The 288358-nt window shown below is 42.2% G+C and overlaps 3 protein-coding genes and 1 pseudogene across 10 annotated transcripts in view; all 4 read right to left on the reverse strand.

Annotated features, from left to right (window-relative positions):
* Positions 1-60065: 60065 nt before the first annotated feature.
* Positions 60066-68151, reverse strand: LOC148030487 (uncharacterized). Of its 8 annotated transcripts, XM_087686822.1 has the most exons (8): positions 68013-68149; positions 67670-67928; positions 67454-67509; positions 67074-67247; positions 61279-61303; positions 61142-61166; positions 60889-60914; positions 60066-60438 (listed from the first exon to the last, which is right to left on the reverse strand). In XM_087686822.1, exons 1-8 carry the CDS (start codon positions 68013-68015, stop codon positions 60428-60430), a joined length of 579 nt encoding a protein of 192 aa, XP_087542948.1. In that variant the 5' UTR covers positions 68016-68149; the 3' UTR covers positions 60066-60427. The 8 variants fall into 8 exon arrangements, with proteins under 8 accessions (XP_087542948.1, XP_087542946.1, XP_087542950.1 ...); XM_087686820.1 differs by having other exon boundaries at positions 60066-60914; positions 67670-67919; positions 68013-68138; XM_087686824.1 differs by lacking the exons at positions 61142-61166; positions 61279-61303.
* A 43567-nt stretch (positions 68152-111718) lies between these two features.
* LOC148030488 (uncharacterized) lies at positions 111719-112230 on the reverse strand (annotated as a pseudogene).
* Positions 112231-120825: 8595 nt separating this feature from the next.
* LOC148030489 (sugar transporter ERD6-like 4) lies at positions 120826-233591 on the reverse strand. The gene is made up of 18 exons (XM_087686828.1): positions 233263-233591; positions 178983-179045; positions 178794-178883; positions 178655-178714; positions 178372-178437; positions 178209-178274; positions 178011-178086; positions 154334-154398; positions 154095-154187; positions 128101-128181; positions 127937-128021; positions 127797-127843; positions 127647-127709; positions 127503-127562; positions 121762-121824; positions 121595-121654; positions 121373-121487; positions 120826-121271 (listed from the first exon to the last, which is right to left on the reverse strand). Exons 1-18 carry the CDS (start codon positions 233449-233451, stop codon positions 121159-121161), a joined length of 1455 nt encoding a protein of 484 aa, XP_087542954.1. The 5' UTR covers positions 233452-233591; the 3' UTR covers positions 120826-121158.
* Positions 233592-286807: 53216 nt separating this feature from the next.
* The window catches only part of LOC148030490 (vesicle-associated protein 4-1-like), a 3135-nt gene continuing 1584 nt past the window's right edge, over positions 286808-288358 (reverse strand). Inside the window, exons 3-7 of the mRNA XM_087686829.1 lie at positions 288274-288355; positions 288002-288111; positions 287837-287914; positions 287622-287741; positions 286808-287507 (exon numbers count right to left, since the gene is read on the reverse strand). Of these exons, the coding sequence (XP_087542955.1) occupies positions 287445-287507; positions 287622-287741; positions 287837-287914; positions 288002-288111; positions 288274-288355 (453 nt within the window). The 3' untranslated portion in view covers positions 286808-287444. The remainder of the gene's footprint in view (positions 287508-287621; positions 287742-287836; positions 287915-288001; positions 288112-288273; positions 288356-288358) is intronic.

A 288358-nucleotide genomic window follows, 5' to 3' on the forward strand; every position in this document is an offset into this window, starting at 1 on the left:
CTAGCTACAATATGCACAACTTGAATAGCAAGAGGTTGGATTGGTCCATACAACTCGCGATGATTTATGAGAAACTATTATAATAAAATAAAGACATATACATTGAAGGATGCATTGTAGTCTAGTATTGGGAAGATTATAGCTTCTGGTGATTCAAGAATCTCCCTTAATCTTTCAGCCCCAAAGTACATGACAAGACGCTGCTAGAAGAAAATCTTCCTACTAATGCATACATTAACTCGGATGTTTTGTACAGAGTGGAAAGTGTAGAAATTCGGGCCATTATTATTATTCATAAGTGGAGACTACTTAAGGGAGTAGAGGAAATGCACTTTCTTGAATTATAAAGGATTTTTCCCAGAGTGTTTCTTTCTGGAACCCACCAACTTTGCTATACAGAGAATTTTCTCACCAGTGATTGTTCTTGCCTTAGTGTGTCCATCCTCGGCGACATATATTTCATAAGATGTGATGGCCACCTTTTCAACCACATCTAGCCTTTGAGCTAGCAACAGTTAAAGGTAGTCTCCATAATTTTCACCGTTACAAAACTCCACACCATTCATGCATAGTTGTTCTCCTTTGATGTGGATTAGGCCAGAGAGAGAGGGATTTGATGATTTGGAGACGAGGACCTTGCGAAAGAGCCTTCACTTTGTTTGTAAAACACTCACCACAATTATGAGAACCTAGCAATTGATGGCAACATGATTTTTTCCGTTGTGAGAGAATGGAATTTCTAAGGTCAACACCTTTTACCCACATACGTGCCGTCATCTAGTAGACGTACTTCCTTTCTTGGGCTTCCTTGGGAGACCATTGTGGGAGTTGTGGACTTCGACCAACTTCAAAAAGAGTTGGTGAAGGCGTTGGAGAAGAGCCGCTTGGAACACTTGTTGTAGAAGATGCACCACCCGCATAAGGAGGTAGAGAATTGTGGATGAGAATGTCCTCAGCGGGGGAACCAATTTATGACGAAGGAAATTCGATATGGCAGCCTCTATACTATGCCAAACTTTCTCCATTGATAAACCAGTCATGCAAAGTGTTAGACAAATATTTTTTTGTGATTTTCTTAGATCAGGGGGAAGCCAAGAAATCAAGTTGTGAAAATGAGAAGAAGAATGAACTTTTAACCCATTTAAATCCCAAAACCGGGTTAATGCAGCTTCATAACGCACTATCCATCGTTTGATCGTAAATCCATAACCTTGTATCAGAATGCGACAAAGCTTCACATGCGCACTTGTTAGGTGGCTAAGAGTCCAAATTATTTTTTTTTGAAAAAAAAAGTGACTCTAGACCCCTCGTCTGAAGTCTGGTGTCTGAAGCCACTCTTTGGTTCGAAGTCAGGCATCTAGAGCCACTTTCCTACCATTGCATGCACTTTTTTCCCTAAAAAAAAATAATTTGGACTCTTGGTCACTTAACGAGTGCGCATATGAAATTTCGTTGCATTCCGATACAGTTTAGTATTTTAAAAATTATCCCACATCAAAATTATGGATGGATTGATAATTGAGAAATCAACATTGTGACTACTGGCCCTTAGAAACTTCGCACCACATAGACTATACAGAGGCATTAGGAGTAAAGTCTACAACAAGAAATGGAAAATTTTTGCATGTTATTCTTATTGAAATTGATAGTGCTAACAAAAACTGCAAGTAAGAATTGAAAATACAGCTAAGATGCACAGTCAAAGTTGAGAGCGAAGGACACGTGTAAAATTTTAATTCATATTTCAAGGACGCATACAATAGTTTTGCACTAGGACATAGTCATATGTCCAATGCACAAGGATAACACTATGCCAAAAAAGATAACATTGCAAATTGTGTTCATTCCTATGGAACGAATGCATCCTTCATTACTTGAAGATTTCTTACAAGTTGGAAGTCCTTGGGAGTTACACTGATGTGCTTCGCATGTATTGCGCAATGGTGAGTATCAGTCATCAAGTCAACTAAAAAGGTCTCTGCAGCACACTATAGAGCATGAAGACATTCTTCCGTGAAGCGATTAGGTCTATCCTGACCTTGTGCCAAAAACCACCTCCTTCTTTCTGTGTGGTAGAGATCTTGCACAATCTCGTGAACAAGTCTCGAGAAGCTCGCCTTCGGAATGATGAGATCAAAAGAGCGTTGATACCTTCTAATTTCTCTCAAGGCCACTGGGATTCTGAAGAGGACCCTTGTGATGAGGGCGACTTGAGGAAGGTGGATTGGGTTAAGAAGGGGTGCATTTGAGCTAGTAGATGCTCCAAGGGGCTGAACACGATATGGGCTCTGAGCGACAGCTTATTTGCAACTACCTTAGATCTAGCCATCTTTCCTACACAAGAGATGTGAGAACTCAATGAATAAGATAGAAAGTGAAACCCTCTTTTATATAACCCTAAACTGTGAGACTCATTCACATAGATGCACACTCTCTCTTTCTCTCTTAAACTATGAATTGCATTCACACTGACTCACATTGTTCATCTTACTATCTTAGCTCTTTTTTGCTGCCTTGTCGAAGCCTTGTTTCTAGCCACTTAGCATGGTTTTCTTTGGTACTTGAGGCTTCATAACGCACTTTTAGTGACATGACGTGATTCCATCATATCTGTAGCGGATTCATCAATACTTTTATTTGCTCTCTTTTGCGAGAGTTTAGCTTCATTCGCTACTATAATCCTATACTACCAAGATAGCAATTGGATCATTGGATTGCTACCATTCACCCCTCCACCATGATCAGTTTTTCTTTGGTATGTACCACACGCTATTCAATGTGAATTTTGCATCTGTTGTGTGGACCAAATTCCGATGCTTCCCTTTTCTGCAAAGTATGGCCCATGTGTCTCAAGGATATGCTACAAAGACACATATCACACATGAGTAAAACTATGCTCAATAGTTTATACAATTCATACAATTTTAAAATATTAACTTAGTACGCACCATGTAATGTGTGATAGAGCTTTTGCCCCATGCTTCCACCATGTTTTCGTAGAATCTATGCACAACATTGATAAATTCGTTAAACACTATCTTGCGAAGTAAAGGAGCCAATTTGTTAAGACTTATCCAAACCTTAGCTTTAGCCAATCTTGTTTTTCCTCCATTACTTCGATCAGGAACTACAAAATGTAACTTTTTCCACCCATCATAGTCCTGCGACCTACAAACCATGACATTCCCTTCCTCATTGATGGACACTGAGAGAAACTTCCTAGCCTTTGCTCCTCCAAAGCAAGGCTTTTTTGGCAAGTTACAAAATTTTCATGATCTCTTCTCATATTTTTCAATCGTCACTTGATGCTTTTGTAGCCCAATTTCTGAAAGCACTCACTCCACATTCCTACACGTTGCAATGGCTTCTTTTTCTGGTTGCATCCTATAAGCAAAGCAAATGTATTCATATACAAGTTTCTGCATGATTTTGATAAAATTATACAATGAACAAATGTGAATACGATCCAAGGGAATGTTGAAGATGGGCTTCTAAGTGGGATCTTCTCTATTGCGCATCGGTGCAGCACTTGTCACCTTTCACTAGTTCTTCTTTCTGTCCTTTCCTTCCACCCTCTCTGTCAAGCAATATTCTTTCTGTCCTTTCCTTCCACCCTCTTTGTCAAGAAATATAGGCATGGATTCTTTGTATTTGCACCATTGGAGATTTCACACATGCATTTTAAAGTTTTCAAGTCTCCTGCAAGATGCCATTCAATCAAGTATTGACCATACCCTTCAACCAAGAGTATCTCACCATGTTCTTGACGATTGATGATGCTTGGAATGCTTGTGTGAATAAAGAATAGCTGCAACACCTCAAATGTTTCCTTAGGAACTTCAAATGCAACGAGCCACCACACATGGCGCTCAGATTGAACACTAAAGTTTCCTAGGGTGTTCTTGTCGAATTGTAAAGCTCTATTCATTAGAGTTACACTAACTCTTTCAATCTTTACTCCTTTGATGACCTCACCTTCATCTAATTTTATAGCAAACTGCAATTTACCATTACATTCCTCAATAGACATATTGTAGCACATTACCATTACCAACTGCACCTTGTTCAAATCTAAATAGTAATTATTGAGTTCGGTGAACTTCACCTCATATGCATTTTTGGTCCCAACCTTTAGTGTTTCCACACATTGAACATGCATGGGATCTCCTATCAACTCCAAAACCTTTATATTAATTTGCCCTCGAGCCTCTATTAACTTTGAAGGTTGAGGAAGAGGCACGATTCTATTTCTCTTCAGCACACAACCAAACCCAGCCTTCATACCTTTGAATATCTTTGAGTAAGTCGTTGTACTAATGTCGGCCTTGTCACAAATAGATTGTGCATCCATAGCTGAGAACTCATTTGACAATCTTTTAATGTGCACTCAATCACCTTTTCCTTCACAGCCTTAAACTTACGATTGCTCAAAGCGTTTTTCAATATACTTGTCTTCAACAATCTACTAATACACGATTCAACCTCACCCTCACCTAGGTTCTCTTTCAGAGCTACCTTACATGCTTTGATACGTCGCTTTCATTGGACACTATTCACAATTAACTCATTGATTGGCTTCTTCTTTCGTTTGCGCTCCTGTGTTAGCTTGTTGTTGATCTTTCTCAAGTCTTCCAATTGTGCCTTTGTCTCCTTATATGAGATAACAATGTCATGGATAGTGACTTGCATTGAAATAATTTGATTGTTTTGTTGAATTACAGTGTCATTCAGCTATACCACTTGTCCTATGAGCTGTTGTATATGAAGTTGATGTGCAACGATCACATCATTGCAATTTTTTATGGTTGCTTGGCAAGTTGTAAATACTTTGAACGCTTGATCATTCCATTTTCACTCTCGCACACATACTTCAACAAATTTGTGATTCCTAAGAAAGTTGGAGGTCTATTGAAGGGGTTAATTGGGTACATTCCCCCATCAACCCACAAATCCACATGTTTCAATCCCATTTGCTTGTAACTCTGCAAAACCTGAGGGTTGACATTGGTACGTTGGGCTCTTTTGAATAATGGGGCATATTCAATCTCTACCTCAATATGCAGCTCCTTTTTTGTATTCATTTTACTATTAATAGAAACGGGGAGCCTACTTGGTTGTCACAAGAGATATAGTGGAGATGCACAGAGAGACACACAAAGGTGCCAAGGGAAAGGAGGGTGTAAGTAATTCACTTTGTTAATGAAGATTGCATAAACACAGAGAAGAGCTCACAATAGAGCCATGAGAGAGTATAGATATGGGGGAAAATAGCTGAGAGTGTAGGAATGTCCAAGACTTTTCGTATTTTAGATATTTCTATTTTGCCTCCAAAAACCTCTCCAAAAAACACGAAATTTGACCAATTGGTTTGTTTTTTTACCAAAAGATAGGATATAAAAAATCCCCCAAATATCTTAAAAGGAACTTTTGAAATTTCATTTTCCTTATTCTCGATTAAAAAATCAATTATCTCATATCTACTAATCATTTTGCATTGAGAACGAAGCACCACACTTCTATAACTAACTCCTTTTTTAATATATAATTTGGTTGAAAAAGACTTCTTGAATGAGAAGAGAGAAGGAATCTGAGTATATCTTTGTAGATAATATAAAAAAGGAAAAATGAGATTGCAAAAGTAGAGAGAGAGGACCTATTCTTCTCTCCTCTTTTCCTTGTTTTAAGAAGAAGAGAGGGGGGGAATAAAAGGCCCATTTGTGAGTTCATTTTTTAACTAATGACAGCCATAAATATCAAGTAGGATGATTTGTATTTGTAGAGGGAGCTCACGCTCAATCGCCAAGATCCATAGACTATTTGTTGCTTCAAGCATTTCAAGCGAGTGCAAATGGCTATCTCTCACCTAGCAGACATGCCTTCCATCCTACCAGGGTGTAGTGAGCTTACCTTGATGCCCAAATGAGTGGCCTCCTCCCTCAAGCAAGTCGATAGCTCCATGATTTGTGATGCGAGCTCAAGTATCCTCAAGCCTCCACCTCTAAGCTCCATCCTCCTCACTCTCACACACTCACTCCCTCACACTCTCACATTCCCTCTCTCAAGCACACACAAAAGAAGGGAAGAAGAAGAGTCCACTTTAGCTACACACAAAAGAATGATCTTCTCATTCACTTTTGAGTTTATATACAAAACCCTTATCCCTTTGGACACCCATCTCTTTTATATGATTGGCCATTGTGGCAAGGTCTCCTTTTTTCCATTCCCTTCTAGTTGTCCTTTCTCTTTACAGATACCCGTCTACCCTTTACAATTTGCATAGGAGGGAGCCTGATGCTCTTTTACAAAATTTTTAAGGACACCTTGCATTTAAAGATGCACTTTTGCCTTTGACTTAGTTTTTGAGGCCGCCCTTACGCTTTTGGCTATTTTCCTTCCTACTTCTTCCTTTGTGTCCGCATTTGGAGTTTTGTTGGACTTTATTGGACTTCTTTTTCTCCATCTCAAATTGGGGTTAACATTATCTGCCCTAGATGAGTGCCAATCCCATGGCACTTGTGACTCTGTGTTGTGACGAGGGTTTAGTGATTTGAAGGGTGGTAGAACTGTGGATGATGATGGGGCCTCTTGGGGATTGGTTGTTGGAAAGACACTGATCAAAATGTTGAGGGGTGGAGGTGGAGAATGGCTGGAGTCGATGACGTGGACTTCGAAGTTGGTGGTTTGCAGTCTTTGTTTGTATCTGAAAAGAAAAGAAGTGCGCTACCTAGGGGGAGTGTCTACCTTATTGTGTGGTGCATTGTGCTTGTGCTAGTGGAACTAGGAGCTAGGTCTTCTGCCTAGGTGTTGTCCCACACTTGAGGACCTAGTTCGTGCATAAGGAAGGTATGGTGGGTGTGGCTTAGGGAGATATGTCTAACGCGTGTGACCTCCCTAGGTATGTCCTGCCCTTGATATGCCCTAAGCATGACGTGGGGAATAAAACTAGGATAGGGGGTTAGGGATGGAGCCGGCCGATTGAAGCCACCGGACACACCTAACTTGAGAACCCCTAGGTGCAGTGGCTATGACCTACGTGCAGTGAGGTGATTTGATTGCTTTTTCTTGTGATTTTCCTCTTTTATTTTGTTTTTTCCTTTTTTTTTTCTTTTCTTTTTCTACTTTTTCTTATTCTCTCTTTTTTTAAAAATTATATAAATATGACTAGAAACTAGTCTTTGTTATCTGAGTCATGAGAGGTGGTTTTGGGGGCTTAAGAGTTTTTTCAAGGAATTTCCAACTCTACATGTACCCTTGAGGTTCAGATGTACTTGGAGAGTGGTGATGGAAAGAAATGGATGATTGCAATGGGCGAAGTTGCTATCATTCATATCTTGTAAGAGGGCTAGGCAAAATGAGGGGAATAGAGTAGCTCACATCATTAATCTAGCCATAGCGCAGCTATCTATGCTATTGGGATTAAAAAAAAAGTGATGGGAGGTGGTGCTCTTGTAGTATCAAATCTTGCCTTAGTAGTATCCTAAGCAATCTAAGATAGTTACACATGGTGATGAAGGCAGGATTGGGGCAAGAAGAGAATTCATCAATGAAGCGGGCTATTGAGTTGTATAGGTCCTCTAACATGAAGACCATGGCTTCTTTGGGTTTAGTAGCATTTGCATTATAAATCCATGGAAAGTCATATCTATCGTGGATTCTTGGATTAAAATCCACTCCTACCCTTCTTGGATATGGTATGAAAGTCGGGTTATTCCTTTCGAAGGATAGGGTGTTACAAAATGCCGTGCATGTATCCATGTTTACATAAAAAATGCACCTTCTTCGCACTCGTTAGCATTCATAGACCTTCACTGCTCTGGGTACTTCAAAAACTTTATTCTACCAAAAATCTGTGTTCTCTGTTCCCCATAAGGTAGGGTTCTGTGCCCTCTTTGATATCCATTTGTCTCCTAGCCTGCTTCTGATATTAATTACCTCTTCCACCACCTTAACTGGTAGTACTCTGCGCAAGTTGGCAGGAAATCGAAAACTGAAGTCCAAGGGCTCACGAGCAGTCTCTTGTTGCTCCCACATTATAAGTTGAGCATTAAAGCTTGCTGGGAAGTCATCTTTGCTTGGTGGGATAGGTGTTTTTGGCACTATTGCTAGTTGGATATTCAGTCTTCTCCATGCTTGCTCTGTTGTCTCTTCTTCTTAAGCTCTGCATTTCTTTCTACAGAGGTGTCCACCTCTTGCTATACTTTGAATCGAGGGGAAGGGGATTATGGGATGAGTTCTTCCTCTCTTGAGGTTCCATCTCAAAACTTGTTCATGCCTCTTCCTCTTGTGCCCCCTCAAACAACGAACCCTAGGGCATCTACTTCTTGTGGAGTCAAGCCTACCCTTAGTAGATAACTCCTATGTTTTTCAAGGCTAAGGCTGACACCCATTGCGTGTGCTGACATATGCAAACCTGCTCTCAGGGCCCTATGGGCAATACCCAGCTTCCTCTTTAATGGTTCAATGGCCCCCCTTCTTCTGTTTGGGTGATATCTAGGATTGTGTTAAGGAAGGCACGTTGTTGGATCCCTAGGCTCACTTGAGTGGCCTCTACCTTACTCTCTGCGGTTTAAAACTTAAGGATCTTAAGGTAGAACTAGTTTAGTTCTTGTTTCATTGTTTCATTTCACACTTTCTCTCTTCATCTCTTTATATCCACCACATCCCTTCTACCTACTACGATGGATGCTCACACACACTTTGATGAGTGGAGCCACGAGACTATCTTTGCCAACTAGGGTGATGAGATATTCCAGGTTTTCTCTAAGAACTTCAACCTTGAAAGCATGCTGTCATCGCTAGATCCCCCCCTTCAGGTTTTGGAAGACTTTGTGAGCACCATAGCTACATGCACATACTCCATCAAGAGATCTGACATGACTTGGGTGCCTCTAGAATAACTCATGGTATTTTAGGCAGGGAAGAATCACCAGAAAGTGGTGAATAGGTGTCTAGCCTATGTGGATCCTTTGCATAGAGTATGCACTGTTCCCATGGGAAGTGAACCAAGTACATCACCTTTGGATCTCGTGGAGTGTGATTGCATTGGATACACCCCTAGAGGAGGAGAGCGATGAAGATACAACTCCACAGGTGGTTTCCATCACATACACGAGATAAGAACCGATTGAAGAGCTCATAAATGTTAAAGAGGAACATCAAGTGGTGACAGAGCAAGGGTTGGCTCTCATGGTGCCATCTTGTTTAGAATAGCTACAAGTCGACAAAACCAACCTTGCTTCCTTGACACCCATTGAAGTAGATGGTGTACAATACTTGCTTCTATCAGATGTACTGCAATACTTGGAAATGAAGGAAGAAGAGTTGTTTTCTATCCTAGTTAAGGATTCAATGGAAGACTTAATCGATTATGATTACATGGATGTGCATCCAACAATGGCAGAGTTTGGAAGATATGATGGCACAAGCTTAGATACTGTGAGTGTGATCATAGCAACACAGGAGTATATTACCTCGGTTGAAGAAGATTACCTTGTGCCCGATGCTAAATTTGAACTACTACATCATGATTTGTTCGGACCAAGGCCCCAGCTTTCTACCAAGGAGTTTGTAGATCCCTCTGCCCAAAGAGGTGCCTCCCTGATACACGAGAAAATGAAGATACAAGATGATCTAGAGAAGGTGAGATTTCTGGCCACAGACGCCAGACTTCAGACAGGTCAACTACAGGCATCATTTTTTGCCAAGATTTCACCGATGGACTTGGAGGGACCCGACACACCCTACCATCAAGTTTCATCGCTTTCTGATAACTCTAGGTTAGTTGCTAAATATATTGTTTGATTTGACTTTGTCATTTAGAACGACATACTGTATATAAATGAGTTTGCATCAAGGCAAGGAGGAGCTCGACATGCAGATCGACACAAGGATTCAACTCTTAAGGAGTATATTGGTGACCTTGTTGCAGATTTGGTAGTCTTCCATAAGAAGTGCTCACCAGAAGGGCAAGAAATAATCATGAGAATTCGAGCTTTGACTAAGTTTGGGGACCTTTTCGAGCGATACCTATGACATCTAGCTTGGAGAAGGTGGTGCTAATCAAGCAGTCAAAGCTTCTTTACTTGTTTGACCAAACACGTGGTGGAGCAATGTGTGTGCTTGCGACATTAGGCGACCTCGCTAAAGTGTCAGATCCGCTTCTCCTGAAGAAAGAGCTGATGGGGGAGTGCATCATTTTTGAAGCAGAGAAAGAACTTATATTTTCATCAGAAGCTGGCCCCTCCTCTCCATCGATAAAAAAGCCAAGGAACAATTGAGAGTTCTTGTTGACTATCGGCTTTTTGTATCTACTATCACTAACAACCATCACATGTATTTTTCTTGATGAATATAAGATACTTTACTTTGTCTCTACAAATAAACATTTATTAAATAAATGTGTGATTCATATAAGTATGACGATAATGTGTGGTACGTGAATGATGCATTCGTATACTTTAGTATAATTCAACAGATAGTACTGCACTTGCGATTGTGTAAGTATGACGATAATTGATATGTGAATGACGCATCTGCATATATTAACATAATTCAATGCGTAGTATTTTACTTTGTGATTGTGCATAAGCAATAACGTAACTTGTATCCATACGTAGTACTACTTTTGATGTGTTCGTACGTTAAACAAAAATTAAGAGTCGTGCGTTTCAAGAAACAAAACAAAAAAACTTTACTTAATTATTTGAATTCAATATACATCACATGAGATATTATATATATATAAATAAATATTCCAATGTGGTAGAGTATACAAATTTTTTTGGGCTTTCAAGATGTTATGGAGCTATAACACTCATTACAAACCTTACGTCATTAATCTAGTAAGCTATGATGGAATCCCCTTGCCGTGTCGAAGCCGAATGCTAAAGTTCATGTCTTTATCTATGATTGTGACATGCTTTGCATGGATGGCTGTAAGTTGTGTATCATCGAATAAGTCGATGAGAAACCCCTCTACAGCTGTTTGTAGGGCCTCCATGGCTGCAGACAGCAGGACACCTTCCTACTGGTAGGCCATCCCATACTTGTGCCCAAAATCTTCACATCCCTTTCAGCTGTAAGTCTTTGCATGAATTCTCGAACAACTATATGAAAAGGACTTTTCGGGATGAGAAGCTCGTATCCGCGTTGGAGGCGACAGTGCCCGGATTTCATCTCCTCTTTTTCTGTGGTGGTCCTTGTCCTCTACGGGGAGCACCTATTGCTGCACTAGAGGAGGCTCCACCTTGTGCTCCAGGTGGTGGGCCTTGGCGTGATATCTTTCCGGGGCCAAAACGGCAACATGCTTGCTTGGTGCGTGCCATACAAGCTCAAGGAGGGTAAGACAGAGAAGAGACAGAGGTTGGAGATGTGAAAATGGAGGAAGTTAAGAAATCAAGTTGTGAAAATGAGAAGAAGAATGAACTTTTAACCCATTTAAACCCCAAAACCGGGTTAATGCAACTTCATACGCACTATCCATCGTTTGATCGTAAATCCATAACCTTGTATCAGAATGCGACGAAACTTCACATGCGCACTTGTTAGGTGGGTAAGAGCCCAAATTAATTTTTTTTGAAAAAAAAAGTGACTATAGACCCCTCGTCTGAAGTCTGGTGTCTAAAGCCACTCTTTGATTCCAAGTCAGGTGTCTAGAGCCACTTTCCTACCATTGCATGCACTTTTTTCTCAAAAAATTTTTTTTTTGGGCTCTTGGTCACCTAACGAGTGCGCATGTGAAGTTTCGTCTCATTTCAATACAGTTTAGTATTTTAAAAATTATCCCACATCAAAATTATGGATGGATTGATAATTGAGAAATCAACATCGCAACTCTTGGCCCTTATAAACTTCGCACCACATAGACTATACAGAGGCATTAGGAGTAAAGTCTACAATAAGAAATGGCAAATTTTGCATGTTATTCTTATTGAAATTGATAGTGCTAACAAAAACTGTAAGTAAGAATTGAAAATACAGCTAAGATGCACAGTCAAAGTTGAGAGCGAAGGACAAGTGTAAAATTTTAATTCATATTTTAAGGGTGCATACAATAGTTTTGCACTGGGACATAGTCATATGTCCAATGCACAAGGATAACACTATGCCAAAAAAGATAACATTGTAAATTGTGTTCATTCCTATGGAACGAATGCATCCTTCATTACTTGAAGATTTCTTACAAGTTGGAAGTCCTTGGGAGTTACACTGATACGCTTCGCATATATTGCACAATGTTGAGCATTAGTCATCAAGTCAAGTAAAAAGGTCTCTACAGTACACTGTAGAGCATGAAGACATTCTTCCGTGAAGTGATCATGTCTATCCTGACCTTATGCCAAAAACCACCTCATTCTTTCTGTGCGGTAGAGGTCTTGCACAATCTCACGAACAAGTGTCAAGAAGCTCGCCTTCGGAATGATGAGATCAAAAGAGCGTTGATACCTTCTAATTTCTCTCAAGGCCATTATACCTAGCTTCCACTTGTGTTTCTTGTGGGGATGCTGAAGAGGACCCTTATGATTAGGGCGACTTGAGGAAGGTAGATTAGGTTGAGAAGGGGGTGCATTTGAGCTAGTAGATGCTCCAAGGGACTGAACATGATATAGGGCTCTGAGTGGAAGCTTATTTGCAACTACCTTAGACCTAGCCATCTTTCCTGCACAAGAGATGTGAGAACTCAATGAATAAGATAGAAAGTGAAACCCTCTTTTATATAACCCTAAACTATGAGACTCATTCACATAGATGCACACTCTCTCTTTCTCTCTTAAACTATGAATTGCATTCACATTGACTCACATTGTTCATCTTACTATCTTAGCTCTTTTCGAACCCATTTGCTGCCTTATCGAAGCCTTGTTTCTAGCCACTTGGCATGGTTTTCTTTGGCACTTAAGGCTTCATAACGCACTCTTTTAGTGACACGACGTAATTCCATCATGTCTGCAGCCGATTCATTAACACTTTTATTTGCTCTCTTTTGCGAGAGTTTAGCTTTATCCGCTACTATAATCCTATACCACCAAGATAGCAATTGGATCATTGGATTGCTACCATTCACCACTCCACCATGATCAATTTTTCTTTGGTATGCACCACATGCTATCCAATGTGAATTTTCCATCCCTTGTGTGGATCAAATTCCAATGCTTCCCTTTTCTGCAAAGTATGGTCCATGTGCCTCAAGGATATGCTACAAAGACACATATCACACATGAGTAAAACTATGCTCAATAGTTTATACAATTCATACAATTTTAAAATATTAACTTAGTACGCACCATGTAATGTGTGATAAAGCTTTTGCCCCATGCTTCCACCATGTTTTCGTAGAAGCTATGCACATCATTGATAAATTCTTGCTTATCTTCATTATTAAACACCATCTTGCGAAGTAAGGGAGCCAATTTGTTAAGACTTATCCAAACCTTAGCTTTGGCCAATCTTGTTTTTCCTCCATTACTTCGATCAGGAACTGCAAAATGTAACTTTTTCCACCCATCATAGTCATGCGGCCTACAAACCATGACATTCCCTTCCTCATTGATAGGCACTAAGAGAAAATTCCTAGCCTTTGCTCCTCCAAAGCAAGGCTTTTTTGGCAGTTACAAAATTTTCATGATCTCTTCTCATCTTTTTCAATCGTCACATGATGCTTTTGTAGCCCAATTTCTGAAAGCACTCACTCCACATTCCTACATGTTGCAATGGCTTCTTTTTTTGGTTGCATCCTATAAGCAAAGCAAATGTATTTATATACAAGTTTCTCCATGATTCTGACAAAAGCATGCAATGAACAAATGTAAATATGATCCAAGGGAATGTTGAAGATGGGCTTCCAAGTGGGATCTTCTCTATTACGCGTTGGTGTAGCACTTGTCACCTTTTGCCAGTTCTTCTTTCCGTCCTTTCCTTCCACCCTCTTTGTTAAGCAATATAGACATAGATTATTTATATTTGCACCATTGGAGATTCCACACATACATTTTAAAGTTTTCAAGTCTCCACATATACAATCTATGTCTCCACACATACAATCTCCAATGGTGCAAATATAATGAGCCACATAAATTTTAAAGTTTTCAAGTCTTCAAGTCTCCACACATACAATCTATGTCTCCACACATACAATCTCCAATGGTGCAAACTTGAAAACATATATTTGCACCATTGAAGATTCCACACATACAGTGAGCCACCACACATGGCACTCAGATTGAACACTAAAGTTCCCTGAGCTGTTCTTGTCGAATTGTAAAGCTCTATTCATCAGAGTTACACTAACTCTTTCAAGCTTTACTCCTTTGATGATCTCACTTTCATCTAATTTTATAACAAATTGTAATTTACCATTATATTCCTCAACAGACATATTGTAGTACATTACCATTGCCGACTGCACCTTGTTCAAATCTAAATAGTAATTATTGATTTCAGTGAACTTCACCTCATATGCATTTTTAGTCCCAACCTTTAGTGTTTCCACACGTTGAACAAGCATGGGATCTCCTATCAACTCCAAGACCTTTGTATTAAAGTGTCGTCGCGGGCCTCTATTAACTTTAAAGGTTGAGGAAGAGGCACGATTCTATTTCTCTTTAGCACACGACCAAACCCAACCTTCACACCTTTGAATATCTTTGAGTAAGTCATTGTACCAATGCTGGCGTTGTCACAAATAGATTGTGCATTCACAACTGAGAACTCATTTGACACATCTTTTAATGTGCACTCAATCACCTTTTTTTTCACAGCCTTAAACTTATGATTGTTCAAAGTGTTTTCCAAAATACTTGCCTTTAGCAATCTACTAATATATGATCCAACCTCACCCTCACCTATGTTCTCTTTCTAAGCTACCTTACATGCTTAGATACGTCGCTTCCATTGGCCACTATTCACAATTAACTCATTGATTGGCTTCTTCTTTCATTTGCGCTCCTATGTTAGCTTGCTGTTGATCTTTCTCAAGTCTTCCAATTGTGCCTTTGCCTTCTCATATGAGATACCAATGTCATGGATAGTGTCTTGTATTGAAATAATTTGATTGTTTTGTTGAATTACAGTGTCATTCAATTGTACCACTTGTCCTATGAGCTGTTGTATATGAAGTTGATGTGCAGTGATCACATGGCAATTTTGTATGGTTGCTTGGCAAGTTGTAAATACTTTGAACGCCTGATCATTGAGCCGCCTAGTATAACCAAGTAACCCATTTTCACCCTTGCACACATACTTCAGCAAATTTGTGATTCCTGAGAAAGTTGGAGGTCTATTGTTTAAGGGTCAATTGGGTAGATTTCCCCATCAACCCACAAATCCCCATGTTTCAATCCCATTTGCTTGTAACTTTGCAAAACCTGAGGATTGACACTGGTACGCTGGGTTCTTTTGAATAATGGGACATATTCAATCTCTACCTCAATATGTAGCTCCTTCTTTCTTATATTCATTTTACTATTAATAGAAATGGAGAGCCTACTTGGTTGTCACAAGAGGTAGAGTGGAGATGCACAGAGAGACACACAAAGGTGCTAAGGGAAAGGAGGGTGTAAGTAATTCACTCTGTTAATGAAGGTTGCATAAACACAAAGAAGAGCTCACAATAGAGCCATGAGAAAGTATAGATATGGGGAGAAATAGCTCAGAGCATAGGGATGTCCAAGACTTTTCGTATTTTAGATATTTCTATTTTGCCTCCAAAAACATCTCCAAAAAACACGAAATTTGACCAGTTGGTTTGTTTTTTTACGAAAATCTAGAATATAAAAAATCCCCCAAATATCTTAAAAGAAACTTTCGAAATTTTATTTTCCTTGTTCTCGATTAAAAAATTAATTACTTCGTATCTACTAATCATTTTGCATTGAAAATGAAGCACCATACTCCCATAACAAACTCCTTTTTTAGGAATTTGAGTATATCTTTGTAGATAATATAAAAAAGGCAAAATGAGATTGAAAAAGTGGAGAGAGAGGAGGATTATTTTACTATTCTTCTCTCCTCTTTTCCTTGTTTTAAGGAGGAGAGAGGGGGGGCTAAAAGGCCCATTTGTGAGTTTATTTTTTTACTAATGATAGCCATAGATATCAAGTAGGATGATTTGTATTTGTAGAGGGAGCTCACGCTCAATCGCCAAGATCCACAGACTATTTATTGCTTTAAGCATTTCAAGCAAGTACAAATGGCTATCTATCACCTAGCAGACGCGCCTTCGATCCTACCAGGGTATAGTGAGCTTACCTTGATGCCCGAATGAGTGGCCTCCTCCCTCAAGCAAGTCGATAGCTCCATGACTTGTGATGTGAGCTCAAGTATCCTCAAGCCTCCATCTCTAAGCTCCATCCTCCATAGTTGCGCATGAGATAAGAGAAGAGAAGAGAAGAAGAAGAGAGGAGATGATGGAGAGCTTCTTCTCCAAGATCCCTCACTCTCACACACTCACTCCCTCATACTCTCACATTCCCTCTCTCAAGCACACACAAGCAAGCAAGAAGGAGAGAAGAAGGGAAGAAGAAGAGTCCACTTTAGCCACACACAAAAGAATGATCTTCTCATTCACTTTTGAGTTTATATACAAAACCCTTATCCCTTTGGACACCCATCCCTTTTACATGACTGGCCATTGTGGCAAGGTCCCCTTTTTCCCATTCCCTTCTAGTTACCCTTTCTCTTTACCTACACCCGTCTACCATTTACAATTTTCATAGGAGGGAGCTTGGCGCTCTTTTACAAAATGTTTAGGAACACCTTGCATTAAAAAATGCGCTTTTGCCTTTGACTTAGCTTTTGAGGCCGCCCTTGCGCTTTTGGCCACTTTGCTTCCTACTTCTTCCTTTGTGTCCACATCTGGAGTTTTCTTCGACTTTATTGGACTTCTTTTTCTCCATCTCAAACTGGGGTTAACATTATCTACCCTAGACAAGTGGCAGTCCCATGGCACTTGCGACTCTGTGTTGTTATGAGGGTTCAGTGATTTGAAGGGTGGTAGGAGTGTGGATGATGATGGGGCCTCTTGGGGATTGGTTGTTGTGGAGAGAAGCTGATCAAAATTTTGAGGTGTGGAGGTGGAGAATGGTTGGAGTGGATGACAGGGACTTCGAAGTTGGTGGTTTGCAGCCTTTGTTTGTACCTGAAAAGAAAAGAAGTGCTCTACCTAGGGGGAGTGTCTACCTTACTGTGTAGTGCATTGTGCTTGTGCTAGTGGAACTAGGAGCTAGGTCTTCTGCCTGGGTGTTATCCCATACTTGAGGACCTAGTTCGTGCATAAGGAAGGTATGGTGGGTGTGGCTTAGGGAGACATGTCTAACGAGTGTGGCCTCCCTAATTATGTCCTGCCTTTGATGTGCCCTAAGCATGATGTGGGGAATAAAATTGGGATAGGAGGTTAGGGATGGAGCCAGCCAATAGAAGTCACCGGACGCACCTAACTTGAGAATCCCTAGGTGCAATGGCTGTGGCCTACGTGCAGTGAGGTGATTTGATTGCTTTTTCTTGTGATTTTCCTCTTTTCTTTTCTTTTTTCCTTTGTTTTTTCTTTTCTTTTTCATCATTTTCTTCTTCTCTCTTTTTTTTTGAATTATATAAATATGACTAGAAACTAGTCTTTGTTATTTGAGTCATGATAGGGTGGTTCTGGGGGCTTAAGAGTTTTTTCAAGGAATTTCCAACTCTGCATGTACCCTTGAGGTTCAGATGTACTTGGAGAGTGGTGGTGGAAAGAAATGGATGATTGCAACCGGTGAAGCGGCTATCATTCATGTCTTGTAAGAGGGCTAAGCAAAATGAGGAGAGTAGAGCAGCTCACATCATTAATCTAGCCATAGCGCAGCTATCTATGCCATTGGGATCAAAAAAGAGTACTGGGAGGTGGTGCTCTTATAGTGTTGGATCTTGCCTTAGTAGTATCCTAAGATATCTAAGATAGTTGCACGTGGTGATGAAGGCGGGATTGGGGCAAGAAGAGAATTCATCAATGAAGCGGGCTATTGAGTCGTACAGGTCATCTAACATGAAGACCATGGCTTCTTTGGGTTTAGTAGCATTTGCATTATAAATCCATGGAAAGTCATATCTATCGTGGATGCTTGGATTAAAATCCACTCCTACCCTTCTTGGATATGGCATGAAAGTCGGGTTATTCCTTTTGAAGGATAGGGTGTTACAAAATGCCATGCATGTATTCATGTTTACATAAAAAATGCACCTTCTCTATGCTGGTTAGCATTCATAGACCTTCACTGCTCTGGGTACTTCAAAAACTTTATTCTGCCAAAAATCTGTGTTCTCTGTTCCCCATAAGGTAGGGTTCTGTGCCCTCTTTGATATCCATTTGTCTCCTAGCCTGATTTCGACATTAATTACCTCTTCCACCACCTTGACTGGTAGTACTCTGCGCAAGTTGGCGGGAAATAAAAAACTGAAGTCCAAGGGCTCACGAGCAGTCTCTTGTTGCTCCCACATTATGAGTTTAGCATTAAAGCTTGCTGGGAAGTCATCTTTGCTTGGTGGGATAGGTGTTTTTGACACTGCTGCTAATTGGGTATTCAGTCTTCTCCATGCTTGCTCTATTGTCTCTTCTTCTTAAGCTCTGCATTTCTTTCTACAGAGGTGTCCACCTCTTGCTATACTTTGAATCGAGGGGAAGGGGATTGTGGGATGAGTTCTTCCTCTCTTGAGGTTCCATCTCAAAACTTGTTCATGCCTCTTCCTCTTGTGCCCCCTCAAACAACGAACCCTAGGGCATCTACTTCTTGTGGAGTCAAGCCTACCCTTGGTAGATAACTCCTATGTTTTTCAAGGCTAAGGCTGACACCCACTGCGTGCGCTGACATATGCAATCCTGCTCTCAGGGCCCTTTGGGCAATACCCAGCTTCCTCTTTAATGGTTCAATGGCCCCCCTTCTTCTGTTTGGGTGATATCCAGGATTGTGTTAAGGAAGGCACGTTGTTGGATCTCTAGGCTCACTTGAATGGCCTCTACCTTACTCTCTGCTAACACTTTATCTCCTTCCACATGGGTCAGACGACACGCCAAGTCCTTGAATCTTCTTTCATTATGATTAGCCCAAGCTTCTACTCTCTTTTTCATTTCTTCAAGGCTCTTCCCTTGCCTTTGTGCTAGGATTATGAGCCGTCGTTGCTCTTGCTCTTCAATCTCTCTCTCCAATCTCTTTTTCCCCTCCTGCCCCAAGACTCCCTCCTTTTTCAAAATTTCTATCTCCTTCTGACACATGCATGCACTTTCCTCTTTTGTTGCTTCTAGCATTTCTGTAGCATCTTGGACATTCTTCATTTCTTCTTGTAGCTCTTCATACGACCCTGCTAGGTCCTTGATGCATTGTTGCATTCTCACTAGGCCCAGTTTCTCCTCAGTTAGCCTTGCCTCCCACTTTCCTTCTTCTCCTTCATTAGCTTCGAGATTTACCTTCAACTCATATATTTCCTTTTGGTACATAGCTACTTGGCAAGTCTTCTCTAATTGGAATGCTACCATGGACTCCTTTTTGGCTTCTAACTCAGCCACCACTACCACCTTATTATCCTCCTTTGCTTTCTCTAACTACAAGAGAAACTCTTGGATGTACTCATCATAGTTTGCAAGTGGCGTCATCGTTGTGGAAATGGAGATCATGAAGGTTTCCACCCTATGCCTCTTAGGGTCCTGTCTCGAATCGACATCTGACTACTGTCAATCTCTTAGTTCTTGCTACATGGATACCTTCACCTGTCCCTTTGGCCATTTCTTTATTAACCAAGAATTGCACCTAGGCCAAGATGTTGCTAGCATTAACTTTAGGTGTGGAGCCTTGAGTGGTTCTGGTTGTAGGGGTGGTGGTGGGCACTAGGAGAGTAGGAATGGAATCAATTAGACCCTTTCCCTTGCCTTCTTTCACCGAAGGTGGCATGATCTCTGGAACTTAGGCACTCAAAACTTGGCCTTCATCTCATGGTGGGCTCATAGCACCCAGCTAGTCCTATCTCCATTGATGTTCTATTAACATGTGTATTGCTAGCACGATGTCCTCTTCTTCCCTCTTCAATTCTTCCTCTTTTTCAACTGCTTCCCTCCTTTCTTCTTCGGCTCTTCTTGATTCTTCATTTAAACTCTTAAACTCTTTTTTTTCTATTTTCTTCATTTCTTCCTCGTCTTTCTTAAACTCTCTCTTCAAGCCTTTTGCAAATAAGCTTTCTCCTTTCTTCTTCTTGCTTCTCCTGTGTAGTCTTTTTCTTTGCTTTCTTAGCCCCTCCACAGCTAGATTAGGTTTCTTTTTCTTCCTCTTTGTCACTTACAATTATTTCTCTAGATTGCTCTTGTTCATGGTGGGGAGGCAACCTGTGCAGCATTTCATTGACTCCTTCTCCTTCTTCATTCTACGCCTCTTTCACTATCTCTTGGATAAGAGCAGTCAGCACACCACCGTATCTAATGAATGAGGCTTTTGATGATGGTTTCTTTCTTTCAACTCCTACCTTTGATGCTAGGGATTCCCCACCAGCCAATTTGCTCCCTAGGGCTAGTGCCTTGGCAAATTGATTGATCATCTTTCTCACATACCCATTCCAATCAATTGCATCCAATGAACGGGCTACCAAGCTCTCTAACATGGGTGCATTGATTTTGTGCATAAGCGAATTATACATTTTGCTAGAGAATAGGGAGTGGATGACTTTTGCTTGAAGCCTTACTTCTGGATCCGGAATATCTTGGATGTTGATGCTATCATTGGTCAAAACTTGGTCCTTCTTCATGTTCAACATGGCATAAACATCCCTTTTGGGCCTTCATTCCACTTTATGCTCCAGCCCTAGTGCCTTCTCCACCAAGGCTTTACTCAATTGGACTTGCACCTGCTTGGCTTCTTCTCCTCTTCCAACTATCAAAGTGCCACATTCTCTGTTGGCATCATAGGTTCTCAAGAACTCTATGCACTTAGTGTGGTCGGCGGTCTCGTGCCAAAATTTCTTGACATATTTAGCAACATTGCACTGTTCCACAACTCTAAGATCCATCCTCCATAGCCACACGACGCGAGAGAAGAGAAGAGAAGAGAAGAGAAGAGAAGAGAAGAGAAGAGAAGAGAAGAGAAGAGAAGAGAAGAGAAGAGAAGAGAAGAGAAGAGAAGAGAAGAGAAGAGAATAGAAGAGAAGAGAAGAGAAGAGAAGAGAAGGAGAAGGAGAAGGAGAAGGAGAAGGAGAAGGAGAAGGAGAAGGAGAAGGAGAAGGAGAAGGAGAAGGAGAAGGAGAAGGAGAAGAGAGGAGATGATGGAGAGCTTCTTCTCCAAGATCCCTCACCCTCACACACTCATTCCCTCACACTCCCTCTCTCAAGCACACATAAGCAAGCAAGAAGGAGAGAAGAAAGGAAGAAGAAGAGTCCACTTTAGCCACACATCAAAGAACGAGCTTCTCATTCGCTTTTTGAGTTTATATACAAAACCCTTATCCCTTTGGGCACCCATCTCCTTTTTTACATGGCGGGCCATTGTGGCAAGATCCTCTTTTCCCATTCCCTTCTAGTTGTCCTTTCTCTATATCTATGCCCGTCTACCCTTTACAATTTGCACAGGAGAATTTGCACAGGAGGGAGTGTGACACTTTTTTACCAAAGTTTTAGGGGTGCCTTGCATTTAAAAATGGGTTTTTGTCTTTGACTTAGCTTTTGAGGCCACCCTTGCACTTTTGGTGGTTTTCCTTCCTCCTTCCTTTGTGTTTGCATTTGGAGTTTCCTTGGACTTCTTTTTCTCCGTCTTGAGCTCGGGTTAACACTTTGGAAAGATCTATATCAATGTAGTGCAGACTTAGAAAGAAATCCTAACATTAAGAATGCTTGAGCCAAACTTTGACATTTCTTTGATAAGCTTGTGTCCATCATTTTAAAACCCTTAACAAATCCTTCAACATGATCAAAATTCCATCAAGTAGATGATTTCACAAAATCTATTTGTCAATGCATGGTACCAAATTGACTTTCCTCGACGTACTTTATTTTGTGAGTATAATTTGGTATTGTAAATCTAATATTAATAGCCCATATTTTTGTAGCACATATTGTATGTCCATGGATCATACTATTTAGACAAGTATGGGTCCTTGGAACTGTGGAGCACAAAAGGAATAGAGAAGTCACATTACCGTGCTTGTGTCACCTATTTTAAGAATACTTGCTATGGAGGAGGTCATTAATAAGCTAGCTAGCTTATTGAAATGTTCAACACGTTCTATAAATACACATTTGGTCATTCTATTACATTAGAAAAATGCAAGGGTCATTGCTCTAGCCAAATCTATAAAAAATCAAATACTCGCTCGTAATAGCAAAAGATAGTAGACTAGTAATGCAACAAATATACATGACACATGTTGTAGTAGAAGACGATGTGATGGCTCTAGATGGCCTTGTCCCTAGACCCCATGTATTACTATCATCACCTCCCCCCCACACACTGCATGTGGAATGCCATCCCCCCAACTAACTTCCCCTTTAAATGGAAAGTACAAAGTTCATTCTTATACTTCACTCTTGTTCACTTGTAGGCCTTCGAACTTTCTTTCTATGTAGGAATGGCTCGAACAAAACAAACCACATGATGCCATCCACTTCTTGGGCAAAATCAAAAGTGCCCATCGTGGCATGAATGAGAGTTTCCAAACTTCTTGTGCTAAGAAGGCTCATTATCAACCTATGGGCCAGGTCACACATCAATTGCAAGGAAAATTGTACCTGAAAAGTACAAGGGAAAAAGGCCGTGGAAGGACAATGACAATGACACCTCCATCGAGGATGAAACATACAAGCCATCTAGCGAGAGTGGAGATGACAAGCATGAACATGACTAGCAATGAGATCAAGAGGAGGGTTTCATGAGCGAGGAGACAAAAACTGATCAAGGAGATGAAGAGCCACACCATGGCCACCACAATAGCAACATCCTTAACAACAACTAGCCCTAGTGGTTGTACCAAGGCCACCACAACCTCCACAAGGATTCCAAAGAAGATCTTATGCAATCCGAATGTAAGGGAAATGGAGGAGGAGAAGAAGAAACTACAACCTGAAGGCACTTAGAGAGAGAAGAAAATATTAGAAGAGTATAGACCTTGTAATACACAAAGCAGTGTTTGGTAAATGAAATTTTATGGAGCCATGGAAATGACAAGTAGATGCAAGATACAATGTTTCAAGAGACAACAAAGGCTTACTTAGTAAGCTTGTTGATGATGCATATCTATGCGTGATACATGCAAAATGTGTGACCCTCATGCATAGAGATATGCAATTAGTTAAGAGGATTAGAGGGGAACAAGACTAGAGTTCTTACAATTGTAAGTTTTTTGTGGATGAACCTAGCTTGTAATCCATTTGCGGAGCCTTTTATTTTTATTTCAATGAGATATAATTCTTTGTTATTGTACATATTATTTCACATTTGTTGCGGCGAGTTTTTAGTAATGCAAGTTTTTTCTAATGTCGATTGAATGTACTTATTAATGCTTGTTATACTGCTCCCATGATAATAGTTGCAAAGGTGTATACTAGTAAATGTTTTTTCTTTCTTGATTAACCAATATATTCATGTCACAAAGATCAAATATAGCACTGTCAAAGGGGGGTTCTAGGTGTGCTAGACAAAAACCCCCACCACAACACATGATTTGGCCAGACAACTATTCGAACTTTCTGATGTGAAAGTAGTGCTAAAAAATAAGTTCAACAACAAATTTCTACTAGATTATTACATGACTTAGCCTAAATTCAAGCATCAGTTCAATATTATACATCCATGACTACGATCTAGTTGACAACATTACATAATTTCAAACATGTATATGATTGAATTGGGAGAAGACCTGGGCACCATGCTTTTGACACAAGTCATATGAAAATGAAAATATATTAATCTGTAACTTGTTTTTACAATGAGTGGCTTTTGAGCTAGGCATCTATGTATAACTAGGAAGTACAAGATAATAAGTTTTGAAATGCATTAGTTGCTCCAAAGAGGCAACTTTTTGATGGCTTCAATTGCTTATTTGCAATGTCTCCTCTTAGCTACAAGTAGTCGCCACTCCACCACACCAACCACCATCTCCACTTTTGGAGCCTTGAATGCATTTTCCAATAAGATCAAGCTGACCATCCTCCCATGTAAGTGTGTGCATGTCTCACCAACTCCTCCACATGGATGATTTTGTTTGCATTCACAATGAAATTGGAGACACATAGCACCTTCAAAAGCACATTGAGGATGGTAAGCTAGGCATGAGCAATAGGGGTAAAGTTAGCATGCACAACAAAAATATGATGAGGGGGGATGCACCCTATGTCCTGAGCTAGGGTGGCATCTCTTCCAAAAGCCCCTCAGTCCCCTTGTTTACTAGTGAACTCATCAATATCCAACACAACCTTGAACCATAAGAAAATTCATTAGATAAATATACAACTTAATAAAGACACACGTGAGCTATTAAATTTACCTCATGGGCATCATTAGCCTCAACCTCAATCTCCTTCATTAGGTCCAAGCTATATTTTGCTTCATTGATTGTTTGAGGGGGACTAACACCTCACGTGCAAGGGTCGAGTGTTTCATGGCATCCACCTTAGCATGGGTGGCCTCAAATTCTTCAGTGCTAGTAGTGGCTTGCTCAAAGATATCAATTGTAGCCACAAGGATATCAATTGCACCCTCGATCTCTTCAAGCTTGGGGGATGAGACAAAAGACGACAAGTATGGCATGGTGTCCAAAGGGAAGTCATATATTATCGCAAGGATATCAATTTCACCCTCAATCTCTTCAAGCTTGGGGGATGAGACAAAAGCTGACAAGTATGGCATGGCATCCAAAGGGAATTCACATACTATCGCAAGCATGGAGAGTGCCTCATTCACCCGCAAACCAAACATCTTCTCCACATTGTGGAGGAGGACACCTTTGTGGGACACTTTTGTGTTTGCATCCTTAGTCTCACCCACCTCCTCCTACACTTTGGAATGGCACTCTTACAAGGGCGGATCCCCCAAAGGCTCCCTCTCCATCACCACCACTACCTTTGCAGATGTGTCATCAATGGGAAAACCACAAGTGCAAGTTCTTCGACTATGGCTTGTGCTATGGTGAGTGGCTCGCACGCAGGGTCCTTGGCATCTTTCAACAACCCATTGGTTTTACCCACTTTGATTTGCATAGTAGGGGGATTGTCTTGCTCATTTATTAGAAGGAAAAATGTAGTAGTCTAGGAGAGGAACTACTAATCAAATGGCACAATCCCAAGTGCCTTAGCCTCTTGGCTAGTAATCTTTCTATAAAAGGTAGAGGCTAAGTTCTTCAGAAACCTAGCAAGATACTTTTTGAAGACATTGTCTACATTGATGTACTTCAAAAGATTAATGGGAACCCAATCCTCTTGGAATCCCTCTAATGATACCATGAACTCACAAAAGTGGGTTTTCATGTATTTGGTGGGCCCTTTGAGATTAGACACATGCCAAAGTAATGTGTCATATAAGAGATGAAGGTTGATAATTTGAAAGAGATCTTCACAACGTCTAAATTCTTTCTCAAAAAAGGTCATGAAGTTGCTTAGTTGGGAGTCCATGTATGTACACAATGGATGGGAAGGGATTTAGGATAGGAGTGCTTGGGTGAGAGGGAGGTAAAAGGCAAGCTATGAAAAGTGAGAATGAGAGCCCAACAAACTCATATATATAGGGTTAGAGATAAGATAGAGATAAGACCATTCAAAATTTGGAAAAAATAAAATTTTAAAACACAAGAATTAAAAACCAAAATCTAGAGAAGAGCAAGATTTACAACGAAAGCAAAACCAATGTAACGAACAAGCATTATATATCGTTTTTGGTTGTCATTTCCATCATCAAATTATACATGGATCTCAACTCCATTCAAAGCTATAAATAACATGAAAATTGTTTCTATTCTCTTTTCCACTTGTAAAAAAAATAAAACTCTTATGCACACATCAAAACATAGAAGATTATTGATAAACTCAAACAAACATACCTTTCTACATCCAACTCAAAAGCTAAAATGATCAGTATCCACACTCCCCCATCAAAGTTAAATGTTCACAGATATAAAATAATCTCTAATACTTGTTCAACAAGGCTTTCTCAACCAACCCATTTGGCATAAGGATTTTAATATCAAAGGTTGGTCCACCATGTTTGTTGGACTCTAAAGGGATCCATTTGTCTGCTTTTTTCATCCATAGTTGATAATAGAAGTGTATATACACAGGGAAGAATGTGCAATTAGATACCAAAATGTAATGCTACTTCTAGGCACTCAACATGAGTATATATCACCACTATCCACATCGTCCATTTGATCCCAACCTGCTTCAAAAATAGATGCAATGAATGTTTACATTTGCTAATGTACATAGAAGGACAACAATTCAAATTAGTAGCCTTGAAAATATATATGAAAACATGAATTGGCACAAATTGAGAGAGTGCCACATATCTTGAAGATTTAGAGAACTTCATGGAGCTGTGAATATCACTTAACCTTTTTGTTGCTAGTAGTTTTATGGACCATTGATCAGGGATTGGCCACTTGATTGAGACAAATAACATGCAAGGAAGAAAATTCAAGAGAACCATACAGATTCAAAGATGTAGGCACCAAATATTTATACTCATAAATGAAATTTGTTTAGCAAAGAAGGCTCTGTGAAGACTTCCTAGTCATCAAGTTTTTGGCTACATCAATATGCAAAGCTTCATAGGTTCTAGTTAGGCTCTTCAAAGGTTATTCCTCTATTAAATTTGATGAAAACATATGTGCAAGAAGAGAGTATATATGTAAGTAGATAAAATTCGTGAATAGAAAGTAACTAAACCAATAAAAAGGGTATTACCATGGAGACTTACAATTAGATAAGAAGATATGACCTGAATTAGGGAGGCCAAGTTTCAAATCCTTTGTAGTATAGAGATGTTATACTATTGCAAATAAACCTCCCTCTCGAACCTCCTTAAACCAAAGAAATCTACTTTTCTAATGATTCTTTAATAAATCACGATGTCTTACTCGATGAGGACATGTTGCTCTTGGTTGCATGTACACCTATGATTTTTTCTTGAACGTTACTCCTATCCATTGTCCATGCCTGTCCTTTGTATTATGAACCTACAAAAGAACCAATAGTTCTTAGAGAGACACCAAAAAAGCTTTTTTTGGGCTATATACAATATGAAACGAGTTTTTTGAGAGAAAACGGGTATTTTGGGAGAGGAGGGAAATTTTTCAAAATTTTCCCTCCACTTTTGGATGCCTCGTGGGTTCCACCTAGGATGGGGGGGCAAGGTTGTCTGTTGAGAGTTGTTTTTGAGGTCTGAATGATTGTTTTTGATGGATTTAGAGTGATGTATGATTGATCATGGAAGTGTTTGAAAGTGTTTTGGATGATATTGATTATGTTTTAGAATTTCATGATGATTCTTAGTAGAAATATGAAGCTCTGTGATGTTCTGATAGGTTCTGTTGAGGTTCTGATTGGTTCTATATACCTTCTGTATAGCTTCTGTTTTGTTCTGATTTTCTTTTGTATGAAGCATAGATTGATAATCGATGAAGGTTGAGATCTTTTGGAAGCTTATTAAATAGTTTTTGATAGTTTGAAATATTTTTAGTATGAGTTATGAGGTTCTGATGACCTTCTATAACCCTCTGTAAACATTCTATAGAGCCTTTGTCTCTGCTCTGTAATTGTTCTGTAACTGCTCTGGTACTGTACTATACTGTTCTATAGATCTTCTGTAAGTGTTCTATAGAAAGTATGTGTGACTTTGGAAAAGTTTTCTAACTTTTGGAAAGGATGACTCTAAGTTCAAAAGAGCTAAAACGAATGGAAGAAGCAGCTACTGAAGACTGAAGAGAAGACTGAGTAACAGTGACAGTAGTGAGCTATGAAGAGATACTATAGTGGCTCTAGTGCCTCTTTATATCAGGCATACCTCTTGGGATGTGCATCCATGACCTAAGAATGATTATTGATAGTTATTATGAGATTATTGTAGTGAGGAGATGATGTACTATTGAGAGAGTGAGAAAGAGAGAGTCAGAGATAGCCAATTTTATCAAAACAGTGTAACTATATATGAGAGATTGAGAGAGAAACTATGAAGACATTGAAGATGAATATTATGTGATTGATTTTCATTCAAAGATGGTATATTCTTTTGTATTCTTTGTTCTATTGATGATTTCTATGAAGATATTGAAGATTATTGTTGATTCTATCAAATCTGTGGGAGATATCTACTATGATGCTGCGTGAAGAATTGTTGTTTTCTTTGTTTTGGTCATCAAAAGAATGAAATAAAAGCTTGTTAATATTACAAGATAGATTTTCTTACAGTAGAATCCCCTTTTCCTTGGTGTTTGTCTTGGGGCAACATGTTTTTGGTATGGAGCCGGGGAAACTTGCCATCAAGAAGCATCAAAAGAGGCTGAAAATGAAAGAAATGGCATTGCCAAGAAGAGAAAAATTCAATGGGTGTTTGCAAAGTTCGTTTTTCCACTGAAGAGTTAGAGATTCTCATTATCAAAGCCACTTTCCACAAGAAGTTCATCCCACAATGGTGGAAATATATCACCATCACGATGCATGCTCTATGTGGTGGACTATTTCCTCTTCCTGTTGAAGCAGGAGAAACTTGCATCTTGGTGGCAAACTGTTTGGGAACAAACTGAAGAGCAAAAACAGAGAGAATGACCACCCATGGAAGATTTGGCATTCATTGAGAAGTTTCTAGACATCATCAAGTGGGAGATTGTGAAGAAGCTTCAGGAGTCGTGGTCTATGGAGGTTCAAGAGTTAGAATTTGTTCGTGGATGCTCAACAGCAAGATACATGGGATGCTTGGTGCACTGATAATCTTCTGTTTGTCCAATTAGCAACCCATTGGAAGTTGGTAGAAAGAGTTTTTTTCACAACATACATTGTTGAAACCCTCAAAAGCTGGCATTATTATAATGACACAACAACGATCCTAAGAAGAAAGAGTTTTGATAATTTCAGAATGGAATATCTCCCCCTCTGTAGTGGTTTGAAAGCCAAATTCAAAGGTGTGAAAAGAAGAAAGTAGAGGAGATGTTGGCTAGAGAATCCCTCAAAGATTGAAGTCCTCTCTGATACTATCCAGTTGAGTACAGACCAACTGGTTGAAGCCAACCCCCTAATGAATGACGCAATCAAGAGGCAAGTGTTAGAACGAGTCCAGAGGTACGTGAGAAGAGAGAATGCAAACATCAAAGCTGAGAACGAGCTCGCAGCAGAAGCCTCCTTTGATGCCCTAAAAGCACTCTTTACAGAAGTCCCCATGGCGACTCAAGGTTCCCTTCCTAGTTAGATTCGTCCTGGAAATATTGATGACATGCCAGCAAATGTAGTCCCATTGCCAATTTTTAAGGGAGAGTACAATGAAGACCTTGATCTTCATGTAGCAGAGTTCATGGTAGCATGTGTTGCTAACAATGCAAAAACCCCTGAGCATTGGTTAGCGATATTCTCCGATGCTTTCAAGGGTGCGGTGTTTCAGTGGTATGAGAGACAAGCAACAAGAAATTTTGGCACATGAGACAACTTGAAGTTGGCCTTCCTCACTAAATTCAGGCGTGAAGGTTTTGAAGAGCAGATGCGAGAGGAGTTCATGAACCTAAGTCAATCCTCTGGAGAAAGAGTAGAAGCTTATGTCTCCCGAATGGAATCCATCCTAAAGAGATGGACTAACCATCATTTGGACGAATGTATCCAGAAATGAGTGTTTCTCAGAGGTCTACAACTAGAAGTTCACAAGTTCATGGAATTGAGAAGACCAGTCAATCTGCAAGCTGCGTTGGAAGGTGTAAGATTGTATGACGAAGTTGAAGCAAGGCTGTCAATGACTCAAGGAAGAGGAGTCTTGCCTCCTCCCATGCCAGGAATGGTATACTCACCAAATGCAATCCTAGGGACAGTTCCCTACCCCTATCCCCAGATGCAAACAGTGCCGCAATATAATGCACCTAATCCATTGTGGTCACCACAGACGATAGTGCCTCAAATGATGGTTCAACCACAACAACAATGGCCTCAAACAGTTCCTTCAATGGCAACTCAAACAACATTGGAATCCTACCAACTGGAATCAACAACCTGAAGTCTCAGCAGGAGCTCTGAATCAGAGCCAGAATAGAGGACCTTCTAGATCGACCCAATAGTGTATGCAGTAATTACAGAAGCTTTCCAAAACCCTACTACAAGCACTTCAGGAGGTGAAAATCTGAAGAACTACTTATCCAACTCAGTTGCAAGTATCAAGAAAGAGCTTATGGATGTGATTACAGAGCAGCTACAAACGCTGAAGGTGAATACTGCCAATATATCCACTCCTGCGGGGGTTGGAAGAGATGTGATGCGCTCTAATACATGGTGTGGAAAGTGTCATCAAGCGGAACATTTAGCCACTGAATGTACTCGAAAACCAACCATTCGTGGATCCTTCTGTTCCTATTGTTTGCAGAAGAACCATATAGAGGATATTTGCTCTTTGAAAGAGATGCATGAACAAAGACAGAAGGATGAAAATGCAAGATTCAACTTGTTAGAATCCAAAATGACAACACAGGATATTGGACCAAAGCCTAGGGAATTTGGTCCTAATTTCGGTCCAAGGAATTTTCCCTCTCAAAGTTACAGAGGACGAAAGTTTGGCGGTGGTCAGTGATCAGAGGTGGAATATTATAGGTGTGGAGAAAATGGACATATCTTCCCGAATTGTCCAAACCCTAGATGATCTATGGATTACAAGCCCTTATGCAGCCGATGCAAAGGAGAAGGCCACACTACAAAGGACTGTCCAAGCCCAGCCCCTGTAAAGGCCAATGGCACTGATAGCCAACAGAAGGTATAAGAGCTTGCCTCCAATTTGGTAGAGTTAGAAGTTACCGTTGTCACGCGCACTAAGAAGAAGGAACCAGTTGTTCAGAACGAAAATAACTCTCCGGCTAAGAATGTGAAGTTCAACCTACCAATAGAGGGACAGAGCAATACATAACAGAACAGTGCAATACAGAGCACTGTAGTGCCACAAAGAGTTACAGAGACAGTCCCAGAAACAGGACTAAAGGTTAGGAGATAGATGATACAGAAGCACCTCCAGAAACAGAGGAAGTACCGATGCTGCAATTATTAGAAGAAAAAGGAAAGATGAAAATGGGTGTAGCCCCATTCCCTATCCGGCTGGAGAAGCCTGTGGATCCTATCAAAGATTATGACTTGGTCAAAGACCTAGACACTTTTAAACCAAACTTAATATTCCAGTAGTTGCTGATGCTATCTCCCAACTACCAAAAGAAATTCAAAAGCATCTTGACAAGAAGACATGGACTAAGGATCGCTCCTTCAACAGTGACCAAGACCAATAAGGTCATGGAGCTTGTAAAGGAAGTCGATGTGGCTAACGCCTTCCTAGATACTGAAACCCCAAAGATAAGTATATGGATAAAATGATGCTTTATTTCAGATGCATTGATTGATGGAGGCTCATTAGTAAACATAATGACAGATGTGACAATGAAGGACTTAGGGTTGCAAGGAATTCAACCTACACAATGGCTTATTAGATTGGCATACCAAAGCTGAATTAAACTGTTGGGCATCCTCCCATACATAAAAACAACCCTTTCAAGAAGAGACTATTGACTGACATATCTCGTGGTCAAACCAAATTCTTATGGGACCTCATACCCTCTACTATTGGGAAGACCTTGGCTTTTTGAAGAAAGAGCCAAGACGAACTAGTTCAAAGGAACCCTAACCCTAGGCAGAGGACCCAACAAAGTGGTGTTGAAGTTGTATGGATCCAAAAAGGCAATGGATCCACATCCATTGAAGTTATAACTGACTTCTCCAACGAGGTAACAAATGGTACATCAGGAGACAAAGAGGCTGTTAAGCAGATCTTTCTTAAGAAAACAGACTAGACTTGGTTCAATGAGAGTGAGAGATGAGGGGGAGGTGGGATCAAACCCTTTTCTCATATGGAAAAATCTTAGGTCCTGACCCCTAAAACAATGCATAGTTAAGATCTAGGACCTACTAATCCTAAGAAGTCATAGTTTAGATCTATTCATATTTCCATATTTTGAAAAGCATCCGACTTATCAAATCCACCCATCCATCGATCGACATTGTTGTGACAACCATCCACCTACTTTCAATGCACACACCTAGTATGTTTAGTTGTTTCATTATGCCCTACCACAATGTGAGACATATATAAATAACTTCCTTAATTAATAAGTTAGAGATGATTCATTGAGTACATTTATAAATTCATGTACACAAAAGTAATGAAAACAATAGTTTTCAAATGGGTTTAAAGAAAATTTTAATTAACTAGTCTCCAATTAGGTCTATCAAGACAGTTCGTTAGTCGACAAAGTCAAAATTGTAGTATATCCTAAAACTACTATCTACAATGTTGTGGGTCTAAAACTGGGCTCAAAATGGTCTTAGATGGCCAAAAAAGTAGTGGCTAGCCCTAAAAGGCTAATTTGCAAAATATATAATGCTTTGTTCACACACCAAATCTCACAACAATCTGAGATTTTTGCTCTGGTTCCTCTTGGTAGCCCAACATTGGGTAACTTGACCCCAAACTGGGTTGAACACACCCTATGACCCCTCTTTTCTAAATTTGAGTCTCCTTGGTATTTATCATCATGCACAGTGCTTGCTGATGATTTCTTTTCCTATCAAATGAATAGCCATGAATACTACCTAAATGAACAAATCCTTCTAGTTCTTGTGCCATCATTAGGGCAAGCCTTTCTCACACATTTGACCTATCGTCTAAGTGGTGGCCTATACACTAGATGGTAATATTTGGTTGGGTGGAAGTCATGATGGGAAAACTTAGGGATGAGTACATATCAACATCAATAACCTCATTACATCCATTTCTATGATACACCTCTTGTTCATATCACAACTAGCCATATTTAGACAAACATTGTTACTAAATAAGCAATTCTATCTCAATATCCTCATTCAATCATGGGATTTTGACAATACTTTTATGTCCATAAAGAATGCACTTTATACCATTGCAATATCCATGTCTTCACATTGATGCATCCATGTACTTACAAGGCCAATATCTACCATTTTAGGATCCCTTACATCCATACAAAGTACCATTGTGTGTAATTCTTGCTACAACAACATGATAGCCATGAAGATATAAGAAACATTACTAGGAAAATCAATGGCTCACTAACTAGATACCACAGGGAAAACTAGGGGATTCATTGGTCTTGGGAACAACTCAAAGGCTATGGTCCACCAAAACCTGTAATGGACTTGAGATTCAAACATGGTATCCACAATTTTATCTAACTTGGGTCAAAAGCAGCTATTGTCTATAGCAATGATAGTTTGAAAACTACTTATAACTTCTCATGTGTAAGTTGAACTTTAAAAAATTTTCCAATAAATTTGGAGCTGTGAAGGTAACCTACGACTCTCCAGAAGAAACCTTGGTCTAATTAAGAGCATGTATCTCAAATTCCACTCTACTCAAACAATTGTCCTAAAATCCAATGTGCTCTTTTATACAGCATATAATCTTTTAACCATCCTAACTTGCACATACATGATCCAAATAAAATTAAATGCCTCACAAGGTATCAATGATTGTTGGGATACCATCTAACATACTCATATCTAGAAACACGAATACTAGCAACATGTTTTATGTTAGATTTCCCATCTTTTTACATTCCCCTTAAGGAAGGAAATGATTTTGGAGATAGTAGAACATAAGTATGCAAGACAAAAATGTTCTAGAAAAACCAATTGAAAGCTTAAATTATTTAAAGAATTAACTAGTCCAATATAGAGTGCAACTTATGTGATTATCAACTACAAAAAAACATGACTTTTTTTTCCCTAGAATACACTAAGCTAAACTTTAGTGGATGAGTTATTGGATTTGAAAATACCTAGTCATTATTTGAAGCATTTGCAAATGATTTGCATCATTTTAATGGTTTATGAAAGTCCCTCCATATTTCAAAGTGCCACCGTATTAATTCATTTGCATGGAGACATGACAAAAGGGAGTGAAGTATTAGAAATAGAAGGGAAGGGTCTCCTCATTATGTGATGGTTCACCTTGACTTGCCTTGGTCTTTTCCTTGATTTTCTTCTTTCTACCACTCTTTTTTTCCCTCTTTCTTCACTATCTCAATCTCTTTGTCTCTAACTCTTGAGATTGCAAGAATCTCTCGACTTGGATTGATTTCTTCCTCCTTCACTCCATGGAGGCATATTTATAGGACTATTGGTGGGGGGGAGGGATACCAATTACATTATTGGTATTTGGGATTAAATTGGGAACGAGGAAGTATACCTTGCAACTTTAATGGAGGGAGATTTGTTTTAAAAAAATTGGAACCAGGATAGGGCGGTTATTTATCCCCTATTGATGGTGAAGGGAGATCTTAATGATTATGGAGGGGTCGTATGCAAGGGGAGGAGGTGCCATTAGTTTGTTATCCCAATCATTGCACGAAGTAGAGACTACTTTGGTCGACGTTTACTAGAATCTTGTTTGTGGACTCGGCTTGGCTATTTGCTTGAGGGTAATACGGTGAGGAATTTTGATGGATGATCAAAAAGGTGAACAAGAGGTGAGCGATCACTTCATTGATGAAATGCATTCCTTGATCACTAACCAGTTCAATGGGGCAACCAAATCATGAGATCACTTGCTCCCATAGGAACTTAGTTATGGTCCTAGCATTGTTTTTACTCATGGCCCATGCTTCCACCCATTTTGTGAGATAATCGATGTGGTAACAATGATGTACTTGGCTTGCGAGTATTATGCTACGGGACTAATAGGCCCAATGAAGTCAACCCCCCACTTCTCGAATGGTTGTCTTGTAATGATTGGACTTAACTCCATTTTGTCCTTGTGAATAGGTACCTTGGTCCATTGGCACTCGTCACAATGCTTGACAAATCATGATGTGTCTCGAAAAAGAGTAAGCCACCACAGTTGAGACTACAACACCTTATGAATTGTCGTGTCTTTGCTGAAATGTCCTCTTGTAATCCCGCCATGTGACTCTACAAGTATGTCATGCATTTCATGCTCGCATACACATCTTCGTAGGAACCCATCTTGCCCTAGCCTAATAGAGTTGCTCTACTATCAGATAGAGTTGTATTTTAAGGATGAGTCACCTAAGTCAGGCCTTTTCGATGGGTCTTTCAAGAAATCCATGTTCAAGCACTTGGACTATGTCAGCTACCCAATATGGCATCGTCACCTTTAAATAAATCTCATTTTTTACTAGATAGGTTAAACATATGTGCATTTGGCAATTCGTCCATAATGCCTTGTTCAACAGCTTCTCCTATGGAAATGCGAGACATATGGTTAGCCATGTAATGTTGCTTCCCTTTGCATGCAACCACAGAGAAGTCAAATTCTAAGAGCAAAAGTAACGATCGAGCAACGTGTCCTGTAGTGCAAGGTTTATTCATGAGATAAAGCAAGGCTTGACAATCATCAACAAAGAAGGCAAAAGGTGTATCCAAAAGATAATGCCAAAATTTATTTGCAGCAAACACCATGGCTAAACCCTCTCTCTCTATCATTGAGTGGTTCATTTCCATATCCATGAGGTGTCTGCTAGCAAAGCTCACTGGATAGTCGAGATTGTGTTCACCAGGCTGGCACAACATAGCTTCCACGATAAACTTCGAGGTGTCAATGTGAACGTGGAAGGTTATGGTCTAGTCAAGGGCTCTTAGAATCAGTGTGGTGGTTAGAGCCTTTTTCAACTCTTCATATGCGCATTGACATTCCTCAATCCATTCGAATATGATCAACAATTTGTATACGGGTCTAGCAATTAATACATAGTTCAACACAAATTGTTGATAGTACCTCGTATGGCCTACGAAGCACTAATTAGCTAGTGGTGGTAGATCAACAATAACATTGACTGTTAACCCTAAGTCGAGATGGTAGAAAAAGGAAGGAAAAAGCAAAAAAAACATGGAAAAAGAGCAAAGACATGCAGGCGACCTCCAAAGCTAAGCCGGGGCAAAAAGCGCAATTTTAAATGAAGGACACCTCAAAAAACTCGAAAAACTCTTGTAAAAGAACACCAGGCTCCCTCCTGTGCCAATTGTAAAATACTAGACGGGTGTAGGCTAGAGGCATAAGGCTAGAAGAGGGAAATGGAAAAAAGACCTTGCCACAAGGGCCGGTCATGTAAAAAAGGGATGGGTGCCCATGGGATTTTAGGGTTTGTATATATAAAGTTCAAAAAGTGAATGAGAACTCATTCTTTGGTGTGTGGCTAACAAGAGTCTTCTTCTTCTTCTCTTCTCCTCATCTTCTTGCTTGTGTGTGCTCTTGAGAGAGGGAGTGTGAGAGTGTGAGGGAGTGAGTGTGTGAGGGTGAGGGATCAAGAGGGTGAAGCTCTTCACCATCTCCTCTTCTCTTCTTCTCTTCTCTTCTCTTTCCTTGCACGCGCGGCTATGGAGGATGGAGCTTGGAGATCGAGGAGGCTTGAGGATGCTTGAGCTCGCATCTAGGATCGCGGAGCTACCGGGGTGTGAGAGAGAAAAGGCAACTCGTATCGGCATCAAGGTAAGCTCACTACACTCATAGGATCGACGGCGCATCGGCTAGGTGAGAGATAGCCATGAGAGCTCGCTTGGAACGCTTGAAACAATAAGCTGTCTGTGGGTCTTGGCAATTGAGCAAAAGCTCCCATATTTTGGTTCCATTGCTGGGACCAATGGATTCAATCTTGAGCACTTGTGCGCTTCATATTGAGCATTGAAGTAAGGGAATCGTCTCCGAAACGGAGCTTGAGATACGTAGAAAGTTGGGTGTTTTTTAACTTCAAAACAAGTAAGTATTTTGAGATATTTTGTTTGTTTGATGATTGGGAAACATGGATAAATTATTTCCGTTTTTTGCTTTCTATTCTTGTTGCATTTAGAGTAGATTAGGATTAGAAAATCACACCGGAGAAGGGTAGGGTTTACTGTTGCAAAGCAGGGCGAAACAGGGCAAAAATTGTGCAAAACTTGGCAAAAAGCTCTCTTGTGATGCCTAAGATTGGCAAGTGAGTGATTGGGGCCATCAACACTATACCCGAAAAGGGGCATAAGAGCCAAGAGACCAAGGTAGAGCTCATTTGTGACCATTTCAGTGAGAGAGAGAGAGAGAGAGAGAGAGAGAGAGAGAGAGAGAGCCACACACGATTCGATCTGATCGCACCATCGACGAGCCTACTGCTCTATTCAGATACATGAACCCCTTCCCCTACCCCCCTAGATAGGATCTGGAGGTTGGTGCTTACTACGATTGAGTAAACCGCAAGAAACGAGCGAAATCAAACTCTTGTTGTCGACATTACACCGCGTTCAGCCCGTCTGAGTGGTCGCTTCAGGGACGAGTCCCAGGATCGGCCCTCGACCCTTTTGTATTCAGCCCACTTAGCCTAGACCCACTCGGCTCGTTCGAGTCGACCATTCGGCCCTCGGCCGTCTGAGCCAAACCGTCCGAGTGACCCCGTGCGAGTGACCTTGTCCGAGCGACTTTGTCCAAGTGACCTCGTCTGATTCTTCACCTCGGCCCATTCAAAAATACCATGTCCGAGTCCCGAATTCGGCCCTCGGCCCATGCGCCTCGGCCCATCCGAGTGACCCACTCGGACCCTGCAATTTGGAACAGCTGGGCTGAGTGAAAATTTTTATCAAATTCTCAGAAATTTGACTTGACACGGCTGGAGCTCAGCAGCGCAAACTGTCAAAGGTCCTTCTGACGCTCAGAACTTGATTCTGGCACATGGAATAGACGGAATCGTAGGGAGTAGCTGCTTGGCAGCTTGAAGTAGGCAGCAGCGAGACCCAAAGACCTAGACGCAAAGCATTGATCAGTTAAAACCTGATTGGGCAAGAACAAACGAGGCAACATACTAGAAAGACCTTGAACCCTGTCAAGGCGGCCAGAAAATTGACCAACAAGCCTATCAAGCCCGAAACAAAGCGAGAGTGCATAAGATGCTTCGAGTTTGTTTGCTGCACTCACCTTGAATTTCTGCACTTAAATGCATTTAAAGAAATTGAAAGCCTGGTTGAGCACAAGTGCACTAGGAGCGACACGCATGCTGAGTGACCATAAATTGAGGATTGTATTCAATAATTGAAGGAACTCACTCAGATAAACCACTCAAGGAACCCACCAGTAGGAGAGGACCCAAGACATAGACAAACCATCAACGTGCGATGTAGGACCAAGCAGGTGGCGTCAAACGACGCGGATCTGACAAATCCACTCAACCCGATCGACATCTTGGTGGAGCACGACAACATGACTATGGCAGAAGAAGACTCAGACCATAGGTCTAATGAGGAACTCGACTTAAACATCTTCCCGGAGGCTATTCAACAGCAGCTGGTCGGCGGCTATGATGCACTCCCCCGATACGAGCACCGTGGCAGGACGGCAGACGCTATCATCGCAGACCTAGAAGAAGAGAGGAAACTAGCCCGCAAGGCTTTGCAATGCATAGTCAGATACAATAGGGACCAACAAGCTAGGAGCCAAAGGCAAAGCACGGAGTTGCATGAGGTATAGCGAGTACTGAACTTAGCAGGAAGAAATCAAACAGATCACGAGAGAGCCCTAGAAGGAGACTTGACGTTGAGCGGACGTTAAGCGAGCTTCTCATGAAGCGGCTGCTAGATAACATGGCAGTAGAGCAAAGTGTTGCGGCACTAGCGACATCTCTGCTCGCAGGATTAGGAGTGAACCAAGGCTCAAAGAGCAAGTCTAAAATCCCTATCGTTGCCAAGCAACTCGACAAATACCAACCCCACGACTATCCATATAGTTTTGTAGAGCAGTTTGAGCAAGTGTGCGAAGCCAATGGCCTCAACGACCTGACTCAATGCTCTCAAGCGTTTGGGCTCTACTTAGGTGACAAGGGAAGGACTTGGTATACAAGCCTAGATGCCGCAGAACGAGCCAACTTCAGTGGCCTCAAGGATCTCTTCATTAAGAGATTTGCCGAGCCTGGATACTCTGACAATCTGCTAGTATGCTTGATAAATGTCAAGCAGAAAGAGGAGGACATTCGCAACTACGTAACCCACGTGAAGAGTCTCTTCAAGAGAATCCCTATGGGTGAGTGACCGATTGAAAGAGCAGTTTCGACTGTATTCATCAGCGGAATTCGAGATGAGGAGTTATATAAGGCTTTGGTAGGCAATTCGAGCTTGCAGCGAGACGCGCTAGCTAGAGTGTTCGAGGAAGCCATCAGAGTCGATGGATCAGTTGAAGGAGCGTAGCTCCAGGAGCTCAAACCTAGAAGAGGCCAACTCGCGAAGCTCAGAGAGAGCATTAGCCTCTAGTGAGCGATCGGTCCCATCATCCCAAGATAAGGGGGGGCCACCGAGATGAACCAAGACTTGGCTAATGTAAAGATGGAGTTAGCCAGGTTGCAAGACATGTTGAGACGACTAACACGCCCACACGTCCAATGCATGTACTATGGTGGAAACCACTTACCAGCCGAGTGTCAAGGCCCTAGGTCAAGACCTTGTGCTAACTACGGTAGGTTCGGTCATGACATCGCACATTGTAGATTACCAAGAAGACTTCCATACTCGCAACCTTACGGCCAACCCTACCTAGCAAACAAGCCGCAGCCATTCTTCGAAAGGGAAGCCCCATTAGCCCTTCCTGCGCCTAACAACATTAAGCTAGCTATTCCTAGGATGTACATAAACCCTACTAGCATACCCAGACCACCTGGTCCTTATGTGACCCATCCACCGACCAATGCTCCAGTCCACTACGTGGAAGAACCAAATGAGGAAGAAACTTACATATGCCCTTACGTCTCACATGATGATGAGGGCAACACTGTCCTCATGGATTATCGCCACGTGTTGGTGATGGCGTTAGGGAGAGGACAAGGTAGAGGTCTAGGAGGGCAGACGTAGGAGCCAATTACCTACTAGACTTGTGGTCACTCAGGTCATGTCTCATCACGCTGCCCTGAAAGGAAGCAACAAAATAGAGACAAGGTCGACCAAAGGTGTGCTGAGTGCAGAATCACTCATCTCTTCGTCGATTGCCCAAAGTGAAAGCCGTCTTCTAGCTCAGCCAATGTACCATCTATCCCATTGGGGCTGTTTGGAGTCGAGAACCTCGATGGGGAGGTGACACCTATTCCATTATGGGTCATGACCCAGGTCATGACCTGTGCCCAGACAAAGCAGGCGCCACATATCATTGCCAAGACCTAGAAACCTTAACACAGCTTCAATAGGGAAGAAAAGTCGCAGGCGAAAGAAGAAGAGATCAGAAGCTAAAATCACACTAAAAACGGAGAGTGCTACAACTCTTCCTGCTGGAAGGAAGGTCTCTGACGCAGAGGTAGAGACTTCAACCCCTAAGGTGGTCGAAAAGGGAAGTGCTAAGGTAGGGAAATACCCGCATCCTAAGTGACAGTTAGAGGCCATGGAAAAAGTGAAGGAATGGGTGAAGGAGGCTCAAGAGCATCTAAAAGACACTAAGCCCATCATAGAAGACGAGATCGATGATCTCTCCAGGATAAGCACGCCAATCTCACCTCCTCAACCAAAGTCAGGAGAAGCAACCGCACCACAAGCAGTGCCGCTAAGGCCAAGCCTTGGTGCTACAGGGCCGCCGATCAATCACAGACATTGGTTAGGACAATCCAGGTTAGGAGAGAGATGAGCACCCCTGACCACGTTGGTGACTACCCCTGTAACACTTAGCCTGGGAGATCTGCTTAGGCAACATCCCACCCTATGGCAAGATCTTAAGCAGTGGGTTGAAGGGTCGTGAGAGCAGGTCACAGCAGACCCTCATGACCATGATGCAGAGACGCAAATACCGAGTTTAACACTACATTCTATGCCTAAATCCTTACACGCCAATGCCTTCTGGGAAGGTTCCGAGATGCATGTGGTCTTACCAATTTTAGCCCTAGGTGATACAACGAGAAACGGAATCATGGGCACGGGAGCTGGGGTTAGTGTGCTTAGCCATGCTGTGCTTCAGACTTGGGGAAACCCGCCTGTCGAAACTGCTAGGTTTAATGTCACATTAGCAAACTGTATGAGAGTCAAGCCATTCAGGGTGCTTAAGAATTGGCCAATGAAGATCGCATGTGTCCAATTCTCTGCGGACTTTATAGTCATGAAGGGAGTGGACTATGATATCCTATTAGGCCGACCCTGGATGCGCAACGCTAGAGTCATCGAAGATTGGGGTAACGGCTTGATCTTCCTTGGCAATAGAACGGATGCCGTGAGAATAGAGATGGACACTTGGGAGACCTCGCCGGTCGACTTAGATGCCATCTCTGCTATGCTTAAGGATAACACCTAGGTCAAGAAGTCCTATGGACCCTTGACCAAGTATATCCCATGCCCAGAGGACGAGCGGGATTGGATGCACGTTCTCGCTACAATCAACCTGCCGTTCTCTGATCACAAGGTGTATGAGCAAGCCATCAAAACAATCAGTAAGTCTAATGACACACCCTCCGCACCAATCTGCATGATGGCAAGAACCCTTCGGGGGAAACCTAAACCCGTCAATTTCCAAGTCCCAACCAACAAAAGGGAACTCTAGGAGATACTAGAATACTTAACGGATAAGCTAGCTGGCAATCCAGCTGCAAACTTGAAACCACTCTAGGATCTCCTAGATGAATCCAAGTGGCAATGGACTAGAGTGCATGACTTAAACCTCATGTATAACTGGGCCCTAGTTCCTGACCAACGACAAGAGATATGCCAAGCCCTAGGAGACAACGAGCAGTCTGACGGAGGGGATTCTAACAACGAATACAAAGACAGCCAATTCTTCAGTGACAAAAGTGAGGGTGAGGTAGACACAGTGGAGTACGACACTGAAGGGCAAGAAATAGAGCAAATACGAGCAGACTCCAAGCCGTAGAAAAAGAGTATCTTCAGGATAGAGCGGGGAGTCATGCGCATGGAATGTGATCGTGCCTGGTTGGAACACGTAGAGGCCATAGATATTGAGCAAGCAGGCCTAGCCTAGCCAGGAACGACATCAGTGCTTAGGACAGAGTCGCCATCTGAACTGTGCCCACCAGGGGAGACCACCTCTTCTAGTGATGGCAGGGAGTTCAACTCTAACTTGGAGATTAGTTCGGATAGTGATCCAGAAATCCCTAGGCCACCTATGGCTAGATGCACCAAGGGGGATCTACCCGTCCACCTGAGGCACAGACAATTAAGGCGGAAAAAAGCAAAACAACCCAGGGATACACAAACGAAAGAACAGCGAAAACCGCAGGACCTCCCTAAATGATTTACAAAATTCAAAAAAGGGGATAGGGTGGTAGTTCTATTAGGTGTCAAGCGTCAAGGGCAAACGAGCGAACCGATCGAGGGAGCAGCCAAGGTCAAGGAGATGAACCTAGCCCAGGAAGGGACCTAGCCCAGGAAGGGGAAACACCCCGACCAGTCTTCATTGCCGATGACTTGACTGAGGAAGAAGAAACTAGTCTTGTCACTCTCTTATGAGAGTACATAGACGTGCTCGCCTGGTCCTTAGAAGAGCTTAAGGGGATAGATCCGAGTATCTGACTCACAACATACCCATGATGCCAGACGCAATGCCGGTCAAGCAGTGACCGTACCCTATGAATCCAAAACATGCTCATGCTGTCAAAGAGAAGATTGATAAGCTGATGAGAGCGGGATTCATTTACGAAATTGAACACATAGACTGGGTGTCACCCATAGTCATCGTGATGAAGAAGAATGGAAAAATCCGAGTGTGCGTCAATTACAAGAAGGTGAATGCTGCTACTAAGAGGGACAACTATCCATTGCCGTACACCGAGCATATGCTTGAGAGAGTGGCAGGCAAGGAAGCCTACAGTTTTCTGGACAGCTTCTTAGGGTACAACCAGGTGCAAGTGCATCCTGCAGACAAGCACAAGACCACCTTCGCCACTGAGTGGGGCGTCTTTGCTTACATAGTCATGCCCTTCGGGTTGACTAATGCCCCTGCCACCTTCCAACGCCTCATGTGCACCATCTTTAAAGACATGCTTTGCAAGGAGTTGGAAGTCTTTGTCGATGACCTTTGTGTCCACTTGACCTGGATCGAACACTTAGACAAACTCCGTGCAATCTTTGAGAGATGTCGCTTGTATCGTCTCTCCTTGAACCCCTTATAGTGCCAATTTTGGGTAAAGCATGGATGCATCTTAGGGCATGTGGTGTCAAAGAATGGCATTGCCACTGACTTCTCGAAAGTCAGAGTTATTGTTGACCTTCCACCCCCAATCAGCTACAAGGGAGTTCAATGCTTCCTAGGCCATAGGGGGTACTATCGGCGGTTTGTACTGAACTATGCATTGATCGCCAGACCCTTATATAAGCTATTGATCGTCTTCGAATGGACCGAGGCATGCCAATGAGCATATGAAGAGTTGAAAAAGGCTCTAACCACAGCACCAATTCTACGAGCCCCAAATCAGACCATTACTTTCCACGTGCATATCGATGCTTCTAAGTTTGCCGTGGGGGCCGTGTTGTGCCAACCTGGCGAACACAACTGAGACTATCTAGTGAGCTTTGCTTAACAGACAACTCACTGAGACGGAAATGAACTACTCGACAACAGAAAGAGAAGAGTTAGCCATGGTGTTTGCTATGAAGAAATTTCGGCACTATCTATTGGCCACACCTTTTACCTTTTTTGTGGACCATCAAGCCCTGCTCTATCTAGTAAACAAACCTTGCGCTACAGGACGCATAGCTCAGTGGCTCCTTCTGCTCTTGGAATTTGACTTCTCCTTGGTTGTACGAAAAGAAAAACAGCACTACATGGCTGACCATATGTCATGCATCCCCATGAGAGAAGCCATTGGACAAGGTATTGTTGATGAATTACCCAACGCCCATCTCTTTAACCTGTACATCGAGGGAGATTTATTCAAGACTGATCTAACGCCATATTGGGCGGATGACATAGTCCGAGTGCTTGAACACGGACTGCCTGATCGATCGATAGAAAAAGCCCGACTTAGGCGGTTAATCCTTAAGATCCAACCCTATCAGCTGATCGGAAGGCCAACTCTATAGGCTGGGGCAAGACAGATTGCTGCGCAAGTGTGTATGTAAACATGAGATGCACGATGTGCTCTCGAAGGCGCACAGCGGCATTGCTGGAGGGCATTTTAGCGAAGACACGATATCACGAAAAGTGTTGCAGTCTCAACTGTGGTGGCCCACGCTTTTCCGCGATGCAGCCTGATTCGTCAAGCATTTGTGACGAGTGCCAACGGACAAAAGTCCTGATTCGCAAGGATCAGATGGAGTTGGCCCCTGTTATCGCATGACAACCCTTCGAAAAATGGAAAATTGACTTCATAGGACCCATCAGTACTGTGACCCAGTATTCACAGGCCAAGTACATCACTGTGGCCACGGACTACCTCACGAAATGGGCAGAGGCAAGAGCGACATGAAAAAACGACGCTAGGACAACTGCCAAGTTCTTATGGGAGCAGGTGATCTCATGATTTGGCTGCCCCATCAAACTGGTCAATGATCAAGGCACGCACTTTATCAATGAAGTGATAGCGCATCTCCTATCCACCTTTCTCATCATCCATCGCAAATCCTCGCCATACCACCCTCAGGCAAATGGTCAAGCAGAATCCACGAATAAGATTCTTATCAATGTCCTGACCAAGGTGGTCTCAGCCTCACACAGGGATTGGGACAACAAGCTGATGGCAACTCTGTGGGCTTACCACACAGCTTATAAAACGGCTGTCGGCGATCAATCCCCCTTCAGGCTGACCTATGGAACTGAAGCAGTTCTACCATTAGAATTCTTCATTCCTAGCCTGAGAATAGCACTTCAAGAACGATGGGAAGGGAAGGAGGCATGGACGCAATGCCTAGTCGAACTTGAGCACCTCTCAGAGACTCGCCTTCTAGCCATCCATGCGTTTATATGTGAGAAGGCCCGATGCAAGACTTGGTTTGATAAGCATGTCAAGCAGCACGACTTTGAACAGGGCTACTTAGTGCTCCTCTACTCAGTTAAGGGGCACAAGCAAAAAATGAAATTTAGAGGTCTTGGACCTTTCAAGGTTCGTGCGATCAGCCGCACAGGCAATGTCGAGCTTGAGACCTTAGACGGTGAGGGCATAGGCTTCTTCAATGGTAGTCGTGTCAAGAAGTACTACCCTCCCACCCATCCTTTGAACGAGCCCCCAATGTTAGAATGGCCTATCAAGATACGAGTGGCCACAATCACAGAGATTGATGATGAGGATGAGGAAGCCGTAGAGTCGCATACCTCCATATCACGGTCACTGCAAAACAAACATGCACTTTCAACACCTTGATTGACGAGGGAGCAGACTTCAATGTCTTAACCCATGATCATTGGACTCAACTTGGAGACCGCCACTTCAACCCACTAATGCGAAATTAAGCCTATATGGGACCCATTCCTACGCACTTCTTGGCAAGTGCAGAGCCACCATTTCTATCGAGTCTGAGATTGTCCCAATGGTTTTTTATGTGTTGTAAAATGCTAAACACGCAGGCACAGAGTCACTGCTGGGGCAAACTTTCAAAAAGCAGACTCACTACAATGTTAATTATGAGTCGTAGTGCATCCACCTTGCAATAGGCAACGTTCGCATTGTCACAACCTTCAGCAAGGGCTGCGCAGCCTCATCACTCTCTGCAACACCACCGGTAGAAATATCCGTAACCAAATCCAAGGAGGGGGTAGTGCGCGACCGCCACCGCCCAGATTTCATGAATCATAGCCCACAACAGCAAAACCTAAAGCCCAACAGCCTAGATCTCAATGGCAGCCTAAGCAGCCGCAACCGCCGCCTAGGAATTGTCGCTCCTATCCTCATAAAATCAAAAACACTAAATCTAAGAGGCCAGGACGCAGTCACAACAAGTGCTGCATGATTAAGCAAAGATGGGTCCCTAAAACCCTCTTGCATGTGCAAGGCTACTACATAGGAAACACCTGGCTGTGGATCCCTAAGGCCTACACGGCCAAAGGCACTACTCATACGCCGCCTCAAGCTTGATCAACCCAAGTCCCATAAACCCTCCAAACCATTTGCCGCAGTGCCCTCAAAACCATAGCCATCCGACTCATCCACGTCTAAACCCAAGAAAGTCACATAAGCCTATCGGCCCAAACCACATACTCCGTCACATGAGTCATCACCCGACCAAGTCAACCCGACTCCCCAAATCCACCCTGAATGCAGCAACTCGTCCATCGTGGCTGCTCCTAATCCACCCATAATCCAAGTAGCTCAATCATAGACTCAAGCACACACCCAATCACAACTCTTCGTTTCCAGCAGTGCTAGTTCTAGCAAACCGCGACCACCCGTCGGCCTTACGCCCTCCTATGAATGAAATCCTTTTTAGCGCTAGCCGTCGATCTCGTTGAGGACACCGGGGATGATGTGGCGGAATGCATTAAACGACTAGACACCACCTTCATGTCGTTAGCACTAAGCTACGACCGCTTGGACTTAGGATTATTGAAGGAACCCTTTGCAACTGAAGTTCAAACCATGCCCTGCTCCTGGGAGACCTTTGAATTCGCATTCACAAACACTTCTCACTCCGCTGCTGAATTGCTCAACAGCGAGATCTCCACTGAGCAAGCCATCAAACAACGCCTCATCACGTCATACGATCAGCGAACCACTTCTGCTATCACTGATCAAGAAATCACAATGTTATCCAAGCTCGCTGATATTGATTCCCCATTCTTGAGGCATTGGTAGACTCTTAGGCTGTGATGGAAAGTCGAAGGGTGCCGCATAATGACCAATGCTGAGCAGCGCCGCGCTATCAAAACAGCAGAATACGACTCCACATATGTCGCGCCAACCTCGTATCGAGTGTTAAGCACTCTTTAGGGCTGCCCCATGGAAGAGCACATCAAAGGACACCCCTACCTTGACCGCTTGTTGACTGAGGAAGAGTTACACATTGCTAGTCGTATCAACTCTGGTGACTTCCTAACAGATGTTCTCACATACATCACACAAGTGGGGATTCAACCCTCTGATCTGGACCATGAAGCTCACTTAGAGTACAACCCCCAGTTCTATGATTGGCTCATTCACAAGTAACTCCTACGCCACCATGCCAAACGCCCTTGCCCTTCTGACCCTAAATCCTAGGAAGGATTCTTCTCGAGCTGGAAGGGGAGGGGGTGAGTGAGGTGAATCAAATCAGGCCAACCAAATCAAAATTAGTGAAACACATAAACATATATTATGAAAAACGGGCAAAAAGTCAAAGGCTGAAAAGGAAAATCTATAGTGGTTCTTAATGAATTCATTCAAAAACATAGAGTTCTCTTTTTCAACAATCAGCAAATTACTATGTGGAAAGCACTAATAAAAATTTCGGTTTCTGATAGAAACAAAAAATGTCGCAACAAGACCATGCCCATCGGCTCCCATTTATGAAAGAGGAGAGAGTGCAGTACAGCATCACCCTAGAGAGCCGCACCTATAACCAATTAAAATTCCAAACTATTCATAATATAGAAGGACTAGTGGCCAAGGAAGAGGCGGCCAGGAGAGTCGTTGAAAGCTGCAACTTCAACAAGTACATGGAAAGATTCGCACAAGAACCCAACCACACAAGCTGTGTGGAATTTCTCAAGTCTTACAACCCCGACAACGAATGCGGCACCATCACAATAGGAAGGGACAAAATGCCAAGCAAGTGTTGGTTCGCTTAACCCCCGCCTTGGTGGAAAAGGCACTTGGACTAGAACCATGTTAACCCTCAAACGAACGAAGGTGGAAAATCCAAAAAAGCTAAAGCAGAAGACAAAGACAAAGGCCAAGGCAAAGAGAAACGGAAGATAAAGATGCACAAGGAGAAGAGTCCTAAATAAGGGAGAAAGGCGCACAAGGAAAAGCGCAACTTTTGTAAAAGAGCGCAAGCGCATCATGGTTTAATTCAAGGAGCGTCGGGCTCTCACTCGTGCAATTTGTAAATGTAGATGGGCGGTGGAAAGAAAGCTAGGAAGATAGAAGGACAATGGGAAAAAGGGCCTAGGCTACGGCCGGCCATGTAAAAAAGGGAAAAGGGGATGACCGCCCAAAAGGGATTTAGGGTTTTGTATATAAAGTTGAAAAGTGAATGAGAAGCTCATTCTTATGTGTGGCAAAAAGTAGCTCTCCTCTTCTTCTTCTTCTTCTTCTTATTCTTGCTTGCTTGAGCTTGTGCTTGAGAGAGAGAGAGTGAGAGTGTGAGGGAGTGAGTGTGTGAGAGTGAGGGACCGAGGAGGAGAAGCTCTCCATCTTCTCCTCTCTTCTTCTATTCTCTTCTCTTCTCTTGTCTTGCTCGCGGCAATGGAGCTTGGAGCTTGGATCGGGATGATGGAGCTTGCTTGAAGCTTGCACTTGGATCGTGGAGCTACCGGAGTGCGCGGGAGAGGAGGTAACTCGAACGGCACGGAGGTAAGCTCACTACACCCGTAGATATGGATGGCGTGTCGGTTATGTGAGAGGTAGCCATTAGTGCTCGGCTTGGAATGCTTGAAACAATAAGCGGTCCGTGGGTCTTGGCGGTTGAGTGAAAGCTCCCACATTTTGATTCCGTTGCTGGGACCAATGGATTCAAGCCTTGAGTTCTTGCACGCTTCGAATCGAGCATTGGAGTAGGGTTTTCCCCGAACCGGTGCTTGAGATAGGTAGGATCTCCTTGGCAACTAGGTTTTTTGATTTTTTGAGATTTATGTTGTGAGATGGAGTAGTGTAGGTATTTATTTTGTGATTTGGATGCATTTAGGATAGGAAAAAACAAAGAAAAAGAAGCAAACAGTAGGGTTTTTTGTTGCTGTATAACAGGCTAAAACAGGAAAATAGGGGCACAGATCCTTGGAGTGCCATTTGATTCGAATACCATAGTGATTCCAAGCATGTGTGGCACTTCCTAGTAGTGTTTTGTACCTATCTGGAAGGCGTTGGACGATTCGGTGTAGTAGACGTCAGTCTAGAGGCATCGCGTGCAACTTGCGGGCCGTCGGCCGCGTCGTCAGACCAGGCCGTTCGAGCCCCAGAATCGGACCAGTTCAGAATCGGACCATCCGACTGCTAGAGTCGAACCAGCCCTGTCCAATTCCTAGAATCGGACGTGCCACGTGGCACTCGGACCAACCAAAATCGGACCACCCAGAATCGGACCAGGCCATCCGAACCCTAGAATCGGACCACTTTGAAAATCGGACCACTTTTTGATCCGACTCCTAGAATCGGACGTGACCAAAATTGGACCACTGGTCCGATTCGACCAACCCAAAATCGGACGTCCGATTCTGATAATCAGACTCCTGAAAATCGGACATTTGAGAATCGGGCAGAAAACTGTCAAAATCGGACAGGTATCTAGAACACAAATTCTGATGTATCTAAACCCCAAAATTGACCCCAAAGACCACGTAGAGCTAAAGGCACATCACAGATTCATCACTGGGCTGAAATTTAGAGCAAGTAGTTCAAAATTTGGCTATAAACGGTTCTCCAAATTGTGCATGGCTTTTACCATAACGGCCTTGCGGGCCAGGGGGGACTGCCCCCCCCCCCCCCCCCCCCTCCCCCCCCCCCCGGACCCCCACAGAGGGGGCTCTACCCCCTCCATACCTCCCCCAAGTAGGTTGGAGGGAAAACACGCGCTGTGACAGGTCCTCCAAATTAGACCCTAGTGTAGTAATGGCTCTACACGAGCATGGATCCTCACTTGTAAAAGAGCAACCAAAAGCCCATACCCGAACAGAGAGAAACAGAGACCCTAGAACCTCAACGGGCCAATCTAGCCATCCAGGGCAAAAAGGCCACACCACAAGAATACATGTACATTGTGTTCAACCTACGTCTAGTCGAAGCAGAATGTAGCATCATCGAGCTATCACTGCAAGGATGACTAGACATGACACTCTTGAGGAGAGATGTATCTTGAGCAACACTGCACAGACAACCCAAGACATTGGTGGAGAATTCATGTCTAGTCATGCAAGTGGAAACTCAAGGGCATTTGTCAGAAGGCTTAAATTTACAAGCCAAGACCCCGAAGATGAAGACATAGTACCACCTGCTTATCTTAGGGTCAAACTCACCGCAGAAAGAGAGCATAGTATTGATGCTCTCATTGATGAAGGAGCATATTTCAATATCTTGACTTACGAAGCATGGACCCTACTAGGCCAACCAGAGCTCACACCGACTGATGCAACTCTTAATCCTTACGGGGAATACCCACAAGCACTTCTAGGGAAGTGCAGAATCCTTGTAACTATTGAAACAGAAAGCTTGCCACTCCTATTTTATGTTCCTCCCAATAGCAAGAATGGTGGAAAGGAAATCCTCCTAGGAAGGCCCTTCAAAAAGGCTACCAACTGTGAGGCTGACTACGTAGCTCAGAGGATACACTTGACACTACCGGGTGTGAGGATAGTCATGACCTTTAGCAAGGGTGACCTCAGCAAACCTTGAGGGAAAGGCAAGGAAGGTGCTGACGTAGCAGTCAAGCCCATTAACAAGAGCAAGAACTTGTTGGAAGAGTTGATACAAGCACAGGTCGAGCAACGAGAACCAGTGAGTGAGGCCATGCTTGAAACAAAAAGGTTAGGAGACAAGGCCAAGGATAGGGTTTGGACTCATAAATATCGTAGAAGACCACGAAAGAAGCCCAAGCCTTATAGGCGAAGGCATTGATGGAGAGCTAGCACAACGCCACAATGGATATCCAAGGCGTTGCTTCGTGCTCAAGGGTATTATGCAGGCAACTGATGGATTTGGGTACCAAAACCCCCTGCTAAACCACCTCTGTCAGACACCCAAATTATGTCAAAAGCAAGGAGGCGTAGGAGGAAACCTAAACGAAAATCCAAGTCTCGAACCAAAAATATGGGAGTGATTGAGCCCCACACGATTGAAGTCAAGAAACCAAACATGACCTATCAAAAAGTAGATCCTCGACCTAGCATGCTTGACAAGCAGATGCTAGATGTAATCGTTGAGGATACGCAGAAGCCGCTAGTGCCCAAGGAGCGTTTGATTCCCCAAGAGGATAGCAAGCATCATAGGCACAACATTGCTCAGGGCAAGGTTAAATGCTCAACAAAGCAAATAGCACAATCATCTAACAGCCACGAGCAAATCTCCTAGCCAGTGTCAAAGCCACTTAGGAGTTCCAAGCCTCCTACACCCTCTTCCCCTAAATAGACACACGAAGCACAACAAAGATTGAGAAGACTGGGATTTGTGCAACAGGATGCACTGTTGACAGAGATGAAGAGACTCTTGAATGCAAGATTCATATACCCAGTGGGAGATTCAGAATGGGTCTCCCCAGTAGTAGTGAGGCCAAAGAAAAATGGTAAGTGGCGAGTATGCATAGATTACAAGCCACTAAATGCTACAACAAAGAGGGACCACTTCCCTCTCCCATTTCAGGATGAAATCTTGAATGAAGTAACGGGACATGAGCAGTATACAGTTTGTGATGGCTACTCTGGCTACTTCCAGATTCGCATTGCATTGGAGGATAAAAAAAAGACCACTTTCATCACACCATGGGACTGTTTTGCCTTTCAAGTCATGCCCTTTGGTCTCACAAATGCCCCAGCAACCTTTCAACGATTCATGAATATGGTCTTCCATGGTAAGTCCATAAGGGTTTTCATAGATGACTTTTGTATTTACAACTCAAGGAACATACATTTACGCAAGGTTGATGAAGGATTTACTCACTTAGCTAGGTAGGGTAGACAACTAAATAAGGATAAATGTCACATTGGGGAAAGCAAGGTTACACTACTAGGGCATGTAGTGTTAATTGAAGGAATTGAGGTAGATCCAAAAAAGGTAGAAACATTGTTAGCTCTACCTTCCCCAACCTCCATCAAACAATTAGTCTCCTTCTTACAAAAGCTAAGATATTTGGGTAGATTTATACACCTACTCTCTTAGGCCATATATCCCCTGCAGCAAACTGACATGCCAAGAAATACTTGTATGGAGTGAACAAAGTGAAGGACATTTTAAGGAGATAAAGAAAATGTTGGGGTCACTTCCTATAATCCTCTAGCCTTGTTGGGAAGAAACATTCTTTGTAAACCCTAGCGTGGGAGAAGAGGCCATTGGTGCTGCTCTCCTACAAAAAGATCCAAAAACATTCTTCATGAGGCCTGTGTATTTTGCCAGCCGCCTCATGAAAGCCTCAGAGAAGGTTTACACCTCCATGGAACAACTAGTATTGACCCTCATGTTTGCAGTAACCAAATTTCGGCCATATTTACTTCCAAAGAGGTTTGTGATCATCACTGTGGAGGATATGTTTCCCTATGCACTACAACATATGAAAATCTCTGACAAAATATCAAAGTGGGTGGGTTTGACTTCAAGAGTTTAATTATACAGTATAGGTTGAAAAAATAACTCGAGTATGCCTGGCTGATATTTTGACAAACAAGTGCTATGAGAAAAATCTCAGGGTGAAAAGAAAGGAACTTCCACCACCCCCATCCATAAAGACTCTTGTAGATGCTTATAGCCTCTACTTTGATAGTGCATACAAGAGAACTAAGGATAAGGCAGTCGCAGGCATTGAAAATCTATGGTGAAGGAATCATCTTGGAAGGTATCCATTCTAACAATGAGACAGAATATCAAGCTTTAATTCATGGTCTTTGTTAGTGTCTTAGTAATTCAATCGAGAGGTTGAATGCTTTTGGAGACTCCATGCTATTGGTAAGGTAGATGCAAGGTACATGAGAATGCAAAAATACAAATCTCTCTAGTAAAATGAGAGAGGCCAAATCTCTTATGAGAAGATTTAGGGAGGCACAAGTACATCATGTGCCAAGAGACCAAAACAAGGATACCGACCATCTAGCATCATCAAAGCTGAATGAGTCAATGGTGGAAGCAGTGGCTATCAAACCCCCACTTCAGCAAGGCAAGGAAGATTTAGAAGATATTCTACACCTCTTAGAGCAAGGAGAAGCTCCCAAGCACTTGACTAAGGGAGAAAGACAGTAGCTAGCTCAGAAGGCTACAAGATATCGCATGGTAAATGATAGTTTGTATTATCTTGGTAAGGATGGTGTGCTTAGGAAAGTGCCTTCAAAGTGAAAAATTGAAGAAATATTAAAAGCTTGCCATGATGATGTGTGTGGAGGCCACTTTGCACACGACATCACAAGTAGAAAGGTTCTACAAGCCGGCTTTACTTGGCCCAGTCTACACCGAGATGTCAAATATTGGTGTCAAACATGTGAAGAATGTCAGAAATCAGGACCACAACGGCTCATAGCAGAACCCCAAACCCCAATCAAGGTCTATGGACCCTTTGAGAAGTGGAGAATTGATGCCATAGAGCCTCTACCACACACTCCATCAGGAAAAGAGTATATTATCATGGGGATAGATTACATGACTAGATGGGTTGAGGCTATGCCAACTAGAAGAATCACTACTAAGGAAGTGAGTAAATTTATCTTTGACCACATTTGTTGTAGGTTTGGTACCCCTCTTGAAATACTATCAGATAGAGGACCAGGGTTTAGAGCTAATGTGGTAGGTGAACTCATGCAAATTCTAAATATTCAATGACGACACTCTACCCCTTACTACCCTCAATGTAATGGATTGGTGGAAAAGGTAAATGGAATGATTTGTAAAATCATCAGCAAACAGATACATTCAAGGCCTCGGGATTGGGACAAGCACCTTAGTGGAGCTCTATGGGCTTACAGAACCTCCTTCAAAACCATATTAGGGTTCACACCTTTTCATCTAGTTTATGGACAAGAGGCTCTTTTGCCTATTGAGGTGAAATTAGCTAGCCTTTGGGTATTAGGTGGCACAATAGGCTCTCAAAAGGGGAAGTTACATCAAAGATTACTGGACCTAGAGAGGCTACAATTTGGTCATGAAGAAGCCATCAACCACTACTCCCAGGAAGCTGAGAAGTATAGAGAAAAGTTCAACAAGAAGCTAACAGATAAAAACATCAAGGAGGGATCTTTAGTGCTTCGATATGACAATCGCTTTGATAAAAGAAAGGATGGCAAGTTTCTCTACCGGTGGAAGGGACCGTTTTGGGTCACAAAAAAATTCAACAATGGCTCCTACAAACTTCAAGACATTGAGGGAAAAGTGCACAAGACCAAGGTAAATGGATGGTGCTTAAAACCCTATCACATCAGGGTGGGGTCAGCTCAAGATACCAAAGAGTGTCTAGAGGCATAAATACCTCTAGCCAGGTTTGGGGGGGCTATATGATTCAAGAAAATCACAAAAAAATATTTTTCCAACACTTTGTTGATTTTTTGTACATTTGGAGGTTTGAAATAAAGAAGAGGGTGGGAACAACCTCTTGGAAAATCTAAGAAATCATTGGATAGAAATATTTCATGGACTAGTTTACCAAGGAAGGGCGAAGAGTAAAGACCATGGAGGAAGGCGAAGGAAAAACGTGTAATGTGAAAAGAAAAAACATGAAATGGATTTGAATCCATCCAAAGGGAGGTGAGGCTCATAATGTCATGGCTTTGGAGCCTTATGATAATTCAAACAAATGGGACCCTTCTTGGAAGCATTGGTGGAAGAAAAATTAGGCACATGATTTTGTAAGATTTTTTGAAAATACTTCCACTCCGATCCAAAAAAACTTTTTAACATAAAAGTTGTAGCGCGTGAGCTGAAGTTTGGCTGGTATTTTTTTATAATTTTTTGGAGCTACGAGTCGGGAGATAATGGCCAAAATAGTGGACGCCAACTTTTTTCAATTGCGGTGGAGACCACCTCCCAATTTTATACACACCCACACTTTATTCCCTACACTTAACACTTCCATAAAACATCATTCATTAGACTCCTAACCCTTTCCCCTCTCTTCTTCTCTCTCTCAAGCTAATAAATCATTAGAATTTTCCTCCTAAATCACCCTCAAATCATCCTTAATTGCAATAGTAATGTATGAATACTCACTACTCTCTCTCCATTATTACTAGATATGTTCTTATTTTATGAAGATTCTCTATATTTTTTTTATAGAAGAGCTCTTGGACTCAAGCTATGGGAGGGAGAATGGAGAAAAATCACCTATGATGGAGCTTGATTAAGTACAAAATTGGTCAACAAAACATCTAGATGGAGCTTTCACATTGGTGGAACCACCTTAATGCAGCTTTGGTGGTGTTAATTCCTATTCTATCTTAACCCCCTCCCTAAACACCCTCAAGGCCTATATAAAGAGGCCTTTTCCTTTGTAATTTGCAAGAGAGAGCCAAGAGGCCTTCTTCAGCCCTATTGAGCCTTCCCCATTCTCTCTCATGAGCTTATGCAGTTCATTCCCTTACTATAGCTTATGCATGCTCTAGTGTGTAGAGCAACAGGTGCTCCTCGTAGAGCACAAGGACCACCACAAAAAAATAGGAGATGGAAATCGGGCATTGTCGCCCTTCGAGAGATAAGGAGAATCCAACGCGGATACGAGCTTCTCATTCCGAAAAGTTCTTTTCATAAAGTTGTTCGAGAAGTCATGCAAAGACTTGGAGCTAAAAGGGATGGAAAGATTTTGGACATGAGTACGGGATGGCCCACCAGTAGGAAGGTGTCCTGCTGCCATGGAGACCCTACAAACAGCTGCAGAGGGGCTTCTCATCGACTTATTCGATGATACATAGCTTGCGGCCATCCATGCAAAGCATGTCACAATCACAGATAAAGACATGAACTTTATCATTTGGCTTCGACACGGCAAGGGGACTCCTCCATAGTTTACTAGATTAATGATGCAAGGTTTGTACAGCGCTATAACATCTTGAAAGCCCAAAAAATTTTGTATACTCTGCTACATTGAAATATTTATTTATATATACATAATATCTCATGCGATGTGTACTGAATTCAAATAATTGAGTAAAGTTGTTTTGTTTTGTTTCTTGAAACGCATGACTCTTAATTTTTGTTTAATATACAAACGTATGAAAGTAGTAATACGTATGGATACAAGTTACGTTGTTGCTTATGCACAATCGCAAAGTGTAGTACTACATGTTGAATTATGTTAATATATGTGGATGCGTCATTCACGTACCACACATTATCGTCACACTTACACAATTGCAAGTGCAGTACTACCCGTTGAATTATGTTAACGTATGTGAATGTATCATTCACATACCACACATTATCGTCACACTTATATGAACCACACATTTATTTAATAATATTTATTTGTAGAGACAAAGTAAAGTATCTTATATTCATCAAGAAAAATACATGTGATGGCTGTTAGTGATGGTACATACAAAAAGCCGATAGCCAATAAGAACTCTCAATTGTTCCTTGGCTTTTTCATCAATGGAGAGGAGGGACCAGCTTCCGATGAAAATAAAAGTTCCTTCTTTGCTTCAAAAATGATGCACTCCCCTTTCAGCTCTTTCTCCAAGAGAAGCGGATCTCTAACACTTTAGCGAGGTCACCTAATGTTGCAAGCACACACATTGCTCCACCATGTGTTTGGTCAAACAAGTAAAGAATCTTTGACCGCTTTATTAGCACCACCTTCTCCAAGCTAGATGTCACAGGTATTGCTCGCAAAGGTCCAAACTTGGTCAAAGCTCGAATTTTCATGATTATTTCTTGCTCTCCTGGTGAGCACTTCTTATGGAAGACCACGAAATCTGCAACAAGGTTACCAATATACTCCTTAAGAGTTGAATCATTGCGTCGATCCGTATGTCGAGCTCCTCCTTGCCTTGATGCAAACTCATGTATATACAATATGTCTTGAATGACAAAGTCAAATCAAACAATATATTTAGCGACTAACCTAGAGTTATTAGAAAACGATGAAACTTGATGGTAGGGTGCGTTGGGTCCCCGGGAGTCCACAAGTGAAATCTTGACAAAAAATGATGCCTGCAACTGCCCTGTCGGAAGTCTGGCGTCTGGGGCCAAAAATCTCACCTTCTCGAGATCATCTTGTATCTTCATTTCCTCGTGTGTCAAGGAGACCTCTTTGGGCAGAGGGATCTAAAAACTCCTTGGTAAGAAGCTAGGGCCTTGGTCAGAACAAATCATGCTATAGTGCTTCAAATTCAACATCGGGCACAAGGTAATCTTCTTCAACCAAGATAATATGCTCCTGTGTTGCTATGATCGCACTCATAGTATCTAAGCTTGTGCCATCATATCTTGCAATCTCTACCATTGTTGGATGTACATCCATGTAATCATAATCGATCAAGTCTTCCATTGAATCCTTGACTAGGATAGAAAATAACTCTTCTTCCTTCATTTTCAAAAATTGCAGTACATCTGATAGAAGCAAGTATTGTACACCATCTACTTCAATGGGTATTAAGGAGGCAAGGTTGGGTTTATCGACTTGTGGCTATTCTAAAGAAGATGGCACCATGAGAGCCAACCCTTGCTCTGTCACCACTCGATGTTCCTCTTCAACATTTATGAGCTCTTCAATCGGTTCTTGTCTCGTGTATGTGATAGAAACAACCTGTGGAGTTGTATCTTCATCGCTCTCCTCCTCTAGGGGTATATCCAATGCAAGAGGTAAATTGCCAATGCGCAATCACACTCCACGAGATCCAAAGGTGATGTACCTCGTGCACTTCCCATGGGAACAGTGCATACTCTATGCGAAGGATCCACATGGGCCAGACCCCTATTCACCACTTTTTGGTGATTCTTCCTTGCCTGAAATACCATGAGCTGTTTCAAAGGCACCCAAGTCATGTCGGATCCCTCGATGGAGTATGCGCATGTAGCAATGGTGCTCACAAAGTCTTCCAAAACCTGAAGGGGGGGATCCAGCGATGAGAGCACGCTTTCAAGGTTGAAGTTCTTAGAGAAAACCTGGAATATCTCGTCATCTAGATTGGCAAAGATAGTCTCGTGGATCCACTCATCAAAGTGTATGCGCGCATCCATCGTAGTAGGTAGGACGGATATGGTGGATATAAAGAGATGAAGAGAGAAAGTGTGAAATAAAACAATGAAACAAAAAATAAACTAGTTCTACCTTAAAAACCTTAAGTTTTAAACCATTAAGGGTTGTTCGCATATGATATTTAGTTATGGCTTTACTTACATCTTTGTAAAGTTTACAAACTGTATATGTAAATGTGTTAATGTGAAAAATGTATAACAAGTGTATAATTTTACATAAATACCATAATTTTTAAATATTACAAGTTTGTAAGCGACAATATTCTATTGGCCAAAAAAATTTACAGGTGTTGGATATTACAACTTGTGGTATTGGGATTTTTAGGGAGACTCTACAATTTCTAAAATATGTGGAGCCACACACTTTCCGCTAGTAACAGTATCATCAGCTCGGCTTCAAATTTTCCTACCATCTAGTTTAAAATAGAAGCTAACAGGTGGATTCTGCATTAACATTGTAATTTCCTGGCGCATTATATTCAAGGGCCAATCATCCTCCATTTGCAACACTTGGGGCTCGCGGCCCTCACAAATGACAGTATTATCCATAGCTGCACTTTCACGCATGTCTTGATCAAGGCACAACCATTTACCCTTGAGCATCATCCATCTGCGATACTTGAACACTAGGCATAAAGTTTATCATGCGACAAAGTACCTGTAATTGGAAAGGAAAGTTAGCGGATTCATCCCAAAGTAAGATAATAGTCAACTAAGAGAGAGAATTTTTACCTGAAAACCATGTCTCTTGTTATGACTCGACACTCCACTGTGTCAGGACTGTGAGTTATTTTTTATGTCCAAGTTTTGCCTAGAATTCTTGTTACATAATCCTCAGATGTATTTTTTATGATGTACGTGCTTTTGGTACGTCTCAAACCCTTACATTCCTTGAACATGTGTGCAAAAATTGCAATCTGTATGAACCAGCTTAGATGTACATTCTTTGAGCCGGTGCTTGGCTTCATAGAATTCAATATGTCTGCTAAAATTTTTGTGCTACACATATGCAAAATGTCGCTACTACACAATGACTATTCTATGCTATTGAGATTCAATATGTCCATAGACTCAAGGGTTCCATATTCTCGACTCCCCTCGGGTAATATGTACTTGGAGTCATAGAAAAAAACAAGGCCCTCTGCGAGTTGCTTAGTTATACACCCCTCAAAGAGCAATCTACCAATTTTGAGGTGATAACACTTTAAAGAACCAGTGAAACTCTTAACATTTTGCTACTCACAACAATCCGAAGGGTATATTTCTGTAAATACAATATAAGTTGTTACATAGATATCATGAACTTTCTCATTCTCAATGAATTGCAAATATTTATTGTTTGCAATGTTTCGTTGAAAGGGCATAGTGAACGCAATATGTACTTGTTTTTGCATGAATATATGTTATAGAAACACCTTTGTTACAAGGTGAGAATCAACATTCCTTTGTCTGAGAGCTAAAATTTTACCCTTCCAGTGCTTTGATACATCTGCAATTGCATATGCTTTCACCCTGAAAGCTCCCTTCATACTTGGACGCATATATACCCAAGACGAGCAATGATACGTATCAGTGATCAAATTCCCTTCTTTATCTTTTTTGTTACGTACTTCTATCGAGAGAATGCTTGTTCTTCTCTTAGGCATTATAACCTACGCATTAGATATAAAGAAGTATGTATTAACCCCTAAATAATAAGCATTTTAAGTCTGTCCAGTAATCACCAATATGCCATAAAAATCGACATGGTGTTAAGAGATATTTACACTTTTGTAAATAGACATAAACATCGATATCGAAACGCATGTGGATATATACATCAACACAACGTATAGATTTAATTTCAAGACATCACTTTAATCATACCATTTACATGAAATATAATGAAAAGAATAGCATAAGAATACTCAGAGAATTTCGCCAAAATAAATTTTATTATAATGAAGAGGAGTTTGATTTGACTCAATACATTGTATGAAATGTGGGTATTATAGAGTAGTTGTTACAAGGATAGCAGTCACATGACATACAAATCTTAATAGGTACATTGGATTGATACTTGAGATATTCTAAGACTCAACACATTGTGTGTTATATGGATGATATGATACAAGAGTTTTATAGATCATTGCCAATTAACATGGAGATCCAAATGGACACATAGGACCAATAAAGTAGAGGATTTTTGAACCATCGACTTTTAGCAGATCCATATCATCCAACACAAAGGAATCACTCACTACATCAAAATAGTTAATCGAGAATTATATGCTTCACCTAAACCTTATACAATACCTGCATGTACAAAAAAACACTTAAATAAATTCATTTTAACAAAAATACTTGCATGAATCTCTTTTAACAAAAAATATCTAGATAATTGCATGAATAGAAGTAATACAAAACAAGGCCAATTTACCTATAAGTTGATCTGTTGAAGATAAGATTAAATCATTGCTAATCAAAACCCATTGCAAATGATGGACATAAGAAAACATCAATCCCATCAAACATAAAAGTCACTAATTAAATGAATAAACTTTAGCACCATAAAATATGACAGATTTACTTGTAAATTGAGTTACAGAATCTCTTCTCTACCTTGTATTAAGTGCTACAACAACAATTGATCATTAAGTTAGAACTAGCATCAAACCCTATTGTAAAGATAGTAGAAAATGGATAATGCAGAGAGAAAGAAAGAGAGAATATGTGAATACACAGGAGAGAGAAAGAAATGAGCACCTATCCAAGCTTGCCCAAATTGATCTCTGCAAAAGATAATCTTGCAAGAGTTAGTATTTACATGAAGGTATACTGAAAAAACAGTAGAAAAGAGGAAACATAGAGAGAGAAAGAGAGAGGAAGAGAGATAAGCACTTATGCAATGTCACCCAAAATGATCTTTGCAATAAAACAACAAGGGTTAGAACTAACATTGTGTTATATTAAAAAGATATCAGCAAAAAAAAAAAACCAAATAAAGAGAGATTAACACCTTTGCCTCTTGCTCCAAATAAACTCTGCAAGAAAACAACAATTATAACCAACATCAAATTCTATTGAAAACACAACATAAAAGAGAAACAACACATAGAGAGAGGGGGAAAAGAAAGGAGAGAGAGAGATAAGCACCTCTGTCTCCCGCCCCAAACAACCTCTGCAGTAAAACAACAGTAAGAAACGACATGAAACCCTATTGAAAAAATAGCAAACAAGAGAAAATGCAAAGATAGATGGGCACCTGTATTTTGTCCAAAATCTGGAGCTACATAGAGAAGAAAGTGCAGAGGTAAGCAGAACGCTCAAAACCATAATTACTCTCAGCAGGGAGCTTCAATGGAGACGAAAATTCACGAGTATAAAAAAGAGAGGAAAAGTAGTATGTTGCTCAACTTTTGGGTCAAATTGATTTTTGAGAGGGAAAAAAATCGAAATTGAAATTTTTCTTTAAAAAATGAGAAAATACGAGGTGAGAGAAACTCAAATTTTGTGTACTATTCATTCTTCCTTTTTTTAATCCCCCACTACCTCTTTTTTTAATAGAAAATCGAAAATTTGGAGAGAAGATTCACCCTCCATGGATGTCAGCATCTAGCCTTCCTATTGGACAATCCAAAAGGCCCACATCTTAAACTATATTATTTTTCAAGGCCCATTTGTGAGTTCAATTTTTTCCTAATGCTTCTCTAACTCCCATTGTTCAGGTAGCATTATTCCCACCTCTTGCTCTAGTTCATCTTATTGTTTTAGATAAAGATGTCCAAGATGTTGAGGACTAATCCTTTTCTTTTCTTGTAGAACCAATGTGAGTTTCCCTAATAGATGCCACTAGAACAAGGTGCTAGCCTCCAAGTAGTTAAATCATTTAAAGGATATTAAGCAATTGCATTTAGACATGTACTAGATCTTGCTATTTATTGGTGGTTTCTTGACCCTAAAGAATGCACATGTTAGTTTCTTTATATCCCTTATACCCAACACAACCCTCGCTCAAGGATAGTTTAATATATATTGATATATATAACCCTCCAAAAGAAAGAGCAGGTTAAAAAATCTAGTTTATTAACCCTTAGTGGTAGCAAGTTAAAAGCTAGACATGAAAAGCAAAAAGGTGAATCAAGGGTGTTGAAATTAAGTTTTGCAAAGCTACATATATTTTGAGGTTTCAAAGTACTATTTTAGGCACCACTCATCTATCGATTGCACCCAAATTTTTCCATATATTACTTATGAGTGAAGAGACTTTGTATTTTTGTAAAAATTAAGTGAGTTAGACTCACTAATGTGCAAATGTAATATTATCTGAGGTTAAATTAGAAGATTTGCATAGATGTCGAGGTTGTGGGCAACTCTATTTGCTTTTATCCAAATTGTGTCCACAATGCCCAAAATGAAATGCACAAATGAGGATGACCATGAGAGAAAGAGGATAAAGCATACGTCAACCTTTTAAAAACCCAAATTTATATAATATGCAAAAGGAATAGAAAGCTTATTCTTTTGTGTGCACATTTTGAGTCTAGCACTTCTCCATCTTCTTGTCAACATACTTATTGCTTCCAATGGCTTGAAAGGAAGGGAATGAGTAAGCAGTGTGTTAGGGAGAGAGTGAGGGACTTGTTGAGGAGAAGCTCTTATCCATCCTCTTTTTCTCCTTCTTCTTTTCTATCTTTGAAGTGGAGATAATTGTGATTTGGGAAAAGGTGAGTAGTGACTTGTAGTGCATCATTGGATCATGAGCTACCACCAAATCACTCTATCTTTTCAAATGGAGTACAACATGGGAGGAAGATACATAGGTGACTCTACTATTTGAAGTCTTGAAAGAATTAGAGTTCCATCACCAAAGGGTCTTCTTGAGTACATCATTAGTGGCCTTCCCCAGCTACACAAGCATAGCAAAGGGGGTCAATATAGAGAATAATAACAACAAAGACTTTCATCTCAATTTGAACATAGTACCAAGAGTTTGTGATGCACTTCTTTGACAACAACAATAGGGCATGGGTGTGATGAGACTCCAATAGCAAAAATCACCAATTGATAATTCTAACTTGCATTAATGTGTACAAGAGGGTTAGACTCCTTGCTTGATTTAGTTAAGGAGAGAGGAATTATGTGTGGAGGTAGAATGCCTATAGGTTGTAAACTATTATTCTTATTAGGATACTAAAAGAAAAATGGGAACATTACATTGTGGAGGATGCTACCTCAAGAGCCATCCCTTAGATAGGTTATCAAGAGTGTGGTGCTTATTGGCTCCATTCACCTTGTTTAGTGTAGGGTCCTCCTCAAAATCTACCATTTTCTCACTATTTAGGCTACCATCCATCCCATAGGTTGCATGCCATTCCCGCAAAACCCCTATCTCTTTTAGTGGGGGATATTGATGTTGGTGATACAGATGTGAATTACTTGACCCTTCTATCAAATTTAGAGAGGGATTCCCATGATTTTGTGAGGGGCTCTTTTAGGGATTTTAATTTTCACATACCTAAGAGATAGTCTTAGTAGGCATATTTTTATTTATTTCTTAGTGTTCATCTCCTTCTTGTGAGCCTTAGTCATAGTCAGATGAGGACATTTGGAGCTTTAACAATGTCTAAGCTCATCATTCTTCTTTTGGTGATAGCAGCATTCATCACAAGCACATCTTGTGTAGACTATGGTTCTCTATATCGTCCAAGGATTTCCCTACACTCTTAGATATGTTGTGTAGCCATCTTGGCACTCTCCTATAACAAAAATCATCTCCTTTTTTTCTTTTTGTGGACTTTGCTGCATGCACAGCACATTTATGTTGGGTGGACAATTCGATACCACTTTTCATGGGCAACTAGGATACTTTTGTGGTAGACATGCATGGTGATCACTTTAGTAGATCAATTGGCTACTTCTATAATTTTTAAAAGATATTGGACCTTATGTACAAACTCTCCATCTCTTGCCCCAAATATAGTGTTTAGCTAATCCTCCCCTTCTTCCCTCTATCACCATCGCTCAACCATCAATTATCTTTTATCTATTGTCTCTTGTGTCTCATCTTTTCTCTTCTTAATTAGATTTCTCCATCTCATGCCTTTGGATTTTGGCACTCCCACTTTGCACATAAGTAGGGGTTGTTGTAGTAGCATTATTTCCTATTCATTCGAGTCATACTGGAGTTGTTTCCATCATCATATTTTGTGTTTTCTTCTCTCCATGTTCTTTTAATTACTTCTATATCATACACTCACAAGATCGTGCAAGTAATGGGCCTTTGATTGGACATATTATGTATGACCTTGAATGATCCCTTAAATTGATTTCAATAGGGATAACTCCAAGTCTCATAGCTCCTTTTCATATAGGAGAAGGGGATTGATAAAGAAATCTTAGATTATTTATAAAGGACATTGAAAAACTGTCTAACAAAATTATTTTATATTTGGCCAAGGAGTCTAGTGTCTCTAATCTCAAGCCCAATATTGTCACAATCAAGGATTATTAGCAAGGGATTTTGGAACTACCTCCTTTCTCAACCTACCTACTAGGACTCTCTAGCACTACTATTGTCAAAATTGGTGGTAGAGAAAGCTAAAGATGCTAGCAAATTTGGCTTGGAGCCATCCTCTTTGCAAAGATGAGGGATAAGGCCTCTTTCATTGTTCTTCGTAAGTAAAGAATATATCTCTTAGTGGGATTTTCCACTTTCCTAGTCCATCATGTATTGGTATAAAGGTTATTGGACCAGTAGTTAACATTAACCTTCATACCAGTACATGATGGACTAGGAGAGTGGAAAACCCCACTAGCTATTAAAGAGACCCAAAGCTTTCTAAGAAATGTTAAAAAGGCATTTCTTAGAAGAGAATGGAGGCTTTGGTCTCTTTAATAGCTCGGAACCAAGGTTGAACAATTCTTGGAAGAAGTCCATTAGACCATGGAATATATTTTTCTTTTTCACTACCTAAGAGGTGAAAACCCTTGCCAAAAATATGTTTTGTATATCCTCAACCATGTTTAAATCACTAGCCAAACCAATAGGACATTGAGAGCTGAGAAAAGTCCACAAAGCATGTATTTTATTAGCAAAACATGCATCATGTGCACATATCTCTTAGCAAATAAAGGGAAAGAACAATTTCCCCAACCCCCCAAAGAGATATTCCACTGATAGCAAGAGTGAAATGATCCTCTTTAATCAAAATAAGGTTGGTTAGAAGAAATTTAAGTGTATCAAAAGAACTTAATACCATTAAAATCCCTTGATATAATCTCCTACAATACCAAGGCTATGAGGGATCCTAATAGACACAAACTATAAAGGGACTCCCAATAAACCCTAGATGTGCTTTTTGTATAGGAAAGTAAAGCAACTCAAGATGTCCTTGGAAAAATACTTAGGCTCTTTACTAATCATATTAATAAGAGTGGAAGGCTACTCTCGTGTCAACTATAGAATGTTTTCCCTCATCTCCAATATCTCCAAGAACCTCTCTAATAAAATCATGGCAACTCGCTTCAAAGTAGATGAGGAGTTTGTTGTTTTTGCTTTGACAATCGAGGGAGGATATAGAGAACAGTAGTAGAAAGATTTTTGCTCCACAGAGTCTAGTGAAGATGGGACATTTTGCACTTTGCACATCCGAGAGATTTCCGTTATGCCAAAGTTTCCTTATGTCCACTCAATCGATATTTCAATTACCAAAATGGTAATCCCACTTCTTACTACGATTACCACTTCTTACTACTACAGGATTGCTACTAAATGTGTGGTGATGGAGACTCTCCATAGGTGAAGGAACTTGAAGGGCATACTTTTAGAGCCCCATCTCGCCCATTATTGTAAGAGCGACAAGACTTTGAGACTTGCATTTATAAGGTAAATAAGCCCTTTTCTAGGTTTTTCTCCTCGCCCTATTGAACATGTGGAAACATAGGCTGTAGTACCAATGGCTTAGTCAACAAGACAATTACCTAGGGGAGGGCTCCAACTTTATCTGCCCCTTAACCTAACATTGGCAAGATCTTCTCACCGCTCACCTTGATTTTTGTAGAGTGGTACTAGCTAATTCTTGTGATAGTGCCCACATACTCCACATTAAAGGTGCCCAACCATTGACATCCCATACACATACAAGATGACCACAACCTCCTTACCCTCTACAACAGATTGTTATTATACTTTCCCATCTTTAGCATCCTCTCAAAAGTGGTGCAATATTATGCAAACCAATAAGAATTACTATGAGAAGGTTCTTAGATGCACGTCACCATCTTTAACCGCCCACATCGAACTACCTTGTGCCCTACACTTACTACCGAATAGTAGCAAAAAATCAAGACACAAATGGTCATAGTCTTTTTTGTGCTTGTGAAAAGGCACCATTGATTCATGGGACCATAGTCTTCTTGCATGTGTAAGAGGCACCATTGTCCATGAATCGATGGGTTCAAAAGCATCGTTTTGGGAAAAGATACAAATCTTCCCCTAAAACCTTAAGATCATCTTTATGTCCAAGCAACGAAAAGGATGAACACTTAGGAAGAAACGCGTAGAGAAGCCTAAGCACAAGAGAGACAATTTAAAACCAAATTAAATGAAGCATCAAAACAGAAATCTGAAAATACATTGGAAAGGCACAATAGGGAGTGTTCAAGGTTTTAAACCTTATGTAAATTATGATCATTTCTCCTTTGAGATTGCATGAAACCTTGATTTTTCCGTTACCATTGGGCGAGAAGCCACAATAGCACAGTAGACTTTTGCAGGAATCGATAGAAAGGAATGCAATGGAAGCAGTCAAGTTGCGCATTCTGCAGGAATCTCAGAGCCCATCGACAAAAGAAATCTGACGGAAACAGTCAAGTTGTGCGACCAAGGACACTTGCATTGGAAATATGATCAAGGCATCTCACAATTCATGAGTGGTATCGTTGCTAACCAGAACTGGAGCGCTTGACAGTAAATTGGGTAGCCATTCGAGAAGCCATTTGAGCGTCGAACCCAGCACTAGCATGAACAGGAAACACAGCACAATCTTGCCCACATATTCCCAGGTGAACTGCGCTCTCCCGCCGCGTGGCAATTTGCCTCCAGGAAACAGAGAAGCTAGATCCTGCACCCCAGCAAAATGCCCCTCTGACATTAGTTTGCAAACTGTTTATGATTTCTAGCAGGAAGCTGTAAGATTAGCTCTGCAGATTGTATGATTTTCAGCAGATTGCATGATGTTTTGCAATAAGCTACAAGATTAATCTGCAAATTGTAGAAATGTCAGCAAGGAAGGGCAAATAATGGACACAGAGAGAAAGAGAGTCACACCACATGCTGTGAAATTGACTGTTGCTTGGGAGGTGGTTCCAGTCCAGATTGGAGAACTGTACCAAAAATTTTGCAAATTGAAAACTCATGGCTGGAAAAAGGAAGAAAATTAGGACCCACAGTACAGAATTTGGGAGGGGGGGAAACCCTAAAACTTCAGGGGGCAGACACGGCATTCTCCCAAAAGGGGAAGACACGGTGATCCAATACACAGACCTGCTATGGCGTGCAGCGTCCAGCCGTCACCGTAATGCACGAGCAGTGCATCGGGGCCAAAATCGACAGGCTCCTCGCCGTCGTTTCGAGCCTGGATGCAGGCGACTCGCGGGAGGCGGTGATGGGGCGCTGCTGCAGGCTTGCAGTTGATCCTATCCACAGCAAATCCAGCCCTGCTCCCACTCGCAAATCGATGGGTTTTGCCATCGAGCCCCAGCACTTCCACGAAACGATGCTGCTGCTGCTGCTGCTGCTGCTCCTGCCGAGGGAACCCACGGCCAAAACAAGCTCAGAAGCATAATCCTAATCAGAGTACAAGGGGCTTGTGTTTGTGTGAACGTACCATAATGGTATCTTCTTCCCCATCTTCTTATCGTGCCTTGAAACGCCCCTCTACATAAGCAGAGATAGCTATGCCTTGGGGGACTTATTTTTTGCAAATTGCCACGTCCTCACCAGCCCAGTTGCTTGGGCCGGTGCATGCATTGTGACATTGTGTCTTCACATCAAATCCCACATCTGGGCTGCTCTGAGGTGCTTACACTTATAAGTAAGAATCAACGAAGTGATTTCGTAGCTGTCAATAGGGCAAAAACACTTGCTACACACCTCCAAGGGGAATTTGTGATAGTGCCATCACACTTGCTACACACCTCCAAGGGGAATTTGTGACAGTGCCATCGTAAGTAAGAAAGAAGTAAAAAGATAAATAAAGATTTTTGTTCTTAAACCGCACGCATAAAAAGGGCACACCACACCACGTAGCCTCCACTTATTTGACATCTAAAACATTTGACATGTGTATGCATCACCCCCCCTCTTACCTTGTTTAGGGGAAATAATATCATGTTTGCTTTTGAAAGGCAAAATGAAGAATTTGCCCTTCTTAAATAAAGGTAAAGAAATAGTAGCCTTGCATACCAAAGGTAGAATTTTTTATATTTTTAATGTTATAATATTAAATATATCATTTTAATGAGTTTTAACTAAGTTGAGTTCGAACTTAATAGTAGTGAATTATAAGCAAGCTATTAATGATAAGAAAAAATGAGAGAAAAATAAAACAATTTAAGGGATTTGTGTTGCATTGTCTCTACATTTTATCATTAAAACACTCATAGTCAAAGTTCCGCCATTATGTGATTTGCATGACACATTATGCGGACACAACATAAATAATTACAATTGAACATTCATGTTGCCCATAGATCTACTAGATGCAAAGGAAAGGTTCAAGTTCATCATATCACTAAAGGATGTTCTAGTGATGATGTCATTGTCTGATGACAATGCTTGAGAAAAACTTTTTCATGAAAACATGAAAAACCTTTGAATGAAAATTTTAAGAGGTGAGAAAACCTTCAAAATATAAATCATTTTAGCATAAAAATTATTTAGATATGAAATCCATGACGATGCATGGTAATACGGAAAGAAGTCTCCCAAATAAAAAAGCCAACACACTGAGAATAAGCAGACTAAACATCATGCAACTGAATAGCATTAAGTGATAAAGCAACGAGCATGTAATCATCTAACTTTGTACTCCAAGGTATTTATATATTCTATCTTAACACTAGACTTGGAAACAATGTTGTGATCATAAGAAGATTTGGCATTATCATGTGATTTTCATTTACCTTTTTTGCACCTATCATTGCCCAAATTATTACATTGCACCTAATATGACCTTGTTGCCCACAATAATGACAAGCAAGAGAGGACTCAAGACCATGGTACTTATTGCATGATTACCCACGAGACTTAGACTTGCCCTTGTTGGGCTATGAGTCTCTACCCCACGATTATTATTCCCATTACCACCATGTCTGCCTATCAATGTAAGTGCATGAGAAGTATGGGCTATGTCAATATTCTTCATGTTCACTTCTATAAGCAAAGCACCCTCTACATCATTGAGCTTATTGCCATATCAGGAGGATTTGCACTCATAGTAGTGTGGAATGTATCCCAAGTCTTAGACAGTATGACAAGTAAGAAAAGAGACTTAACGTTCTCCTCAAATTTAAGTCCATGTGAAGTAAGCTAACTCATAATTAAATGAAACTCATTTAAGTGAGAAGACATTGATGTCCATTCCTTCATACAGAGGTCCATGAGTTTCTTGAGCTAGTAGAACTATGTTGTAGAGCTCTACTTATCATAGAGATCACAAATCTTTTTCCATAATGCATAAGCACCACCCTTAGTCTTAATGACATTGAAATATACATGCATTGACAACGACAAAACAATGGTAGATAGGCATAGCTCATCAAGCTCTTCCCAATCATTTGCATCATAAAATTCTAGCTTTATGCCCTATACTTTTAATGGCTTGACTCACTTCTTTGTCAACAATACCTGCCAAATCAGAGTCTTCAAATACTAGAAGTTATTGCCATCCAACTTCTCTATGCTAAAGATAACACTATCATTGGAATTTTTTGATGTATTTTATGGGTTGCTCCCTACATGTCTCACCTACCCCAGTTCAACCTACATCTCATACTAGTCATTGTCTTGCATTTTGTGATCCTTCCCAGCTTCCTTTGGCTCTATATTCTACATTAATTGAAGAGTTTTGGATCAGCCATTGATCTAAGTTTAGAGTAGCTTATTGTACACTATTTGGATAGTAAACATTCGATCAATTTATGCTCTATTGATGCTTATGGGGCCCCATTTCTTGTGCTTAGATGATGCATTGATGCTTGAGAAAGGATTTTGAGCTTATTAGAGCTTGCTAGCTAATATATTACAAGGTTTATTGCTATAAAAAAGTTTCGATGGCAAGCATTCATAGTGAATGTCTATATATTAAATGCCTACATGATATTTGGGAATGCTATGTTGTTATGCTTATGCTTGGCACAGATCACTATGCTTGGGTATGCTCACGATAAGCCTTAAGCCTTGGATTTAAGCTTGGTTGGTTGCATTTGGCAATCGCTATTTACTTGAATGATTTCCAATTGCAAGCTTATATATATATGTACTTTGGATGTATACATAATGTATTTTAGGCACCTAAATGTTATCAGCTCTATGCATTAAGCTTTTTTTTGCTGTCAGATATTTGAGATACACTTCTAGTGGGAGTGCTTGGTATTTTCTTCACAAATCTTGGTTCATTTGAGTCAATGGGAGACTCAAGTTATGTTTTCTTAGTTTATGCATATATTGTCACTACACAGGTCCATGACTATGCCCAAATTTCACACCTTATACCTATTATTGGTAATGGTGGATGCATGCTTGGCATGCATATTGGTATGCATCTATGTGTACTTTGTGGTCTATGCTCTGACTTTACACTGCTAGTTGCATTGTACATTCCAATTGCTATTATCTGGATTTTCCTAGCAATGGGAACTTACTATTTTGCATGTTTGCCTACAGTTACATGTCGATTTATTGTAGTTTTATGGATAGCCATGCCAAAAATCAATTTTGAGCTATTTCCTTGAGAGCACTTGTTTTTAGTACTCTACTACTTCCTTCTTGTGGACAACAATGCATTAGCTTCATCTTCTTTCTACTCCATGCTTTTTAGCTTGGTTTTAGGGATGATTTTTTGTTATTGCAGTAGCCTGTATTCTCTTTTTTTGGTAAACATATTGGCAGGTGCATGATTCTGTAAAATACCTTAGGCAAGGATGAGAAATGAATTAAGAAGGTGGGAGTTCACCTAGGAGTAATGGAATTGATGCATACCTCAAAGAGTGGTTGCCATGGAAGCTGAGAATGAAGATCGTTTCTCAAGGTTGAAGAAGCTCATTGAATGCTTGCTTTGATACTAGTTGAAAGGTGGAGCAAGAGTGGAAGCAAGAGCAAGAGGGGCGAAAGCAAGAGAGAAGTAAGAGATATGGAGGTTCAAGCAAGAGAGAGTACTTAGATGGTATGTGGGAATTCCAACAATCACAATGTGTGACTTGCCTTCCTTCACTCTATTATCATTTAAAGATTAAATAATAAAATGATAGTGACCAGCAACCACCACTTGTATTGTATAGGTATGAAGGCAATAAGTACAAGTAAATGTAGGTGAGGACATGTGACCTTTAACCCCCAATACTTTTTTCCCTCAAAGGTCTTTTCGTCTCTAGCCTTCTATATATGAAAGATGGAGCAAGAGTGGAAGTAGGAGCAAAAGCAGCTATGGAGGTTCAAGCAAGAGAGCAGGAGATAGTATGTGAGAACTCCAACAGTCACAATGGGTGACCTACCTTTCTTTACTCTATTATCATGTAAAGGTTAAATAATAACGTGATAGTGACTAGTGATTGACACTTATAATGTATAGGTGTACAGGCAATAAGTACAAATAAGTGCACACAACTAAACATGTGTATAGTAATTATACGATGCAATTGATAGGATCTAAGTAAGGAGTAGAAAATACACAACAAATATGAGAAAAACAGAAACTACTTTAATTTCAAACAAATTGGTACAAAGATGGCTCTATCCACATGTGCACTTCCATTGTGAAGCTTAGATGGTGACCTAGATAGATAATCAGCAAAGAGCTTAAGGCTAGTTGGAAGAACTCAGACTAGGTGAAAGGTAGATTGATGATAACTTTGGAGGGGTCTTCCTTTTTTATAGTCTGAGAAGGTAGTCTAGTTAGCTTGTCCAACCACATTATGGACCTAGGCAAGGAATATTCTAAGGAATATTTCCTTTACCATCAAGTCTGGGATGCTACCCCCTCAAACCCCCTATCATGGGGGCCATTGCCCCCCTTGAGACCCCCCTTTCTAGGGGTTGCTTTTGTGGCCCACAGACCCCAAAATAGGGATACTTGATAACTCCCACACCACACAACTCGATGCATTATGCCTTGAGTTGCTCCCGGCATAACTACACTATCTAACCCAAAGGCTAGTTTGCCATTTGATCACATCAACCTCATCTAATATGTAGATCAGGACCCTGTGGGAGCTTTCACTCAACCGCCAAGACCCACGGACCACTTATTGCTTCAAGCGTTCCAAGCCGAGCACTAATGGCTACCTCTCACATAGCCGACGCGTCATCCATATCTACGAGTGTAGTGAGCTTACCTCCATGCCATTCGAGTTACCTCCTCTCCCGTGCACTCCGGTAGCTCCACGATCCAAGTGCAAGCTTCAAGCAAGCTCCATCCTCAAGCTCCACGCTCCAAGCTCTATCACCGTGAGCAAAAGAAGAGAAGAGAAGAGAAGAGAAGAGAAGAAAAGAGGAGAAGATGGAGAGCTTCTCCACCCCACGGTCCCTCACCCTCACACACTCACTTCCTCACACTCTCACACTCCCTCTCTCAAGCATAAGCTCAAGCAAGCAAGAAGAAGAAGAAGAAGAGGAGAGCCACTTTTTGCCACACATAAGAATGAGCTTCTCATTCACTTTTCAACTTTATATACAAAACCCTAAATCCCTTTTGGGCGGTCATCCCCTTTTCCCTTTTTTACATGGCCGGCCATAGCCTAGGCCCTTTTTCCATTGTCCTTCTATCTTCCTAGCTTCCTTTCTGCCGCCCATCTATATTTACAAATTGCACGGGTGAGAGCCCGGCGCTCCTTGAATCAAACCGTGGTGCGCTTGCGCTCTTTTACACAAGTTTTGTCTTGTGCTTTTCCTGGTGCGCCTTTGCCTTCCATTTCTCTTGCCTTGGCCTTTGTCTTTGTCTTTGTCTTTTATTTTAGCTTTTCGGATTTTCCACTGCTTGGCACTCTTTTACAAGATTTCAGGGTGCACCTTTGTATTTAAAATGCATCTTTCCCCTTTTGCAGTTGCCTTGGACTTTTAAGGTTGCCCTTGCACTTTTGGCCTTTTCTCCTCTTCTTTCTTTAGTCGAGCTACCTTTTTTCCGCCTTTGCCCTGCATCTTTTTTATTTTCTTTTGCTTTCTTCGTGTTGAGGTTAACATTACCCTCCTCCAAGACGAGTGCCAGTCCCATGGCACTCACTGTCGTAGGTAGCAGGAGATAGCATGCACCGAAGACGTGGGTGGCAAGGACGGTTGTGGTTTGCCTTGGGGGAGTTCTGAGGTTGGTGCAGATGAAGGTCGTTGAGGGCACTGGCTGTTCCTATTGGCTTGGTGATATGATTGTTGTAGGTGGAGATAGGGTGACTCTTTGTTGGGAATGGCCACTCATAGCTGGCACGGGGGTTGGTGTGTGTGGGATGATCCAGGTGGAGTTTGCGCGTGATGATTCTCTAGTGATTGTGATGATGGAGTGAAGGATAAGAGTTTAGAGTTGAGCGTTGATGGAGAGTTGACGGCGTTGGTGTTGGAGACTTGAATACCTGCAAGTGGAAAACCTCTCAGGTGATCTCTCCCTAAGGGGTATTGCTAGTCGTCTTAGCGTGCACAAGACATATTTTGATGAGTTTGGGAGACAGATCGGAACTCTAAGCAAGCTTGGAGTATTGTCCTACACTTGAGGACCCAAACTGTGTATAGAATTTCATGCAGATATTATGTGAGTGCCCGTGCATAATTAGATATTATGTAGGTAGAAGACTGCGGGCTGGTGGCTCATAATGTCGTGTGGATGAAGCAGAGTGGTCCATGGTGGAAAGAAGTACATGTGAAGGTGGGTGCGACATCCTGTGCATTGTGATTGTAGACGTAGTAGGATAGGGCATGGGGATAGTGTACGAGCCGTAGGTGGGAGACATTGGGCTTGTGGACGGGGACAGTGTACTGTTCATGGCCATTCGTGCAGGGCGTGCCCCAAGTGATTGCCATGGGCTTAAGGTAGAGTGGAAGCGGGAATTTTGTGAATGGTTCATGGTAACAGGTCTAACCATAGGTTAGACAAGCTCCCTAGGGCTGTTTTGCCCTTGATGTGCCCTGAACTATTGTGGGTGATGCTAGGGGGCTAGGGAACTAGGGACGGAGCTTCGAGGACTCGTAGGTGCAGTTTTTCTTTTTTTTTTTGCCACAGTACAACCATTGCAATATGCGAAGGCTATGAGCCTTTCAATGGGTCGGAACATGTCAAGCCTCAGAGGCTCAGGAAATGGATATGACAGTGATGATTTGGCCCTAGCCTCGTTGTTAGGGGAGCCGTTGTTGCGATATCGGTACGATTGCAGCATTCCCCGTCGTGAGTGTAGAGCTTGATCCAAGAAGAGAGTTTAGCCCATGACTACGCATTGGTTCGTGCAATGTGCAGTGACCTAGGCGTTGAACATGTTTGCACGAAGACCTGTGTTATCCTGCATCCACTTGTCACGTCGTGAGAGCATATGCTTGATTTCATTAAGTAATTCAACAGATGTAGTTATGTTAAAACATGACTTTTCAAAATGCTATGATATTAATTGCAATGCCCATGCGATCGCTTGTCAAAGATGCGGCATACATTAGCGATAGGCGGAAGAAGTTGTACAAGTGGGGAGTTGCCCTTTTACCCATCAAAAGACAAAAAGTTAGGTCCTGATAACTTGTCACACTGCTTGTACACCATAGGGGCTTAGTTGATTTCTACTAGGCAGGGTGAGTCTGATTCGTTAGGTGACTGGGCTAGTGCTGGTGCGGGACTGTCGTGAGGTCGGGCAGGGCACATGTTGGCCGGGACATGGATGGTATAGTCTCGAGCCGCCACCATTTCCAAAATGCCTTTAAATAATTCGTTGAACTCTTCCCTGTCCCTGGCCGCCTTTCCTGCCCTTGGGCATCTGGTGCTTGAGAGCTCGTGGGGGATTTGTGCAACTGGTGTTGCCACGGCTTGCACGCTTCACTAAGCTTCGACCTTCTTGGTCTGAGGATTTTTAGGCCTTTGTCCAGAACGGTGTCATTTAGGTCCGCGTTTCTTTGCATATCTCTTGAGAGTGGGCACATAGCGCACAGGCAGAGGGGCGCGTGCTGCATGTTCTCGTCGTCTGGAAGAGCGTCTCTACACGGCAGTTGCCTGTGGTTCTCCATGTTTTCCTTCTGGGGGCCTGCAACATGCAATCCAAGGGTTAGGCCTTGATACGGAAGAGGATTGTTCGCATAGGAGGGATTTCAGACACATATGACTAGAAGAGAAGGTGCGGAACATGTTGTACTCGTTGTAGAGGGATGGCCCCTGTAATGGTGTCCATTTAGCCTCTAGCTACTGGCAGATCTTGACTCATGCCGAGTTACATCGGTTGGTGGTACTACGTTTGGGAGGGCTCATCCTCGGAAGGATAGGCTGGAAAGGGAAAAGTGTATAGAGAGGGACTGTGCCCTGCTTTCATCATCAGAGATGTTGGTCAGGGCTTTCCATGGTGGCAACGTGGGGTGCATGCCCCTTGCCCGGAGGCGAACATGATCATGTGAAAGGGGGACCGAACTAGCCTAGCCTATTGGCCCCGATTCTTCTGTCAGTGCTTGGCTTTTTATTGCTTGTGTGTGTTGATAGAATCTATAAAGGGTAACACAAAAATCATTGTTTATATATATACATTTTTACGAATCCCTGTCACTTCACGAGGATAGAAACCAATTGTAGAACTTGGGATTGTACTGAATCGTAACACACACATCTAGTACACGTGGCAGCTTACTCAATACTGATAGATATTTTTCCACATCGAGTAGCATGGAACCTTGTCCGAGTCTACTGGCGACATGTAACTCCTCCTTAGTGAGAACCTTATCAAGCAGAGGGTTTTCTTGGCTTGGTTCAACCAAGTCCGTGCCTCGAATGGCAGTCAGCACTCGAAGGGAAGTTGGTGCCACATAGGTTGGGTCTCTTTGGGATCTTTGCCATTTGGCCAATCGCTCCTCAGAGACTGTCATGATCTGAGCTCCTAGTTCGGCCATCGCAACGCGGTTTTCACACCAATGCTGTTCAAATCGACTTCGGCCTTTTGACAGTTGCTTTAGTTGCTCTATCTCTAAGAGATTTGGTTGGCAGAGTGCCTCATTGAATGTGACAGTTAAGCGCTGTTCGTCGGCTTCCTCGCCCGAGATGAGTAGCAAGTGTTCGTGCAGGAGGTTGCTATAGTGCTCGTCAAGATGTTCTTGCTCTTCCCAAGATAAAGGAAAGGGCAAGTATTCTCCGAGCTGCTCTTTAGGGAATGCGCGCATGTTTGCTAGGACATAGACACGTGCAAACACCTTGAGCTTGGCATCCAACTCAGCTAGGCATTCTACGACACTTCTATGTTCAACGAGGGCTTGCTCGGTTGCCATCTCACGCAAGGTTCTAGGAGTTTTCCTGGGCTTTAGTGTGGCTGGGGGCTCAAGCCTAGATTAGCAAGATTGGTCAACGCTAGGAGTGCTCATGCACTTGGGGTTTCCATGTTTCTCTTGAGGCTTCGCTATTATGTCATGGTTCTTCTTGGACATGACTGGTATGAATTTATCGCCATGTTGTGATAGTGTTATCTCCACTATTGATTGGTCGATGAGAGTTCTATTGTCGGTGGATTAAGTGTTGAAAGCAACTGTTGATGGCAATGGCTACTTTAACTTTTCAGAGCACACGGATGTGTCTGAGGTTTCACCGCTATTAGGAGAGACATCAATGGGTTCATTGGTGGATGAACTTGATGCTTTATTCCCCAGCTCTCCAACGCTCTTGGTTTCAATGCTCTTGGGGTCCATGACCACCTGTAGCTGCTGTTGTTTGCGTTATTTTCTCCTCTTTCTCTTGGTCAGTGAAGGCATATCTCTCAATGGTTCAGGACCTTGGACTAGGTCAACTGTTGTTGTGCCTGGTTGGGCCTTAGCATTTCCTTTCTCTAGTGTGTCCTCATGGAACATAGCCGCGGCCTGCTGAATAGCCTTGCTAGGTTGAGTGGTTTGATGCGTCATCTCCTTGGCCACATCTTTGAGGGGTTTCTCCTTGAGCCTAGGATTTAGGTGCTTGGGATGGATTGGAGTTGTCAAGGATACTGGTTGCAGCACCTCCTCCGCAGATGAATTGTTAGGGACACATTCTGCAAGGGGTGTAGTCACGGCCGAGGGCTATGACTACAGCGATCCCTGATTGGAAGCAGTGGTGTTTAGTCCAGTGGGCTAGTTACTCTTGGTGGATCGCAGTGTCGAGTCCCTGGGGCGATCGGACGTGGTCGTGTCTTTTGTTGTCCTCTGAGCATTCACCTGTGTAGATCGATCTTGAGTTGATCCAGTCACATTGGGTTGCACGGGCATATCCTTGGGCCGAGAGCTACAGCTAGTGTCATGTTTCCCCTCTTGGGTGTTTGGAAGCTTTGATGGAGATAGAGATTGGGAGTGAGCCCCTGCCATTGACAACTGTCGTTGTGCTTCCTGGGTCCGTTTGGGAAGAGAGGACATAGGAGACCTAGGACTCTTAGGCGGACTTGGCACTGGGCTGAATGATTTGCTCATGATTGTTGGAGGATTCCGTCATTAGCTTTGCTGAGCAATCAACCCTATCATGAGTGACATTGTGCCTGTGGTGCTCGTTATCCTCTTGGGAATTCAAAGGCTCATTGGGCACTAGTGGACCTTGTGCACACTCGACGGATCCCTCTGATATCTACTTGCTAAGCATGCTAGGCTGAGGATCTAGTTTTTGATGGGTCATGTTCGGCTTCTTGATTTGAATCGTGAGGGGCACAATCACTCCAATATTTTTGGTTCGAGACTCAGATTTTCGTTTAGGGTTCCTCCCATGCCTCGTTATTTTTGACCTAATTTGGGCTTCTGACCGAGGTGGTTTAGCAGGGGGTTTTGGTATCCAAATCCATCGGCTGCCCGCATAATACCCTTGAGCACGAAGCAACGCCTTGGATATCCATCGTGGCGTTGTGCTAGCTCTCCATGGATGCCTTCATCCATAAGGCTTGGGCTTCTTTCGTGATCTTCTACGATATTTGTAAGTCCAAACCCTATCCTTGGGCTTGTCTCCTAACCTCTTTGTTTCAAGTATGGCCTCACTCACTGGTTCTCTCCATTCAACCTGTGCTTGTATCAACTCTTTCAACAACTCCTTGCTCTCATTACTAGGCTTGCTTGGTATGTCAAAATGCTCCTTGCCCTTCCCTCGAGGTTTGGTGAGGTCACCCTTGCTAAAAGTCGTGATTATCCTCACACTTGGTAGTGCTAGGTGTATCCTCTGTGCTATATAGTCGGCTTCACACTTCGTTTCCTTTTTGAAGGGCCTTCTTAGGAGGATTTCCTTTCCACAATTCTTGCTATTTGGAGGAACATAGAACAGGACTGGCAAGCTTTCTGTTTCAATAGTTACAAGGATTCTGCACTTCCCTAGAAGTGCTTGTGGGTGTTTCCCGTAAAGATTAAGGGTTGCATCAGTTGGTTTGAGCTCTGGTTGACTTAGTAGAGTCCATGCTTTGTAAGTCAAGATATTGAAATATGCTCCTTCATCAATGAGAGCATCAACACTATGCTCTCTTTTTGCGGTGAGTTTGACCCTAAGATAAGTAGGTGGCACTATGTCTTCATCATCTGGGTCTTGGTTTACAGCTTCAAGCCTTTTGATACATGCCTTTGAGTCCCTAGCTGCACAGTCAGACGTGGATTCTCTATGGAGATCTTGGGTTGTCTATGCAACACTGCTCAGGGTACATCTATCGTCAGGACTGTCATGTCTAGTCATCCCCGCATTGGTAGCTTGATGATGTTGCATTCTGCTTTGAGTAGATGTAGTCTGAACACAATGTACATGTGTCCTTGTAGTGTGGCCTTTATGCCCATGATGGCTAGATTGGCCCGTTGAGGTTCTAGGGTCTCTGTTTGCCTCTATTCGGGTGCGGGCTTTTGGTTGCTCCTTTTCAAGTGAGAATCCATGCTCATGTAGAGCCATTACTGCCCAAGGATCTAAGTTGGAGGGCCTATCACGGTGCACGTTTTCTTTTCAACCTACTTGGGGAAGGTGCCTAGGGGGCAGAGCCCCCTTTGTGGGGGTCTGGACGGCAGTCCCCTCCCTGACCCGCAGGGCTGTTACGGTAAACACCATGCATAGTTTGGAGGATCGTTCAGCCAAATCTTGAACCACTTGTTCGAAGTTTCGGCCCAGTGGTGGATCTATGATGAGCCTTTTGCTCTATGTAGCATGTGGGGTCGATTTTGGGGCTCAGAGTTTTTCTAATTCGTTGCCTCATTCGTTTTTGGGTCCAATTAGGCTTTTCCACTCACCGGTTTGCGTCTAAGTTCCTAGTCTCGCAACTGCCTACTTCTAGCTGCTAAGCGGATGCACCCTACGATTTTGGATATTCCGTGTGCCAGAATCAAGTTCTGAGCATTCTAAGGGCTTTCGACAGTTCGTGTTGCTGAGTTTTAGCTGGGTCAGGTCATGTTTTCTGAGAATTTGGTGAAATTGCACACTCGGCCCAACTGGTCCGAATTGCAGGGTCCGAGTGCCTGACTCGGCAAGTCCGAGGGCCGAGTGTAGGAAGGGCCGTATGTAACTGTCCGAATGCCAAATTTGGCTGGTCCAAACCCAGGTGTCCGAGGGTCAAGTAGGCCGAGGCTGGTCAAGCGGGTTGAGTAGGCCGAGGCTAGGTCAGGCGGGCCGAATGGGCCGAGACCGAGTTCTGAGGTAGTCCGAGTGCTCGATTCGGACGCGGGCCGAGTGTGGGCGTCCGAGTGGTAGTGGCCAAGTGGGTCGAGTTGAGTAGTCCGAGGGCCGATTCTGGGCCTCAGACCAGAGTAACCGTCACTCGAACACGCCGGGCACCGTGCGTTTCTTCGCCAAATCTCACAAAATTTGCCGTGCTAGGTGTTGGAGGCCTTCTCCCTAGTCAAGCAGCTCCAGATCCATCCTACTCATGTAGGGGAAGGTGTAGAATTACTTGGGCTGGCCAAATATCTCTCTGATGCCAAGATCGAAGCGGATCCCCTCACCAAGCTTTCCTCTTCTCTCTTGCTCTCCTGAAACCTTGAAGTGCACAATGTGGCCTTTCTTGCCACTTTTACCCCTTATACCCTTTCCCGGGTATGGTATTGATACCCCCAATAGCTCACTTGCCGATCTCAGGCATCACAAGCGAGTTTTTTACCACTTTTGCATTATTCTTGCCCTATTTTTGCCCTGTTTTGCAACAGTAAACCCTAGTGTTTATTTTCTTTGTTTTCTCCTACTCTAATGCATCCAAATCACAAAGTAAATACCTACACTACTCCATCTCACAACATCAATCTCAAAAAGTAAAAATCCTATTTCCCAAGGAGATCAAATACCATCTTCAACCCCCTCACTTCCTACCTATCTCAAGTACCGGTTCGGGGGAAAATCCTTACTTTGATGCTCCATTCGAAGCGCGCAAGCGCTCAAGGCTTGAATCCATTGGTCTCGGCAAACGGAACCAAAATGTGGGAGCTTTCGCTCAACCGCCAAGACCCACGAACCGCTTATTGCTTCAAGCGTTCCAAGCCGAGCATTAATGGCTACCTCTCACATAGCCGACACGCCATCCATATCTACGAGTGTAGTGAGCTTACCTCCATGCTGTTTGAGTTACCTCCTCTCCCGCGCACTCCGGTAGCTCCACGATCCAAGTGCAAGCTTCAAGCAAGCTCCATCCTCAAGCTCCACGCTCCAAGCTCTTTCACTGCGAGCAAGAGAAGAGAAGAAAAGAGAAGAGAAGAAGAGAGGAGAAGATGGAGAGCTTCTCCACCCCACGGTCCCTCACCCTCACACACTCACTCCCTCACACTCTCACACTCCCTCTCTCAAGCATAAGCTCAAGCAAGCAAGAAGAAGAAGAATAAGAAGAAGAGGAGAGCCACTTTTTGCCACACACAAGAATGAGCTTCTCATTCACTTTTCAACTTTATATACAAAACCCTAAATCCCTTTTGGGCGGTCATCCCTTTTTCTTTTTTTTACATGGCTGGCCGTAGCCTAGGTCCTTTTTTCCATTGTCCTTTTATCTTCCTAGCTTCCTTTCCGCCACCCATCTATATTTACAAATTTCACGGGTGAGAGCCTGGTGCTCCTTGAATTAAACCACAGTGTGCTTGCGCTCTTTTACACAAGTTTTGTCTTGCGCTTTTCTTGGTGCGCCTTTGCCTTCCATTTCTCTTGCCTTGGCCTTTGTCTTTGTCTTTGTCTTTTATTTTAGCTTTCTGGATTTTCCACTGCCTGGCACTCTTTTACAAGATTTCAGGGTGCGCCTTTGTATTTAAAATGCACATTTCCCCTTTTGTAGCTGCCTTGGACTTTTAAGGTTGCCCTTGCGCTTTTGGCCTTTTCTCCTCTTCTTTCTTCAGTCAAGCTACCCTTTTTCCTCCTTTGTCCTACACCTTTTTTATTTCCTTTTGCTTTCTTCGTATTGAGGTTAACAGACCCCAACTAATATCTCAAGAGAAAAACGTTGCATGAGACCTACATTAATAAGGAACCATCTATCTCTCATTTCAAAATGTTTGAATCTAAATATCATGCATCGGCTTGAGATAAGAAGTCAAGTAAGCTACAACTAAAAGGCACCAAATATCTTCTTGAGTTATAGTGATGAGAAAAAGGCTTACAAATTGTGTGGCCAAGAGGCTTACAAGGCTATGTCTAGTATTCACCTAGTATGGAGGCAAAGGCAAGTCCTTCCACTTTATCATTGAGCAAAGAAGTGGTCCATTATGAAAGTATTCCAAGAACTATTCCTATTCTTAAAAAGGAGGAAGTATCATCTTTAGATGATGAAGAGAAAGTTCACCAACTTGCCTTGATGCCAAGGGAAAAGTTGTTGTTATAACATGTGAATTAGTTCTATGATTGGAATAATATTATGCATACATCTCTTGAGAAAGGTACATGGAGGAGGTCTGAAAGAATAAAGGAATAAGAAAACAAGGAAACACTTTTGCTCACATAGTCAAGCCTTGATTGTTGAGATTATGAGAGAAGTAAAGAAGCCAACTAACTTGAAAAAATCACTTGCACATCCAATGTGGAGAACAACTATGCAAGTTTAGTATGACAACACAATGAAGAATGACACATTGGAGTTGGTGGATTTGCTACCCAAGAGGAAGATTATTGGCTCCAAGAATGACATATCGGAGTTGGTGGATTGGTAAGTCAAGAGAAAGATTATTCAACAAACTTAAAGTGTAAATGTACCAATTAAGATTGGTAAAAAACCCACATTTCAATTTTTATATCCTTATTATTTAATGTCTAAAAATTTGGGTCATTCTTTATTTTATTGAATTTTCCTCATAGATGCCCTTACATATATAAAAGGCCAATAGTAACCTAAATCCTTAAGAAAAAGTTACATATAAGAATATATAGGTAAAATGCATATAGGCTACATACTTTTCTACACACATTATTATTTTTATATACCTATAACATTTGCTTATAATTATAATTAAAATAAAATTCAAAAATGTAAATATGTTATCATTTATGCATTTCCATAATCGTAATTTATAATTTTAATAAAATGAAAATTCTTGAATAATGAAGGTGATTGTGAGATTCTTGAATAGTGAACCTAATTTAGATTAGTGTATGTTCTAGCCCATAATTTCTATGTAGTTAAAAATTTAGGAGAAAATATTCTATGCATTTATAAACATGTTGATATTTAAGATTACTAACTAGAATTTAAAGTGGCAAGTATCTTGATTAGTTCAAAATAAGGTTTTTGATGAACACTAATGCGCATCATCTCGATCATGTGAGGCAAGGTTGCCAATTTGCCATGTCACCCACAAAGTGAGGAGATTATAAATATGATAACATTTATTTATTTTTAGATGGAAAAGGGGTAATAATGATTTAAAAATTGATATGAAACTTTCTTGAAATGGCCACATGGGTCCATTGGCTTGGGCACATCCTTTGGAAGTTCACCACTCCTGAATAAGGCATTGGTTGTGGGGAGGGAACAATTTGACTGACATTTATGCAAAGAGATTCTATGTGCAATGCAATGATCCCCACCACTGTAATTTCTAGGACCTATGCTATCAACCTTCATATAGAGGATGTTACTTGTTTCTCTCCAATCATTGAATGCATAAGGAACTCTTGTAATGGACCAGTGATGAAACAACTTCACATGAGACTAATGGCTAGTACTTTGAGTAATGGTGAATACGGCATTGGTTGTGGGGAGGGAACAATTTGAGTGACATTTATGCAAAGAGATTCTATGTGCAATGCAACAATCCCCACCACTGTAAGCATGTGATTTGCAATACTAATAGAAGAATTTAGCTCAGTAGATAGGCCTTGTCTCTCTCAATGAAGAGCCAATGTGGATGATTCTTAGTAGATAGGCCTTGCATGGGGGCATGTTAGAAGCATATGTACAAGTGAGCTTAAATCTGGACAAGATGTCTCGTGATTGTCTACCAACCATGGTAATTCTTTCATTTGAGCCATTTTATATTTGTTTGAAGAAGATCAACTACATATGCTCTAATATCTTTAGGAAGTGAATGCAAGTTAATGCATGTCACTAAGTAGGTAGATCAAACTTTCCAAGCCACCAAAGACCGCCATTTCTTTTATAGAATCACTACTTATAACATCTGTAAGAAATTAAATAAGTAAAAAACTCACCACGAGAAAACTTAAAATACCACATTTGCAAAGGCCATCTTCTATATACAAGTATGTATTTGATGAGCACAACTATAAGCTACTCATTCTCCCCACTGCAAACTATAACAACTCAATGTGAAGACACATCATCATCATCATCAAGGTTCTCCCTCGATGACTAAGCTTCAATCTTTAAAATGCCCTACCTTATAGAGTTGATGGAAGCACACAAGCAGAAGCAAGAGAAAAGTAAGAGCAATGGTGGATGTTTAAGGCATGCTCAACAAGAAAGCAGATAATTCATAGAATAAAGAACATAAGCATAAACATATTCTCTGTACACACTTTAGCATCCATAATCGAAAACCTTGTATGATCCCATAATGTAGAAATAGAGACTAATACACTTAAAGAACATGACTCAAACATTGAAAACAACCAACAGCAACCATAAAAGTATGGCGTTGTCCATTCCTATATATTAGAATCCACACGAGTGACATCAGGAATACCCACGCTTGCATAACAGAATCAGCACCTAGCATACAGGTATTTTTTCCCATGATATTTAAAGACACAATTACATAGGCTGATTTCAAACCACAATATCCATCTATGAAAGTAAGAAACTAAGGTCATTAATGGAATTTGAGTCCTAGGGATTTGTGCCCCTAACACCTAGCACAGCTTGGTGGATGGCAGGCACATGCATGAACTGAACCCACAAGCATAAAGTAAGACACTGGATGAAATAAAGAACATACTTATACCGTGCCAAAGGCCTTGCACCCCTCGACAAGCCACACTGAGTAGTAGTGATGAGTAGAGCCCTTCTAGGATACTCAAAGCTCTTTGGTGCAGTTGCATAAGCAGTTCTAAAGCCAATAAAAAAGATAGACAAAGTACAAAGATCCAAAAAGAAATAACAACATGAAACTATGAGCAAACTAGAAAGAAATAGGAACATAGAGAATGATGTCTATGCAAGATGATAGTTGCACTCCAGAAGACTAACCATCATGTCCAACAGGTACATCTCCTCCTATCTCCTGAAACTCATCATGCACCTTATGCACTACCTCCTGCACAACATCAATGCTATCACTGGCATGAAAATGCTTCTCCTACAACAAAGTAGCAATGTAATCCTAACTGCTTCTGTTGGCTTCCAAGTCCGCCTACAATCTAATCTCCAAATCATGGCATTTGCCCTCAAGGATAGATATCTTCTTATACAAGTCTTCACTTCCATGACTATCAACCGGTTGCTCTACCCTGAACACATCCTTAAACATAGAAAATGGATGAGAAACCAAAGCATCAAAAGTTTGAGCAACCCTTTGCCATGATGGTTTTACTTCCAAAAGCAAAGCATCATGAACTTCTTCATACTCAGATTTAAGTACTACTAACCCATCCACATCCACATCCAAAATTTGAAGATTCAATCTTTGTCAAAGGATCAAACCTATTCATCAACAGTTTATAATCAATCTGCAACTGTGCATACATATCCATAAAATTGTGCATACTATTTGAACATTGAGACTTCAATTCTTCGGTCAATCTTTCAAAGACATTCACTAAAATTTTGTTATGCTCTATTTATTGCTGCAGTGCTGAAACCTGCTCGTGATGCTCAGCAAACAGAGCACCATAATCTATTGCTTTTTGCCTCAACTACTGAGCCAAATCCTCGACCCTCATCCTCTCAGTAGTCAACTGATCCTACAAACTCAAAACTCGTGTGCTGCAATATGCGAATGATCTCTTTCATGATGTCTCAAATAGACCATAATTTTCTACATCATACTCATGGCATCAATCATATTAGCAATCCAAGAAATATCAATATCCAACTTACCCAAAACCAAAGGAGTATCAGCTACATGCACACACTCAAAGTCTTTGTGCAAAGCCTTCTTGACAACAGCAAGAACATCAACCAAAACCTATTGTGGCCACTCAACCACCTTGGACTTACCCTTGAGCCAAATCTTACCAATCTTTTGCTTCTTTTTCCCCATATTACTTGTAGAGTTTAACCCATCCACATTAACCTTTGCATCGAAATACTCCATCTTCTCATCATACATTGGCTTCCCATGATCTTTCACCAAATTCATAGCAACTTGTCTTGCATAAGACTCCTGATAACTTGCTTGCAATAAATCTTTGTAAATAATTAATCTCTCTTCATCACCACCAAAAAGATCAACATCATTATCACTATATTTTCAATTATCAATATCCTCTGTCACCTCATCAACATGCCTTGCATCTCAAGACATGGAATCACGTGTCCAAGTCAAAAAAGCCTCCATAGTCAAGCCAGGATATTGCCTAAAAACATATTCATATAGGGCTACCAAGAAACAACCCATAGGGGATTTATGAAAAACATTTTTAGTCTTGAGCACTTTGATCTTTGTCATTAGCCTATCATACAAAAATCCTGCCCAATTCAACATACCCACATTCTCAGCATAGTAAATCAATCCATAAGTTTATCGAGATATGGAATTCATCTTAATAAACAGCATGAACTTCTCCATAAACTACTGAAGATGCATTCTACGATCAGCATCAACACGCTTCATAACATAAACCTTACATGGACCCGTGACATGTTCGCATGCTTCATGCTTTTGTCATCAGAGCATATCCACAAAGTCGGGTTTATATTCATTGGTAATGCAAAAACATGGCTTACCACTCCTATAGTAAGCTCAAGACAGCCTGCAATTTTACCTTGAGATTGTCTCAAGATATCCAGTCTTATTGACACATGTATATTGGTGGCCCATGATTGCCAAGGAAGACATGCAAATTGATACAAAATTATTTTTTCAAGCCATGCCTTGGTAGGTGCATGCTCAATATCTAATGCCAAAGTGGAATCTACAAAAGGTGTAGACATAGCACTCGAACCAAGTACCTTAGGTGAAGATCTCAATGTTGATGCCGCTTCTAGCTGCTCCAAGTGCTTCTCTTCATGTGGATCATAATCGGTGTCTTCATCATCCTCCACACGAGCTCTTTCTTCCTAGACAACACTTTGGTGGATGTACGCTGAGTATGTGTCATGGCGGCCAATGTAGGTCGACACACAGACAAAGATGGAGAGAAAGAAGAAGCAACAAAAAAATAACTCTTCTTCTCCATCTCGAAGCTAAAGTCCAAGTCCTCTATGAGTTTGAACCTTGTCGTGCCAGTTGTCATATCAATATGACACAACTTAGACCACTCCATATAATCAATGCATGTCACACGGGTTAACAAACCATGGTAAAATCAAATTAACCTCTGCATAATAAGGTTGCACTAATATTTTGAGTCTAAATCCATTGACTGCAGATTGCAACACCTTGCCCTACAAATATTTAAGCAAAAATGTGCCTACCCAACATCCTTAAAGATCACAAATGGGCCTACATAAGGGAGTTTTAGTTTGCCCATAAACTTACTAAGTTTGGAATTATACACCAAAACCCAATCACCTTCTTGAAAATGTTTATTTATGATATGTCTATTCACCCAAGCTTGCCTCCATTGCTAGGTAATTCTTGAAATGTAGGCAGCAAGAACCCTATCCTCCTCTAACTTCAGGAGTTTCCCTAATCTGTTGTACACTAATTCTTGAGGATCCAATTTATATGTGACTACTATTCTCAGGCTTGGTACCACATATTCCATGGGCAACATAGCCTCCAACCCATACATAAGCCTGAAAGAGGTAAGCCCTATTGTAACCTCATATATAGTCCTAAATGCCCATGAAGTTGACTCAAGTTTGACATCCCAAACCTCCATGTTATCTTCAACAATTTTCTTTAAGATGCAAAGTAAAATCTTATTGGAACTTTTAGCTTGACCATTAGCTTGAGGATGATACAGAGTAGATTTCTTGTGTAGAATCATATGCTTGATAATCAATTCTTTGATAACTTGATTCAAAAAATGCTTTCCTCGATCACTAATCAGCTCAATAGGACAACCAAATGTGGTCATAATATTAGAATATAAAAACTTAGCCACACTAGCTACTTTATTATCCTTAATGCTTGAGCTTCCATCCACTTTGTAGCATAGTCTGTGCAAACCAAAATGTATCTATTACTATCCTTTTGGTTGTTGGCTTGATGGGTCCAAAAAAATCAATCCCCCATTTGTGAAATGGCTTAAGTGGTAATACAAGATGATCTTGCATCCTATCCTTGTCAAGGGGTTGACCTTCCTTGAGACATTGCAAACACTCTTTAACATATTGATGAGCATCTCTCAACACAATAAGCCACCATTAACTTGCATGCAATATTTTTGTCCCTGTTATCTCTCCTGAGAAATGACCTTCTGATATTCTAGAATGGGCTTCATGAAAAAGTGCTAGTTGCTCGAATTCAGGAACACACCTTCGCAACACATTATCAACTCCCCTTCTATACAGTGTGTTCAAAATCACCTGAAATGATCTACTCTTCAATGCTAACCTTCTTTTCTAATCGGCTGAAAGGTGTGTAAGCATAACTCCTAACTTTAAAAAATGCAGCATCTAGTCATAATATGAATTAGGGTGAAGCACCTAAACCTCAAAAAGTTTAGCATTAGGCAGCGGATCATGAATTCCTACTTCAAACTCATTAGTTTGCAATCTACTTAGGTAATCAGCAATGGCATGCTCTTTCTCAGGGGTGTAAAATACCTTGAAATCGAACTCTTGCAACAGTAACATCCATCTTGCCAATCTACCTGTCAATTGAGGCTTATTTATAAAAAAACAATAGTGCCTAATGATCCACATGGAAAACAACTTGATTTCCCAATAAATAATGTCTGAATTTTTACATGGAGAAGACCATTCCAAGTGCTTCTCTTTCAATAACAAAATATTTCTTTTCAGCAACACTCAATCTTCTGCTTGCATAATAAATTGGTCTGTACCAGCCAGGTACTTTGTCTTGCATAAGAACAACTCCCATCGCTAGATCAGACGCATCAACAAAAACATGGAAAGGCAATTCCCATGATGGAGGTTGCGAGATTGGAGTATTAATCAATATCTTTTTCAAAACATCGAAGGCTCTCTCTTGATCTTCCCTCCACACAAACTACATCCCTTTCTTTGTGAGAGTTCTAAGAGGAGAGAAAATATGTGACAAATACCTTAAATCCATTCTATGCTGCTTAACTTGCCCCACAAACCACATAATTTCCTGCACATTACTTGGAGCCTTAGCCTTTTGAACAATTGCAATCTTTCTAGGATCTATACTCATAGTACCCTCTTTAGACAAACAACACACCCCTTTTGGCCATAAACAATGATTTCAAAGGATTTAAAAACATGCCGAACATTCTACATATCTGAAAGCATAACCTAAGGTGTTTTATATGTTCCCGTTTGCTGCCAAAAATGCAAAAATATCAATGAATACTCTCATAAAAGTTGTTAAGTATGGTTCAAATGTTTTATGAGCAGCTCCCTGAAACTCAGGCGGTCCATTTTTCAACCCAGAATTCATAACTATGTTAACGTAAGCTCCCCACTCTATGATAAAAGCGGTCTTATCCATATCTTCTGGGTGCATCCTGATTTGATTATATCCTAAAAACCCATCCAAAAAACTATACATCTCATGGCCTACCACATCATCCAAGAGAGAATTAGTAAAATGAATCGAGAAGGGATCAATAATAGTAGTTGCATTTAATTTCCTGTAATCCACACAAACTCTGATCTTCCCATTCTTCTTTGGCACTACAACAATAGGGGATAACCAATAACCTCATTAACTAGTTTGATAAACCCAACTCTCAAAATCTTGTCAATTTCTTTCTTTATGTATTTGGCATAGTTAGGATTCATTCTATACCTCTTTTGAACAATAGGCTTGGCATCTTTCTTCAAATTTAGCCTATGCTGACACACAACTGGATCAAATCCTTTCATATCCATATAATCCCAAGCAAAAATAGCTTGGAACTCTCTACACAACTTAATCAAATCTTGCTTAAAATTGTCTTCAACAAAAATATTGACCTTGATAGGTTTAGGCTCTCCTTCACTATTCAGGTTAACCTCCTGAACCTCATCTTCAACTACACTTGCAAATTTTCTCATTGTATGCTCGTATCTTAGTTCAACCTGAACAATGGCTTTTGCCCTTCCTCTTCCAGTACACTAGAACTATCCATACTAGTTTGTTGTTTTTCAAGTCCCTCTTGCTGAAAAATTTTAGGATGAGTAGTACTTTGGTCTTGAATTAATTTATTCTACTCATTACAAATCTATCCTGAAATTTAGGATGCTTCCAACCTTCAGGAAGACCTTCTGAATTCTGCCCTATTTTGGACTGTAGTTTGAATAGTTTGCTGCTCCAAAGGTGCATTTCCAACCACATTGGGCTGCTCTTGATACTCTTGTATGATACCGTCAACATCTATTTCAAAAATTGGAACCATAGAAGGATTTGCTTGAAGAAATAATTCCTCCTCATCATCTTCTACTTCATCTGCAAGATTAATAGTTTGAGCTACAACAGGTCTAGAGGAACTCTTCAAAATAACCTTATTAACTGTGGATAACTTGATTTTCTTAAATCCTCTTGGGATACACACATAATCATTCCCCCAATCCTGCTTGAGTTTAGCCAATTTAAACCACGGTCTCCCCAAAAGCATTGTATAAGAGTCTTCAATCTTTGACATTCTCAACACAACAAAACTCACCCTGCCAGCCACTCAAATTTGTTGATTCCGTAAAATACCCAAGGGTTGTAACCTTCTTTGATCTACCATCCTAACCTAAAATGGAGTTGGTAATAACCCTTCTTGCTTGGTTGACAAATATGTATGTTCAGGGAGTATATTAACTCCTGAACCTCCATCCAATAGGACATTATCATGTTTTCTTCGAGCATGCTCAACTTGAATAGTAGGCACTTGGTAATCCACAACTTCTTGTTGAGTTGGTATAACTACCCGACAGTCAAGAACTTCCTGATCTTGAACTATTGTACTTTCAAGGACTTCCTGTTGCTTTTGCCTAATGTTCATAAGTAACTTCTCTTTAAATCATTGTATCAAGTCCAAAATTTTCTCCAAGGTTAAATGCAAAGAACACTTTGCTAACTCTTGAAATAACTCTTTTGAACATCCTTGCTGTAATTTTCCAAAAATTGTGCTATAAAAAAACTGTTCCTGATCATTAGGAACTTAATTCTATTATTCATGAAGATACTCCTCAAATTCAAGAAATTGCTCCTGTAGTTCAATTTTTTGCACAGTTGAATCCCCTACATAATCAACTTGATCAGATTCAAAATTTTCAGCAAGTTTTTGCAACTTTCTAACCTACTTTACTGTTTTTTTCCTTGTCTTCTCTTGCTCCTACTAATCAAGCTTCACACCTTCTTGGCTTCTAGTTATGACTAAGACCATTGGTTCCTCTTGACATTCCTATACTTCAATACAATTAGAAAAATCGCAATGAACATGCATACTTGCAACATTAGTGTTACCTGACACCTCCTTTGCCCCTTCTTCAACCTGCACTTGTTGAATATTCCTACAGCCAATAGTTATTGCACCTTCAGGAAATTGCAACTAGAGGTGGATGCTATTGATGAGATGTTCCTGTAGGTCTTCTGTCATTGCAGGACCTTGCTATTGGCATTCCTCTCTCAGTCCTATGCCTGGCCCAAAGTTCATAGTTTGGTCCAACAAAGTGTCCTTGACCTCCACAATAGCGGCATGCTCCCATTTGGGTGGTTTGCTGTTGTGCTTGAAAATTTCCCCAAGGCTGTCTTGCCTGCATTCTTTGAGGGCCTCTGAAGGGTCATTGTGGTATGGTGTTAGTAATAATCTAATTCATTGAAGCTGGCTAAATAGCTCTCGGTCTAGGATGCATCACTGGCATTTTTTGTGTCATCCTAACATTAGGAATATACCAAAAATTCCTAGTTTCATGGCCCTTTCTCTAACAAATCTCGTAATTCATTTCTTCTTCTTAGTTTCAAAAAGACCCAAATCTCGTAATTCATTTCTTCTTCTTAGTTTCAAAAAGACCCAAATCTTTTAGCTTCTGTTTAATCATCTTATCCAACTTGCTGTCCTCTGACTTCTTCTTATCTTGATCCTTTGCTTTTTTCTTTTTAGTCTTGGCTGATCCTAATTTCTTCTTTTTCTTCGTATGCTTTTTCCTACTAGACTCTTCATCATTAGATTCACTACAATCATCATTTGAATTTGAACTGTCATTGCTGTCCTCATCAGCACTTTCAGTATCTGAATCTCAATCTGAGTCTTCATCAGAATCTGAATCCGAAGAATCTTCATCCTTTCTGGTCTTAAATCTGTAAGTACCAAGTCTCCTTTCCACTCTCATAGCGGCCCTAATCAATGTATCCAAAGTACCATTTTTACCCATCTCCACATTGGCAATGGGATTCCTAATATTACCCCTTAGGCCCTTCATAAAATAAGTGATCTGCATTTCCACTGAAGGTGTATCATCAGCATCCAGCCTGTTCAACAGATTCTTAAATTTTTGGGCATAGTCCTCCACCAACATAGTCTTTTGTTTGATCTTCTTAATCTTTCTAAGAATATCTCTTAGAGTCTTGTCCTTACGGAACCTACCCAAGAATGTTGTTTTTAAAGCATCATATGAATTGAAGGCTGCCATACCATAACTGGCAAACCAACCCATGGCCTTTCCATGAAAGGTAGCAACAAACTATTGTTTTTTAACCTGATCCCCGTACATCTAATTGAATCCACTAGCTGTCCACCTTGTCTCAAATTGTGCCACATGGCAGTCAAGGTCCTCCCTTTTTCCTAAAAATTTAGATGCTTGAACGTTTGGATTAACTAATTGATTTGGATTCATTATGGTTTGATCCTTAGGCTTCCTTTGAGGCGGCAAAGGATTAAAATTTAGAACTGTCTGAGTTGGAATTCTAGCATTCCTCAACGAAATTGTTCTTCCCAGCACTATATGTTGTAGGCTCTCAATGGCTGCCTAGGAGGAGTATTCTACTATTCAAGAGGTAATATTGCCTCATCATTTGACCAATTTTGAGAGTTTGTTGAAGTGGCAGGGGAATGATATGCCATTGAGGTACCTACAGAGGTACCACCTTCCATAGAAATCTGTCATGCATCAATAAATTGCTCCTCATCCAACATGCCCAAGCCTTTTAATTCACTCCTATCATTCAACCGTGCAACTTGTTGTTGACGTCTTGCTAAGACCTCCCTGATTTCCCAAGATATGCTCCTAGTGAGGATAGGATTGGATAAATAAGGGTATTTGTTAGAAATAAAGACTACCCATAGAAGGCACCTTATTTTGTCTCAATGCCATCATCATTCCAACTACCTGATTCAATAACTGTTCATTCCAAGTTTGTTCCTTAATCAACCTGATTGATCTGCCTTGAATCCACAGGATTGAAAACTTTTGAAGAGATCAAATTCTTCAAGAATAAGAACTTTAAAATATTCTCCTTCAAACAGCTTGACTGTAAGATATGTCTTATGCAGAGATGACATGATACCTACAATTGGTAGAAATGTGAAAAAATTTAAAGAAGATGCAAAAACACCTTGAATTTTTGAAAATATTGCTACATTTTCCATAAAAAAGAAACAATATCTCCTACATCTTCTTGGAAAAGCTCGGCTTTCTCTAATCAGCAATTACATAACTGGCAGTACTGTCCTCATTCACAGGCTAACCCTAACAATCTCTTACTTCATTGGCAAACCATATCCCTTTCATTCTTCCCAAGCCTGAAGCCTAAATCATGAGAACTTTTCCCATGAAACTGGCTAGATCGCCAAAGTGTTTAAGGCATGCTCAACAAGAAAGTAGAGAATACATAGAATAAAGAACATAAGCATAAACATATTCTCTGTACACACTTCAACATCAATAACCGAAAACTTTTTATGCTCCCATAATGCAGAAATAGAGATTCATACACTTAAAGAACATGACTCAAACATTGAAAATAGCCAACATCGACCATAAAAGCATAGTGCTATCCATTATTGTATATTAGAATCCACATTACTAACATCAGGAATACCCACTAATGGAATTCACGTCTAGGGATTTGTGCCCCTAACAATGGATGGAGCAAGAGAGTAGGAACTCCACTAGTCACAATGTGTGAAAGGCCTTCCCTTATTCAAATATCACTTAAAGAATAAAGAATGAAGTGACAATGATGGGGGCCTACCACTTGCAATATATAGGTGTGCAAGTATTGTCAATGTAATGAATACACAAGTGATTCAACACAAGTACCTTTACTCCCAACAACCTCTCACTTAAAAGCAAATATGTCCCTAGTGAGGAGAGAACAAGAAAAAAGTGACAAAGTACAAAAGTACATAAAGTACAATAGGATGTGGAATAGATGTCATCTTGTCATATACCTATCATCTTTCTAAGAAAAGTAAAGCATTCCATTGAGAGACTTTTAATAACTAGATCTACGAGATTCTCATCAATCATTTAGATATTGACAAGCTCAATAGGCTTATCCTCTACTACCTCCTTGATGAAGTGATACATGCCTCAATGTGCTTTTTCTTCACATGGAATATCAGTTCTTGGCCAACTAAATGGCACTCATAGAATTCGAATGCAGTGTAGGGACCACATCAGTAATATGAAGGTTTGTGACTAGATGGCCTAACTAGAGAGCCTCTTTGCAAGCCTTAGTGGTTGCAACATACTTTGCCTCTGTAGTAGTAGATAGGGCTATGCATTTTTGCACCTTGCACATTCAAGAAACAATGCCTCCAATAAAGGTGAAGACATAGCTAAAGATGGACTTTCTTCTATCTACATGTCCTTCATAATCATAGGTAGTGTACCCCATGATTCTTGTATCCTGACCACCATAACATATGCACATATCTGTAATGCCCTTAAGGTACCTCATGATACCATTTAGGCCATTCCAATGCGACTTGCTAGGTGTAGCAATATATCATGCTACAACTCCTACTACAAATGCTATATCAGGACGAGTGGCTATCATGGCATACATCAAACATCTCATTGTAGTAGATGCATAAGGAATCTTGGCCATTTCGACCTTTTTCTCATTAGACTACAAACAATTGGCCTGAGTAACCTTCACATGAGGAGGTAAAGGGTAGCCAATAGGCTTAATACCTTGCATATGAAACTACTCAAGGACCCTTTGGATGTACTCCTTTTGCAATAAGTAAAGGAGCCCTTAGAGTGATCACACATGATGTGTATCCCAAGAATATGTGAGGCTTTTCCCATTTCCTTTATCTTAAAGCTCTTCTTGAGCAAAATTTTCAAGGCATCTAACTCATCATGAGTACTGTCAGCAATCAACATATCATCAACATAGAGTACCAAAATCATAAGGCTACCATCACAAGCCTTCTTTTATATAAACATAGATTCATGTCAGTATGGGTATATCCCTAGTATGCATGAAAGCATCAAACTTATGGTACTATTCCCTAGGTACTTGCTTAAGGCCATAAAGACTCTTTCTCAATTTGCACATTAGATGTCCCCTGCTTTTTTCCTCAAAGCCCTTAGACTACTATACATAAATCTCATCATGCAAGTCCCCATGTAAGAAAGTTGTCTTGATATCCATCTAATAGAGGTCTAGATTGAGCTATGTAACCAAAGCCAAAACCAAGTGTAGCGTAGTCACCTTGATAACAAGAGAGAAAACTTCATTGAATTCAGCACCATGCTCCTACGTCAAACCCTTAGCAACCAATTTGGCCTTATAGGCTAGCTTAGGGCATCTAGGGGTACTCTTAAACTTGTATACCCACTTGCATGGCAAAACATGTTTTTCACTAGGTAAAGGAACTAAATGCCACGTATGATTTTTATATATTGAGGTATACTATGATTCCATGGCCTTCTCCCAAGAGTGACTATCACCTATGTGCATGGCCTCATCATAGGTAAGAGATTCACTAGCATCAGTCACTATAACATAATCCATAGAGGGTATAATTCGATAATTATAACATCTATCTCTAGTAGACCATCGCAAAAGAGGTTGTGAAGCTTGCATCACCTCTTATATAACATCATGGTCCTAGGCCATTGGAGCATCAAATGTTGTAGGCTATCTAGCTATCTATACAGTAACAAAGAGGATCCTCCTAAAATATCACTCTACATACATCAACTACCTGCTCATACTACCTATGTATTTTCTCCTTATGAAAAATAACATCATGGCTGCGGATGACCTTTCGAGCTTGTGGATCTCATAGGTGATAGCCCATTTCACATGTATTCCCATAACTAAGAAATATGCATTTCATACACTTAAGAGCAAGCATATTGCATTTATTCTTGGAAACATAACAAAAAGCCTGACATCCAAAGATATGCAAATGAGCATATGATGGAGGTTTTCTAGACCATACCTCCTCTACAAACTAACAACCAATAGTAGTACATATGGATTTTTTTATCAAGTATATAGTAGTAGTAATTGCCTTGGTCCAAAAATATTTTGGTAAGACTACTTGACTAAGCATATGATAAAAACTCTCTTGAATTATCCTATTCATATGCTTTGCAACACCATTCTGGGGTGGGGCATAAGGGGCAACCAACTAACACTTAATATCTCACTCATCACAAAATGGTTCAAATGCTTCAGAGACATATTCACCCTCATGATCTAACCTTAGGCATTTCAGCCTATACCTAGATTGGTTCTCAATAAGAGTAAGCCAACACTAAAAGATACTCACCAATACATCTAATTCTTGCTTTATGGGATATGTCCAAACCTTATGTGAATAATCATCAATGAAAGGCACAAAGTACTTTGCACCACCTATAGTGATTGACAAGGCATGGGGCCATATACATTCGAATGAACAAGAGCTAGAGACTCACCCATATGTGTAATATTAGACTTCTTATGAGAATTGCATGTCTACCTACCATAAAGACAATGATCACATGAGTCAAAACATTTGTAGTCGAGGGGTAAAAGATACTACAAACAAATTCGAAATCATTTGTATTTGTTTTAAGGACATGTGTCCAAGGCAATGATGCCATAAAGATACATGTGGTATATTAGCCATCATAACCAAAACATGGTCAATAGATCCAGATACAAGTAATGGATAGAAGCTGCCAAACTTGTTACCTTGAGAAAATACAATATTCCCACATGTAATCTTCCACAGAGAATCACCAAAAGATACATGATATCATGCACCATCCAATTTTCCAGCACAGAGTAGGCTTTTGGTCAAAGCCAAAACATGGCATACATCATACAAAGTAAACATACTGCCTAAAGGAAACTATAGCTAGACATATCCAATATCAGTAATATCCAATGCTAGGTTATTACCCAATCTGATAGATCTTATCATGCTGTGATAGGAGTGGAATCACTCTCGATGATGGGTGATATGAAATGAAAATTTTGAATCAAGAAATCAACACTAAGCATAGGTAGAGGAGGTATCAGTCGATGCAGAATATTAAGGGAAGAAGATGCAAGTATGTAGTTATCAATAGAATCAATTTGCACAACATTAATCTCTTCAATCTTGACACTTGAATTGCTAGGGACAATGCTACAATCATCATTATTTTCTTACACTTTATCATTTTCCTTTTTCTTACACTTGTCATCATGCATTTTATAGCACTATGGCTGAATGCAACCTTGCTTTCCCACAATACTGAAAAGTCAATGTGGACTTACAACCATGGGATTTACTACGAGACTGTTCAGTTGACAAAGAATAAGACTTCTGAGAGTCTCTCCCATGATAGCCATTACCTCTCCTATCATTATTTCCTCTAATTGTCAAAGAATGAGAGGTGCGGGAAGCATCGATATTCTTTCTATTAAGCTCTTCACTCAAGAGTGCACCATCTACATCTTGCAATTTCATTGCATTAGTAGACATATTTGCATACATAGTAGTATGAAATGTGTTCCATGAATCAAGCAATGTAGCCAACAAGAGCAAAGGGAGGAAGATTGTTCTTAAAATCAATTCCATGCAAAGATAAGTGGTTGAAAATAGAATGAAACTCATTCAAGTGGGTGGATATGGAGGTCCCCTCATTTATACAAAGTTCCATGAGTTGCTTCAACCAATACATTTGAGAGAGGCAGAGCACTGCCTATCATAGATATTGTGAATCTTATTCCATAACTCCCATGCAGCTTGCTCCTTAGAGACATCATTATAGTATACTTTCTTGGAGGGTGACTAAATAACTGTAGATTTACATAACTCATCCAGTTCAGCCCAAGACTATGTGTCAAAGCATTTAGACTTTAGACCCTTATGTCTTTGGCTTAATTTGTACCTTTTGCACTAGAACTTGCTAGATTTATGCCTTCCAACAATAGCTATAATTTGTACCATCCAACTTCTCAATGTTACAGATAGCATTGTCATCATTCGATGCATTAGTCATAATGCAATAGATGAAAGCATAATCCAAGACAAACAAGCTTTGTAAATGATAGTAGGAAAATCCCAAAATTACATCCAAATAAAGGGCTAAGTAAGAGAAACTACAAAAATGGTGAGCTATCCACAAATTGTAATCAAGTAGCTATTGAATTGAAGTGATTGCCCTCAAATAGAATGCATAAAATTGAATTGATAGGCTTCTATAATAAATTGTAGAAATATACAAACAAGAAAGTATGAGCAACTAAGAAAGAAAGACCAAGAACAATCAAGACTAAAAGCTATCACAATTGCTATGTGGTAGTAACCATGCATGCAATAGACATAGACATTATGCACATAGGAGATCTTAGGGTAAAGAGAAGAGAATTTCCAAATGCATAACCCATTGAGTAAAGATCAATACATAACCCAATAGCATATAAATATCACTAAAAACAAACTAATAGGTATAAGTGTCAGGTCCAAAGCAAGTGATCAAATTAGCCCACTATAGGATAACTACATCCAATACACATTAAGATAGCATGTACATGAAGTAAGTGTTCCATGGTCTTGGTACAGGTAAGCTCAAGCTCAACTACATAAATCCAAAGCTCTATATAACATCCAAAGTAGCACAAGTAACTTCTAGTAGAACAAAATCGAATGTTAAATGAACAACGCAAGCTCAAAACATCAATTACATGACATTTGAGTATCCAAGATACATGAATCATAAATTGGGAGCATAAATCCAATTGATTCTTCAAGCTGTAACTTCCTCAGCCCACTAAAGTACATGACATTTGAGTATCCAAGATATATGAACCATAAACTAGGAGCATAAAATCTAATTGATTCTTCAAGCCGTAACTTCCTCAGCCCACTGAAGTAACCAAGTAAGCTCAAGCTCAACTACATAAATCCAAACCTCTATATAACATCCAAAGTAGCACAAGTAACTTCTACTAGAACAAAATCTAATGCTAAATTAACAATGCAAGCTCAAAACATCAAGTACATGACATTTGAGTATCCAAGATACTTGAAGCATAAATTGAGAGCATAAAATCCAATTGATTCTTCAAGTCGTAACTTCCTAAGCCACTGAATTAATCAAGGTATGTAACCATAGCTAAGATTAATCTAACTGAGCTCAAATCTTAGCTCAAAATCATGCCATAGCATGCCCTAAAGTATATGTGATAATTGAAGTAGCAATATGTCCACTGAGTATCCCATGAAGCATCAATGAGCATTATGCATAATATTTTCAATGATAAATGATTGCTACCCTATTATTATAGTACTAAAACAATAGTGAAATCTTAGCTATTTCAATCTCAAATCAGTTCCAAAAGTATAACCATACCATCTGGGCACTAAAATAGCATTCTTGAAGCATCAAACATGCATTATGGAATTTATTGTTTGCTATACAAAGCCAAACTATTATATTCTATGTGAAATAGAGAATAAAAAACTATACAAAATCAACTATATGAGTGTTTAGATCTATAGTTCTTGTTGTGCTCTTTGTTTCTAGCTATAGAATGTCTAAATCTGATACTATATACAAAAGTTATAGCTAAAATATGACAATGTTATCAAGCTACCATAACTATCCACAACTTCTACAGTATACTCTATATCCACTCGAAATGGATAAAATGGCTACTCCTCAATTCAGTTAGCACTCAATAAGGCTCAAATAAGCCTTGGGAAGCTCTTCAACAAGTGTAGAGCAAGCTGGAACAAGCTAAAAGAAGGAAAGACTCAATATGCATACCTTGAGAGGAAGAAACAATGGTTGCCATGAAGCCTTGAGTTGAAGCTTTGAATCCAAGCTGAACCAAAGGATGAAGAAGCTCCGCTAATGGTTGGCTCTAATACCAAGGTAGAGCTCAAGTCAAATCACATAAGCAAAAGCAAGAGTAAAGCAAGAGTTATGGCGAATGGAGCAAGAGGGCAAGAGAGTGACACACCATATGTGGAAACTCCAACAATCACAATGTGTGACATGCCTTTCCTTATTCAAATGTCACTGAAAGAATAAAGAATGAAATGACAATGATGGGCACCACCACCTGCAAAGTACAAAGTGTGTAGGTACTCTCATTGTAATGAATACACTAATAGTTAGGCACATGCACCTTTACCCCCCACATTTTCAACTTAATACCTATTTGGCATTGGCTAGGGTTATTCTTAATGTTGTGTCCCCTGCACCTCCTCACTCCCACAATCCAATCATAATCATTGAAGCTATCCCCTTATACTACATTTGAGATGAAAAGCAAAGAAAAGAAAAGAGAAATATGCACTCATAGACACAATAGCATACCTAGGGGTCTTCAAGTTAGGTGCATCTACTAATCCCCCTATGTAAACTCAAGGCACATCAAGGAGACACATAGGGAACCTTACCTTGAGACTTGTCTCCCTTGAGCTACTAGCACAATTCTCATTATTCATTTTTTAATCTCTCACTATTGTGACAAAAATATCAAAAGTAGAAAAACTAGCAAGTCAATTGAGAATTACTCAATGTTGTGGTCCTACTTAACATTGGAATCTCTATACATTGATGCTTTATAAAAATCTCATCAATTGCATCCATTATTGTACAGTCCATGTTATTCAAACAATATAGGATTATTTTCATGATTCTCCATTGATTCACATCCTCCATCTATTAACTAATGCCTTATTTCATCAATTATCAACAAGAGGATACTATTAGGATATCTTCTATGTTATAGCCTATGTAAGCACCTGCACTCACACTGTGACTACACCATAACCTATACATAGATTAGGTCCTCAAGTATGGGACAAAACTCTAAGCTTCCTTGGAGTTTGATCCATCTCCCAATCCATCAACATGTCTTGTATACACAAAGAAAAGTAGCACTCCCTAGGGAGGGATACACAGTAGGTTTTCCGCTACAAGTACAAATGAACTTGGTAGCTTGCAATTTCTAACCCCAAACCAAAATTTTCCACTAGTGATAAACTTCAACCATTTCATTCAAACATGAATAGTCTAGTAATAGAAAATCCCAATCACAAGAGCTTAATCCAATCCCAAGCTCCACCTCATATGTGATATTTGATGCCCAAAACAACTCCAACATCCACATCTAACTCTAATGATAACCATTGCTCTTCTCATAATGGCTATACTACTATCCCCAACATTCTTCCTTTGTGGTGCTAGTTATACCATGCACTACTCTCCTTAGAATGGCTACACCACTATCCTTGACATTCCTAGTTTGTGGTGCAGGCTATAGCATGATACCTCCAATGAGGAGTGTCATGGGAATGGCACTTGGCTAGGAGGGGGGTAATGCTAACTAGCAAATCTAGCAAATGTGTTAGGCATCAAAAATATTTTGAAAATTAATCCTTTTGAATCATTCATGATAAACATACAAGAATTTTTTTATTAAGATTCTCAGTCATATAATTATTTGTAGTAATATTTTGAGAGCCTCTCTCAACAACCATTCAAGTTATAATATTTATAAATGTCAAATAAGAAGATGTGAAACTTGGAAAGTGTGTGAGCACTAGCTTCCATTTTCTTTTGAGAAATTGGCCGATGTAATCTAAAAGTATATACAAAAAGCAAGGCTAATCGAGAGTCAAATGGAGGAACATCTACTCAATTTTAATGGAAACCCAAACCTAAATCCCTATATACAAAAGCCAAAAGTGAATAGCTAAGCTCATTCTTGTAGTTTCAATCTGAAGAGCTTCCTTCTTCTCCTTCTTGCTTCTACTCCACCTTCATGTGCTTCATCTTGAGAGTGAGGGAGAGTAAGAGTATGAGAGTGAAGGACTTGGAGAGTGAAGCTCCCCTCTTGCTTTGTGCTTTCTCTTCTTCCACTTCTTCTTGGATGAGAGGAAGTTTGGAAAAGGAATTGGGTTACTTCTCTTCTTCTTCATGTTTCCTCTTTAGGATGGAGATTGGATTGGGATTCCTGGAGTAGAGGAGGCCCATTGAGGACCACTACATCGATAATGGAGCTATTTGAGAGCCTCTAAATCATGGCATTGAGGAGAAGGTAAGAATGTAAACTCCTTACATCCTCACTAGTTTGTATGTTCTTGCCTTCATTGGGTTTGAGAAAAGAATGGATAGATTAAAGGGAGCAAGGGATGTCTTGGCTATGTGAGAGGTATCTATTTCCAAAACAGAAGCACTTGAAACAATAAATGTTTGGTTAAGTCCATTATTGAGCTTAAGAAAGATCTGACAATTTAATTCCTACTCAAGGATTAGACATATAACTTGGCTAGTGTGTGTCTCACCATGATATTCCTATAACTAGTAAGTAAGGTAGGATCACCCAACTTGAGAATGGGCTTAGGTACCCTTACCTACTAATTATAGGGCTATCATGGTGAACCACATACTAGATCTCTACATGTATCAAGTTCTCAACTACCATGACATTGTGATCATATATGTTAACTATTTATGGTTTGGGCAAGATGTTGGTTGATCAAAGAGAGGAGGCTAGTATACTATACTATATAAAGGTTGGTTATGTAATGTCCCCATGTGTCAATAGATATTATAGGTGTGGCCTAGTGGTGCTCTTTGAAAAGTCTCCGAGCCTCTCCAAAATCATGGCTCAAGAATACTCACAGTACAATTCTCTCTTCAATTGAGCCAGGAAAGCTCTCTTGTTTTGCCATGTGAGGCATCTAAAGAGTAGCTTTATGTAACTATGAAGTAGTGGGTCCTAGAGCCACACCTCTCTATAGGCAATATCTAATGTTGTGACACTCATCATCATATCAACTATCTAGGGGCATCAAACTTGGAGGGAGCTCATTGTGTAAACCATGATTGAGGAAAGGGTACATCTACTATCACATGTAAGGCCTCTTGAGATGTTGTGTGAGCTCAAGTAGTGAAATGTGGGGATCAACCTCATATAGCAATCTAAGGGTCTCGCTTGATAGATGCCGATAATCTCTCTAGAAAAATAGTGTCTCAAGTGCATGGAAACTACATAATGGGGTGATCTCCCCCTACTTCTAAAGCCTCTAGATCCACATTGACCCTGCGTATTTGTGCCATGCCAGGCATTCTGCTGATCATGTACATAAGTGTTTCGAGTGTCTCCTTGACCTCAAAAAGAGCCACGGCCTCTACTGCCTTTGCCACGCTGGCTAAAGTAAAGAGCAGTGTCTTTGCTGCTTTGAGACGTACTAGAACGTGTATTCAGCCCAAGCTTAACTTCCTCATGCAATAACAAAGCAATCAACTCATCCCAATTAGGGGATTCAGCTCTCACAAAAATAGACGTATCAAATGCTTTATATTCTTTGCCAAGTCCATTCAATGTCACTGCAATCATATCATCCTCAGACATTGAAGATCCAATGGTGGCAAGTTTATCCGCTATGCTCTTGATCTCTGTAGTGTATTCCTAAATGCTTATGCCATTCCTAAACATGTTACTGAATTGTTGCTTTAGCTGAATCTTTCTTGCATGTGTTACATTTCCATAATTCTTCATGAGTATGTCCCATGCATCCTTTGGAGAACTGCATCCAGTAATTTGTACAACCATAAAAACCAATGTAACACCTTGCATGCTCTCTCAGTCCATAGCTTATGAGCCCTTTTCTGATCATTTTTCAGATTCCTTTCATGCATTTCAGGTTCAACCTCATCACTTGTACATAAGTTCCAATAACCTCTGCCGACCAAAAAATTCTTCATATGGAACTTCCATAAAGAAAAATTTTTGTTGCCCAGCTTTTTTCCCACAATTTGAGTGATATTGTTAGTGCCTTGAGCATTTGTCATAGTTGCAGCTTAGGTGTTTAGTGATATATACAACCTATAAGTATCTGACTCCTTTTCCTACAGTTCAGGACCAGTTTCTTGCTATTCAGGAAAGTTTTCCTAACAACCTGCTTGCTATAAACTGTATTCCAACAATGAAAAACACATTCAACTGAGCATAAGCCAAGCTCAAATCAGTTCAAAACATTCTATGGTAGTGTCAAAACATCCCATCAACAAACTATGTCCATACAAGTATCAATGTTTGTAATGTATGCAAGTAGCAGTACCAAATACAGCCAGCCCACTACTATAACTAGCAATATTTTCTTTGTTAAAACAAGAGTATTCAAACCCTAAAATAGCCCCAAAACATCTCATTCAATTGCCACTCTATGCAGGAGTTGATACATGTCCAACCGGTCAAAATATATTAATATGAAGCTCGTGTGAAAACGTGTGAAGCTATCTAATTGCACATTGAACCACATATGAAGCTATCGTGTGAAAACGTGTGAAGCTAACTAATTGCACATTGAACCCCATAGGATAAATCCACGTCCTTATATCTTGACCATACCAAGAGGTGCCAAGTGTGAAGGAGAGTCTTGTAGAAAGCCATCTTTGTTCGCAAAGGTCATGTTGATTTCTACCAAACCTAATCACTTGGTTTTGCTCATGGTGACTAACTGCATAAGATGTAACCTCCAAGTCATTAACTAGAAAGGTGGTAAGGCCTAGGAGTAGAGACTATATAGCACAATCAAAGAACCAACTTGTGAATATAGGCACCTTGAGTCCTTGTCTATTGCTAGATCTATGAGGAGGAATCAATGCCTATTTAGGGGTACTTGTCCTTCAGGGTGTTCCATAGTTGGTATAGAAAGCACATTGTCTCAAGAAAGTCCTTTATACAATAGGTGTGGCTCCTATCTCTATGCATGCAATGCTTTGTGGGACGTAGTCATTGCTTTGAATCATAGTAGGGGATATCATCATCACTACATGCCTCTCCCATTTCAACCATCCATTATAATCCTCCTCCTCAATCTCTTATGTATATTCTACCCCCTTTAGTGGCCTCCACTAGACCATCCTCATCCCCCTTTGAAACATCTAGTGTTCCATCCTCCCCTTGTTCTCCATCTAGTTATCACCTCCATCTAGGGATCAAGCTAGATCCCTATATAGCATCATCATATAAGTGTGGTAGTCACTTAAGTATTAGTAGATGGCTAGAACTTTGTCTTCAACTCTTAAAAATATACATGAGCACATCTAGATTCCAATGTACTCAAGGATTCATATCCTTGTGTGGTTTGGTTCTCATTTTCCCTCATCATGCAAAATTATGGCCCAACAAAAGTAGACATAGGAGGTTACAATCTCCATTGCCTCCCCCATATATAAAAAGTATAATCCAATATAGTGATCCAAGTTGAGGATAGTAGGATGCACCACCCCTCCCCTATGGCCAATGTACACCTCATTAATACATAATCCAAAGAGTGGGTCAATATTGTCAGTCTTGGTTCACTCCAATAGGACTAGCAATCTCCGCTAAGTAGCCATCTAGAGCACATAATCCTTTTTATCGCCTTCTTATAGATGAATATGATGCCCCAAAGCATCTCAATAAAGTCACTAACCTCCTCATAAGTTTGGCCCTTAATATCATGTCAAAATCTTTGGAAAATTTCACAAAGTAGAAATACATCATCCTCCCATGTGTCCTACCTTTCTTGATGATGACTTGAAGGGTGAAAATGTGATCAAGGGTGGAGAAGCCTCACTAGAAGCATGCCTACCATTTGGCTCCCACTTCTTGCCTTTGGGACCAAATGCTAACCTCATGGTCCAAAATAGAAATATCAATCTTGGGAAAAACATGTCCAACTATAAGATTATGATGTGAAGGGTAGGATCCTTGTATCATCCTCCAAGTCCCCTTGCGGTCCAGCATAAGAGTTATCTATTGCCAACAATCAAGTATCATTGGCTCCACAAGCATTCTACCTCCTACTCCATGTCCATCAGGTATGCTAACTTTTTCTAGAGTGTAAGTTGCCAAAAAGACTCCATGCCTTTTTGTGTGTGTGGGTACTATGGGATACCTCCCATGTGAAGCATGCACTACTCTTATGCACTCATTGTCATACCAACTATTTGGATGCATAGTGCCACAACGTAGCAATGTAGTGCAACTAAGCCATTTGGGGGAAGGTATCTCTAGTTGCAAGGTAGATGGAGTTAGCAAGTTTCTAGTAATGGTATCTAAGGGGCCATACAAATCTTGCTCCATGATATGGTGTCATAGCTCTACTGAGGAGAACTGTGCTCTCTCAAGTAGAGAGAGAGATATACATACATACATATATATATATAATTAATTAATGTCTACAAACAAGATGCAAAAATAACTTGTGAGACCAAAATGGTAATTAAAATTGTTCCATGGCATGTCTCATCATGGATAAACAAAAGGAAAATAAGGATTAACATAGAAACAAACATGATGCCATTTTAAGTATAATACAAAAGCTCCTAGCTCTCCTACCATCTTCAACATTCATTCTAGGCTTATGGTAGAGAAATATCAACACCTCTATGATAGAGTATGCAAAGGTGAGTGCTCTTGAGAATGTTGAGATTTGGTGAGATATGATAATCTAAATGTTCTCATAAATCTTGCAAGAATTGCCTAACTCAAAGATGAGGAGTTTCTAGCTTTGCATGGGTTTAGGATCTATAATAACATCAAAGAGTCATTTAATAGGTCAAGCCAATACCCATTGTTAGTCACTAGAAGCAATCAATACCCTTACAATCCTCTGAGGGTCTTAGCCTGTCAAACCCAACTCTTCTCCCTGCGCTTGACTATCATTGCTTGTGTGTGTTGATATTGTCTATACAGGGTCACAAAATTCATTGTTTATTTATATACATATTTACAAATCCATGTCACTTCACGAGGATAAAAGCCAATTGTAGAACTCTGGATTGTACTGGAGTGTGGTACATACATCTAGTACTCATGGCAGCTTACTCAATAACGATAGATATTTTGCAACATCGAGTATCATGGTACCTTGTCTGAGTCTACTTGCAACATGTAGCTCCTCCTCAATGAGAACCTTATCAGCCAAAGAGTTCTCTTGGCTAGTTTCGGCTAAGTCTGTACCTCGAATGGCACTTAGCACTCGAAAGGAAGTTGGCACCACATAGGTTGGGTCTCTTTGAGACCACCATTTGGCCAATCGCTCTTTTGAGTCTGTCATGATTTGGGCTCCTAGATCGGCCATTGCAACATGGTTTTCAAACCAACGTTTCTCAAATTGACTTTGACCCTCCGATTGTCACTTTAGTTGCTCTATCTCTAAAAGATTTGGTTGGTAGAGCACATCATTGAATGTTACAGTTAAGTGTAGTTCATCGGCTTCCTCATCAGAGATGAGTCGCATGCGTTCATGCAAGAACCTGTCATAATGCTCGTTAAGATGTTCTTGCTCTTCCCAGGATAGGAAAAATGGCAAGTATTCTCCAAGCTGCTCCTTAGGGAATGAACCCATGTCCACAAGGATGTAGACACGTGCGAACACTTTGAGCTTAGCATCCAGCTCAGTTAAGCATTCTGTGACATTTCTATGTTCAATGAGATTTTGCTCGGTTGCTATCTCATGCAAGGTTCTAGGAGTTTGCCTAGGCTTTAGCATAGCTGGGGGCTCATGCCTAGATGAGCAAGATTGGTCAATGCTAGGATTGCTTATGCTCTCGGGGTCTCCATGTTTCTCCTGAGATCGTGTTATTGCATCACGGTTCTCCTTGGATATGACTAGTATAAATTTGTCACCCTATTGTGACAGCATTGTATCCACTCTTGATTGGTCAATGCGAGTTCTGTTGTCGGTGGATTGAGTGTCAGGTCTTTTCTAGCTGGGAGGTGTTTGCCATTTCCCTTTCCGTTTCCAACTTCACCACTACCACTCTCTTCTCCTCCTTTGCCCTTTCTAACTGAGCATAGAGCTCCCTGACATGCTCGTCTTGGTCAATGTGTTGTGGCTCCGTGGCGGTAGTATCTATTCTTGGTCACTTGGGCCCCTGTTGAGATTTGACGTTTGCAAATGCTGGTCATTTCACTCCTATCATTGGGGTTTCTGCACTGAAGGTGGGCATTGGGGTATGTGCCTTATCAACCAAGAACTGCACCCATGCCATGAGGTTGTTGGCGTCCCTTTTCTTCTAGGACAGGTGGAGGTAAGTCTTCTGACGCTTGGTCACTGGTTCCCGGCGTATCATGCCTAGGCGGGCTCATTGCTGCTAGTTCCTCCTGCCTGCACAAATCTTCTTCATTGGATAAGCGGGATAGATGTGCATCTGGCAGTTCATCCACAATGCCTTGTCCAACCACTTCTCCAGTGGGATACGAGACAGATGGTCAATCATGTAATGTTGCTTCCCTTTACGCACCATCACGGAGAAGTCAAACTCCAAAAGCAGTAGTCATCTAGCGATGCGTCCTGTAGCACATGGTTTGTTAACAAGATGTATACAATAAGGCTTGATGGTCAAAGAAAGTAAAAGGCGTTCTCTAGTACATGGTTTGTTAACAAGATACAATAAGGCTTGATGGTCAACAAAGAAAGTAAAAGGTGTAGCCAAAAGATAATGTCGAAATTTCTTTACGACAAACACCATGGCCACAAGCCCTCTCTCTCCATTGTTGAGTAATTCATTTCAGTCTCAGTGAGTTGTCTGCTACCAAAACTCACTGGGTAATCCATGTTGTGTTCACCAAGTTGGCACAACACAGCTCCTACGGCAAATTTCAAAGCAACGATGTGCACATGAAACGTGAGTGCCCAATCTCGGGCTTGTAGTATTAGTGTTGTGGTTAGAGCCTTTTTTCATTCCTCATACACGTGTTGGCATTCCTCGGTCCATTCGAATATAATCAACAGCTTGTATAGAGGGTCTAGCAATCAATGCATCGTTTAATACAAATTGTCGATAATACCCTATATGTCCTAAGAAGTGTTGAACGCCCTTGTAATTAATTGGGGGTGGAAGATCGACAATGACCTTGATCTTTGAGAAATCTGTGGCAATGCCATTCTTCGACACCATGTGTCCTAGGATACATCCATGCTTCACCTAGAACTGGCACTTCAAGCGGTTTAATGAGAGACAGTATAGTCGACATCATTCAAAAACCGCTTGGAGTCTGCTTAAGTGCTCTCGCCCAAGTAGAGTGAACATACAAGTCATCCACGAAGACTCTAACTCCTTCCTCAGCCTGTCTTTGAATATTGTACACATCAATCATTGGAAAGTGGCTGGTGTGTTAGTCAATCCAAAAGGCATGACTATGTAGGCAAAGACTCCCCATTTAGTAGCGAATGCGGTTTTATACCTATCGTCAGGATATACTTGCACCTGATTGTATCCAGAGAAGCCGTCCAAAAAATATTAGGCCTCTTTTCTAGCTACTCTCTCGAGCATGTGCTCGTTATATGACAATGGGTAGTTATCTCTCTTTGTAGCTGCGTTTACCTACTTGTAATTGACACACGCTCTAATCTTTCCATTCTTCTTTAATACAATGACTATGGGAGAAATCCAGTCCATGTGTTCAATTTTGTAGATGAATCATGCTCTCATTAGCTTGTCAATTTCTTCCTTGACAGCATGGGCGTGCTTTTGACTCATGGGATATGGTTGCTGCTTGACCGATGTTGTGTCAGGCGTCATGAGTATATTGTGAGTCACCTCACTTGGGTCTACCCCTTTGAGCTCTTCTAGGGACCAAGCAAAGACATCTACATACTCTCACAAGAGAGTAATGAGACTTGCTTCATCTTGCTCAGCCAAGTCATCGGCTATAAAGACAGGTCGTGGGGTCTCCCCCTCCTTAGCCAAATTGACCTCCTTGACCTTGGCGGTGTTGAGAATCATGGGCCTAGAACTAGATGAGCTATGGTGGATGCAAATCAAACACATGATACATGATAAAGAGAAGAGATTGTCACTCAAGCGAATTAGGTTCCAAGATAGATTAGCTTGGACTCATAAACACAATCTTGAGTGACTCAAATTGAAAGTTCCATTCCATTATGAATGAGTGTCAAGTGCATGGTTATATAGATTTTTGGATAGCACCACTTTATTATCTGTGCTTATGGGATTCTAGATATCTTTTCCTAGAGCTTTTGGAGCAGACAACTTTTGTCATCTCTCTTATACAAAGCCTCTTTTAGGCATACATCATTTGATTTCTCAACACCCCCCCTCAAATGATGAGTCTCTACCCTTGCTAGCTTTTGCCCCCCCTACATGATGACATGGCCCGGGAAACTAGCTCTCTAGCAGCCTAGTCAAGTTAAGGCTTGAAACTTTACATTTTTGGTAGGGTTTGTTACATCCACTAAGGGAATACATGATCCATGATGGGAAATTTTTCAAGAATTTTGTTTGTTGTAGCAGTGGAGTATTTTATCTTCTTCATTTCCTTATGCTTCTTTGGCATTCTTTGATCTTCTTCTTGGTCACTCCAATGTTTGATCTTCTGGCATTTTGGTCTTCATGGTGTAAGATTTCTTTGTCTTCAGTTGTGCAAATCATTTTGATTTTGGGATATGGGAAGGTCTTACCACGAGTATACTCGGGCAGTGTCTAATCCCAATTTACAAGATGCTTTAGAGTTATCGATAAAGCACACAATGCTAATAAATGTTGAAACATATAATGTATGTGTGTGTTATCTTTAATTTGAGAAGCACTTTAAATATGCAGTGACCTTTGTATTAAGGCAAGGTGTGAACAGGGGTGATAAGGAACCACGTTTGAGCAAAGGCTCAAGTGTGAATGAGCCTTCAAAGGTAGTAAGGTTCAACCCTTAGGTTTTCTTTTCGTTTGAAAGCTTGGATTAGGAAATGAATCTGATGTCGACCTGCTACCATGAAACGTACTGGAACGTCGAATCTGATTTCTATCTAGTTGACATGTGTCAGATCTTCTGTAGGTTCCTTTCCTACTTTGCCTTTGAAAGAGAATCTCTTCTTATGCTTGAGATGAGGGCGCCATGAAAGCAAAGTCGGGTCCGCTCTGCTCTCTGCTTCTTCCTCTTCTTGTTGGCGATCACCGAGGGATCACCATACAATTGATCCAAATCCCTCCCCCTTTCTCTATTCAATCATATGCACCATTTGTTGTCCGTAGGGCATTTGACACTACAAATCCGCAACTGAAGGATATAGTTGGATGCAATCTTATACCAACATCGAAAGCTCCAGATGTTATGCTTTTCAAGCAATCAAGATTTTTCGTCAAGAGCTGCTTTTTCCCTAGCCATTGGGCCATCTCAGGCTTTCTTTTCTCATGTTTCCTCTCCAGTTTCCTAAATCAATTTCTTTTTCTCCTCCTGAGTAGCGCGTGCTTTGGCTATATGTTCTACCTAAAGTCGTTGCATCTCTGCTTCCTGTTGTATGGCGTTCAAACCAAGTATCTACATCTGCTCAAATTGGCTGAGATGCCCATCCTTGCTCACCACCCTTTATTCTTATGGGTTGGGCATAGTTTACTGTCAAAAACTCTGCCATAGAGTTCATCGTTGTGCATATTGTCCATGGCTGCATCAGCATCTTCTTTCTCCAAGTATGTAACACATCCAAAGCCTCTATACTTTTGTTCAAATTGATCCAAGGGGATTGTAAGGTCCTTGATGTCACCAAAAGGAATGAATGCAGCATGCAATATAGATTCTGTGACATTTTCTTCTAAGCCACCAATATAGACAGTCGTTTTGGGCTTTGTTTCCATCTTGACAGCCAACTGACTATTTGCCCTAGCTCGTTAGAATCATCACCTGGGTCCTGTAATGGACTACATGATAGAAGTTTTGGACGAGAGCAGTTGAGCTAAGAGGAACTTGAGAAGTAACAAGACCTATGATCCATTCATGAAGAAACCACACCACTAGCTACCTAGCTCAGCCATGGCTCTGATACCATGTTGAGAATCATGGACCTAGAACTAGCTACCTAGCCCGTCGTTTGCCTCCGAGCTAGATCACCACCCTATCTCCCTTTTTGAACTTCATGAATCGATTTGGCTAGTCTTGCGGTTTTTTTTGTTCTTATGTCCACATTACTTTGCTCAACATCTGTCGTTCCTCCCTTAACCATCGGCATCGTAGGTGGATGAGTGCATCTAGTCTTAGGGAGCGAGGTATTTCAGGGTCACTATTTGAGCTGACTTCCGATTCAAAATCAAACTCTCTGTCTTCACTAAAAGAGGGGCTCTCTCCTGGTGGTCATAGCTCAGAAGGTGAGTCCGTTTACAGTAGTGGTGTGTCACTAGTTTGGGCTAGGTCTGCCTGCTCATAGTCGATTGCACCCATGTGCTCCAACCAAGGTCAATCATAGTCCTTGTGTCTGACTCCTTTCTCTACTCTAAGTGCACTCTGCTTGTGTGGTCTGTGGTCTACTCGTATTTGTTCAATTATACACCCCCTAGTGTCGTACTCTAGAGTATCGATTTCCCTTTCGCTCTCGTCACTGGAGGAACTTCAGTCCTCATATTTGTCATCAGAGCTATCTTTGTTCGGTTTCTCATCATTCTCCTGTTTCTAACAATTCTCTTCTTGTTGGTCAAGGATTAAGGCCCAATTGTATCTCAAGTTTAAATTGTGCACTCTTGACCATCGCCATTCCGGCTCATCCATGAGGTCTTGGAGTGGCTTAAGATTTGCTGCTAGATTGCCAGCCAACTTGTTGGTCAAGTACCCTAGGATATCCAGGAGCTCTCATCTATTGCTCATGACTTGGAATGTAGTAGGGTTGGATCTCCCACGTAGGCTCTCGGTCATCATGCAGACTGGCAATGAAAGTGTGTTCTTGATCTTGCCAGTTGCCTTGATGGCTTGTTCATACTCCTCAGTGTCTGAGAATGGTAGGTCGATGGTAGCAATAACATGCATCCAATCTCGCTCGTCCTTAGGGCACATGATATACTTAGTAAGGGTCCCATAGGGTCCCCTAGTCTGATGTCCGTTGCCCTTCATCATGGTGGAGATGCCATCTAGGTTGACTGGTGTAGTCTTCCAAGTGTCCATCTCTACTCTTACAGCCTCTGTTTGATTAGCAAAGAAGATAAGACCGTTGCCCTAGTCTTCTACCATTCTCATGTTGTGCATCCATGGTCAACCTAGCAAGATGTCATAGTCCACTCCCTTCATGACTATGAAGTCAATCGAGAATCAAATTCATGCAATCTTCACTGGTCAATTTTTCAACACTTTGAATAGTTTCACCTTCATTACATTAGCCAATGTGATGTTGAACCTAGCAGTCTCGACCAATGGGTTACCCCAAGTCTAGAGTAATGCATGGCTTAGCACACTCACTCCTGCCCCTGTGTCTACAATCCCCTTTCTTATGGCATCCCCTAGCGCTAGGACTGGCAGTACTACATGCATTTTCTTGCCTTTCCAAAAAACATTGACGTGCAAGGAGTTAGGCATGGAATGTAGTGTCAAAGTCAGCATTTGAGTTTATGCATCGTGCTCAAGCAAGTCTGTGGTAATTGGCCTGTTTGGTTCTTCAACCCACTGTTTTAGCTCTAGCCATAGCATTGGATGTTGCCTAAGCAGGTCGCCCAAGCTCAAAGTTACAAGGGTGGTCACCAACATATTGAGAAGGTTACTAGTCACTTATCTCTCTCCTAAGTCTGCAATTCTTGGCCAATGGCCTTGACTATTTGCTAGTTCGAAGCATTTAGCCTTTGACTAGGTGGCTCTGCTTTTGTGGCATTATTGCCTCCCTTGATTTTGGTCGTGGTAGAGAGATTGGCACACTCACACTTGAGAGATCATCAATCTCATCTTCTAGTATGGGCTCACCATTTTTTAGGTGCTCCTGGGCCTCCTTCACCCATTCTTTCACCTTCTCGATGGCTTTGAGTTGCCGCTTTGGGTCGAGGTACAACCTTAGCACTTCCCCTTTCAGTCATTCGTTAATGACTTTTCAAAAAGCACTTCCCCTCACTTTGTATTCCGCTAATGAATACCGTGGATACCGCTCTTTTGGTTGGTCTCTCTCCCATTGGGATTCTCTTACAGAGGCTCCTTACCTAGGTCACATAATCTTGAATATCCTCTTTCTCTCTCTGCTTGGTGTTTATGAGTCACACTAGTAAGTTGTCAAAGTACCCAAGTTTGAAAAATCTCTTAATGAATAGATTTTTCAAGCCACTAAAATTGGCATGCTCTGCAGCATCCAAACTCATGTACCAAGTCCGGCCCTTGACTCCTAAGCATAGTTTGAAGGCTTGGAAGCTTTGAGTAGGATCAATGAGGCCATTGGCCTCGCAAACCTACTCAAATTGTTCCACAAAGTTGTACAGGTCATCGTCAGCTTGGTATTGATTTTTTTCCAGATGCTTCACCACCATAGGAATTTTCGATTGGATCTTAGAGCCTTGGTTAACCCCTAACCCTGCTAGCAGTGATGCTGCTAATGTTGCAACGCTTTGCTCCATTGTCTTGTTATCTAGCAGTCGCTTCATCAGGAGCTCGCTCAGAGTGAGATCTCCTTCTAGCGCCCTCTCACTCTCCGACTGGTTTCTGCCTACTAGGATTAGCACTCTCTAAATCTCTCATATTTATAAGCTTTGGCGCAAACTCCTAGTTTGCTTATCCTGGTTGTACATGGCTAGGCCTTGCAGAGCCCTATGTGCAAGCTTCCTCTCCTCCTTGAGATCTGATATGATGTCCTCTATAGGTCTACCGTGATACTCTAGCCGGGGTTTGAGTATCGTATTTACTCACTAACTATTGGACAATCTCAGGAAAGTCTCCCAGGTTAAGCTCCTCGTTACTTCTACGGCCTAAGATGCCCTCTTCCATGTCTAGGACTTCCTGTTCTACCAAGTTGTCGATCAAGTCAATAAGACCGGGTAGATCCACTTCCATGGTATTTTATGTCCTTGTTGCATTCAGATTTTTTGCCATGTTCTCCGCTTGGTCCTAATTTTGGGGATTCAATCACCCTTCTATGCCTTTGGGTCTTCTGTTAAGTGGTGGGTTCCTTCAAGTTCTTAAGTTTGGGTACGTTCTTGTTAATTACAACCAGTCCTCAACTTACCCTTGTTCATGTGTGCGTGTGCGTGCTCTTTTCTGTGCACTGTGCAAAATTAGGCCTTTAGCTTTTCTCAATTGTGCTTTGAGGGCTGGAATTCAGAGTGAGTGAGAAAACAAGTGCCTAGACAACTCTAGCACTCTCATCATGGGTTTAGCCTGATAGGCTTGTATGCTCAGTTTTTGGCCATTTCTACTAATTTATAGGGTTCTCTGCCATTCTCTCCACTCAATCCTGATGTGTCAGTGCTTTAAGACTGCAATCCATATTGCTGCCGGACGACTGGATCGCTAGATGATTCACAAGTGTCACTTCTATGCCCAAGTCTCATTGATCCCTTTATTCCTTGTGCCAGAAGGGCTTCTCAAGGATTTGTATGGTCTTTGGATGTTCGTATAGCCAGTGTCTAGGTGATCTCGTCTAATTTTCAAAAAATTCTGGAAAAATCAAACTTGGCCCAACAGGTGACCGAGCCGAGGGCCGAGGGCCGAATGCCAATGGGCCGAGGGGGCCGGCTGAGGGCCAATTCTGGGACTTGTCCAAAAGTTGGCATAATTCGGATGGGCCGAAAGCGACACATTTTTTTCGAGTCAATGAAAATTTCTCCATGTTGAGAAATTGTGGCCTTTGCACAAGCCAAGCACCTCCAAATCCTACCTATGCATGAAGGAGGTATGGATATACCTGTAGTGGGCAACAAACTTGTCAGCGACTCTATTGAAGTGGATCCATGCAATTGGCTCTATCTCTCTCTCTCTCCCTCCCTCCCTCCCTCCCTCCCTCTCTCCCTCTCTCTCTCTCTCTCTCTCTCTCTCTCAAACAACCGGGGTTTCAAATGAGCTCCCCCTTGGACTCCTAGCTATTAAACCCCTAATTCACAAGGTTCTTGCCACTCATGCCCCTTGCTTGTCGACCTTAACCCCCTTCAACACTCCCCTTTGTTTTTCCCAGATCTGTGCTCTATTTGGCTTGTTTTATAACAACAAACCCTAGGCTTTTCCAACCGATTTCCTAACCTTAACCTACTCTAAATGCAACAAGAATAGAAAGCAAAGTACTGAACTGATTTCTCCAACCCAACTAACCATCAAAAACCAAAAATACTTACTTGTAGCATGGATTAAAGACTCAAAATCCCCTATCTATCTCAAGCTCCGATTTGGGGATGAAACCCGTACTGCGATGCTCGATTTGAAGCTTGCAAGTGCTCAAATTTGAATCCGTTGATCTCAACAATGGAACCAAAATGTAGAGGTAGAGCTCAAACTCAACCACCAAGACCCACAGACCTCTTATTTTTCAAGTGTTTCAAGCAAGCACTAATGGCTATCTCTTACATAGCCGACACACTATCCGTCTCTACGAGTGTAGTAAGCTTACTTTGATGCTCAAGTGAGTTTCTTCCCCCCTCAAGCACTCCGATAGCCCCACAATTCGTGATGCAAGCTCAAGCATCCTCAATTCTCTTCCTCCAAGCTCCATCCTCCATAGGCACGTACAAGATGAGAGAAGAGAGAATAATAAGAAGGGAGGAGATGGTGGAGAGCTTCACCTCCAAGATCCCTCACTCTCACACTCCCTGTCTCACTCACTCACACTCCCTCCCTCAAGCACTCACAAGCTAGCAAGAGAAGAGAAGAAGAGTCCACTTTGCCACACACCAAAGAATGAGCTCTCATTCACTTTTTTAACTTTATATACAAAACCCTCTTTCCCTTGGGCAGTCATCCCCTTTTTACATGGCCGGCCAAAGCCTAGGCTGTTTTTTCCATTGTTCTTCTATCTTCCTAACCTCTTTCCTACCGGCTATCTGCCTTTACAATTTGCACGGGCACTCTTAAAATAAATCATAGTGTGCCTTGCGCTCTTGTACAAAAGTTTTGACTTGCGCTTTTCTTGTGTGCCTCTCTCCTTGATTTAGGACTTTTTCACACTTCTTGTGTTTCCCGATTTTTTCTTGACACACCTTCGTCTTCCATTCAACTTTTTCCTTGGCCTTGTCTTCTGCTTTAGGTTTTCTGGATTTTTGATTTTTTCACCTTGTTTCTCTGAGGGTTAACATGTAATTAAGAGTTGTGCACTCCCTAGGGGGTGTGTTTGTCTTATTGTGCTATTAGGGTTTGTGCTCATGATAAAGCACAAGAGCAAGCAAGCTTCAAGAGAGGGTTCACTATGTTGGATTACATATTGACCCTGAAAGCTATTATAGAGGTGGGTAGGGAGCACACAAGGGAAGATGATTTATTGCTTCTTAGTAGATTTTTGCAAAAAGTATTTGACTCAGTGTTCTATCCAAGGCTCATGCAATAACTATAAAATATTGGTACTCTAAAGAATCTATTGTGGCGATTTATGCCTTGCATGAGTGGGTGATAGGGAGGGTACGTGCTCTCGGAGGGCTTTTCAATGTGATGGACACTACCATCAAGGAGAAGTAGCAGTCCTCATTTTACCCTACTTTATTTGGTGTTTATGTTGATGAGCTCTTAGATTATGTGGATAGATTTACAAGTCCAAGTGTGAGCTTGATAGGCATTTTGATACACGTTTTATTATATGCAGATGATGTTATCATGACCCCTCAAGGGTTTACAAAGACACATGGATGCATTGCAAGCATTTTGCATGGATAGGGGATTGATAGTGAACCTTTGAAAGACCAAGGTGATGGTGGCTAATACCATGCAAGCTTGGGCGACCTAAGCAAAGCCTCAATTTACTCTTGGAGGGAATATGGTTGAGTACACTAGCTCCTATGTATATTTGGGAGCCACATTTACAAGACCTACAATTTGATTACTAGATGTATTAGTGTCTAGGTTGGATAGAGTTATACAATACTTGTTGCACTTGAGGGAAAATGTATATATGCTCAATTCCAGGAACCTTGGATTGAATGGAGGTTGTTTGATCCATAGGTTACTCCAATCTTGTGATGATGATTACTCGCATCACATAGAGCAAACCATTAGTACCCCATTAGATCATTAGAATAGAGATGGGAGAAGCACCCACAGTCATGCAAGAGTTATTTCAAAAGGTAACTTTCTTACAACAATTATGGCAACTCCCTAGATATAGATATCCACAATTGTCATTGATTTTTTCCTAATAGTTAGCGAAGAGTGGGGAGACACACTATTGGTGTATAGAGATCTAGTCATGTTTCAAGACACGTGGATTAGAGATGGATACACTCCCACCACTAAAGCACAATTTGGATTTCCAATACTTAGATCTCACTCATTTAGAATGAAATTGAGCTATCAGGCTAGAGCTTGTAAAGATTGATACATATTGTATACAGATACACCCCCTATAACACCTTGGTACCAAGATGGCATAATATCAATGTCATTTTTTACTTGTGTTGATAGAGGGATTCTTTGTTAAGCTAGTACAAATGGACATTACCTCTCCCATGGAACATATACTATTGGATAGATATGAACATCATCACACCAACTCAGGATTAAGATAGAACGATATATACACATATCTCGAGATGCATGCGTTTACCAATTGTGCCACTAAGAGGTTGAGTCTAAAGAGCACTTTATTTACAAATGTATTATATATTATTGTTGAGAACAACAAATGATGCTTGCCCATAGAGGCTAGATGTTTGCTCTGGAAAGGTTAGAAGATAAACAAATAATGTATACTCTAAGAAGAGATGTTCAAAATCCAATATGCACAGTGAGGAGGGCGGTACTTTCCAACAAGTCATGTCAAGTCACAGCAATGTACCCATCTCAAACTCACTAAGAAAGAAGACCAAAAGGACCTCACAAACAAGACTAGAGCACAAGAGGAACAAGTCAAAGATGAAAAGCATAAGGACAAAGGAGGAGTCCAAGAAAATTAAAGACACCTAAAAGATCAAGAAAAATAAAGGATGCCAAAGAAACATGAAGAAGATAAAGAATTTTCACAACTGACAACAAAGAATTTTTCCCATAGTGGATCTTGTTTTCCCATAGTGGATTTTTATTTCCCGTAATGGATCTTGTTTCCCATAGTGGATATAAAAGCCCTTACCAAAGATGTAAAGTCTCAAGCCTTAGCTTGATTAGGCTACCAAAGAGCTAGTCTGCAGGGCCATATTATCATGTAGGAGGGACAAAAGCCAGCAAGAATAGAGACTCGTCATTTGAGCAGGGGTGTTGAGAATGGCAAATGGTACTTGCCCATAGAGACTGGAGGTATACCCTGAAGAGGCTACAAGATAGACAAATAATGTATGCTCTAAAAAGAGATGTTCAGAATCCCATATGCACAATGAGGAGAGTGGTACTTATTCAAAAAATATAAAGACATGTACTTGGTTGACACTCATTATAAGGTAATGGAACCATCAGTTTGAGTCACTGTCAATGTCATTGTCCATCTTACACAAGAACGTATTTATGAGTCCAAGCTAATCTATCTTGGAACCTTATTCACTTTTTTAATAGTTAGTCTATCTAAGTCTATATCATATGAGTTGTATATTCATCTTCCATCCTCCATAGCTCCTACCATGCTCTAGAGCAAAGTCAAAGTTAAAGAAGTTACAAGCAAAGTAAAGAGTCTATCATTCCTTCTCTATACAATCTTTCTTTACAATAGCACACTAAGATTACATGAAACCAAATGTGGTATTGTCTATCATTCCTTCTCTATACGATGGATTAGTACATCGCTTTTTATGACAACAAGATGCCTAGATATACCTACTCAAATAAACAACTTTATCTTTTAGAGCATCTCTTATTCGACATTAGGATCAAGGGTTGCACTCTTTCATCAAATAGCACGCACAAAATGCTTGTCCACCTGTGCATTTGCCTTAAAAATTGCTTATCCACCACCCTCATGATTGATATAAGCTCTTTCGAAACAAGGCAAAGAAGATTTGCTTTAATGAATTGAACACCCAACTAAAGATCATATTCCTTATCCAGTACGAGAAAGGTGGCATCTTGCCCATCAAGTTCTTTATTGTCAATTCTCTCCTTTGTTAATATCAAGCATCCACCACAGGAACCTTGCTCTAGAACACTAGCAAAAATATCAAAGAAAATTATTCCAACCATAGCATTCAAAGGCCTTACATTTTCATTTGGTCTAAGAGCTTCTTTAGTTATGTTTAGTGCAAGGTGGAAAGTTTTCACCTTTTTTAATCGACTTGGATGTGTATCAAGTTGGTCATGGCTTGATACTAGCCAATATCTAGGGAAAGTTGAAAAGATTTGAGAAGATTCTCTTGGTAACATACTCAATTCAAGTGACCGTTTGTAAAGATTTTGCCAGGACAAGTACGGAATTATTGGCAAGCATAAGCGAATTGGAACTTGCAAGGGGACTTTTTTATCATGTGTTTGCAAGTACGTAAATGTGCGTGCACGTGTGGGCGTACATGCACGCATGTGAGCATGCATGTGCACGGGCGTGCACGAGCATGTGCATGGGTGTGCACACGTGTGAGGACCCCCCTTTTACAACCTTAGACATCTTGCCATTACAACTCTTATATATATTGAATAAGAAAACTGCCCCGCCACTACAACTCTTACATGAATTGAATAGAAAAAACTGCCCTGCCAGTGCGGGCGAATAGGCACTTGACAAAAAACTATTGAAAGAATGTTTGGATTTCCTCTAGAGTCCTACCCTTGGTTTCTGGAACAAGCAAGGCGATAAATACAAGAGTAAAAGCGGAAATTCCCGTGAAGATGGCAAATGCACCTGCAAAACAGAGTCGTCCTCTTACCATCAGAATGGAAGTTAAAAGCACCAGAAATATGATAATGCTTTCAGTTCAGACGTTGGGTTTAGTAATAAAAGACCTGTAGGGCTCCAAGTAAGCAGAATGTTGAAGGTTAAGGTGACAATCCATGCAGAGAGCCAGTTGAGAAGAGTAGCTATGCTTCCTGCAATACCCTTCACCCTTGGGGGGAACACCTGTCAAATACCATACAAGTACTACATGAGACAATGATATAATAAGATCAAACGCTGCTTCAATACAGCTCCAATTTAGGCTTGCATAAATGGCTATGGAACTTGACCTCAGACATTACAATCCAAGGGATTGCACCAAGCCCCAGTGAAAATGCTGCAACATAGACCTGTTAACAGCCTACAACCCATTAGTAGCTGTTCCAAAAAGCAACTCACACAATCAATAGACAACATAGGTTTTTGATCAGTTTAGTGTAAGCAATATGCACTTTACCAAGAGACTTGCAAGGGACAAATAACCCATGTACGTTTGAGCCTCTGTAGATGAAGAATGCGCCTGCCAATTGAAATAGTCACCAGGTAAGTAACAGCAACTAGTCACTGGTAAAGGAGACGCAACGCCATATAAAATATTACCTTATAAAGCAAACAGCACGATGCCTATTTTTAAATTTCCCTAGCCTTGCATATGCATTCTATTGAGCAATGTCGTGCTAGTACACTCCTTTTACCCTAAGTAATCAGCCTCTTCATGATGCCATCTTGTTGACCTATTCAATAATCTTGGCAGCACTACCATCCATCTCCATGCTATCAGGCAGGACCATCACCAAATTTTGCAATGGTCTTGGCATCCATTTATGGACTGCATGCCCATGCCACAGAGGTTCTACTCAGCTCTAATTAGCCCTTGTAACTGCACTATCCCAGGACCAACTATCTTGGCAGCACTGCCATCCATACCCATGCTATTAGAGAGGACCATCACCAAAAGTTTGCAATAGTGTCTTGCCATCGACTGATGGGCCACATACATCCCAACCACCTAGGTATTACAACCCGTTTACTTGAACTGCATTCATTGCATTTTCAGCATGCATTCAAGCTAACTATTTACGTTAGAATGCTGGTGCTCATGACCAGCATGATGATTGGGACAGCTTCTGGTTTGATGAGCAGGTAAAGGTCATAACCAATGCAGCACTGGAGGCATGGAGGTGGCTAAAGACTCCACCCACAAACCACTGTAAAAGGTGGGAGTGGATGCCTAAAGCAGCCACATGGAAATGACCAGCATGGCACAGGGGCAGCCATAGGACAAGGGGCATGAGCAAGGATGTAAGCGATGACATGCAGTGACTGGCATGGCCAGCCATGATTACGGGAGCACCAGCCAATAGTAAGAAAGAAAGACCATGCCTTTTGGCAGGCCAATTGTCTTGGATGGCCCTTGGGCATAGGGGACAACACCGATAGGTAATGAAAAGCAAAAAAGGGCATTCACCTTAGCTAAAGCTATAAGCTTTAATAAAAGCAATCTAACAGCATTGCTTGCATCGACTAGAAAAAGTATTGGAAACCATATTAGAAGAAAGGTGCACACAGAAAAAGCACAATGCATGCTGATTTTGGTGGGGGCAGCCTCTCAAAAAACCTATACAAGGGAATGCATGTGATAAAGAAGGTGCCACATTGTGAATGTGGGCTGGGGGCTGCATGTAGGCAGGGGGTGGACGACCTACAAAGGGGAGAGAGAAGAGAACCACCTATAAAGGTGCTATTTTGACAACCAAGGAGAGGAGGAGATGCTGACGACCTGAAGAAGAAGAAGGCACTACTGGTGCAAGGAGCAAGTGGTTTGCTCAATGCTGAAGCATGCAGAGCCAAGTTGGTGAGAAGACGATGACGAGGATGAGTGCATGGTAATTGAGAGAGAAGAGATGCTGCTGTTCAAGAGTTCATGTTTCAGTTCGTAGATTGAAGACCTTACTTGCGAGTAGGAGGTAAGTTTGTGTTTGAAGGCTGAGTGGTAACTGCCGGTCTGGAGTCTTTGGGTCTTCCCCAAATGCGTTCCTCAGTGAGTTGATGTTTGTGGGAGATCCTTGTATGGTTTTGATAGAGTTTGCTTGTGTGCCAAAGGATGTTGATGCTACTCATTTGAGAACCTTGGGTAGACAGATGCCTTTTTTGTGGATGAGGATTTTGAATATGAAGGTGTTATCATGTTTGCAAAAGAGTCTTTGTTTTTACAATTCCCGATATTTAGTCTATCCCTCAAAAACCCACGGTATCATGTCTATCAAAATCATGAAAGAATAACTTGTATGAGTAGACACACTCAAATATACCATGTCCAAAAGGTTCTCTTGGTTTTTTTATTGATCTGATGCACATATGATTACGCCCATTGTTTCCTATCTTTATTGCTAAGGTGTCTACTTTGTTCAGATATTTTATTGGTGTTTTTTTGATAGAGCATCACTACATGCATCATATAATCACAAGACCTTGCATGTGCCTTAGACTGAAGAGATATGGCTGTAGTTGTAGAGTAGTAATTCTTCTACCACTGCAATCTTGCCTTTAACATTGCAGTGCATATCAGTCTGAAGAGATAGGGTTGTGGTTGTAGAAAAAGGCTGCCAAGTGGCAAAAGAGGTACCACTTGTCAAAATTACCCATGGAAGCTGAGAAAAGACTATTTGCGGGCTAGCTAAGGGTCATTCCAACATTCAAAGGAGGAGAGAGGAAGGAGTCAATGCTGGAAGGCATTAATTTGCAGTTGATCTGAGGGGTAGCCCATTCTCAAATTTTTGTGGCCCACATGCAAGAGATTAAAGATCCAAATCGAGCCCGAATTGATGTACAATTAAGGGGGGGCCAATTGTATCCAAGCAGTGCTCGTCAATTATATCGACCATTTGTATTGAAGATTGAAGGAGATCAGCCTATATCTCAAAATACTTCAATCTTGTAGCAATACAAGATAAAGAAATACTGAGCCAATTAGGTATCGGCTGTCCAAGATTAAGTAGTAAATTGTGTGTATTTCTTGAATTGTGCATCTAATGCTTGTTGTAATTTGACCCTTGCTGAGAAGGAATGTTGATTTCATTGTTTGAGATATGTAAGCACTAATAGGGTCTCTATATATAGCCTAAAGTATGTACTTAAACCTTTGACCCTTACTTATGCAAAGTGGTGTAAAAGAAGTTCGCACTCAAGCATGCACTCTTACACACAATAATGTGTGTTTACACACAGGGATGAATAATAACTAACAAATCCCCGTTTGGATCATGGGTGATTAAACCCATGACATGGAAAAAAAAATTAAAAAGAAAATGGGAAGGACTTACCTCAAAGAGACAGTATCTAATCCCATATAATGGATTCTAGAAAGGAGATACATAAATAAGAGAAATGCAACATGAGCATGGTCATGGCATGGTCTACCAATTGGGAATGTGTGAGCCACACATGAGTGACCTCTATCTCTTGATGGAGGGGGCTGTGGAGCTAAGGGTCATGGAAGCCACTAAACCTAAAAGTAAGTGGGGGAACCTTTATAGCTTGATGCACTGGTCTTTGACAGGGCTTATCATCTCATGAGATCTTAGAGACTCCTTTAATTGCAAGGGCTTAGAGCACATCGTATGCGCCTTATGGCCATGAGCATAGAAATTTGATAGTCGATGTAGAACGATCTGTATCACCTAGAATGGCAAGGTGGCACAAGGAATGCCTCAGGGTGGATAAATATATTCTAATGGCATAGGAAGCAAAGGTCGATGGCAACAATCTCCGGTGGAGCGATTATTTTTATTGCAGTAGGTGCACCAAGTGGTCAATGCTCCCATCTTTGGAGAAGCCATACCACTAGGGTGTCAAACCAATATACCATATCTCCAAAATGACATTGCAAAATGAAGAAGAATTGGGAATTTCAAGTGTTGTTGCTTCCATAACCTTTATTCTCCTTCACTTACGAAGAGGGTCTTTAGCTCTCTAGGCACCTCTGCTACGATATAATGTTGAGAAACGATAGGATTTGCAAGGAAGAACACAAAGTGTGTACGACAAATACAATGACAAAGAAACTCAAAAACACAAAAGACGAATGAAGATGAATGATAAACACTAAATCATGCTAACGCAATGGAGCAGGCCTCAAAGTGACCATGTCTCTAGGACTAGTATTGAGGTGAGTGGAGTCATGTGAATGATGCCAATCAAAGCTCAGAGATGACTACATTATCATGGCTAATAAAGCGGCAGCACCTATGAAGGAATATTGTATGGAGGGAACAAAACATAGTTCTTTGAGAAAACGGATGTCAGAGAAGACACTCAAAGATGATGAACAATAGAGGGAGAGGAACATAGACCTCAAGAGCTGTCAGTAACAAAGAAATTGATGAAGATGACCTCTAGCATGTAAGCAATGATTGGCAACATGTTTGGGAGCTGCAAAACACGAGTGCTGGTAGCAGAGGCCTCCTAAAAAGGATGACGATGTCAGCTGCTGCTGCTCCTTCCTGTCCAGCAAACACAGGGTTGCTGCACTGCACAATGAAGATGGAATGCTGGGAATTGGTAAAAACAGTAAACCCATGTCTGGACTGCGCCAAAACAGGTCACCAGCAGTCACAAAAGGCTGCCAATCTGCAGTAGGTGTCACGTCAACTGTGTCACCTGATCTGCCGTGAAAATGCAGCCTGATTGATGGAGAAATAGGGCACCAGCAGCAGGCAGCACATGAAGAGCCTCCATGAACTGAGATGTCCTCCGTATCAGGGTGCAGCAACAGTGGAGAGTGCTGAGGACTGAATATTCTGCTGAAGAATGAATGCAAGCTTGAATGGTGAAAATAACCAACCCTATTTAAAGGAAAATTCTGGGTGTTTATCCTACCATGCATAATATATGCTAAATAATTCAATAAATCCTTTTTGGGCTGTAATTGAGATCCAAAATAGGAATTAATGGAGTACAATCATCTATGTTAATGCACTTTATGACTTCGGTTGCTCAATAGAGGGTCTCCTACTACTTGTGGCTAGTGGCCCATGGGGGTCTTGCAATTGATTGGCTCAAATGCAGTAACACAAGGTTAACCAACAATGCCCACAGGAATGCTTGGAGACCCCAAAGAAATACACAACAGCACAGTTAGGGTTAGGGTTAGGGTAACTTAGAGACAGTGAACACAATGAATGATGAAGTGAATGAATATTGAATATATAGTGCTCATGCAGCAAACACACCTACTCCAAACGGATCCCATATCGCAGCAAAGGCAGCCTCTGTGCGTCGAACGCCAGCAAACACAGTCACAGAAGGCTGGACCTAATGCAGATGACAACGCAAGAGAGAAAAAGACTAAAAATGCAAGTATCAGAGGTGGGAGAAAAATGGGCGACACCTGGAGATGGCAAACGCAACAGTCTAGAGGTGGATGACAGTGTAGATGACCTTGTGGAGGAGAGAGAAGATCAAACGCAAGCAATCAAGGCGACAACACCTGGATGATGGCGACAGCTCCAGAGACGACCCCTAATGACTGTAAACGCAGCCTCGATGATGATGTTAGCAATCAGGGATGGACGCCTGGCAGCAAACACAAATCTGACAATAATGGAGCAGCAGGAAATAGCTTGGATGTGGGTGATGGAGGTTGGAATCAGACCCCAGATGGTACCAAAATGGCTGGGGGAAGCTCTGACTGCGATATCCTCTGCAAAGGGGTGTGAGCAGCAGAGATACAGCCCCTAAAACCTACTAAAATGGGATTGACAGAGAGTGGTGGGCTGCATACCTATTTATACAATATTTCAAGCACCAAATTAGGGTTTTGCATGTGGGACACGGTAACTCTCTAGGATCGCCTTTCTTCTTTAAAGAAGATAGTTTCTTCGTTAATTAAGAGTGTTTCTGCGCTGTTTAAGTCAACCTAATGCATTTTTGGCTCAACAAGCTATACCTAGTGGTGTTACACTCTTCCTATGGCTTCTTTCTCCCTGCCCAGAGAGGCCTTTCATATATTTGATTTGATTGGCATTCAGCTCCAGCTAGACTGTTGAGCACAAGTACTTTTTGTATTTGCTTTTTGCTTTTATATCATATAATCAGTCACACTTTATTTTGCCAGAAAAAGAAGATCAAAAGAACATCAGAATTTCAATTATGACTTTTCAAACTATGAGGTTCTTCAGTGCTTGGTTTTATAAGTACCCGCAAATAGTATGACAGCCCAACAAGGAAGCATGTAAGTGTAGTTCCTGCTGAAGACACCTGAACACGCATGTAAAAACGCAAAGGAAACATGATGAATCTTGGTGAATTTAAGTTTGAAAGATCCACAATGAATCCACCTACCATTAAAAGCACACGTCGCCCAGCTTTGTCAATTAAAGCTCCAGAAACACCTGTCATTGCCACCTAGAGAAGAGAAATATCTTTAATGATGACCAAGTGCAAAAAGTCTCGATAAATGCCTTCACAAATCATTTGAGATGGGAGAACTACCATAAGAACAGCAATAGATAAAGACGCAATGTCTGAAGAAGGAAATCCTGCAAGATAGCATTAGATCTGGTTAATACCAATCAATGTCTGAATCCAAAAACTCAAAAAGCCCAAAACACAGCTTTATCAGTAGGTTTTACCAGCAGATTCAAAAATTGTGCTTGCATAAAACACAAGAGCATTTATTCCTCCTAGTTGTTGCAAAGATAAAAGGCCTACGCTGATCTGCATAGATCATAGAAGCATCCTCATCTCTTTGGTTCAGTGGACATGGCATTGAGTTTCACAATGTATGTTATCATACCACAAGTGGCCGCAGATATTTCTTCTCAAGCAGATCAGACAGCTTGATACTTGGTTCACGCTGGTCACTTTCTATAGCATCCTGCACAATATGCAACATTACACAGTTAGATGTGAAAATTTTAGAAGATGGTTGAATTCATTAATATCTGATGCATAATATCAGATATGTGACATTTAAGAAAATCCTTGATATTTAGAGCACGAAATTAGCTGATGCCAAGCCTTTGATACCATGTCAAAATGGCAGTGGAAGAAGGATTATGCAAACAGGAGACAAAAATGCTGAAGGGAAAAGATGAAGGCAATAAACTCATTGATGAGGCTGATACAAGGAAGCCCCTAATGTGTGTAGCTTTAGGGAGCACTGCTAGGAGGGAGAAGGGAACAGAACCACCACATGGTGTCTGGCCCAAATGGCAAGAAAGAGACGGCTCTAGAGTCCACCTTATGGAAAACCCTAAGTTCAGACCAAAATGTCTGGGATGACCAAAAGTGTCCAGCCACAACACAACTGGCCAGAGCCAACAGAAATTATGAAACCAACCAGAAACGGACAGTTAATGTCCCCCAGCTAACTCAGTGATAGAACTCAGTCATGGAACTCACAACCAGGAGATGGCATCCAACATGTACTGCAAACAACTATCCCTTAGATCAATCTATCTTGTTATATTGTGTAACAGGCCCATTGCCCACTCACTCTTCAGTCCCCCTTTCACATTTCATCTCTTTATTATATGTTGCTTGTCAGTGTACTCATCCCATTGTGTAACAGGCCCATTGCCCACTCACTCTTCAGTCCCCCTTTCACAGTTCAAACCACATTTCATCTCTTTATTATATGTTGCTTGTCAGTGTACTCATCCCATTTCTAGCCCATGCTTCAGCCACCTTACACAGTTAACCCCCAACTCACACTATAACCCTTCATTCTGTTTGGAATTCTTGTGCATTGAGCTCATCATCAGCCCCATTTCAGAGTACACCCTCAGCTCAGACTTATATACTATGATGCTCTTGCATTCTCAGCCCATTCTTAGCTATTGTGTCTCTCTTTTGCAACACATTATGCAAGAAACTTCCTTCAAAGCATGTAGTAAATTTAAACCCAAATGGCACGTCATAAAGGACCAAGTCTTATAGAAGACATTTGAGTTAGTGCACCACATTCTACTTTCCCAAAATTTCAGGCAAATGCAAAGTTGTAGATATTATGAAGAGCATGGTTGTAAGGTATGAGAAGTACCATATGGTACAGTACGATAAAATACAGTACTAAGTGGTACCTTAAGATTTTATAAGGTACATTACGATATTAGTACAAAACAATATTTAACTTGATGTTTTTTAAACTACAAATGATAGAACGATAGTTACCTCCATGCATAGCATGGACCTGTCAGCACCTTATGATCTATACCCTACGGTACTGTACGTATCCGTGCAGATTTATATGATAAAACAGGGCACTTTTGGCCATCGCCTCCAGGCCCATTCCTGCATCTGCAAAACGTCTCCCAGCTATGTGTTCTTTAGCCATTGATGTCTACGCAGCACTTTACAAAGTCTCTAGGCCTTGGATACCACATTCCTCCCCACAGCCAGCCCACTTTTTGATTGTTTGACCTCTCACTTCACACACTTGAAGCTCCTTGCTTGGCCCTTGGATTCCATCTATGCTCTTGGGTATTGGATCCCTCTCTTCTTCCACATCCTTCTCTAGTCTATAAAAAGTGCTCCTCCCCTCCATCTTTCCACATCAAATCAGCAACCATTCTCATCTCCCTCTCCTAAGCATCATTTGAATCTTGGTGGTCAACATTTCACTCTCTCCTCTCCCCCCCACCCCCTCCACCTTCAAGCACCAATCTATCAAGCCTATCCCAACCCCTCTACGTTGTTGGTGTTTGGTGTTGTTCCACTAGAGGAGGGAAGAAAGTGGCACATCGGCACCAACACCTATGGCTACTCATGAGGAGCCCTTGAATGAAGGGCTTATCTTCGACCGATGCCTCTGCCATTGGCAATGACAACTCCACATCGGTCAGCTTTAGCAAAAGGCAAAGAGTGAAGGCTCGTGTGGCACGAGAGAGGGCCAAGGCAATCCTCTCTCTCTCAAGCCCCTGATCATGTGCATGTGTCAATTGCCTTTCTTAAAAAAAGATAACATATGGCACATTGAAATTGCACGCACCCTGGTTGAGTGCAATCTTGTATTCAATGTCCTTAAGAAAGAGCAATGGAAGATGGTAAAAGTCATTGCAAATGTAGGTTTATGCAAGGATGAACCAATGTCACCTATAATGACATGAGGACCAAGAAGATTGTGAAGAGGAGAGGATTGATAGAGCCCTCGATCCTGTACGGGCCACATGGACAAAGTATGGTTTCTTCATTCTCATTGACCAATGGAGTTACCATAAGAAACAAGGCACCGTCAATATATTTGTTTCATGTCCACTTAGCACACACTTTTTGTGGGCCACAGACACCAGCACAACAACAAGCACATTCATCTACCACCACATTCAACAAGCAATCATTGAGGTATACATTGTCTTTTTCAAGTTGTTACTTTTATAACCTTTTAGCTTTCGTATTATAATTTATTAAATGATCGTGCTTCATGAAGCCTCTCTCTCTCTCTCTCTCTCTCTCTCTCTCAAAAGGTTCAACTCTCTCTAAGGTGTTTGTTACCGACAATCCATCCAATTCTCAACGCATGGGCTGCTTACTTGAGGCCAAGTTTCCCACAATTGTATGGACTCCATATGCAAGTTGTTGTTTGGACTTGCTCATGGAGAACATCGGGAAGCTCAAGTGGGTAAAGAGGGTAATGTACAAAGCTACATCAGCTGTCACCCTCTTCACGATAAAGGTAAAGGTGTTTGCCATCTATTGCAAGCATAGCACACTTGACTTTAAGAAGCCTTCTTCAACTTGATTTGCTTTCATGTGGTTGTTGTTGGAGTGCCTTTATGATGTACACTCCACCCTGCACCAAATAGTGATGTCCACTCTATGAAAGGAGTCAAATGAGCACAAGACACAGAAGGCCAAAGTTATGCAATGCTTGTGTTGCAATGAACAATTTTAGTAGAAGATTCATGCCATTGTGATTGCCATGACTCCCTTTGATAGGATATTGTGTATGAGTGATTGCATGGGGTCCACCATGGGCCTTTTCGTTCAATTCTTTAGAGCAGCATTGGTGGAGGTGCATGGGCTTGCACAGTGATCACAAAGACAACTATTAGAGATTAGTCATTCTTTGCACTAGCATTCTCAGGCTACAATTGGTGTAGTCAATTCTCCTTGGTGAAGCTGCACATTTTTCCTGTCAATTTTGGGCACTCTTGATAGTCATCAAATGGAGTCACCATTTCTTGGGCAAGTCGATTGGTCAGGCAAGTGATTATCCCACATGGTAGCGAGAGGATAGATTGTTGATTGTTTTAGCACTTTATCCAGCAATCGCAGCATTTATGATCAAGTGAGCTAGTTTGCTGGCCATCTACATTAGTTTATTGCTTTATTCCCTCCTATTTATTGCCACTAGGCAGCCTATCTTGATGGCTTGTGTTTTTACATTGTGGGAAGAGAGATCTGCTCAAGGAGATACTTCAATAGCCCATTGCATATTCATTGACTGCAGATTTCTACATTCTTCTGCCTCTTTTCTCTCTCCATCTTCTCTCGTGCTCATTGTCTTTCAATCTTATCTATATGCTTCCCCATTCGCTTCACTTTGACAACAGCATACACAAATTTTAGAGATAGCAAAGGCGAAATGGACATGGGTGTATAAGCCCATCCATGGTTTTGCAACTTTGGTACATCCAGTCTACAAGTTACTGGTGATCATGGATGATAGAGAATTCCATTCAAACCAGCTTGCATATTTGACTCGTGTGCTACCCACAATGAGTACAATGCAGTGCTAGGGAAGCTTGGATGCTACGCAGATCAAAGAGGGCATGTGGCATTTGCTTCTCCCACTTGTTGGAGAAGAGACTCACTTGTAAAGCCTCCCTTTTAGTGGCAGAATTTTGGATACATGCTAGAATCCTCGCCTAGGATTGCTCTTCGAGTGCATGTGAGAGAAACTAGAGTGCTTATTTTCTCATACACACGAAGATTCACAATCGACTTAGCACACAACAGTTAGACCAGCTAGTCTATTGCTGTACTAGATTATGCATGATGAGGGCCATGCTTAGCATGGATAGTCCAAAGAAGGGTAAATACTTAACTGTAAAATATGATTCATAAAACAATGCAAGTGAATGTTAATACCCTCAAGTTGAAGGACAACACTGTTCTGAGTGTACATTAGAAGATTGATGAAGAGGAGCACTTGTCTTTGTGAAGATCTGTAGAGAGCTAATACTCGCAGTTAGCGTACTTGTGGGCGAGCAATTCAACTAGGTTGCAACATGGGCATTGTCATTCGACACCCTCCGACATCAACTAGGGTGGTTCAAGTGGTTTGCAAACATGTGAGTTGTTGAGCTAAATATGCATTACTGCAGGCTGCCCCCATTCAGCTATCATCCTTGTTTTGTAGGTTACACCAGCCCATACACCCTCTGCTGCTGTTGGCGCTCAGTTTCTAGCCTGCAGCCCGCCTCCATCTACTGTCCAACCATCATCAATTGCAGCCACATCATCTTCAGCCTGCCATTGCTGTAGGCAACAGCTCTCAGCTGCTGGCGACTGCTCGAAACTGTCCCAGACTGCTATTCAGCCTGTTGTCCATTATCTCCAGGGTTAGCCAGCCTGTGTTTTCAGCATTGCAGGTCCTGACACTCTTAGACACTATTTCAGCCTGCTGTTTACAGCAGACTGTGCACAACTTCCAGCCCCCGATCACTAGTAGATTGCTGCATTTACCAGTTTCCAACCTCCAGACTGCTACGTTTTGGTGGCCAGCCTGCTGCCATTCACTATTCAGCACTCCTACACTCCGACTGCTGGTCATAGACTTGGGATCCGTCTTCGGTGGACGTCACACTCCGACATTGCTCTATCCTTGAGCACACTGTACACTCTTACATTCATTTACAGCATTCATTCACTTCAGAGTTGTGTTCTCTCTCTCCTTTCTTCTGTTTGTGTTTGAGTTTTGAGTTTTGCATTTAGGGTTTGAGTTTTTCCCTCTGTGTTTGTGTCTGTGTCTTTGTGTTTCTGTCGTGGTCGTACACTCTATGTGTCCTTAGTGCAAACCCTAACAGTCTTCTTAACATGGTATCAAAGCCAGTGCTCTTGTAAAGAGTATCCTACGGATATTGTTGAGAGCTAGTCTTTGTGCGAGGCACACAATATGACTCGTAACCGAATCACAATGTCCCAGGCACCTTCTTCTCCAATTCCTATGATGTCTTATCAGGCTTCTCCATCATTGGAGGCCCTGAGACGGCATTATGGACTCGATGAGGAGGACGACACTCCACCTTCACCAGATTTCACTAACATGACAGAGGAGGACTTTGAGGAGTACTATTGCAACAAGTACGGTGATGTTTACACCCCTCCTACCAGCTTTGCTACCACATCCGGACCAGTTGGTGAGGCTGGCCACCTCTCCGATCATGCAGGACATACGGCATTTGGAACGTCTGGTGATCCATCTTCATCATCTCAACCAGGTCCAATGTCAGGTCTGTACAATTCTTTTGTGTTGCATGATTCAAAACCCTCGCCCGTTTCTTCTTTTGAGGTACAGGATCTGGATGGCTTTGCGTATGTGAACTTCAATAGCGGGGCTCACGAAGCAGACGGAATTCAGGTACATCTACAGCTTTTGTTTCATTTAAGCATATCACACACACTTCTCACTTCCCTCCCAAATCCCACCCTCTTCTATATCACACCTTGATCATCTCTCATCATCTTCCCAAAATCTTGGATTACACTCCACATCTACTTCACACACCCGAGGGGTTGGATCTTCCATCTCCGCTCCTAGCACCTTTTCCTTCTCCACCCCATTCTCTACCTCTTTGCACCATGGTACTTCGTTAGGGGAAATGCCACCCTTTAACACAGTGCCTCTCACCTTTTAGTAAATGAGCACACCCATAACTCCTGGGTCGACTGTGATGGGCATCCCCCTCACTATCCCCAGCTTCACATCTCCCATGACCACTCATACGCAGGGGTTTCCATCCTCAACTTATGGTGTGTCTTCACACTCTCCTTAGGTTACACCTACACAGGGATTCCCATCTTCTCCTCCCAATGTCCCATCCCACCTCCTTGGGTTCCTCATGTGGCTACCATGCCTATGCCTAGTCAGCCCATCGCTACCTATGGATCCACCTTGCACACTACCCGCATGCCTGGTGGGCACTCTGGGGCCCATTCCCAAGTGTACTCCACTCCCCCATCCTCTACCCCCACTACACTTTTTCACACTATCCATCTCGGAGCACTACCACTCCTCTTGCAACGGCCAAGAATGCCTTCACGGATAAGACATGTTTTAACGGGTCAAATTTTACTACTTCGTCGAATTTCATGCAACAAGTGCTTGAGTCTCAGGGTCTTTGGGACCTCGTCATTGATCTAGAGCCTATGCTGAACCCTCGACTAGCTCACCCTGACTACATCCGTCAATGGAGAGTCTGTAATGCTACAGCCAATGTTGAGCTGATGCAGGGATTGCTTCCTGAGTTTCACTCTCAGTTGCAGCACTTCCCGCTCGCGTCAGAGCGTTGGAGTCACCTTCTCGACTGCTATGCGGCTCGTGATCGTACTCGGCATATCAATCTCGACTTTGAGCTTCAAGAGTTCTCTCCTAAGGAAGGGGATGATCTAAGAGTCAAGCTGGCTGACTATAGGCAGTTACTTGCCGAGTTCACCACTACTGGCTCTCCAAAGTCAGATGATGATCGAGTTACATTCTTCTTGAATAAGTTGCCTACAAAATACTTCGATTTCATTCAACACATCATCTCCCAACCTTGATTGCCAATCTTCTACGAGTTTGAGTGCGAGTTCTTGCGTTACGCAAGGCTGCATGATCAAGTCCACACGAAATCCTCATCACAGCATTATTCAGAGCAGAGGGGGTTGGTTGCCTCTTCTTCGGGAGGGAAAACCACCAGTGGCAAGAACTTGCTAGATGCGAAGGCAAGCCAATCAAAGGGTGACTCCTCTTTCTCAGATGGAACCAAAGAATAAAGACCTCTCTGGCAGCAACTCCCTAAGAAAAACCGGTTTTGCACACACTGCCAGAGAGCAGGCCATGTGGACGAGGAGTGTCACTCCAAGACCCAAGGTCTTTCACCTAAAAAGCCTCGGCCAGACCACTGCGGCTTCACAGTCCAGTGGGGCTACGCCTTCCGCTGCTGCCCCATCTGCTCCTTCAACCCCCACAGCGACTGCTGGACATGTGGCACCCAGACAGCCTCAGCGGCCATCCTTCTCTACTCTTGAAGGATTGGTTGATTGGTCTGCAAGTTCCGATCCCGTTGCACTTCATGCATCTATCTCACCTTCCTCCCCACCTCATCAGGCGCGCCCTTGGCAGAGCCCTGCTACTGGACGTACGCGATGGTGGCCACACTCTTAGACTAGCATGTCTCTAGGTTCTTTCAGATACCCTAGGTCAGTCTAGCATTCATTTTTCGCACTCTTAGAGTCATGCCCATAGGATTTTTATCTCTACATTTTAAGTCTTCCGCTACATTTACTCACGCACACATACACATTTGCATCTTTGCACTTATTTCTTCAGTTAGTTTTTCATTTTTGCTTTGTTTTGTTTTTGGAGCCTCTCACTATTGACCTCTGTGATTGCAAACTTTGATCTCCTTTGCAGGTTTCGTTTTCAATATAGGGCTAACATGCAGGTTTGCCCAATCCTACCTAGGTTGGAGACTTGGAATGTACGCCGTTTCTTCATGGTTTCATCATCCTTGGAGTTTTGCTCTTCTACCAGCATGGAGGCTTCCCCTCCCGAGGTGGATCGTGCAGCATCTCTCTTGATGCTATCATGGCGACGACTTCTACTTAGCTCTTCTAGCTGGGATGCTTTCTCCTCCTCTTCATTCCTTATGGTTCTCAGCACCACACGAAGACCGACATCAGGCTCCTCTTCTTTCTTCGGCATCTACATCCAGGTTGAGAGGGGGTTCCTACCTTTCCTAGTATTCTACAGGCTTCAGCACTTTGTCTTCGACATCGGCTTCACCCCCCGGTTGTACCTTACCCTTTGCATTGCATGATTTCATCATCTTTGTACTAGGGCACTTGGGCAAGTGAACAATTTTCCCATGAGAGACACTGTCCAAGTGGCACCTGCTGCATGAGCATTCTTCAGCATGTAGCATACTTTGCATCTCATTGTGCAGAGCACCACTTGAGCGGATCCTAAGTTATTTCCACCCGCGGCTATTGTTAACACACCACCATCCTTCTTCATCACATAGATACCTCATCACCTATTTTTTCTCATCATCGACACCCTGAGTGGATGGGTTAGCTTGTATTGTTTTGTGATGTGTTGGGTGTAACCTCCCTGCTCCCGTCTTCAGGGTCACTATTTCTCAATCGGCCACATCCCATAAAATTTACCACACTTATTCAAACAAAAAAAAAACAACACACAAAGTTCAATGTGGTTCCATCCGCCTTTGTAGGACTTGGTAGGCCACTGGGCAACCGACGTGCACCCTTTGTCCGATGCAATGTCCTCTCTGGGGTGACTACTTGGATTCCCTTGGTAAGATAACCATCGGCTCTGTAGTCTTGGTAGGCCACTCGGCAGCCAACGTGCACCCTTTGTCCGATGCCTTGGTTGCTTTGGGATGGGACACCTTGGGGTACATCAACATCACAATGACTGGCCTAACCTTTCAGCTCAGTTTTGGGCCTGAGATGAGGTGTTGAGCTAAAATATGCATTACTTGCTGATTAGCCTCTTAAACAGCCCCAAAACACACTAAAAATGCTCTTTTAAAGTAAAATCCTAAAACGAGGAGCGGTTCTAGAGAGTTCAGTGGAAACCCTAAAACGGGGAGCGGTTCGAGAAAGTTTAGTAGAAACTCTAATTTTTGGGGCACCCTTCCACATCTATAAATAGACAGGCTGCCCCCATTCAGCTATCATCCTTGTTTTGCAAGTTACACCAGCCCACACACACTCTGCTGCTGTTGGCACCCAGTTTCCAGCCTACAGTCCGCCTCCATCTGTTATCCAACCATCATCAACTGCAGCCACATCATCTTCAGTCTGTCCATTGTTGTAGGCGACAGCTCTCAGCTGCTAGCGACTGCTCCAAACTGTCCCAGACTGCTGTTCAGCATGCTGTCCATCATCTCCATGTTGGGATGTAAAGGTCCTTTATTCACCTCCGTGTATTTTACACGTGTATTGTTATGTTGTACATGTGAATGCACCCTTACGGGCCCTAAGTATAAATACATTTTATTGTGTACCAACACAATTGTTGGTACACCTAAATCAGCTCGTCACTCTCACTCTCACTCACCTGCGCACCTGCACATTTTCCCTTGCTGCAAATCTTCACGCTTCCGCTACCCGCACTCTCCAACAACTGGTATCAGAGCTTCGGCTAAGGTGCTCGCGCTCCTCGGAGTCCGGATGAGACATCTCCAGTGTTTCGCTCGCGCGAAATCAACAAGTCGTTTTTGACCTGGCAGGCGAGGACAGGTCGTTTTTTAACCTGGCGGCAGCAGGAAAGGTCATGTTTGATCAGGCGACAACAGGCGACAGGCTAGCGACAGCTTCCGTGACATCAGGCGGCAGTTTCCAGGTCATGACAGCAGGTGGCTGGTCAACGGCAGCAGATTCGTCACTTTTTTCATGCATTTTTCCTTCATTTTTTTTAATTTCCTGCAAGCAGCTCCTTACTGACGGAGGTTCGCGCGTGGAAGCACAGTTTTCAGATTTGTGCAAATTTGAGCCTGGAAATTTGGGGCTTTTCCCAGATTTGATGTTGTTTATGCTCGGCAGTGACATCTATGTCAGAAATTGCAGACATTGTGCGCATTAACTCAATTAATTTGGAGATTTTGCCAAATTTGTTGGAATTTTGCTCATCCGAGTAAAATTTCTTGGCATTGGACCAATAAAAATTGGGGTTTTTCATGTATTGATGTAATTTTGCTCAGCTGAGTCAGTTTGGCTGACATTTGCGCACATTTGGACCTAGAAATTTGGGATTTTATGCAGAATTTGATAAATTTCTGCATTATTTGTCTGTGCGGCGGCTGGTTTATGTAAAAACAGCAAAGGATTATTGCTGGTTGGGCAAGAACAGCAGTGTATTTGCTGGTTCAGCTTGTCCTCTTGCAGAATAGTGCACTTACACTTGTGTTTGTGATAAAAATGGCTGCAACTTCTTCCAGTTCTGACATTAAGAACTTGATGGAAATCAAACGGTTTGATGGTCAAGGTTTTGATCTTTGGAAAGATCGTATGCAGGGCATATTGTTCTTAAAGGATTGTGAAGGATGCTTTGCAGAAGGATAAACCCAAACAAATGTCTAAGGCAGATTGGGCCAAAGTCAATAAAAAGGCTGTGGCTTATATAAAGATGGGTGTCACTGATGACATTTTGACAGACATTAAGGGTTTAGACATTGGTCATGCAATACGGGAGAAGTTGAAGACTACCTATGAGATCACCATACCCGTTAATTAGGTGCATTTAATGCGCAAGTTGGTGAATATGCGGCTAGATGAGTCCAAGTCTGCAGCAGCTGAGCACTTGAGTGCTTTTACTGGTATTTTAAATCAGCTCAAGGATGCTAATTTAGATTTTGATGATAAGTTGAGGGCGATCTTTTTTATCATGACATTGCCTGACTCTTGGGAGACTTTGGTTGTTTCTCTCAGTAATAACCCCAATCTCACATATGATGGTGTGAGGGGTTCAATCTTGAATGAAGAAATTAGACGTAAGTCTAGTGGAGAAGGCAACAACTCAGCTTATAATGTTAGAGGCAAGGATGAAAAGAAAAATGCAAATGCTAGACAGAGAAGTGGGAGCAAGAGCAAAGGAAAAGAAAAGAGTGATGTTACATGCTATCAGTGTGGTCGGAAGGGCCACAAGAAGCCTGATTACAGGTATTACAAGAAGGAACAAGAGAGAAAGAAGAATGCGGGAGACAAAAAGAAGAAAGAGGAAAAGACAGATCCATCTGAGGCAGGCAAAGGTAAGGAAAAGGCCAATGTGGCCTCCAGTGTTGTCATAGAGGAGCTCTCGAATGCAGAGGCTGATGTATTATGTGCAATGGATTATGATGCCCTTGTATGTCACATGCAGGATATGCAGATCACCAAGCCTGATGTGATTGATGCACTTTTGTCAGTTGATGATGGTGTCACTCAGACTTGGATTGTAGACTCTGGTGCCTCTTTCCATGTGACTCCATGCTTGGAGTGCTTTGCTACTTTTGCTGCAGGCTGTTATGGCAAGGTTTACCTTGGAAATAATCATGCTTGCAGCATTGATGGGATTGGCACCATACACTTGTCTTTGGATAATGGGCAAGAACTTGTGTTGAAAGATGTCAGATATATGCCTGGCATCAAGAAGATTTTACTATCTGTTGGACAACTTGACTTGCATGGTTACACCACACTGTTTGGTGGTGGCTTGTGGAAATTAAAAAGGGGTTCCATGCTGATTGCTAAAGGAACCAAGAAGGGCACTTTGTATTGTCTGCACTATAAAGCTTTGAATGGCAAGTTTCTTGCAGTTGCTGAAATTGGCTGTCATTTGGAGTTATGGCATAAGAGATTAGGCCATATGAGCCAAAAAGGACTTGATGTCCTTACCTCTTTGAAGAGGGTTGATGGAAAAGGCTCTAAACTTGATTTTTGTAATGATTGTCAATTTGGAAAGCAAATGAAAAATTCCTTTTACTCTGGTGTCTCCCGTAAGTCAAATGTCTTGGACTTGAAGCATTCTGATGTATGTAGCATGCCTGTGAAATCGTTGGGTGGTGCTGCATACTTTGTCTCTTTTATTGATGATTGTTCCAGGAAGATTTGGGTTTATTTGTTGAAAAATAAAAGTGAAGTGTTTACTGTTTTTAAAACTTTTCATGCATTTGTGATCACTCAGACAGGTAGAAAGCTGAAATGCTTGAGAACTGATAATGGGGGTGAGTTCACATCTTATGAATTTAAGTCATTTTGTGACTTGCATGGAATCAAGAGGAAGCTTACAACCCCTTACAGCCCTTTTTCAAATGGTGTGGCTGAAAGATACAATAGGACCCTATGTGAGAGAGTGCAGTCCATGCTGTCCACTGCTAATCTCCCTCATGACTTTTGCGGAGAGGCACTTAAAACCGCGGTTCACATTTGCAACCACTCTCCAAACAGGTCCTTAAATAATGGCATCCCTGAGGAGGTTTGGTCTGGCAAACCGGCCTCATATGACCATTTACGAATATTTGGCTGTGATGCTTTTGTGCATGTTAGAAATAAGCTGAGGAATAAACTTGACCCGAAATCCACCAAAGGCATTTTCATGGGCTATGGTGATGAGGGTGAATTTAGCTAATGTGGCTACCTCAGTCTACGAAAATTGTTCGCAGCCGTAATGTTGTGTTTAATGAGGCAAAGTTGCTGAAAAGTACTTTAGCCTCTGATGAAGACATGAAAAAGGTCAAATTTCAGAATTTGCAGCCACCTTATACTTCATATGATGAGCCTCATGGTGCTGTACCACAGGCTGAAACTGATGATCAGCCGGTTATCTTTGAGCCAGATGATGATGGACAGCAAATAGAAGCACAGGGAGGTCATGGACAGCAAGATAGACTTGCTGATTATGAAAATGCAGGTGCTAGAAATGAAAATGAAGGTGCTGTACAGCATGAACAGCATGCTGAAAATGGCTTACAGCAGCCAATAAATGCTGAAAATAACATGCCTCCAGATGTAGATCCGATTCCTGAGAATGTAGATCATTGGGTACGCAGGTCTACACGCCTAAGAAGGCAGCCACATAGGTATGACCCCTCTTTGCATTATGTGATGCTTACTGATGAGGGTGAGCCTCTGACATATAAAGAGGCCAAGTCATGCAAATTCAGCAATAAGTGGGAGCTAGCTATGCAGAAAGAGATTAAATCTCTGTATGCTAATGATACTTGGGATCTTGTGTCATTGCCCAAAGGAAGAAAGCCTCTTCCAAACAAATGGGTTTACAAAGTAAAGACAGTTGATGGGAAACCCAAGTACAAGGCAAGATTGGTTGCCAAAGGGTATGCACAGAAGGAAGGGATTGACTTCCACACCTGTTGTGAAGATGACCACACTACGTGTGCTTTTTGCTCTCACTGCTGTATTGGATTTAGAGCTGTACCAAATGGATGTGAAAACAGCTTTTCTGCATGGTGACATTGATGAGGAGATCTACATGAAACAGCCCGAGGGTTTTGTAGTTCCTGGAAAAGAGCAGTTGGTGTGTAAACTAAAACGCAGCTTATATGGCCTGAAACAAGCACCACAGCAGTGGTACAAAAAGTTTGACACTTTTATGCTCTCTCATGGGTTTACACGCAGCCATGCACATCACTCTTTGTATATGAAAAAGGATACAGATGGCAGCCCTATCATACTTGTTTTGTATGTGGATGATATGTTGCTAGCTGGGAAGAGAAAGACTAGCTTGGATGCTCTCAAAGATCAGCTGAAATCAGCTTTTTCCATGAAAGATTTGGGGAATGCAGAGCATATATTGGGCATGAGGATCCGTAGGGATAGAACGCAGAAATTGCTGTTCTTATCTCAAGAAAAGTACATTGAAAAGGTACTGGACAGATTTAACATGGCTGAAGCTAAGCCTCTCGGAGTACCCTTACCTCCATACCTTAAGCTTAGTAAAGCCAACAGCCCAAAAGATGACATGGAAGCCAATGCTATGAAGGAAGTCCCTTATGTATCAGCTTGTGGCTCTCTTATGTATGCTATGGTGGCTACTCGTCCAGACATTGCTCATGCAGTGGGAGTTGTCAGCAGGTTTATGTCAAATCCTGGCAAACCACATTGGGAGGCTATCAAGTGTATTCTTAGATATCTAAAGGGTACACAAAGAAAATGTATTTGCTATGGGCAGGGTGCACTTAATCTGCAGGGTTATTGTGATGCAAACATGGCAGGTGACTTAGACACTCGCAGATCCACTAGCGGGTATGTCTTTACAGTTGCTGGAGGGGCCGTCTCTTGGTGCTCCAAGTTGCAGAACATCGTAGCACTGAGTACTACTAAAGCTGAATACATATCAGCTACTGAAGCTTCTAAGGAAGCTATATAGTTGAGCAGACTTGCAGAGGATCTCGGCATGTCTATAAGTACTCCAGAGTTGGGATGTGATAGCCAGAGTGCTGTGTAGCTGGCTAAAAATTCCATGTATCATTCACGCACAAAGCATATTGATGTCAGATATCACTTTATCAGACAGATTCTGGAGGATAGTCTAATCACATTGACCAAGATCAAAACACAGGACAACCCTGCAGATGTTCTCACTAAAAGTCTAGGCAAGGCTCAGCATGAGCATTGCATACGACTAGTGGGAGTTGGTTAAAGGTTCACTCCGGACCTTTAAGTGGGAGGTTGTTGGGATGTAAAGGTCCTTTATTCACCTCCGTGTATTTTACACGTGTATTGTTATGTTGTACATGTGAATACGCCCTTACGGGCCCCAAGTATAAATACATTTTATTCTTTGTGTACCAACACAATTGTTGGTACACCTAAATCAGCTCGTCACTCTCACTCTCACTCACCTGCGTTTTCAGCATTGCAAGCCCTAACACTCTCAGGCACTGTTTCAGCCTGCTGTTTACAGCAGACTGTGCACAGTTTCCAACCCCCGATCGGTGGTACACTGTTGCGTTCACCAATTTCCCGCCTCCAGACTGCTACGCTTGGTGACCAGCCTGCTGCCATTCACTATTCAGCACTCCTACACTCCGACTGGTGGTCACAGACTTGGGATCCGTCTTCGGTGGACGTCACACTCCGACATTGCTCTGCCCTTGAGCACAATGTACACTCTTACATTCATTTACAGTATTCATTCACTTCAAAGTTGTGTTCTCTCTCTCCCTTCTTCTGTTTGTGTTTGAATTTTTGTGTTTGAGTTTTGAGTTTTGCGTTTAGGGTTTGAGTTTTGCCCTCTGTGTCTGTGTCTATGTCTTTGTGTTTTTGTCGTGGTCGTACACTCTAGTGTGTCCCCAGTGCAAACCCTAGTAGTCTTCTTAACGTGGGGCCCTAGTAGCTCTTACCTCATGCCTCATGATGGCATCCCTTCCTTGCCTACACAACCATTGCCTAGGGAGCCATCATTTGATGATGACGAAAACCTCATTAGTGAGGATGAGGTTGTGTCTCACTACTTGATTTTGAGGACTCATCCTAAGACTCACTTGATGAACACGCACATGGTCCTAATCATGATGATGACAATGATGATAATAGTGTTGCCTCATTCTAGGCCTCTCTATTTTTTGTATAATTGATTGCATGTGACCACTAGGGCCCAGCATATGCCACTTTTGGCTTGTAACTTTCATGTATTCATCTTATTTTATAATGGCATTGCTATTTTGACTTTAAACATGTATTCTATCCATAGTTGTCAAGTACAAAAGGTGTAGTATGGTACGATACAATAAAATACGATACTAAATGATACCTTATGAGTATTTTTTAAAAAATTAACTTGAAATTTTTTAAACAACATATAATATAACACATGTTTAAATTCAAAATAGCAATGTCATTACAAAATAAGATGAATACATGAGATTACAAGCCAAAATTGGCATACTCTAGACCCTAGCATCGCATGACATTCACAAATTCTGGGAATTTTATATCAAAATTTTGACACAAACTCCCCAAAACTTCATATTAAAATTTTGAGGCTTTTCCCATTGAAGCCCAAATTTCATCAAATAAATTTGGGGCTTTGTCAAATTTATCCAAATCCATCAACATTGATGGCCAATTCCATCATCTAAACTGGCATTCGCAAGCAAGAGCCTCCTCAATTGTAAATTTTTCGTCAACATCATCAATTGTGCACAAAATTGTAAGTTTTTTTAGCTTTTTCTTGCCTTTTCAAATTGCTAGCAGCTACATCTACAAATACACATTTGGCAGCCACTATTGTGAAAATTCAATTGTATACAGCATGTAATGTCAGCCCAAAATGACTTGCTAAATATGTTTGGGGACTCAAAAAAAATTCGATAGCACAAATTATCCAATGTGGACATGCATGATGAAGCATGTTTTGGTTGCCAAACAACTTTAGGGTTATTTATCTAGTTTAGATGTCAGGCTTGCATGCCCTATTACACAAAATGTTGCAGGTTCCATCAGTGATCAATTGAGATGGGATGGGAGATACAAAATGCTTTAGAGGATGAGCATTGACTGACAACTATGTAGTTAGAGTTGGACTCTATACATAAATATGGCACATGGAACTTGCCTCCTAGAAAGCATGCTACACGCACACTGTGGGGTTACAAATTGAAACACGCATCTAATGGTAGCATTGATTGCTACAAGGCATGTCTTGTTGCCAAAGGTTATGCCCACTAGCATGCAACTAACTATGATTAGACATTTCCACCCACTTCACATATGACCACCATTCATAGTGCCATTGCTTTGGCTTCCCATTTTGATTAGCATGTGCATTAATTGGATGTAAAGATTGCTTTTCTGAATGGTGATCTTCATGAGAATATTTATGTTACGCAACCTCTTGGCTTTATTCAAAAGGGCTCACATAGCAAAGTGTGCCAATTGCATAAGCCTCCTTATGGTTTGAAATAAGCATCTAGGGCACGGTATGAGAAGATACATGCATATTTGATTGCTGCAATAATTCACACATTGAAAACATGCTTTATGTCCGCAAAGATGGGGATAATCTCTTGATTCTCATTCTTTATGTGGATGATATGTTGTTGATTGGACCTCATAAGATATAGATTGCAGCCTTAAAGGCTGAATTGCAACATGCATTTGATGTCACATATTTTGGCCACTTGCACTACTATCTCGGCATACACTTTATTGCAGTTGAGGAGGGCATTGTTTTGCGAGACAATCTAAGTACATTAGGCAACTCCTTAAGCATTTTCACATGCAAGACTCCAAGCCTATCTCTACAACAATTGAGACAAGCCACACAAGTTTACACCTGACGATGCAAGCGATCCATTTGATGCTTCTCTCTATTGGCAGGTTATTGACTATCTATTGTATTTGTGTAATACATAGCTGGATATTCACTTTGGGGTCTCTCAATAGGCACGCTTTATGCACAGCCCTAGCATACGCATTGGCAAGCAATCAAACATTGTCTTTCACTATCTTAAAGGCACTTAGATATTGGGCCTTTTCAATCCTAAAGACGCTTCTCTTTGCCTACATGCATTCATAAAAACGGTGACTAGGTTGGATGTTTTGACATGCAATTTGCCACTAATGGTAATTGTTTCATGCTTGGTGATTCATGCTCACTTGGCTTAACAAGAAGCAGTCTATAGTGACTACATCTAGGTGTGAAGCTAAATACAAGGCAACATTTACAACTACTTTGGAATGTGTATGGCTCAGACGCCTTTTCGTCGATCTTAGTGTGGAACAACAATCACCCACTCCTATCCATATTGACAGTCAAAGTGCCATGCCACATGTAAGGAATCCAATATTCCATGCTCGCACTAAGCACATTGATGTGCATTATCATTATATATGAGAAAGAGGCTTCATGCAAGCGAGATTGACTTGGTTTGTGTCCCTACATAGGACAACTTGGCAGATGCGTTTGCAAAAGCTCTCTAGAGGGCAATTTGAAGTCTTTCGCAAGGCTTTAGCCTTACTACCATTTGGGGATTGATCTCTTGATTCCTTGTATACAATCACATCATTCACTCAAGGGGAGTCTTGTTACACTTATGTTCCTCTATATTTCCAATGTAAATTCTCCCTTATCCATGGGCACTTTTTATTTTATCATGTTCACTTAAGGGGGGTTTGTTACACTTATCATGTTACTCTCTAGTTTTGGCTATGAACATTCCCTTATCATGTTCCTCCGTAGTTCTAGTATGAACGCTCCCTTATCTACATGCATGTTTTATCTTTTAATGAGAAGGGTTTTTGAACGCCCATCAGTGGGTGTGGTATTTTAGTACCATAGGGATTGTACTTTCATTATCATTCTCCCATAATGAATGTGACCTTCCAATAACTCTCCTCTCATTGTTCACTTGTTCACTGTGAATATGCATGAGTGTGCATGCTGTTGAATTCTAATCTAACAAATCTACATGTATACAGCATTAGAGTCACATGCCATGATGCAAATCTGATCCTATAGCTTCTATTCAATTAGTACTATCACACCTCCTAATCCTCATGCACCTTGATGTCTCTTGTAGCCTCTATATGTGGACTCCTATACATATCTCCATGCACTCTAGGTAGACCCCTCTCAAGGCTTTGATGTGTATCTATAAGTATAATCAAATTCTGGTTCTCCATAACCTCCTCCATCCTCCCTATATGTGTCCAAAGCATTGTCATCTGTACATCTGGAGTATCTATCTCATGGGCCATGAGTCCCTATTTGACCGCCTTGCTATCAATGATGACTCTATTGTCCCTATATATTACCTTTTGCCTTCTTTCCTAGCATAGATTAGTTTGGGAATATGGGTGCGCCTGTATTCCACCTAGATTCCAATAGGTCATCATCTATGTAGATGGGTCTCCTAGGAGTCTTCATAGTATGGCCTTTCTCAAGGTCATTCTCTCCACTCATCTTGAAATCTCACTATGAGGGGCACTTTTGCACTTCTTTCCCTACCCTCAAAGCTAAATAGTGGAGGGTAGTGGACCCTCTTCTCTGTATACAACCCGCACTCATAGAGCCTTACATCTTCCTCAAGCAAAGAATTCTCTTTATGAGGTATGTTATTGACTCTTACATTCAAGCACCTCACTTGTCTCATCCTCTCTTCTTCAAGCGTGGCATTGGCAATGTGCACTTCCTCTCAATGGTTGTCCTTATCCACTTTCTTTTTAATATTCATTTTCACCACTCCACCCATCCTTGTTGCATGGCCTTGAGCTTGACATCTATATCTTTAGTTACCAACTTGGAGAATTCTTCTTTAATGGTATTAATGGTATCGTCTTGGATTTCCCCTTCTTCGTAGCTAGTGCTTTTCAAGACTCTAATTTCTTCTCTCATCTTTTGAATCTCTAATTGCATGGCTTCTTTTACTTCTTTTTCATGCTTCCACTTCACCCTCAAGCTTGGCAATCTTGTCCATTGTGTTGGGATAAAGGCCCTTTTTCACCTCCATGTATAGTACACGCACATTATTCAGTTGTACATGTGAATGCACCCTTTATGTGCCGTAAGTATAAATACATTTTATTCTTTGTGTACCAACACATTCTTGGTACACTCAAATCTAATCGTACTTTCACTCTCTCTCCCTCTCCGTCACTCTCACTCCTCAAACTACTGCTCACCCCTCCAACTAAGCTCCAATAATTGGTATCAGAGCACAGATTGTGCACACTTCCCGAGACCACTAACTGACAGTCGACACTTTGCTCACGAACAAGTCACACGACGGGTCACAAGCGGACATACAACAGCAAGCATGACGAACCTCAGGCATGTGGTATGACTAGGCTGTAGCAGGCGACGGGCAATGGCAGGCATGTTGGATCTGCAACAAGCACGTGTGTCCATGACAAGCAATCGCAACTTGCAGGGCATGCACGCACCAGACATGACACGCTAGCGACCAAGCGCCAACGCGACCAGCACGAGGTGGGCAAGCAACGTGACGCCTAACAGGTCACGGACCTACACCAGCGCGATCAACAGGCAGGCGATGTGACACCTGATAGGTCATGGACCCGGATGGTAGGTCAACGAACCCCTTTCTCATTTCTTTTTTTTTTTACAGAAATCATTTTTTTTAAGACTAAAATTTCTAAATGTCTCTTGTTTCCTTCCACTCACGGGAGTTCATGCGTGAAAGCACAGTCATCAATTTTGTGCAAATTTGAACCCAAAAAATTTGAGCCTTTTCCAAGATTTAATCCCGCATATGCCTGGCAATGACATTCAGGTCACAAATTGCAAATATTGTGCATGTTGACCTCAATCAAATTGGGGATTTTGCCAAATTAGTTAGAATTTCGCTCTTTTGAGTAAAATTTCCTAACATTGAACCCCCGAAAATTGGGGCTTTTCATGCATTGTAAAATTTTACTCAGCTAGGTCAGATTGGCTGACATTTATGCACTATTGGACCTGAAATTTTGGGGCTTTGTGCAGAATTTGGTAAATTTCTGCATGTTTTGCCCTTGTGGTGGCTAGTTCATGTACAAACAGCAAAGATTTATTACTGTTTGAGAAAGAACAGCAGTGTATTTGCTGGTTCAACTTGTGCTTCTACAGTCCAAGGCATTTACTCTTGTGTTCATGATAAAATGGCTGCAACTTCTTCCAGTTCAGACATCAAGAGTTTGATGGAAATTGAACAGTTTGATGGTCATGGCTTTGACCTTTGGAAAGACTGTATACAAGGCATATTATTCCTAAAGGATTGTGAGGATGCTTTGTAGGAACATAAACCCGCACAAATGTCTGATGCATATTGGGCCACAGTTAACAAAAAAGGTTGTGGTTTACATTAAGATGGGTGTCACTGATGACATTTTAATAGACATTTAAGGGTTTAGATACATTTATGCAATATGAGAGAAGCTGAAAACTACCTATGAGATCACCACACCTGCTAATCGGATGCATTTAATGCGCAAGTTGGTGAATATGAGACTAGATGAGTCAAAGCCTGCAGCTGAGCATTTGAGTGCATTTACTGGCATTTTAAATCACCTCAAGGATGCAAATTTGGATTTTGATGATAAGTTGAGGGCAATCTTTTTTATCATGGCACTGCTTAATTCTTGGGAGACCTTGGTGGTTTCTCTCAGCAATAACCCCGATTTCTCATATGATGGGATAAGGGGTTCAATCTTGAATGAAGAAATTAGACGTATGTCTAGTGGAAATGGCAACAACTCAGCTTATAATGTAAGAGGCAGGGCTGAAAAGAAAAATGCAAATGTTGGACAGAGAAACAAAAGCAAGAGCAAAGGAAAGGAAAAGAGTGGCATTACTTACTATCACTGTGGTCGGAAGGGCCACAAGAAGCCTGATTGCAGGTATTACAATAAGAAATAAAAGAGAAAGAAAAATGCAAGAGACAAACAGAAGAAAGAGGATAAGACAGATGCATCCGAGGCAGCCAAAGGCAAGGAAAAGGCCAATAAGGCCTCCAGTGTAGTCATAGAGGAGCTTTCGAATACAAAGGCTGATATATTATGTGCAGTTGATTATGATGCCCTTGTATGTCACATGTAGGATATGCATATTACCAAGGCTGATGTGATTGATACACTTTTGTCAGTTGATGATGGTGTCACTCAGACTTGGATTTGTAGACTCTGATGCCTCTTTCCATGTAACTCTTTGCTTGGAGTGTTTTGCTATGTTCAATGCAGCTAGTTATGGAAAGGTGTATCTTGGAAATAACCATGCTTGCAACATTGATGGGATTGGCACTATACACTTGTATTTCGATAATGGGCGAGAGCTTGTGTTGAAAGATGTCAGATATGCGTCTAGCATCAAAAAGAGTTTACTATCTATTGGTCAGCTTGACTTGCATGGTTACACTACACTGTTTGGTGGTGGTTTGTGGAAAGTGAAAAAGGGTTCCATGCTGATTGCAAAAGGAACCAAGAAGGGCACCTTGTATTGTTTGCACTGTAAAGCTTTGAATGGCAAGTTTCTTGCAGTTGCTGAAATTGGCTGTCATTTGGAATTACAGCATAAGAGATTAGGCCATATGAGCCAGAAAGGACTTGATGTTCTTACCTCTTTGAAGAGGGTTGATGAAAAAGGCTCTAGACTTGACTTTTGTAATAAGTGTTAGTTTGAAAAGCAAATAAAAATGTCATTTTACTCTGGTGTCTCTCGTAAGTCCAATGTCTTGGACTTAGTGCATTCTTATGTATGTAGTATGTCCGTGAAATCGTTGGGTGGTGCTACATATTTTGTCTCCTTTATTGATGATTGTTCCAGAAAGATTTGGGTTTACCTGTTGAAAAAGAAAGATGAAGTATATGCTGTTTTTGAAACTTTTCATGCATTTGTGGCCACTCAAATATGTAGAAAGCTGAAATGCTTGAGAACTGATAATGGGGGTGAGTTCACATCTATTGAATTCAAGTCCTTTTGTGACTTGCATGAAATTAAGAGGGAGCTTACAACTCCTTACAGCCCTTCTTCAAATGGGGTAGCTAAAAGATATATTAGGACTTTACGTGAAAGAGTGCGGTGCATGCTATCCATTGCTAATCTCCCTCATGAATTTTGGGGAGAGGAACTCAAAACCGCCATTCATATTTGCAACTGCTCTCCAAACAGGTCCTTAAATAATGGCATCCCTCAGGAGGTTTGGTCTGGCAAATCGGCCTCATATGACCATTTACGCATATTTGGCTGCGATGCTTTTGTGCATTTTCGAGATAAGCTGAGGAATAAACTTGACCCAAAATCCACCAAAGGCATCTTCATGGGCTATGGTGATGAGGGTGAATTTGGCTACAGTGTGTGATTACCTCAGTCCAAGAAAATTATTCGCAACCGTAATGTTGTGTTTAATGAGGCAAAATTACTGAAAGGTACTTTAGTCTCTAATGAAGATATGAAAAATGTCAAATTTCAGAATTTGCAGCCACCTATTACTTCAAATGAGGAACCTCATGGTGTTGTACCATAGGCTAAAACTGATGATCAGCCGATTATTTTTGAGCTAGATGATGATGGACAGCAAATAGAAGCACAAGGAGGTCATGGACAACAAGATAGACTTGTTGATTATGAAAATGCAAGTGCTAGTAATGAAAATGAAGGTGTTGTACAGCATGAACAGCATGCTGAAAATGGCTTACAGTAACCACTAAATGCTGAAAATGACATACCTCCACATGTAGACCCAATTCCTGAAAATGTAGATCATTGGGTACGCAAGTCTATACACGTAAGAAGGCAACCACACAGGTTTGACCCCTCCTTACATTATGTGATGCTTACAAATGAGGGTGAGCCTCCTACATACAAAGAGACCAAGTCATGCCAATTCAACAGTAAGTGGGAGCTAGCTATGCAAGAAGAGATTAAATCTTTGTATGCTAATGATACTTGGGATCTTGAGTCATTATCCAAAGGAAGGAAGCCTCTTCCAAGCAAATGGGTTTACAAAGTAAAGACAGTTGATGGAAAACCCAAGTACAAGGCAAGACTGGTTGCTAAAGGGTATGCACAGAAGGAAGGGATTGACTTCCAAGAGGTCTTCTCACCTATTGTGAAGATGACCACTCTACGTGTGCTTTTTGCTCTCACTGCTGTATTAGACTTAGAGCTGTACCAAATGGATGTGAAAATAGCCTTTCTACATGGTGACATTGATGAGGAGATCTACATGAAACAACTCGAGGGATTTGTAGTTCCTAGAAAAGAGCAGATGGTGTGTAAACTAAAACGCAACCTGTATGGGCTGAAGCAAGCACCACGGCAATGGTACAAAAAGTTTGACACTTTTAGGCTATCTCATGGGTTTACACACAGCCATGCAGATCATTGGTTGTACATGAAAAAGGATACAGATGGCAGCCCTATCATACTTGTTTTGTATGTGGATGATATGTTGCTAGCTGGGAAAAGAAAGACTAGCTTGGATGCTCTCAAAAATCAGCCTTCTCCATGAAAGATTTGGGGAATGCATAGCATATTTTGGGCATGAGGATTCGCTAAGATAAAATGCAAAAATTGTTGTTTTTATCTCAAGAAAAGTACATTGAAAAGGTACTGGACAGATTTAACATGGCTGAAGCTAAGCCTTTTGGGGTACCCTTACCTCCTTATCTTAAGCTTAGTAAAGCCAATAGCCCAAAAGATGATGTGGAAGCCAATGCTATGAAGCGAATCCCTTATGACATCAGCTTGTGGCTCTCTTATGTACGCTATGGTTGCTACTCGTCCAAACATTGCTCATGCAGTGGGAGTTGTTAGCAAGTTTATATCAAATCCTGACAAAACACATTGGAAAGTTGTCAAGTGTATTCTTTGATACCTATAGGGTACACAAAGAAAGTGTATTTGCTATGGGTAGGGTGCACTTAGTTTGCAGGGTTATTGTGATGCAAACATGGCAGGTGACTTGGACACTCGTATGTCCACTAGCATGTATGTCTTTACAGTTGCTCGTGGGGCCGTTTCTTGGTGTTCCAGGTTGCAGAACATCGTAGCACTGAGTACTACTGAAGCTGAATACATATCAGCTACTGAAGCTTCTAAGGAAGCTATATGGTTGAGCAGACTTGCAGAGGATCTCGGCATGTCTATGGGTACTGCAGTATTGGGATGTGATAGCCAGAATGTTGTGTATTTGGTTAGCATATAGATGTGCGATATCACTTTATCAAACAGATTCTAAAAGATGGTCGAATCATATTGACCAAAATCAAAGCAGAGGACAACCATATAGATGTTCTCACCAAAAGTCTAAGCAAAGCTTAGCATGAGCATTGCATACGACTAGTGGGAGTTGGTTAGAGGTTCGCTTCGGACCTTTAAGTGGGAGGTTGTTGGGCTAAAGGCCCTTTTTCACCTCCGTGTATAGTACACGCACATTATTCAATTGTACATGTGAATGCACCCTTTATGTGTCCTAAGTATAAATACATTTTATTCTTTGTGTACCAACACATTGTTGGTACACTCAAATCTAATCGTACTTTCACTCTCTCTCCCTCTCCGTCACTCTCACTCCTGGAACTGCTGCTCACCCCTCCAGCTGAGCTCCAACACATTAGGCTTCATTGAATAGTATATATTTTGTTGTTATGGTTTTTTTAGTGTTATTGATCAGTGATTTCAGCGACTTGTGTAGGCTACCGATCTTGGTCTCCATTTTGTAATTCACAGCTTGCTGCTGAATAAAGTACTGGTCACTGTTTTTGCTGTTTTTGTGTCCAAATCCATGTTTAAGATGGGAAAGTAGATGTGGCAGACTGGGCAGGACTGGCAGGCACTGCAGGTTGGTGCTATGTAGCTGGCAGAGTAGTAGCACTGGTTGCACTGCTGCCTCACAGGCAGACAGGAACAGGGACAGGCAAACTGTAAGCAGAGGGCAGGCATTCAGAGGCAGGGGTAGGTTCAGAGGCAGGGGTAGGGGTAGGGGGTGTCCCTTAATTGGACCCCTTACCCTAAAAGGATCAAGTTCTCAAGATGTTTAAAGTTTCCATGATTGACAAAAGCCATCTCTCAAATCATGGCAGTGTATAACCATTTTCGATTTTTTACACTACTATCTTGGATATAGCTCCCAAACATCATCAGCATCATGTTCACCAAGCTCCACTTTCCTAAGCTATTAGTGTTTTACAAATCTCTGCCACTCCATGCGCTTGGTTTCTGATAGTCTCAAAAACGCTCCAGCATTTTTAATCAATTTCAGGCCTTCCATACTGAAAGGCTTTACAAGTATACACTCTTCCTGAACACTAAAGCTATAAAAATATAATGCCCAGAAACTTCTCAAACTAGCAGTCCCTGATTCTCCTCCTAGTATGTCAAAACCTTTCAAGCTTGAACTATGTTTCAACTTTCAACCACAGGCATGAATCGTAGGACTGGAGCCTATTGTTTTTTTTTTCATAAATCGCAAATGAAGCAAACCAACATCATTCACATCCGATGCATAATTAATTGAATTATGTTAGTGGAACACTCGCTTAAAAACTTCAGTTCAGTCTTGGATTGCTTAAACTTTTTATTCTGCTGAAAGTCTGATGTTTTTTTGCTGAATTAGATACCTGGATTTCCTCTGTTTCTACCCTGATATCACTTTTCTTCCCACGAAGCACTTGTAGGGCTGCCTTGAATTCATTGCTACGACCGATCTTTGCCTGCATCACATAAGATTTGATTCACAAGAATATCTACAACAAAGCAAGAAAGTTACTTCTGCTTGAAAAAAGGGTCCAACTTGATAAATTCAACATATTGGAACAAAGCATTTGTGAGTCTTTGTTGATCTTTACAACGTACAAACCAGCCATCTTGGAGATTCAGGAATGAAGAAAAGGCCTATGATCAATAAGGTGCATGGAAGGGCACCTGCAAAAAAAGTAAATAACACATTTAGTACTCAAATGGAAAACATTTTAAAATCATGCCCATTGCATTCATAAAACCAAGTTGTGTACATTCAACATTCATATGTCCAATCAAAGGCACGAGCACTCAATTCAATACAAGAGACAAAAAGCAAAGGGAATTTAGGGGTGGATGCATTTCTTAGACTGAAGAAAGCTGTTAGGTCACAATCAGTCTTTTGAAGTTCCAGACAGGTCCATGGGGATGAGCTCAAGAGGAATAATGACTCTGCAGGTGGCCTTGTTTGTAAAAAGCTCTCTATGGTGCTTGCCTTATATACAACTGAGACAAGATGCTGCCCCAAGTTCTAGTAACATTTCTGAAAATAAAAGAGTAAGTGTGTGTTTGCTTATTTCCAGTTTCTTTCCAGAAGTCATGCCTGAGTACCTTCACAGCTGACTTTAGCAGAATTCATCCAAAGACCACAACAGCTATGTACACACAGGCCCACGTCACACACCATGCAGATAACAACACCCAGATGCAGGTTTCTTCACCCTACCTAAAGATTGACACTGGTCAAGCTACCATAAGATAGCAAATTATGCATTGAGGAGGTGAAATAAAACAAAGCACATTTGTAGATGTTCTACTGAGGCATTTCAATTCTAGTTCATTAAGCTGGCTATTCCTTCCCGGACTACAACACAATATGTTTATTGATGTTTAAAGGAAGATATGCTCATCTTACAACTATGTATTGGCATCACCCACTCACAATAGACTATTAACATTACCCACTCCCTCACTCTTCACTATGTACAAATCATTTCAAAATCAAGAGTACCTTGAAGAGGCACATTACTCTCCTTGGAATACTAGACTTGTCAATATGGGCACATCACATTAGTTACACAATTTATTATTGTGGCCCTTGATTGTGAATACAAGAGATGATGCCTTAGACAAAATTTCTTTCTTTTTTCTTCAATTCAGTTAGACTTTTTATTAGTATGACAACCCTATCTCATAGACCATTTCACATTGACTTTACATCTTTTGTGAGCCAAGTTTGCGACTTCAATCTAAATGTGCCCGGTACTTACACTCCATATCCTCCTTCCATACAGCAGCAAGAGCATGTCCCATTGTCAGGCACTTTCGCATAAACCAAAACCCCTAGAGAAACATTAGATAGGTTGGATTTTTTGGGTTTAGTTATTGGTGTAACTGTTTGTTTTGTTGCTTTGTAGCTAGAATTTTTGTGTTTGTCTAGAGTAAGAATTGTTGTTGTCGCTTTATTTGGATTTTTTTAGCTTGAAAACTTGATAGCCTTGGTCGAGATTGCTGTTTTTCTAAACAGATTGGAGCAAGACTTTGATGGTAGCTACTGGACAAACTGAAACGGGTATATTTTCTTGCCAATATCTTTGCATATCACAAGGATTCTTGGGTTCACAAGCACTTCACATTGCACTTGTCGAATACACTACACTCGGGGGTCATCTCTTGAATTTTTTCAATTACTTCTGTGCTATGGTTGGGTTGATGAACTCTTTGCACCATCCTTGAGCACTAGCACGGCATGATGCCTGCTGCAACTATATGCAATAAACCTTAGATGCACGTGCACTGGAGAGAGCACCTTCATTGTACATGCACAGTTTTCTACATACACGAGAGTTGGGATATTCATCATCAAATTAGGAATTTTCAAATGAGTGGGAAGGTAGATGGGTGGGTGAGTTTGAGGGTCATAAAGGACGCCTACAGTTGAGGGATGGTTTGTTTACTTGGTCAACATCATGAGAACCATTTTCATGTTGAGTGATTGTGAGATTTTGGGTGGGTGGAGCGGAGTGCAACAATTGGGCACTTGTAAATAGGCTAGGCACTATTTTTCAGTGCATCCATCTTTTCGCGTATAGCAATGCTTATATGATTGCATGGTATAGATTCGACTTTGCACTACTCCTCAAATCATGTGTGATGGAGCACAGAATTCATTTTCAAAAGCATGTTTTTTTGATAGAACACTTTGTACTGAAAACAAAGACAAGAAGCAAGAAATCAAAGACAAATAAATTTCTTGTTGAGGGTCTTACCACTTCCACCACTGAAGGGAAGTCTCGTGGATTTGGATTTGTGACTTTTAAAAGTGAGCAGGTTGTGGAAGAAATACTAGCTCAAAGCAGGGTGCACAATGTGGATGAGAAGCAATGAGACCAAGCGGGAGGGCACTTATGCAATGTTATATTTTTCAGCTAAGAGCCTGGATGTTGTGTTAGAGGTTGCAAAGCTGGTCGGTCACAACTGCAATGCAATAGACGAGATGCTTGGTATTTAATGTGCAGTGTTGATGGGTGCTAACATAGCCAATGAGATTGTATTAGAAAAGTTCAACGAAGCGATCTTAGGATACAAGGATGATAAGAAAAACAATTGACAAATGGGTCCAGATCTTTTCAAATCCATATTTCCAAATCACTCCTGAAAAGGATGTTGAAGGTGAGGAGCTCTATGGAACATTGAAAAACATAGTTGCAATTGGTGCTGGATTGGTAGATGGGCCGTGTGCTTCATGCTAGAGAGGGAGGGCTGCTATCATCGTGTTGAAGCAGGAGGGGCTGCTTGCGTGTCTGGGAGTGTAGTTCATGGATACTACCAACGCATTAATATTAAGAACCATTCAAATTTACACATCAAAGATAGCTGACATAGCTCTCGAGTTCTGGGGGCATATTTGACTCATCTACCGGACATCTTCTCTACACATTAGATGACTGGAGGTATATAAACTCGAAGACGAGGTTTGTGTGCCATTGTGGGTTGACTTGCACTTATTTGGAGACCGATTGATGAGGAGGGCATTTAACTTGTCAGCACGATTCAAAAGGTTGGTTTCATGCAAGGCTGATGGAGCGGGGCGGCCTATGATTTTGAGGCTAATCAACAGCAACAAGAATCGAGAGGGCTACGTGATGAACGGTTGGTACTTATTTTGGAGCAATCTTATTGCCTGAAAGAGTGGAGAGTTACATGATTGATGTGGCCATGCTGTGAGGAGCTGGGTTGGTGATTGTTTTGAGGGTGGCTGGTTGTAATACTGTGGCATACGGGTGTGTTGACAGCCATGACGATGGTGCTATGTATGTAGCAAACTGCAGGACTGCAGTGGGAGAATTGTCGTGCAATGTTTTGTTGATTCCAAACATGATGACATTATCAAGTTGCATAAGCAAAAGCTTAAGTGCATGCGATACAAAGAGTAGATCACGATGGCATAGTAGGCAGCATGTTTAAAGCTGGGAATCAAGGTACACCTGGTGGTTATAGTGCTCCAAATGATCATAATTAGCCCATCAGAGGAGGCTGACTTGGATGGTTGTGTGAATGCCCACATGGCAAGAAGATGACTAGTCTATAGGCGACAAGGAGTTGGAAAGCACGTGCTTTCTAGTAGAAGCATCAAATGCATAGCACCTAGTTGTCCGCGTGCGATGGACAGGTCAACTCATCCGATCCATCCTGTCCAGTACGACACATTCGATGGCATACGTTGGAAACTATCGGATTGTTTCAAGTGCCTGTTTGTGACCATTTGGGGTCACTTTTGGGGTAAATTGTAGGTGTTGTTTATGCTTCCTCTCCACAATACACTTGTACATACCCCAAACCTCTCTCTTCTTTTTTTTTTCGTAAAAGGTAATTGTATTAATTACGAAAAAGGTACAAGTTTGCATGATTACAAGATACACGATGGCTCTACCCCATCATGTGTACACACTAACTCTCTACAAGAACCAGACAACCAAAGAGTTACAAAGTCATGGCAAAGACACAGAGGAAATTGCCATATGCCAGGGACGTAAGTTCTCCCGAGGGAATATGTCAGAGTGCCGAAGAAGATCTATCTGCCAATACAAGTGACCTTTAAGCCGCGCAATATGCCGCTGAACATTATAGGCGGAATCAAAAAGAAAAGCATTCCGAATGGTCCAGTTATGCCAATGGCCCCAATATCGAAGAAAGTGAAACAAGATCTTCATATGAGGTTGTGTCGGTGTGGGATATTTGGGCCGTGCAAAAACCCAATCAAACACGCGTAGCGAGAAACCAACCACCGCTCGCCAAACGGCTAACAAGAATGACCAGATTTTCTGAGCGAGGGGGCAAGAAATAAAATAACGACGGGCAGATTCCACAGTGGTGGTGCAAAAGAAACAATTGCCGTTGGAGATTCAACGCTTGGAAAGGGCTGAAGCAGGCGGAAGACCACCAATCATCACCCTCCAAAGAAAGACCTTATATTTGAAGGGTGTCTTGTTCAACCAGCCCTCTATCACAGTTACCCTCCACCATGACCTTGATTTATGCAATCCCCATAGAGAATTAGCTTTAGTAACCAGCCATTGATGATCTTTAATGAGAAGATGATACATCTGGTTAGCTGAAGCCTTTTCTAAATTCAGTCGGCCTGCTAAGTCCCAGTCCTGCCAGGGACGATCCGTAGCAAGGGCAGGAAAGGGTTGTCTGCTCTGGAGCACCATCAAAAGCTGTTCCCATAAATACATGTATCCACAAGGGATCCTGAAAAGCCTCCTGGCTGTACGAAACGATATCAACACATTGCGACTGGCAAGGGTGGCATCCGCTACCGAAGTTAAGCCCAAACGTGCCATGTGGTTAAATTTTGGTCGAAGCTCATGTTTACCTTCCCACGAAATTAACCGCGAGACTGCCAACAGTTCCAATTGAAAAGAATTAGTAGCTAAGCAATCCTCCGCTGGATGCCACTGCGCCTTCCGGAGGACCTGTCTCTAGGAACACACCAAATGGGCAAGCAGAGATGAAGAAAAACTGGAAAAGCAAGAATCGGCATTAAGAACATGCCACCAAGAACTCCGGATTTGAGTATTACCATGCAGAAGCCCGTGATCCTCAATAAAATAACGGGCTATAACGACCCATGGATGATGATCCGAGCACATGGCGCGAAAAAGAGACCAACGGAGTGCCAGCATATAAGTTTGGGCATCTAAAATAGCCCCTCCACCCATGCGTTTGGGGGTGCACACATGTGACCAAGAAATCCAAGAAATGCCTGCATGCAAAGAATCCTTCTTCCATAACATGAAACGAATAGACTGAGTAAGAGCATTCAGTGTAGTAGTAGTCCGGGGCAGCAATGGCAAGAAATATGTGAGCATTGGCAACATAATTGTCTGGGCTACTTTGAGGCAAACAGGGAAGGGCCAGGCCTGAGACTTCCAATACAGAAACTTAGCCGCCAGTTTCTATGAAATCCACTGTAGTAGCTGCTTTGGGGGAACATCAACACCCAAAGGGTACCCAAGATGCCTGACAATGGAGCCACGGGGAAAAACCATTCCCTGCCAGCCCAATGACTGCAAATCCGACTCCGTGCAGCTGAAAATGGCTGATTTCAAAGCGTTGATGCGAAGACCGGAAGCCTGACCAACGAGAGCCCAAACATCTAATGCTTTGCGAAGGTTATCCTTGTCCGCACGTAGAATCATAAAGCTGTCATCAGCCAAGGATTGACTAATGAAGTGTTGTCCAGAGGGAAGCGACAATCCAGCCAATTGAGAAGAAGCTACCATGTGAGATAACATCGAAAGAACTAGATGAGTCGCAAGGGCAAAGAAGAGGGGACTCAAAGGGCACCCCTGTCTGACAAAGCGGGCAAGGACAATTGGCTTGGTAACGCCTCCATTCAACATGACGCGCGAAGACGCTGCATCACTGATAGTGTAGATCAGACGAGACATCCAAGCACCAAAGCCCATAGTAGACATAAGTTCTGCAATGAAAGACCAGTCCAGATAATCAAAAGCCTTTTCCAGGTCCAATTGAACCAGTACGACCTCCTGATTAGAATGCCTTGCATAATCAATCACCAGTTGCGCATTTAATACATTGTGCAAAATGTTTTTGCCCTTAATGAAACCATATTGGAGAGGATGCACAATGGCAGGAAGATGCTTATGGAGCCGGTTCGCCATTACTTTGGAAAAGATTTTATACATAGAACCCATCAAAGAAATTGGGCGCCACTGTTTCAACATGGGCGGCGAAGGAACTTTTGGAAGCAGTTTAATAAGACCTTCTTTCCATGAGGACGGCATGATCCCCGTTTCCCACACCTGCTGAAACAAAGCCGTCAATGGTTTCGCGAGTTGGGTGGCAAAAAACTCAAAGAACTCATTGGTGAGACCATCCCAACCAGGACTTTTATCCTTGGGCAAGTGTAACTGAACGTCCATAACCTCCGCCTCACAAAAATCTGCCTCCAAAGTAGATTGCATGTCCTGCGGAACCTGATTGCGGACCAGATCATAAAAAATTGAACGAGCATGAGCAATTTGGCCTGAAGGAGGAGAAGTGGAACCAAAAAGGTCGAGGAAATAATTCCTACACATATTCACAATAGTCTGCAGATCAAGGACCATTTGCCCATCTACATCCTGGAGTCTAGTCATATTCTTGCGAGCAGGAGAGGCATGGAGAGCTCGAAAGAACTTATGAGTCTGACAAGCACTATCTTGCAAAGTCTCCGTCACATGTTGCAATTTGACCTGCTAATAAGATTTCAACTGAAACTCTTTACTAAGATCAGCTAGACACATTGCCAATGACTGCAGAAATACATCATCTGGAGTGTCCACCAGCAAAGAACGAACCAAAGCCAGTAGGTCCTCCACTGCTTGTCGACGCCGCCGAGAAAGAGAGGCATGATGAATCCCATACTGCCAAGCAACCCGCTGCACATTAGAGAGCAATCTTTCAAATGAAGCAGTGCCCTGAGATGAGAAATCCAATAGGAATCGATCAATCAATTGCTGCATATAGCACTGAAAGATTGCATGCTTCAAATAAGACGAGTTGAAACGCAAAGGGAGTCTATCCAGAAATTGCTTGAAAGGTGCAATGGGTTGTGCAAGGAGCTCAAGCTAGAGAGGGAAATGGTCCCCGACAAGGCATATTGTTGCAGCACTTTCATTTCGAGCATCTCAGGAAGGAAATCATCATTCTGCATGATGTAAATGCGGTCTAACCGCGACCATGTTGTAGCATACTGGGCAGAATGGAAAGTAAACCCCGTAGAAGAAATGTGCAGCCAAGACCAGAGATCTTGCTTAAGAACGGCAAGAGCCAACTTCTGCTATATACGACGTTCCGACATATCCATTACCGAATGCTCTGATGTGGACTGTGAAGAATCAACACACATATTGAAATCCCCCATCAAAAAACCCCGTCTGCCAAGGGACAAGGAAGTCTGCAAAGTATGCCAAAGCTCCCGGCGAGATAAAGGATCATTCGGAGCATAGAAGCCAAGTAACCATAAGATCTCTCCTTCGAATAAAACTTCGATGACCACAAAGCGGCCATGTACATCATTCTTAATAAGAATCGGCTAATATTTTTCATGTACAATCATAAGCACCCCAGAATATTGCCTGGCATGTGTCCCTGCATAGAACAAACGAAAGCCATGGCAATCCACAACTTTTCCTGCTTCACCGTGACTCTTGTGCTCAACAGCACACAAGACATCCCACTGATTCTCATGCAATACAGTCCACATGGCATGTTGCTTGTGGCGAGAACAAATCCCTCGCACATTCCACGTGGCGATCTTCATGTGTATTCAAAAGAAAATCAGGTACGAGGCACAGCTTGCCTCGATTTGACCTTTTCTACGAGAATGTCCAAGACTCCCTCATCCAAAAAATCGGCTAACACAGCAAAAGAGTTTTGACAACCAAATTTGGAGGTAGATGGCATATCCGCTGACTTGGAGTTGGGACAGGGATAACGACGATCCCATGGGGTAATGACGTTACCTTTAGTATCAAAAGCTGGCTTAGCAGGTGGACCCTTTGGACCACCCGAATACACTCTCCTAGGTGGCTGTTGACGGGGAGCAGAGGAAACCATAGCAGGAGCAGAGTGCTCTGAGGACAACATTTATTTCCTGCGCATATACGTACGCATGGGATCTGTGAGGCAGTAGGCATAGTATCCACCATGCCAGCAACAAGCCTGTTGCCTTTTTCCGTGCGTACATCCACCCAGTCATTGCCAGGGGAATCCAAACCCGAGACCTATTGTTTCCCTTTATCCAAAACTTTAGGTGGCTGGGTGGCATCCTACGACGAAGCATCACACACCATATCTTCCATGGGCAGCGCAACATGCTCAGCATCTGAAGTGTGGTGCTTCTCTGGGCATTCAGCCATAAAATGCCCCAATTTTCCACACGAAAAGCAATGTCCCGCAAAGTTGCCCCATTTTAAACGAAAATGTAAAGGATGCATGCCAAAGCAATTGATACGTAACCACGCAGGCCTTTTCCTAGCAGTGTCCCATAACATGCACAGACGATTGCGATTCATGGCCCTTAGGCTTGGGGGGGCCAGAACAGTGCCCACAGTAGCCATGGCATCCTTTAACAGTGGACAATAAACAGTCGGACAGTTTTCCACTTCAACCCACACAGGGCATTCACGTTGCAGCAGGCGCTGAAAATCTGCCATTGGGCGCCATGGCACAACATGGACCAGACGGCGATCAACGAACAATGGTAGTTTAGACAAAAGAGCAGCACGGTGCGTCTCAGATTTCAACAGCACCTCAAAAAACCCCCGGGGCCCAATAAAAATCTCTTCAACACATTCCCCTTGTAGCAGACTGTGCAGCCACTAGAGAATATGGGAAAGCAATGGGATCCGACCAGTGAAGAAGAGTATCACAGCACGTTCATAAAACACTGAAAAGGAGCGCAAGACATGTTTCGGGTCCACAGTGGCTTCCATAACATCTTCCGTTGTAGAGTCAGAAAAGACTTCCTGATTATGTTGAACGTAATCGCCAAGTAGAGTGTTGGCAAACTCCAGCAAATGCTCCCAATCAACATCCTGAGAGTCCACAGAATCCGAAGCAACCTGAGCATAGGAACGATCCTGATGATCCATTGTCTCGGCCGAGGTATGCTTGGTACGTTTGCCCGCAAGCTGGAGGTCAAAAGTAGGGGGCATCTCCTCTGTGCACGGAACCATATCCTCCGGTTTCTCGGTATCAGAATCCGGACCAAGAGCTGCCACCGTTTGGTCTATAAAATCCAAATCCAGGCCCGCCATCTTGTATCACTACATATGCCAATCAGAGGCCGATTGAAGAGCTCACGGGAGGCAGATACACGCAGGCCTCTCTCTCTCTCTCTCTCTCTCTCTCTCTCTCTCTCTCTCTCTCTCTCTCTCTCTCTGTGTGTGTGTGTGTGTACAGGAGCAGATTAGTTCTCTGATCTGCGCAGGGTTGCAGTCACGTGTTGCCAGGTTAGGGTTCCCTGACTCTATCGCGGCCCAGCAAGATGCACAGGACAGGCACCCGCAGTGCAGATGACTGACAGGGCAGCAAACGAGAGGTACCTGTTTCTGCAAACGAAAGGCGTTCAGGCGTCGACGGGGCCACAGGGCACTGCACGCTGACGCAGGGGAAACGATCACAGGCGGCTCAAGCGGGCAGTCATCAGGCGAGCAGGTTTAGGCGGGCACAGGCAAACAAGGGCAGAACAGGTGGGCAAGCTCCAGGCGTCGACGGTACGCTCCATCAAGACGCGCAGGTCCAAGTGACGGCAAGGGCATGGCTAGGCTATCTAGCAACGTGGCAGCCTAGCACGTAGGCGACGGGGCGCGCAGTCCAGCAGACGGCGTGGCGATGGGACACCCAGGCAAGCAGACGACGACGACGTGGGCGACGGGACACACAGGCGGCAGGTGGCTAGGCGACAAGCGCCGGACGACCCCCGCTCAAGTTCGACGAGGAGCTCCCGTAGCGCACCATTCCTTCTCTCTCCACACTCTCTCTCTCTCTCTCTCTCTCTTTCGTAAAAGGTAATTGTATTAATTACGAAAAAAATACAATATCACTTGATTACAAGATACATGACGACAATCCAAGCCATCATGTGAAGAGGTGCTAAGTACTACAAGTTACAATTTCATGGCAAGGATGCGGAGGAAATTGCCATATGCCAAGGACGGAAGTCCTCCGTAGAGAGCAAATCAGAACGATGGAGAAGAGCCAACTGCCAATACAAGAGGCCCTTAAGCCTCACAATATGCCGCTGAACATTATGGGCGGAGTCAAACAGAAAAGCATTCCGAATGGTCCAATTATGCCAACAGCCCCAGTATCGAAGAAAGTGATACATGAGCTTCATTTGTGGTTGTGCGCGAGTAGGGTATTTGGGCTGGCCCAAAACCCAATCAAAGGGGCGCAGTGTGATACCAACCACCCCTCGCCAAACGGCCGACAAAAATAACCAGACTTTCTTAGCGACGGGGCAAGAAATAAATCGGTGGCGGGCGGATTCCATAGTAGTGGTGCAAAAGAAGCAGGTGCCATTGGAGATTCGTCGCTTGGAAAGAGCCGAAGCAAGCGGAAGACCCCCAATCATCACTCTCCAAAGAAAGACTTTGTATTTAAAGGGTGTCTTGTTGACCCAGCCCTCCATCACAGTTGCCCTCCACCATGACCGGGATTTGCGCAATCCCCATAAAGCATTCGCTTTAGTAACTAGCCATTCATTATCTTTAATCAGAAGATGATACACTTGGTTAGCAGAAGCTTTGCTCAAATGCAGCCGGCCTTGTAGGTCCCAATCCTGCCAGGGATGATCCGAAGCAAGAGTAGGAAAGGGTTGTCTGCTCTGGATCACCGTCAAAAGCTGTTCCCATAAAGGCCTGTATCCACGAGGGATCCTGAAAAGCCGCCTAGCAGTACGAAACGATATAAGCACATTGCGACTAGCAAGGGTGGCATCCGCAACTGAAGACAAGCCCAAACGTGCCATTCGGTTGAATTGTGGTCAAAGCTCATGTTTACCTTCCCACGAAAGTAAACGCGAGACTGCCAGTAATTCCAATTGAAAAGAGTTAGTAGCCAAGCGATCCTCCGGTGGGTGCCACTGAGCCTTTTGGAGGACATGTTTCTAGGAAGACACCAAATGAGTAAGCAGCGATGAAGAAGAACTGGAAAACCGCGAATCAGCATTCAGAACGTGCCACCAAGAACTCCGGAGTTGGGTATTGCCATGCCGAAGCCCATGGCCCTCGAGGAAATAACGGGCGATAGCGACCCACGGATGATGATCATCCGAGCACATGGCGTGGAAAAGGGACCAACGAAGTGCCTGCATGTGAGTTGTGGCATCTAAAATAGCTCCGCCACCCATGCGTTTGGGGGTGCACGCATGCGACCAGGAGATCCAGGAAATACCTGCATGCAATGAGTCCTTCTTCCATAGCATGAAGCGAATAGACTGAGTGAGAGCATTCAGAGTCGTAGGAGTCCAGGGCAACAATGGCAAGAAATATGTGAGCATTGGCACCATAATGATCTGGGCTACTTTGAGACGAACATGAAAAGGCCAGGCCTGAGACTTCCAATACATAAACTTGGCCACCATTTTCTGAGAAATCCACTGCAGAAGCTGCGTTGGGGGGACATCAACACCCAAAGGGTATCCAAGATGCCTGACAATGGAACCTCGAGGGACCACCAGACCCTGCCAGTCCAAGGACTGCAAATCCGACTCCGTGCAGCTTAGAATGGCTGATTTGAGCGCATTGATACGAAGGCCTGACGCCTGACCAAAGAGACCCCAAACATCCAATGCTTTTCGAAGGTTATCCTTGTCCGCACGCAAAATCATAAAAGTATCATCCGCCAGGGATTGGCTAATGAAGTGTTGTCCTGTAGGAAGCGACAGTCCGGCCAACTGGGAGGAGGCGGCCATATGTGATAACATGGAGAGAACTGGATGTGTCGCAAGGGCAAAGAATAAAGGGCTCAAAGGACACCCCTGTCGGACAGAACGGGCAAGGACAAATGGCTCAGTAACACCTCCGTTCAGCATGATTTGCGAAGACGCCGCAGCACTAATGGTGTAGATCAGACGAGACATCCAAGCACCAAAGCCCATAGCAGACATAAGGTCAGCAATGAAAGACCAGTCCAGATAGTCAAAAGCCTTTTCCAGGTCCAGTTGAATCAGTACCACCTCCTGATTAGAATGCCGGGCATAATCAATGGCCAATTGGGCATTCAAAACATTGTGTAGAATATTTCGGCCCTTAATGAAACCATACTGGAAAGGGTGCACAAGGGCAGGGAGATGCTTATGGAGCCGATTCGCCATTACTTTGGAAAAGATTTTGTACATTGAACCCATCAAAGAAATGGGGCGCCACTGTGTCAACTTAGATGGCGAAGGAACTTTTGGAAGCAGTTTAATAAGTCCTTGTTTCCATGAGGGAGGCATGATCCCCGTTTCCCACACCTGCTGAAACGAGGCCTGCAATGGTTTCGCCAGTTGGGTAGCAAAAGCTTCAAAGAACTCATTGGTGAGACCATCCCAACCCGGACTTTTATCTTTGGGCAAGTGTAACAGGACATCCATAACCTCTACTTCACCAATATCTGACTCCAGAGTAGCTTGCATGTCCTGCGGAAGCTGATTGCGGACGAGGTCATAAAAAACCGAACGGGCCTGAGTAATTTGGGCGGAAGGTGGAGAAGCGGAACCGAGAAGGTCACGGAAATAATTCCTGCACATATGCACAATAGTCTGTGGATCCATGATAAGGTGGCCTTGTGCATCCTCGAGTCTGGTCATATTCTCTCGAGCAGGAGAGGCGTGGAGAGCTCGAAAGAACTTATGGGTCTGACATGCACTATCTTGCAAAGTCTCTGTCAGATGTTGCAATTTGGCCTGCTGATACGATTTTAACTGGAATTCTTTAATAAGATCGGCCACCCGCATGGCCAGTGCAAGCAGAAATGCATCATCCGGAGTGTCCACCAGCAGGGAGCGAACCAAAACCAGCAGGTCCTCCGCTGCCTGTCGATGGCGCCGACAAAGAGAGGCATGATAGATCCCATATTGCCGAGCAACCCGCTGCACATTAGAGAGCAATCTTTCAAATGACACAGTGCCCTGAGAGGAAAAGTCCAAGAAGAATCTGTCAAGCAATTGCTGCATATAGCCCTGGAAAATTGTATGCTTTAAGTAGGACGAGTTGAAACGCAAAGGGAGTCTCTCCAGAAATTGCTTGAAAGGGGCAGTGGGTTGTGCAAGCAACTCGAACTGCAGAGGGAAATGGTCCGACAAGACATATTGCTGCAACACTTGTATTTCGAGCATCTCAGGCAGAAAATCATCATTCTGCATGATATATATACGGTCCAACCGCGACCATGTTGTGGCATACTGGGCCGAATGGAAAGTAAAGCCTGGAGAAGACGGGTGTAGCCAGGACCAAAGATCTTGCTTAAGAACAGCAAGAGCCAACTCTTGCCACATACGACTTTCTGACGCATCCATGACCGAGTGTTCCGATGTAGACTGTGAAGAATCAACACACATATTGAAATCCCCCATGAAGAACCCCCGTCTGCCAAGTGAGAAGGAAGTCTGCAAAGTCTGCCAAAGCTCCCGGCGAGATAACAAATCATTCGGAGCATAGAGGCCAAGTAACCATAGGATTTCCCCTTCGAATAAGATTTCAACCACCAAAAAGCGGCCATGAACATCATTTTTAATAAGAACAGGCTGATATTTGGCATGTACAATCATGAGCACACCCGAGTAATGCATGGCCTATGTTCCTGCATAGAACAAACGAAAGCCATGGCAATCCACAACTTTACCAGCATCACCGTGACTCTTGTGCTCAACAGCGCACAGGACATCCCACTGATTCTCATACAATGCAGTCCACATGGCATGTTGCTTGTGGCGAGAACAAATTCCTCGCACATTCCACGTGGCTATTTTCATGTGTATACAAAACACAATCAGGTACGAGGCACAGCTTGCCTCGATTTGACCTTGTCGGCGAGAATGTCCAGGACTCCCTCATCCAAGAAATCTGCCAACACCGCAAAAGAGTTCTGAGGACCAGATTTGGAAGTAGACGGCATATCTGCTTGCTTGGGGTTGGAACGTGGGTAACGACGGTCCCACGGAGTAATGACGTTGCCTCTGGTATCAAAAGCCAGCTGGGCAGGTGGACCCTTTAGACGATCCGAATACATTTTCCTAGCGGGCTGATGACGGGGAGCTGAAGAAACCATAGCAGGAGCAGAGCGCTCGGAAGACATCATTTCCTTCCTGCGCATATAGGTTCGCATGGAATCTTGTGAGGTAGTAGGCACAGTACTCTCCATGCCAGCACCAATCCTGTTGCCTTTTTTGGGACGAACTTCAACCCAATCAGTGGCACGGGAATCCAGACCCGAAACCTATTGTTTGCCTTTGGCCAGAACTTGGGGCGGGTGGATAGTATCCAACGACGGAGCATCACACACCATATCTTCCATGGGCGGGGCAACATGACCCGCATCTGAAACGTGTTGTTGCTCTAGGCATTCAGCCATAAAGTGCCCCAACTGTCCGCAGGAAAAGCAATGGCCTGCAAAATCGCCCCATTTCAAACGAAAGTGTAACGGATGCATACCAGAGCAATTGAGGCGTAACCACGCAGGCCGTTTCCTTGCAGTATCCCATAACATGCACAAGCGGTTGCGATTCACAGCCCTGAGACTGGGAGGGACCAGAACCGTGCTCACAGCTGCCATAGCATCCTTCAATAGCGGCCAATAAACAGTCGGACAATTCTCCACTTCTATCCACACAGGGCATTCACGTTGCAGGAGGCGCTGGAAATTTGCCATCGGGCGCCATGGAACCACATGAACCAACCGACGATCAAAAAACAAAGGCAGTTTAGACAGGAGAGCAGCACGGTGCGTCTCTGTTTTCAAGAGGACCTCAAAAAAACCTCGGGATCCAACAAAAATCTCTTCAACACATTCACCTTGTAGCAGACTCTGCAGCCATTGGCGAATACGGGAAAGCAGCGGGATGCGACCAGTGAAGAAGAGTATCACCACGCGATCATAAAATACGGAAAAGGAGCGTAGGACAGTTTTTGGGTCAACGGTAGCTTCCAGAACATCGTCTGGAGCAGAGTCAGAGAAGGCTTCCTAATTATGTTGAACATATTCACCAAGCAGAGTGTTGGCAAATTCCAACAGATGCTCCCAGTCCACCTCTTGAGAGTCCACAGAATCCGAAGCAACCTGCGCATAGGAACGATCCGGAATAACACCTATCTCTTCCGGGGTATGCTTGGTATGTTTACCCACAGACTAGATGTCAGGACCCGGGGGCAATTCTTCAAGGCACGGAACCATATCCTCTGGTTCCTCAGCATCAGAGTCCGGGCCAAGTGCTGCCACCGTTTGATCTATGAAATCCAGATCCAAACCAGCCATCGTGTACGACGAGCTGATCTCTTGTTGTGCGTTCTCTCTCTCTCTCTCTCTCTCTCTCTCTCTCTCTCTCTCTCTCTCTCTCTCTCTCTCTCTCTCTCTCTCTCTCTCTCTTTTTTCGTAAAAGGTAATTATATTAATTACGAAAAAAATACAAGATTACTGGATTACAAGATACATGATGACACAAAGCCATCATGTGAAGAGGTTTTCTCTTTCTCTCTCTCTCTCTTTTTTCTGATTACAAGATACACGAGGGTCCTAGGCCAACGTGTGGGGAAGCCCCGTAGTAATGCACTGAAAAAGTTACACCAATCATGGCAACGACCCAGAGGCAATTGCCATATGCCACGGATGCAAATCCTCACGAGGGAGCAAGTCGGAGTGTCGGATGATATCCAGCTGCCAATGCAAGAGCCCTTTAAGCCTGGCAATATGTCGGGGTACATTAGAGGCCGAATCAAAGAGAAAAGCGTTGCGCGTGGTCCAAATGTGCCAGCATCCCCAATATCTGAAAAAGTGAAATAAGATCTTCTCATGCAACTGTGGCGGTGCGGAATACATCGGGCGCACAAAAACCCAATCGAAAGGAGTTAGCGAGGATCCCACCACCGCGCGCCAAATGTGCGACAAGAGTGACCAGATATTCTTGGCGAGCGGGCAAGAGAGAAAACGATGTCGGGCCGATTCCGCCGGTGTGGTACAGAAGAAACAATTGCCATTCGAGATGCGACGCTTGGCAAGGGCCGAGGCCAGAGAAAGACCACCAATCATTACCCGCCAAAGAAAAACCTTGCATTTGAAAGGTGTCTTATTTTGCCAGCCCTCCATCAGCGTTTTGTGCCACCATGACAGCGATTTCTGCAGTCCCCAAACAGTGTTAGCTTTCTCTCCCAGCCATTGGTGATCTTGAACAAGAAGATGATACACCTGATTAGTGGAGGCCTTTTCCAGACTCAGGCGGCCTGCAAGATCCCAGTCCTGCCAAGGGCGATCCACCGTCAAGGCAGGAAAGGGTTGCCGACCCTGAAGCTTCGACGAAAGCTGCTCCCACAAATCACGGTATCCACGCGGGATCTTAAAGAGTCGGCGAGCAGTCCGAAATGAGACGAGGACATTGCGAGTAGCAAGGGTAGCATCCGCAACCGGCATCACACCTAAACGGGCCATGCGATTAAATCTTGGTCTGAGTTGATGTTTATCTTCCCATGAAAGGAGTCTCGACACTGCCAACAATTCCAGCTGAAAGGAGTTAGTCTGCAAGCGGTCCCCCACTGGGTGCCAGCGGGCCTTTTGGAGCACCACTTTCCAAGAGGCGACCAAGTGCAGTAACAAAGAGGAAGAGGGACTGGAAACACGAGAGTCAGCATTAAGGACATGCCACCAGGAGGCCCGAAGCCGTGTGTTGCCATGGCGGAGCCCGCTGTCCTCAAGAAAATAACAGGCTATGATGGACCAAGGGTGGTGATCCACACACATGGCACGAAAAAGGGACCAACGGAAAGCTAACATATGAGTGTGTGCATCCAAAATCGCTCCGCCACCCATGCGCTTAGGGGTACATGCGTGTGACCAAGAAATCCAGGAAATGCCGACCTGCAGTGAGTCCTTCTTCCATAGCATGAAACGGATGGGCTGAGTGAGGGCCTTCAAAGTAGTAGGAGTCCATGGCAACAATGGCAGGAAATACGTTAGCATTGGAAGCATGATTGTCTGGGCCACTTTGAGGCGGACATGGAATGGCCACGCTTGCGACTTCCAATACATAAACTTTGCTGCCAATTTTTGTGAAATCCACTCCAGCAGGGCTTTTGGCCGTACATCCACCCCCAATGGGTATCCAAGATGCCTGACAATGGAGCCACGGGAAACCACTCGTCCTTGCCAGCCTAAGGACTGCAAATCAGGCTCCGTACAACTGAGAAGGGCTAACTTAAGGGCATTGATGCGAAGCCCAGAGGCCTGAACAAAGAGTGTCCAAACATCTAATGCCCTTCGAATGTTGTCCCTGTCCGCCTGCAAAATCATAAAGGTGTCATCCGCCAAAGATTGGCTCACGAAGTGCTGACCCAACGGAAGAGACAGACCGGCCAGCTGGGCAGAGGCTGCCATGGAGGATAACATAGAAAGGACCGGGTGAGTCGCCAGGGCAAAGAAGAGAGGGCTCAAAGGACAACCCTGTCGGAGCGAGCGTGCAAGGACAAATGGCTCTGTAACTCCACCATTAAGCATAACTCTGGAGGAAGCCTCAGCACTAATGGTGTAGATCAATCGGGACATTCAGGTACCAAAGCCCATAGCCGACATGAGGTCTGCAATGAAAGACCAGTCCACATAATCAAATGCCTTTTCCAAGTCCAATTGGATCAATACCACTTCCTGACCGGAGTGCCGCGCATAGTCAATGGCCATTTGCACATTTAAGATATTATGCAGAATGTTGCGGCCCTTAATGAAACCATATTGGAGAGGATGTACAATAGCTGGAAGGTGCTTGTGGAGCCGATTCGCCAGCACTTTGGAGTAGATTTTATACATGGAGCCCATCAAAGAGATTGGTCGCCAGTGTTGCAACTTTGACGGCGAAGGGACCTTTGGAATTAGTTTGATAAGGCCTTCTTTCCATGAGAAGGGCATGACCCCCGTTTCCCACACCTGCTGAAACATGGCCACCAATGGCTTTGCCAACTGCGTGGCCGAGGTCTGAAAGAATTCATTAGTGAGACCATCCCAGCCAGGGCTTTTATCATTTGGCAGGTGCAACAAAACATCCATAACCTCATCCTCGCAAATATCCGTCTCCAAAGCGGCTTGCATATCAACTGGAACCTGCTGGCGGACCAGATGATAGAAGACCGCACGGGCATGCGTAACTTGGCTAGAAGGCGAGGAAGAGGAACCAAGAAGATCCATAAAATAGTTTCTGCACATAGTGACAATGGTCTGCGGATCCGTGACCATGCGACCTTCCGAATCCTGGAGTCTGGTCATATTTTCGCGGGGCGGAGATGCATGCAAGGCGCGAAAGAACTTATGAGACTGGCAGGTGCTATCTTGCATCGTGTCCATCAAGTTGTGCAGCTTGGCCTGTTGATAAGATTTCAGCTGAAACACTTGAATGAGATGGGCCAACCGCCTCTCCAGAGACAGCAGAAAATCATCATCAGGGGAATCCAGGAGCAAGGAACGGACCAAGGCCAGTAAGTCTTCTGCTGCATGTCGACGTCGGCGGCAAAGCGAGGCATGATGGATCCCATATTGGCGGGCAACCCGCTGCACATTAGAGAGCAGCCGTGCAAATGAAGGCCAGCCCTCAGAGGCGAAGTCCAATAAGAACCTCTCAATCAACTGCTGCATATAGCCCTGGAAAACTGAATGCTTCAGATAAGAGGAGTTGAAACATAAAGGGAGCCTATCCAGGAATTGCACAAAAGGTGCAATAGAGTATGCCCGCATCTCAAGCTGGAGGGGGAAATGGTCCGACAACGCATATTGCCGCAAGACCTTCATTTCCAGCATGTCGGGAAGAAAGTCATCGCCCTGCATGATATACATTCTGTCCAGCCGCGACCAGGTAGTTGCATATTGTGCGGAATGAAAAGTAAACCCTGAAAAAGAAGGGTGAAGCCACGACCAAAGATCTTGCTTGAGCACGTGCAAAGCAAAAGAACTCCACACCCGGCTTTCCGGCGTATCCATTACCGAATGCCCTGAAGTGGACTGAGAAGAGTCGACACACATATTGAAATCTCCCATCAAGAATCCCCTTCGGCCGAGTGACATGGAGCCCTGCAAAGTGGACCAAAGATTCCGCCGGGATGCGGGATCATTCGGAGCATAGAGGCCCAACAGCCATAAAATCTCGCCTTCAAATAAGACTTCGATCACCAGAAAGCGGCCCTGCACATCATTTTTAACAAGGACAGGCTGATATTTCTCATGGACAATCATCAGCACGCCCGAATAGTGCGTAGCATGGGTCCCTGCATAAAACAGGCGGAATCCATGACAATCCATCACTTTTCCTGCTTCACCGTGACTTTTGTGCTCAACTGCACACAATACATCCCACTGGTTCTCATGCAAGACGGTCCACATGGCATGTTGCTTATGGCGAGAGCAAATGCCTCGCACATTCCACGTGGCTATCTTCATGTATCCTCAAAGAAGGAAGTCAGGAACGAGGCACCTGCTGCCTCGATTTCGCCTTTTCCGCGAGAGCATCCAGGACACCCTCATCCAGAAAATCAGCCAATACTGCAAAAGAATTCTGGCGACCTGCGTTGGAGGTAGAAGGGCAATCCACTGCCTTGGGAGAGGGGCGGGGATAACGCCGATCCCAGGGTGTAATAACATTTCCTTTGGCATCGAACGCCAGCTTGGCAGGTGGGCCTCTGGGGCCGTCGGTATAGGCTCTCCTTGGAGACTGATTGCGGGGGCCCGACGGGGCCCTAGGACGCGGAGCCTGCTGTGAAGTGGCCATTTCTTTCCGGCGCGTATACGTGCGCACGGAATCCTGGGAAGCAGAAGGCCCAGGATCCGCCAGGCCTGTATCCAACTTTTTACCTTTTTGAGGACGTGCCTCAATCCAGTCAGTACGACGGGAATCCACACTTCGGACCTATTGTTTGCCTTTGTCCATGACATGAGGAGACTGAAGGGCTTCCTGGGACGTGGCATCAAGCACCATGTCGTCCTTGGGCAGCACAACCTGCGCATCATCCGAAGACGATTGCTTTTCAGGGCATTCGGCCATGAAATGCCCCAATTTACCACATGAAAAGCAGTGGCCCGCAAAGTTGCCCCATTTTAAGCGAAAATACAAAGGATGCATGCCCGAACAATTGAGGCGAAGCCACGCAGGCCTTTTTCTGGCCGTGTCCCATAGCATGCATAAACGGTTGCGGTTCATCGCCCTGAGGCTTGGGGGAACCAGCACTGTTCCCACAACTGCCATCGCATCCTTCAACATGGGCCAATAGACCGCCGGACAGTTTTCCACCTCTACCCACACCGGGCATTCGCGTTGAAGCAGACGCTGGAAGTCGGCCATGGGGCGCCATGGCACAACATGAACCAGGCGGCGATCAAAGAATAGCGGCAACTTGGACAGGAGCTCAGCGCGATGCGTTTCCGATTTCAGCAGGACCTCATAAAACCCGCGAGGTCCAAGGAAAATCTCCTCAACCGACTCCCCTTGCAATAGATGGTGCAGCCACTGGCGAATATGCGAAAGCATTGGGATCCTGCCAGTGAAGAAAAGAATAACTGCACGGTCATAGAACACGGAGAAGGATCGCAAGACTGATTTGGGGTCCACCGTGGCTTCCAGCACATCATCCGTTCCCGCAACAGAAAAAGATTCGGTATTATGCTGGACATAATCGCCAAGCAGAGTATTGGCGAAGTCCAGCAAATGCTCCCAGTCGATTTCCTGCGAATCCACCGGATCAGAGGCCACTTGCGCATAGGAGCGTTCCGGAGGACTCATGGGCTCATCAGGCGTAGGCTTGGAGCGTTTGCCGGCAGGCGGCTGTTCAGAACTCGGCGGCAACTCCTCCGTGCATGGCACCATATCTTCCGGCTCCTCTGCATCGGAATCAAGGCCAAGGGCTGCCACCGTCCGATCAAGAAAATCCAAATCCAGGCCAGCCATACTACTGTCTTCACACAGAGGACGAACTCTCTCTCTACTGAACCGTCAGCCACAGACTTGCTGCGAAGCAGGGGCGACAAGAGATCGGGCACGCAGCCGAGGGCGACGGAGCCTGCAGACGGGGCCTGCAGACTAGGACGACGGGGCTCAGGCGGCGGGGCCTGCTGACGAGGGCGGGGCCTGCTGACGAGGGCGGAGGGCCTGCTGACGAGGGCGGGGCCTGCAGACGCAGGCGGCGGACCTGCAGACGATGGCGGACGGGCGCAGAGCCTGCGTGCAGAAGCGGGGCAGAAAAAAGCAGGCGCAAGCTCGAGCCAGGTCGCTGCAGAAAACGGGTCACGGCAGGTCGCCATCGCTCCGTTCTCCACGCTCGATCCCCATCGCGACGTTCTCTCTCTCTCTCTCTCTCTCTCTCTCTCTCTCTCTCTCTCTCTCTCTCTCTCTCTCTCTCTCTCTGTGTAAAGTGGCAGGGCTCCTCTGCCTCAGTGTGCAGGGCTAGATTGCACGTGCAAGAAGAAAATGTCCTGTCGGCAACCTCTGATGTCAGCAGGGACAGAGTCGTGCTGCCGTTACCTCCAGTCTGCCAAACAACACGATCACAAGAAGGCGGGACGCAAGACAAGTTGGTGCGTGCCAGGCACAAACGCAGGTAGCAGAAGACAGGGGCGCAGACTCGAACGCCGGATGCTGGCTCTCGCTGATGCGAAGGAGAAATCAATGGGCCCTGTTCTATCGCACACAACCTGTTACCTGTGGCGAGCTGACAGGCGGCTGATAGACGGCTGACATGTGACGGCACCCAGGTCGGAAGGCCACGGCGAAGACCCCCACACGCAAGGCGGACGGGCGACGACGGCGACCAAGACCCGCAGGTCAGACGGCCGACGGAAGGGTGAGGGGCTCAGGTGATTCTCTCTCTCTCTCTCTCTCTCTCTCTCTCTCTCTCTCTCTCTCTCTCTCTCTCTCTCTCTCTCTCTCTCTCTCTCTCCCTCTCCTTGCCTCCCTTTTAGCAATATACTCTCTCCCTCTCTTTCCCTCTCTAATTTCAAATTCAAATTTCAAGCTCAACTTTTAAGCTCTCTATTCTCAAACTCTCTCTCCTCAAGCTCTCTAACCCCACTCTCTTAAGCTCTCCTTCGCCATATCTCCACCCTGCCTCCACTTTCAAGCTCTCCATCGGCCATCCTCTCTATCCTCAAGCTCTTAATATGTAAACTTCTAGTATAAAGTCTCTAAATGTTTGAAGTGTATTACTTTGAGTCCCAACATTCAGTTTCGGTATTAAATTTATATGCACAATTTTTTTCATCGAGCATAGCATTGGATGTAGGTCCAAGATTTATTATCCAATTAGTACATACTAGTATCGGACGCCATCAAACGTAACAACCTTGCATAGCATGCTTTGATAGAGGCAAAAAAGGCAATTATCTAGACATTTTTTTCGCTATAAAAAAAGGTGGATAATGATGAAGGCAGAGGAGTTTCTGTGGATGAGATGGCAACCAGCAAATGGAAAAGCAAAAATCCTTTCATCTTTTAATGAGTTTTAAAAATGATAAAAGCTAAAGCTTTTAAGCTGATTTTAGTTATTCATGAGGGGAGTAATAGTCTATAATGAAGGGGAATTATGAAGAGCTAATGGCCACCCCCTTCTTTGATTTTATTGAAGTGGTGACTGTGAGGACAGGAGGGTCACACCAAAGGTTTTTTTGGAGAAGAGAGTATGTTTCTTCACAAATTTTACAAGCATGATGCGAATAGCTCAATGTATCACAACAATCAAAATTTGAGGTAAAGAAGATTATGTGTGAGGTTTGTTTTGAGCTCAAGGTCTTTGCTTAATTTTTTTGAGTGCATTCAGTGTGTTTGTGGCTATTAGAGGCTTAGTAGTTCTTTTTTTTAGGCTTGGGTTTGCTGGTGTTTGGCCGTATATTGTCAAAGCTTCAGTGGAGTTTAGCATTCAAACAAAGTCATTCATTTTACCGGCACTCCTTATCGTCTCATTTTCGGGTTGTGTGAGAGGATTATTTTCGAACATCACTCGTGAAACACCGTGACAGCCGATGAACAACTCCTTGTCGTCTCATTTTCGGGTTCTATGAGAATATTATCTTCGAACACTGCTCGTGAAACACCGTGACAGCCCATGAACAACTATAGTGAAAATAACATCTCCATGCAGTACATTTGCTTGATTCAAAATTATACTTTGAGAGTATATTTTGTCACAGGCCCTCATCTGCCTTGATTTGATAAGCTGTCATCAAGAAAGTACACTACGAAAGCCCTTGTTGTGAAGAGCCTCCATATTTAACCTAGCTGATATATCTCATGACATGAATAAGCATTGGTCAAGGGAGAAGGACAGCAAGAAATCCTCTGTTTGCACTCTAGCCACTTGCAAAAACTCTTATAGATAATAGGGTATAATTCTCGTAGCTTTTTCATGCGTGAAAAGCACTACAAACATCTTACTTTGAAATTGTTTTTGACCTCTAATTTACCTTGTCTTAGAACAAGAGGAAAACGAAAACAGAGAATGTCTTAGAACAAGAGGAAAACGAAAACAGAGAAACTGGTAGACCAAACCACTGGAACCCTTACTTACCAACAACTGCAAGTGAACGCCATTCCACTGCCATTCCTATCAGATATGCAAGCAGAATGCCTATTGTTACAGAGAACTGTTGAAAATAACCATACACAAGTTAAGACCAACATTTGTCTGTGCCATTTTTTGTTTTACTAGCCTTCTATAGACGTTTCTAGTCAATCTAGGTCCACCATTTATGATGATAAGGCTAACCTGGTTTGCAGTACCAAGGGTCCCCCTCAATTGCATAGGTGCAATCTCACCAATGTATATAGGTACCTGCAACAGTTACCATAGAGACAAGAAGACCTGTGTCCAGGATGTGCTTTTGGAACCTCAAAAGTAAAATCATAATTCTAAAAACTTAGGAACTTACGGTGAAGGAGATGACTCCAACCCCAAATCCAACTAGAAGTCTTCCAATGTATAGCACAATGACACTCTGAAAGTTGTTTGCAAACATAAACCATTTATTAGCTTGCACATCCTTATAGTCCAAGCATACAAGATGTCCTGTTAACTATAGTTTTGCAGAATGCAGAGCTTGCAAACTGCTTAGCTCTAGAGTGTTCAGCTCTCAGCACAAATGTTCAGCTACAGAATTCAACTGTCTAGTTATAGATTTGAAGTGACTAGCCTATCTATAACCACATACACACCTGTGCTAACACAATCGCCACCCAGCCACCAATATTAGGAACTGCTGCTGCAACCAATGCCTGTTTGAATTCAAAGAATAAAGCTGATCACGACTAGAAATGTTACAAATTTGGAAAGACCTCAAACCACAACACTGACCCCTTTCCTGCCAAGAAATTCCGAAAGCTGGCCACTAACCAATGCCCCAGCCATTCCACCAATATTGGAGATGGATCCAAACAAAGAAAACTGCAACCCAGTTTCACTGATCCATATCAGTTTAGCCCACAAAACCGTGAAGTTATCAATACAAGAGCCATGCTTGCCATAGACAAAGTAAATATATACCTGAGAAACAGTGAGACTCAAATCCTCTGTGATAGAGTCTTGAATTGGCGAGGTGTAGCCATTCTGCAAACAAAAATGTACGCAACATATAAGCAGATGAGAAGAATAGAGACCAAGGAGGGGAATGAGGGGATACATGTAACATAACACCCTATTGACCATGAAACTGAACTGAGTAGAAATATATTTGGTAGTTGATTTAAAGACAAAGACAAGTTTTTGTTAACATGATTACTAGGCTTTCGAACTTTCACCCATTATCAAACTTCAGTCAAAGATTTGTCTTTGCAAGAACATAAACGTTTAGCAATCCCAACAATAAGGCACAGCACTTTGAAAATAGGATTGAAGCATATGTCAATGAGTACTTGGACAAAATCATCATCTATGCACACATAACAAATTAGCATCACCATAGAGATGCTTGCAGGTTCACCTAAGCCAAAAGTCTTTAATGAAGGATGTAGGCCATCTCATTGTGCCGCGTTGATGCCCTTTATTCCATGTTTCGGGCTCATTAGTGTGTTTAAACTGTCACTGAAGACAATTGTTACCCCTAGTCACCTAGGACTCTATTGTCACTAGGGGTATGGTTTCTTATGACAGTTAAGCTATGTTAGGGTTAGGTTTTTCTATAAAGGACACTTTGTGCAACCCTAGCACATGAAGTGTGGCATTATTCATTGTGGTCTTTCCAGAATTGTACTTTTACTCATTCATTAGTACATCAGTTTTCATTTGTGATTATCACTATAATTGCATTAATTCTCTCTCTCTCTCTCTCTCTCTCTCTCTCTCTCTCTCTCTCTCCCCCCCCCCCCGAAGAAGTTTGAATAATGAATTGAAATATTTACAATTTCTAGCCAACCAAGCACACTCAAAGACAAGTAGAAAACGCCATATGGAGCCAAAAGGCTACAAAAAACAACAAGGCTACAAGAATAGAAGGAGATCATGAAGCACACAACTGGGATGGTGCGGATGTGATATCCATCCATGGAGTAACCACCTCTCTAAGGACCACCCTAGCCAAAACCATGAAAGTAAATATCCATAATAACAATCCTCAAACACCTCTCTAAGGATCACCCTAGCCAAAACCATGAAAGTAGATTGCCATAATAACAATCCACAAACACAGCCCACATTACCTAATCCCCACAAAATAAATGCGTTGCATGTCCACCACATGTGCCAAAGACCAATCCAACACAAAAAATGAAAAGAACAATGTTTCTGCATCTATAAAGTGGATGTGGACAAGATCTTGCCCAAAACCCAAGAACAAAAGATTGTATGCTAAAGTATCACTGAAGTTCATAAAACCCAAATTTATCTAGCAATTGGTCAAGAGATAAGAAGATGACTAGAAGTCTCATCACAAGTAGTACAAAAGACACATCTACCGCTAGAGATCTTGTGGCCACACTGTGAGAGTGTGCAAAAGAAGAGAAACACGAACACAAAGAGAAGCACAGAGAGAGAGAGAGGAGGCAAAAGATGAAGAAAGAATACTGCACTAATTGAAGAAAAATGCTGACAAAATGATGATGGACTGATCAGTCCCTCCATGCAGCCCAAAGCGTCAATGAGGGCACTAGATCAAAAGCTGATGACGATGGCAGTACCAAGCACGGAGAGTTGGAGTGTCGGAGTGTGCACCCACAAAGGCAAGACTGAAGATTGAAGAGTGTGTGTTTTGCAAGTGGGGGGCTGGCCATAAATAGTCATAAATGCCCAAATCTGGCCGACCTGCACTAGTAGGTGCCAAAAAAGCTAGCCAACCAGCATTTAATGCTGGTCACTAAAGAAAAATGCCAAAAAAAGGGGTGATACCAGAAAAATCCCAGATGGTGATGACAATGTCCGGCAAGTGTAGGCAGACTGTGGAAAGCAGAAACCAGCCTAGGAATATATGAGGAATATACAAAGCAGAAACCAGCCTAGGAATATATGAGGAATATACACAAGAAGCTGAAAAATAAAGAAATGAACCTGAATTGCCAGAGATCCTATGTCTTCGTTAGACTCTGACAGGAGCTCACAACCAAGAGATGATAGACTTACATAACTAACATAGGTAGCCTATTACCCCCCCTCAGATCCTGGGAGTGTTTGAAGACCTAACAACCTCATGTGATGAAGCATAGAAGCCTGGGGCAAAGGCTTTGTGAAGAGATCAGCTATGTTGTCCTCTGTGGGACATTAGGCCACCACTAACTCCTAATCTATGATCCACTCTCAAACATAGTGATACTGAACCTCGATGTGCTTCGTGTGAGTATGAAACACTAGGTTCTTTGCCACAGCTAGAGCACTCTAGTTGTCGACATGCAGCTCCGTAGGTCAAGGCTAAGAAAAGCCAACCCCTACCAACATGTGGCAAAGCCAAACCGCCTCCGTAGCTGTAGAACATAATGCACAATACTTTGCCTCTATAGAAGAAAGGGCCACAATAGGCTACTTCTTCTTGCTCCATAAGATAACTTCCAATCCAAGGGAGAAGCCATAACCTATAGTGGACAGACATGAATCCTCATCACCTACCCAATCAAAATCACTCCAAACAGTGAGTGTAACCCCTCTCCATACATGATCCCATAGGATCGAGTCCATAATAAAAACATAGAACATGCAAGGCCGCTCACCAATGCTCCTAAGTGGGAGTCTTCATGAAAGAAAATAATTCCACAACAAAAGAAACATTTGACCAAGTGTGAATAAGCATGAGGGAGCCAACGAGACACATATAATGGGTGGCATTTGTAAGGAGAGCTCCAACTGCCAAAAGCTTGGACTCTAGGTCCATGGGGCAAGAAATAGGTTGACAATTGGCCATACCAAACTCCAAGAGAAACTCCAAAATGTACCTATGCTGTGAAATAAAGATGCCCTGTGCCATCTAATAGATCTCCAAACCAAGGAAGAAATGGAGAATCCCAAGATCTATCATATCAAGCTCCTATCGTAAAATCTCCCAAGTACGATCTGTTGAATTGAAGCAATGCGGAAGCGAATGACCAAGATAGAGTGAACAGAGAGAGAAGGGAAATGAGAAATGATATATTGTCTACAAAAGGCCAAAATGACCTAAGAGAGCATGAGTTACAATCATGTGTATGATGGTACAATTGTCTAGGTAAAATATGTAGCACAAAGCAAAATAAGAAAGAAAACTAACTATGGCTATGAGTAAAACATAGACCTCTATCAAGTAACAATGAGCTCCAATGGTACAATCTCATGTGGCTATGGAGAGCCTAGCTCTAGCCCGAGCAATAATCCCCTATATCCGCCTACGAAAGTGTCGTCAGTGTCTGTGTCGAGGCCTAGGACATCTGGATCGGCTAAGCTAAACGGCTCGATCAATCAGTACTCCTTGTTTGCGTGTGGACTGTGGCAGTGAGAGAGACTCTCGTGTGGACCGTGGCTATAACTGTATTGAAGTCTTCTGAGTCTCCTTTGCAAACAAGTCTGTGAGCTGCCTCTGTGAAGGGCCTCGATGTCCTGGAGTAGCTATACTCCTGATGCGCATGTCACGAAGCCGTCGTATCTCAAGAAGAAAGAGGCCAAGGCATCGCTGATCGGTAAAATCCAAGACTCTGGATAGTGGTCCAAATCCGTCTCTAAAGAGACAGTGGAAACGACCACAGACATCATAATACGCTAGACAGTGGCAGATATAATGCTTCTCTGTCTCTGGCTCTAATTGGCATATCTGGCATATGCGCTCCTCTGGTGAGATGAATCTATATCTGCCAGTCTCAATCTCTAGCTGATGTGAGGAAGTGCGCAACTGGCCTATAGTACATCTAATCCCATGGGAAAGGTCGGTGTCCATGTATCTCGGGCGAACAATAAATCCATCATCTGTAGTATGAAGCAAATGCTCGCAGTAGAAAGCCATCTTTGTCCCTAGCTCCTACCTTGGCATCAACCATGTCCGCCATATATCCAACTGGGTAAGATCCATCCTAATGATCTTGCGAATCTCTAACCTACTTAGATCAAGAGATGGTGCATCAAGGAGTACTGGAAGGGGGGTAACTTGTCCATGCTAAAGCCATGCAGCTCAAACCAGGCCAACATCTATGCATACCAACATGAAGTATCACCCCTCTGGCAAGCTGCCTAGAGGACTCAAGGGCCAACCGTGCATATCTGTGTCTGGGTAAGTCCCATAGGCTATGTATGTATGCGACCGATCGGGTGAGGGCCTCTACCACAATCGGTGTAGCTGCTAGCTCGGCTCTGATGATCTCATGTGGCATTGAGGCCTTACATCTAATCATCTTGGATATCATGGACACTAGGGGTTTCTCCATCGACCTCCATCCCTCCTAAGTGCGCCCTGATCTGCTACGGTGGTCAAAACTGGGCCCCCATATTTGTACTCCATAAAGTAGTGTGGATGTGACCAACGTATCAAAGAGCCATAGCTTGGTGCGGGGTTCTTGGAATTGCACCTATAAGCACATCCTATCCAAACCACCTAGTGTTGTGTATCCGTGAGTCAACCTAGTGTCTGCTGCCTCTTGCATAGAAAAGGTGGGACCTGTGAATAAGACTCCCAGGTATGTAGAAGAATCCACATACTCCAACTCCTCAGATCCATATGTGAATTTAGGTGTTGATCTCCTGACCCACTGTGGTGTAGTATTAAATATCATCACCTTGGTTTTACCAAGGTTCACTGAAAGCCCGCTATCCAAAGTATAGGAGTGTAATGCATCCAAGTGTCTCTGTAGACCCTCTGGAGAGTCAACTATCAATACAATGTCATCTGCAAACAATAGGAGAGGTATCCAAGTGCCAGCTAGTGGAGCTCCTCTATCTCCTTCATGTGAAATATAATCAGCAATCCCATCAAGGTACAGGCCAAATAATATCGGAGAGAGGGGCCATCCCTGCTTCACCCCAATGGTGGAGTAAATAGGTTCCGAAAGGCCCTCAAGTATTCGAACTCTGCCCACTAGTCTCTCATACAATGCCAAAACACCCCAATTGAGCTCTTTCCCTACTCCCATGGCATGTAATCTATGTATCAGCCGTGTGTCAAAGGCTTTGCGGAAGTCCACAAAGCAGCAGTAGGTCCGTCGGCCATGGGCCCTTCCCTCTTCAATGATCGCTTTGAGTGTGAGGATGTGATCCAATGTGGAGAAGCCTCTCCTAAAGCCAGCCTGTCCCTGTGATCTAAGACCCCACCTCTCTACCCACCTGCTTAACTCATGCTCAAGGATGGAAACATATAACTTAGCCAATGTATGCCCAACCATGATAGTCCAATAGTTACTGGGTAGAGTACGGTCCCCTGACTTGAGGATAGGCACAATAGTGTCCCTGCTCCAGCTTTCTAGTAGGCCTTCACACATGGCTCTGTTAAACATGTAAGCTAGGAGTCCTGCCACCAAATCTCTAGCATGGATCAAATGCTCGGCGGCTACTAGTCCATCATGATCTTGTGCCTTTCCTCTGCTAAGTTTGTCAATGGCCTCTTGGACCCTACTTTCTGTAAAGAATGTGATGGTCTATGGACAAGGCTGAAGTGGGTCAGGAAGAGGTGGTTGACCCTCCACACTATAGAGACTAGCTACAAACTCTTCCTATACAGCGGTGGATGTAATAGGTGTGGTCGTGCAATGCTCTCTGAAAAGCCTCCAAGCCTCTCTAGAGTCTTGGCTCAAGAATAACTGATATAGGTCTCGCTCCAGCTGGGCCAAGAATGTTCTCTTCTTCCACCGTGTGAGACATCTAAAGAGTATCTGTGCCTGTCTGTGGGTAGTGGACCCAGTGCTATCTCTTTCTGCAGTCGTGCTTTGGTCTCACAGCACTCATCATCATACCAGTTGTTCCAAGGTGTCACCCCAGTGGAGGCTCTCTATTTGGGTTGTGAGTGTGGAAAGGCTACACCTGCAGCGATGTATAGGGCTTCACTGAATTGCTAAGTTAGCTCCTGTAATGGAACGTCGGGATGGGCATCATGTAACAATCTAAGGATCTCTGTCTCATAGATATCCTCTATCTCTCTGGAAAAGAGGTATCTCGAGTGTCGGTGAGCTGCATGATGGGTCTGCGTGTCAAAGAATTGGAGGTTGATGGTGAATGATAGGTAGGCATGATCCACTGCAACTCCGAGAAGGCGTGGGGACACTGAGAAGACTTGGATGTGAGATATCAGCAACGGTGGGGCAAAGAACATAGTCTATTGTGCTGGCATCGTGTTGATGAGGATAACATGTGAAGGCGTCGGATAGGGGGTATCTAGCCATGCCATTGAGAATGGCCAACCTGTGTGTTGTGCCCATCTGCACAAGGTATCTCCCATATTCGGCGACTTCCCCCATGTCCTAAGATGTCCTCTCTAGCTATAGCTTTGACACATCCTGCTCCTGCAGCATCTCCTCAGATGCATCAAAGAAAGACACCTGATGGGAGGCTATCTTGGCATTAAAGTCTCCTAGTAAGATAACCTCTCCCTCCTTCGAAAACTCCCAAATATCCTCATCCAAAGCCACATATGGTGATTGCCCCTTGGATGGGGCGTATTGAGATGTCATAGGGGGGAAATAGCATATGGCAACATAGAAAGCGTGTTCCTCACCACGCACTCTCACCCACATGTATCTGGCCTGCTCATCTCTGCAGGCTACCTGGATCATCTGCTGTAGCTTCTCCCTGAATAACACTACCACTCTTCCCGACCCACAATTACTATGGTCTGTGTGTGTCTCCTTCCTGCAAGCTAACTCCCACCTATAGCCTATCACCCCTGGAAGTGTAGTGTGTGGTCCCTGATGTGTCTTTGAGTAGAACACTATATCTCTCCCTCTGAATGTCTCCTCAAAAGCTCCCACATCCAATCGGAGGTCTCCATTACAGTTCCAAACTGCCACTGCAAGACTCGTCCCATAGGTCTCACACCATCATTTGTGGCACCCCTCCATGACTACTACTCTCTCTCCTCCGTAGAAGGCGAGTTTTCCCTCCTCCTTGGCTGCCTTAATTTTTGGCATGCACTCCCTCATGTGGGCTAGTTGGGTTGGTGTGAGATCATCACCCAAAAACATACCAGTCCCCTTCAATGTACAGCGTTGAGCTAGGAAATCTCTTCTAGCCTCCATGGTGGGGAAGCGGAGAATGAGTGCACGCTCTTTTGAGATCTCCCTTTCTGTGCTTTTCTTGCCCACTCTCCAAGCGGAGACATGCGTGTCTTTCTTAATATTCATTAACGTGTATAGCACCTTGGTGTCCTCGTCCACTTTTACATGCATCTTCAGCCCTGTCACCCGAACATGGAGTGCTCTCATTTTCCTTTTTTGTTCCTCCTCCAATGTGTCATTGATTATGGTTGTTGTAGGTGCGTGTGCTAGGTGTTTCCCTTTCTTTGCAATTTGAATCCATTGCTTCCGCCTCATCTACTTGTTGTTGGGTTTTCTTGAGCATCTTTGCCCAAGAAATAGCCTCCTTTGTTGTCTCCTTTTTTTGGAGTTGTACTACTTCCTATTTGATGCGGGTGAGCTCCTCGTTCATGCTAGGTTGAATTTCTCCTTCCTCTAGCTTGGGGCTGAGCTGAATGTCAATTAGTAGCTGCCGAAGTGATTGAATCTCCCCATCTTCGGCTTCTATCTTCAATTCCAGCTTTTTAATCTTATCGTTTAGCTGCCTATTGACTATGCTCGGTCCGCTGTCATACTCCTTGACTTGGTTGATGGCATTGGTAATTATCTGCTCTATCTGGACCTTCTCCATTTTGGGGGCAAACTCCGTCTTGTTGTGTTGGGCCTGTGGGGGAGCTCGATTCAGAGTTCAGAATAGAGGATAACCATTTCAATGCATGTGAGGAACAGCCATTTCATGACAGGTTTACTGTCTGCAACAGGAGGGACTGTGGGACTAGGAGATGACAACAGGGAACTAAGGGCTACAGAGGTGGTGGGTGTGGAACTGATGGATGGCGGGAGAAGCTGGCATTAGGTGGCACAGATATAGCAGGCGGTGAAGGGCTGAGGTGGCGTAAGTGACAAGGGGTTGCGGGATGGCAAGGGATCTGACGGCAGGGCCGACGGGTAAGAGTTGGATAGCAGGCATTGTCAACGGAACGAGATCGCGACCTGACGTGGAGCTATCGGACGAAAACGACCTGTCCTGTCCCACGCGTCCAGTTGATGTGGCATCAATCGATTCACAATGTTTCGGATTTCCTTCAAACGAGAGAGAGAGAGAGAGAGAGAGAGAGAAATGATATGATATATTAACATCTACAAAAGACCAAATGACCTATGAGACCATGAGTTACAATCATGTGTATGATGGTACAACTGTATGGGAAAAATATGTAGCGGTGTAGAAACATTGATCTCTATATAGTAACAATGAGCTCCAAATGGTACAATCTCATGTGGGTCTGGAGGGCCTAGCTCTAGCCCGAGCAATAATCCCCTGTATCCACCTATGAAGGTGTCGCCGGTGTTTGTGTCGAGGCCTAGGACGTCTGGATCGGCTAAGCTGAACCGCTCGATCAATCAATACTCCTTGTCTATGTGTGGATTGTGGCGGTGAGAGAGGCTCTCGTGTGGATTGTGGCTGTAACTATATTGAAGTCTTCTGAGTCTCCTTTGCAAAGAAGTCTGTGAGCTGCCTCTGTGGAGGGTCTCGATGTCCTAGAGCAGCTGTACTCCTAAGGTGCATGTCACGAAGCTGTCATATCTCAAGAAGAAAGAGGCCAAGGCATCGCTGATCGGTAAAATCCATGATTCTGGAAAGTGGTCCAAATCCGTCTCTAAAGAGAAAATGGAAATGACCACGGACCTCATAATACGCCGGGCAGCGGCAGATATGATGCTCCTCTATCTCTGGCTCTAATTGGCATATCTGGCATAGAGGAGCGGGATGGATCTATATCTGCCAATCTCAATCTCTAGCTGATGTGAGGAGGTGCGCAACTGGCCAATAGTACATCTGATCCCATGGGAAAGGTGGGTGTCCATGTATCTCAGGCGAACAATAAATCCATCGTCTATAGTATGAAGGAAATGCCCACGGTAGAAAGCCATCTTTGTCCCTAGCTCTTGCCCTGGCATCAAACATGTATGCCTGATATCCAGCTGCGTAAGATCCATTTTGATGAGCTTGCGAATCTCTAACCTGCTCAGGTCAAGAGATGGTGCACCAGGCCAACATCTGTGCATACCAACATGAAGTATCACCCTCTCTGGCAAGCTGCCTGGAGGACTCAAGGGCCAACCGTGCATACCTATGTGTGGGTAAGTCCCATCAGCTATGTATGTATGTGACCGATCAGGTGAGGTCCTCTACCACAATTGGTGTAGCTGCTAGCTCCGCTCTAATGATCTCATGTGGCACTGAGGCCTTACATCTGATCATCCAAGATATCATGGACACTAGTGGTTTCTCCATCGACCTCCATCCGTCATAAGTGCACCTTGATCTGCTATGGTGATCAAGAATGGGTCCCCATATCTGTACTCCATAAAGTAGTGTGGATGTGACCAATGTATCGAAGAGCCATAGCTTGGTGTGGGGTTCTTGGAATTGCACCTGTGAGCACATCCTCTCCAAACCACCTAGTGCTGTGTATCCGCGAGTCAATCTAGTATCTACTACTCTCGCATAGAAAAGGTGGGCCATGTGAATAAGACTCCCAGGTATGTATAAGAATCCACATACTCCAGCTCCTCATATCCATGTGTGAATTTAGGTGTTGATCTCCTCACCCACTGTGGTGTAGTATCAAATACCATCACCTTGGTTTTACCAAGGTTCATTGAAAGCCCGCTATCCAAAGTATAGGAGTGTAATGCATCCAAGTGTCTCTATAGACCCTCTAGAGAGTCAACTATCAATACAATGTCATCTGCAAACAATAGGAGAGGTATCCAAGTGCCAGCTAGTGGAGCTCCTCTATCTCCTTCATGTGAAATGTAATCAGCAATCCCATCAATGTACAGGCCAAATAATGTCAGAGAGAGGGGCCATCCCTGCTTCACCCCAATGGTGGAGTAAATAGGTGCCGAAAGGCCCTCAGGTGTCCGGACTCTGTCCACAACTCTCTCATACCGTGCCAAAATACCCCAGCTGAGCTCTTTCCATACTCCCATGGCATGCAATCTATGTATCAGTCTATCTCTCGATACTGTGTCAAAGGCTTTGCGGAAGTCCACAAAGCAGTAGTAGGTCCGTCGGCCATGGGCCCTTCCCTCCTCAATGATCGCTCTGAGTGTGAGGATGTGATCCAATGTGGAGAAGCCTCTCCTAAAGCCAGTCTATCCCTGTGTTCTAAGACCCCACCTCTCTGCCCACCTGCTTAACTCATGCTCAAGGATGGAAGCATATAACTTAGCCAATGTATGCCCAACCATGATAGTCTGATAGTTACTGGGTAGAGTACAATCCCCTAACTTGAGGATAGGCACAATAGTGTCCCTGATCCAGCTTTCTGGTAGGCCTTCACACATGGCTCTATTAAACATGTAAGCTAGGAGTCCTGCCACCAAATCTCTAGCATGATCAAGTGCTCGGCGGCTACTAGTCTATCATGATCTTGTGCCTTTCCTCTGCTAAGTCTGTCAATGCCCTCTTGGACCCTACTTTCTATAAAGAAAGTGGTGGTCTCTGGACAAGGCTGAAGTGGGTCAAGAAGAGGTGGCTGACCCTCCACACTATAGAGACTAGCTGCATACCTCCACCGGGGGGACAAATAATGTTGTGTAGAAATATACACCGGCGTAGAGAGAATATCTATGCATGTCTCCACCTCAAAGATCTCAGTCTCCGTCAGCCCCGAGGGCAATCTCCATGGTCTGCAGCTTGGAATCTGTGAAAACAACTGACCAAGACTGTGAAATCACAGCCAATAAATACATTGGAAAAAATGCCATGAATAATGCGGGTTGGCTCCATTTAATGCAGCCGAATAGACAGCAGTTGCCTAACTGCACTGTTACTGCTGTCCGACTAACCAGTTGCCATGTGGCACTCCACCTGCACCTGTTGCTTGTACTGAACCAGCTAATCATGTTGCTCTTGCCAGTCTAGGAAATGTCCAGCTCTAACACCCCCTCTCAGATCCTGGACACGGCAAAAGGCCAAGGGATCTAGAGTGTTGTTGAAGTAATGCTTGAGGAAGCGCCTTGGTAAACAAGTTTGCAAGATTGTCCTCTGTCTTGCAATAGACCAGGGAAATTGTCTCATCTAGAATCTTCTCCCAAATGAAATGGTACTGGATCTCAATATGCTTTGTGTGAGCGCGAAACACAAGATTCCTAGCCAAAGCAATGCAACTCTCATTGTCACACTGTAGAATAGTAGGACCTATCAATGGGCAGCCAAGCTCCCCAAGAGCCTACGAAGCCACATGGTCTCACATGTAGTAGAAGACACCGCCCAATACTCCACCTCCATTGAAGAGAGGGCAACCATAGGCAGCCTTCTTGTTGCTTCAGGAAACAACACCAACACCCGCGGTAAAACAATAACCTGTGGTGGACCTCTGATGATCCACATCACCAACCCAATCGGAATCACTCCAACCTATAAGGACCAAGTCCGTAGCACCAGTACCAGCAAGATAATAGATCCCAAGATCAAGAGTCCCCCGTAGGAACCACAAAATCCTCTAAGCAACCTGCCAATGCACCATCTTGGTTTCACTCATGAACCCGTCAAGCACACCTACAGCATAACATAAGTCAACACGGGTATTAAGAAGCCAGATCAAGGAACTAACCAACTGCCTATAACGGGTAGCATCCGCCAAGGGAGAATCAAAATGAGTTGTAGCCTTCCAATTCGAGTCTATAGGAGTCGACTTGCATCCCTCCATCTCACATGTAGCCAAGAGTTCCTATACATACCGCTGCTGGGAAATAAAGATCCCCCTTGGAGTCTAATAGATCTCATGACCTAGAAAAAAGTGAAGAAGTCCCATATTCCCCATCTCAAACTTCTCATGAAGTGTTGCCTTCGTCTGCTTGACCATTTGAGTATGGTCACCTATCACAAGCAAGTTGTCCACATAAAGGACAAACAACACACGACCTCCACCTAAGGTGTATACATACAACTAGAGGTCGGCTTTGGAACACCAATTCCAACTACTCCTAGAGGAACGAGTCAATCTTCTCATTCCAAGCACAAGGAGCCTGCTTAATGCCATAAAGAGCCTTCCGTAACCTATACACCTTACCATCAGAAGAACCGAACCATCAGAAGAACCGAAGCCTGGAGACTGCTCAGCATAGATCTCCTCCTTCAACTCTCCATTCAAGAAGGCAGACTTCACATCCAACTGATAGACCAGCCATCTTCTATGGCTAGCCAAGGCAAGAACAACATGAATAGTGGCCATCCGAGCTGTAGGGGCAAAAGTATCATGGAAATCAATGCCTAGGCGCTGTGCAAAACCTTCAGCAACAAGGCGGGCTTTCTACTTGTCTAATGTGCTATCACTAGACCTTGGTCTTAAAGACCTATTTGACTCCAATGATCTTCTTGTGAGGAGACTTCGGTTCGAGAAACCAAGTGCCATTCCTCTCAATCGACTCTAGCTCCTGCTCCATCCCTTTCTGCCAATGATCATGCTGTAAAGCCTCCTTCACGGAAGTGGACTCCCAATCCTACATGACACGAGTCATCAAACAGTAATTAGTGTAAACAAGCTCAGTGTGGTATGCTTGGTCCCTTCAAGAACACCCCAGGCCATCCTATGGCTACCACTTCTCAAGGACCCCCTCAATCCCTACATCACGAAGAGTGTCATGAGCCCAACGAGGAGGAGCTCAGCGTCACTCTCCATCTATTGAAGTTTCTGGAAGGTCCACCGACAGCGAGGGAGCAATCGATGAATCTGGTGGCTGAGAACTAAGCTCCTCATCTGAAGAAGAGTCCTCAAGAGGCACAAGCTCCAGAGGAACAGTCATTGGGGCCCAGGTATCATCAAGAACTCCAAGAAAAGGTGTTTTGCACCCCTCTCTGGAGTTGGAACTTCCACAAACTGAACATCATGGCTCGTGTAGACATCCTGCTTAACAGGATCATACAATCGGTAGCCTTGAGACTGCAAGCTATAGCCCACAAACACTTGTCTTTTGGAAGCCACTTCAAATTTGTCACGCTATATCTTCGAGATGTGAACATAGGCATCACACCCAAAAACCCTAAAATAAGGAACATGTGGCTTGGACCCAAAATATGCCTCATATGGAGTCATACCAACAACAACGGAAGTAGGGGACAGTTAAGGATGTGAACTACAGTAGCCACAGCCTCAGCCCATAGACACTGAGGTGTCTGACGATGCTCCATCATGGTACGGGCCATCTCGATCACACTGCGATTATTATGCTCCAAGATGCCATTCTCCTGAGGGGTGTGCGTGTGTTAGTAAACTCCTGGTGAATACCACAATCTTCACAAAATGAGCAAACTCATTAGAAACAAACTCTCCGCCCTTATCCAATCATAAGGTCTTCAATTTTCAGCCTGATCGATTCTCCTCAAAGAGCAACCAATCCTTAAAGTTGAAGAAACCCTACGACTTCAACTTCAAGAAATAAGCCCATGTCATCTTGCTCTAATCATCCACAATGAGCATGAAACACAAGCTCCCTCTAAGGACCTTTGTCCTCATCGGTCCATAAAGATCGGTAGAAACAAGCTCCAAGGGTGCTGAAGATCATCTCGAAGCCTTGCCAGGGACAACACATAAAGTACCTCGGATGTATGGGCACCCCTTTGCCCATCTAGAATAAGATGCATGTTACCCTGTCTCTGCATGGGTATAGACAATCTATCACCAATGACAATCTGGCCATACGAAGGCCGCAAATTAACAACAGCTATTATTGAAGGAATTGTGTGCTGGGAGCACCGCTGTCAACAATCCACTCCCGAGTGTATGGGGCCGTCAACACAGCATCAAAAGTTATCAGGGTTGAATCTTCAACCACCTCCAAGTGGAGAAAAGCAGCTAATGATGGAGTAGCCACCGCTCCAGAATCCTTTGAAGATTTCTCCTTCTTCTCCTTCTCCTTCTTCTCCTTGTCGACGCAATCCTTCTTCCAATGACCTGTTTTGCCACAAATGTGACAAGTAGACTCCTTTTCTTTGTCCTTCTTAGATTTGTCCTCCTCCTTTTGGTCCTTCCCCTTCTTCTGAGAGGACTAACCAACCAAGGCCTCAAATTTTGAAGCATTGGTTCCTTTTAGTTGCTCCTCTTGGTCCAAGACCATAGGAATCAACTCTTCCCACCGAAGAGTCTCAGACCGCCCTAAAGCAATCAAGTGAAAATAAAAACCACCGAAGTGAGGCAGTATCTGTGAAAGAAGAGTTATCGCCGTGTCTTCAGAAGTGATCACCTTTCCTGCGTTTTGAACCTGTAGCCGAAGCTGCCTCAACTTGTTGATATGTTCCCGCATAGAAGATGACTTGTTGACACTTGTGGTCTGCATCTGCACTTCCAAAGAAACTCGCTTCATGATGGTCATCTAATTGTACATCTAATTAAGCTTCAACCATATCTCCCAAGCCACCGTCAAATGCTCTTGTCAAATGCTCAATATGAGAGATTACAGTTGTAGTACAAGAGAGAAATAAAAATGGGAAAATGCCAGCATTGATTTTATCCCAATGTGTCTGCCAACTCCACCTTATCACTCGAAGAGAGTCTGGACTTGTCTCGCAAAGAAGGACGATGAATAGCCTCCATAACAAGCTCCACCAAATCATAGGACTTCAGAATAGCAAGCATCATGACCCGCCAGATGTGGTAATTCTCGCCATCATGCTTTTAATCTGATGGAAGAGCCGGTATGACGGGCATCTTCCGGTCCATGACCACCCCAAACTTTATCTCGGCCTCAGAAGACATCTTCACCTACAATGCTTGCACAAAACACAAAGAGTAGCCCCCTCTGACTATGAAAATACAACCTGCTAGGGCTATGGTGCACTCATCCCACCCCTTCACCCACGGGAGGCAATGAAAAGGTAAAATCTGCACATGAAGGCCCAAGACGCAGCCTTCTTCCTTCTCTAACACCAAAAACCAGCACCAACTTCAGCAAATCTTCTCCTTTCTCCCACGCCCGCGCTCGCCTCAACCTTGTTCTTATGTGCAGCCCTTCTACTTGTACTTGAACACCGAAGACCCAGCCTTGTGTCAAGCTGAAATCTCTTCTTCAAATGAATCCACCCTAGGTAAGTCCTTCAATGCTCTGATACCATGTCAAAGTGAAGCAATGCAGAAGTGAATGACCAAGACAGAGTGTGAACACAGAGAGAGGAGAGAGAGAGAGAGAGAGAGACAGTGAAATGCAGAAAATCAACAATGAAGAATGTTGTATAAAGATGCAAAAATATACACGAGTGCAGAGAGAATATCTGTGTATGTCTCCATCTCGAAGATCTCAGTCTCAGTCGGGCCCGAGGGCAGTCTCCACTGTCTGCAGCTTGAAATCTGTGAAAACAATTGACCAAGTCTGCTGAAATCAGAGCCTATAAATAGACTGGAAAAAAATGCCATAAATAATGCACGTTGACTGCATTTAATGCAGCTGACTGGACAGCACTTGTCCAACTACACTGTCCACCAACTATTGTCCGATTGACCATCTGCTACATGGCACTCCACCTGCACATGTCGCATGTTGCACCAGCTGCTCCTACTACTCCTACCTGGCCAAGGAATGTCCAGCTCTAACACAATCAACCTTTTGAGTAGAGCTCCCTGTAATGATAAGATCATCCACATATAAGATGAGCAAAACATACTTGTCACCCTCAACCTTATAGGTTGGGGTCATGAGCGGATCAATGGAAGCCACTTTGTAGAAAGAATCAATCAATTCTCTCATACAGAGCATGAGGAGCCTACTTCAAGCCATAGAAGGCCTTCCACAATCTGGAGACGTGGCCCTCCTACCCTTGCACAAGAAAACCTAGAGGCTGTGAAACATAAAACTCCTCCTAAAGAACACCATTTAAAAAGGTAGTCTTTACGTCCATCTGATAAATAGGCCAGTGGTGGTATGCAAGAGCCAAAATATGCCGAATAGTAGACATTCGAGCTATAGGTGCAAAAGTCTCAAAATAGTCCACACCTACCCTCAAAGCAAAACCCTTAGCTAGAAGCCTAGCTTTGTGCTTTTCTAAGGAACCATCTGCCAAGTACTTAGTCTTATAGACCCACTTCATACCGATCACCTTCCACTTCACGAGATGAGGAACCAATTCCCAAGTTTGATTACGCTTAATAGAATCAAGCTCTTCTTGCATGGCTTGATGCCAAATATCTTGTGCAAAAGCTTCGTCAACTATAGAATCTTTAACATAAGAGCATAGTTCACACAAAGTGAATTATTCCCCTGGGCCTATAAACAAGCTGATTTGTTGGACTTGTCAAGCAAAAAAGTGAGAAACACCCAAATCCTACTGAGCTATCGGTACCAACGAGAAATCCAAATAGGTTCATCCAGCTATGAGGGAGATTGAGTAGCCTCTGATACCTGCAATGCACCTATCCGTAAAAGGGACTCCCCCTCACCAAGGGAAGGTAAATTCTCCTCGACTGAAGAAGGCTCCCCCTCTAGTGGCTAATTAGCGCCAGAAGACTCCGGAGGGGAGATTGATGGGGTGGAACTATGCAACAAAGAAGAAGTAGTAGTCGCATCCATCAAAGGTTGTAGGAAAGCCAGAGTAGAGGGTGGAAAAGGAGGAGCCAAAGACGAATAAGAGGTGCTAAGAGGCAACCTAAAAGTAAGGAGAGGAACTAAGGATAGGGAGGGTACCCGGCATAGAACCATCAATAGAATTCTTGGAGTTCAAAGCCTCATCAAAGATCACATCCTTGCTCATCTCAAGCTTCCGTGTCTTCAAGTCATAGAGTCGATAGCCCTTCATGGTAGTGCTATAGCCCACAAAGATGAGCTTCCTAGACTTCAAGTCAAGCTTTGTCTCTCTTTTTCTTGTCCATGTGGATAAATGCATCACATCCAAAGATGCTAAAGCAAGGCACAAAAGGCTTTCAACCGACGAAGCCTCATAGGGAGTAGTCATGTCCTGTAATGTAAAAGTCGGGGAATGGTTGCAAATGTGAACTGCAATAACAACTACCTCACCCCAAAGGATATAAGGAAGACCCCAATGCTCCAACACAGGCCATCTCTAGCATGGTTTGATTCACACCCTCCACCACACCATTCTCTGAAGGTGTGTTTGGATTGGTATACTACACCCAAATGCTGTGATCCTTGCAAAACTAAGAAAAGAGGTTAGAAGTAAACTCCCCACCATGATTTGCTTTTATACCACAAACTTTGAAGGTAGTCTATATCTCCACAAACACCTTCCACTTGCAAAAACACAAGTACGCCTTGCTCTTATACTCCAAAAAACAAGGCCACACATAACGACTAAAGTCGTCTATAATCAACATCAAATACTTGGCCTTCCCAAGGGAGGCCGTACCCATAGGTCCACAAAGGTCAGTATGAACCAACTCAAGTGGAGTAAAAGCTCTCCGAGTGGCAACCCGAGGATGAGGCTACCTATGTTGCTTGGCCCTTAAGCAACTAGGGTACAAAGTGTAAATAGGAGGGAAATCACGAAGTCCCTCCACCATCTTCTTCTGAGAAGCCTGCAGCCCAAGCTCATGGAAAAACCTCGTAACTAAGGCTTTGAGCGTGTAAGGCCCACCCTCTTGTGATCCTATCCAAAGAATGGCACCTATAGAAGCATCCTCCACTGTCACTGCATCCTGTGTAAATACCACACAGGTACCAAGCTGTGTAAGACTATAAACAAACAATAGGTTGTCTAGCATAAGGGAATAGTCCCCACTCCTCAAACAAGAATGGTAGAGTTGTCACCAATGGTGACTATGCACCCTCTGGCACTAAAATCTTGAAGCCAATCCTATTTGTAGGTCATGTGAGAAGAGGCCCCACTATCAACAAGCCAAGGCTTTCCTTGAGCAAAAGAAGCAAGAGTTGTATCCTCCTCAACAAATACATGCACAAAGACAAACTCGCCGGGGCAGCCTTCTTGTGCTTTGAATCCTTCTCCTTTGGCTTCAAATGGGGGTACTTTTCCCAACACTTCTCTTCGGAATGAGTGCCCTGCCCAAATGTGAGCACTTAGGCTGTTGCTTCTTCTCATCCTTCTTGTCCTCCTGCTTCTTATCCTTGGCCTACGCCTTCTTCTTCCCTCCACTTGTACCTGCAGTAAATACCTTGGTGGAGCCAAAACCACTGGCCCCAACCTCTTTGAGCCGCTCGTCATGCTCTAAAACAAGCAGTGAAAGCTCCTCCCATTAGAGTGTCTCGCGGATCCTTGAAGTGATAAGATTGGTATGGAAGACATCAAACTGAGGAGATGGCAACTGAGTCAAATGAATCATAGCCATGTCTTTAGAGGATATCATCCGACCAAGAGAGACAAGCTCACCTCTCATGTACATCTTCATGATGTGTTCCTTTATAAAGGAGGAATCATCAAGACTGAGCATCCACAACTTCTTCTCAAGGGAAATCTTGTGGGCAAACATCTTGTGCTAATACAAAGGCGCAAGCTTCTTCCACACTTCCACCACGGTCATCAACCTGCGAACATACAGAAAGATAGAGTCCTACAAACTCATAAAGAGAACGGATCGGGCTCGAGAGTTGAGCTGATCCAACAAGGTTGCTCGCTCCAAAGAAGTCCCATCTATTGGATCCTCCTAAGGATGGGGGACGGAATTTGAAACAAGAGCCCAACCATTGAAGGTGTTGAGTATGCACTCCACCTTACATGACCACAACCAATAGTTTGAATCATTAAGTTTGTCTTCTTTGGGTAATGAAGGTAAGACAGGCACCTGTACCAAGGGTATCAAGGACAACATCTTCACTTCAAACGGAGCAAATGAATAGAAGGGGGACGAGTGCGAACAGGGGACTCCTCGCGCCGACTATAATCGTGATAATCATGTCTCCGCTCAAAAGAGTGTCTGGAAAGAAGCTCCTTCTCTAAGTCATCAAAGCTCGTGAACCGATAAGACATCTGCGATTCTACAATCACCAAAAATCCACGTTTTGATGGAGACGACAGGAAAGACAAAATGCAGTCAACTACAGAGACTGTAGATGCATCATCTGTCAAGGAAACGTCCCCTACAACCAGCAAGCTGTCACCTGCACCAACATGCTCTCACTTGCAAAATGTAAATTTGTGTTTTCTGCAAAACGCAAAAATCAATACTGCTTGATGCTTGAATGCTGCAAACATAGGCTGAAAATTTACATTTTGAAGATCTAGGAGGTTCCTCCATGATGAAAACTTGCTCTTCTATAAGAAATCTCTAAACTGTGTCCTCACTTGGGCAATGATACCATGTGAGAGTGCGCAACAGAAGAGAAACATGAACATAGAGAGAAGTAAAGAGAGAGAAAGAGAGCAGACAGAAGATGAAAAACGAATATTGCATTGACCGAAGAAGAATGCCAATACAATGATGATGGACTGATCAGTCCCTGCACGTAGCCCAGAGCATCAGTGAGGGCACTAGGTCATGCTGACAACGATGGCAGCACCAAGCACAGAGAGTCAAAGTGTGCACCTACAAAGACAAGACTAAAGACTGAAGAGTGTGTGTGTCTACCAAGTGGGGGGGTTGGCTATAAATAGCCATAAATGCCCAAATCTAGCTGATCTGCACCAGTAGGTGCCAAAAAAGCTGGCTGATCAGTATTTAATGTTGGTCATTGAAGAAAAATGTTGGGAAAAATAGGGGTGACCACGAAAAAGTCCCAAATGACAATGACAATGTCCAGCAAGTGTAGGAAAATTGTGGAAAGCATAAACTAGCCTAGAAATGCACATAGGAAGCTAACAAATAAAGAAAATGCACCTAAACTGCCAAACCTCCTATGTCTCTGTCAGACTCTGACAGGAGCTCACAACCAAGAGATAACAAACTGACATAACTAACATAGGCAGGCTAACACACAACGTATCCCCTGTGGAGAGATCCCCAATGAAAAGCCTCCATATAAAAACTTTCCTTGGTAAGAACAGTCAAACCTCCACAATTGAAGCAATCAATCACGCCACTCACCTTTACATCTCAAGCAAAAGCTTTGCTCACTTTCTCAGTCACTTATCTCTTATCCTAGACCATTTTATGATAAACTTGATTGGCTCGACATTTCAAAAAAAGATCCAGTTGCACAAAACCCCAATTGAACCATGGGAATGGAAGGCTGAAATGCAAGCAAATGGGACTTCAGTCAAAGCCATTCCTCCAAGTTCAACCAAATCAGCCTGTAGCCCCTTGGTACCCAAAAGTATTGATAGATTCAGCAAAAAGAATAAACCCGAGACTAACCAAGAATGATAGCATCTCGTGTAGTCCTCAAACCCAATGGTACCATCCTATTAAACTTCTTACACTCCGTGTGTTTATGTGTTTATCCAGCCAATCAAGCAACCTTGATGTGGCCAAAACCTGAACTTGCAAGGAGTGCAAAGAAATACTTGGAAACAAAGCACAAACACAATTGTATGACATAGCACAAATTAATAAAAGAAGTCAATAGGATTAGGGTAACTTAGATACAATGAAAACAGAAGATAAATGAATGATGAATGAATAAATACAATGGTCAATGCAGTAAACACACTATGCAAGGTGAATATAAAACCTTGAACTCTCATGTCTTTGAAGGACTGAGGCTGATGGTATAAGCTAGAGAGTGTGTCGTTCTTTTGTACGGATGCCAAAACGTGATCAGCAACAGCAAATGCAGATCTAGAGAGTCTAGATCAGGCTGAATATGACTGGGTCACCTCGAATGGGCAGCAGGCTGAAGACTGACTGTATGATGCAAGCAACTGTTGTAAACAGCAGACACAACAATAGAAGTGCTCCTAGAAGGCTGGTGACAGTTGTTGAACTGCAAACACAAGCAGCAGATCACTCTTAGGCTGAAGATGAAGGCTGAAAACGGCCACCTGATAGCTGGGGAACAGTTGCCAACTCTAAACGCAGGCCTAGAGGGCTGAAATACTGATGCCACTAGCTGGTGGAGGGCTCATAGCAGGTACCTGGCTGATGGACAGCAATTCAAACTGAGACATCTGCCAAGAAGGGGTGTGGACAGCAGAGAATAGGGTGCCAGCAATGTGCAAACAAGGATAAAGACTAAATGGTAGGCAACCTGTCTATTTATAGATGAGTGGATCCTCCCAAATCAAGGTTTGGCTTATGGGGCATAGACACTCTCTAGGAAAGTAGTCATTTAATGATAATTACCAATAATGATAACTTTTGGTAATAAGCATGTTTTGAGGCTGTAATAAAAAGTTCTTTGGTACATAATGCATTTTTTAGATCAACACTTCCCCTCATGCCAAAACCTAGAGCCAAAAAGAGACTACAAAGCATAGCTTAATCCACAATCATTCCAAGGCATCCGATCCTAAAGCGACCAAGGCTTCGAGCCAAGGGTGCACATCAACTACCCAAGGACCCACCAAGACTATAGAGGCAATAGTTATCTTACCAAGGGAGCCCAAAGGGTCACCCTAGACAGGCCAAGGCATTGGACAAAGGGTGCTCTAGTCACCTACCATGACCTACAAAGGCAATGGAGCTACTTTGAACTTTTTCCTTCTTTGAGTGTGCGTGTGTGTTTGGAAAATGTTTTGATCCTATTAAGTATTAGTGTCCCAAGGGAAAATAAAGGGGATGGTCAAATCCAACACACCACATAACGAACAAGTTATTCCAACCATCTATGGACATCAGTGAAGAAAAAAAGTCTGGGGAGTATGTGTGGAACGCTACCAAATAGACTACCCAGGGAGACTACCATGTGAATTGCCATGAATATGGTGGATCCAGAGTCTACCACACTTTGACTGAAAAGGGATAAATATGCACAAATGCATGTTGACAAGAACAAAATGCCAATGCATGGGGTAATGCAAAGAGCAATGAAATATGTCATGTTCAAGAAAAATGCTATGCCATGGTGCCACTTGGACAACACCCTCGTAGAGAAATTGTTCACTTACCCAAGCACCCTTTTACAATCTTCTTCTTGATGCCACGAATAATGATATAAAGTATAATAATAATATCAATGAAGTAAGAGTAACCTAAGATTTTGTAACACCAAGAGAACAAGCCACCCCCTCTCACCACTAAACAATGGAAGGGAAAGCTAGAGGTTGCTATGGGAGCACTAGACTGTGCTCGAGAGACTAGACTAAATGCAAGATTTATTATAAAAGTATTACGAGATAATCCCACGTAGGGGCACAAGGTACAATGATAACTTAACAAGATACAAAAAATACCACAACCCGAGACCGTGGATATAGACAACAGGACTCAATAGGATATGCAGGATCCCACAACCCGAGACCGTAGGTATGGATACAAGATATTAGAATTACAAGATCTCCCTCGACAGGATTGAACAAGATACAAGACAGTACAAGACAATATCTCCTACTACGAGATTATAAGGTGACAAGACAAGATCTCGTACTACAAGATTACAAGGTGACAAGACAACACGAGTATAATGAAAGACAAGACAAGACTAGATACCATAACTTGACAAGAACTACAACTGAAACTCGAAGTTACTTACTTGGAGATCTTGACTCCTTCAGCTCCCAAGTTCTATGATCACATGGTAAGGGTGGATTCGCATGGTTAGCTTGAGAATGTCTTATTAAGGGTGCGTTCGCATGGGATGTGGAATCATATGGCATAAGTAAGAACTAATCCGTACACTTGATCATGGCATGTCCGTGACATCACCCCCTCCTCTAGCGACGAGTTCTATGAGGAGCGGCTTGGTGGATTGGTCCAAGTTTCGTAGGATTCCTCTTGTTAAATTCTTTAACTTTGAGAGGTACTCTTTGGAGATATTCTGTACGTCCCCAAGTGTGATCATTGATGTAATATACTTTCCAATAAACAAGGTATTTCAATTGACCTCGAAAGATCCTCTAGTCTAAGACATGTTCGACCTCAAATTCTTCATTATCTTCAATCTGGACAAGTGGCAGGGGATTAGATTTCTCCCCCAACAATGGTGAGCTATGGTATGGCTCGAGTAAGGAACATTGAAGACTGGGTGGATCTTTATGGTGTTGGGGAGTTGGAGTCGGTAAGCAATTAGATTGATCTGGACTACGATAGTGAAGGGCCCAAATCTCTGGTGGTCTAGCTTGGTGGAGAGCCTTGTTGTCTAGAGGTTATGCCTCAATAACCATACTTTATCACCGACTTTGTATGCTGGATGTTGGAGACGATGCCAATTTGTATAGTGCTTGTACTGATTCTGAGCCTTTTGGATTTGTTGCTTGAGTACTTGGTGTATATTTGCTAGGTGGAGAGAGAGGAGAGTCTTGTCTTCTCCGTGCACTTCCCTCCCTCCTCCTGGGACCCACGAGAGGACCAGAAGAACATCCGCAAGGTCTTATTAACTCCAAAGTGTCATGTTGCTAGGGTATCATGGCGTTGTTAGAGTACCTGGAGTCTCAGCTTTCCTAGAGGGATGTAAAGTAGATCCTTACAATATAACGATCCATTAGTTTCCTGAAACTCACAAACTTCATTTTCTTTTCCCTCTTGATATTGTTGGCCAAATCATCATGCAACAGGGCTTCATGGATTAAGTGGATCAAGGTAGGGTCGTCTTGGTGACAACAGAAGATGGGTGCTAGCTGGAGGTGTCTAGCTTAGAGTAGTATTGCTCATTGTTTATCAAAAGCTCCCTCTCCCTTCTTAGATGCCAGGTAGGATCTTCTTGATAAAACATCTGATTGGCATTCTTGGTGTCCTGGGCGATAGGTGATGACAAAGTCAAACCTAGATAAGAAGTTACTCCAGCGGGATTGTCTTAGATTGAGAATGCGACTTGTCATAAAGTATTCTAGATTTTTGTGATCCGTATAGACGATAACTTTATGGGATGCACCCTCTTCTAATGGACAATAGAACCTTCAAAGAAGGACGCATAGTTTTCCTAGTGTGAGACTTGAAAAGAGGTTACCATTTATGGGAAAATACAAGAAGCATAATCCAAGGTTTTGTGAGCTTTAAGAATTTATCAAGGTGATGAAAAAGCAAGCCTATGATGACGCCAAGTATCAAAGGCATCTACAATGACAAGTTCTTTGTCATGGATCTCATAGTTTATCTCTGGAGGGCAGAACTTCCTTGAGTGATGCCACTAGATGCATATGACCATTATCTCCATGCTAGGACAAGATGGCTTCCAAGGCATAGTCTGATACATCCGTCTCCAAGAAAAATGGCTCAATAAAATCTCAGTAAACTAGAATTGGGACAATGGTGAAAGTGAACTTCACGGCCTGGAAGGCCTTCTTGGCTTCCGAGATCCATGAGAACTTTAAGTTTCCTGTGAGTCTGGTGAGTGGTGTGACTATCTTTGAGTAATCCTTAATAAATATCCTATAGAAATTACAAAGCCAAGAAAACATTGGACATTGGAGACACGTGCGGGTGTCTACCAATCAATAATAGTTTCAATCTTCTTGGGGTCCGTGAGGATTCCTCTCTGGGAGACATTGTATTCCAAAAAATCCACTTCTGTTTGATGGAAAAAACACTTCTCAAGTTTTGCACACATTCCTTTTTCTTTGAGCTTTTCCAAAACTAATTTTACATGGTGCTCACACTCCTTTGGATGTTTTGAGAATATCAAGATATCATCCAAGTATATAACTACAAAATCATCCAAATGCTCTTGGAAGATATCATTCATCATATGTTGAAACACTACAAGAGCATTGGTGAGACCGAATGGCATAACAACATACTCGAAGTGACCATACCTTGTGCGGAAGGCTATCTTCCATTCGTCTCCTTCTCTAATCCGTACAAGATTGTAAGCCCCTCATAGATCAATCTTTGTGAAGATCCTAGCTTTTCCAAGGCATTCGAAGAGCTCTAGTATCAACAGCAAAGGGTATCGATTCTTGATTGTTATCTTGCTGAGTCCTTGATAATCCACACGCATTCAAAGTGACCCATCTTTCTTCTTCACGAACAGAATTGCAGCTCCGACAAGAGACTTCGAGTACCAAATGAACCCCTTGGCTAAGTTCTCATCAATGTTCTTGCATAGTTCAGCTAGTTCATCAAGGGATAGCCTGTAGATGGGTCCAAAAGGTGGTTGAGACCCTTCATGGAGTTCTATAGCACAATCCTATGGTGAGTACTCGGGCAACAAATCTGCATTCCATTTTTCAAAGACATCTTGGAATTCTTGATACTGGCTAAATAGTTTAACTAACTCCTCCTTACTAGATTCTTGAACTAGTATATAATATATCATATAGGTCAGTTCCTGCCTTCTTGTGTGCATAAAGGCTTTAGATATACCGGCTTTTCTTGATTTTCATGACATGTAATCTTTTGCTTAACCCAATAAATTTCTCGATTGTGTTTCTTTAGCCAAGGTATACCAAGGATGATTGGATTTGTGGGACTGGATATAACACTAAAGCATACATGAGATTTATGATCACCGAGAGTCACCGCGAGTCGTTAGGTTTCCTCGGTGATATCTCCAGATGCTAGAGGTCTTCCATCCACGACTTCAACTGGTGCAAGATTGGTCTCTTTTGTTGGATGACAAAGTAGGATTGGAGCAACAGAGAGTGAGCAGTCGGCTCCTCCCATTTCTTTCATTATTTCCTCTCATAACTAGCAGAGCAAAATAGTTACAACTAGGTCATCTAGCCAATGTACTAACTGTGGTTAAGTCAAAGACCACCGACTTATTAAATGTCCCACACTTGCTGTGTACAGTTAGACTATCGATCACACACATAGGCAGATAGACAAAGCTTGAAGTCTTAACACTCCCCCTCAAGCTTAAGATAATACCTGTACACCAAGTAACTATCGGAATCGACTGAACTTATCTTTAACTAAAGACTTGGTAAAGATATCTGCCACTTGCTCATCCATCTTCACATGCATAAGATCTACTCTGCCTACAGGAACCATCTCACAGATGAAATGGTAGTGTACCTCATTCTGGCATGGTAAACTGGGTTTGTTGCTAGAAGTACACTACTAAGATTGCCACAAAATAAAGTCATTGGAGCATCCACTTGCATATCCAAATCAGCCATTAACTTAAGCAACCATGCTATTTCACAAGCTGTCAAAGCAGCACCTTTGTACTCTGCCTCAGTACTAGACAATGCAACAGTCGATTGTTTCTTGCTACCCCAACTGATCATCCCACTTCCAAAGCTGAAGGCATAACCACTCATAGACATGTGATCATATGAGCATCCTGCCCAATCCGCATCAGTGTAACCAATGAGTTTCAGGGCCTTATCCTTCTCATAGAATAGCCCATGATCTACAATGGACTTTACATACCGCATAATCCGTCTAACAGCATCCAAGTGTGGCTTTCTGGGCTTCTGCATAAACTGACTTATGAGCCCAACAGCATAACTCAAATCAGGTCTTGGGATGGTGAAGTAGATCAAGCTTCCAACCATCTACATGTACATAGTGGCATCATCAATTTCAGCTCCATTGTTTATGTCTAGCTTAACATTCTGATCCAAACGTATATCAAACAGTTTACATTGACCATGCCATATTTTTTCAGCATTTCCATGGCATAGTGTTTTTGCATCAGCCATAAACCATTACTTGCTTTCATCACCTCAATACCCAAGAAGAATTTCAGCTCACCTAAATCCTTCATATCAAATTCAGATTTCAGCATACTCATGACATTATGTATTTCCAAAGTCATCATCACCTGTGATTATTAGATCATCCACATAAATAACCAGTACTACCAATCCTCTGTCTGTCATTTTCGTGAACAGACTATGATCAGCCCTGCCAACCATGAAACCCAAACTCTGCAGGTAACTGCTGATCCTTGCATGCCATGCTCTAGGAGCCTATTTCAGCCCATACAAAGCTTCTTCAACTTACAGACAGTGTGGAAACTTAGGGTGTTCATACCCTTCAGGCTGATCTATGTAAGCATCCTCTTCCAAGTCATCATTGAGGAAAGCATTCTTAACATCCATCTACTGCAATTTCCAGCCTTTTGCAGCAGCCAATGCAATCACTATTCGTATGGTTGCCATCTTGGCAACAAGGCTGAAAGTTTCTTCGTAGTCTAGACCGTACTGCTAAGCATATCCCTTGGTGACCAGTCTGGCTTTGTACCTCTCTGCACTGCCATCCAACTTACATTAAATCTTATAAACCCATTTGCAACCAATGGTCTTTTTCCCATCTGGTAGTGGAACAAGATCCCAAGTGCTATTTTCAGCCAAGGCAAGCCATTTCCTCATCCATGGCTGTGCACCAATTCTTATCCATCACTGCTTCAGAATAAGTGGTAGGTTCTTCAACCTCCATAACCTTCGTTATATAAGCATAATGCTTCGTAGAGAAACCACTGTAAGTCAGTCTATCCCCACAATACCTAACCCTCTGCGAGCGTCTGAGCTGTGGTGCACTACTAGGTTCCCCTCTCTCATGAGGCGGAATGTACTTGCTCTGCCGAGTACCAAGCATATACACAGTAGGAATACCAAGTTCACTGTCGAGACTATCAGCCGAGTCATAGTCTGAAGTCATCATGCCAGGTGTATCATCAAAAACTTTTTCTTTCTCTTTGTTGTCCATCATGTCATATCTCCCCTCATCACTAACATAGTGGTGTCAGTGGACCATGAGCCAAAACTCTGCAATCTCCTTGTCCATGGAGATATAGGGGATGATACATTCGTAACACGAGGACCTGTCAATGCAATACTCTGCTACAAACCAATTGTAGAAGCATGTGCAGAAGGCATGTCATACGATACTGCTATAGGTGATGCATACCAAGTAGCCATCTCATCAAATATAACATCCCTGCTTACAAGTGTCTCCTGAGTAGAGGGATCAAAACATTTATATGCCTTCTTTTCTTGAGCATAACCAATAAAGACACCTATGTGCTTTCGGATCCAACTTCCTTCTCTTTTCATCAGGAATATGCACATAAGCAATACAACCAAATACTTTCATGTGACTAACATCAGGTTTGTAGCCATACAACTTCTGAAAGGGTGTCACATCATGAATGCATGCAGTGTGAGTCATGTTCTAAATGTACATGGCTGTCATAACAACCTCGGCCCAATAGTAAAGTAACATATTCTTCTCATTCATCATAGCACGGGCTGCTTCCATCAATACCCTATTCTTCCGTTCCACTACTCCATTCTGTTGTGAAGTGTAGCTACATGTAAGCTGCCTACGAATACCATTTTCAGCCAAAAAACTGTCAAACTCATGTGATACATACTCCCCACCGCCGTTGTCGGATCTCAAACAAGAGATGTAGCAATCAAATTCTTTCTCAACCTGCTTCTTGAACTGCTTGAAAACAGCAAACACCTCATCCTTTGCTTTCAATATATAAACCCAAGAATAGCGGCTAAAGTCATCTATGGTCACATAGTATTTAGAGCCTCCCATAGATGTATTATGGACTGGCCCCCCACACATCAAAATGGACCAATTGCAAAGGTCTTGTGTTGTTCTGAACATGCCTGATGAAAGGCAATCGTGACTGTTTACCAAATTAATAGGCATCACATACATGACCAAGATCAGTGTAGGTAAACTTTGGTAAGCCAGTAACAAGCTTTTTTGACTGCATCAATTGCAGCCACTGAATATTTACACGCCCCACTCTCTTATGCCATATTTCTAGGTCTTTGATTGTGCCTGGAACCATAAGCAAACATTGTTGATTTCAGTTGTGGTAAAGTGGCATCTAATGTGAACATCCTGACATGTCTATGCCCATGAGCAATCAATTTGCAGCCATTACCAAACTCTTCAATGAAGCAACCATGCTTATTAAAATGGACTTGCAAATTCAGCTCAGTCATCTGACCCACAAACAGCAAATTCTTCCTAATGGATGGAACATGCAACACATCATGCAGACTCTTCTTCTTGCCATTATGAATCACCAAAGGTACTATGCCCTTGTTCTCAATGCTATGCTATGTATCGTCGCCTATACATACATTGCCATTCTTGTCAGGCACCATATCTATGAACCAATCACCATGAGGTGTCAAATGATTCGATCACGCCATGTTGTAAACACTGTCTGACTTCCTACAAATCAAGGTTTCTTAACTGATCAGTTTCAGCCTTCCAATTCAATGACAATTTTCAGCAGCAACCCTCTGTTCAAATCAGAGTATTTCAGTCCATAAACATGTCAACCATATCCCAAGTCAAGTGGCAATACATCTAGGTATAACAACCTATTTGTATGGACTACATGTACTGCATACTCTGTATGTAAACACACTAACTGGTGGTGAACAGACAAGCAATTTGTGAACAGCAACCTATGCGTAACCGGCAGCCTTTTCTCAGCCAAAGCAAGAGTATTTATGCCTCAACATAGCCCACAACATCTCAGACAATTGCCACTACATGCAAGTATCCATACATGTTCATTTGGACACATTGTAGTGCATGTACATCATGTATGGAAGTAAATATTCTTCCAGCTAATAAAAATAATTAATACCCTGCTATAACCAGCAGCAAATCAGTCCAAATATGGGAATTTAATACTCACAATATCCCACAAAAATACCTACAGCTCCAATGGCATGACTGAAGCCTTACAGGTACCAAATGGATGTCAGTATGTTTCAACCTTCGAGTGATAACTGTCATACATTCAAATTACAGATTTCAGCCTGTAATTTCCAGATCTGTAAATGCATTCCAGAACTGAATTTTTAATCCCTTTTAATCATGACCAAGTGTACATGGTGTTGAGCTGAAACTTGCTTTTCAGCTGATTAGCATTATTAAACAGCCCCAAAACACACTTAATTAATGAAAAACCCTAAAAAGGGGAGAAGTCTGAGAGAGTTTCAGTGGTCTCCCAAAAACCCTAATTTTTGGGGCACCCTTCTACATCTATAAATAGACAAGCTGCCCTCATTCAGCCTTATTCCGACACTCTCCAGTGCAGATTTCAGCCATCAGTCTACCTCCACGTAGGAGTCCAGCCTTCACGACTGCTGCCACCTCTCCCTCCTGCCTCGCAATGCATTGGCGCCTTCTTCCAACTGTCACCCACTGTCTAGCACCATCTCCCAAGCTGCATTTGGCCTCCAACTGCCATCGCCAGCATCTCCAACATCAAGCGACATCCTAAAGCATGCGTTTACATCCTTCTAGAGCCGCCTGGTGTCATCTCTCCCCCCTGCAGTTGTCGCCCCTATCTCTAGCAGCCCCTAGTGTCAACATTTGCATTTTTCCTCTCTCTTCATACTCTGACTGGTGATTACAGACTTGGGATTTGTCTCTGGTGGACATCACTCTCCGACATTGCTCTGCCCTTGAGCACATTGTACACTCTTACATTCATTTACAGCATTCATTCACTTCAGAGTTGTGTTCTCTCTCTCCCTTCTTATGTTTGTGTTTGAGTTTCTGTGTTTGAGTTTTGAGTTTTGAGTTTTGCATTTAGGGTTTGAGTTTTGCTCTCTATGTCTACATCTGTCTCTTTGTGTCTCTCATAGTCGTACACTCTATGTGTCCTCAGTACAAACCCTAGCAGTTTTCTTCACATGGTGTCAGAGCCGGTGCTCTTGTAAAGAGTATCCTGCGGATATTGTGGAGAGCTAGTCTTTGTGCGAGGTACACAATACGACTCATAACCGAATCACAATGTCCCAGACACCTTCTTTTCCAGTTTGTATGATGTCCTATTAGGCTTCTCCATCACTGGAGGCCCTGAGACAACATTATGGACTCAGCGAGGAGACAACACTCTACTTTTACCCTCACCTTCCTTTTCTATTCCTATTCCAAATTTCACTAACAGGACAGAGGTGGACTGGAGTACTATTGCAACAAGTACGGCGATGTTTATACCTCTCCTACCAGTTTTGCTACCACATTCGGACAGGTTGGTGAGGCTAGCCGATCATGGAGGGCGTACGGCATTCGAAACATCTGGCGAATCATCTTCGTCATCTCAGCCAATTCTAATGTCAAGTTTGTACAATCCTTTTGAGTTGCATGAATCAAAACCCTCGCCTATTTTTTTCTTTTGAGATAAAGGATCCGAATGACTTTGCGTATGTGAGCTTTAATAGAGGGGGCTCACGAAGCAAACGGAATTCAGGTACATCTACAACTTCTGTTTCATTTGAGCATGTCACACACACTTCTCACTTCCCTCCCATCCCACCCTCTTCTATATCACACCTCTCATCATCTTTTCAAAGCCTTGGATTACACTCCACATCTGCATCACACACCCTAGGGGTTGGATCTTCCATCTCCGCTCTTAGCACCTTCTCCTTCTCTACCCCATTCTCTACCTATTTGCACCATGGTACTTCGTTAGGGGAAATGCCACCCTTTAATATAATGCCTCTCACCTTTCCGCAGATGAGCACACCCATAGCACCTAGGACGACTGTGATGGGCATCCCCCTCACTATCCCCAACTTCACATCTCACATGACCACTCAAATACAAGGGTTTCCATCCTCAGCTTATGGTGTATCTTCACACTCTCCTTGGGTTACACCTACGCAGGGATTCCCATCTTCTGCTCCTCATATTCCCATCCCACCTCCTTGGGTTACTCATGTGGCTACCATGACCATGCCTAGTCAGTCCATCCCTACCTATGGATCCACCTTGCACACTACCCGCATGCCTAGTGAGCACTCTGGGGCCCATTCCCAAGTGTACTCCACTCCCCCATCCTATACACACCACACTTTCTCACACTATCCATCTCCAAGCACTACCATCTTGTTGCAACGGCCAAGAATGCTTTCAAGGATAAGACACATTTTAACGGGTCAAATTTCGCCACTTGAAAATTTTCATGCAACAAGTGGTTGAGTCTCAAGGCCTTTGGGACCTCGTCATTGGTCTAGAGCCTATGCTAGACCCTCGACTAGCTCACCCTGACTACATCCGTCAATGGAGAGCCCGCAATGCCATAGCCAATGTTGAGCTGATGCAGGGACTGCTTCCTCCTAAGTTTCACTCTCAATAGCAGCACTTCCCGCTCGCGTCAGAGTGTTGGAGTCACTTTCTTGACTGCTATGTTGCTTGAGATCGTACTCGGCGCATCAATCTCGACTTTGAGCTTCAAGAGTTCTCTATTAAGGAAGGGGATGATCTGAAAGTCAAGGTGGCTGAATATAGGCAGTTACTTGCCGAGTTCGCCACTACTGGCTCTCCAAAGTCAGATGACGATCAAGTTACATTCTTCTTGAATAAGTTGCCCGAAAAGTACTTCAATTTCATTCAACACATCATCTCACAACCTCGATTGCCAACCTTCTACGAGTTTGAGTACCAGTTCTTGCATTACGCGAGGCTGCATGATCAAGTCCACAAGAAATCCTCATCACAGCCTTATTCAAAGCAGAGGGAGTTGCTTGAAAAACCTCCAGTGGCAAGAAATCACAAGATGCGAAGGCAAGCCAATCAAAGGGTGAATCCTCTTTCTCAAATGGAACCAAAGAATCTAGACCTATCTGGCAACAACTCCCTAAGAAAAACCCAGTTTTGCACACACTGCCAAAGAGCAGGCTATGTGGGCGAGGAGTGTCGCTCCAAGGCCCAAGGTCTTCCACCTAAAAAGCCTCAGAAGACTGCTGCGACTGCTCGGTCTAGTGGGGCTACGCCTTCCGCTCCTACTTCATCTGCTCCTTCAACACCCATTGTTGCTCTGCTGGACGTGGCTGGAGTACAACCTCAGCAGCCCATCTCTTTCACTACCCCTAGGGGACTGGCTGATTGGTCTGCAGGTTCAAATCCTATTGCACTTCATGCATCCATCTCACCTTCCTCTCCACCTCGTCAGGCGTTCCCTTGGCAAAGCCCTACTACTGGACGTACGCAATGGTGGCCACCTTCTTAGACTAGCATGTCTCTAGGTCCTTTCAGATACCCTAGGCCAGTCTAGCATTCACTTTTCGCACTCTTAGAGTCGGGCCCATAGGATTCATTGTCCTTAGCTTTTCCATTCTTTCGTCTTCCGTTGCATTTACTCACACACATACACATTCATTGCATTTATTTTCAGTTAGATTTTCTTTCTGTTATGTTTTGCTTCAGAGCATCTCACCACTGACCTCTGTGTTTGCAGATTCTCATCTCTTTTGCAGGGTTTTGTCTTTCAGTGTAGGGCTAACTTGTAAATTGTTTTGGTTCTACCTAGGCTAGAGACGTGGGGATGCACACCGTTCCTTTAATGGTTTCATCATCCCAGGAGTACTTGCTCTTTTTCCCACATGGCGGTTTTCTCTCCCGAGGCGGATCGTGCAGCATCTCTCTCGATGCTATCAGGGCGGTGACTTCTACCTTGCTCTTCTAGCGGGGGTGCTTCATCCACTTCATCTTCTTTCATTCCTTATGGTTCTCGACGCCATATGAAGACCGACATCAGGCTCCTCTTCCTTCTTCGACATCTACATCCAGGTTGTGAGGGGGTTCCTACCCTTCTTGGTATTCTACAGGCTTTAGCACTTTGTCTTCGACATCAACTTCTTCCCCCCGTTGTACCTTACCCTTTGCATTGCACGATTTCATCATCCTTGTACTAGGGCACTTGGGCAGGTGAACAATTTCCCCACGAGAGACGCTGTCCAAGTGGCACCCGCTGCATGAGCATTCTTCAACAAGTAGCATACTTTGCATCTCATTGTGCAAGGCACCACTTAAGCAGTGAACAATTTCCCCACGAGAGACGCTGTCCAAGTGGCACCCGCTGCATGAGTATTCTTCAACAAGTAGCATACTTTGCATCTCATTGTGCAGGGCACCACTTAAGCGGATCCTAAGCTGTTTCCACCGGCGGCTATTTTCCTCAACACCACCATCTTCCTTCATTACATGGATACCTCATCACCTATTTTTCCTCCTCATCGACACCCTGAGTGGATGGGTATGCTTGTACTGTTTTGTGATGTGTTGGGTGTACTCTCCCTACTCCTATCTTCTGGGTCACTGTTACTCAATCGGCCACATCCCATAAAATTCAACTCACTTATTCCAAAAAAAAAAAACGTTCAGCGTGGTTCCATCAGCATTTGTAGGGCTTGATAGGCCACTAGGCAGCCGACATGCACCCTTTGTCCGATGCCCTATCCTCTCTATTCCGTCTGTGCAGGTTTCACACTGTCCAGTGCAAATTTCAGCCATCAATTTACCTCAACGTGGATGTCCAGCCTTCGCAACTGCTGCCACCTCTCCCTCCTGCCTCACAGTGCCTTGCGCCTTCTTCCAGCTGTCACCCACTGTCTGGCGTCATCTCCCAGCCTATGTTTGGCCTCCAGCTGCCATCACCAGCATCTCCAACATCAGGGGGCATCCTACAACCTGCGTTTGCATCTTTCTAGAGCCCCTTGGTCTCATCTCTCCCCCCTGCAGCTGTTGCCTTTGTCTCTCGCAACCCCTAGTGTCAACGTTTGCAGTTTTCCTCTCTCTTCGCACTCCGACTAGTGATTATAGACTTGGGATCCGTCTTCGGTGGACATCACTCTCCGACATTGCTCTGCCCTTGAGCACACTGTACACTCTTACATTCATTTACAGCATTCATTCACTTCAGAGTTGTATTCTCTCTCTCCCTTCTTCTGTTTGTGTTTGAGTTTTGTGTTTAGGGTTTGAGTTTTGAGTTTTGAGTTTTGCGTTTAGGGTTTGAGTTTTGCTCTCTGTGTCTGCGTCTGTCTCTTTGTGTTTTTGTCGTAGTTGTACACTCTGTGTCCTCGGTGCAAACCCTAGCAGTTTTCTTCACGCATGGGTATTGCACAGACATTTATCAAGCATTCTTGATAGTCATATCCATCATTCCAAAGCATTGGTGGGTCAAACGGTGCCCTATATTACTATTGAAGAACTTCTGGACATATTTCAGCATGTCATTATCTTCAACCACTGAGCATTTGACACTCCCAATCCAAGATCAAAAACATAAGAGATAACACAGATGCTTTGTCAAGCATCCACCAAGTATAAGCTCTTCAATGATCACTATCTGTTGAGACTTCAGTGTTGCCTATGAGTTTCCATACACAACAAGTGTATTCAGCCTGCATTACACAGGTCTGCTCGTCACATTCAGACTGCTTTACATCAGTTTGCTACAGCCTTCATAATACTCCATGAGCTCATGCCAATGCTCAACCATTTAGCAAGTAATACGCCACATTGGATGCATATTCATTATACATCAAGGCTGCCTTCAGATCTGTCCAGGTATAGCTGTAGGAACAGCAGGCGCAACTTCTACATGCCACGTTTTCTGCCCTGCTGCTGGTCAATGAGTTGCTGGTCACTTGCAAGCTAATGCTCCTTCACTAAAGGCTCTAATGTATGCCTCAAATGTCCCATATGATTGCTCAAGCAAGTGGATGATTAGTAGTGGCCAGATCTGCTCACGTTTTTTCAGGCACAAATTTGTTGCATCACGTCTGCATGCTGCTGCTCATACTAACCACAAATGAGCTCAATGATAGGCTCTATCACTTGCCAATGATTCCTCATCATAGTAACATGGAACGGGAAATGGAAACAGAGACAGGGACGAGGTCGGGGACAGGGGACTGCTAAAAGCAAGGAACGGGGATGGGAGGTGGGACGCGGGAGGGAACAGCATACATAAATAGCATTTGAAAATGTATGCATGTGATGTGGTGGATGGATGTGTGGGAATAGTAATAGGGGATGCCCATTTTGTAGCTTCCCATCCCAGTCCCATCCCCATGTTAGAGCCCCCTCTCATGGTAACAAGGGATGGCAATTTATTATTCTTGTTCCCGTGGGCCCGTCCCTATTTCCATCCCTATCCCCAAACCGGTCCCATGTTACTGTGTGTGTGGGTGAATGTATACTACCAAAGAACATACAAAAAAACCACCCCCTAAAAGACACCCACTCCCAAAAAAAAATATGTCAAAAACGTACCCTAACAGGGAACGGGGTAGAGGATGGCCAAGATGGGGGGACGGCTGTTGGGGATGGGACACAGGACATCCCGACTCCCCAGCCCATTTTGGCGTCCCCACTCGGCCCATTCGTTCGCGACGGCGTTACCACGTTTCGGGGACTCACGACGGCCGTTCCCTGTTACTATGTCCCTCATGCATACATCAACAAGCTCTGACAAGTGTAGGAGATCCAAATCTAATGTATACTTCTCCAATGTTGGCTATGGCTTCTTTTCCCTGCAGCTTCAAACTTTTCCCTCAAGTTCCAGCTTTTACAATGCCAATGCCAAGCTACAAGCTCTCAGGGATTCCATGGTTCATGGCTCTGATACCATGTTGGATGACAGAGTAGGATTGGAGCATCAGAGAGTGAGCAGTCAGCTCCTCCCATTTCTTTCATTATTTCCTCTCGTAACTAGTAGAGCAGAATAGTTACAACTAGGTCATCTAGCCAATGTACTAACTGTGGTTAAGTCAAAGACCACCGACTTATTGAATGTCCCACACTTGCTGTGTACAGCTGGACATACAGTTAGACTATCAGTCACACACATAGACAGATAGACAAAGCTTGAAGTCTTAACTTTTTGGAGTACTAGAATTTAATATCTATTCACAAAGCCATCATCAATGAAACATGCGGAAGCCCCAAAGTCGATCAAGGCTTTGAGGGAAATGATCTTTCTCAGCAGGATCATCTGGACTGTGACAAGGAAAGTTTCCATGGGTGTGGCTGGAATCAAGAGACCCTTTCTTATATTAAGGTCCAGTTATACGGTCTCATTCACAACGGACATCCTCGTTTTCCTGCTCAAGGGTGGTTGCAACAACTGGGATTCTTGCCCTCTTATTTGGGCAATTTGGGGCAATGTGTCCAGGGTTTCCACAGCATGCTTTTCTTGCTTCCTCTTGAACAATCTATTATCACACTGGATGGCTTGCATGATATAATCGTCGAGTGTTTTTGACTTGAGCATAGTGAGCATGACGTCCTAGATGTCATCTTGAAGACCCCATTTGAATTGGCTGATAAAATACTCCTCATGCCAAGTGAGATCAAAAATTAATTGCCTAAATTCAGACACACAAGAAGAGGCAAGGCAGAGGCAAGGCAGTTACCTTGTCGTAGCTCCCAAAGTTTTATTTCTGCTACTTGACCAATATCTACATCTCCAAATGTGGAAGTGAGCTTGCAAAGAATTGCCTCATAGTTATGAAGTACCGGCATATTCTTTTCCAAAATTGGAGCGAACCATAATAAAGCTTGACCACAAAGCAAAGTCCCAATGAATCCCACCTTGGAAGCATCATCTAGATACCTATCCGGTTGCATGCAAATATAAAGCTTTACTTGTTGCAAGAATCCCTTGAACTTCAAGCAGTTATCATTGAACCTCTCTGGCATTCTAATCTTGGGATCTCTTGTTGGGGGTTGATATACACGCAAAATCATCTTATCACTTCCTCTGTTGTTCTACAAGTCTCAAATATGGTATTGTATCTCTTGAAGTGCAGGGCCTAGATGCACAAGGTGCTCTATTTGAAGTTGCACTTGTCGTTCATCCAAGACTTGAAGTTGTTGGGGGTTTTGAAGAGAGGCCACCATTCTTTCAAGGGTCGCCTCCATGGTGCTCAGTAGGGCTAGAAAGTAGTATTGCCAAACTATTATGGGAGCACTAGACTGCTCGAGAGACTAGACTAGATACAAGATTTCTTACAAGATTTCTGATTAGATAATCCCACATAGGGACACAAGGTACAATGATAGCTTAACAAGATACGGAAAATTCCACAACCTAGGACCGTAGATATACACAACAGGACTTGATAGGATATAAAGGATCCCATAACCTGGGATCGTAGGTATGGATATAAGATATTAGAATTACAAAATCTCCCTCAACAGGGATGAACAAGATACAATACAGTACTAGGCAAGATCTCGTACTACAAGATTACAAGGTGACAAGACAACAAGAGTATAATGGAAGACAAGACAAGACTACATACCATGACTAGAAAATAACTAAAACTGGAACTCGAAGTTACTTACTTGGAGGTCTCAACTCCTTGAGCTCCCAAGACTAGCATTAGCAAGACTAAGGAGCTCTATAGCGAGCCCCTCGTTTTATAGGTGTTGGAGAGCGGCTAAAGATTTTCTAGAATGTTCCATGATGACATCATCCATAATGCAAGCGATGACGTGGCATATCTTCTAGAAGGTTCTATGATGACATGGCAAGCGTGGGTCTGCATGGTTGACTCAAGGATGTCCTGTTAAGGGTGCGTTCACATGGGATGTAGATTCATATGGCATGAGCAAGAATTAATCCGTACACTTGATCATGGCGTGTCCGTGACAAAGATAATCTTCACTTTCCATCGTGCTCAAGAAGAAGGAGAGGCAGCATCCACACCGATCCTAGGTAGCAAGTATTGAAGAACCTCGCAATTGACCCAACATAGTCAATATATATGCAAAGTTATTTGATAAAGATACAAACTCTAACCGAATGGTGTCTAGCTCAACCTACTCTCTGTTGAAGTGATAATGTACTCCTATGTACTTCGTCTTTGGACTGATGATGGGCTCACCAACAACTAGTGCAATGGCACTCTCATTACCATAGAAGACAACAATTGGAATGTCACTAAAATGTTGCTAATAAGCTCCTCAAGTAGATGGCCTATGTGGTGCCATCATAGGGAGCCCTATACTCTACCTCGGCAGTGCAGGCAACCACTATCTTCTGCTTATAGCTAGACCAAACAATGGGAGCTATACCCAAGGAAAAGATGTAATGACCATGGGAATACTAAGTGTTGGAATCTCTTGCTCAATCAAAATCTATGTAACCCAACAAAATTATACTATAACCATATGTCAGACCATAAGAAATAAGTATATGAAACATATCTCGGCACATGAATGCAAACAATTCAATGTGACATTTTAGGTTTATTGAAATATTAATAAGCAATGAACAGAGGAGGTTTCCTACCATAAATCTATAGGTAAGCTCTAACCATAAGGATCCTTAGACAATTTCACAGTAGGATCAACAGCAGTGACCATTGGGTATTTTTGATCTGTGGAGTACTACTCAACTAACTAAAGGGCAATAAGATACAAAAGTCTCATCCCCACATCAAACTACCACCATGCCCAAAAAATAGGACAATTAGCCAAGATTAGTGACCTCGAATGTAGTGCAAAGTTGGGGCTTTATATCAACAATGGTGGCAGACTGTAAGCCTATAAGAAATAAACAATCAAGATACAAAAGATGTTAGCCTATCATTTTGTCAATCAGTCATATCTTGGTTGTGACGTCTATCAAAGTTTGATGGAGATATTGGAGCTTGGACTATGTTTGCACATTCAGTTTGTGCATCTCTTCCTCAATTAGTATAAAGTGTATTCACATTGTGTATGCAGCAAATTTTCCAACTTTGCTAGGGGCTGCATAGCCTGTTTCTTTGCGATCATCCCCAGATGGTGCCACTTCAGCATTTTTGTAGGCATATATGGCTGGTCAGCCAGTTTCTAATCTGGCTGACTGCATATTTTTGTCACTTTTCATCAGGTCGGCCAGTTTGGCTGATATGCTGCTATTTATAGCGGCCCACTTGTTAGGGAGGAGATGTTGTTGGTCTGATTTGCAGCCATTGGAGGACCTTCTGAGGCAGCCATGGGCAAGAGAAGACCAATCAACAGCAGGTGACAACATCTACAGGCTGTTGAGACAAGGCAACAGCAGCAGTAAATGACTGATTTTCTTCAACTCTTTGCATCTACAAGCTGTTGTGGCAGGGCAACAGCTGCATTTGACTGATTTTCAATCATTCTTTGCGACAAAACTCTGAATTTTCTCTCTCTACATCTTGCTCTCTCATCTCCCAACCATTTCACAGCCTTCCTCCGAAGGTCTCAGCATTTGGATCCTTGAAGGCTGAGAAATTGCAAATTTCTCTGCTGAAAACCTTGATTTACAACAGAAATTAGGGTTTAGCAACAGCCTCGAGAAGCGTGCCAGAAATTGAAAGCTCCAAGACTTGGATTTTTCAGGGCTGAATGTGAATTTCAGCTAAATTCAAGTGGAGGACGACTAGCCAACCATTGAATTTGGGGCATTTCCATGGTCTATAAAGTGGGTGAAGGCCAATCAAGTGCCCGAATGAAGGGGCAATTCAGATTGAAGACTTGCTAGTCACTTTGGACAGCAAGGGGAGTTTGGATTGCGAAGGGATTGGGAGAATCCCATTGTAAATCAACTTTTTCTTCAATAAAGCTAAAGAAATACCGAAAGGGACGCTAATTTTGGGGCCAATCAAGTGTGCATTGTCCAAGATCAGTAGGTAAATTTGTATTTTCAGATTTGCATTAATTTTTTGCTGCTGTAATTAAGTTGTAATCAGGGATTTACCACCCATCCACAGAAGGAAGACTAGTTACATGGTTCCATTTCCGAGATACCATCAAATCCTTTGAATTGGTGGGCCCATGGTACTTGATTGCAACTTAGGACTATTGCATTATTGCTGAAATTGTTCTCAACAATGAATTACAAGCAGCATGTCTTCACATGGTGATATAGGATCAAGTGGAGAGGATATATCACTCCTTGGTCAATCACGTGGTGAAGGGGAAAATGCAATGACTGATGTTGGGCATGGTTCTCAGCATGGACAGCATGCTGAAAATGTGAGAAATGACCCAAATGTTGGCACTTCAATGCATAAAGAGGCTGATGACCAATAAGCGGCTAAAGAATTTAATGATAGCTTCAAGGATCAAATGCGTACAGCAGCAAATTTTTTTGTTGAATTGGCAAAGGATCCCCAGTTTACTTGATTCTTGAATGCCCCAAAGAAGGACAGCAAAGGCAAAGAGAAAAAGACACCTTCTACAGCTTCAAGACAGCCACAAGAACCGAAGGAAATGCCTAAGCCTTCTTTAGAAGAGCCCAAAATACCTGATGAGCACAAACAATTGGTATCCGTGGGGCAACAAGTGCAAATGCATGGCCCACTTCATAGTGCCAATCCATGGGAACATGGACAGCAAGGCAATTATGCACATGCAAGCATGGGACAGCAAGGATACTTTGGTAATGGTACCATTTTTCATGCTATGGTTGGGCACGCACTGCATATGGGAATGTATGGCACAAATCCCTATGGTATGCAACAGCCAATGCATGGCTCACAACACCCAATGTATCCGGGTAATGCAAATGGAATGCCTAATCCCATGTATGGCAGCATAAGCATGATGCTTGGGGCACAAAGCCGGCCATATGGATATGTATCGACACCCCCAGGGACTGTTGGAGCACAAGGATTTGGTACTGGTCATGTAGGTGCTTCAAATAGTGCTGGTTTATATGCAAATACAGCCAATGCACCCTTTTTGCAACAGCCCATTTATGATAACTTGACTCCCATAGGTTCGTTGAAGGACTATGATGAAGGTGGCAAAAGCGTGAAGTTTGAGTCTTTCAGTGGTGCACAAGATAGACTGAAAACACTTTTTTTTTTCGGCAGTTTGATGCAGCCTATTCTCGAGCAACTTCACAGAGGCATCTAAGATACACAAGGCAGCCACATTTTTGAATGGAAATGCATTGCAATGGTGGACTACACTTCTTATTCAAGGGAAGTCACCTACCACTTGGAGTTCAGTTCAAGCAAATGTTTGCTTCAAATTGATTGACAAGTACCTTTGAAGTAGACATTATGACAGCTTGGAATTAGTTGAATTCCAAAGATTGCAAGAACTTGGATCAGTACAATGAGACGTTTTGGAATGCATTGTTGCCAATTACTTCTTATCGCACAGTACCCCTCCATGAGCAGGTGGAGAAGTATATTTGTGGTTTGCCAAAGGGTATTCGGGATTTTTGCATTAAGTCCACTATTTCCAACATGTCTCAGCTTATAGAAACTGCTACTACAACCGACACATTGCTGCGTAGAGAGGATGCAGGATTCCACGATGATGATGCCAAGTCACATGTCAAAGAGGCAAAGGCTGAGAAAAATGGTAAATCTAAAAATAAAGCTGAAAATCAGAGCAGATCTGAAAATAGAACTGGAAAGAGGAACAAATCGCAAAGAAAGAGTGGGAAAAGTGATACACTGTCACATAAATCTCAGTTGTCGGCTGTCTATATGGTTTATCACACTGAGTTGGATGCCATTAAAGAGCAATATGTTGCTGATTCAAACTTTGCTAATGTTTATGATCAGCTTTGAAATGACCAAAGGCATGGACACTTTGTGTTAAGAGATGGATTTCTGATGATGCATGGACGACTGTGTGTCACAAAGTAGTTAAGGCCTAAAGTTATCACTGAAAGTCATGCTCCTCCGTATGCAGGACACAAAGGTATTGATGCAACAGCCAAGGCAATGGAGCATTTCTTTTATTGGCCAGCTTTGAGACATGATGTAGAATAGTTTGTTAAGACATGTATCGTATGCCAGAAGGTAAAGCATGATAGGCAAACAAATGCCGGGTTTATTGCAGCCCTTGCCTATTCCAAATAGGCCTCAACAGAGCATTGCAATGGACTTTATTTTTTTAGCTTCCTAAGATACCTACAGGGAATGATGGGATATGAACTATCATTTGCAAGTTTAGCAAATAAGCCCATTTCATTCCAGTGAGGAAGAAAATAAAGGTTGATCGTATGGCACGATTGTTTTTGCAACACATCTTTAAGTATCATGGTATGCCAGAGTCGATCATTAGTGATTGAGACCCCCGGATGACCAGTTTATTTTGGAAGGGCTTGTTTGAGAATATGGGTACCACACTGAAATTCTCATCATCCTTCCATCCACAGACAGATAGTCAGTCTGAGGAAGCAAATTCCATAGTGTTAGATCTTTTCAGGTGCTATATTTCAAACCACAAGACACAATGGGAGTAGTATTTGCCCTTGGTTGAGTTTGCTTACAACGACATAGTGCATAGTTTTATGCGCAAAGCTCCATTTGAGATGGTTGAGGGTGGCAAGAAAGTACCACCTATTCTACAAACTAAGGATAAGATCCTTGAGGCTGCTCGTTATGTGGCATATCGGCTGAAATTACCTCCACATTGGCAGATACACAATGCCTTTCATGTCAGTTTGTTGAGGCCTTTTCATGGTGATGTGCCAAAGAATATGTATATTGAAATTCAGCCTGAGGTTAAGGAGCTAGATGAGATTTTGGTATCTAAGTAAATTTTGGCACATAAGGAAAGAAAGGTCAAAGGTAAAGTTTCCAGAAGGTACTTGGTGAAGTTTTGGAATTATTCACCAATGGATGCCAAATGGATGGAGGATGACTTGACAGACCATCCTCAGTTGTTGCAGCTTTACCTTGATGCTTTCCAATTAGAGCCGACTTTAGTTCGGGCTCAATCACGTTCAGCATAGTAGAGGTCCAGAGTATTACCTGATGCTTGTGAGGAAGCTAGCACCTCTACTCCTCAGTAATGGACAGTTCTCATATGTAGCGGATCTCGGATCTATTCAGCATGCATCCAAGTTACTGCGCTGACAGTATGTTTGCCATGAGGTCACTACTTAGTGTACTAGTCACTGTGAGACGTATGCAGATGAGTATGAGTTTCACCCGGGCACTAGAACTATACTTTTGTATCAGCTTATCATCAATTTGGCATGAATTTTGTCTCAATTTTGAGAAAAATTTCTGATCAGTTTTAGCTTAGTTTTTTATCATCTCGAGAACCGTTTATGGTCACTTTTTGGATCAGTTGTGCATTAGTTTTTGCACAGATTGCTGGTTAGTTTTTGCAATGAGTTTGTGATCAGTTTGGGGTCACATTTGCAGCAGTTTGTGATCAGTTCTCATATCAGAAAGTGATCAGTTCATTTATGATCAGATTATGCTCAGTGTGTAGTCAGTTATGCTTGGTATGGCATTGGTTATGCTTGGTGTAGCATCAGTTAATGATCATCAGGGGTTGATTATCGAATGTTGGTTTTCAAAGTATGATCATTAATACTCAGTGGTATTCAGCTGGTTTTGTGGACAGCAACATGTCATATGATGCCATTGATGTTTCAGCCATGGTTTATGCTTGGTTTTCACTATACTATGGTTTGGTTTTGCCAGATGACTTAAGCTCATGAGAAATAGACATGTCGCATGATAATCTGACAATGTTTTTGAGATTCTTGGCGAGTCTTATGTTATATTATGTTTGCTAGTAATTTTCAGCATATGGAATGGTTGAACAGCAGTGCACAATGTTGTGTTGACTATGATGCCTTATGAAAATTCCAGTGTAGTACTTTGCTTTTGATGTATTTGGCAGTGCAATCGATGACGATTACAAAGATTTCAAGGGGGAGGGCTATCATGAGGACATGTATTTTTGAAACCTCACTTAACATGTGGATTAATTTTTAATCATATGATTAAGTAAATGTTGCACATGTGAGGTGCAACTGGGGTTAGACTAAATTTATAATCCCACGACCCGAGGAAATCACAGGATGTCAAAGGCAAAAGTTGCTATAAGTTATGCCGCACAGGTACTTGGTGGCATCTGGTGCCAATTGTTGGCCTAGGTCATTCATTTGGCCACAAGTGTCAATTGGTGAAACTAGAGAAGTGGCATTTAATGGTACCTAATGCCAATCTGATAGTCAAAGATGACACAAAGACACTTGGGAATGAAAGTTGCCTAGCCAATTTAATTATTGGCCACTTAGATTTTTTTCAAGGCACTAAAATAATTATTAGATTAATTTTCAGTATTTAAAGATTGAAAATTAATATTTAATTATGGATAATGCTAGAAAAACCATTTGAAAAGGCTGCCACTTGTCAAAAATACCCATGCAAGACTGAGAAATGTCTTTAGAGGCTGGAGAGAGACATTTTAAGTGTATTCAGCCTGCAAGAGAGAGGGAGGAGATGCTGCTGGTCTGATTTGCAGCCATTGGAGGACCTTCTGAGGCAGCCATGTGCAGGAGAAGACCAATCAACAGCAGGTGACAGCACCTACAAGCTATTGAGACAAGGTAGCAGCAGCAGTAAATGACCGATTTTCTTCAGCTCTTTGCATCTACAAGCTGTTGTGGCAAGGCAACAATTGCATTTGACTAATTTTCAGTCATTCTTCGCGACAAAACTCTGAATTTTCTCTCTCTGCAACTTTCTCTCTCATCTCCCAGCCATTTCACAGCCTTGCTCCGAAGGTCTCAGCATTTGGATCCTTGAAGGCTGAGAAATTGCAAATTTCTCTGTTCTAAACCCTAATTTACAACAAAAATTAGGGTTTAACAACAGCCTCGAGAAGCGTGCCAAAAGTTGGAAGCTCCAAGACTTGGACTTTTCAAGGCTAAATGTGAATTTCAGCTAAATTCAAATGGAGGACTAGCCAACCATTGAATTTGGGGCATTTCCATCGTCTATGAAGTGGGTGAACGCCAATCAAGTGCCCGAATGAAGGGGCTAGATAACCATTGAATTTGGGGCATTTCCATCGTTTATGAAGTGGGTGAAGGCCAATCAAGTGCCCGAATCAAGGGAAAAATCAAATTGAAGACTTGCTAGTCACTTCTGACAACGAGGGGAGTTTGGATTGCAAAGGGATCGGGAGAATCCCATTGTAAATCAACTTTTTCTTCAATAAAGCTAAAGAAATACCGAAAGGGGCGCCAATTTTGGGGCCAATTGGGTGTGCATTGTCCAATATCAGTAGATAAATTTGTATTTTCAGATTTGTATTAATTGTTTGCTGCTTTAATTAAGTCGTAATCAAGGATTTACCACCCATCCATGGAAGAAAGGCTGGTTACAGCTCCTATTGAGTTGACGTATTGCTGAATATTTATGGTGCACCAGTCTCAAAGATCATTTGCAAAGCTGGGATTATTGCAAATGCAATTTTTGGTGGTATTGCTGAAGTGGGAGTCACCTGGCAACGATGTATGCATGTAATATATACTGAAATTTTAGTTATATTGCTGAAAGTCATCCTTTCTACTGCTATACTTGTATTTGGGCATTGTTAGTAATACAGTGACACTAATCTTGCTCCAATTTCCTAAAATTTTGGGCTGAAATTAGCTGAATATTCAGCTTGTTTGCTGTCATAAACTACAGCATTGGTTTTTGGTGCATTCCTGACAAATGGCCACTAATGCTTCTAGCAACAGTGTCACTAAATCCCTCCTTGAAATCAAGAGATTTAGTGGCACTTGCTTTGATTTGTGGAAGGACAGGATGCAAGGCATTTTGTTTCTCAAAGACTGTGATGATGCTCTCTTGGAAACCAAGCCTACAGCTAAGGCAGATGAGGATTGGACTAGACTCAACAAGAAGGCCATTGCATACATTAAAATGGCCATATCTGATGATGTACTTATAGACATTAAACGTCTTGATATAACTTATGCTGTAGGAAAAAAGTTAATGGATACTTATGAAAATACAACTCCAGTGAATCAAGTGCATCTCATACGCAAGCTCGTGAACATAGAGTTGGATGAGTCTTAGCCAGTATCTAAGCATTTGAGTGCTTTCACAAGGATTTTAAGTCAATTGCACGACTCTCATTTGCAACCCTTCAGTGATAAACTGGAGGCTATTTTCTTGTTGATAACTTTGCCTAATAGCAGGGAAGATTTGGTTATTTCACTTAGCAACAATACTTCTTTAACCTTTGATGGTGTTAGAGGCTCTATCCCCAATGAGGAGATCAAAAGAAAGTCTAATGGAGAAAGCAGTGGTTCAACCTATCATCTTAGAGGTAGGTCAACGGAGAGGGGTAATGCAACAAATAAAGACAAAAGTAGGAGTAAAAGCAAGTGCAAACAATAGGATGTTACTTGCTATCAATGTAGGCGTAAAGGGCATAAAAAGCCCGATTGCCGATATTACAAGAAAGAGCAAGAAAGAATGAAACAATAGGAAAAGAAAAAGATGAATGATAAGAAAGATGATGACAACTCTCCCTCAAAAGAAGTTGCAAAGGCAAATGTTGCATCTAGTGTGGTCATTGAAGAGCTCCCTGACACTGGAGAGATACTTGTTGCAGCCTCATGCAATGATGTCGACATTATGGCAACAGCAAGTGATATGCACATCACCAAAAAGGAGGTAATTAGTGCCTTACTTTCAGCTCATGATGGGTTGTCCCAATCATGGATAGTGGACAATGGCCCGGATAGTTCACTATATGTATTTTATGGCAGCAGCAAGTGGCATGTACATCACCAAAAAGTAGGTAGTTAATGCCTTACTTTCAGCTCATGATGGGTTGTCCCAATCATGGATAGTGGACAACGGCCCGGGTAGTTCACTATATGTATACCCTCTATATCATGTGCATTCAAGGCCTATTTATAAATATCATTATTTGTGATTTTTTCCTCAATAAAACATACCCCTTTTCTATTCAATCTGTAAGTAAACCCTTTATATAGGACCCTTCTCTATGTAAAAAATGTGTATAAATAGTATTTTAAAAATCCCTTATGTTGAACCCACGTGATACATACATATACTTATGACTAGCCTTATTAGGGACAACGGTAACTCTTTTCATGTCACTCTCTCTTTGGAGTCATTTTCTGAATACATTGCAAGTTGGCTAAGTAAAGTTTACTTGGACAACAACTATGCATATAAGATAGAGGGTGTAAGTACTATTCATTTGGTCCTTCAAAACAGCCAAGAGCTGATTTTCCAGGATGTTAGATATGTACTTGGCATAAAGAAAAGTCTATTGTCAACTAAGCAGCTTGATGCAAGAGGGTATTTTACTACCTTTGGTGGTGGATCTTGGAGGGTCCACAAGGGCTCTATGTTGATTGTTAAAGGCAGCAAAAAGGGGACTTTGTATTATTTGCATTATAAAGCATTACCTAGCAAGTTCTTGGCTGAGACTGAAGTTCATTCAGATGGAACTTTGGCACAAAAGACTTGGTCATATGAGCCAAAAGGGCCTTCAGTTTCTCTCCTGTTTAGGGAGATTTGATGTAAAAGGCTCTGGTCTCAAGTTTTGTAATGATTGCATATATGGAAAACATGTGAAGTCTCCTTATTACTCTAGTGTCGTTAAGAAGACCAATGCTCTTGATTTAGTACACTCCGATGTGTGCACTATGCCTGCTAATTCATATAGGGGTGTACGGTACTTGGTCACTTTTATTGATGACTTCACTACAAAATCATGGGTGTATGTGTTAAAGAGCAAAAAGGAAGTGTTGGATACTTTTAAAAAGTTTCATGCTTTTGTTACCCCACAAAAAGGGCTTAAGTTCAAAGCTATAAGAACGGATAATGGAGGCAAGTATGTTTCTAATGAGTTCAAAAAGTTTTGTGAGATGCATGGCATTAAAAGCAAGTTGACAGCCCCTTGTAATCCTGCATCAAATGGCATGGTTGAAAGATATAATCACACACTTTGTGAGAGAGTTTAATGCATGTTGTCCACAGCTAATCTCTTGCAACAATTCTAGGGAGCGGCTCTTAAAACTGTAGTTCATGTATACAATCGCTCTCCAAAACATGCATTGAAAAATGAAATTCCTAAAGAGGTTTGGTTTGGGAAAAAAAAAATTGCATGTAAAGATCTCATGCCTATATAGGATAGTTGTTTTTCTAGAAATACAACATATCTAGGTCTGAGAGATAAAGATCTCATGCCTATGAGGATCTATTCTATAATAAGTATAAAACCAATCTTGATGCAAAGTAACATGAAAAGAAGCCTCTGAATCAAGTAGCCAACACTGAGAGAGTAAGTAAATTAAGTATTGATCAACTAACTAGCATCAAGAGATGAAGCAACTAAGAAATAGTCATCATTAGACTCAGTCTAGACTATGACCTTGACAAAAAGAAGGTCAAATTTCAGCATGAACAGCCAACCATTCCGCAACCATTAGCTGAAGATTCTATTCCTTTTGATGCTGAAAATGAGTAGCAACCCATTGTGCTACAGCCAAAAGATAATGGACAACAAATAGATGCACAGGATGGAATAGGACAGCAAGAAGAACATGCTGAAAACAGGTTACAGCAGTAAGAAAATGCTGAAAATCAACAACCTGGTGATGGTGTGCACAGACTTAAGGATGTAGGCCCATTGCTTGACAATACAGATCATTAGGTAAGAAGCTCTACACATGTCGGAAGGCAGCCATAGAGGTTTCAGCCATCTTTGGATTGCACTTTGTTAACTAATGAGGGTGAGCCTCTAACATTTAGAGAGGCACAGTCATGTGAAAACAAGAGAAAGCGGGAGCTTGCTATGCAAGAAGAGATAAAGTCTCTGTATGCAAATAACACATGGGAACTTGTACCTTTGCCCAAGGATAGGAAAGCTATCCCTAATAAATGGTTTACAAAGTGAAATATATTGATGGAAAGCCCAAGTACAAGGCACGGTTGGTTGCTAAGAGCTATACACAAAAGGAAGGCATAGACTTCTAGAAGGTATTTTCACCAGTGGTGAAGATGACTACGCTCTGTGTTTTGTTTGCTCTCACTACATCCTTGGATTTAGAGTTAGATCAGATGGATGTGAAGACTGCTTTTCTTCATGGTGACTTGGATCAAGAGCTGTACATGCAAGGAAAGAGCATTTGGTTTGTATGCTGAAGCGCAACTTGTACAGGCTGAAACAAGCCCCTAGACAATGGTACAAAAAGCTCAATACCTTCATGCTCAGCCATGGATTTAAACACAGTAATGCAAAGCACTGCTTATACACTAAAAAGGCTGAAGATGGAGGTCTTATTGTGTCCGTATTATATATGGATCGCATGTTGATTGCAAGAAGCATAAGAGTACTTTGAATGCTCTTAAAAGGCAGCTGAGTTCAACCTTCTCAATGAAAGATTTGGGGGCAGCTAAACACATTTTGGGCATACACATTAAAAGAGATAGAGGGGAGCACTTGTTGTTTCTCTCACAAGACAAGTACATTAGCGAAGTACTTAACGGGTTTATTATGGCTGATGCTAAGCCTCTTGGTGTGCCTTTACCGCCACATACAAAGCTTAGCAAAGCTGATTGCCCAAAGGATGATCCAACTGCTAGTGCTATGAAGGGCATACCTTATGCATTAGCTTGTGAATCTTTAATGTATGCTATGGTAGCAACTCACCCTGACATTGCTCGTGCATTGGGAGTTGTTAATAGATTCGTGTCTAACCCTGGCAAGCCACATTGGGAAGCAGTGTAATGTATTTTCAAATACTTAAAAGGTACACAAGAGAAGTGTATATGCTATGGAAAGGATACACTAGAGTTGCAAGGATTCTCTGATTCGGACATGGCAAGAGATGTTAACACTAGGAAATCTACCAAAGGGTATGTCTTTACTTTGGCCTGTTTCTTCACATACTCTATTGCTTGGATGTGATAGCCAAAGTACAGTATGTCTAGCTAAGAATGCCATGTTCCATACATGTACCAAACACATAGATGTTCTCACTGACTAAAATCAAAAACCAAGATAACCCTACGAATGTTCTCACTAAGAGTCTTGCAAATGCTCGACATGAGCATTGCCTCCGATTAGTGGGAATTGATTATCTTAAAGGTACCACTTTGGGCCTTTAAGTGGGAGGTTATTGGGTGTAAAGACCCTTCGTCTTTGTATATAAAGTTATACGAGTGTGAACACACCCTTATTTGTACCCTAATGTATAAATACATCCTTTATTCTTTGTGTACCATCACAATCCGGTACACCTATCTTTGCGTTCACTCTCTCTCACCCTCAACGCTGCTGCTCACACTCTGTCTCACACTCCCATTGCGCACTCTCCCACTCTCCCCTTCAACACAAACACAGAGAAAAGGAGAAGAGAAAAGACAGCAAGAAGAGAAGAGAAATTTGCACTGAATCTGAAACGAATGATCCATCCCTGCACATAGCCCAAAGCATCGGTGAGGGGTCCTGATTTGGCTAGAAAATGATGTCAGCACCAAAGATGGTGATGGAGACAGAGTGTGCAGCCAGCAGTCCTCACAATCAATAGAGAAGAACGATCAAGTCAAAGTGTGCAACTACAAGAGGAACAAGAGAATGATCTGTCCCAAAGCAGCCAACGGCTATATATAGCCAAAATGGGCCAAAACTAGCTGACCAGCAATCTAGGGCCTCAAAAATGCAGCAAGCCCAATTAAAAACTGGCCAATCATCCCCAAATAATGCACAAAATGCTGCCAGCTTCTGCAAAATCAAACGCTTGGCTCCGAATGCAGACTGATTGACTGTTGATCACTGAAAAAGCTAAGAATTGACTACATGCACAATGTGAGCGCTGTTAGCCTACCTGTGTTAGTCATGTCAATTTGTCATCTCTTGGTTGTGTGCTCCTATCAAAGTTTGACCGAGACATAGAAGCTCTGGCAGTTTAGATGCATTTTCCTTTTATGTCGGCTTCCTATGTGCATTCCTAGGTCAGTTACTGCCTTCCACAGTTTGCCTACACTTGCAAAACATTGTCATTGCCATTTGGGATTTTTCTGGGGTGTCCCCTAATTTTTTTGGCATTTCTTTATGGCCTCTCCTAGATCAGGTCGGCCAGTTTTTTGGTGCTCGTACTATTCATAGCTGCACATAGTGGCATTTTTGGCCTCATGGAAGTCATTTCATTGATTGTTGTTTTCTATTGGTGGAATTGATTCGACTTGTAGCAGTTGTGGATCCTTTTCTTGACTTGGATGGATAGGTCCTTGTGTCCTCACAGCAATTGAACATTGTAGAAGAGCCTATAATGTTTTAAATGTGTGAACCACAAGCGCAATTTTGGCCTTAAATCATTAATTACCATTTTGTATTGGTGGGTTTGATTCATCTTATAGCACTTTTGGATCCGGTTTTTGATTTGGTTCAATATTTTCTTGTGTCCTCACAGCAGTTGAACATTGTGGAAGAGTGTATAATGTTTTGAATGAGTGAAACTTAAGTTCCTTTCATGGTGAACCTGTACTTTGGTGGCATGAATTATTGTTATGGGGAGAGTCATGTAAGCATTTGAATGCCATTGTAATCACATACTATACTTCTAACCAATCAAATTGAGGTAAAATTTTGATCATAACATTACATTCAAGCAGTCAACTATGGCAGCATCTGCTATTTATTATTGAGATTAGGCTGTACTGTGCAGATGATTAATGCACGATCCAAAGGAGCGCATTATTGCAAATGGATACCTCAGCAGTGATGATATTTATTTTGCAAGACAATTCCAACTGCAACTAGGTTCAATGACAGCAGGGAGAGGAGAATGCAGGCATCAATGACAAGATGAAGACGAGGAAGAAGAGGGCAATGATCACAATGAGTAGGAGGCACAAAATGGCAACCACCTTTGTAGGTGGTGGAAGGAGAAACCGGCCGAACCTGCTGATCAAGCTGGCTGCCCATCTCACACATGTGCATGCACCTGAAAAATGACCAGAAATGCTGAGGACAACTGGCTGGAAAATGCAGTGATGACAGTGCACAAAAAATGCATAATGTTGACACATGTCACAATGTCAGATCTCCAATGTTCCCACCAGACACTGACGGAGCTCACGAGCAGGAGATGACAGCAGTGATACAATAAATGCTAACCACAAGATACTGCATTTTTGTGACTACCAACTGAGGATGACAACATGGCAGCAGCAGGGGGCATCACCAACAGCTGCAGCAGTTGCACAAGCTAGTAACGAAGTCATGGCTGTCCTGGAGCAAGCATGGCATGGATAGGTTGGTTATTAGTGGTAGGGTGATGAAGAGGATGATGACACTAAAGATCAATAGTGAGGGAATGAAGCGTGGTTCCCCCTTTCAAAGAAATAAACTTAGAAAAATTAGTAATTATTTACCATTATTTCTGGCCTCATTTAGCCTTTGCTTTTACAAGGACAAAATGCAACACCTATATAGAGTCTCTTTGTAGAAGTCTTTGAATCCATCTCATAAGGCTCCAAAAAATAATACTGATAAAAGCAGGCATGGAAAAGTCCCAGCGTAAGACTTTAAGAGATAGCCTCTCTGTCCAAAATGACATGACGATACAATCTCCATACCAAGGAAAAAGGAAATGATCTCCAAGTGTGTCCGCAATGAAAAACTTGTTGCCTAATATTGCCAGCTCAATGACTAGTAGAGCTATAATACAGACCGCATTAAAAAAGAGGTAACAAGGCTCTCCTCTGGCCACAAGTCCCATATTATGACAAACAAACCTAGCCAAGGAAAGGCCAGATCCCAAACTGGAAAGATCAATGCACGTGATGGAGGTATATGTTGGGATGCACTGACTCAGTTACAGAGACACGTTGCCACAAGCAAAAATGCAACTGGCAACTGGTATTGGAACAAACCAAAAACAATTAGTATCTAGACAAAGGAGTCTAGCACAAACAGATGATAACTAGAAAGAGCACTTGCACTCTAACCATGGTCATGGCTCAAAGATGAGCCCATCATGAGCCAAGGGTAAGTCTCAAACTAATACAACATGGAAAGCATCCCAGGCTCAACATGCTTTAAATAACTCAGACCACAAGGCTAATCCATGAGACCAACCAGCTCATCCTAATATGACTAGGTTAACTGGAACAGATTCGTCTTCAACAATGTAAAACAATCAACAGTGTCCCTGCATCGCCCCTCTAAACCTGTAATCTCCACCTGTGCAGGCGTGCACCCCCTGCAGCAGTGTAAAATAAGTGGCAAGCAGGACTGAAATGAAAGGGAATGCAAACACAAGGGTGCGGGCCGAGAGAGAGAGAGAAAGAAAGAAAAGGAAGAAGCAAAGGGGTGTTTTAGGGGGAGGTTGTTGGTGGTTTGGGTGCATCGAATCATCCCAGTTACCACCTCCGGTGAGGAGCATTTGGCCTGTAAAATGGCTTAGCAGAATCGCTCTTCCTTCGTCCAGAAGGGGAATTCAGTAACCTTGATTATCAGCGGTTCCTTCTGATTAATGTAACCAATATTTTGGGTTTAAGGGGAAGGAGGTGCCTCATCTCTGATTATAACTGGACTGCATTTGGTAATGTCAGTCCTAATAAACGGAGGACCTAACACATTGTGAATAATGCACACGAACTGGTCTTTTGAGCATGGAATTATTACGATCAAATATTTGATGCCAGGCCTGATCATCCAAAAGCTTCAATTGCAATCAACGAGACTCACACAGAATCCATACTGGACGGGTCCGAGTGCGACAATGGCCGTGCAGACGAGGGCAATGGTGACAGTCTGGCTGAAGGCTTTGTGGGAGCTCCGGAGGCGCTTGCGGGCACCGCGGCGGCGGCGGGGGTGCTGCGGGAGGAGGGGCTCCTGCGCGCCGCTGGGGAGATCCAAGTCGTGATGGTCGTCCATGAGATCTGAGGGACGACAACAGCTCAGGTCGTACACGCAAAACACAGAGCAGAGGCACAGAGAGAGAGAGAGAGAGAGAGAGAGAGAGAGAGAAAGAAGGGGGGGAGGAGAAGAGAAGTGAGTATTCAGACACGAGAGAAAGAGACGCAGAAAGAGAGAGAGAGAGAGAGACGGGGGCGTCACCAACATGGCTGATTCTGGCCAATCATTTCACCTCCCGGGACAGACAGCTTCCAGCTGACGTGGCCTTGGTCTTTATTAAACCCACATCTCTCCCATTGGTTCAAGGGTCTGTCCCTATCTTGGGTGTTAGAGCCCTGACACACGCAAGCTCATGAACTTGCGTGGGCTGGTCGATGGACCTAACTTCCTAAGTGTGTGAGCGGCCACATGCAAGTACAACAAATGTCTCTATCTTGGGTGTTAGAGCCTTGACACACGCAAGTTCGTGGGCTGGTCAATTGGCCTATGTGTGTGAGCGGCCACATGCAAGTACAACAAATGGTGGACTCGTATTGCTTTATTTAGCCATAGACCGGGGACCCTATTGTAAGAGACAAAAGAAGGTGGAGTAGAAATGGAAGAGAGAGAAATGTTGCGTGTCACAAAAACAAGAGCAACGAATTTGTTTTTGACACGTGTAAGTACTTATTGGAGTAAAGCTAGTACCACTAATTTTAGTGCAATTAAGTCGACTAATGGAAGTTGTGTGTTCATCAGAGTTCAATTCAATGCTTCTATGCCACACACAATTGGACTTGACCTAGCCAACTCGCCCAAATCAATTCGACTTGGGCATGGTTTGACTCTTAGCATTGCTTATAAGAGCCAACTCGCCCAAGTCGATTCGACTTGGGCATGGCTTGACTCTTAGCATTGCCTATAAGGGCAAGCTACAGTCAGTAATGTTTGAGAGATCGTGCGCACTACACATGATGGCAAATTTTGGCAAAAGTAGCCAACATGGTCATAGCCTAATGGTTTGAGTGTGTGGGCTGAGTATTGTGAATGCACGATTTCAAACCCTAGGTTCTTGCATCCCCAATGGCACAAATTATTTTACATCTAAGTTTTGGCACAAAAGTATACATAACAGTGCATTTTCATATATCAGTAAGCTTGAGCTACCAAGCCAAACTTAGTAGTGCCAATTGTGTGTGTGTGTGTGTGTGTGTGTGTGTGTGTGTGTGTTGGGGTGGGGGGGTTGGGGTTTGGGGGGAAACCTTGCAAAAGACTATTGCCAACACCCCCATGCTCCACTACCAAGGACAGTGCATGTATATTGTGTGGTTGATGATTCAAGTCATGGCTAAGCAATTCAACATGGGTACTTTTGCCAATATGTGAGACTAGCTTGAAATGGGTGCTAGATGTTAAGCCTTGGGCAACATCCTAATGAAAATCAAGCAAGCCGAAAAGACCTCACATGCAAAAAACAAAAGACTACCAAAGATGGTTCTAATGGTCCATAAATTTAAAGAATGACAAATGAACAATGTTATGAGGTAAAAATGTGATAAATGATTTCAATGAATGATGGTATCTCACTCGAGCTCAATTTGAGGGTGCACTCATAAGAGAATTTGAATTACTTCATGCCTTTTCAATGCAATGCATTCAACAATGATTGGTTTTTTTTTTTTTTTTTTTTTTTTTTTTGGAGACACAACCCTATCACTTGAGGATGAAGCATCTTGAAGGATAAGACTAGTTAGAAACTAGGTGGGGGGGGGGGGGGGGGGGGGGGGGGGCCCTCCTACAGCTCCCCTTCCGAAGCGGTCACTCATCCCAATATTGTTCACGCCAGTGTGTACTTAACTAGAAGATTCCATAATTGGACTAGCCATCTAGCCTCCAAAACATTAAGGCAATGGATGACCTCCAATCTATCCAATTATGCAAATCTTTCTCTATTTGTCCCTATCCTAGGATTCAAACCTAGTCTCAACACATCATCACTACTATGACAGTGAGCTTGTTTTCTTTAGCAAGTATGGATTGCATTACCAACAAAGACATTGCAAAGCTGCCGTATTATAGGGTTTTAAACTAATGAGCTCTAGCAACTCACACACCATCCCACTAGGAAGACAAGTGTCAATTCTTTTTTGAGATAAACACACATCTAAATATCCACGAGAGGGGCACCTCTCCCACAAATTTCAACAAAAAGAGAGGGCAAAGCCACAGTAGCATTAGTCCTATGTGTAGACATGATAGCTCACAAGCCAATTGAGCAATCAAGCTAAATAACACTAGGACCCTCCTCCTCCACAATCATAGGAAGGAGGACAACCAACCTAGTGTGCAAGTGGGTGAAAGCCTGAATCTTCACAAACATATCATGATTATGACCCCATGTTTCAACCATTAGGCCATCACCTTTGGGACAATGTCAACTTTATGTCTATCCACCTCTTTCATACTCCCCCCCCCCCCAACGCACGCACACTGACAGGCTTTCCTTTGAGGCAACCCTCGAGTGCACTTTCTTGTGCACCCTTGTTTCGAGATCAATTTGTCCACAACCAACGTCTTATCCTTTCATGCAAAGAGTCTTCCCTCGCTCTAATCAATGATTTTCAAGCTAAAATAGGCATATTTGGTTGTTTGAGTTCGTGTGACGGTTGTGTTGTGTTCATGAAACGTTGAAAATTTTCGTTGTGAAACATTTGTCGACAAAGTCAATTTCCTAACCGACACTCCTTAAAGTCTTGTTTTTGGGTTGTGTGAAGCTCATCCTCAATGACCGCTCGTTTAACATTGTCATGTCTACATGCAAAGGGGCTACAAATACTAATCAAAGACAAGGTTTAGTGTATGAGGTCTCATGAAGGTTACAATGGTAGCCATAGAGCTTATTGTGTTCCAACCTTGATGTTTTAACATCACTATTGTGTCTAGAGCATGAACCCCCCCCCCCCCCCCCCATCCCCCCAAAAGAAGTCTTCAAGCTTTGAATTCTAATTCTTGATGAGTGAGATACAATAAAATAAATTCGTATTTTGCCATGTTCTAGAGTTTTGTGTGCAATCCCATTGCTTTTGTGCTCAAAAGAGAAATATGCATCCTTTTGAGGCTTTTGCATTGAATGACTTGCTTTTGTCTAATAATTTCTAGAATGTATGTAAAGAATCTAACCTTACAAAAATAATTGTCTTATCCTAAATCCATAATACAAAGGTTACAATAATAATAAATAATTTTGTGCATAAGGACGTAAATAAATTTTGCATAATAGTGGCTCCCAAATTAATTATTATCCTACACATCAAAATGTGCTCCACTTATAAATATTAAAGTAATTGCATTTGTATGATTGCATCCAATAATATGCTCACCAAAAATACTAAATACATTAATTTCTTCTATCTCTCTCTTAGGCATGACATGACCAATGTCACACACAATGCCCATGTACAATAAGTCACTATTCTTGGATAAATAAATAATTGAAACAAAATAAATAAATAACATATTTTTTAATAACAATAACATAAAATATCATACCATAACCAAATCAACCTTGCAAAGTATTGTCATTTTGTAGAGATAACTTCAAATGGCCCTACACAAATGCAATGGTGACAAGAGAACCTTTTATCAAAGCAATACCTTGTGGGTCATCTCCTATAGTACCTCTATAGATTATGGGTTTCATGCTACCTACTTAGTAGAGACAACTTCAAATGGCACTATGCAAATGCAATTGTGATGGGATAAATTTTTATCAAAGCAATACCTTGTGGGTCATCTCCTATAGTACCTCTGTTGATGGTGGGTTTAATGCTCCCTACTATTCATTCCCTTACTTTTTGAGCCTTCTTATAATTGACTAAAAGTAGCTTTATTTTTTCTAAAATCCCAAATATCTAGAATTACACCGCCCTCTATCCCTTCTAACTTACTAATCCAATTCCCTTGTTTAGCTCCTTTTGTGAAATTACTCACTAATCTCCCATCACCTTCATCAACACAATCGATTATATATGTCTATTAGTAGTCCTCCTCATTCAACCTAGGATCCCTTATGTGGCCAGAACTCTTTTTCAACATTAATGCTGACATAAACACTTGGACAATGATGCACCTCTATCTTAAAGCCTTGCTTTTGCTCACATTCTTTCTAACATTCTTAGTTGCCGTGAGTGAGAGTATGTTCATTGCCCACAATCACTCATTCCTCCATAGCACACCCTCATGTGTAAGGCTCTTGCAAAGGACTATACGCATAGCCCCCGCTTAGCCAATCTTACTTATTAAAGTCCCTATTGCTTGCTCCTCAAAAGCCTAGCCATTCCTATCCTCGACATTTTTTTTTCAAAGAAAAAAGAAAATGAAAAGAGAAAAGACAGAAACAAAAACCAAAATAGCAACATTAAAAAAAGAATAACATAACCAAAGGCTCTTGTAGGACACACACTTAGGCATGATAGCTAGGGGTCCTTGAGTTAGCCATGCCCAATGAACTTGAGTTGATTGGATCCTTTGTTACCCCCTGGACCTTTCTCAACATACATTATAGGTCCTCAATGGTAGTCTATGATCTTGGCTTGCGAATAGACCTATCTCCTAGGCCACATCCCATGCAACATGAGGTTACAGTAATTAGGTCCTTGAGTTTATTATATACCTAGGGAGCTTGTTTGCTTAGTGTTATACCCATGCACCAATTGTACTATTGTTGCATGAATGTAAAGATTCTTGCCTTTTGTATTCCATAACCTCAAAACCATGCTTGGCATGAAACCCCTCTCTATATGCACAATTTTGTGCTCAATATGATTATAAGCACACATTCTAGACATGCATTGGTAATGATATATCATGATATGGACCTTCCATTTTGTATGATGATATATAGTTGGCCCTTTCTTATAGTGCATGGCATCATTTGATGGGTGTAACTTATAAATTTCTCTTCATAGGTGGCCTTTAATAATGCAAGTGTGACCAAAGAAGGGTGGTACCTTTTCTTAGCAATGCCACAGCTTCATGTATACACATCATGTACATGCATGTGCCTATGTGCACATAGTAGCCATGAGAGAAACCCCCCTCCCTTTCATCCATGGTTGTCAATTAGTGGTATAAAAATCAAAAGATTGCTCATGGAGTCACCACATTGGATGGTGCTTCAAAATAATGAGAAAAACAAGGAATGTCCAATGCTTCTATACATTTCATGAAGTTATGTTTGAGGAAGTGAAAAGGGGATTGGAGTTAATGAAACCACAAATTTAACTTGAATGCCTTCATTTAGAAAGGGAAGAAGGGTGGTCATTAGCTCATTGTGTGCTTCCATAACTTCTCCTTTTGTTGATTTGTCATCCTTGCATTACTCCTTAAGCATAGGAGGCCTCAACTTCCTAATGAGTTTTAGCATAAACAAAAAGAGTATGTGTTTAACTTCAAAAGTTGTTTGGTATCATTGAGATACATATGTGCACACCCTAGAGAGAAAGAGAGAGAGATTTGCATTTTGATAGCTTTGGTTCTTTGAAAATGTGGAACAAGTACACACCACACGCACGCATATGCATATTGATAGCTTTGGTTCTTTGCGAATGTGAAACAAGTACTTGGATATAGCAGAAGACTCAAGAAATAATCTTTTCGAAAGATATCAAATGTTGCAAAACTTGAGTGAATTATATAAAAAAAGGAACATGCAAAGCTTGCCTTGTATGAGTTGGTTAGCTTTCCCATACATGTGAGAGGTCTTCATCAATTACAACCTTATAACCTTTTCGTGCCAAAAGCTTTGTGTGTTAAATATCCCATACTTACTTGATCGAACTTTATTCAAACCTTTTTAGAGTAGTACTACAAACAACTATTTCTATGGCTTTCCCTTTTCTATGCTTCTACCTTTGAAATGACCAATGTGCGTGGCTTAAGCTCTATCACACACAAGGCTAAAAAACTAGATCTTTTTAATGCATATAACTTTCAACTTTTGTCATACAACAATTTAACCTATCCATAGACACAAGGCTTGTTATATAAAACTGATCACTCACAATATAAGAAAACAAGATTCTTTTGACCACGTTCAATACAAATTACAACTTTTTGTCATATAGAATTTGTGGGCAATACAATTTTAATGTCATTATACAATGTATAATATGCAAATTGGTTTCTAGTCCAACCTCTTAACCATAATCACAATCTTAAATGAAAAATGAAGATTGGGTGACACCTTCAGCATGATTATAGATCTTCATTGTAAGTCATGAAATCTTAAGTTTGTTTCAAATGTTAGATCCTTTGTGGTTGAGATTTAGTTATCTCATATTTAGGACAAATAAAAAATGATTCAAGTAGGATAGCATTAGACATGTTATGCATATATGCCTTTTGGTTTAGTATACTTTGTAGCTCCTCTACCATTGTTAAATGAAAAGTATGCTTGTAGATCCTTTACTGTGGCTCAAATTGTTTTGAAAAGCCATAAGTATGATGTTGATGGGATTTCGAATCTCAACATTTTAGAGTTGTGATAAGTCTTTCGACCAAGTTTGGCGGTCCCAAATTTATGCATAAATTCAATAAACACCTGAAGAGACATAGGGGCCAAACTAATTGAATTGGATGTAGGACGTGCAACTCACTCGTGGAAGGTGTGGAAGGTTTGGATAAGACTTTAAGAAAAGAATTTGGTGCACAATAGACTACAAATGCATGGGAACGTGCATTTTGTAAGGTTTCGTGGCTTGTAATGGAAGAATGTTGGATATATTTGCCATGTGCAAGCACTAATTAATATTAAAATAAGTGAAGTCTAAATGAAACACTTCACCGAGTTGAAAATGTGAGGAGAGCAAAACCAACTCAAAATGAAAGAGAAAGACAATGATATAGATATATTATTTTCTCATGATTGGTAAGTGTCACCTAGCTCTACATTTGTATTTATCTTAGTAAGTATCAAAGTCTTCTTTATTGTTTGCTTGTTGTAGTTTTATTATTAAGAGCAATGACTTTCATATGATATCCATACAACACAAACTCAAAACCTAAGGTTTACAAGTTTTCTTCAAGAATATACTTCAAGTACAACATCGAACACACACTTCAAAATTTTTTTTTTTTTGCTAATAATCCTCGTACATTGTCAAAAGTTGTTACACAACGTTGAAAATCTTGTGTCCATGAACTCTTCAAATTACATAACAAGGTTTCCTTGCGTGTGGCCCTCCACTCACCTCACACAATAAAAACAAATTTGTATTCAAGGGGGAAGGCAAGGGCCCCTAGTACTTCTCCCTCTCACCTTATATTCCCTTCTTCTTAATACAAACGTAGTGCTTTTTAAAAGCCTACTACATTTCCAAAACATTTTCATGCTTTTCATGAGTTTTAAATGCCAAAAAGCATTATAGCTTAGTAAACTCAAAAGCTATTAACTTAAAGTTTTTAGCTTTTCATTCTCTCCACCTTCTACGCTCCCAATCTAACGCCGCCATCCTTCTGTGTTCACTTCATCATTGTTGTGCCAAACAAAACTCGCAAACTTCCATCCTTTTGCAGACTCACACCATAGCAAGTCACGTACTTTCCAACAATTCCAGCCTTTGATGTTGAACCATCAACCTAGGCTTGGTCCTTTCTTGTATACTGATTAGTTGTAGGGGCAGATGGATTTCCACCTTTATCCAGCTCTCAAGAAAGTTTTTTGAAAAATGCAAATGTAAAGTAGCTTGTCCCCATATCAACTAATCTAAGAAATTTATCTTGCAATTGTCATCACAAAATTTCTCCAATACTTCTATTGTAGCTGCTGATAACTCTATTTGAAGAGTGGGGAAACACTTAAGCTCATGAGTCTCACCAATTGATTTATGTATTAGATCTTGCAACACAAAATGAACTGCATCCATGACTGCCTTTGTGGGATCTCTAAAATGTCTAAGAGTGCCTTCAATCAACCTCCTATAACCTTGTTTAGGTGCAATCAAATGAGGCTGATAACCACTGGCCTCTAATTCAAATTTTCTAACATTTTGCATGGATAGATGTTTGTCAAGTGATAGCTTTTTCAATGCAACTGAAAACTAGTTATGAAATATACCAGAGATCTGTTCTCCTTCAGATAGTCTCTCTTTTTCCAACCTGAGTATAGAAGTGATCAAGTAGCACACTCTTTGCCTTACAAACTTGACAATGCACAGTGACCTTTGGTATTGAATTTCCCAGAGTGTTACAAACCATACCAACTTATTTTGATTCGTTAAAACCAATTCTTCTAAGATGTCCTTTACAAGGGTCATCATCAAGTCATGTACATCAACCACATTATCTCCTCTTCTACATGATAAACTGGCCACTCAATAAACAAGCCATCCACTTCCAAATACCCTCCCAGCTCCACTTAAAAAGTTGGTCTCTTCTTCTTAGTCCAAATAGCCTTGATCTTATCAATCATAAAGACTACTTGATAAACAACTTCCCACTACCTTAAGCTAGTTCACATTGATTAAGCTTTCCTTTAGAACATGTTACCTTTCCCATATATCGCGTGGTCCAATCTTCAAATAAGGAAATAACCATCTCCAACTTTAATCCTACAATGATCAATAACTCTGACTCATGTTAACTCCTCCCCTTGAGTCTTCAAAGACTGATATTTTCTTCATATTTACTTGGGTTTTGTTTATGCAACGTGTCCTTGAGAACATGCTTTGAAAAATGCATGCCATGCTCAATCAAACATGACATTGAAAGGAAATGACATTTTGAATCTATGTCATGCAATCAAACAAGCAATGCTCCACACCAAAAGATGAATGTATTGAAAAAATAGTACCTAGCCTATCTACATGTGCCCATGCATCATGCAACATGCAAACACAGTTCCTTGATTAGATTAAATCCTTAACCTTACCTCTCATCTTTCAGAAATAAAATGTTGTACTCCACTCCACCCACCCAAAATCTCACAATCACTCAATAAAATAACGGTCCTCATGATATTGACTAAGTACACAACCCATCTCACAATTGGCGGCGTCCTTCATGACCCTCAAACTCACTCAACCACCTTTTCCACTCAACAAGAGATTCCTAATTTGGTTATGAAGAGTAATATGGTCACATGCCTGCAGTTCCTGGTGGAAAGGGAGTTAGCAAGAGAAGTTGGTGTAGCCACCCCAGTGTCAGGAGTGAAGAGGGCAGCCACGGCTGATGTGGAGCCAATCCTAGAGCTTAAAAGACAGAAAACAGAAGCTACTACCACTGCCGCCACCATGTCTCATCCCCCACCTCCAGTAGGCCAGTACGATGAGTACGTTAAAGAGCTGCTCTCGCAGCTAGAAAAGGCCAAGGAAGGAAAGAGAACTGCCATGGAAGAGTTGGCAACAGAGCGAGAATCAAGAGCCACTCTCCAGCTGGAGAAAACTAAATAGATATCAGAGTACCAAAAGGAGATTGCTATGATAAAGGAGGAAGCCAGCAATAGAGATGCAGAAGAAGTAAAAACCCTAAAGCAACATGATGCTGCCTGGGAGGGAAGAAGAAAAATCCTAATGGATTGCCTCAACGGAGAGAGGGAGACCACTACTCACTTGTGGTGCAAGAATGACCAGCTCACTGCAGTCAACCAGGAGGCACAAAACCGGCTTGAGAAGATCAAACAAGAGACTGCAGAGCTAGAAAAGCTAAGAGAAGAGCATGTGCAAAGAATGCAGGTGCAGCTGGATTAGCTTAGTGCGCAAATCGCCAATGAAGACCAGGAGCAGTCCCGCCTACACCATGAGCTCGAAGACCAAGAGCAACGACTCATGGCTATGACCCTCCATCAGGGGGAGAGCCTGGAAGATATGGAGAAGAGAGCGAAGGAATGGGCTGACCACAATGAAAGGAAGGTACGAGACTTGGCATGTCGATTGGCCAAAGTAGAAGGAGATAGAGTGTTGGCTGAAAATCAAGCAGAGGCTGCCTAGCTCTCTATGATTGCCTAGCAGCACACTTTCCTCAACACGCTGCTTCACTCCACCAAAACAGAAGAAAACGAGGCCAACGATCAACTGCAGAAGAAGCTAGCCATTGCATGCAGAGCCCTAACGGCAGGCATGCACGTACCATTGCAACTAGGAGGCCCGCCGCAGAGCCTAAAGGAGCAAAGAGAATACCTTACACAGGTAGGCCTGACGGTGCAAGAAATTGACGAACTTGGTTTCACAGAAGAGAAGGTGCAAGAAGAAGTGCAAGCAGAAGGGGGTGGACCAGAGTTTGATTTGGGACCTCAGGAGGAGGACTACGTCCCACCACCCTCTCCTCCACAACAAGATGAAGTGCAACCCACTGACACATTCGCTGAGGGGAAAGCAGCCCTGGCTAAGCGCAGAAGAGAAATGGTGGAGAAGGCAAGGAAGAAGCTGAACATTAGACCTGTCCCAAGGCAACCTGCTCCTCTCTCACCGCACCCTGAGGACCTCCCCGCTGGATTCCATGCAGAGCTAATCATCTGGGAACAGCAAGAATGTGCCTGCAACCCCTTCGACTTGAGCTTCGAGCTTCCCACTAAACTAAATAGAGTAATCCCCATTGAAGTTGTAAACGATGTAATCGCTATGGGTGCAAGGCTCAAGGACAAGTGGCTAGCGGAGCGAGAGGCCAACCCAACTGCTTGGGAAACCGAGGACCGCAAATTTTGGCATGATAAAGTCTTCCAGGTGCCTAGATTGGTGGAGGGCTACAATTGCCAACCCACCTGGAGAAGACGCATTTTTTATGTCAACCTTGACGCTTGGATGGTGTTTTGTAACACCCTTCCTTCTAAGAGAAACAACCCCACATTCATGCCGTATCCTCGAAGGGTAGGCGTGGATTTTAATCCATCCATCCATGGCAGGTTTGACTTCCCTATCATCTATAACGCCAATAGCACCTTTGATAAAGATGCCCTTGTATTTACCCTCCCTAATTTGTACAGTTCCATAGATAGATTCCTTAGTGAGTTCACATCCTGTCCTGACCCTGCCTTCATAACAACCTGTAATTATCTTAGACTAATTAGGGTCCTAATCTACCAAGAGCCTACACCTCAAGAATGCCACCTTCAACCCCTTTACTTCGACCCCAATGCCATAGATAGTAGCACCATGACTCGCCTCATGATGCACGCTACTCTTTTGCCATCCTTCTGTATTGCACTATTTGAGGATATGAGCGATAGTAAATTCACACAGTGCAACCACCCTTTCCTTTCCACCACCACTCTCAAGACCCGCCTCAATCTCAAGGGCTACTTGCTGAGCCGCAGATTCCTTAACAAAGCCCCTCGCCCTCCACTATCCCCTACCTGCCATTCAAATGATGAGGATTAAACTCCCATCATGCCCTTGTATCACATGCATCTATGTATAATCTCTTCAAAAAAAAAAAGCCACAAGGCAACAAAAGAAAAGGTGAACTGGAAAGAAGAGACAACAGCAAAGAATAGCAAAGCCAAGGGATGAATCTACTACTAAGCAAAGATAAGAGAGGGAAGACTTCACATGATGAGCTTGCAACTTCCGTTCGCCTTATTGTGCACCATAGTCACTGCATCTAGGGTTCTCCCTAGCCCCTTCCCCACTTCACACTTAGGGCATATCAAGGGCAGGACTTTCAGACTTGTCACCCTAAGATTTGTACCGCACCTCCAACGACACACGAACTGGGTCCTCAAGTGTGGGACATTACCAAGGGCTTGCCCAAGGTTAGACCCATCTCCTAGTTCCATTGCCACAGGCACCATGCACTACACGGTGAGGTAGACACACCCCTTAGGGAGTGCACAACTTTTCTTGATGGTTATGTTCGTGTTTCAAGAATTGGCTACTCGGCTAAAGAAGATCATCCACGATATCCTTTAATGACCAAAACTTTTTCCATGTGTCGGACATGACACCATTGCTGCTGTTTCAGGAGCTTTTCTGCATTGGAATGGACAGACCAACATGCTTCATGTCACCAACCATCTGTCTGCTAATGGCTACCATGACTGAACCAAATCAAGCAAAAGGAGTACTCAGTAAAATAGATCTGCCATTGGCATAGATTTTGGAACCTCGTCTTCCAAAGATGCATGCCTAATGCCTCAAGATCTATGGATCGCTTATTGATTCCACAAGCCTGAAGGTTTTCAATGCAATGTTGAAGATCTTCAACGCAGCACTGAAGATCTTGAAATCACAGACAAAGATCTTCAAATAAAAGACAAATATCTTCAAATCAAAGACACAGATCTTCAATGCGAAGCCAAAGCATATCTTTGTCAAGGCAGAGTTCGGGGGCGGGGGGGGGGCTTCTCCAGGATAAATCCCTCCAACACCATCCTCCTAAGGGATTGCTTATTGATCAAGCATTTTTGATGCTCAAGGGATGACCGGCTCATACTTTTCACTAGCCAACTGGAACCCCTATCCAGCCGTTCGCAGAATGGAAGCCACAAATGTGTGAGAAATGTCGAGCATCTTCATGAAGCCTAAAGCACGCCGGAATCTCTCCTGGTCATCGTCATTAAACTCCATCACCTCTCATTCACACCCTCACCTTTGAATCAGTGTCATCTACCCACCAATTCCGCTTAGCAACAGACCCAACTATCCCACTACTTCCCACCGCAGTACCATGGGACTGGCACTTGGCTAGGAGAGGGGTAATGTTTACCATGTTTACCGCAGCACCACAGAGGAGCGGGAAAATGGAGCAGAGGAGTGAGAAAATGGAAAAAAGAAAATAGCAAAAAAGGCGTAGGATAAAAGAAGGAAAAGGCGCCTTCACCGGTAACCAGACCCTGAAAAATTTAAATGTTCGAGCACGACCCCCAGAAAGTCTGAGTGTCACCCTGAGAAAGCAAAAGAGTTAAAAGCGCACTATTAAATGTGGAAGCACTCCTGAATCCTTGTAAAAGAGTGCCAGGCTCGCTCATGTGTAAATTTTATGCATTAGTTGGGAATATGATAAATTAGAATGGTGGGAAATGAGAAATGGGCTTAGGCCAATGGCCGGCCATGTAAAAAAGGGGATGACCGCCCAAAGAAGGAAGGGCATGTATATAAAGTTCAAAAGTGAATGAGAAGCTCATTATTATGTGTGGCTAAAGCTTCTTCTTCTTCTTCTCTTGTTTCTTGCCTTCTTACTTGTGCTTGAGAAAGGGAGTAAGGGAGTGTGAGAGGGTGAGGGAGTGATTGTGTGAGAGTGAGGGATCGTGGAGAAGAAGCTCTCCATCTCCTCTATCCACTTCTCTTCTCTTCCCTTGTCTCGCGCATGGCTATGGAGGATGGAGCTCATGGGAGAGGGATTGAGGTTGCTTGAGCTTGCCACAAGGATCGTGGAGCTACCGGTGTGCAAGAGAGAGGAGGGTACTCGATCGAGCATCAAGGTAAGCTCACTACACTCGTAAGGTAGGCATGAGTGGTCCATAGGTCTCGAGGTAGAGCTTGTAGCTCCCCTTCACCCTACATTTGACTGAATATAATGTTGGATTCATTGAATGGGGAGGTGATAGTAGAGCCATCCTTTATCTACAACTCAAATAACTTTTTCATGAGATGCATCTTATTAGAGGCAGTTTCATCTCATAAGTGTCACATAGCTTCTTCCATAAGTCATGTGTAGTGGTCTCATTTAGAATTGTATAATACATAGATTTTGCCAAGTGCAACCTAATAGTGAATTTAACTAATGCAGTAAGCTCTAACCAATCATCTTCAATCATGTCTGGTAGTTTTCCATCTGTGTCTCTTATGGGTCTTAATTACTCCTTTGAATAAGGACATCTTGGATCCACTCCTTACACAAAGTGAAGTTGGTACCATCAAACTTTCTAATGTTGCATAGTTCCCTATCCATTGCATATGATAAAGCCATTTGTGAAAAATAACAACCAACTTTCAAGTGAAAACAACTGAAAAATTAGTAAACTACACCACAAAACTCACAAACTTTTTACAATACCTACTTAGTATAGCCAAAGCTAAGACTGAAAGGGATGCAGGAGACGCGGGAGAGAAGAGCACACACAATGTAGGTGCTGTCAACAATGTTATGACAACCTTATTGCACTTTCATATATATATATAAATAAAGAATATGGGCAGTCACTGTACACGGGCAGGCCCAAGGGCCTTTTACCCCAACAACCTCCCACTAAAAGGCCAATGGGCCAGGGAGTGAAAAAACAATACAAAAGAAAAGAGACAGGGTGAGGAATCATGACATCTCACCCAACACCCAATCGGAAAGCGAGCTATGCAATAAGTGGTGGGAACCTCCTCACAAGAAGAGTTAAGCATCCCTGAGTCCATGACATCCAAGAGATAAGCGATCCCATAGCTCTAGACAATAAAGCAATCCATGACTGCTTCCCATGAAGCAAGCAACACAACTCATAAGTGCACGGCTGTAAAGCAACTGAGTGGCACATAGCATCAACGCAATGCACAAAAGACAGTGGAGAGCATACAAACTCTCCAAGGTCAATCATCAAAAGAGGGCTAGCATCTTGAACACAAGTTAAACGGGGTCTCCAGACTGTATGTAGCCTCATCAAAGCGGAAGAGTGATATACGATTGTAGAATCAGCCATAAAGCGCACTAAACGCCCACATCAAGAGGCTTGAGAGCTATCTACGTCTCATAAAAGACAGCATGATGGCTGCATAGAACTTGTTGGGCATCTAAATCCCAAAACCTGTAAGCCGTAAAGTCACCATCTCCATAACCAAGGAGTATGCATCTGTGTGACATAGGCTCATGTGGCATACTTGTTGAGATATCGAACTCCACTCGTGATATGCCAGGGTGACCGTTGTGCATTTATGTCACCGACTTGTCATTTGTAGATGTGGTTGGTACACCGCCCATGAATAATAGCTAGATGACAGCTATCCTTATCTACTCTATCGACCTTTGGCGAAGTTCCTGGGGTGGGGAAAGTTATTATGGAAGCAGCAGGGCTAGTTGGCACAAAACTGGTAGAGACAGGCGTGATGGCCTTCTTGCCCTTGCCCTTTGCGACCGGCGGCGGGATGGGATCTGGCACATTCAAGCTTGTGTCCGGGTTCTCATCCTCCTGGGGCGGGGTTTGCTTTCTTTGTCGTTGATGTTGTTCCACAGATAGGCGAGTTGCAAGTTCTATATCTTCTTGTTCCTTCTTCCTCAAGGCTTCTTCCTCCTCCTCAGCCCTTCTTTTCCTCTCCTCTTCTGCCTTTTTAGACTCCTCTTCCACTCTCTGTGCATCCTCTTTTTCTTTCCTTTTCCTCTTTGTTTCCTGGGCTCTTGACACTCTTTGCGCTTTTTGCAGTTCTTCTTTCTCTTTCTTCCTCCTTTCTTCTTCCCTTCGCTGTTGGAAGTGCTTAGTGCGCTGCTCTCTTTACTGCTGCTGGCACTGTTCTTCTTGCTTTTCTTTTTCATCACTACTCTCGTCAGTTTCTGTTTCCTCGTCAGAGCCAGAGGATTCTTCGTTGTGTGGTGAGGGTGGCGGTCTCTCCTACTCCTCCTTTGCTGCTCCTGCCTCCTTTACTGCTTCTTCAATTAGGGCGGTTAGTACACCTCCATATCTAATGAATGATGCTTTGGAGGCGGCCTTCTTCCTGTCTTTTGCTCCTGGGGATTCACCTCCAGCAGGTTGGCTTCCCAGATCAAGTGCTACATCAGCCTTCTCGATTGTGTGTCTTACATAATCATTCTAGTCGATCTCTTTTGGTGCATTGGCTGCGAGGCTTTCGAGCACAGACACATTTATTCTGCCCATATAGGCAGTGTATTGATGGCTAGAGAAGAGGGCGTTCATGACTTTAGCATGCATGCAGATTTTGTCATTAGGGATGTCCTGGATATTGACTTCGTCGTTGGACCACACCTGGCCCCTGTCCATTTTTAGCATGGCGAAGACATCCCTTTTTGGTCTCTTTACGATCCTTGATTCCAGGCCCAGTGCCTTTTCTACTAGTTCCTTGCTTAAGGGTACCCTGACTTGCCTGGCAGTATCCCCCCTTCCCACAGTCACCGTGGCACACTTGGAGGTAGAGTTAAAAACTTCGTAAGAACTCAACACACCTTGCATGATCCACATTTTGCTCCGCCTTCTCCACATACTTGGTCATATTGCACTTTTCTATGACCTGCTTAGCTGCTTCCTCCGTTTCTACGACCCTGGATAGGTTGTGGACAGTTCGGAAATTCAGCCGTCCGTAAGCTTGAATTTGCAGACTCAGCATATATTTTTGCTTTTCTTCTTCTGTGAAGGGAAGCTTATGAGCGCGATCTTGATGAGCCATCTTGGGTTCCTACCTAGCAAAAATACTTTTCATTAATCACAAGTGAAAAAGAAAAACATGGCTAAATGAAGCTAAGCATGAAAAATATGCAAAACAGGAATGCAAAGAACTTGAAAATTTTTGCTAACTAATTTTTATTTATTTTTACTTTTTTGATCACTGAGTTCAACCTTTCAACAATTATTTATGCCTTCTCGACAGCCTTTCTTTTCCCATTGGGTTCGCAAAGTGAACCATTGCTGTAAGAACGAGGAAGTTGAGCTTGCAAGTTGCGTGAGCTCATGTAATTCTTGTTCGGGAGCAGAACGAGGAGGCTTATGGTATGAGGTGATTAGTCGCCTGAGAACAGCTTGCTCCTTTGAGATTTCTTCATTTGCTATTAGTTCAGCAGCAATCTTGGGGAATTTGACGGTCATAAACTCGTATTCCTCCCAAGTGCATGGTAATGCATGAACATTGGAAGCAAGTGGTTCATCAAGAAGACCTAGGTCCAACCACTCATAACTCCTAGCAAATGTGGTGAAAGTGTGGTCTAACACCTTAATGCAGGTCACAATGTCATCTCCCGAAGTTTGAGCAAGGTCTTTAGCCAAGGAAAGGAAAGATCGTACCGCATAGGAAGGCCTAAGACCTGTTGGTGGTGATGGTGCAATTGAGCTGGATAGCAATGACTCCATTGCAGGTGTCACGGGTGTGGCTTTGCACTCCGAAGCACTTTGAAGTACTGTAGGAAGCTTTGGTGGCATGGAAGTTGTGCTGGGTTCTGAGTGCACAGTCACAGAAGTATTCAACTCTTTTGAGTGAGGTAAGCTTGAGGCTTTTAGCGATTGCTTTGGTTGATAAATTAGCTGAGACTTATTAGTCACAGCCGGTAGTGGTTTGCTAACTACGGCCCGGGCACTATGTTTGCAAGTCTCTCTCACTGGAGTGAGGTTGCTTGGAGATGAGTCTTTAGACTTGCCATTCTTAGGCACCCAAATCCAGGGGTTGCCTTCATAGTAGCCTTACGCTCGTAAGAGATCTTTGGGGATCCATCGCGGCGTGGTTGTGTGCCTACGTTGATAGCATCCAAATTGCCTCTTAGGCCGTGATGACTGACTGTTTTGGCGTTTAGAAGCACGTTTGGGTGGTCTACCGGAGGTGGTCTTTGCCGCTTTGGCACCCATATAAGCTTAGACTCCTTGGCCTTGTGAGCACTCTTGATGGGTTTGGGTCCAGGGTCTAGAGCTTGGGCTTGAGACCTTAGTGTCCTTCTATGTAGACTTGAGCGTAAGTGCGGTCGTAGTGATTTCTACCAGTGGCTTCACAATGTTGAAAGGGTCAGAATAGCCCTTGCTGAAAGTTGTCACTATGCACACATTGCCTATAGCAAGATGGATGCGATCTAGATTATAATCCACATTACAATTCGTCTGCTTCTTAAAAGTACGACCTAATAGTGACATATTACCGGCCCCTTTTGTGTTAGGCAACACGTGAAAGAAAGCTGGTATACGTTCAGACTCGATAGAAATGACCACTTTGCAGTTCCCTAAGAGCGTGTAAGCATTGCCCCCAAATGGAGTGAGTTTGGCGTTGGTGGGCTGCAGTCTAGGTTGATCAATGCGTGTCCAATGGTCACGTGTCAAGATATTGTAATCGGCACCTTTGTCAATCAAAGCATCAAAAGAATAGGTATTTTCCACAGTGACGGTGATTCATAAGTAGGCTGGTGCCACTGCTTCTTCATCTTGATCTGTTATTTCCGTAATAATAGCCACGCAGACGTTGACAGGGGCTTCCAACATAGGTGTGTTCTAGCCAGGATCTATCGCACTCCATCCGCATGACTCTACTCCATCCGCATGACTCTCCCTTCTGTGTCATATTCTACTGCATCTATCTCTTCCTCACTTTCATCTCCTGTAGAGCGGCAGTCCTCATATTCCTCGTCGTCAGAGTCTTGCTCTTCAGACCGTTCATCATTGCCTAAGCTTTCCTCGCCAGTCTCCTTGTCGTCAGTAACTAAAGCCCAATTGTATAACAAATTCAGATCGTGGACTTTGGTCCATTTCCATTCTGTCTTAGTGAACAAATCACGTAGAGGCTTTAGATTGGCAGTCAAGTTGCCCTTCAGTGTGTCGATCAGATACTCTACGATTTCCTAAAGCTCCAGCTTATTGCTGGGGATATGGAACGAGACAAGCTTCCTTGGGTTGAGTGAGCTTCCTGCCATCATGCAGAGTGGCACAGTTGGCTTCTCTATTGGCCTGATTGCAGCTTTAGTAGCCTGTCGATATAGTTCTTTCTCATCTGAGAATGGTAGGTCAATGGTTGCCAAGACGTGCATCCAATCCCGCTCATCCTCAGGGCAAGGAATATATCTAGTGAGTGATCCATAGGGTTTGGTCACTTGAGTATCGCCTTTCAGTATGGCTGAGATGGCATTTAGGTCAAGGGGGGTCATTTTCCAACTGTCCATCTCTACCTTTACTGCTTCAGTTCTGCTCCCTAGGAAGATCAAACCATTGCCCCAATCTTCAATGGCTCGAGCGTTTCTCATCCAAGGTCGGCCTAGCAGTATGTTGTAGTCCACTCCCTTAATGACAATGAAGTTCACGGAAAACTACACACTTGCAATCTTTACTGGCCAGTTCTTTAAGACTCCGAATGGCCTTACCTTCATTCCATTTGCTAACATGACATTGAACCTGGCAGTCTCTACAGGAGGTTTTTCCCATGCCTCTAAAACTGCATGGCTCAGTACGCTAACATAGGTGCCTGTGTCTACAATTCCTTTCCGCATCATATCTCCTAAGGCTAGAACAGGTAGGACTGCATGCATTTCAGTGCCTTCCCAGAAAGCATTGATGTGCAATGACTTAGGAGTTGAGTGTAGAGTTAGACTTGGGATTTGCATAACTGCATCATGATCTTGTTGATCAGCACCCGTAAGTCCTGTGTGTCCCTCCACCAAATCTTTTAACTCCTGCCATAAAGAAGGATTCTGCCTAAGCAGGTCTTCTACGCTTAGCGTTACTGGGGTGGACAGCAAGGTTGCAAGGAGACTACTGGGCTCTTATCTTCCCCTAAGGCTAGCACTCCTGAACCATGCATTCTGTCTACCCTGGAAAGTCCCCCTTTGGCCTTGCTGTTGAGTTGCCCCCTATGGCAAGGATACACTTTTAGGTTGTGGTTTTGTGGGTGAGACTAGTATGCTCACGCTGGAAAAATAGTCCATTGGATCTTTTAGTATGGGTTCAACATCCTTGAGGTGCTCCTGTGCTCCATTGGCTATAGCTTCGAGTTGCCATTTGAGATGGGGATATTCCCCTACCTTGGCACTCCCTAGCTCAGCTGTCTTCGGGGCTGAGGTCTCTGCCTCTGCATCCGTGACTTTCTTTCGTGTCACTAACATCGTGGCTTCCTTGGTTTTAAGGGTTATCTTCGTGTCTGTTCTCTTTTTCCTTCTCCTTCGGCTTTTCTTTCCTATTGAGGCTGCGTCAAGGTTACTTGGTCCAGGCAAGGAGATACCTGACTGCCTTGTTTGAGCTCGCGTCATAACCTATAGTGGGATAGGTGTGTCCTCACTATCAAAGGTTTCCACTCCAAATAGCCCCAAAGGTACTGAAAGTACGTTGGCAGAGCTAGCTGATGGTTTTCGCCTAGGACAATCAGGAAACAGGTGAGTGATCCCACATTCTGTGCATTGGAGATCCACTTTGTCCTTGTTAGCCTGTTCCTTCTCTGGGCAACGTGATGAAATGTGGCCTGGATGGCCGCAGGTCCAGCATGTGATTGGATCTTGGCTTGGCCCTCCAAAGCCTCTGCCTCTTCCTCTACCTAATGCCATCACCGGCACCGGCCGATAGTCCATCAGGACTAGGTTGCCCTCCTCGTCATAGGATATGTACGGGTTGACATATGTCTCCTCTTTACTAGGCTCTTCCACATAGTGAACTAGAGTATCGCTTGGTGGGTGGGTTACAAAAGGCCCTGGTGGTCTTGGTATACCTGTTGGGTTCATCTCCAGCCTAGGTACGATAGGTCTTGAGTCATTTGGTGCAGGGAGTGCCAATTGGGCTCCCCTCCCAAAGAAATTGGGTGGTCTATTACCTAAATATGGAGGATTGTATTGCTGTGCGTATGGGAATCTCCTCGGCATCCTGCAATGCAATGCATCATGCCCGAATCTACCACAATTTGAGCATGACCTAGATCTAGGATCTTGGCATTCAGTTGGGAGGTGATTGCCGCCACAGTATATACACTGTACATGCGATCGCGCATGCTTCCTTATCAGTTCCTGTAGTCGTGCAATCTCCATTCTCATCTTCGCCATCTCCTGGCCTTGGTCCATACTCTTTCCCTTTTCCTGCATACTAGCGGTTGCTTTTTCTCCTAAAATAGTCGATCTCTCTGGATCCCTCTGATTTGCACTTTCTTGGCTGGTAGTCCTCATGCTTCATTCCCTAAGCTGATCATCTACACGTATTGCCTCTTCGAAAACTCTAGCTAACATGTCTCGTTGCAAGGTAGAGTTATTGGCCAAAGCCTTGTAGAGCTCCTCACTCTGAATTCCGTTCATGAATACTATAGACACTGCCCTCTCAGTAGGTCGTTCATTGGCAGGGATCCTTTTGAAGAGGCTATGCACATGAGTGATGTAGTCCCTGATGTCTTCCTTCTCCCTTTGGCTGATATTCATCAACCGGACGATGAGGTTGTCAGAATACCCTGTCTCCGAGAATCTCTTGATGAAGAGGCCCTTAAGGCAAGCAAAGTTTGTACGTTCTGCGTCATCGAGGCTAGAATACCAGATTCTCCCCTTATCGCCTAAGCACAAGCCAAAAACTTGAGAGCGTTGCACAAGGTCAGTAAGACCGTTTGCTTCGCATACTTGCTTGAATTGCTCCATGAAGCTATATGGGTCACTGCTAGGCTCATACTTTGCTAGCTTTTTTGCTACGATAGGGATTCTAGCCTGCCCTTTAGCCCCTTGCATGACTCCCAATCCCGAGAGTAGTGCAGTGGCTAGGGCTGTAGCACTCTCCTCAACGGACGTATTATCCATGAGTCGCTTGGCTACAAGTTCACTCAATGTCATGTCAGCCTCTGCTACCCGTTCCCTCTCTTCATTCGGTCCAGATTTGGCTGCCCCAGCTAGGTCTAGCACCCTTCTAGCCTCGTACATATCTACGTCTTGCTGTAGCTTTCTAGCCCTTTGCTCGTGGTTGTAGGCAATTATGCCTTCTAGTGCTCTCCTGATTGCTCTTCTCTCTTCTTCGAGCCTTGCTACCACTTCTTCTACAGGTCTCCCCTGGATTACGGTCCTAGTAAGTAAATCGTAGTCATGGACTAGTTCCTGTACTGAGACTGGGAATTCTCCTAGGTCTAGCTGGTCCTCTCCTCGGTCGCCTCTTGATCCTGACATTGTTTTTGCCTCCAATTCCACAAGTCCGTCGATCAGTTCGAGTAGTTCTGGCAGCGCCCTTGATCCTCTATGTTGTCGTCTTTTGGATCCTCATGTCCACTTAACGTCCTCCTGGGTCCTAACCCTATTTGTCTGCTAAGTCTTGGGATTCACTCCTATTGGTGGGTTCCTTGAATGATTATGTTCGAGTGTATTCCTTGTTATTACAACAAATCCTCAAATTATGTACACTCAATGTGGTGTCTGTGCGTTCGGTGCGAAATCAGGCTTTTTGCTCTTTCAGTGCACAACCAATATGGCCTATAGTGTGTGCGGGATTACGGCACTCAAGTGCGATGTCAATGCTACCTTCAACTCTTGGCCATTGGTATGAGGTCAGCACACAGCTGCCTGGTTAAAATCTGGGTCTCTGCTGCGTCTCTCAGGTATGTGGGGGTTTGATGTCTGGTTTGCTGTTGCGACTAGGCTGCGACAACACACTCTGCTAGGTTTCCTAGCCACACGGCCAAGTTTTCTATGATTTTCTCGCACCTACATGGTCGCACTAGTGTCGGCAATGCGGGTTTGGGCTTAAATTATTAAAATAATGTCAAAAATGCATTCGACCAAAATTGGCCCGAATGGCAGGGTCTGAATCCTAGAATCGGCGTTCGAACCGCCGAAGTCCAAATGTCTCGTTTGGCTAGGCCGAAGGCCGAATGGCCGAGTCTGAGGGCCAAAGCCCGAATGGCCGAGTTCGAGGGCCGAAGCCCGAATGGCCGAATTCGAGGGCCGAACTCGAGTTGGGCCGAATGGCCTGGTTCAGGCGGGCCGATTCGGGGCTGTTCGCACACCGAATGGCCGAATCCCGAATTTGGAGGGGCCGAATTGCCGAAGCCCGAATGGCTAGATGGCCCGAAGGCCGAACTCCGAAGCCCGAAGCCTGAACGGCATGTGGCTGAATGCCCAACGGCCGAATGCCGAAGCCCGAAGCCCGAAGGCCTTCGTTTGGGCGACCGAAGCCCCAAGCCCGAACGACATGTGGTTGAATGCCCGAAGGCCGAACGTCGAACCCTAGGTTCGGGGCAGCCAACTGCCTGATTTTGGGGTTCGAACGTCCGAACGCGTCTGGGTCGGCGCACTTTCGACAATGAAAATGGTGATGAATCTAGTGTTATGTTGATGATTAGAGCTATTCTAGGCTGTTAAATACACACAAGGGCATGCCGAGGAAGAGATTTTCGTCCATTCGAGCTTTTGGCCATCATGCAGATTGGCACTGAGGGTGTGTCTCTGGGCTTATTAGCTGCCTTAGTAGCTTGGTCGTACTCCTCACTATCTGAGAATTGCAGATCTATTGTGGCGAGTATGTGCATCCAATCTCGCTCATCATTGGGACATGGGATATATTTAGTCAGTGGCCCATAAGATTTTCTAATTTGCGTGTCACCCTTCAACATGGTGGAGATGGCATCCAAGTTGATTGATGTGGTCTTCCATGTATCCATCTCTACTCTTACTACCTCCATTCAATTGCCTAAGAAGATTAGACCATTACCCTAGTCTTCTATGACCCGTGCATTGCGCATCCCCCAGGGCCGGTAGCCTAATAGGATGTCATAGTCCACTCCCTTCATGACTATAAAGTCAACTGAGAATTGGATTCCTACGATCTTCAATGGCCAATTCTTTAATACTCCAAATGGCTGCACTTCATTCCATTGGCTTGGGTGACATTGAACTTAGCATTCTCAACAGGCGGGTTACCCCAAGCCTAGAGTACTGCATGGCTCATCACACTAACTCCTGCTCCTATGTCTACAATTCCCTTCCTTGTGGTGTCTCCTAGAGCTAGGACTAGTAAGACTGCATGCATTTTGGTGGCTTCCCAAAAAGCATTGATGTGCAAGGATTTTGGCACTGAGTGCAGTGTTAGGCTTGGTATTTATGTTTCTGCATCGTGCTTGTGCATATCAACGGGGTAGTCTTCTCTGTCGACCCCTCAACCCATTGCTTCAGCTCTTGCCACAACGTCGGATATTTCCTAAGCAGATTTCCTAGGCTTAGAGTCACCGAGGTGGTCACTAGTGGGGTGAGGAGGTTGTTAGTTGCTTGTCTCTCTCCTAACTCTACATTTCTTGGCCAATGGCCTTGAGTGGTTTGCTGGCTCATAGCGTGTAGACTCTGTTTAAGCAGGATTGCATGTAGTATAGCCACATCCCTTAACTTTGGTCGTGGAGGCGAAACTGGTGTGCTTATGCTTGAGAGATCATGGATCTCATCTTCCAATATGGGCTCAGCATCCTTTAGGAGCTCTTGGGATTCTTTTATATACTCCTTGACTTTTTCGATGGCCTCGAGTTGGTGCTTTGGGCTGGGGTACTCCCCAAACCTTTGCACTCCCCTTCTTAGCCGTCTTTGGAGCTGACATTTCTGCCTCTATGTCAGTCACTTTTTCTTTGGCAGGCAGTGTCGTGGCACTCTCAATTTTTAGTGTGACCTTTGCGTTAGCTTTCTTTCTCCTTTGCCTATGACTTTTCTTTCCGATTGAGGTTGCATCTAAGTTGATGGATCCTTGCAATGATATGTGGGCTTGCTTTGTCTACACGCGGGTCATGACATGGAACAAGATGGGTGTGGCCTCTCCGTCGAGTGTATCGACACACCAAAAAACCCCAATGGGACATATAGTACAATTGTCAAGCTAGGGGATGGTTTTTTGCCTAGGGAAATCTGCAAAAAGATGAGTGATTCCACACTCAACACATCTAAGATCGGCCTTATCGCGATTCCACACTCAGCACATCTAAGATTGGCCTTATCGCGATTTTCTTACTCCCTCTCAGGGCAGCATGAGGAGATGTGTCCTAGGTGACTAAAAGTCCAACACGAGATTGGTTCTTGGGTTTGCCCTCCAAAGCCTCTGCCTCTACCTCTACCTCACGCCATCACTGGTACATGTCGGTAATCCATAAGGATTGCATTGCCCTCTTTGTCATTTGAGATGTAAGGGTGCATGTAAGGCTCTTCGTTGTTCAGCTCCTCCACATACTAGATTGGAACATTGCTCGGTGGGATGGGTTATGTAGGTTCCAAATGGTCTAGGTATGCCTGTGGAGTTTATCTCCATCCTAGGAATGACCAATTTGGCATCATTGGGTGCAGGGAGAGATAATGGGACTCCCCTCCCGAAGAAGTTTTGCGGCCTATTTGCTAGGTAAGGTTGTCGTATGTTTGCGAGTATGGGAGTCTCCTCGGTAGCCTGCAATGTAAGATATCATGGCTGACCTACCGCAATTTGCGCAAGGTTGGGACCTTGAGTCCTGACACTCGGTTGGCAGGTGGTTTTTGCCACAATACACGCATTGGACATGAGGGCGTGTTGGTCAACTCATCATCTCTTGTAATTTGACTAGTCCATCTTCATCTCCGCTAGCTCCTAACTTGGGTCAATGCCCTTTCCTTTATCTTGAGTACTTAGGCCTAATTTTTTTTCTTGACGTTGAAGCTCTCTCAGAGTTTCTAGTGTTAGTCTCCTCTCAAATTGACTCTTACAGCTTCTCTCTTTGAGCTAGTCATCTACTCTAATCGCCTCATCGAAGACCCTAGCTAGCGCGTCTGGTTGTAAGCTTGAATTGCTTGCCAAGGCCTTGTAGAGTTCCTCACTTCGTATCCCATTGATGAAGACTGTGGAGACTGCTCTTTTGGTGGGTCACTTGCCAGTTGGGATTCTCTTGAAGAGACTACACATGTGGGTGACGTAGCCTAGAAGTTAGCACTAGTCAAGCATCTACTTCAACAGCCCATGAAAAACTCTTGGTTCATACCATTTCCACTAAATGCTCCTTTTGCAATAAAAAGGGACATATTGTAAGCAACTATTGGAAAAAAATATCATGACAAGATGAAGTGCAACAAATATAAGAAGTTATGGTATATCACCAGTAAATGCTCTACCATCTATGAAGTACTAAAAGAATTGGAGGCCAAATTTGTCTCCACAACACCTGACGATTAACACTTCTAAATCTATAAATCTCTACGTATTAGCACTCTTTTAGCTTCATTTATAAAGGCATTCCATTTGTTTGAGGGGGGACGGGGGGAGATTAACATGTCTTGTAATGCAATGCCACTTTGGCATTGAGGGGGGATGTTGAGAGATAGGCATGTGAACCCAATGTATTCAAGGGTGGATAAGAATAGATGAGTGTGAATGAATTGGAGGGTAGGGGAAAACCCTAACCCTAGCTATCCAAAGGATATTTAAATAGCCTAGAGGTCACTCTCAAATGTAGAGGGAGTATACCAGTTGTGCTTGTGAAAAAATCATTAAGCAATATCTTCTTCTTATACTTAAGCTCTCCCTCCCTCTTGTGCACACCTTCTCATACTGGCACTCTGATATTTCAATAGCATGATCTAAGGAAGTCATTTGTTGTTCAATGTGATGCATGTGGGAATAGCATAGGGATAGTTTTAATGCAAGATGGACAAGTTGTGGCATATAAGAGTCATCATGTTCTCCATGGTTGAGAAAGGAATTTTCAAGTTTATGAGAAAGAATTGCTTGTTTTTATTCATGCACTTTTGACATAGAAACAATATCTCTAAGGGGCTAGTTTCACAATGCACTAGACCATCAAACATTGCACTATAGTTTGACTCAAACTAAGTTTCCTAAGAAGCACATGAGATGGGTGAAATTCTTATCTATGTTTGACTTTCAGATTGTGCACATAGATGGAAACAAGAATATGGTGTGGCTGATGCATTGTTGCATAAGCATAAGATCTTGGATGTCACTATTGTATATTACACTGAACTAGATGCCATGAAAGATTAGTATGCTATTGATTCAAATTTTGTGAATGTATACAATCAACTTTGCAATTGCCACAGACATAAGCACTTTGTACTTAGAGATGGTATCTTGATTATGTATGGATGACTATCTATCACAAAGAAGTTGAGGCCTAAGATGTTAGAAAGTGAAGTATGATAGACATAAGATATTGGGTTTATTATAGCACTTGCCTATTCCCAATAGGCCTTGTGTGACCAGCCTTCCCTTATTCAAATGTCACTGAAAGAATAAAGAATGAAGTGACAGTGACGGGTGCCCACCGCTTGTAGTGTATAGGTGTATGGGTATTGACAATGTAACTAATACATGGGCAGCTTGGCATAGGTGCCTTGTCCTTCATCTCAAAGTTCTTGAGTTGAGTTTTCAAGGCATCTAGCTCATCATGAGCTCTTTTGACAATAAGTGTATCATCCACATAGAGTGCCAATATCATAAGGTTGCCATCACAAGCCTTCCTTCATGTACAAACATGGATCCATAGCATTACAACTATATCCCTATGAATGCATATGAGTATCAAACTTGTGGTACGATTCCCCAAGTGCTTGCTTAAGGCCGTAAGGACTCTCTCTCAACTTGCACACTAAGTGTTCCCTACCTTTTTCCTCAAACCCCTCAGTTGTCTTCTCCCCAATTTAATAATGGGCTCTTGAAACCATTTTCCATTACCATTTTTCCTTCATTATAATAATTGAACATGTACATGTAAAGAATGTTAGAAACAACTATTAAGTGAAAGGAAAAGCAAGGTCAATGATGTCAAAAGTGCCCAAGACACACATCCAACCATCATTGCATCAACACAATTGCCTTAAGGGAGAAGATGCAGCCAACCAAATCAATGAAAGCAATAGCTAGCTAACATGCTAGTAAACACATTGAACAAGTCATGTTAACAAAACTGATCCTATCATCAGGAGATCACCCCATTTTTAATGCTACATGTCAATGCATGTATGCAATATCAAATGCATCATCAATAAGAGTACAAAAACAAATGCAAGCAGGAGTGAAATGGTAATCAAATGGATCTAACCAAGATAATAGAAGCATCAACATGGTAACAACATAAAGTCGATCACATATTGTTGGAAGTCACAAATGACCATTGAAGCAAATAGCATAAGTTTGACTAGCGAGATCAAAACACAAATGTAGCCACCACCACCACTCAATGCAAGTTAGTGCATATGACCAATCGCCATGATAAAAACACAAGACTTCATGCATCTTTCAAAACAACATCAGCAGCAAGTATGAGATCATGGACATACCTCCTTCAACAAACTGTAATGTGTGATACCATGTTAGAATAGCAAAACAAACTAGGGAATAATGAAAGATGTGAGATGTCAACTAGGAATAGGAATACATTAAGGCAAAAGTACAATATTTTAGTGCCATCTTACACACTCCACAAGCTTCCTATCACAAAATAGGTTGTCTAATTACCAAATAAAAAATAAAGAGAGTTCTCATAATTAGTTCATGGGTACCCTTGAACTTGTGATATGACCACTTTTAGCAACACCCACTTCTTGACTTTGTCTATTATTTCTACTTATTGTTCTACATTAGGATATATTTTCTCCTTATAGTGTGTAGCCTTTTCTGTTAATGGGGTCATGATGGCACTCTTTGCAATAAGTGCATTGTTTTTAGAGGGTATCATAGTGAGTCCCTTACTTTACAACATTACCTTAGATGTAGCTATTTTTCTTCTCTTCTTTATATACTTGTTTTTTATGATGGATCCATGGGCCACAAAAGGTCCAATAATACTAATGCTAGCTTTCTTGCTCTATGTTGACTTGATGGCATTCATAGGGATATGGATGGTGTCCTAATCATTTACCATCTCTACCCCCAAAGAGATTGAGTGATACCATGGGACCATCACTTTGTTCATGCTATCATTTTGCTCAGGATAATGAAGGTACATATGAGTCATGCTACACTCAACACATGCTAGTTTAGTTGATTGTCCTTCGATGGTTCTACCTTTTTCAAACACATAAAGGACACATGTCCCTATGGCCCACAACTCCACCATTCGATGGGATCCTTGGGCTACATTGGAGATCTCTCTCTTCCTTGTCCTAGCATCATGATGGAAATGGGTTAAAGCTCCATAAGGACTATGTTTCCTTCCTCGTTGAATGTGATGTAAGGACTCACACACTCCTCATCTTCCCCTAGCTCTTCCACATGGTGGGCTCGTGCCTCACTTGTAGGATGAGTGACAATAGGAGAGGGTGGTTGTGAGGTACCCGAAAGATTGATTTTTCCCCCCTTTGCATGGTAGGGTTCTACTCAATGGGGCTAGCAAGGTCAACTCTGGGGACTAGGGTAGTATGGTGCCCTATTTGATTGTTGGTATACATTTGTCTTTCACGTATTGGGGTAGGGCAAGAGGCTAGGGGGCTCTACAATAATCAGCTTCATGCTCAAAGCATTTGTAGCTCATTCATAACTGCAGGGGCCTTGAGCACTCAAAGGGGAGATTATCCCTCCAGAATGTATAGACTACACACTCTAATAGTATGGCTCTAGCTACTTTAGGGCTTATTGAGCTTTGCTATCTTAGATTACCACTACTTGAAGACAGAAAGCAAGTATTGGATTACAGCTTGCTTCGATTTTCTCCTAGTACATGTAGTATCGCTTTCCAACCTATCCCTCTTAACATGATTTTTCTCTCAACGTAAATTGTTGATGCATGCATCTTTCTTTAGTACCTAAGCCAAATCTATTTAGCATATAATTGCTAGCTTAAGCCTCATAAATCCATTTGTCTAATATGTCCTTCAAGAAGGCATTAGCTACAGCCTTGGCATTCTATCTCTCAATGATAGGAATGTGCTTGTACAAGCTATAGACCTTAGAGATGTAAAGCTACTCTCTCCATCCTACTCTAAATTCATGAGTTGCACTATGATGTTTTCCCCATATCTAGCTTCAAAAAAGCACATAATGAATAGGTTCTTGAGGACAAAGAATTGGGACTTCTCAATTGCATATAGCCTACCAAGCCACATTCTAAGCTTCATCACCTAATCCGAAGGCGTGTGCCTTCTTGATGTCTGAGGGGATGTTGGCCTTGAAGGCTTGTTCAAATTGGCTCTATAAATTTGTAGTGGTCATTCCCTACCCTACATTTCTCTATCTACTTAGGGATCATTGGGATTATAGCTTGGTCCTTGGACCCAAGCATGACATTGAGCCCTGCAAATAGTATATTAGCAACATGTGTCTCGACTTGAATGGCATTGATGTTGTCAAGAAACTTTCTTTTCATTAGGTCGATGACTAGTTGTTGATGACCTAGCTTGCCTTGCATTCAATAGCAACCTCTTAATACATCACTCAGCTCATGCTGCATGATCTCTTTCTTTCATTGGGCTATTATGGTCGGGCCTATCAAATTTTTGAAGCATCATCTTGCTCTATCCTATAACCATCAGTACTCCTCTTCTATGTACTTAATTCCTTTCGAGACATTAATTATTTTCTTTAGGTCTTTTACTATATCCTTGAATTGTTTCTCCTTCTCCATTGCATATGTCTCATTCTCTACTATAACCACCTAATGGTCTCGTATCTGTAACCTAGGGTGGGGTTGTAGCATCTATTTGCACAAGCTCTTGTGAGATCTGACCCTTAATAGCTTGACTTGTTATTATTTGTTTATTCTTAATGATTTTTTGTGAGGCTTATTTTGAGTCTTCAAGGGTGAATTACTAGTTTATGGATTTTGCCCTCATTTTGTAGGGGCTTACTTAAACCATTCTATTTGTGATCTCATGCTCAAACATGCTTTCTTCTTTTTGAAAACAAATGAGGGTTTTCCTTATGATAGTTTGTCCTAGTTTTGCAAGGGTCTTCAATAAGAGACTTACTTAAGCCCTTCTATTTATGATATTGTGCCCAAACAAGCTTTATTCTTTTTGAAAACAAGTGAGGTTGCACACAATCCTATTTAACATTGACTTTGCTCTCTTTTTGGCCCTCTAGTTTATTACCCAATCCTTTGAGTCTTGGTTTTACTCGACCATGAAAATTTTGTTTGCAAAAATCAAGTAAATTTCATTTAGAGAAATCCAAATGACATTCCCCCCTTGGAACACTTTATGAAGAATGTATGCATCCAAGAAAATGCTCTCTAAGTGATGATTGGATTTGTGACCATACTTAATGTGTTGCATTTTAAAAAAACTATTCCTTGATAATGATTTGCACACTAAAAATATTGGGTTTCACTTTGCCAAGTCATCAAGGAAAGTGCTTAGTGGAGTCATCAATTGGGGTATGGTAAGAGAGTTTAATATGCAAATGATGTATCCTCATCAACCACCAAAGCCACCATTGGATGAAAGAATACATCTACACAATCTTCACAAGCATGTTGCTCCAAAATTATCTCAACAAATCTTCTCTCATTTGATGTAAAGCAAGAATTTTATTGATATTCCATCCCTTTTTGGTAGTAGGTAAAATATTAATGAGCTCCATGGTAATATATGTCCATTTGCCTTCAAGGATAGGCAATGGCTACAATAAACCACCTGCTTATGGATGCTATCCTTGCTCTATTAACAAGCCATACACTTTATGATATAATCCTTAACATCTCTTCACAATCCTTTCCAATGAAAACTTTTTTTGATCTTATCATAGGTCTTGAATACTCAAAAAATTCTAGCTATAGGTGAAGAATGCAATTCAATAAATTTCAGTATGAAAGAAGAAGTAAAGGGAATAACAATCTTGCCATTAAGCTAGGTTAGGCCATTTTTAAGCTGATAATGTGAGTTTTCCTGCATGAGACCTTGCTATAATTTTTGAAAAATATAGCTAAGCTCATCATCTAAAAGAAAGGCCTTCTATAATTCCTTAATCTAATCACTATGTAGCTCAGTCATTAGCTAAAACTTTACATGCCCATATCCTGGAAAGAGAATCACTTACCACCATTGTCCTTACCCCTTACATGAGTGATGTCAAAATCATAATTTTGCAAAGTAGCTACCCACTTACACTACTTAGGAGTGAGATTTGATCGAGTAAAGAAATACTTTAGGACCTTATGATCACTCTGAACTCTAAATCAAGTGCCATATAAATAATGGTGCCACTTCTTTATCGCATGTAGAATAGCAAACATATCTTGGTCATAGACATTCATAGCCATCTCCTTATCTGTAAGCTTGTGACTTTCAAAGGTAATAACTCTATGCTCCTGTGGCAAAATAGCCCCTATGCCATAGCCACCGACATCACACTATATGGTAAACTCTCTAAAGAAATCCAAGCATACTAAAATAAGAACAGAAGTAAGGACTTCCTTAAATTGGTTGAAGTTGCTATCTGCAAAAAGTATATGCCAAAAGAAAGCTTCCTTCTTCAACTTTTTAGTCAAAAGGAGATACTATAGCCACATAATGCTTAATGAATTTGTGACAAAATGATGATAGACTAAGAAATCCTCTAAGTGTGGACGTAGTGGTGATAGGTGTTGGCCAATCTCTAACACACTGCACCTTCTTAGGATCATCATGTATACCTTTTTCACTAACAATATGACCCAAGTACTCCACCTCAATCTACATAAAAGAACACTTCTTCTTCTTAGTAGAGAGTTTGTAATTCCTCAACACATCAAAAATCTTTCTCACATGTAACAGATGATTCTGTAGTGTCTTGCTACAAATTAGTATGCCATCAAAGAAAACAAGGACAAATTGAAAGAGGAAAGACTGTAAAATCTTATTCATTAGACTCTGAAAGGTAGCTAGAGCATTAGTAATTCCAAATGGCATTATCAAGAAATGGTATAAGTCCAAAAGGCTATTTTAACTTCATCACCCTCTCGCATACGGATATGATGACACTTTGATCTCAAGTCAATTTTGGTAAAGAACTTAGCCCCCTTGACCTCATCAAGAAAAGTATATTTTCTCCTCATCCAAACAAGATTGGATGGTGCTTTCCAAGGTCAGATTAGGGATATTTGTAAGAGTAGTTACAAGGGTTGGGAACACCTTCTTTACATATTTCAAGAGAATTGCAATAGCATATTCATAATGAATTGGAGATTGAACTGAGGATAGTTGTGCCATGATCCCCTTCATGTGAGAGATGAACTTACCCAAGTCTTCTCCTTGCATACATTCTAGGCTAAAAATTTTGTTCTTGAGGAAAATTTTAGAGTTATTTCCTCTAGCCCCATAAATCTTTTCAAGCTCATCCCATTTCTCCTTAGCAATGGAGAGTTCGTCAATGTGATGAATCAAATATTCATCCAGATGAAGCATGAATATGGCTTGGTCTCTTTCATCATCTTCTGCATCAATCACGTTGGATGGGTTAATAACTTTGGTTCCTTTTATGAAGGGCAAGTAGCCCCTACTCCATCATTTTGTACTTCACTAATACCTGCCATGGATGAAAGTATGTTCCATCAAGCTTACCGATTTGAGGTCTAATATCAGTATAGGCCATGCCATGATAGGAAGGTCTTACCAATTGCACCAAGCAATGGTAGTGTCTAATCCTTTACACAAAGGCCAATAAGTGTGGAAGCAAATGAAATGATACTTACATTAATAAGTAGCAGGTTCAAATGTGATGTTTTACAAGATAAAATAAGAGATGATGACAATGGTCTATGTGTGTATAACACATAGCCTTACAATGGTCAATGGGATGATGATACTTAGGCACTTACTGAATCATGCTTAAGGTCTAAAACTTTTCAAATTTCTAAAAATACTTAGCAAGAAGTGACAGAAAAATTTATTGTTAGTGCTAAGAAGCACTCATTGCCAAGCATAGGTGAAGCACTTGAGATTAACCCTAATTGTAACCAGCTTGAGGAGTCACCTTCGGTTGAAGATGCTCTGACTTTAGAGCTTTTAGGTTTACAATAAACTCCATAGAATCTTAATCAATGATTAAAATCAGTATTGATGACTTCAATGACTAGAAAACTCAAAAAACCAAGATTTGAAGCTTTGGCTATGGCTGCCATAAAAACCACAATTAGGGTTGGTATGAGCAATAGAGAAGGAATTTCTCTAAACCTTTTTAGGTGTAGATAGCCCTCTTGGGTATTATAAAATCCCTATAGTATCCACCTCCATTGTGCCATGTGTAGGTCATGCTCTAGCTCGAAGTCTATCATTGTCCAAACTACACCGAATTTGGGGAAAAATGCAATGATGAGCTATTGTGACACCAATGCTGGAGTTTGAGGTACCAGGATGCTATGCCATGAGTTGAGGAAGAAGTCTCCAGAAGGAATCAAGAATAGATATGACCTCTTTTTCTCACACACCAGTTCCTCCAATGGAGGTAGACTTAAACTGGTTGTAGTGAAAAGAAGGATAGGTTGAAGAAATGGAGGTCTCTTGTGCACTTAAGCCAAGATATGCTTGTGGAAATATCAATAGATCAGGCATGGCTCTGATACCATGCTGAAATATTAGAGTGATAGCATGAGAAGGTGTTCGTAAGAGGGAGAGTGAGATCAAGTACAAGAAGAAGATCTTGCTTAATGAGTTGTTCACAATTACAATTGGCACACTCTCTCTACATTTGAGAGTGACCTCTAGGCTATTTAAATAGCCTATGGATGGCTAGGGTTACATTTTTTCCCTACCGTCCAGTTCCATTCACACTCATATACCCTTATCCATCCTTGATTACATTGGGCTCACATGTCTATCTCTCAACACATGCAACACAAGCACGTGATCTGAAGTCATCTTTTCCTTTAGCTTCTCAAATGCTAAAATTTTCACTATTGTCCACCTAAACGCATATTCTTCTTCTACAAAGTGTGTAGCGGAGATGCAATTTGAGCAAAACTACACATATAATTCTTGTAATAGGAACATAGGCCCAATAAATTGTGGATATCGTGTGCATTCTTCAAAGGTGGCCATAAGTGTATTGTCTCGATCATCTTTGTAGGGTTCATAAAAATGCCATCAACGACACAATGTGTCCCAAAAGTGAATCTCATGTAAGAAAACATCACTCTTCTTGTAATTTATAACTAACTTGTGCTTATGTAACTCATTGAACACAATATCCAAATGCTTTTTATACTTTGCTTCATTCTTTGAGTAGACAATCATGTCATCACAAAAAGTGCCAATAAAACCTGGATGTAGTGTAAAGATGCAATCCATCATTTGATTAAATGTGGTAGGAGCATTCGAAAGCTCAAAAGACATTACAAGAAACTCATACAACCCAAAAGATGTCCTAAAAACTATCTTAGCCACATCCTTTGGTCAATGTGAATCTGATGATATCTACTTTTCAAATCAATACAACTGAATATGGCTGCTCCCTTTACCTATAAAAGTATGAACTGTGCTGTTATAGACATATTCTACCAAAGGTAAAGCAATAGCACCTCAACATATCCAATATTGTGAGATTGACTTATCTCACTTTGGTCATTTTTTTGAGGAAGATAAGAAAAAAAAGTAAGTTTTGTATAGAAATTTTCAAAAGGAGCTTGCCAAAAGAGACTAATGGTTCATGGATCTCTATCACCCACATGATGGATTGTGGTAACCCTTGATATTTGAAGATTTGTTGAATAAATATTCTAGTCATATGTTGAGACTTGAGAGTCTTCTTGACTGGAATGAAATGGGTTTTCTTTGTTGAACTTGTCAATAATAGTCCATATGTCATCATTATCGTTTGTTGCTTTTGGTAAGCCAAAAATAAAATCCATAGTAGTAACATTTTTTGGACCATTGCAATGTGATTCTGCATCAGAATTTGCATACTACTAGCCATACCAATATATATGTTCCCCATACATTGCATGCATTAATTGTTGTATCTCCTTCATGAGCAATACTATATGGAGCATTTGCATGATCAACATTAATAGCATGAGTCCCAAATACAATGGGATGTATATATACATTGCCAAAGTTGCCATTTTGTGTCCTAGAATCATGCCAACATTGCTATACATGGGATTATGCATATACTAGCCATAGTCGAATACATTAGGTCTTACACACCATGCACTAGTTGATGCATACAATAAGGAGTTGTGCCATACATCCCCATATGTAGTCCCTGATCCACCATAGCATGGACACCACCAAAGTACTCTGGTTGCCCGACCATTGCATGCATGCTTTGCTATCCAAAAAGCATTGGATGGGCACTTCCAAGTTGAACTTGCATATGCATCAATTGCCCAAGTGGCATCGTTTGCTTGTGCTTACTAACCACATTGGGAACATCATGCTATTTTATTGGCTCTTCCTTCACTGCATCTTGCTATCTCAAAGCTCTTGAATATTATTTTCTCTTCTTGCCTTTGTTGCCCTCTTTTTAAGGGGTTCAAAGCATGAATTGAGGATCATTTTCTAATTGCGCAAACATTTTTGTTTGTTGTCCTCAATTGTGAACTTTAAACTAATCACATTAAATTCATCTTCCTCTTACATGCTAGCAGCTTTAAGAGACTTAGAAGGGCCCACATTTTGGTTGGAACCAACATTATCAGCTAGCTGCCCATGCTGCGTGCCTTGTCCAAGATCAAGCATTGCATTTTTTCGTAAACTTATGTGATTTTTTTAGATTGAGAGATATCATCCTTGCTTAATCCAGTCTCACTGCAAGATTATAAAACTAGCCTTCCTCGTCAAAGGGGGTGGTAATGACATGATTAATCAACGATTATAGTAAGGATAAAATTCACAAAAATTAAAAATGCACACTTTACCACTTTAAAGTTTAATCTTGTATATGAATAGGCTGTTGTTTCCAAAATTGGTGTCCCTTTGTGGTATTTTTATACCTTTTATCGCAAATGGATAGAGTACAATTGAGATCTGTTTATCTCCTCCACTAATCCAAGTGCCTCTTGCTATGTCAAAACTCACTAGAAAGCTAATTTTACCCTTGGTTTTCTTTGGAATTGGGTTTCATCCTGCTCTTTGAAAGACAAATTTAGCCCCAAATATGATATTGTTGGTCAGCCTCTTGAATCTCCTTGAAATTCTTCAATTTTAGCTACTAGAATTTAAGTGATAGGCCCTCAATTTTGAGCACGCATCTTGAGGTGACTGTCAAACCCTGATTTTTGTTGTAAATGAGGGTTTGTAGTAAAGATTTTCCAATATCTCCATCTTTGATGGCTCAAATGATTGGATTCTGCTGAGATAACTTGAGAGATGGCTATAGGATGAGAGAGAATGATGTAGAGAGAGAAATTATAGAGTTTCATTGTGAGAAAGGCTGAGACATTACTTTGCTATCCTACTCAAACAGCCATGGAAGTTATCATACTACTTAGGACCTCCAAAAAGGCTATAGCCCAATCCTGTATGTTGTCACCTACACCTAGAGGGCTCCAAACTGTTGTTGCCTGCTTTTTCTATAGGAATGGTTGTTGGTGGTTAAAATCTTCTTGCTCTCCTACATCCTTCTTCTCTCTTACAATGGTTGGAATAGACTTCCACTATCCCCAAAAAACGTTTTTCCCACTTACATGGACAAGTTTTGCTAAATGAAAACCTTCTAATCCCATTTTTCAACTTATTAAATTAATTTTTAGAACATTAATTTTAAAAATTAATTTGATCATTATTATAGTATCCCTAAAAATAATTCCACCAACGAATAATAAAATTGAATAGGCCAATTTATCTTCATAATATCCATGAGTGGTTTATCAATCAAACCTTAGACTGGTATTACTTAATTAATTAATACCTAGTCTCTAGTGTTACCACCAACATTAGTGGCTAATAAATTATTCTAGGACAAAATTTGACATTGGGGACCACTAGCTTATTACAACTTTTACATTTGGTATCAACTGATATTCTAGGACCTTGGGTGTGAAGATATGCTAGAGTTTACATTGAGGAAACCTAGCATAGATAACCAAGACTCAAACAATGATAGGAAGAACTTGAAACCCAAAATGAAAAATGCAAAACGCAAACACAAAACTCAAAACTCAAACACAGAGAGAATAAACTCTCAAGTGAATGAATGATGTAAATGAATGTAAGAGTGTAAAGAATGCCCAAGGGCATAGCAATGGAGTGCTAGAGATTGACATCCACTAGAGATAGATCCTAAGTGCTGTGACCACTAGTTAGAGTGTGAAAGATGAGGAAAACACCATATAATGATCACTAGGCTGTTAAAAGACCAAGGCAATAGCAAGGATGATACTGGGAGTAGAAGGTGGTAGCAAGAAGCTACAAACATAGATGTAGAATGGCCACCAGCAAGGAGAAGAAGGTCACCAATAGGTAGATGATGGTAGCCAATATGATCTAGGGGAGAGAAGGCCAAACACAAACTGCAAGGCTAATGCTTGATGATGATGGAGGGCTACCACCTATCACTTGGTTGATGGAGAGTAAAACATAGGAAGGAGGAGGTAGTTCATGGGCTAGTGATAACCAAACATAGTAGGGGAGTGCGAATTTGCACAAACATGATGAGATTGAATGGTGGGTAGCCTATCTATTTATAGACGTTGAAGGGTGGCCTAAAAAGGCCCAAAAAGGTAGATTGGGAGACACTAAAACTCTCTTGAACCACACACCACTTTTGCATTTATCATTAATTAAGAATGTCTTTGGGATGTTTAAAAATGTTGATCGGCTATAAAGCATAGTTTAGCTCAACACTCCCTCTTAGGTCCGAAATTGAGCCTAAAAGGGAAGGCTTGTAATGTTTACCTTGAGGCATCCCACCCCAAAGCAGCCAGGGTATCAGACAAAGGGTGCACGTTGTGACTGTTGAGTGGCCTACCAAGACTACGGAGGCGATGTTTATCTTACTAAGGGAGTCTAAGTAGTCAACATCAAGCAAAGGGTATTCATTGGCTGCCTTAGTGGCCTACCAAGCCCTACATAGGTAGGTGGAACCACATTGAAATTTTTTTGGGGTTGGTTGAAAGTTAATTTTATGGATGGCAGTGGATTAGGTAGCAATGCTGGGAAGGGAGTAGGGATGGTACACCCAACACATCATAAAACCGTACAAGCTTACCCATCCACTCAAGGGTGTCGATGACGAGGAAAAGGTGATGAAGTATCATGTGAAGATGGATGATGCTAGTTAATTTTCCCTAGTGAGAAAATCTTAGGATCCATCCAGTGGTGCTTTGCATAATGGGGTGTATAGTATGCTACATGTTGAAGAGTGCTCATGTAGTAGGTGTCGCTTGGATAGTGTCCCTTGTGGAAAAACTGTTCACTTGCCCAGACACCCTAGTACAAAGATGATAGAATCATGCAATGTATAGGGAAGGTTCAATAGGGGGGAAGGCCGATGTCGAAGAGAAGTGCAAAACCTATAGAATACCAAGAATAGTAGGAACCCCCTCTCAACTTGGATGTCAATGCCAAAGAAGGAAGAGGATCCTAATGATGTCGATCTTTGAGTGGTGCTGAGAACCATGTGGATAAAGATGATGAAGTATCCATACTAGAAGAGAAAGGATAGAAGACACTACCATGATAGTATTAAGAGAGATCTTGCATGGTCTATCATAAGAGGCAAAGCATCCATGCTAGTAGAAGAGCAAAACTCCAAGTAGATGAAACCATGAAAGGAATGGTGCATAGCTCCTATCTTGAGCTCATGAAGGATTGGTGTAAACCTACATGTTAGCCCTACACTCAAATACAAAACCCTGCAAAAGAGATAAAAAATTGCAAGCACAGAGGTGAGTAGTGAGATGCTTTTTAAAAAAGCTAAAAAATAAAGGAAAGCAAAGCTAAGTGCAATATAATGTGGCCACCATCACATACATCGTGGAGAAGTGGTCCTAGAAGGTGCAATGGATGCCCTAGGAATGGATATGTAAAGTACAATAGGTGAGTCACTAGCATACCAATTAGCTAATCCTTCAATAGTGAAGGATATAGGTTGCTAAGGCTATCTACATGCCACATGTCTAGTAGCCATTAGGTTAGATGGAGTAGATGGTGCAACAGAGGAAGCATAGCCCCACTAGATTGGTGATCCGAAGTGGAGGTAGTCTCGCAATAGTCCGATGTGGTTTTCTAGGTGGAAAACCATGGGCCTTGGTAGTACGACACTCTTTTGTCCACATGGCTTGACCTGTGAAATGTGTACAAAGCCTATTTTTCTTAGGAATTTGTTGCCAAAGGGGTTATGTTTCTTTGGTTCCGTCATCGGAGGAAGGGGTATCACCCTTGCTTTGGCTTGCTTTTGCATCTTGCCAGTTCTTACCACTATTGGTATCCATCCTAAAGAAGACGCAACCAACCCTCACCCTTTTGAATGGATGTATATGATGGATGACTTCTTATGGATTTGATCATGTAGCCTTGCATAATGCAAGAACTGGCACTCAAAATCGTAGAAGGTTGGAAATTTAGGTAGTGAAATGTGCTTGAGAAAATGGAAGTATTTGTTAGGCAACTTGTTCAAGAAGAACATGACACAATCCTCTCACTTTGGGAGGCTAATAGTGGCAAACTCAGTGAGTAACTACTGATATTCAACCAACTTGACTTTCAAATTATCTCCATCCTCAATGGATAACTCTTGAAGCTCAAAATTAATATTGATATGTCAAGTGTGATCTTGACCCTCATAGTGGTCAATGAGATGATTCCAACACTTGTAAGGGAAAAATATTGTAACTAAGAGTGGAACTTAGGAAGAAACCCTTGCATTAAATCAACATTGATCGTGGCATTATGGGCTCTCCATTGACATATGTGATGAATGTGAGCTAATCCAGCTGAGGCTTGATACCAATGACAAGGTCCCAAAGACCTTGAGAGTCAAAGCACTTGTTACATGAAGTTCAACCAAGTGGTAAAATTTGACCCATTAAAATGAGTCTTATCCATTAAGGCATTCTTGGTCATTGCAATAGGAGTGGTAGTGCTAGAAGGTAGAGAAGGTGTATAATGGAGGTAGGGTAGATAGGAGAAATAAAGTGGGGGAGTGGAGTACACTTAGGAAGGAATCCTAGAGTACCCACCATGCATACGAGAAGTGTGCACAGTGGCTCCAAATATGGACATGGGTGTACTGGGTATGGGTATGGTAACCCCATGAGAAGTGCATGGTGGAGGAATAGGGACATGTGGAATATAGGGTGGAAATTCCTACATAGGAGTGACCCATGGGATGTGTGACGATAGTCCATAAGGAGTGGATGGATATATCCCTACGTCAAAAAGGTCATGTGGGGGGTTTATGAGTATCCAAGGGTAGTGAAGGGGATGCTCATCATAGCTATCCCCACAAAGGGTGAGGATGTGGTAAAGTGGGAGTATGTGGAAGATATCGTGTTAAAGGGTGGAATTCCCCATAACTATGCACCAAGAGGTATAGTGAATGGAGGGTAGATAGATGGTGCAATGGAGAATGAGAAAGTGCTAGGAGTTATAATGGAATATCCAAACCCTATTGTGCTATGAGAGGAAGTGGAGTGTAATCCAAAGTTTTGGAATGAAGATGTGAGGAGATTAGAATGTGTAGAAGATAGTGGTGGGATGGGAGGGAGTTGAGAAGTGTGGTTTACTTGCTAAGATGAAATTGATGGTAGAGATATACATGATGAAGGGTATCTACTTTAAGAGCCTCCTCTATTAAAGTTGGCATACTGAAAATCATCCAGATCCTACCCAACAAAAGAAGAAATATGAGAGGGTTTTGGCTCATATGGATCAAAAGGGTTATGCAAACCTGACATAAGGCCTGATTGAGATGAAGGAGATGGATTGCCAAGTGTGCCAAATGTTGAGCCCCTCTAAGATCGGGAGATGGCCAATCTCACCAATTGGCCTAAATAGATTAGTAGCACTCATTGGAGGAGTGTAAGCCTAACTATATGTGATGTGTAAGTACTCTCAAACTCTTCAACTATAAGATGACTAAAACAAGAAGAACAAGATGGTAAAGATGAAGGTGTGTCTACCTCCTCCTCGAGGCCATAATGTCTTCTCAAAGCCTCCAATGATGAAGAAGCCTGATAGGGCATCATAGGATCCCTAGAAAAAGATGCCTCATACATTATGAGTCAAAATCGAGTCATATATGAGTCTCACACAAAGACTATCCTTTGCAATCATCATAGGATGCTCTTTAGAAGAGCACTAGCTCTGATACCATGTGAAGATATGCTAGGGTTTGCATTGAGAAAACATAGCATGTTGAACAGCACCTTGCCACGGCACAAATCAAACCACAAACTGGCTAGATAGAGGCTGCAAATACATTGTTGGCCATGAAAACTTGCAAGAAACCTTTCTTCTTCACCAAGAAACCATTGCTCCAAGAACACACAAGAGTTTGGCACACAAGAAATATGACCATCATCTTCATCCTCACTCTCTCCTTCTTCCATGGATGAAAAGAGACAAGAAAACACAAGAAAGGAAAGAGAGTAAGAGTTGTGCCAAAGTGAGAGAGAGACAAATGAAGCGTGAGAGGAGAATATAAAGGAAGAGAGAGGTTGTAACCACCTCAACCTCCCACCTCCTCAAATCACCCGACAAGCCTCTTCCTTTTCCTTTCTTGATATATCAAATTGAATTTGCATACAACTTGGCTAAGGTCTAAAGACCCTTCAATTGTTGGAATGGGACAAAAGGTGTTGACCTTTCTTTTCCTTTATATATATTTTTAATGTAAGCCTTTTGGACTACATATTTTACATCACTATATAAATGATTTTTTTACAAGAGAGTACAAAAGCAAAGTATCAATTTGCAAAGGATGTTTCCATGTTAAGTACACTCTTGTGCCTTTATTTGCATTGACTTCCTGGTTATCATTCCTCCCACACTTAAGTGTGAAGCGTCCCCACGAACAAATTGAAGAAGAACCACGATCAACTCTTGATAAATCTTCATCTTTATCTTTGGTCTTTTTTTTCTTCTTGGATCTTTGAATTGCCTTGCCTTGGGATAGGGAAAGGAAATAATCACACAAAAATACACACACAACTAGGATGTTGAGCCTAGGTCACGAGCATACCACATAAAATCATACATTACACAAAAGATAGGACTTTTCACACAATTTGCATACAAAAATGGTAACACGCTCAAGATGGGGGAAATAAAACCGTACTATCAAGCACAATAATAAACCCAAGAAGAATATAAACATTAAGCACACCCTTACAAAGAAGGATAAAACATTGGAGTTCTCCCACCCGAAAAACTAAATGAAAGGAAAAGTGGGAGAAATTTTTATTAAGGATAAATAAAAAAAACTAAAACAAAACAAAGTAATGGCTTGTGTGGGTTGATGAGCATAGGAACTCTTTGGTGATAGAAGGCACAAAAAAGAATAAAACCAAGTGTGTGAACAAGGTTTTCTAAAAGGAAAATAGGTTGTTGAGATTAAATGATTCATGTTAATGTTCTTCTTGGATTAAAATTTGAGGATAAGGCAAGAAGATATTTTCTGGTCGTCGTGATGCCACATGAAGAAAAGGAGATGTTGGTGTGGCAATGCCACATGGAGGAAGAAGAAGCATGTGGAGGAGGATTAGAAAAAATTTACTTCACTACTGCATAAATATGATACTCTCACGACGGCTCCAGCGGAAGCCACCATAGGGACATGGTGGATAGATGGCACATCTCGGAAGGTCTACAGGTCTTCATTGGTGCTACTACCTTTATTGACCTCACTACCAATAATGAGCGGCTCGAAGCCTTGCATGTGTTCCTCCTCCATGACCTATATAGTTAAGAATGACTATGCTCCAAGGAAAATGAATATGGCGCACTCTCATGCCCTACTTAATCCGTTGCTTGATAGCAGGTCGATAGGCCTATTGTATGTGTCAAAACTACTCGAGTCTTGCAGATAAAGCAGAGAGAGAGAGAGAGAGAGAGAGAGAGAGAGAGAGAGAGAGAGAGAGAGAGAGAGCTTTTGGCTATGCAAGAGAGAAGCAATGCTTCATGATGGTAGCATGCTTCAAGATAATGGGGTGTTGTCGATGAGGGAGAGGGGTGCAGTGGTTATAATTTGGGCTTCTTGAATGATTGCTAGAGTCCGACATGACTTGGGTGCCTTTGGAATAGCTCATGCTATTTCAAGCAACAAGGAAGAATCACCAAAAAGTGGTGAATAGGTGTCTGGCCCACGTGGATCCTTCGCACAGAGTATGCACTGTTTCCATGGGTAGTGCACCAGATATAGCACCTTTGGATCTCGTGGAGTGTGATTGCGTATTGGCAATTTACCTCTTTACATTGGATACACCCATAGAGGAGGAGAGTGATGAAGATACAACTCCACAAGTTGTTGCTATCACGTACATAGGAGAATAACCAATTGAAGTGGCGTTCGAGGCAATAAAGTGGCCCCAGACGTCAGACTTCAAATAGGGCGGCTGATGCATGCATCTTCTTTTTTTTTGCCAAGATTTCACTGGTGGACTCTGGGGGACCTGATGCACCTTACGATCAAGTTTTGTTTCTTTCTGATAACTCTAAGTTAGTTGCTAATTATATTGTTTAATTTGACTTTGTCATTCAAGACATACTTTACATAGATGAGTTTGTATCAAGGCAAGGAGGAGCTCGACATGCGGATCGACGAAAGGATTCAACTCTGAAGGAGTATATTGGCAACCTTGTTGCAGACTTGGTGGTCTTCCATAAGAAGTGCTCACCACGAGAGCAAAAAACAATTATGAAAATTTGAGCTTTGACTAAGTTTGGACATTTTCGAGTGATACATGTGATATCTAGCTTGGAGAAGGTGGTGCTAGTCAAGCAGTCAAAGCTTCTTTACTTGTTTGACCAAGCGCGTTTTAGAGCAATCTATGTGCTTGCTACATTAGGTGGCCTTGCTAAAGTGTCAAATCCACTTCTCCTAAAGAAAGAGCTGAAGGGGAAGCGTGTCATTTTTGCAGCAAAGAATGAACTTCTATTTTCATCAGAAGCTGGCCCTTCCTCTCTACCGATGAAAAAGCCAAGGAACGAATGAGAGTTCTTGTTAGCTATCGGCTTTTTGTATCTGTCATCATATGTATTTTTCTTGATGAATATAAGATATTTTACTTTGTTCCTATAAATAAATGTTTATTGAATAAATGTGTGGTTCGTGTAAGTGTGACGATAATGTATTGTACGTGAATGACGCATTCGCATATGTTAACATAATCTAATTTAATTATGTCAACATGTAGTACTACACTTAAGATTGTGCATAGGCAATAACGTAACTCGTATCCGTACGTATTACTACTTTCAATGTGTGCGTACGTTAAATAAAAATTAAGAGTCGTGCGTTTCAAGAAACAAAACAAAATAACTTTACTCAATTAATTGAATTTATTTTATATATGTGTGTGTGTGTGTGTGTGTGTGTGATAGAGCATATAAAATATTTTGGCCTTTCAAGATGCTATGGTACTATAATACTCATTACAAAACCTTGCATCATTAATCTCATAACTTAGAGAGGAGTCCCCTTGCCATGTTGAAGCTGAACAATAAAGTTTATGCCTTTATCTGTGATTGTGACTGCGCTTTGCATGGATGGCCGCTAGTTGTGTATCATCGAACAAGTCAATAAGAAACCCCTCTACAAGCATTTGCAGGGCCTCCATAGCTACATCCGTCCACTTTCCTGCCTGATGGGCCATTACGTACTCGCGCCTAAAATCTTCCCATCCCTTTCAGCTCTAAGTTTTGCATAACTTCCCAAACAACCTTATGAAAAGATCTTTTCGGGATGAGAAGCTTGTATCCGCGTCGAACTCTGCTTATCTCCTAAAGAACTACAGTGCCTGATTTTCATCTCCTCTTCTTCTATGGTGGTCGTTGTGCTCTATGGGGAGCACCTACTGCTACACTAGATGAGGCTCCACCTTGTACTCTAGGTGACAGGCCTTAGCATGAGGCCTTCCCCTAGCCGAAACGGCAACATGCTTGCTTGGTGCGTGCCATGTAAGCTCGAGGAGGGCAAGATATGGAGAAGAGGCAGAGGTTGGGGGTGTGAGAATGGAGGAAGTAAAGAAAGTAAGATATGAAAATGAGAAGAAGAATGAACTTTTAACCCATTTAAACCCCAAAATCGGGTTAATGTAGATTCATACATACTGTCCATCGTGCAATATCGTAAATCCATAACCTTTTATCAGAATGCAATGAAACTTTGCATGCGCACTCGTTAGGTGGCCAAGAGCCCAAATAATAGACGTTTTTTTTTCACACAAAAAAAAGGACTCTTGACCACCTAAGGAGTGTGCATGTAAAGTTTCATCGCATTCTGATACAATTTAATATTTTAAAAATCATCCCACACCAAAATTATGGATGGATTGATAATCGAGAAATCAACATCACAACTACTGGCCCTTGGAAACTTTACACCACATAGACTATACAAAGGCATCAGGAGTAAAGTCTACAATAAGAAATGATAAATTTTTGCATGTTTTTCCTATTGAAATTGACAATGCTAGCAAAAACTGTAAGTAAGAGTTGAAAATACAACGGAGATGCACAGTCAAAGTTGAGAGCGAATGGCGAGTAAAAATTTAATTCATATTTTAAGGGAGCGTACAACAGTTTTGCAATGGGACAGTCATATGTCTAATGCACGAGGAGAACACTATACCAAAAAAGATAACATTACAAACTGTGTTCATTCATTCCATTGGAACGAATGCATCCTTCACTTCTAGAAGATTTCTTACAAGTTGAAAGTCCTTGGAAGTTACAGTGATGTGCTTTGCATATACACAACATTGAGCATTAGTCATTAAGTCAACTAAAAAGGCCTCTACAGCACACTATAGAGCATGAAGGCATTCTTTTTTGAAGCGATCAGACCTTGTGCCGAAAACCACCTCCTGCTTTTTGTGCGGTATAGGTCTTGCATAATCTCGTGAACAAGTCTCAAGAAGCTCACCTTCAGAATGATGAGATCAAAAGAGCGTTGATACTTCTTGATTTCTCTCAGGGCCATTGAACCAAGCTTCCACTTGCGTTTCTTGTGGGGATGCTGAGGAGGACCCTTGTGAGGGCGGCTTGAGGAAGTTGAGTTAGGTTGAGAATGGGGTGCATTTAAGCTAGTAGATGCTCCAAGCGGCTAAACACGATATGGGGCTCTGAGCGAAAGCTTATTTGCAACTACCTTAGGCCTAGCCATCTTTCCTACACAAGAGATGTGAGAAGTCAATGAATAAGATAGAAAGTGAAACCCTCTTTTATATAATCTTAAACTGTAAGACTCATTCACATAGATGCACACACTCTCTTTCTCTCTTAAACAATGAATTGCATGCACACATCTTACTATCTTAGCTCTCTTCGAACCCATTTGTTGCCTTCTCGAAGCCTTGTTTCTAGCCACTGAACACATTGTTCATCTTACTATCTTAGCTCTCTTCGAACCCATTTGCTGCCTTCTCGAAGCCTTGCTTCTAGCCACTAAAACCTTGTTTCTAGCCACTTGGTATGGTTTTCTTTGGCACTTGAGGCTTCATAATGCACTCTTTTAGTGACATGACGTGATTCCATCATGTCTATAACCGATTCATTAACACTTTCATTTGCTCTATTTTGTGAGAGTTTAGCTTCATCCGCTATTATAATCCTATACCACCAAGATAACAATTGGATCATTGGATTGCTACCATTCACCCCTCCACCATGATCGGTTTTCTTTGGTATGCACTACACGCTATCCAATGTGAATTTTCTTTGGTTTTCTTTGGTATGCACCACACGCTATCCAATGTGAATTTTCCATCCCCTGTTTGGACCAAACTCCAATGCTTTCCTTTTCTGCAAAGTATGGTCCATGTGCCTCAAGGATATGCTACAAAGACATGTATCACACATGAGTAAAACTATGCTCAATAGTTTATACAATTCATACCATTTTAAAATAAACTTAGTACATACCATCTAATGTGTGATAGAGATTTTGCCCCACACTTCCGCCATGTTTTCGTAGAAGCTATGCACATCATCAATAAATTCTTGCTTATCTTCTTTGTTAAACACCATCTTGTGAAGTAAGGGAGCCAATTTGTTAAGACTAATCCAAACCTTAGCTTTGGCCAACGTTGTTTTTTCTCCATGACTTCAATCAGGAACTGCAAAATGCAACTTTTTCTACCCATCGAAGTCCTGCGGCCTATGAACCATGACATTCCCTTCCTCATTGATGGGTGCTGAGAGAAACTTCCTAGGCTTTGCTCCTCCAAAGCAAGGCTTTTTTGGCAAGTTACTAGATTTTCCTAATCTCTTTTCATATTTTTCAATTGTCACTTGATGCTTGTGTAGCCCAATTTCTAATAGCACTCACTCTACATTCCTACACATTGCAATGGCTTGTTTTTCTAGTTGCATTCTATAAGCAAAGCAAATGTATTCATATACAAGTTTCTCCATGATTCTAACAAAAGCGTGCAATGAACAAATGTGAATACGATACAATGGAATATTGAAGATGAACTTCCAAGTCGGATCTTCTCTATTGCGGGTCAGTGCAGTACTTGTCACCCTTTGCCAGTTCTTCTTTGTATCCTTTCCTTCCACCCTCTCTATCAAGCAATATAGACATGGATTCTTTGTATTTACACCATTGGAGATTCCACACATGCATTTTAAAGTTTTCAAGTCTCTTGCAATATGCCATTCAACCAAGTATTGACCATACCCTTCAATCGAGAGCATCTCACCATGTTCTTGATGATCAATGATGTTTGGAATGCTTATGTACGTAAAGAATAGCTATAGCACCTCAAATGTTTCCTTAGGAACTTCAAATGTAGTGAGTCACTACACATGGTGCTCGGATTGAACACTAAAGTTCCATGGGTTGTTTTTTGTCGAATTGTAAAGCTCTATTAATCAAAGTTACGCTAATTCTTTCAAGCTTTACTTTGACGACCTCACTTTCATCCAATTTTATAACAAACTGCAATTTACCATTACATTCCTCAACAGACATATTGTGCTACATTACCATTGCCGATTGCACCTTGTACAAATCTAAATAGTAATTGTCAAGTTTGATGAACTTCACCTCATATGCATTTTTTATCCCAACCCCTAGTGTTTCCACATGCATGATCTCCTATCAGCTCCAAAACCTTTGCATTAAGTTGCCATCGGGCCTCTATTAACTTTGAAGGTTGAAGAAGAGGCACGGTTCTATTTCTCTTCAGCACATGACCAAACCCAGCCTTCACGCCTTTGAATATCTTTGAGTAAGTCGATGTGCTAATACCGACCCTGTCACAAATGGATTGTGCATCCACAACTGAGAACTCATTTGACACATATTTTAATGTGCACTCAATTACCTTTTCTTTCAAAGCCTTAAACTTAGGATTGCTCAAAGCGTTTTCCAATGTACTTGCCTTCAGCAATCTACTAATACATGATCCAACCTCACCCTCACCTAGGTTCTCATTTTGAGCTACCTTGCATGCTTTGATATGTCGCTTCCATTGGCTGCTATTCACAATTAACTCATTGATTGGCTTCTTCTTTCATTTGCGCTCCTGTGTTAGCTTGCTGTTGATCTTTCTCAGGTCGTCCAATTGTACCTTTGTCTCCTCATATGAGATACCAATGACATAGATAGTGTCTTGTATTGAAATAATGTGATTGTTTTGTTGAATTATAGTGTCATTTGGTTGTACCACGTGTCCTATGAGCTGTTGTATATGAAGTTGATGTGCAGCGATCACATCATGATAATTTTTTATGGTTACTTGGCAAGTTGTAAATACTTTGAACGCTTGATCATTGAGCCGCCTAATATAACTAAGCAACCCATTTTCACCCTCGCACACATACTTCAGCCAATTTGTGATTCCTAAGAAAGCTAGAGGCCTATTGTTTAAGGGGTCAATTGGGTAGATTCCCCCATCAACCAACAAGTCCACATGTTTCAATCCCATTTGCCTATAACTCTACAGAACCTGAGGGTTGACACTGGTACACTGGGTTCTTTTGAATAATGGGCGTGTTCAATCTCTACCTCAATATGTAGCTCATTCTTTCCTGTATTCATTTTACTTATTAATAGAAACGGGGAGCCTACTTGGTTGTCACAGGAGGTAGAGTGGAGATGCACAGAGAGTCACACAAAGGTACCAAGGGAAATGAGGGTGTAAGTAATTCACTTTGTTAATGAAGGTTGTATAAACACAGAGAAGAGGTCACAATAGAGCATGAGAGAGCATAGATATGGGAGTCATCGCCCAGTGCTTCCCAACACCACCACTGCCTGCTCTACACATTAACTGAAGCATTCACAATTGTTAGGAAAAAAATACGAAATTTGACCAGTTGGTTTATTTTTTTACCAAAAGCTAGAATATAAAAAATCCCCAAAATATATTTAAAGAAACTTTCAAAATTTCATTTTCCTTGTTCTCAATTTAAAAATCAACTACCTCATATCTACTAATCATTTTACATTGAAAACAAAGCATCACACTCCTGTAACTAACTCCTTTTTTAATATAAAATTTAGTTGAAAAAGACTTCTTAAATGACGAGAGAGAAGCAATCTGAGTATATCTTTGTAGATAATATAAAAAAGGCAAAACGAGATTGCAAAAGTGGATAGAGAATAGGATTATTTTACTATTCTTCTCTCCTCTTTTCCTTGTTTTAAGGAGTGAGGGGGGACTAAAAGGCTAAAATGAAATGGGAAAAGGAGAGGGATGTGCCATCAGCCTTCTACTTTAACAAATTGAAGATGGGAAAAAATAAGTGGATCTCCATTGAAGACAATCAAGGCAAGAAGAGAGTGGATCAAGAGGAGATTCGAGAGGGTGGCTGAATTTTTCGATGGCTACAGTGAGAAGCCTATAGAAAGCCAATTGCAAGCTTTGGAAGTCCCCTTCACCATTGATGAGCTTGGCTATGCACTGAAGCAAATGAAGGAGAAGAAGCCACGGGGGATCAATGGGTTCCTTATCGAACTTACAAATGTCTATGGAACCATTGTGTAGAGACTACACAGCTGTAGCAAATCAATGGCACAGAGAAGGGATGATGCGTGCCAATGTCAATATGGAATTAATCAAAATGATCCCAAAGTCTACTGAGAGAAGCAAGTCAGGTCGATGGAGACCCTTAACCATGCTAAATCTATCATATAAAATCTTGGCCAAGGCACTAGCCAACTGAATTAAGTTTGTACTAGCCAAAGGCATCCTCACTAGTATGGCTTTGTATTCCAAAAACATTGATAATGCATATGACCGCATTAGTTGAGATTTCATCTCAAAAGTTTTAGCTTCCATGGGCTTTGGTGTAGGCTTTCTATCTATGGTCAAAATGCTCTTTGCTTGAGGCGTCGCACAGATTAATACTAATGGCATGCTTACTAAACAATTTACATTGTGCAAATCGATGAGGCAAGGATGCACATTTGCCCCTCTCTTGTTTGCAGTCGTAACCAACCCTCTCTTCAAAAAGATTAATTGGTTGGTTCAACAAAAGACCTTGTGGCCCTTGAGGTTACAAGAAGGCTCCTTGTAGTGCAATTCTTCACTAGCAATAATTCAAATATGGTTAGCGCAAAGGAAGCTCAACTAGAGACACTAATGGAGACCTATGAGGAGTACTCAAAGCTTTTAGGATCCCTAATTAGTTGCCACAAGACAAAAATCCTTTACATTGGACTAGACGATCATCTTGATTAGCTAGAACATTATAGTTTTAGAATTGTCAAGAAGGGGGAAATCTTCCACTACATAGGTTGCCCACTAGGGTTAGGCTTGTCACACGCCCAGAGATTCCAATGGTTCAATCACAAACTTCAAGGCAAGACTAAGACTAGTCATCATAGAATCAATGTTGATGGCCCGCATTGTCTTCATTGCCTCAATGGCAGCTTTCTCCAAGGCATGCTAGGCTAAGATAGAGCAAATCTTCCACCCATTTCTCTGAACCTTTCAAGGCAATTAGCAATGGCATGCAATTGCATGGGATGTGGTGAAGTTTGATAAACACGTGCCAAAGCAGCTCTATTTGGTGATTTTAGCCAACTTCATGAAGCCAAAGCCCCTCACTGGAATGTAATTAGAGCAATCACTATTAAGTTTATCTGGTCCCACATGAACACAAGGATATTCCGCAAGGCTAAGAAGCATAGCAATGCAAGTATCTATTTTTGTAAGGCAAAGATCTTATATCCTTAGGAGCCCTAGGTAGGAAAGTCTACAAGTTTAGAGCTTTCCACAAAGCTTTGAAGAACTCACTGAGATGTCTCAATTTGCCTCTCTCTCTCTCTCTCTCATTATGTAAATACCACATTTTCTAATATACTTTTCGCATTATTATAAAAATTATGCATTTGAGTACCTCGAAGCGGCAACTCAAGTGACAGGAACATTGGGCATGTCGATTGCAATCATGAGTTCAATTCCTAGCTAAGTGGCTTGGGGGGTACTTAAACACACAAGCAAAGATGGGTGCAAGGTGAGTTCATCAAATAAAAATAAAAAATGTTGAAAGGTGCTACATTTATTTATTTTTAAGTATGAATTTAAGTGCACATTGTTCAATTTCCTAATTTGCTTGTCACCTTGTATTATGTTTCAACTTGCTTTGGATATTGTAACATGAGAATGCCCTCATAATGGCTGCAATGGCTTTTACTTGCAAAACCTCATAAATACATTCAATGTCACATCAATATCTCCCAAGTAGAAATGAGCACTTCTATCATACATTAATATTTCTTGCCTCATGATTGTTCACAAGATGGAAGGATAGTCAAAGACAACATTCTAAATAATTGAACTCATTTGTTCTTGAAAGGTTGTCAACACTTTCAATAATTGAATTAAAGAGTAGTGAATGCCCATCGTTGTCCACTTTCAATAATTAAACTTATTGACTGGCAAATACCCTTCCGAGTTATCCTTGAAAGGGTGCAGTGTGAACGAACACCTTAGTAGCCTTAAGAATTGGATGTTTACAGCTTTTAGATATCTAACAAGATAACTATAGGTGATGTAGAGCCCACTGACATTTTGAGAATGACTAAGTTGTTAACTAGATGTACTCATACGGATAAAAGTTCCGCTTATGTCTTTGGCATCACTCAAACTAAGCATGAACGACAATTTTCACAGCTTGTATAACAATTTCACTTGGAAGATTTTAGCGGCTAACACCAAAACCAGTGCATAAACTAAGTTGTATATCGAAATTTGTGCATTAATAAGACAATCCAATCATAAAGCACGGTAAAGGTAGCAAGTAATTTTCCACAAATAAATACATGTTATGGAAAATTTACTGCCACTTTAAATAATGATGTTTTGAAACTAGGCTCTCTATCTTGCAATGCTCTGTTGAGATACTACACACGCATGCACATTCCACTAGATATGTAATGTAATCCTATCCTCACGATTCTTGATGCTTAGAGCACTCAGTTAAGGTTTTGTACCACCTACCATATAATGCCAACTATTCAACCTATGGAGCATTTAACAGCACTTGAAACTAGGTGCAAGATCTTGCAAAAGATTAATGACAACCATCCTAACCCTTTGGCTTCTTGTAAGACACTGTGGAGTGATCTAACCTGATATTGATACCCCAAGATTATTATTTCATACAACCCAACATCAATATCAATATCCTACTTAATTTCCATGGCTTCTCAAAAATTGGAGCCTTACATGAGATGAGGACTTGGGTTGGCTATCACACCACTCTCCAACCACAAATATTGGGCAAAGATATTAGACAGTTTGCGGCTCCAAGGTAACAGACGCCAATGCAACCACTTGAGACACTGGAAGGGATCTAGAATGTTGAAAAGAGTTCATAACTCCAAAATCCAAAACAGCTTCCTGAACCCCCTTGTGTGCTGAGATGGAGTTCATTCACTTAAGTTCCCTGCTATTCAATGTCATGAATAATGAATACACAGGATTACAATGCTTCAGGTTGACAACCTTTTGGTAAAGCCCTAGCTTTTGGCTAGTAACAGATTCAGTAGACACTTACAGCTTTCACCCATAGTTGGACATGCTCATTGAAGAAGAATGTTGCTATTGTCAAAAGACCCAATCGTTTCTTAATGTTAGTCATTTTCACTGACATTGTCAAGAGAGATCCAAAACCTGGCCTTTCTTCTAAGCCACTACAAAAAGAGTCCTTCTGGACAAAGGCTTGAAAATATACAACAGGCAGTGATACCTTGCTTAGTGGAAGACATATTGACAAGAGACAATGGTTGTGGAGGATTTACACTGCCCCTACGGCTTTCCAATCACCAAACAAGGACCAAAACTGTGAGGATAGTGTCCTGAAGAAACAATATCTTGTAGGGCTGTAGCACTCTTGAAAGCCAATAGATTGATATGAGTTCTATAGTACAAACTCAAGACTTTAAACAGTGAGAGCATGGCATGAGTAGAATATTAGCTCAACATAAAGACTTAAGGGGAGTCGGAACCTTCAGACAGCTGCTTAGCCATGCGTTTTTCTCTTCGTTGCTCCTTCTGTGACAAATAATGCACCCGAGAATTAACAAAATAGAACAAAGCTCATTTTTCAAAACAGAGTAGGTTGCCAGGTAAATCTTCACGAAACAAAAAGTTCAAAAAATTTCCCACCCATTCATCCAAAACACCCCCTGCAGCAGCAATCCTTTGAACCTTTTCTTCTGGAGGTTTTTTCCGAGCCTGTTGAGCAGCTTCTGCCTCAGCTAAGCGTTTTTGTAGCTTCTCAATCTCCTTCAAGATGGAAGACAGTAAAAATTGTGAAGTTAGCTTAAACTCCTAATTGCACTTCAAGAAATGATTGATCATGAGAAAGGTAAAAATCTCACTGGCGATTTGCCTAGTGGGTCCAAAAACACCACACGCAAAACTTGCTCCACTGCCACAAACTCCTTCTGTTCCTCAAACTTATGTCAAAAACCATAGAATTCACATCAGCGAACTTAACAAGGATATGTGCTGACCAAAAGAGAAGCACAGGCACCCAATCATACCAGCTCTGGCGTGAATTCTACTCCTGGTTTAACTTTCAAGCTCACAATTTTGAACTTATCCTTGCTTTTTTTTTCCTGGTTCTGTTCAGGTGGTTCAATGAACTTCACAACTGCAGCCAACAATGAAAATATGTCAGTACTTGCATATCACACTAAAGCACTACTCACGACCACAGTCATTCCCAGTCATAGTGTCCAGCTGATGTTTTATATGAGAAAACATTCAGTGATCCTTCTGAATGTTCATACAGCCACCAGAAAGAAAAACTTACCAGTAGCCATAACAGCTTCACCAGGTGCAAGAATCCCACTAGGAGGTCGCATGAAACAACTCTTTGGGGCATTTGTTTGAAACTG

This window comes from Lygodium microphyllum, chromosome 10 (assembly GCF_053477565.2).
Source record: "Lygodium microphyllum isolate KBCC chromosome 10, Lygodium_microphyllum_v1.1.10, whole genome shotgun sequence".
In the NCBI taxonomy this organism is placed as follows: domain Eukaryota; kingdom Viridiplantae; phylum Streptophyta; class Polypodiopsida; order Schizaeales; family Lygodiaceae; genus Lygodium; species Lygodium microphyllum.

Excerpts from the sequence above, each read along its gene's own strand:
- LOC148030489 (XM_087686828.1), bottom strand. The coding sequence starts at position 233,451 with ATGGACGACCATCACGACTTGGATCTCCCCAGCGGCGCGCAGGAGCCC. Across the intron at positions 178,715-178,793 it reads AATTTCTTGGCAGGAAAGGG|GCATTGGTTGCAGCAGCAGT; the intron begins GTCAGTGTTGTG and ends GAATTCAAACAG. Across the intron at positions 154,399-178,010 it reads GCGTTCACTTGCAGTTGTTG|GTGCCCTTCCATGCACCTTA; the intron begins GTAAGTAAGGGT and ends CTTTTTTTGCAG.
- LOC148030487 (XM_087686820.1), bottom strand. Across the intron at positions 67,248-67,453 it reads AGTCAATTTCACAGCATGTG|GATCTAGCTTCTCTGTTTCC; the intron begins GTGTGACTCTCT and ends GCTGGGGTGCAG. Across the intron at positions 61,304-67,073 it reads TGTCAAGCGCTCCAGTTCTG|AGGTTGTTTGGGGCGGGAGA; the intron begins GTTAGCAACGAT and ends GTTTTACTGCAG.